General features: G+C 43.9%; 19 protein-coding genes and 1 pseudogene across 19 annotated transcripts; 1 reads left to right on the top strand and 19 right to left on the bottom strand.

The window, feature by feature from the left end:
- Nucleotides 1-1,304: 1,304 nt before the first annotated feature.
- LOC136648405 (protocadherin gamma-A6-like) lies at nt 1,305-3,740 on the bottom strand. Its single transcript, XM_066624513.1, has one exon. The coding sequence runs from the start codon at nt 3,738-3,740 to the stop codon at nt 1,305-1,307; it is 2,436 nt and encodes an 811-aa protein (XP_066480610.1).
- A 5,665-nt stretch (nt 3,741-9,405) lies between these two features.
- Nucleotides 9,406-19,949, bottom strand: LOC136648404 (uncharacterized). The gene is made up of 3 exons (XM_066624511.1): nt 17,526-19,949; nt 9,710-12,136; nt 9,406-9,444 (listed from the first exon to the last, which is right to left on the bottom strand). The coding sequence occupies exons 1-3, from the start codon at nt 19,947-19,949 to the stop codon at nt 9,406-9,408; spliced, it is 4,890 nt and encodes a 1,629-aa protein (XP_066480608.1).
- Nucleotides 19,950-24,207: 4,258 nt separating this feature from the next.
- LOC136648403 (protocadherin gamma-A6-like) lies at nt 24,208-26,670 on the bottom strand. Its single transcript, XM_066624510.1, has one exon. The coding sequence runs from the start codon at nt 26,668-26,670 to the stop codon at nt 24,208-24,210; it is 2,463 nt and encodes an 820-aa protein (XP_066480607.1).
- A 5,437-nt stretch (nt 26,671-32,107) lies between these two features.
- Nucleotides 32,108-35,667, bottom strand: LOC136648402 (protocadherin gamma-A7-like). The gene is made up of 2 exons (XM_066624509.1): nt 33,301-35,667; nt 32,108-32,323 (listed from the first exon to the last, which is right to left on the bottom strand). Exons 1-2 carry the CDS (start codon nt 35,665-35,667, stop codon nt 32,108-32,110), a joined length of 2,583 nt encoding a protein of 860 aa, XP_066480606.1.
- Nucleotides 35,668-35,833: 166 nt separating this feature from the next.
- LOC136648401 (uncharacterized) lies at nt 35,834-50,651 on the bottom strand. Its single transcript, XM_066624508.1, has 5 exons — nt 49,160-50,651; nt 48,147-49,078; nt 47,681-47,700; nt 42,227-44,612; nt 35,834-35,947 (listed from the first exon to the last, which is right to left on the bottom strand). The coding sequence occupies exons 1-5, from the start codon at nt 50,649-50,651 to the stop codon at nt 35,834-35,836; spliced, it is 4,944 nt and encodes a 1,647-aa protein (XP_066480605.1).
- Nucleotides 50,652-50,999: 348 nt separating this feature from the next.
- On the top strand, nt 51,000-51,118 carry LOC136649820 (5S ribosomal RNA; annotated as a pseudogene).
- A 13,878-nt stretch (nt 51,119-64,996) lies between these two features.
- LOC136647444 (protocadherin beta-16-like) lies at nt 64,997-111,967 on the bottom strand. Its single transcript, XM_066622976.1, has 2 exons — nt 109,421-111,967; nt 64,997-66,515 (listed from the first exon to the last, which is right to left on the bottom strand). The coding sequence occupies exons 1-2, from the start codon at nt 111,848-111,850 to the stop codon at nt 66,396-66,398; spliced, it is 2,550 nt and encodes an 849-aa protein (XP_066479073.1). The 5' UTR covers nt 111,851-111,967; the 3' UTR covers nt 64,997-66,395.
- On the bottom strand, nt 70,950-73,079 carry LOC136647445 (protocadherin beta-1-like). The gene has a single exon (XM_066622977.1). The coding sequence runs from the start codon at nt 72,936-72,938 to the stop codon at nt 70,950-70,952; it is 1,989 nt and encodes a 662-aa protein (XP_066479074.1). The 5' UTR covers nt 72,939-73,079.
- On the bottom strand, nt 74,190-77,796 carry LOC136647403 (protocadherin beta-16-like). Its single transcript, XM_066622921.1, has 2 exons — nt 75,367-77,796; nt 74,190-74,270 (listed from the first exon to the last, which is right to left on the bottom strand). Exons 1-2 carry the CDS (start codon nt 77,794-77,796, stop codon nt 74,190-74,192), a joined length of 2,511 nt encoding a protein of 836 aa, XP_066479018.1.
- On the bottom strand, nt 80,363-82,810 carry LOC136647401 (protocadherin beta-16-like). Its single transcript, XM_066622918.1, has one exon. It carries the CDS (start codon nt 82,808-82,810, stop codon nt 80,363-80,365), a length of 2,448 nt encoding a protein of 815 aa, XP_066479015.1.
- LOC136647400 (protocadherin beta-16-like) lies at nt 85,771-91,225 on the bottom strand. Its single transcript, XM_066622917.1, has 3 exons — nt 91,163-91,225; nt 87,184-89,511; nt 85,771-85,923 (listed from the first exon to the last, which is right to left on the bottom strand). The coding sequence occupies exons 1-3, from the start codon at nt 91,223-91,225 to the stop codon at nt 85,771-85,773; spliced, it is 2,544 nt and encodes an 847-aa protein (XP_066479014.1).
- LOC136647399 (uncharacterized) lies at nt 91,249-101,292 on the bottom strand. The gene is made up of 6 exons (XM_066622915.1): nt 99,029-101,292; nt 98,639-98,764; nt 94,973-97,412; nt 94,631-94,777; nt 92,009-92,246; nt 91,249-91,271 (listed from the first exon to the last, which is right to left on the bottom strand). The coding sequence occupies exons 1-6, from the start codon at nt 101,290-101,292 to the stop codon at nt 91,249-91,251; spliced, it is 5,238 nt and encodes a 1,745-aa protein (XP_066479012.1).
- A 1,988-nt stretch (nt 111,968-113,955) lies between the features above and the next one.
- Nucleotides 113,956-116,343, bottom strand: LOC136648400 (protocadherin beta-16-like). Its single transcript, XM_066624507.1, has one exon. The coding sequence runs from the start codon at nt 116,341-116,343 to the stop codon at nt 113,956-113,958; it is 2,388 nt and encodes a 795-aa protein (XP_066480604.1).
- A 988-nt stretch (nt 116,344-117,331) lies between these two features.
- Nucleotides 117,332-127,983, bottom strand: LOC136648399 (uncharacterized). The gene is made up of 4 exons (XM_066624506.1): nt 125,554-127,983; nt 123,352-123,391; nt 120,445-122,850; nt 117,332-117,459 (listed from the first exon to the last, which is right to left on the bottom strand). Exons 1-4 carry the CDS (start codon nt 127,981-127,983, stop codon nt 117,332-117,334), a joined length of 5,004 nt encoding a protein of 1,667 aa, XP_066480603.1.
- A 21,233-nt stretch (nt 127,984-149,216) lies between these two features.
- LOC136648398 (protocadherin beta-16-like) lies at nt 149,217-151,652 on the bottom strand. Its single transcript, XM_066624505.1, has one exon. It carries the CDS (start codon nt 151,650-151,652, stop codon nt 149,217-149,219), a length of 2,436 nt encoding a protein of 811 aa, XP_066480602.1.
- A 2,585-nt stretch (nt 151,653-154,237) lies between these two features.
- On the bottom strand, nt 154,238-168,682 carry LOC136648396 (uncharacterized). Its single transcript, XM_066624503.1, has 6 exons — nt 168,322-168,682; nt 164,893-166,961; nt 164,466-164,547; nt 161,393-163,842; nt 157,609-157,892; nt 154,238-154,712 (listed from the first exon to the last, which is right to left on the bottom strand). Exons 1-6 carry the CDS (start codon nt 168,680-168,682, stop codon nt 154,238-154,240), a joined length of 5,721 nt encoding a protein of 1,906 aa, XP_066480600.1.
- A 3,236-nt stretch (nt 168,683-171,918) lies between these two features.
- LOC136648394 (protocadherin beta-16-like) lies at nt 171,919-175,737 on the bottom strand. The gene is made up of 2 exons (XM_066624501.1): nt 175,593-175,737; nt 171,919-174,320 (listed from the first exon to the last, which is right to left on the bottom strand). The coding sequence occupies exons 1-2, from the start codon at nt 175,735-175,737 to the stop codon at nt 171,919-171,921; spliced, it is 2,547 nt and encodes an 848-aa protein (XP_066480598.1).
- Nucleotides 175,738-175,892: 155 nt separating this feature from the next.
- Nucleotides 175,893-179,449, bottom strand: LOC136648392 (protocadherin beta-16-like). The gene is made up of 2 exons (XM_066624500.1): nt 177,074-179,449; nt 175,893-175,964 (listed from the first exon to the last, which is right to left on the bottom strand). The coding sequence occupies exons 1-2, from the start codon at nt 179,447-179,449 to the stop codon at nt 175,893-175,895; spliced, it is 2,448 nt and encodes an 815-aa protein (XP_066480597.1).
- Nucleotides 179,450-182,236: 2,787 nt separating this feature from the next.
- On the bottom strand, nt 182,237-184,933 carry LOC136648391 (protocadherin beta-16-like). The gene is made up of 2 exons (XM_066624499.1): nt 182,504-184,933; nt 182,237-182,278 (listed from the first exon to the last, which is right to left on the bottom strand). The coding sequence occupies exons 1-2, from the start codon at nt 184,931-184,933 to the stop codon at nt 182,237-182,239; spliced, it is 2,472 nt and encodes an 823-aa protein (XP_066480596.1).
- A 2,913-nt stretch (nt 184,934-187,846) lies between these two features.
- LOC136648390 (protocadherin beta-16-like) lies at nt 187,847-190,324 on the bottom strand. The gene has a single exon (XM_066624498.1). It carries the CDS (start codon nt 190,322-190,324, stop codon nt 187,847-187,849), a length of 2,478 nt encoding a protein of 825 aa, XP_066480595.1.
- Nucleotides 190,325-216,366: the final 26,042 nt, after the last annotated feature.

Raw genomic sequence — 216,366 nt, 5'->3', positions numbered from 1 at the left:
AGGAGATGAGGGCTTGTATTATTAATTACAAACATTTTGCTAATATGAAGGGTACAATTTATGGAAATGAGCTGCCAAGGGATATGCAAGTGAAAAAGGTTGGGAACCACTGCAGGAGAACCAGGAATCAAATCCACCTTTAAGGTGTCTGGTGTGTTAAGCCAGAAGCTCTACATATAACATACAACCCATAACACATAACTGGGAGTGCACAATTCAATTCACAGCAGAGAGATGCAGCTGCATATATTTGCAACCCTTTTACTCAGAAGTAGACCCACTGGTTTCCATGGGTGTTATTCTTAAGTAATGGTGCATTGAATTGTAGCCTGGGACTTTGCTTCAAATGGAAAGGGGATCCCATCGTGGTGTTGAAAAAAAAAGACCTTTGCCAAATGCAAAGCTGCTGCCATTTGCAGCAGCAAAAGGGAACAGAGGAGAATAAAAGGTTAACTTTGGCTTGAATTTCCCAGGAAAGTTACTATAGCAAGTAACGAGGTGGCTGCCTGAGCTTAGATGGAGAATGAAACTGTTCAGAGTGGAAAGGCTCTGTCCTCTGATTCACCCAGAGATAAGGCAAAGTGATAATTGGAGCTTGATTACTTGGCAAAAATTTTACATACTTCCTGATTTCTATTTTACTCTTAGGCCTTCTCAATATACACATTTATCACTTACTAACTGTAGCATCAATATAACTTTTATATGAGAACTTTTTATATGAGAACATCAAACACTATAAAATCAAGACAAATACATACTGTCCAACGCAGGCAGACCCGACATGTTACCTCAACAAAAATGGTGTGCTTTTCAAGAGGCTCATTCCACAAATTCAGGTATGATTCAACCACTGTTGCCATGTGCAGCACATATGAGTAAACCGGTCCATAGGCTTTTGAACATTTGAAACTGCCCTAATACTGAGCTAGGCAATTGGTCTATCTTGCCCAGTGCTATCCTACTCTGATTGGGAGCTGTTCTCTAGGTACTAACGCAGAGAGGAATCTTCATCAGCCCTTCTAGGAGATCCTGAAGACCAAATGTAGAACTGCATAAAAATGTTATGCTCTACAACTAAGCAATGACCTCTTCCCTCATAGGTTAGTAGCAAAAGATCAGGTAACACTTGAAGATCACAGCTGAACTGACAGTTCAACCAACAGATGGGAAAACTGGAACACTGAAATTCACAACCCTGAGTCAAATAATTGTCATTAAAGTGAGTGTGGTGCAATGTCACTATATCACAACCTGGGATGAGGAACTTGATTAGCTTTAAAATAAAGCAGAAATATTGAAATTTACAAGCTTACCTGATCAGTCACAGTGTCCTCCTTATTAGTGTTTGACTCTCCTAAGATTAACAAGGGATTTGGGTTATTGGGAGCCGGCTGTGGTGTCAGGGTATTTGTACAGCTTCCCACTGGAAAAAGTATCTGGCTTTTCCGAGAGCCTGAAGTCAATGAAACCTCCTGGCAATAAGACCGGAGAAATGCCCGGACTCCATCGATGCCCACAAACTGTGAAGCTGGAACTCCATGGAAATTCACACTACCAGAGTCACACAGCTGTGAATTTCTCCACTTGCGAAGTCTCAGTGCCAATAACACAAGGAGGAATGCAAAGAAAAGGCAAGACACAAAGGCCACTGCAATCACCAGATAGAACGTGAGGTCTGACTGGGGGTCTACAGAAACTGCAATGCTGCTTAGATCGGTCAGTATGTCAGGGATGCTGTCAGCCAGCACCACTGTGACTGTGACTGAGACTGAGAGAGGTGGCTGCCCATTGTCCTTCACTAAAATCACCAGGCTTTGCTTGAGGACATCCTTCTCCAGAAAGAACCGGGTTGTCCTGATCTCACCAGTGTGGAGTCCTACAGTGAAGAGTCCTGGTTCAGTGGCCTTGATCAGCTGGTAGGATAGCCAGCCATTCTGGCCAGAATCTGCATCCACTGCCACAACCTTAGTGACCAGGTAGCCTGGATCAGAGGAATGAGGGGCCAGCTCTACTCCAGTGGAGCCATCACTGGGAGGAGAAGGGTACAAGATTACTGGAGCATTGTCATTCTGATCCAGGATGAAGAGAGTCACAGAGACATTGGAGCTGAGTGGTGGGGAGCCTCTATCCTGGGCCTTGACCTGGAATCGAATCTCCTGAAACTCTTCATAATCAAAGGGGCTCAAGGCATAGACAACCCCTGTCTCTGAATTAATGGAGACATAGGAAGAGAGAAGAGAGTTTCTCACTTGGCCTTCAATGATGGAATAACTTAATCTGGAGTTCTCTGCCCAGTCTGGATCCTTGGCTTCAAGAGAAAAAATTGAGGCTCCTCTTGGATTATTCTCTGGGATATAAAAACTGTACACTGATTCTGCAAAGACAGGAGGGTTGTCATTTGTGTCTAGAATGTGGAGTGATAGAAGGGTAGATGCAGAGAGTGGTGGAGTCCCATGATCAGTAGCTGTAATAGTAATATTGTAGGCTGCCACCTGCTCCCTGTCAAGGTCATTGTGAGTAACTAAACTGTAAAAGTTATCAGTAGATTTCTTGAGCTGGAAAGGAAGCTTGTTTGGAATTGAGCAAGTGAGTTCACCATTGATTCGTGAGTCTTTATCTTGTGCATTCAGAAGAGCAATAACTGTTCCTGTTGGTGAGTTCTCATGGATGGTATTGATGAAAAAGCTTATTGCTAATTCAGGTGCATTGTCATTCAGATCAATAATACTAACAATAACTTTTGTCAAATCATTCAATCCTCCTCCATCCTCAGCTTTGACCTCAAATTCATATACAGATGATTCCTCATAATCAAGGTTCCCGATCAAAGTTATTGTTCCAGTTGTTGAATTTAAAATAAATAGTTTGGAGTTTTTCTCTGTGATTTTTTCAAATGAGTATTTTATTTCTCCATTTAATCCTTCATCCAGATCAGTGGCTTCCACAGTGATCACGGTGGATCCTTTAGGTACATTCTCCTTGACACTCACTTTATAGACTGGTTGGGTGAAAACTGGTGCGTTGTCATTGGCATCTAAAACAATGACTTGGATTTCAGCAGTGCCTGATCTGACTGGATCGCCCCCATCAGTAGCTGTGAGGATCAAGTCATAAACTGATTGCTCTTCCCTGTCCAGAGATTTTTCCAGTACCAGCTCGGCATGCCTTGCACCATTTTCTCCTGTCTGAACGTCCAGAGAAAAATGGTTACTCCCTCTGAGTTGGTAGCTCTGTATAGAATTCATGCCCAGATCTGGATCTTGAGCTTTAGGAAGAGAGAACCGGGATCCTGGTGCAGAAGACTCACTGATTTTCAGTTTCTTTTTCCCCAATGAGAACTTGGGGGTGTTATCATTGATGTCAGTAATTTCTACTTCTACCCTATAGATCTCCAGTTTGCTCTCAATAATAACTTGGAAACTTATAATGCACCTTTCTGCCCTTTCACAGATTTCCTCTCTATCTATTCTCTCAGTTGTTTGCAAGTGTCCACTATTGAAGTTAAAAGCAAAATATTGAATCATACCTGTCCTGGGAACAAGCCGGAGTCCACGTTCTGAAACATGTTTTCCATCCACTCCTAGATCCTTTGCAATATTCCCCACAAAAGAGCCTTTTTGCATCTCTTCTGGAATAGAATAGTGGATCTGTCCAGAAACCACTTTCCAAACAACTACCAATATGAGGCATTGCAGAGTTCCCTCTTTACAGTTCCATAGTTTCTGGGTTTTTCCCATTTCCTTGTAACACAGCACAGCTGCCCCTATTTCTTCTGGCTCAAAATATTTTGTGTCTCCTATGGATTCTCTTTAAAATAAAGGTTGCCTACGTAATACTTCTTGCAATGCCGGTACATGTACAGCTCGTTGGTTTTTTGTTCTTATCTGTGAAAGGCTGGGTTATTTGAATCTCTGAATGCCAACTATTTGTGAACCTGGTGAACAGCGACACCCAGAGTCTCAACTGAAAATTGCAGATTTTTTTCCTTTCATGGCAGTCTGGTATTTGCATTATAAGAGTCTTTTTGCCTACAATATGGACAAAATATAAGTCTGAAGTTTCAACAATGACAAAGTTGGTAAAATATGCTCTGAAGCAACAGTATTTGTGCCTGAACACCAAGGAAAAATGGCTTCTCAGAAATTAGTGGCCTGCTCACTGATAATAAAAAAATCGTACAAGCAGAGTACTCTGCACATAAAAGACTGTGAACAATATATCTACATAGATGTTATTATGCTTCACTTTTTTTTTTAATAAAGTCAATCATTCAATTGAACCTGTTGGCTAATGTTTTAGTCTGATGCTCCATGCTAGAATTTGTTTGCATTGTTGCCCTCCAGTTAGATCTAAAACCTTCTAAAGCAGTGGTTCTCACACATTTAACACTGAGAATCTCTCAGGACCCACCAGAAGTGATGTCAAGACCGGAAGTGACATCATGAAGCAGGAACATTTTAACAATCCAAGCCTGCAATCCTACCCACACTTACCCAGGATTAAGTCCTATTGACTATCATTGTTAACAGAATATACGTAGTAGCTTGTTCAAAGTGCAGGTCTGTAACATTTCCCAAATGCAGTCACATCCCATGGTAGCATCAAGTCTAATATTTTAAAAATAAAATATTGAAATAAATGGGGACCCACCTGAAATTGGCTCGTGAGCCACCTAGTGGGTTCCGACCCACAGTTTGAGAAACACTGCTAAAGTAAATAGAACTTTTCTCATTGATCTAATGGTGTCACTTGCCCAGTCAAAGCTTAAACAAGTGGGTTTTTTAATACTGCTATTTTCCGTCAGCCATGGATCTTAGCTCTGCATGCAGATTCTTTCTATATATAGACATGTCAATGTGATATCCATGAGATAGGTATGACCAAGGTAAAATCTTCTGCTCAAAGTTACATAATTTTACACATTATTATTAGAGCAGCAGCCCAGTCCACCAAATCTCTCCAAGCAGCAATGCAATGGTGGTGCCAATATGGTGTTTTCATTTTATCTTGTGGGAGAGTTTTGGCATGTTGAGGCCTCTTTAGGGTAAGTGAACTTTTGGCACCTTGCCCTGGGGTAGGCCACAGTTGCTGCCATGGGTCAACTCAGACTGGCACAAGTGATATTAATCAGAGTTTCTGAGAGGCATTTTATCAGGGTATACAAAGTTTCTTTTGGGCCTCTTTGCAAAGGGGGAAATAGAGCAGGGGAGGGTGGTGACAGGTGAGCAGAATGGGGGCAGGGAGGGGCAAAACAGAGTGGGGTGAGGGTAGAGACACCTAGAAAAGTCTTTGGAGCCCAGGTCTACCCACCCATGTGGCATCCGCAGCTAGATACAGTAATACAGAAAACCAAACACACTCCTAAGTCTCTCTAAAATCTTTTAAATCTAGAAAATCATGCAGAAAATGAGCATCATCATATTTAGGCTCACACTAGAATGGAAAGTGTGTACCAAAACTTGTTTCTGCAGCAGCTGTAGTCTTGCAGCTGTGTCCCTGAGCTCCTATACATTCCTTCGTGGTAAGCAGATCCACAAACCAAAGAGCTACTATAGTAGGCCAGTTTCCTCCCAGATTTAACACTGTATTGAGGTGTGTCATGTATGCATTCCTCAGCCTGGTTTGCTAGTAGCTGCAGCCGCACGATTGTGGTAGTATCCCCAGCATCCTGTGCAGGCAACAAGTCTGAGTAGATAGGAAAATGTCAGACCCCAGGAAATTTCTGGGCCCCCTCCTTTGGCTCCTGGCCCCCCTTTTGACCCTGGGCCTGAGTACAAATTACCCCCTTTACCCCCCTCTCCGAGGCCCTGAGATTAGTGGTGAAAGTCTATGTTGATCCATGAAATTGGATCAGGACCAGGAAGGGGGTTAGGATTTGGTGGGCACCATTATTGCCAAACCTGCCTTTGTGAGGCCCAATCTGCCCCAGCTCCTCCCCATTCCAACCTCCCCCACCCTGTTCCACTACTTCCCCACCTGCTTCCTGATCCCTGTATGGACTTACCTGCACGGACGGGCTTCCTCAGTCTGTCTTTACATAGACCTGGCCGCTGGCCACTGGCCGACTACACCTTGCAGTGACAGCCAGGTCACACATTCCAGCAGTATCACCTTCCAATTTTATTTTGGTCCTTTTAGTATTGAACATTCTGCTGACTTTTTAAGGTTATGTTTTTCCGCTGCTCTGTATATTATCTGCTGCTCTTTCATTCTTTAACAACTGAGGATTGCTGCTGGTTGGGTTTTATATTATTTTTATACTTTTAAACTTTTTATATTGTGTATTTTACGTTTTATTTTATATACTATTTCTTATATTTTACAAGCCACTTTGAGTGCCAGTTCTGGAGAAAAGTCAGCTATAAACTGAATAAATGAATACTATCAGCACAAATCAGTGATAGTGTATGGGGAGAGATTTATAAAATAAATATTATAAAGGGGGAACTTGACCACATCATAATATATACTGTCATACAAACCCTTAAATCTCCTTATTCATAGTTGTTGATCAACATTAACTCTTTGTCAGTTTTTTTAAAGTACCATCTTAGATGTAATCTCTGTTTGTAGCTGAATTTGCCCAAGTAATTGCAATACCCAACCATGAAAGTATGAAAGAAAAAAGTTATTTTTTTCTTTGAAAACAAGAAAGAAAGGCAATGAAAGAAAAAAGGCAGATGTTATTAGGTCCTATCTTATATCAACTTGATCATAAGATTAATAGTCAAAAATAAGAAGAATCAAGATAACAACTATGTTTGGAATTTGAATTATTATATATTGTACTAATTTTTACATTTTGTACTAATTTTGTACATTTTATACTAATTTTGTACATTTTATACTAATTTTACCACCATTGATGTACCAGCTCACAAAGGAATTACATAGCATCCCCACACCAGAATGATGTTGTACCTTTCGCCCTCCATCACCATTCATGCCACTTAGTGTTCATCATTTTCTGCCTCTCCTTGCCTTCAAGCCCTCACTTAACTTGGTCCATGGGTTGTGACCTCTTTAATTAGAGAAAAGGCAAACCAATGAACTGAAGTCCATCGAAACCACCAGCTATCAGACACACTGACTTCCTTGAATTCTTACTCTGCACCCTTGGCAGCCAAATAATCTTCCTCAGTGAGATGTTGGTGCTTGAGCAAGTTGCTGCCTTGTCAAGAAGAGAATTTAGAGGAGATGGAGCTCCCTTCAGTCAACATAACCACACCACCTCTTTCCTGGCTGGGTTGCATGAGGCAATGTCTCACCTGGTATGCCCTGAAGCCTCTATCTCTCTGAGAGGCAGAGGCAAAATTTCCCCTTCTCCATACATGACATTTTGGGAACATCATCAAGTACAGTGGAAGTGTGATGGAAACAGTGCATATATTATCTGTCCTGAAAGCATATACTTGACAGTGGACAGGAGATGGGTGCAAAACTCAAAACCACTACCATTATGCTTGAAAAGGCATGCCTGTTTTCAACCAGAGCTGTTTATTTTCTCTCTTTCTTTAAGCTAATATCACACGTTGATGGGTGTCTGATTGTTTACATTGCTGGGCAGCAATAACATGTCACCAGAAAGCAATGATGAGATAGCGTTTTCATTCCACATTGTTTGCACTGGACACCGCTGGATAGATTGGACTCGTTAGCCTGGGAAGGCAGTTCATCTGAGAGAAGGAAAACTCTGATCCCAAACCTCCACTACCTTGTGGCTACATCCAGTTATGGAAGAGGCTTCAGGAGTCCACCTTGAGGCAAAATCCGGAGCCAGAGTCCCTGAGGCAGTTCATGGCTGAACACAGTGACGTTCTGGCAACTCCTGCGATGCTGCTGGAACCAACCGTATTGGCCTCTGCCTTTCCATTGGACCATTTCAGCGACGTGGAGAGGGGGGATTTGCTGCATGGGAAACAGTCTATCCTCCATATCGACTTTACCCAGGCTTCGCGCACTGGAGAGGACACACAGTTCCAGAACCACCATTAAGAGCGCGATACCATAGTCTTCCGAGACTGAAGGATGCCAACTAGCTAGCACTGGACAGCAAGTGTATAGTAATTTGACATGAATGCCAATGCATGGGATTGACTAACTTGGACAGAGAAGATAAGCAATGTAAGAATACAACATATGTGAACCCAAACCACAGTTGACTTGTGGCATCCACTTCTTCAGTGTGATCACTGAACGCCTTATGGTGGGCAGGAGATGTGCGCCCAACTCAAAACCACTACCATTATCCTTGAGAAGTCATGCTCATTTTCACCCTAAGCTTATTTTCTCTCGTCATTTAAGCTAATACCACAGGCTAATGGGTGTCTGATTGTATACATTACTGGTCAGCAAAAACATGTCACCAGAAAGAAAAAAATTTAGGTAGCATTTTCATGCCACATTATTTGTGCTGGAAAGCAAATGTTTAGTAATTTGGCTTGAATGCCAGCCAATGCCTGGCACTGACTAACATGGACAGATAAGCAATGTAAGTGTGGAACACATGTGAACCCAAATCACAGTTGACTTGTGGCATCCCACCTCTTCAGCATGATCATTCATCTTTCCATAAGTGGTCCATAATCACCAGAAATTTCACTGCAGAGCATCCGGATTTTCAGGCAAGGACATTAGTTGTGAACAGTACTGGTAGCAATCATGCAAAGTGCCATTTTCATGAGTATGTGTCAACAGGAATAAGACTGGCCTCCAGCATTGTAATTATATTGTGATGCATTCTGGAGCAAGACCGGGAGGAGTAATGAACTTCACTGTGATCTAGAAATGGGTTTTAAAGCCCAAAAATAGCTGTGGAGGCTTGGAAATGGAGCTGATTTGGTAAGAAATGTTAGGAGCCCTGGTATTGCAGCTTTTCTGTTTCAAAGGCACTTTAAAATGAATCCTGGTATTTGCCGGCATCCGCGTTAACACGCAGGTGATCTGCAGGTGCTGGACCCGTGGATACCATGGGACCACTGTAATCCAGAAAGTTCCATATTATATTGTATAACATAGGCAAGCCCATCACATCACCTCAATAAAAACTGGGTGCTTTTCTAGAGACTTTTCTAGAGACTTCCTATTCAAGTTTCCAGTGCCAGTACAGCTGCAATGACACCCCAAAGAAGTGGAACAAACATTCCCTTACCTGGAGCAGGTCTCTGTGATTGCCCCCCAACCACAGGATGCAGCACATGCCACATTGGCACACCTGCACCAGTGTTGGAAAGTTGGCTAGGATTTGGCCCTCATTCCACAAATTTTCAACCACTGTTTCCACTTGCAGCACACATGAGTCATCCTGTTCTTAAGTTTTTTAACTGCCCTAATACTGAGCTAGGCAACTGATCTATCTTGCCCACTGTTCTCTTACTCTGATTGCAGCAGTTCTCTAAGTAATCAGGCAGGGAGGATCTTCACCAGCCCTTCTAGGAGATCCTGAAGACAGAATGAGAAACTGCATGAACCTCTTTCCACATAGGTTGGTAGTAAAAGAGAGAAAGAGAGAAGGTTGGTAGTAAAACCCTTGTATAGTGGAACACATACGCAGTAGACTTGGAATAACATTAAAATTCATACCCCCTGAGTCAAATAAATGTCATTAAAGACAATGTGGTGCAATGTCACTATATTACAAACACAGATGAAGACCTAACTTGATTAGCTATAAATAAAACAGAAATATTGAAATTTACAAGCTTACCTGATTGGTCACAGCGTCCTCCTTATTAGTGTTTGACTCTCCTAAGATTAACAAGGGATTTGTGTTATCGGGAGCCTGCTGTGGTGTCAGGGTATTTGTACAGCTTCCCACTGGAAAAAATATCTGGCTTTTCCGAGAGCCTGAAGTCAATGAAACCTCCTGGCAATAAGACCGAAGAAATGCCCGGACTCCGTCGATGCCCACAAACTGTGAAGCTGGAACTCCATGGAAATTCACACTGCCAGAGTCACACAGCTGTGAATTTCTCCACTTGCGAAGTCTCAGCACCAATAACACAAGGAGGAATGCAAAGAAAAGGCAAGACACAAAGGCCACCGCAATCACCAGATAGAATGTGAGGTCCAACTGTGGGTCTACAGAAACTGCAGTGTTGCTTAGATCAGTCAGTATGTCAGGGATGCTGTCAGCCAGCACCACTGTGACTGTGACTGAAGCAGAGAGAGGTGGCTGCCCATTGTCCTTCACTAAAACCACCAGGCTTTGCTTGAGGGCATCCTTCTCCAGAAAGAACCGGGTTGTCCTGATCTCCCCAGTGTGGAGTCCTACAGTGAAGAGTCCTGGTTCAGTGGCCTTGATTAGTTGATAGGAAAGCCAGCCATTCTGGCCAGAATCTGCATCTACAGCCACCACCTTAGTGACCAGGTAGCCTGGCTCAGAGGAATGAGGGGCCAGCTCTACTCCCGTAGAGCCATCAGTGGGAGGCGAAGGGTACAAGATTTCAGGAGCATTGTCATTTCGATCCAGGATGAAGAGAGTCACTGAGACACTGGAGCTGAGTGGAGGGGATCCTCCATCCTGGGCCTTGACCTGGAATCGAATCTCCTGAAACTCTTCATAATCAAAGGGGCTCAAGGCATAGACAACCCCTGTCTCTGAATTAATGGAGACATAGGAAGAAAGAAGAGAGTTTCTCACTTGGCCTTCAATGATGGAATAACTTAATCTGGAGTTCTCTGCCCAGTCTGGATCCTTGGCTTCAAGGGAAAATATTGAGGCTCCTCTTGGATTATTCTCTGGGATATAAAAACTGTACACTGATTCTGCAAAGACAGGAGGGTTGTCATTTGTGTCTAGAATGTGGAGTGACAGAAGGGTAGATGCAGAGAGTGGTGGAGTCCCATGATCAGTAGCTGTAATAGTAATATTGTAGGCTGCCACATGCTCCCTGTCAAGGTCATTGTGAGTAACTAAACTGTAAAAATTATCAATGGATTTCTTGAACTGGAAAGGAAGCTTGTCAGGAATTGAGCATGTGACTTCACCATTGATTCCTGAGTCTTGATCATGTACATTCAAAAGGGCAATCACAGTTCCTGTTGGTGAGTTCTCATGGATAGTATTGATGAAAAAGCTTATTGTTATTTCAGGTGCATTGTCATTCAGATCAATAATACTAACAATAACTTTTGTCAAATCATTCAATCCTCCTCCATCCTCAGCTTTAACCTCAAATTCATATAAAGATGATTCCTCATAATCAAGTTTCCCGATCAAAGTTATTGTACCAGTTGTTGAATTTAAAAGAAATACCGTGGCGTCATTCTCTGTGGTTTTTTCAAATGAGTATTTTATATCTCCATTTAGTCCTTCATCTAGATCAGTGGCTTTCACAGTGGACACAGTGGATCCTTTAGGAATGTTCTCCTTGACACTCACTTTATAAACTGGTTGGGTAAAAACTGGTGCATTGTCATTGGCATCTAAAACAATGACTTGGATTTCCGTACTGCCAGATCTGACTGGATCTCCCCCATCAGTAGCTGTGAGGATCAAGTCATAAACTGATTGCTCTTCCCTGTCCAGTGATTTTTCCAGCACCAGCTCAGCATGCCTGGCACCATTTTCTCCTGTCTGAACAACCAGTGAAAAATGGCTACTCCCTCTAAGCTGGTAGCTTTGTATAGAATTCATTCCCAGATCTGGATCTTTAGCTTTAGGAAGAGAAAACTGGATCCCAGGTGTTGAAGCCTCACTGATTTTCAGTTTCATTTTCCCTGATGCGAACCTGGGGGCATTATCATTGATGTCAGTAATTTCTACTTCAACTCTATAGATCTCCAGTTTGCTCTCAACAATGACTTGGAAACTTATAATGCACCTTTCTGCCCTTGCACAGATTTCCTCTCTATCTATTCTCTCAGAAGTTTGCAAGTGACCACTGTCTAAGTTCAAAGCAAAATATTGAATCGTACCTGTCCTGGTTGTAAGCCGGAGTCCACGTTCTGAAACGTGTTTCTCATCCATTCTTAGATCCTTTGCAATGTTTCCCACAAAAGAGCCTTTTTGCATCTCTTCTGGAATAGAATAGTGGATCTGCCCAGAAACCACATTCCAAAGAAGGCCCAGTATGAGGCACTGCAGAATTCCATCTTTACAGCTCCACAGTTTCTGGGCTTTTTCCATTCCCTTGCAACAGCAGAGTTGCCACTAATTCTTGCTGCAATTGATAGTCTCTAAAATAAAGATTGCCTCTGTTATCCCCTTTGCAATGCCAGTACATGTACAGCCGGTCGGTTGTTTTGCTCTTATCTGTTACAGAATTGGAAGGCTGCATTGTTTGAATCTCTGAGTGCATCTCTTTGTGAACCTGGTCAACAGCGACACTCAGAGTCTCAACTGAAAACTGCAGAGGATTTTTCCCGATCCTGGTAGTTTCATATTTACATTATAAGAGTCTGTTGCCTTCAGTATGGACAAAATATAAACCTGAAGTTTCACCAGTGACTAAGGGCCGAATCCTATCCAATTTTCCAGTGCTGGTGCAACTGTGCCAATGGGGTGTGCATTGCATCCTGTGGTGGGAAGGCAGTCTTGGAGACCTCCTCAAGGTATGCGAACATTTGTCCCCTTACCTTACCTTACCTTACCCTTACCTCAGCCCCTTACCTCAGGGCTGCATTGATACTGCACTGGTGCTGGAAAGTTGGATAGGATTGGGCCCTAAATCAGTAACAACTGCTCTGAAGCAACAGTGTTTGTACCTCAACACCAAGCAATATGGCTTCCTAGATGTTACTGGTCTGGTCAGTGATAATAAAAAAACTTTAGATTGATAGTCTGTTCATGCAGAGGTCTCTGCATGTAAAAGACTGTGATAATATGCATGTTATTATGCTACACCTGTTTTAGTAAAGTGTGTCAGTAAATGCAGCTTGATGGCTCAGTCTGATGTGCCATGCTACCATTTGCTTGCATTGTGGTCCAGCAGATGGACATATAACCTGCTAAACAGCAATTTTCACATCAATCTGATATCACTTTCCCTATCAAAGCTTAAATACGTGGGCTTTAAAATCATATAGGACCACTGAGAATTTTTTCCATCAGGCATGGATCTTTCTCTGTAAGCAGATATGTTTAACCATCCTTAACTTTTTTCTATGTATAGATATATCTATGTAATATCCATGAGATAGGCATGTCCAAGGTAGAATTCTGTGTTCAAAGCTATGTAACTAGACATTATTATCAAATGGGCAGCCCTATGTACCTTAACTCCCCAGGAAACAATGCTGCTATGCCAACATGGTGTCCATTGTAACCCGTTGGGGTGTTTTGGCATGCTGAGGCCTCCTGGAATAAGGGAGCATTTGTTCCCTTGTCCAGGGGTGAGCTCCAGCTGCTGCCCTGGGACAACTTGGATATCATTAGCAAAAATATAAAAATAGTATAAAAATTATTTGGGTGTTGACTTGTGAAAGTGGCTAAAACCCTGCAAAGGGGTAAGGATTTGTTGGGCCCCGCTGACACCGAACCCACCTTTCCCAGGCCCAATCCACCCTCCACAGCACCACATGTCCTCCCTATTCCGCTCTCCCCCATGCTGTCTGACTCCTTCTCCACCCCCTTCCTGACTCTTGCACAGCCTTACCTGCACCTGCAGGCATCATGGGTCTCCACATGGATCCAGCTGCTTGCCCCTCATGGCAGCAGCCAGATCACACACTCCAGTGGTATCGCCATCTGATTTTATTTTTGTCCTTTTTTTGTATTGGACATACGGCTGGCTGTTGATGGACACGTTTTTCTGCTGTGTAATTCCTTGGTATGCCGGTACACTAATGCATCTTCACACCGGCACAATGTTGTGCCATTTGTCAACCGAGCACATATCACCTGCATTAAGAAACCCAAAATCTGAAAATTGGACCTGCCCCCAAAACCTCAAGCCAATCTGCCCATCCCTTCCACAAGCAAAGACCAAGGATATCTCCTGCAGATGTAACATAATGTGGAAAGATTTCAGCAAGCATGTTCCATGCCCATCAAGCCAATCAGCCTAGAGAGCCTGGTGGGGAGGGAGCCTTAGCTCAATAGTAAAGCACATGTTTTGCATGCAGAAGGTGGCAGGTTCAGTCCTTGGCATCTGCAGGCATACCTCCTCTGCCATAATTCTCATAACACCCCTCCTGGACCAGCCGGTATTAAACTGGTCTCTTCAGGACTTCCACTAGCTAAATAGCTGGTGGAGATCTAAGGAGCCCTATTGGGCTGGCTGGACCTTACTTTGTGGCAAGTGAAAAAATATCCCCTTACCCCAAGGAAAACTCCAGCTGCCTCCTAACCTGTACTGGATACAGTGCAGGTCATGTATCCTGGTTCCGCCAGTGCGTCTTAGGATTTGGCTTTCTCTCATGGAATAATACTTGCAAAAACCTCATTGAAAAATGGAGTTTATGTTCAGCCTGTCTACATAAACCACCTTGAGTCCATGAGAAGGGTGGTACATATATAATGTAATAAATAAATAAATAAATAAATAAATAAATAATAGCACAGGAGATGTGTGACAAATTTCCATTATACTTGAGCAGGCATGCTTGTTTTCACACTAAGCTGCTTATTTTCTGTCTTCATTTACCCTAATGACACATGCTAGTGGGTGTCTAATTGTATATATAGCTGGGCAGAAATTACATGTTACCAGAAAGCAAAGATGAGATAGCATTTTCGTGCCACATTGTTTGCACAGCACAAGTGCTTAGTAATTTGACATGAATGCCAACACACGATATTGGCATTCCAAACCACAGTTGACTTGTGGCATCCATCACTTCAATCATCTTTCCATAGGTGGCCCATAATCACTAGAGATTTTGTTGCAAAGCAGCAGAATTTCCATGCAAGGTTGTTCTTGAATCCTTTGAATGAGCAGAATTGGTAGCATCCATGCAAAGTGCCATTTTCAAGAGTGTCATCAGGAATATGATTGGCATTCACCATTGTAGTATATCCACCACTAATAACCTGAGTCACCGAATTGTTAAACAAATTCTGGAAAAGCCTCTTGGAACTTTTCAGATAAAATAAGTGTTAAGGTTATTTTCTGTATTTGTTTCCCAAACGCATAACTCAGTCCTTCTCCAAAGAATTGCCACACGTAGAATTTTTCCACTTTTTCCTCACAATAGCACTGTGAAGTAGAAGAGTCTCAGACGGTAACTGGTCCAAGGTAAACCAGTGAGTTTCAAGTCTGAGGAGGAATGATTCAAACGCAGCTTGCCCTCATGCAACTCCAACAAGCAAAACATGGTTTTTTGGGCGTTGTTACTTCAGGTTGTTGTTGCAAAGTGGCTAATGTCTGTTATACTTAACCAAAATGACTTTTTGGTCTTCTACAGCATCTTTTCTCAGAAAAGTCCCAAACTGTTCTGGTGTCCTTCATATGACTGAGTGGCAAAAAATCATGGCTTTGCAGCTTGGAGTGAAAGGCAGCCGGAAATCAGCCTACTTGCCAGAAACCCAGAGCCAAGTTTCAGCCCTTTCATTGAAGGCAATATGATGACTCTTCTTAGAGACAGAACTGTGGAATAGACGCCCCACTTCTTTCCACCAAAACTGGAGCCTTGGACTGGTTCAATCAACCAGTCACTAGGTGCTCTTAAGAGCTGACCACATGATCCATCTCTGCTAGCTCTTTTTGTGAATGCCCTGTGTCTTCCTGTCAGGATAACCATTTTTTCTTCTTCTGTCATTTGCAGCGAATGAGTTTCTAAGTGAGAAGAAAGTTCTTATTTCTGTTCATCACCTGCTTAATGATGTCACTCCCTGATTAATGACATCACTTCGTGCCCTCAGTTGGTGTCAGGTATGATAATCATCCTGTTGTATAAAACCTCTGTTATAGACTGTAATTATAAACATCAGAAAGGGCAGAAGTCACACAAGTATCAGGACCAAAATAAGAAAATGGCATTCTACTGAGACCACAAAGAACTGTGCTTATGGCCCAATCCTATCCTGGGCCAACCTGCAGGGTACAGGGCTGCTTACGTGGGGACCAGGCCAGCTGGGAGTAGTAAGTAAAGAAAAAATTTACTTATTGGTCTGGTTGCTCTGTGATCTCCTATAATATCTATGCCAGCGTTTTTACTTCCATAGGTCTTTTAGGTTAGTAATTTCCCATTTTTTTTGAATGGCAGCTCCCTTGACCTACTGGCCCATTGGGCGCAGCTCCTCATTAGGGGTACAATCCTATACATTTTATAGAGCAGCAAGTATTCATGAGGATTCCGCGGCTTTCCTGGCTGGTTTCTGCATCTCCCTGAGGAGCCACAGCTCACAGTTTGGGAAACATTGTGTTAAGCCCAGGATGGGGGAATAAGAATTGGTGGACACTACTGCCATCGAAATCCAGCCCATTCCACATCCAGTTCACCCCCATCCCAGCCTGATCCCCACCATGATTTACCAACATCACAATCATGCTGACTCCCTTTGCACCAGCAACAGCATTCTGCAGATCAACAGAGAGGGTGCCAAGATGGTAGACTGTGTGGTACACTGTGGGACATCACCAGACTGTTAGTAGCTTTCTTCCTTCAGTAGTAGTATGTTTTTTCTCTGCACTTGGTTAAATCACTTATCTTTTGCCACAGAAGACTCTTCTAGCACTAATTGAAGAATTCTGAAATGAAAAATGCTCCAGCACTTTGAAGTCACCTCTCTTTTTTCTTAGTTCTGTTCCCTTTTTACTCTCTTTGCTTCTTTTAGAGACTCATGCAATAACACAAGAGGCCTCTCAAAGAAGCCCATTCATGGATGGGATAGGTGCCTGGAAAGCCCTCTTAGCTGGAAACCTAAAAAGAAGATGTAATCCTCTTCAAATAATTCCTGATTTCTGTTTTACTCTTAGGTCTTCTCCATGCACAAATGTTCATCGCTTACGGACTGCAGCATCAATATAATTTTTATGAGAAAATTGTATATATCACAACATCAAACACTATATAATCCAGACAAATATATATTGTATCACACAGGCATACCCGTCACATTGCTTCAACAAAGAATGGGTACTTTTCAAGAGACTCATTCAACACATTCAGGGATGATTCAATCACTGTGCAGCACATATGAGTGAACCTATCCTTAGGCTTCTGAACATTTAAAACTGCCTAATACTGAGCAATCCAATTAGTCTATCTTCTCCAGTGCTGCCCTGCTGTGATTGGCAGCAGTTCTCCAGGTGGTCAGGCAGAGAGGGATCTTGACCAGCCATTCTAAGAGATCTTGAAGACCAAATGAGGAAATGCATGAAAACGTTATGATTTACTGAGCAACAAACTCCTCCCGTGTAGTAGTAAAAGAGAATAAAGATACACTTGGACGTCACAATTGAACCCACAGATAAATGCACAGATTACAAAACTGGAATAACACAAATTCTCACCCTGAGTCAAATCAATATCATTAATGGCAGTACGGTGGAATATCACTATATTACAAACAGGGATGAAGTACTAGTTCGATTAGCATTAAAATAAAGCAGAAATATTGAGATTTACAAGCTTACCTGATAGGTTTCAACCCCCTCCTTCATAGTGTTTGAATCTCCTAAGATTAACAAGGGATTTGGGTTATCAGGAGCCTGCTGTGGTGTCAGGGTATCTGTACAGCTTCCCACTGGAAAAAATATCTGGCTTTTCCGAGAGCCTGAAGTCAATGAAACCTCCTGGCAATAAGACCGAAGAAATGCCCGGACTCCGTCGATGCCCACAAACTGTGAAGCTGGAACTCCATGGAAATTCACACTGCCAGAGTCACACAGCTGTGAATTTCTCCACTTGCGAAGTCTCAGCACCAATAACACAAGGAGGAATGCAAAGAAAAGGCAAGACACAAAGGCCACTGCAATCACCAGATAGAATGTGAGGTCTGACTGGGAGTCTACAGAAACTGCAATGTTGCTTAGATCAGTCAGTATGTCAGGGATGCTGTCAGCCAGCACCACCGTGATGGTGACTGAAGCTGAGAGAGGTGGCTGCCCATTGTCCTTCACTAAAATCACCAGGCTTTGCTTGAGGGCGTCCTTCTCTAGAAAGAACCGGGTTGTCCTGATCTCCCCAGTGTGGAGTCCTACAGTGAAGAGTCCTGGCTCTGTGGCTTTCATCTGTTGATACGAGAGCCAGCCATTCTGGCCAGAATCTGCATCCACAGCCACCACCTTAGTGACCAGATAGCCTGGCTTAGAGGAGCGAGGGGCCAGCTCTACTCCGGTGGAGCCATCAGTGGGAGGGGAAGGGTACAAGACTACCGGAGCATTGTCATTCTGATCCAGGATGAAGAGTGTCACAGAGACGTTGGAGCTGAGTGGTGGGGATCCTCCATCCTGGGCCTTGACCTGGAATCGAATCTCCTGAAACTCTTCATAATCAAAGGGGCTCAAGGCATAGACAACCCCTGTCTCTGAATTAATGGAGACATAGGAAGAGAGAAGAGAGTTTCTCACTTGGCCTTCAATGATGGAATAACTTAATCTGCAGTTTTCTGCCCAGTCTGGATCCTTAGCTTCAAGGGAAAAAATTGAGGTTCCTCTTGGATTATTCTCTGGGACATGAAAAGTGTACACTGATTCTGCAAAGACAGGAGGGTTGTCATTTGTGTCTAGAATGTGGAGTGATAGAAGGGTAGATGCAGAGAGTGGTGGAGTCCCATGATCACTAGCTATAATAGTAATATTGTAGGTTGCCATCTGCTCCCTGTCAAGGTCACTGAGTGTCACTAAACTGTAAAAGTTATCAACGGATTTCTTGAGCTGGAAAGGGAGCTTGTTGGGAATTGAGCATGTGACTTCACCATTGATTCCTGTGTCTCGATCTTGTACATTCAGAAGAGCAATAACTGTTCCTGTTGGTGAGTTCTCGTGGATGGTATTGATGAAAAAGTTTGTTTTTAATTCAGGTGCATTGTCATTTAGATCAATAACAGTAACAATAACTTTTGTCAAATCATTCAACCCTCCTCCATCCTCAGCTTTAACCTCAAATTCATATGAAGATGATTCCTCATAATCAAGGTTCCCTATCAGAGTTATTGTTCCAGTTGTTGAATTTAAAAGAAATATTTTGGAGTCTTTCTCTTTGATTTTTTTAAATGAGTATTTTATTTCTCCATTTACTCCTTGATCCAGATCAGTGGCTTTCACAGTGATTACAGGGGATCCTTTAGGTATGTTCTCCTTGACACTCACTTTATACACTGGTTGGGTGAAAACTGGTGCATTGTCATTGGCATCTAAAACAATGACTTGAATTTCAGCAGTGCCAGATCTGACTGGATCTCCCCCATCAGTAGCTGTGAGGATCAAGTCATAAACAGATTGCTCCTCTCTGTCCAGAGATTTTTCCAACACCAGCTTGACATGACTGGCACCATTTTCTTCTATTTGAACATACAGGGAAAAATGGCTGCTCCCTCTGATTTGGTAGTTCTGTATAGAATTCATGCCTAGATCTGGATCTTGAGCTTCAGGAAGAGGAAACCAAGATCCAGGTGTTGAAGCCTCACTGATTTTCAGTTTCATTTTCCCTGATGCGAACCTGGGGGCGTTATCATTGACGTCAGTAATTTCTACTTCAACTCTGTAGATCTCTAGCTTGCTCTCAATAATAACTTGGAAACTGATAATGCACGTTTCTGCCTCTTCACAGATTACCTCTCTATCTATTCTCTCAGAAATCTGCAAGTGACCAGTGTTGAAGTTAAAAGCAAAATATTGAATCGTACCTGTTCTAGTAACAAGCTGCAGTCCACGTTCTGAAACATGTTTCTCATCCATTCCTAGATCCTTTGCGATGTTCCCCACAAAGGAGCCTTTTTGCATCTCTTCAGGAATGGAATAGTGGATCTGCCCAGAAACCACACTCCAAAGAACTCCCAGTATGAGGCATTGCAGAATTCCCTCTGTACAGCTCCACAGTTCCTGAGTTTTTCCCATTGCCTTGCTACAGCAGAGAATCCAGTAGTTCTTGCTGCAGTTATTATTCTCTAAAATAATGACTGCTTCTGTTACAGTCCTTGCATTGCCCGTACATGTACAGTGTATTCGGTTGTTTTGCTCTTATCTTCTAGCAGGGAATGGAAAGGCTGGGTTGTTTGAATCTCTGAGTGCATCTCTTTGTGAACCTGGTGAACAGCGACACCCAGAGTCTCAAATGAAAACTGCAGAGGATTTTTTACTACCAAGGTAGTCTCATATTTGCATTCTAAGAGTCTGTTTGCCTACATAATATCGACAAAATACAACTCTGAAATTTCACGAGTGACAAAGAGCCCAATCCAGTTGCAGTACAGCCCTGAAGTAAGGGAACAAACATTTCCTTACCTTTAGAAGACTTCTGTGACTTTCCCTGGCTATAGAATGCAGTGCCACCGCATTGGCACTGCTGCACCAGCACTGGAAAATTGGACAGGATTGGGTTATAAATCAGTTAAAACCGCTCTGAAGCAACGGTATTTGTGACTCAATCCCAAGCAATATGGCTTCCTAGAAGTTACCTGTCAGGTCAGGAATAATGAAAAACTTTAGACCAATAGTTTGTCCATGCAGGTATTTCTGCATGTAAGACTGAGAACAGTATATATATATGTTATTATGCTTCACCTATTTTAGTAAGTCTCACTAAATGCAGCTTGATGGCTCAGTCTGATGTGCCATGCTACATTTGCTTGCACTGTGGTCCAGCAGATGGATCTATAAACTGATAAATTAAAAAGAAATTTTTCACATTGATTGATATCACTATCCCTATCAAAGCTTAAATATGTAGGTTTTAAAATCATATAATACCACTGAGAATTTTCTCAATCAGCCAGAGAGCTGGGCTCTGTATGCAACGTGTTTAATTATGCTTAACTTTTTCTATGTATAGATATATCTATGTGACATCCCTGAGATAGGTGTGTCCAAGGTAGAATCCTGTGTTCAAAGCACATTATTATGTGTAAATGCACATTATTATGAGAGGGGCAGCCCAATCTACCTTAACTCCCCACGCAACAATGCAGCAATGCCTACATGGTGTCCACTGAAACCTGTTGAGATGTTTTTGCATGTTGAGGCTTCCTGGGGTAAAGGAACATTTGTTCCCTTGTCCAGGGGTAAGCCCCAGCTGCTGCCCTGGGACAACTTGGATATCATTAGCAAAAGCCCTTGTTGACCCATGAAAGTGGATAAGGCCCTGGAAGGGGGCTAGGATTTGTTGGGCACCGCTGCTGCCAAACTTGCATTTCCCAGGCCCAATCCACCCTCCGCCCACCACATCTCCCCGTTCTACCCTCCCCACCCTGTCCCTCTTCTTCACCAACCTCCTGACTCTTCCACAGCCTTACCTGCATCAGCAGGCAAACTGGGTCTGCGCATAGATCCAGCTGCTTGCCAATTGCAGCAGCAGCCAGATCGCACACTTCAACAGTGTCACCTTCTGATTTTATTTTCGTTCTTTTAGTATCGGACTAGTATTGGCTGGCTTTTTATGGAAAAGTTTTTCTGTTGCTCTGTATTTATCTGTTGTTCCATTTTTCTTTTATCACTGGGGTTTAATCGCTACTGGTTGCTTTTATACTTCTAAACTTAAAGTTGTGTATTCTATGTGTTTATTTTATGTTATATTTTATGTAATATACTGTTTTTATATTTTGTAAGCCACTTTGGGTGCCCATTCTGGAGAAAAGCAGGTTATAAAATGAATAAACTATTAGCATAATTCAGTGATAGTAAATGGAAAGTATAATGGGAGGGCTTTACCACAGCATAATAAATATTCTCACACAATAAATCTCCTAATCCAGAAAAAGATATTGATCAACAGCAACTCCTTGTCAGTTTTTTTTTGAAAGTACTGCCTTAGATCATGAGAAGCAGGAGGTCTGGTCTAGAGGGTAGAGCCTCCGTTAGCCCGAAGATAACATCAGTAGGTCGCCAGTTCGAGAACACCGGCAGCTCCCTGAATGGCTGAGAATGGCGAGACCTTGAAGCAGCTGACAAGCCCAGTTGAGTGATTCCACCTGCTCTTGGTGTGAGCAAGAAGTGTCTTGGCTGCCCTCCATGTGAGCGATGGAGCTGCTTGTCAGCCTGTGTGGGAGAACTGGAGGCCAAAGTGAGACCAAACCAGGAAGATCCATTCTGAAATGTTGTTGGTTCTTGAAAGAGAGAACCTCTATGATTGCAAAAATCCCCTTGAGGGATTTAGAAACGCCTGCCTATGTAAACCAGCTTGAATAAAGTCAGAGGAGTAATCCGATGACCAGAAAGGCAGTATATAAATACCTAGTTATTATTATTCTTATTCTTAGGTGCAGTCTCTATTTGTAGCTGACTTTGCCCAAATAATTTCAATGCCCAAGCATACATCTGCAAGTATGGAAAAGGCAGGTGTTGTTGTATCCTTTTTTATATCAACTTGATCATAAGATTAATAGTTAAAAGTAAGAAGAATAAAGACGACAAATATGTTTGGGATTAGAACATTGCATTAGGGAAGTGTTTTGTACTAATTTTATGAGCATTAGGAACCACACTAAGGAGCCACACAGCATCTTCACACCAGCACAATCTTGTGCCTTTTGTCAACTGAGCACATATCGCTTGCATTAAGAATCCCAAAATGTGAAAATTGGACCTGTCCCAAGAACCTCAAACCATTCTCCCCCCTCCTTTCCACAAGCAAAGACCAATGATATTCCCTGCAGATGTAACATAATGTAGTGGAAAAGATTTCAGCAGGCATGTTCCATGCCCCTCAAGTCACTCAGCCAAGAGTACCTGGTGGGGAGGGAGCCTTAGCTCAATAGTAAAGCACATGTTTTGCATGCAGAAGGTTCCAGGTTCAATCCTTGGCATCTGCAGGCATGCCTCCTCTACTTATCATATCCTCCCTCCTGTGCCAACCGGAATTGCACTGGCCTCCTCGGATTTCCACCAGCTAAATAGCTGGAATTTTACTCATGGCAAGGGGAAATATATCCCTGTACCCTGAGGAAACCTCAAGCTGAATACAGTGCAGGTCATGCGACTTGGCTGCACCAGTGCATTCCACCACCAATTCACTCCCACCCTGGCCAGATTCCCACCACGATCCACCACCATCACAACCATGATGACGCCCTTTCCACCAGCAACAGCACTTCATAGACCAACAGAGAGGATGCCATGATGGTATACTGTGTGGTACACTGGTGGACATCACCAGACTATTAGAAGGCTTCTGCCTTCAGCAGTAAACATATTTCTTCTCAGTTATTATCTTTTGCCACTGAAGAAGAACCTCCTAGCACTTATGAGGTAATAGTGGCATTCTATAATTAAAAATGCTCCAGCACATTGGCTTTGCCTCTCTTTTTTCATAGTATTGTAGAAGTTCTGGTTCCCTTTTCTCCTCTTTTTTTTTGGTTTTTTTGGGTTTTTTTGCTTATTTCAGATACTCCTGCAATAACACAAGAGACCTCTGAAAGAAGCCCATTCACGGATGGGAAAGGTGCCTGGAAAGCCCCCATAGCTGGAAACCTAATTAAAATATAGATATAAGAAGATGTAATTCTCTTCAAATAATTCCTGATTTTGGTTTTATTCTTAGGTTTTTTCCATACACAAATGTTCATCACTTACTGACTGCAACATCAATATAACTTTTATATGAGAACACCAAACACTATATAATCTAGACATATATTGTATAACTCAGACAGACTTGTCATCTCACCTCAACAAAAACTGTGCTTTTCAAGAGGTTCATTCCACAAATTCAGGTATGATTCCACCACTGTTGTCATGTATAGCACATATGAGTGAACCTGTCCTTACTCTTTTGAAAGTCTGAAACTGCCCTAATACTGAGCCAGGCAATTGGTCTATCTTGCCCAGTGCTGTCCTACTCTGATTGGCAGCAGTTCTCCAGGTGGTCAGGCAAGGAGAGTTCTTCACCAGCCTTTCTATGAGATCCAGAAGACCAAATGTGGAAATGCATGAAAATGTTATGATCTACCACTGAGTAATGACCTCTTCCCACTTAGCTTGGTCGTAAAAGAGAATAAAGACACACTTGAACTTCACAGTTGAATCCACAGTTCAACACACAGATTATAAAACTGGAATAACACTAAAATTCAAAAACTGTGAGTCAAATAAATGTCATTAAAGATCATATGGTGCAATGTCACTATATTACAAACACAGATGAAGACCTAACTTGATTAGTTTAAAAATAAAACAGAAATATTGAAATTTGCAAGCTTACCTGATTGGACACAGCATCCTCCTTATTAGTGTTTGACTCTCCTAAGATTAACAAGGGATTTGGGTTATCAGGAGCCTGCTGTGGTGTCAGGGTATTTGTACAGCTTCCCACTGGAAAAAATATCTGGCTTTTCCGAGAGCCTGAAGTCAATGAAACCTCCTGGCAATAAGACCGAAGAAATGCCCGGACTCCGTCAATGCCCACAAACTGTGAAGCTGGAACTCCATGGAAATTCACACTGCCAGAGTCACACAGCTGTGAATTTCTCCACTTGCGAAGTCTCAGCGCCAATAACACAAGGAGGAATGCAAAGAAAAGGCAAGACACAAAGGCCACCGCAATCACCAGATAGAATGTGAGGTCTGACTGGGGGTCTACAGAAACTGCAATGTTGCTTAGATCAGTCAGTATGTCAGGGATGCTGTCAGCCAGCACCACTGTAACTGTGACTGAGGCTGAGAGAGGTGTCTTTCCATTGTCCTTCACTAATATCACTAGGCTTTGCTTGAGGGCATCCTTCTCCAGAAAGAACCGGGTTGTCCTGATCTCACCAGTGTGGAGTCCTACAGTGAAGAGCCCTGGTTCAGTGGCCTTGATCAGCTGGTAGGATAGCCAGCCATTCTGGCCAGAATCTGCATCCACAGCCACCACTTTAGTGACCAGATAGCCTGGCTCAGAGGAGCGAGGGGCCAGCTCTACTCCCGTGGAGCCATCATTGGGAGGGGAAGGGTACAAGACTACTGGAGCATTGTCATTTTGATCCAGGATGAAGAGAGTCACAGAGACATTGGAGCTGAGTGGTGGGGAACCGCCATCCTGGGCCTTGACCTGGAATCGAATCTCCTGAAAGTCTTCATAATCAAAGGGGCTCAAGGCATAGACAACCCCTGTCTCTGAATTAATGGAGACATAGGAAGAGAGAAGAGAGTTTCTCACTTGGCCTTCAATGATGGAATAACTTAATCTGGAGTTCTCTGCCCAGTCTGGATCTGTGGCTTCAAGAGAAAAAATTGAGGTTCCTCTTGGATTATTCTCTGGAACATAAAAACTGTACACTGATTCTGCAAAGACAGGAGGGTTGTCATTTGTGTCTAGAATGTGGAGTGATAAAAGGGTAGATGCAGAGAGTGGTGGAGTCCCATGATCAGTAGCTGTAATAGTAATATTGTAGGCTGCCACCTGCTCCCTGTCAAGATCATTGAGCGTCACTAAACTGTAAAAGTTATCAGTGGATTTCTTGAGTTGGAAAGGGAGCTTGTCGGGAATTGAGCATGTGACTTCGCCATTGATTCCTGAGTCTTGATCAAGTACATTCAGAAGGGCAATCACTGTTCGTGTTGGTGAGTTTTCGAGGATGGTATTGATGAAAAGGGTTACGGTTAATTCAGGTGCATTGTCATTCAAATCAATAATACTAACAATAACTTTTGTCAAATCACTCAACCCTCCTCCATCCTCAGCTTTAACCTCAAATTCATATGAAGATGATTCCTCATAATCAAGTTTCCCCATCAGAGTTATTGTACCAGTTGTTGAATTTAAAAGAAATAGTTTGGTGTCTTTCTCTGTGATTTTTTCAAATGAGTATTTTATTTCTCCGTTGAGTCCTTCATCCAGATCAGTGGCTTTCACAGTGGTCACAGTGGACCCTTCAGGAGTGTCCTCCTTAACACTCACTTTATAGACTGGTTGGGTAAAAACTGGTGCATTGTCATTGGCATCTAAAACAACGACTTGGATTTCCGTAGTGCCAGATCTGACTGGATCACCCCCATCAGTAGCTGTGAGGATCAAGTCATAAACTGATTGTTCTTCCCTGTCCAGAGATTTTTCCAACACTAGCTCAGCATGCCTGGCACCATTTTCTCCTGTCTGAACATCCAGAGAAAAATGGTTACTCCCTCTGAGTTGGTAGCTCTGTATAGAATTCATGCCCAGATCTGGATCCTGAGCTTTAGGAAGAGGGAGTCGGGATCCAGGTGTTGATGCCTCACTGATTTTGAGTTTCTTTTTCCCTGATGTGAACCTGGGGGCATTATCATTGATGTCAGTAATTTCCACTTCAACTCTATACATCTCTAGCTTGCTCTCAATAATAACTTGGAGACTGATAATACACCTTTCTGCCCTTGCACAGATTTCCTCTCTATCTATTCTCTCAGAAGTCTGCAAGTGACCACTGTTGAAGTTAAAAGCAAAATACTGAATCGTACCTGCCCTGGTTGTAAGTCGGAGTCCATGTTCTGAAATATGTTTTCCATCCATTCCTAGATCCTTTGCGATGTTCCCCACAAAAGAGCCTTTTTGCATCTCTTCAGGAATGGAATAGTGGATCTGCCCAGAAACCACATTCCAAAGAACTCCCACTATGAGGCATTGTAGAATTCCCTCTCTACAGCTCCACAGTTTCTGAGCTTTTTCCATGCCTTTGGAACAGCAAAGTTGCCACAAATAAAAAAAGAAGAAGCCTCAAATGCTGTTGTGTTTGCAATTGATATTCTTTAAAATAAAGATTGTTTCCGTTACACTCCTTGCAATGCCAGTAACACACAGACCCTGTTGGTTGTGCTGCAGCTGTTGCAGAACTGAAAGCCTGGGTTTTGAATCTCTATTTGCAAACCTGGTGGACAGCGACACCCAGAGTCTCAACTGAAAACTGCAGAGGATTTTTTCCTATCTTGGTAGTCTCATATTTGCATTTTAAGTGTCTGTTGTCCTTCAATATGGACAAAATATAAATCTGAAGTTTCATCAGTTAAAAATTGTTCTGAAGCTACAGTAAAATTGTTCTGAAACAACACCAAGTGATATGGTTTCTGAGAAATTACTGACGGTCACTGATAATAAGAAAAATTTAGACTGATATTTTGTCCATGCAGAGACTTCTGCACATAAAGACTATGAATATATCTGTAGAATAGATATATAGAGATACATTATCTATATCATGTATATTATGTATATTATACTTCACCTATTTTAATAAAATTGTTCACACAATGGAGCTTGATGGCTAACTTCTCTTTCTGATGCCCTATTCTAGAATTCTAGAAGCCATGTATGACTATATGCCTCTGGGGCATAAGTCATGGGTGTGCCCTTGGTGCAAGGAGCTCCAGGGACTCAGGGAACACGTCCGCTCCCTTGAAGCCTTGGTGGCCAACCTGGAGAAGCAGAGGCAGGCAGAGAAGGTCCATGGGGAGACTTCCGGGGAGGATCAGGCTTTGCGCCAACCTCAGCCATGCAGCTCCTCAGCTGCCCAGGTGGGAAGTCTCAGGACTGGAGGATGTCATCCTAGAGAGGAGGGAAACTATCCCCTAGGGGGGACCCCTTCTCCAGGGGACGGGCCCATATCTGAACGCACTCAGGATACTCCTCGGTGGGAGGGGAGTCAGGGGCTTCTTGTAGTGGGGGATTCAATTATTAGAAACATAGAGAGGCGGGTTTGTAATGGATGTGAGGACCGCATGGCGACTTGCCTGCCTGGTGCGAAGGTTGCAGACATCACTTCTCATCTAGACAGGCTGGTAGTTAGTGCTGGGGAGGAGGTAGCTGTTGTGGTGCATATCAGCACCAACGACGTGGGCAAGTGTAGCCGGGAGGTCCTGGAGGCCTAATTTAGGCTATTAGGTAGGAAGCTGAAAGCCAGGACCTCAAAGGTAGCGTTCTCGGAAGTGCTACCTGTTCCACGCGCAGGGCCAGCTAGGCAGGCGGAGATCAGGGATCTCAATGCATGGATGAGACGGTGGTGTAGGGAGGAGGGGTTTAGATTCATTAGGCACTGGGGAACGTTTTGGGACAAGCGGGACCTGTACAAGAGGGACGGGCTTCACTTGAACCAGAATGGAACCAGACTGCTGCTGCATAAATTAAAAAGGTGGCAGAGCAGCTTTTAAACTGATCCCTGGGGGAAACTGACAGGAGCCGAGGGGCATCTGGTTCGGGACTCCTCATCCCTATGGGACGAGGATGGGGAGGTTAGAGAACAACAAGGTAAAGGCAGAGTAGGAGAAGAAATTGGGAATGGAAGCATGATGGGATGTGACAGACGGTTTGGCACAATGAGAGGATGCGGGGACAAAGGAGCTAATAAGCATTCCATGTACAAATGCTTTTATGCAAATGCCTGAAGTCTCTGAGCAAAGATGGGAGAACTGGAATGTCTGGTGACAAAGGAAAACATTGACATAGCGGGCATAACAGAAACCTGGTGGAATGCGGAAAATCAGTGAGATACGCCAATCCCGGGCTATAAACTCTACAGGAGGGACAGGGAGGGGCATTTTGGAGGTGGGGTGGCCATTTACATTAAAGAAGGGATAGAATCCAGCAAAGTAGAGATTGAAGGCAGGTCCGACTCCACCGTAGAATCTCTGTGGGTTAAATTACCAGGCCTGAGGAGCGGTATAATACTGGGGGCATACTATTGTCCTCCAGACCAGAAGGGGACCTTGAAATGAGGAAATAGATCAATGAGGTCTCAAGGAGGGACAGGGTTGTAATCATGGGGGACTTGATCTTCATATAGACCTGCTAATTGGGTAAGAGGCACTTTTTCAAGTGGGTGCTCCTTTTTTTAGCAGGGGGAGAGTAACCGGCCCACCTCACCCCAGCAGTGTCTGTTCTAGTGGCTGTCTGCTGGTATTCATTTGCATCTTTTTAGATTGTGAGCCCTTTTGGGACAGGGAGCCATTAGTTATTTGATTTTTCTCTGTAAACCGCTTTGTGAACTTTTAGGTGAAAAGCAGTATATAAATATTGTTAATAATAATAATAATAATAATAATAATAATAATAATAATAATAATAATAATAATAATAAGAAGAAGAAGAAGAAGAAGAAGAAGAAGAAGAAGAAGAAGACTGGGTCAATTTGTGTTCTGGTCACAAAAGAGAGACCGGGTTCCTTGACATGGTAAATGACTGTGCCTTAGAGCAGCTAGTCATGGAGCCCACCAGAGGACAGGCAACTCTGGATTTAAAATTGTGCGGTACTCAGGACCTGGTTAGAGATGTCAATGTTTCTGGATAAAAAATCCAATACGGGTTACAAGCCATGATGTGTATGTGCAACCTCCTGATTTTAGAAATGGGCTCTGTCAGAATGGCAGATGCAAGGCAGGGCACAAGGATGCAGGTCTCTTGTTATCAGGTTTGCTCCCTGGGGCATTTGGTGGGGCTGCTGTGAGATACAGGAAGCTGGACTAGATGGGCCTATGGCCTGATCCAGTGGGGCTGTTCTTATGTTCTTATGTAATTTTCTTGCATTGTTGCCCCGCAGAAGGCTCTAAACCTGCTAAATCAGTGTTTCTCAACGAGTGGTACAGGTTCCACCAGTGGTACTTGAGGTGGTGTCTGGTGGTACTCGGAGGACCCCTGGACCCCTGCCACCTGGCAGCAAGACCAGGAACATGATACAACAAACTGCTGTTGTAGGAGACTCAGCTCAGTGGGGCAGAGCTCCAAACCATGATTTTCCACACTCAGAAAAAGCTCTCCTGTTCACCCTGAGGCTCTTACTGGTGTTTTTCATGTTACTTCTGGCCTCCCAACCTAGAAGTAACTGGTGATTATGTTATCACCAGTCACATCCAGTGATACTTCAATTAGGTGGACAATGTGAAGTGGTACACTGTGCTAAATTAGACAGAACTGTTCTCATTTATCTAATTGTGTCACTTGCCCAGCACCAGCACTAAAGTATGTTAAGATTGGGCCCTAAGTCTCCTAATCCATACAAAGTTCTTGACCAACATCAACACTTCCTCATTTTTTTTAAAGATGATCTTAGATGTAGTCTCTGTTTATAGCTGAATTTGCCAAAGTAATTTCAATGCCCAACTACATATCTGCAAGTATGGAAAGGACACCTGTTTTTCTGTCCTATTTTATATTAAATTGATCATAAGATTAGAAGGATCAAGATGACAACTCTGTTTGGGATTAGAACAGTATATTAGGGAAGCATTTTGTACTTATTTTACTACTACTACTACTACTACTACTACTACTACTAATAATAATAATAATAATAATACAGGTATTTATATACCGCCTTTCTTGGTCGTCAGATTTCTCCTCAGACTTTAATTCTTTAGTTTACATAGGGATGTTCTAAATCCCCATAGGGATTTTTACAATTGAAGAAAGGTTCTATCTTTCAAGAACCACAACAGTTCAGATGGATCTTTTCTGATCTGGCATCACATTCTGGCCTCCAGTGTCCTCCCACGCAGGCTGACAAGCAGCTCCTTCATCTCTCACTTGAAGGGCGGCCAAGACGCTTCTTCGCTCACACCAAAGAACAGGTGGAATAACTTGACTTGTCAGCTGCTTCAAGGTCTCGCCATTCACGGTGCCGGTGGCCTCGAACTGGCAACCTTTGGATGTTATCTTCAGGCAAACGGAGGCTCTACCCTCTAGACCAGACCTCCTGCCCATTAATGCCCATTAACTACTACCATTAAAGTAACAGCACACCAAGGAACCATGCAGCATCTCCACACCAGCAGGATCACATTGCCTGCATTAAGCACCCCAAAATGTGAATACTAGAGCTGTCTCAGGAACCTCAAGCCAATGTTCCTCCCTCCTTTTCACAAGCAAATACAATAATGTCACATAATGTGGTGGAAAAGATTTCAGCAGGCATGTTCCATGTCCCTCAAGCCTGGTGGGGAGGGACACTTAGCTCAGTAGTACAGCACATGTTTTGCATACAGAAGATTCCAGGTTCAGTCCTTGGCATCTGCAGGTATGCTTCCTCTGCCTTATCCTAATCCCCATCCCAGGACAGTCAATGTTACACCGGCCTCCTTGAACTTCTGCCAGCTAAATAGCTAGTGGAGATCTGAGGAGTCCCATTGGACTGGCTTAGGCTTTACTTGGGGAAGGGGAAAAATATCCCCTTATCCAGAGGAGACCTCCAGCTGCCTCTCAACCTGTGCTGATTATCACACAGGCAATGTGGCCTTGCTGCACCAGCATAGGTTAGCTGTCTCTCATTGAATAATACTTGTAAAAACCTAATTGAAAAATGTGGTTTATGTACAGATTCAGTACTCTATAATTTGGTTTAATTGGCTAAGAACACTGCTATCTCAAAATATGTTGTGCCCCCTTGAGATTGCAAGGAATGGAAGAACCATTACTAAGAACAATAGGCTTGACACTCGAGCAGAGATTCAGACCCCTTAAGTGCCTGGCCTACCTAAGAACCTAAATCAGGCACAGAGACCTCTGGGCTGCTAATAGCTGGGATAGCAGGGCCAGGGGAGGCAAAACAAAATGAGGTCTGGGTGCCAGAAGTAAGGGCCCTATCCTTACTTTCTCACATCTTTGAATGAACAGAATTGGTAGCATTAATGCAAAGTGCCATGTTCAAGAGTGTAAACAGGAATACAATTGGGATTTAGCATTGTAATATATCCACTACTAATAAACTGAGTCACCGTTCAGTTCTGGAAAAGCCTCTTGGAACTTTTTAGATAAAACAAGTGTTAAGGTTATTTATGTTATTCACCGCAGACACCTGCCTATAAGTCGATCCCACAGATAAGTCGAGGGCAGGTTTTGAGCCAGCAATCATGGAATTTTCTACGACCCTCAGATAAGTCGGGGGCTAAACTTAGAGTGGTGTCTGACTATAGTTTTGTCTGATTTTACTTGAGACCAGATCCTGAAAAATAACCCACCACTAATTGTTGAAAAGCATCACTTGCCGGCTCATTTATTCAGAGTGTGACCAAGCCTCTGTACGTCTTTATAGTCAATAGGGCTTACTCCTAGGTAAGTGTGGATCAGATTGTGGCCCAGCGCCCTTCCTGCCAAAGCCTTGCCAAGGGAGGCAATGCAGGCAGGATCACTTTGGGGCATTGCTGGCAAGGAAAAGGGTCTCTCCAGGATCCTTTCCAGCCAGCTGCTTCTGGTTCCTACTTGCTTCCGCCTTCAGGTTCGCTCTCACTCCCTCCTCGCTCTCTCCACACGCCTGACACAAGCGGCTGCGCGAGAGCCGCAGCGGAGGCTTCTGCCTCCGTCCACGCACTGGTGCATCTGAATGCGCCAACGCAGCTCCTGCCTAAGGAGGTGCAAATGTGCTTTATGGCACATTTGCGACCCTCCAGGGCCACCTATACCGGCATAACTGCTGGTTAGGATTGCGCCCTCAGTTACTATGTCCATTTAATTCTACAAGCAGAAGCACAACCACCTTAAGCTCCTGATACCCCGCAATTGAAGTAATATTTCAAGTGGAACTCATGGATCTCACCACAGCTGCAGGTAACCTTTGCCACTATGGAAAACACCACAGATAAAGATGGTTGAGGCTCACTTCAAGGACACTTTTAGTCATGGGACATCTGGCTGGGATGTCCAGGAAAGTCCCATGCACTTGTGTATTAAAAAACTCACATAATTAAAGTAGTCTGCGAGACATGGTGCAGTATATACCAAGCTTCGAATGGGTCCTAGAGAATCCCTCTTAAACTGCAGTCCTATACACACTTTCCTGGGACTAAACCCCACTGAATACAATGGGACTTATTTTGGAGTAGGTGTGCATAGGATTTTACTATCAGTCACTCTCACCTCAACAAGATTGTTCAGTGGCAATCACTAGATCAAACACAACCAAGAAGGCAGCATGTACATGCATTTACCAGCAATGCCAATAGACATTATTAAACTACTACTGAACTATCTCAATCAATAAACAATCTATTTCGATTTTGTGATCTGATTCACATTACAAAAGTCAGGTCCAATTTCAGGACAATTGGTGGAGAAACAGATCAAATAAATTAAAGTAAAATTGACGGATTTTCTAAATCTTAGTTAGATTCATGTTTACCTTAGTTTAAATATCAAGGGTATGAGCTACAGAAAGACAAGATCAACCAAGTGTAAGTATATGTAAAATCATACTGATTTCAAGGGCATTTTGACTGTCCCTGAATTATATGCTTTTATCTATGTTTTCCAAGACAAATCAGGGGAAAACTACTCTTTAAAAAAGTGTTCCATTATGAAACTGAAAAAATGATTTTTACTTACTTGACCTAAATCTGGATCTTCACAACCAAGATTTAAATCAGTAGATCTTGGGATATGATCTTCTGCCTCAAACTGCTGTTTGCTAATCATGGCATTGGAACAATGTCCTTTCGGAAAGTTAATTTGGCTTTTTCCTGAGCCCATGGTCAAGGAAACATCTTGGCAGTAGGAATGAAGAAAAGCACGAACTCCATCAATCCCCATAAACTGTGATACTGGAACGCCATGTAAAGTGCCAAGGCCTGAGTCACACAGCTGTGAATTTTTCCACTTGTGCAACCTGATGGCCAGTAATACCAGAAGGAAGATGAAGAACAAGCAGGAAACAAAAGCCACAGCCACCACCAGGTAGAAAGTGAGATCAGACTGAGAATCTACAGGGGCTGAGATGCTGCTCAGGTCTGAGAGGCTTTCAGGGATGCTGTCAGCCAGCACCACAGTGACAGTGACTGAGGCAGAGAGAGGTGGTTGCCCATTGTCCTTCACTAAAACCACCAGGCTTTGCTTGAGGACATCCTTTTCAAGGAAGAACCGAGTTGTCCTGATCTCCCCAGTATGGAGTCCTACAGTGAAGAGCCCTGGTTCTGTGGCCTTGATCAACTGGTAGGACAGCCAGCCATTCTGGCCAGAATCTTCATCCACTGCCACCACCTTAGTGACCAGGTAGCCTGGCTCAGAGGAGCGAGGGGCCAGCTCTACCCCAGTGGATCCATCTGTGGGAGGGGAAGGGTACAAGATTTCTGGAGCATTGTCATTCTGATCCAGGATGAAGAGAGTCACAGAGACATTGGAACTGAGTGGTGGGGAGCCTCCATCCTGGGCCTTGATATGGAAATGAATCTCCTTAAACTTTTCATAGTCAAAGGCGCTCAAGGCGTAGACAACTCCAGTCTCTGAATTAATAGAAAGGTATGAAGAGAGTGGGGATTCATTCATTTGACTTTCAATGATGGAGTATGCTATTCTTTGGTTCTCCTCCCAGTCTGAATCATCTGCTTTGAGGGAAAATACAGGGGTTCCTTTCTGATTGTTCTCTTCAATGGAGAAAACATAGGTTGAGTGAGCAAAGATTGGAGGGTTGTCATTCTTATCTAAAATCTGAAGTAGGATAATTCTAGAAGAAGACAGAGGTGGAATGCCTTGATCTGTGGCTGTGACAGTGATGTTATAGGCCCCCACCTGTTCCCTGTCCAGTGCTCGAGCAGTGACCAACATGTAATAATTATCAAATGTTTTATTTAGTTGGAAAGGAAGATTAGAAGGAACAGAACACAGGACTTCCCCATTCTTTCCTGAGTCTTCGTCCTGCACATTTAACAAGGCAATGGGAGTTCCTATTTGAGAGTCTTCAGGAACAGAGTTGGTCATTGACCGGACAGTTATTTCAGGTATGTTATCATTAACATCACTTACTATAATTACAACTTTGGATACATCAACTAGTCCTCCCCCATCTGTGCCTTGAACTTCCATTTCATACCGTGCAGATTCTTCGTAATCCAGCTTCCCCACAAGAATTATTTCACCAGTCTCAGAGTTTATGTGAAAAGTCTGAGAAGCCTTGTCAGATATTTTTCTAAACGAGTATGTTATTTCTTGGTTAACTCCTTCATCCAGGTCTGTGGCTTTTACAGTGATTACCGTGTATCCTACAGGCACATTTTCTGCAGTGCTTACTGTGTAGACAGGTTGACTAAAAATGGGAGTATTGTCATTTGCATCAAGGACAATAACATGGATTTGGGTTGTGCCTGATTTGGCTGGACTTCCTCCATCAAAAGCAGTGAGGACAAGATCATGCACATTTTGCTCCTCTCGGTCCAAAGATGTCTCCAAAACAATTTCTGCATACTTCACAGCATCCAGTCCAGTTTGCACATCCAAAGAAAAATATCGACTTGCACTGAGTTTATAACTCTGGACAGAATTAATCCCAAAGTCTGGATCTTGGGCATCATGCAAAGGGAACCGGGTCCCAGCCTCTGTTGTTTCACTGATTTTTAACTGGAGTTTGGCTGATGTAAAGCTTGGAGCATTATCATTAATATCAGTGATTTCTATTTCAATTCTATAAATTTTCATTGAACCAGCTATAATAACTTCACAGCTGAAGAAACACTTTTCTATCTGGGGACAGATCTGTTCTCTGTCTAGTGTCTCCTTAATGTATAAATGTCCATTCTTATTATTTAAAGCAAAATATTCTCTCTTACCTCTGCAAACAAAGGTGACTCCATGATGCGAGAAATCTTTTATATCCAGGTCAAGATCCTTTGCAATATTCCCCACAAAGGAACCTTTTGGCATTTCTTCAGGAATTGAATAATGAATTTTCTCAGAAACAGCCTCCCAAGTATTGCAAAACATGATGATAAAAATTAAAACTGGAGTACTGTAGTCCCAGAGACTGAGGTACCTTCTTGTGAAAGCCATTCCTCTTTGTTTTAATGTTGTCTCCTTATCCTCAGTCCTAAATGGAGGTACCCTGAATTACCCTGTGCCAATATTTCCGGGGGGGGGGGGAATTCATCTGTTAATACAAAGGGTGGCTTCCTAGAGCTTCCTTTTGGTTCAGCTCAAATCGCTTCTTTCCCTTTTCTTTATTCTTCTCTAGATTGAGCAGCATTGCGGAATTGCAATTCTCCTCCTGGTTGGTGAACAGCGACACCCAGAGGCTTAATCAAAAACTGCACTCTAAACTGATGTCTGAATTTTTGCCCTGTTCATTCAGACGTGACTCGTTCCACTGTAAGCAAATCTCAGTAATCTCCAGAGGAGAAGGTGTGGTGTGAAATGCTTCTGAGAACATTGCTTTAGATTATAGTGAAGCAGAATTTGTGCATCCTGTTCCTGTTGCAATGCATTTGGAGGTTAATTTTATGTGTAAATACTCATCAGGGACATTGGTATCAGTTTTCTACAAAGGACTCTCACCTTTCACATTTTTTCTGAGGAAGGCAAAAGACTAGGGGGAGCCTGTTCCAGTTAAACTGAAGCACTTCTGTTAGATTAACTCAAAAGAATTATGGATCTGACTGCAATACATTGGAAAGTGTTTTAAGGGTCACTATGTTGTAGAGATGTTGCCTCGTTATTTCATATTTTGCAGATGATTCTCACATACACTTCCAATAATTGATGTATTAATAAATTCCCATTCATATGTGAACCTGATAACTAGGATATGGCTCCCCACCTTACCGTTTTTGAGGAGCACGATAGTTTAGATACATCCTATGTGTTCTATAAAATATTGAGTAGTAACATCTCTTTCAAGTACAGAGATGAGACATGGAAGGAAATAACAAGTTCAAGCATCATTCAGTACAGATAGTACACTGTGTTCCTAAGGGTCTTGTTTGTTTGTTTTTGCTGGTCAGTTGGTTGTAAAATGTGTGGGTTTGGAATTTGCAAGCTCTGAAGGCAAGTTTAGTTTAATTCTTTTTCTCCTAAATTTTAAGGTTTAATCTGAATATGCTCCCCCCCAATCTGAACAAAGGTTGCCTTTTAATCACTCCTTGGGTTTACAACAAAACCTTAGGAACAATGTGGCTGTCACAAGTCTGTTGATACCCTCTGAGTCAGAAGAAGGTCTTTCCACTTCATCCCATGGGGGTGCACTTCTACTTTTCCTCCACCTTCTTCATTTCTTCCCCCCATAAATGGAGAGCATGCTTCTCCTCTTTCCCCTGCTTCATTGGGGTGCAATTTGTGCAGGTAATGTAAAACAGTTGAAGTTGCAGAAACCTGGAGGAATTCAGAAAAGCAACTTGTTCCAATCAAGTCCCAGCTTTAGCTGAGCTCTAAAATGCTTCTCAGGTCCTACTCCAGTCTTGCAGAGTGAGGACTCCTACAGGCCTGGAGCCAAGCATGTCACTGCTTCTTAGACATGTTTTGCATAATCCATTAAACCCAGGGAAGTTTGTAATGGCTGAGCAGAATTAGCAAACCAAGGAAATAATACAAACCCTTAACGCAATCTTAACTAGACAGTCCCTAGTTTAAGTTAGCTCACGGAATCCCCAGTAATTTCACTCATGGCTGAGCAAGTGCTCCTCTCTGCACTGCTGATGAATGGGTCACTAAGGTAAGTGGAAGAGAACCACACCCACTTCCTTTAGGCCAGGAAATTTACAACTTTGCATTGGTGTTGTCATCAAGATCGCTGATAGGAGGAGTGGATCCACCTGGCAACTCCATCCCATCCACCCCTTTGACCTGGATGGACAGCTTTGGCTGCCCAGTTGCTAAGTGCATACCAATTCTAGAAGATGGGCTAGCCATCTCAGACAGGAAGAGAAGCCCTGAATGTTACTTTTCCAATGAAGGACAAAGGGTACCTGAAAGAGATGCATTGCCATTTTTAGGTGCTGAGCTTCACAGGAGCTTCTAGGAAGTTAAAAGTGTCCAAAACCACAGGGAAATAGACAGGAGGGCAGGGGATTCATCACAAGCAGTACATAAACATTCTTCATAATACTGTAATGATACTGAGGTTACATGGCAGGCACTTGGTGTAGTGAATTTATGCTGATAGGGAAGTCCCTGAGCAATTTGCAACTTGCCACTGGTTTCCCTTGGTCAGCTAGTACTGCCCATCATTATGACCTCTGTAACCTTTGAATTCACAAGAATTTACCCTTGACTTTGTTAGAACAGCAATCCAGGCAGAAAACACTGTCACACTGCTGTACCTGCCAACACTTATCCAGTGATAAAGTCTGTTCAGGGAGCTGAGCTGGAGCTTCCCACCACTGCAAGAGTCAATGGGAAAGGTAGGATTCTGATTCCCCCTGCACTCCATCAAAGAGAAGGGCTGGACAGAGATGTGTATGTTTTGTACCAGCACTTGCAGAATTACCTCTGCATTGCTGCCATACCTCTCTGGACCCTGGAGGTGAACAAAAGAACTGTAACTAAATACATATATCTAGCAAGGGCATCAGTAGGTATTATTATCATTATTATCATTATTATTCAATTTTTGCAGTCATGTTGTTTTTGACTGGATTTTGTATATATCCACCTATCAAGTCCTTCCCAAGGGTCTAGGATAGGCAGCTATTTTTTTTATAGTGTTACAAATTTCGCCATAGTATATGTGCTGTTCCTAGTAAGGCAGCCTTTTGTAATTGACTGGTGGTGCTTGTGCTCATCCCGATGGTGTCCAAGTGCTTTTCCAGGTGTTTTGGGATCGCACCCAAGGCCCCTATGACTATTGGGATTACTCTTACTTTCTTGGGCCACAGTTTTTCAATTGCTATTATTATCATCATCATTATTATGAGATTTTTGCACAGTCAGGTAGGTGTTTGTTTTATCCAGACATAAGTCCTTCCCAAGGACCTGGGATGCCTGATTTTTATCCTATTTTGCTGTTATAAATATCATCGCAAGATGTGAGGTGTTCCTAGTAAAGCTGCTTTTTGTGGTTGGTGGATTGCAATTTCTGTGGCCCCAATGCTGTTCAGGTGCTCTTCAAGGTGTTTTGGAATAGCACTGAGGGCGCCAATTACCACTGGGATCACTTTAGTCTTCTTTATGATGATGATGATGATGAATTTATTGCAAAAGGAACTTTCTTCATATATTTCAGAACTGAACAATATTTATGCTGGGAACCCACTTTTCAAAAGCAACAAATGCAAAAATGAAAGAAGACTCAAACTTTGAAGACTGCGTATTTTCTTTTTTAGTTCTTTGAGGAAACAACAGATAATTAGTGTGTGGATTGCTTCTGTTCACAGCATGAGGGTTTCCTGTCCTGTCTTGTTTTTTAAATAATCAATACGGAAGGCAGAATGAGTCTCATGGAATGTCCCGAGATAGGAGTGATACTCTAATTTCTGCTTTGGAGCTGGAGTACAAGACAGAGTAATGAGCAAGGCCTCTGAGAGGAATTTTATCAGGGGGTACAAAGTTTCTTTTGGGCCCCCTCCCAAAGAGGGAGGGGGTAAAACAGACTGGGGGTGGTGGCAATGGGGGTGGGCAGAATGGGGGCAAAACAGGCAGGGGGAAAGTGGCAACAGCCAGAACAGTCTTTGGAGCCCAGGTCTACCAGTCTTCCCCATGCAGAGTTCAGACCTACTTGCCTGCCTGGCATTGGCAGCTAGATACAGCATCCTGCAAGGATAGTGAGCTGGCTGAGCTTGGAAAATGGAAGATCCCAGAAAATTTCTGGGCCCCCTCCTTTCGCTCCTGGGCCCCTTTTCTGACCCTGGGCCTGGGTACAAATTACCCCCTTTACCCCCCCCTCCTAGGCCCTGGTAGTGAGTAATGAGGCAATAAGACCCAAATCCTAACCAACGTTTCAGCATAGCTGTTGCAGTGGGGTGTGTGCTGCATCCTGCAGGTGGGTGGCACTCACGGAGGCCTCCTCAAAGTAAGAGAATGTTTGTTCCTTTACCTTGGAGCTGCATAGTTCTTATTGTGCCCTAAGTAACATAAAGGATATCTGGAAACTTCATTTTAAGGCATATATCAAGGGTTATGAGGAAACTGGTGGTTAAAGGCATCAACCTAACAGGTACAACAATGTAAATCAATAACAGGAATCACTTTAAGAACAGCAGCATAAGCTCTTCAGTCCACATCCTTTTAACTCCATCCCAGACAGACAGATCAGCAGCAGTACAGTTCCAGCACTCAGATTGGGTGGGATCTTCTTGGCAAGCTGTCTAGGAGTTGGCAGCCCCAAGATGGGAGGAAGAGGCTGCTGATGGTGTTTGCTCTCTCTAATCAGTCTCTCCTCCACCCCAAATACCAAGTCCTTCCACAGCTGGTCTAAATTGTTTTCACAGCACTGCTGCTGCCTCAGTTGAGAGGGTAGAGTTTTCTGCCACATCAAGGAGGAGGTAAGGGGCCACTGTGATCCAGAGCTCCGTTCCTACCACACAGGTAGGGATTTGCTGTTAAGAATGATTGAAAACTCCTCCTCTGAAAGTTACACACAATATTTAAGTCATCGTAGCATTTTTCTTTTACAGTGTGGTGGTCCCAGCCACAACACAGGAAAGCTTGTGCCTACACTGGAATTGCCTTCCCAGATCCCACGCTGCCCTGCGACTATGACATGTAGCTTAAGATGGGCATTATACAGTCCTCATACAGAATGCTTTTCATTCTTGATAATTTCATTTGCCCTTCCCTGTACTTAGCTATGTATTTTCCTTTTTCCAGGTATGCTACACCCTTTGTAAGATGGAGGTGGCCCAAACTTCACAATGTTCTCAACATAATGGCCATGAAAAGATTTTCTGCATTACTGTGTTCCCATTCTCTTCTGATGGTTGCTGCCTGCCCTGAGAAGAGATGTTTCCATAATTTCCTGAAGAAATTCTGAAGTAATGACTCTATAATCTCTTTTTTTTAAAAAATTCCCAACAGGATACATTTTCTCAGTACCCCTATTGTTAAGAACTCCCTGCTTCCCCAAATTTTGAGAAGTTCCAGGCAGGGCTGGCCCAACCATGTGGCCAACTGAAGCAGTCACCTTAGGCAGCAGATTGGAGGGGGGCACCCATCTCTGTCCACCTACATGTCTCCAATGCCTCCTTCTCCTTTCCCCTCTCTGGATTCGAAAAGGAAGAAGGGGGCAGAGAGGAAGTGTGGAGGGGAGGAGAATGCTGAACTAAAAAATTAGAGAGGGGGAGGAACAGAGGCTGGCACATCATCAGGTAAGGGGAGCAGTGTTTAGCTTGTCACCTTGGTTGAGGTTGAGGACTTGGGTTGGCCCTGATTCCAGGGACAACTATATTCAGGCTTGGTTTCCTTTGGAGGAGAGAGAGCACTGGAGACTTAAGGTGTTTTTGAAATATTTGATTCATCTACAAAAATGGCAGTGGAAGTAAATAATACACCCTCTCCTACACCACTTCACATCAGATGCCCAGAGAAAAGCACCCTACACTCCAAGTTCTTTCATTAGTTCCTATCTCTCCCAAATGGAAAGCTGCTTTTCTTCACACTCCTACCTCCCACCAGCCTTTTCTTGTAGCCAGGGAAAAGTCATCTTCTCAAAAGCTCAGAAACCTCCCAATATAAGGGCCAATGAGCTACACCAGCCACACCTTCTGGACCATTAACAAGCAATCCGCTTAACAAAAGGAATAGAGAAGTATGCCTTAAGTGGACAGAACTGCTTGACTGTATGCTTGAACTGCTGTCAACAGGAGCAAGTCTGTTCCTGCATGCTATTTGTTGTGCTAATATAACTATATGCTAATGATATATAGGGCTTCTGTTGACCCAAACATTGATCAGATGCTATGTAGGTGATTTAGTTCTGTTCCTTTTTCTCCTACACAACTTCTCTCCATCCATATATGGTAAGTATATGCTGGAGTCTAACACTGTGGCAACCATCTCATGATGCCAAAGAGCATTGCAGCTCTCCTAAAACTTCTACCTTGTTAAAAAGACAATCTAACTTTTCCATTACTTATCCAAAGCATATCTGAAGGGGTTATCCCAGTATTTAATGCAAGTTATTTACAAATAGGATCTTTAGGCAGAAGATATAAGATGAGTTTCCAAACAATGAATTGGCTTTGTTACTTAGATCATAGCAGACCCCGCCACCACATGGGACAAATGCTAAAGAAGAAGATAGTTACTCTTACTCTCCAGGATATTAAAATTTTACCCTGATTGAATGTTTGAACTGAATAACTGAATGAATTGAATGACTAAATAATTAGAATCAATAAAGAAAAGGCTTTATCAGTTACAAGAAGGCAGTTAATTACTAAAAATATTTATCTCTGTACATCTTTATCACAAGAAGTATAAACAGGCTTTTTCTAAGCTTTCTTATTAAAGAATTTCATTTAATGAGGTTTCAGAAAACAAAGTCTCTTTCAAAAAGGGTCAAAGTTTTATTTTAAACTTTAAAGCAAAAAAGCAGTATTGAAAGTGACAAGCTTACCCGACCAGCTGCTTCCTCCTTGATGGTGTTGGAAGAATCATCTATGATTAACAAAGGATCTGGATGATCAGGTACCTGCTGTGGTGTCAGGGTATTTGTACAGCTTCCAATTGGAAAAAGAATTTGGCTCTTCCGAGAGCCTGAAGTCAATGAAACCTCCTGACAATAAGACTGAAGAAATGCCCGGACTCCGTCAATGCCCACAAACTGTGAAACTGGAACTCCATTGAAATGCACATTTCCAGAATCACATGTTTGAGAATTTCTCCACTTGTGCAACTTGATGGCCAGCAATACCAGAAGGAAGGTGAAGAACAAGCAGGATACAAAAGCCACAGCTACCACCAGGTAGAAAGTGAGATCAGATTGAGAATCTATAGGGGATGAGATGCTGCTCAAGTCTGAGAGGATTTCAGAGATGCTGTCAGCCAGCACCACAGTGACAGTGACTGAGGCAGAGAGAGATGGCTGCCCATTGTCCTTCACTAAAACCACCAGGCTTTGCTTGAGGACATCCTTCTCCAGAAAGAACCGGGTTGTCCTGATCTCTCCAGTGTGGAGTCCTACAGTAAAGAGCCCTGGCTCTGTGGCCTTGATCAGCTGGTAGGAGAGCCACCCATTCTGGCCAGAGTCCGTATCCACAGCCACCACCTTAGTGACCAGGTAGCCTGGCTCAGAGGAGTGAGGGGCTAGCTCTACTCCAGTGGAGCCATCAGTGGGAGAGGAAGGGTACAAGATTTCTGGAACATTGTCATTCTGATCCAGGATGAAGAGAGTCACAGAAACGTTTGAGCTGAGTGGTGGGGAGCCTCCATCTTGGGCCTTCACCTGGAAGTGAATCTCCCTGAACTCTTCGTAATCAAAGGAGCGCAGGGCATGGACAACCCCAGTCTCAGAGTTAATAGAAAGATAGGAAGAGAATTGAGGGTTGTTCAGCTCACTTTCAATGATGGAATAAGTAACTTTGCCATTCTCCTTTGAGTCTGGATCCTTTGCTTTCAAAGTGAAAATTGAAACTCCAGCTGGAGCATTTTCTGCAAGTGATGAAATGTAGGACTTCTCTTTAAAAGTGGGCGGGTTATCATTTTTGTCTAATATTTTTAATGGAATGATGGTTGTAGTGGAGAGTGGAGGGTTTCCCTTATCTGTTACTGCAATAGTCACATTGTAATCAGAGATCTTTTCTCGGTCCAGGGCTCTGTCAATTACTAAACTGTAATAATTATCAAAAGTTTTCTCTAGGTAAAATGGTAGGTTCCCAAGGATGGAGCATATGACAACTCCGTTGTCTCCTGAATCCCTGTCTATTACTTTTAACATTCCAATTACCGTCCCTTGTGGGGAATCTTCACTCACAGCATTAGTGATGGATGTTACTGTAATTTCTGGTGCATTATCATTTACATCAGTAACCATCAGCAAAATATTTGCTCGCCCTGAAAGACCCCTTCCATCACGGGCTTGAACCTCCATTTCATACAAATTACGCTCTTCAAAATCCAGGTTGTTCCTCACTCTCACTTCTCCAGTCTTGGAATCCAAATGGAAAACATTTGAAGTTTTTTCTGATATCTGCCTAAATGCATAGGTTATCTCTGAATTAATGCCTTCATCCACATCTGTAGCACTGACTTTTAACAGCAAGGAATGTACAGGAACATTCTCCATAGTGGTCACTTTATAAACAGACTGAGAAAAAACTGGAGCATTGTCATTCGCATCTTCAACAATCACTTTGATGTGCGCAGTTCCAGATTTCACAGGATCCCCTCCATCACTGGCTGTAAGGATTAACTCATGGACTGCCTCTTCTTCCCGATCCAAGGATTTTTCCAACACTAACTCAGCATATTTGGCTCCACCAGCTGCCATTTGTACATCAAGAAAAAAGTGTCTGTTAGAGCTGAGTTGGTAGCTCTGTAAAGAGTTCAGTCCTAAATCTGGGTCTTGTGCATCTGGAAGAAGAAAACGGGACCCTGTGGCTGTATGTTCTGGAACTTTTAACTGGAATGCATCCACCTGGAAGGTCGGTGCATTATCGTTAATATCTTCAATTTCAATTTCTACTGTATAAATCTTCAGCTGTTCCTGAGCAAGTATCTCTAACTTCAGTGTACAAGTTAATATTCCTCCACATATTTCTTCTCTATCCACTCTTTCATGAATGCTTAAATAACCATTCTGGACATTCAGAGCAAAATACTTTGTCCTACCTTCCGTAATAATCCGGACACCTCCACTCGAGAGCTGCTTCAGATCCAACCCGACGTCCTTTGTGATATTGCCCACGAAAGAGCCTTCTTGAAGTTCCTCAGGAATTGAATAATGAATCTGCCCAGAAACCACTTGCAAAACAGTTGCCAAAACAAGGTAGGATAACGCTCTCCTTTTATCCACAAATGTTTGTGCAGGAGCCATTTCAACTTAGGCAAAGCTTTTGATCCTCCTTTCAGTCCATAAATGCTAATATTTATCTTCAGATATGTCTGGTGTATCTTTTCATGAAAAAGAGTATTATTAAGCCTTTCCTTTTGTAGTCCTTCCAACAAGATCTGTTCCTTTCTCATTTAGTGTAGGAGACCAGAGTATAAGATCTTCCGTATTGCTGCAGAGCAATAGGATAACATAGAATTTTCTCTCCATGCTAGTCAACAGTGACACCCAATGTCTCAACCAGGAAGTACAGTATTTTAAAAGTTACAAAGTATTTTCAATATTCTTTTACAGAATAGTGTACATTTTTCCTTCAATTTTATAAGAAGTATGAAAATAAATCTCAATCTTTGCCAAAATTTGTCAGTCTCAAGGAAATCAATTTGCTATTTTTAAATGCATCAATTACAGTAAGGGTCCAATCCTACCCGTCCAGTGCGGATGCAGCCCTAAGGTAAGGGAACAAACATTCCTTTACATTGAGGAGGCCTCCATGACTGTTCCCCTCCCACCACAAGATGCAGAACACACCCCATTGGCACAGCTGCATCAGTACTGGAAAGTTGGATAGGATTGGGCCCGTAGACATTGTGAAATACTACTCCTCCTCACCTGTAGACTGAAATTCAAAATAATACAAAATTATCTATATTTGGAGTGTATCTTATAAAGTCAATAATACAAAGCCTGCAAAATGTGTGACAATAGTTTACTGAGTGCCCAATCCTATCCAATTTTCCAGGGCCAGTGGAGTGATGCTAATGGGGTGTCCTTTGGTGGAGAGGCAGTCACTGAGGCCTCCTCAAGGTATGGGAACATTTGGTCCCTTACCTTGGGGTTACATTCCAGCTGCACTGGTGCTGGAAATTTGGATAAGATTTGGCCCTGAGGCTGCTATCCTATCCACACTTTCCTGGGAGTAAGCACTATAGAACACAATGAGGCTTACTTCTGAGTAGACATATATAGGTTTGTGCCCTCAGTCAGCCCTTTTCATTGGGGCCGATTACTCGGATTCAAGATATAATTTCTATTTTCATCTAATTTAAACTGAATACAAAATTCTAAAATGCTAGCATTTCCACATTGTCTGATCTCATATTATTGTGTAAATAAATTGCATTGTTATAATCATGTCTATTTAGTAAAGGTGCATTCATGAATTTGGGCATACAATGTATCTCCAACAAAGAATAAAGAAAAAAAGATAGGAACTGAATTATGGCCAGAACTTTAATATTAAACCAGCATGACCTTCAGCAAGTTAACTGTACTCCAATCATCAGGATATACCAACATGAAAAAACAGTGCAATTCTATGCACATGTGTTTGAGATAAGATGTCACAGGTGCCAGTGAAATGTACCAAATAAATGTATTTAGGATCAGTGTGTATTTTTATGCAACACTTCTCTTGAAATTACAGTCATTGGCACAAATGACAATTTGTATTGTAAACTGTGGCTTCACCCAGATGTAACTTCTTTCTTTTTCCTCTCCTCTTTTCCAAGTTCAAATGTAGCCTTTTCCTCTCTCTCTGTCATTAAAATCATCACATGCTAATTTATTTCGTTATCTGGGTGGCAGTGTGCATAACAAAGACAGGGGTTTGTTTCAATCTTTGTATAATATAATCTTTGTATAATCTTTGTATAATAAAAGTAAGAACACTGATAAACATCCAATAGATCTCCCAGAAGACTATGCTAAGTACATAAAAATTGCTGGAATTAAGGGGGGGGGGGAAAGTCTAGAATGGCTGGTGGGAACTAATGTACATATCTTAAGTATGTATGTGTTTAATTGTAAGAAGCACAAATAGGAGTGTATAATGTAAATTAATGTGAGATTTTTAGATACCTGTCCCACCCTGAAAAAAATATGGCTAGCTCTTGTTATTTGGTGTGCTCCCTGAGGCATTTGGTGGGCCACTGTGAGATACAGGAAGCTGGACTAGATGGGCCTAGGGCCTGATCCAGTGGGGCTGTTCTTATGTTCTTAAAACCCTGAGGATAGATGCACAAGGGGTGGTTGGTGAGATAATGCTGCTGGTGCTGTGTTCCACCAGTGCCTGTTCAGTGAGTGTTGAGTCAAGAGCTGAAACCAGCAGGATGCAGTTCTGCCGCAAGAGAAACTAGAAACCTGTCCTAGTGTTTCTGTAGAAAGCTGGAGCCTACTGTTTTACTTGCTGGGAGAAGAGACTGCCGATTCACTTGCTTGAGGAACACAGGTTGTGGCCCTGAAAAAGAGTCAGCTCACTTTGTTGACCAAAACAATCCAACCTCAAGGAGCAGGAATCCAGAGGTTGGTGACTTCTGGAGTCAAGACTGAGAAAAAATAGCTGGACAACCTCTTGTTGTCCTGCAGCTGAAGAGATCTAGCCTGGTCCTCTAAAGCTAACAACCTAACTCTGCAAGATCATTCTAACAACAGCGGAACTCTGCCAAGACTATACAAACAGTTAAAAAAGAATGCATTCCTGATCCAGAGATGTGCTGAGCCTGTGGATATAGGTAGGCACTTTTAAAAAAGTGGACATTGTAAAGTACAGTGATTAAGGGTGTTTCTTGGACAGTTCTAATCTCTCCGGTGTGGAGTCAAACAGTGAAGAGTCCTGGCTCGGTGGCTTTGATCAGCTGATAGACACGTCAGACATTTTGGTCAGAATCTGCATCCACAGCCACCACGTTACTCGCAGAAGCTGGCTCACAGAAGATAGGGGCCAGCTCTACTCCAATGGAACCGTCATTGGGAGGGGAAGGGTGAAGGGGAAAGGGAGGGGAAGGTGATACATTTTTGTTTTTTTTTTTAAGTGTCAAAGGCAGCACCTAAGGATCCCACTGATGATATTGCCACACCTGCTGGAAGAGGTATCCTGGAGTTCCACTCCCCCTTCTTCCCCTCAACCACACTCCTGCCCCCAAAACCTACCACTGAGATTGGTTCTGTATAATATATAGTGTATATAATATACATATAATAATATAATAAACAATGAATATGGTTGAAACAGTAACTCACCAAGAGCAGTGCACATCTTGCTAGGGAGACAGGTAATTAAATTCAGCAAGCAACAAATCCAAGTATCACCTACTCTAGAAATATTGGAACAGAACATTTAAATATCAAATTTCCTTTATATTAAATGTTTCCATTACTTCCCAGCAATGCCTTGCAGGCACAGTCCTTCCATTGCAGAACAGATGAGTACAAACAAGGTGCTAAGAACGACAACGTAAAGAAGCTCCTCACTTTCTCACTTTAGGAAATATAACCTAACTACAAGTTGCAGGTGATATATACTTAAGCTACGTTAAATGAACTTAAAAATTTACCTTGCACACCCATAATTCAAAACCACATCTAAGCACCTCACAGCTCAGTGCCTGAGGACAGATTTATTCTAAGTCTCTTAAGAAATTCAACATGGTTGTGTTCTGGACATGGTAAACTTTCTTCAAGCTTTATAACAGAAAACAAAACTCACCTGCTCAGTGTTCTGTCTTTCTTTATCAATGCTTGAATCTTCCAGAGTTACTAAAGGACCTAATTTAACAGGTGCCTGCTGAGGTGTCAAAGTATCTGCACAACTTCCAATGGGAAAAATAATTTGACTCTTTTGGGAGCAGGTGGTAAGTGAACCCTCAGGACAATAAGAGTGAAGAAATGCGCGGACTCCATCAATGCCCACAAACTGGGAGACTGGAACACCAGTGAAATTCACGTTTCCTGAGTCAAACAGCTGCTGTGAATTTCTCCACTGTTGCAACCTGATGGCCAGCAATACCAGGAGGAAGGTGAAGAACAAGCAAGAGACAAAAGCCACAGCCACCACCAGGTAGAAGGTGAGGTCCGACTGAGGTTCTGCAGGAGCCGAGGCGCTGCTCAGGTCTGAAAGGATTTCAGGGATGCTATCAGCCAGCACTACGGTGACAGTGACGGAGGCAGAGAGAGAGGGCTGTCCATTGTCCTTCACTAAAACCACCAGGCTTTGCTTGAGGACATCCTTTTCAAGGAAGAACCGAGTTGTCCTGATCTCTCCAGTGTGGAGTCCTACAGTAAAGAGCCCTGGCTCGGTGGCCTTGATCAGCTGATAGGAAAGCCACCCATTTTGACCAGAGTCTGCATCCACAGCCACCACCTTAGTGACCAGATAGCCTGGCTCAGAGGAACGAGGGGCCAGTTCTACCCCTGTAGAGCCATCAGTGGGAGGGGAAGGGTACAAAATTTCTGGAGCATTGTCATTCTGATCCAGGATGAAGAGAGTCACTGAGACATTGGAGCTGAGTGGTGGGGAGCCTCCATCCTGGGCCTTGACCTGGAACTGGATCTTCTGAATCTCTTCATAATCAAAGGAACATAGAGTATAGACTGCTCCAGTCTCAGAGTTAATAGAGAGACAGGAAGAAAGAAAGGAGTCTCCAGCTAAAATCTTATGCACACTTACCTGGGTATAAGTCCCATTGAATTCAGTGCGGCTTGAGTACACAGGCATAGGGCTGAGATGCGAGTTATTTCTTTCAAAGATGGAATACATTATTCTGCCATTCTCTCCACAATCAGGGTCGTGTGCCTTCAAAACCATAATCACATCACTCCTTTGGTTATTCTCCTCAATATAAAAAGTGAAGGCTGCAGTTTTAAATGTGGGTGGGTTGTCATTTTCATCCAATATTTCCAATGGGAAATACGCAGTTGCTGAGAGTGAGGGGCTCCCTTGGTCGCTTGCTGTGATTGTTATGTTATATTCTGAGACCGTCTCCCTGTCCAGGACACCATCAATCTCCACACTGTAGTAACTGTCCAATGATTTCTTCAATAGAAACGGAAGGTTTGCTGGTATGGAGCAAGTGACCTCTCCGTTTATGCCATCATCTCTGTCATTTATATTGATAAGGGCCAGTACGCTTCCCAGAGGAGAACCTTCTGCAACCTTGCTGACAAGCGGCGTAATTGTGATCTCTGGGGCATTGTCATTTGTATCTATGATTCTTATTACTACTCTGGCACGGGTAGACAATCCAGGTTCATCTTGGGCTTGCACTTCAATTTCATGTAGTTTCACATCTTCAAAGTCAACATTTCCAATGGTCGAGATTTGCCCAATAGTAGAATCCAAGTGGAATATTTTGGAAGCTTTCTCTGAAATTTTTCTAAATGAATATGTTACCTTCGCATTTATTCCCTCGTCAGGGTCAGTTGCATTCAGTATTAGTACCGGGGACCCTTTTGGGATGTTTTCCATAATATTCAGCTCATACACAGCCTTGCTAAAATGAGGAGCATTGTCATTTGTGTCTACAACAGCAACACAAATTCTGACAGTACCAGACCTGACTGGTTCTCCATTGTCAGCAGCAGTGAGAATCAACCGGTGCATTTTCTCTGCTTCTCGATCTAATAACCTTTCAAGGACAAGTTCTGCATATTTTACTCCATCAACTCCAGTTTGTACATCTAGAGAAAAGTGTTTGTTACTGCTGAGATAGTAGTCCTGGAGAGAATTGATCCCCAGATCTGGATCCTGAGCCTCTGGTAAAAGAAATCGTGCTCCAGGACTTGTGTTTTCTGCAATTTTGAACTCTAACTCTTCCACAGGGAAACTAGGAGAGTTATCATTGACATCTGTTACTTCAACTTTAATGGTAAAAAACTTCATCTTATCCTTGACAAACATTTCAAAATGTAACACACATTTCTCCAGCTGGTGGCAAACCTGCTCCCTGTCAATTACTTCACTGACAAACAAATAACCATTTCTCAAATCAAGGGCAAAATACTGCTTCTGACCTCTGGAAATGATTTGGATGTCACCACTTGACAACCCCTTTCTAGGCAGATCAAGATCCTTTGCAATATCTCCAACAAAAGAGCCTTTCTCCAGTTCCTCAGGGATTAAATAATGGATTTGCCCAGAAGCTGCTTCCCAAGCATTGAGCAGCACAAAGCAAAGTAGAATTCTCCCTCGGTGGCATAGTCTCCTTTCAGCCATTTCAAGAGAGACACTGACAAGGTTGCAGTAGTGCTGTACTTACAGAATAGTTGGAGAGGGCTGCTGCAAAACCTCCAAAGATTGCATAAATTCTTCCCACTGCATATCCAGACACAAAGACTGTGAGTCTGAGCTTTGTGTGTTCTCAGCTGAATGAGAAGAGAGCTGGGCTGGTCCGAACTACAAGTCTTGCATCTTATGAGCAAACAGCGACACTCAGAGGTTCAACCAATAAATGCACTTCTGCTAACCCTTTCCCCTCAGTCCTTTCCAAGAAAAGAAAAGAAAAACATCCAATACTTCAAGTAGCAACAGATATAAATTTATAAACTGCCTATTATATCTAAAAGCTTCCTCACTGTTACCCTGCACATGCCCGATCTCATCTGATCTCAGAAGCTAAGCAGGGTCAGGCCTGGTTAGTACTTGGATGGGAGACCGCCTGGGAATACCGGGTGCTGTAGGCTTATACCATAGTCTTTCGAGACTGAAGGTTGCCAACCATATCTAAAAATTCCTAACATTTTCTTGTCACATGTTCTAATTTGCTTTCATAATTTTAAGGAGAATTCAGGAGAATTCAAACTAAATTTGTGCAAACATGTTTGTGATTTTAAATGTTGACTACAGGATTGGCACCAGCTTGGGGGGGGGGAGGTGCAAATCTTGTTGACTCCTCATCGCGTGTGTGCATGCCAGCTACCTCCATCTGCTCAGAAATGAGCAGGAGAGGGAGAAGAATCCTCCTTCACATCACTGCTTCAGTGGGCAGCATTAAGGATAACTCCATCTACTGTAGCTGCTGCTCCCCCATCACCCAGTGTTCACTGACTTACTGGGTGATGGGGGGATGAGCAGATGCAGTGGTTCATCCATCTTCTACCTGGGCAACATTTTAACATTTTAAGCTACCCCAGCTCCTGACACTGGCATGAACTTGGGCATCCAGGAATTTTTTAATGGCACCTGGGAAGGAGGAAAATGGACTGCTGGTGCTCCATTACCCAATGGGGAATGAGTAAGCAATGAGAATGTTAACCAAGTAATAAAGGGGTGGGCAAGAGCAGTGCCAATAGACCTATTGCTGGAGACAGGTGAGATGTAGCCCTGTTCACAGCTGTGTAAGCCCTCAGGACAGGCATGGCCAGCCCCAACCTATGATGCCACCAACCTCAGTGGACGAAAATATTTAAGTATTGTGTTGTATTTCCGTCAGCTGGTGTCATGTGCGAGTAGCCTTTAGGCCTTTGTGCTGGTGGCCACGGCCTGTAAAAGGTGGTGTGGTTGCCACACCAGCAGCCAGGACTTATGGTGGTGGATCATTAGATTTGCCACCCTAAGGCCTGGACAAGATTGGGCTATAACAGTGCAATCCTATGTATTTCTACTCAGAAAAGTCTCATTCTCTTAAGGGGAAAAAGGGAAGTCAATAGAGGAAGGCATCGCTGCATACTTTGCAAGTCTTGACTATTATCACTCACAAAGCCTCAGTGAGTTCGTACATATATACCATACCAGTGAGTTGGTACGTACTTGAGTTGACCTTTTCAGGCCAACCAGGTGGGTGCTTGTGCATACTTTGTCTCCTGGGAATTTTCCTGCTAATAAAGTTGATGATCCTGTCAGCAACCTGGTGGAGCTCTGTATTGTGGGGATGACTTAGACCAGTGGTTCTCAGGCTCTCTGGGAGAGTTTGAGAGCCACTAAGTTCTTGCGTGGGTGGGAGGGGGGAGGCAGCCGGGGCAGGGGAAGGCAGCGGCGCAATCCCCAGGATCGTGTTGCTCGGGGGGGGCTGCAGGGGTTGGGTACACGTACCCAAACCCCTGCAGCCTCCCAGGGGTGTGGGGAGTCCGGTGTGACCTGCATCATGGCTCCCCGCAGCAGTGAAAGTAGATGCGGAGCGATCGCACCATGCCTCTGCTAAAGCGGAAGTGGAGCGCGATCGCTCCGCATCTACTTTCACTGCTGCGGGGAGCCCTGCTTCAGGTCGCGCTGGGCTCCCCGCACCCCCGGGAGGCTACAGGGGCTTGGGTACATGTACCCAAGCCCCTGCAGCCCCCCTGAGCGGTATGATCCTGGGGATTGCACAACTGCCTCCTCACTGTCTCCAGGCTGCCCCCGCCCCTTAAGGGTGTTAACTATTTTCACAATCTCAGTTAAGGCACCCTCTCCTGAACCATTGAGCCATACCAGTTACCTGGTTACCTGAGAAGTTGTGGGCAATGAAAACAGGCAGGAGTTAGAGTGCAAATGGCAGAAAATGGGCCAAGTCCAATCAAACATGGGTAAACATAGTATCCTTCTTTACCACTGTTGTGCCCACTCAGTGATCTCCAATGAGTGTTTTTCAAGTGGTGAGAATCCTTTTGCAGACATAACCACAGAATGATGTAGAACCCTCAGAGCACTTTTCCATTTTCGGGGTCTGTTTCAGATAAAATTGGTCACACCCACTCCAACTTGGAGCCTATGGTTCTTTAAGACCAGTTCTGATGGTCACTATGGCACCATCTTTGGCTAGTTTTCAGTTTGCACACCTAAAGATGTGGATAATGTTCTTGGAGAGGTAAGACACACATGCAGTCTTGATCTTTGCCCACCCTGGGCTAGAGGATTACCAAAGCAAGAGATTCCTCAATGGGGGAAGGTGAGATTCTAGCTGTACTTAGGGACGCTAATAATGGAACCTTTCTGAAGAATGGCGTCATGTATCCCAGCTGATGTTAACTATCACTCTATTTCAGATCTATCTTATACAGACAAGATGTGGGAGAATACAGTGATGAGCCAGGCCTAGGCCTTTTTTATAATAATAAAGCTGATTTATTTAGATCCTTTACAGTCACATTTTAGACCCAGTTTTGGAACTGCCATGGTTGCCCTTGTATATAACCTAAGCTAGGATGAGGAGTATGATTCTCCTGTACCTCTCAGCAGCTTTCAAGATCAGTAGCCAAGGGGGTTCTGAGCTGTTGGACACTTGTCCCCTTACCATTGCAGGACCTCATGACTGGAGATGAAGAAGCAGATCATGACTCCTGGTGCAGTGTACTGTAGTGTGATGAACCCCCTGGGCCTCCTCCCATTCAGAGTTCAGTCTTGAGGAGACTAATGGGGGGGGGGAGGGAGGTTGTTAAAGGAAGTTTCTCTGCTAACCCTCATCAATGCAGATAAATTCTGAAACGTCCTGGCCTTTATTGAGCAGTATCTGTGATGGAGTAGGTTCAAAGTAGATAGGGTGGCCAACCTTCTTATAGCAGGGATTATGTGATTTTGAAAGCTGCATGACAGAAATAATAATAATAATAATAATAATAATAATAATAATAATAATAATGATGATGATGATGATGATGATGATGATGATGATGATGATGAAGAAGAAGAAGAAGAAGAAGAAGAAGAAGAAGAAGAAGAAGAAGAAGTGGTAATAGTAGTTAATGATGATGATAATAATAGTTAATGGGTTGGAAAGCATGGAAAATATTTGCAGCTGTCATACTTTGAAGCATGGATTCCATCTTCTTTGCTTATTTCAGTAGGGTGCCTTTTCCTTTTCCACTCCTCAGCAAGGAGTGGAATTAATGTTCCTGTGGAGAGTCTGTGTCTGTAATCATGAAGTACCTGTAAGAGTTCTGAGAAGACAAGCATTAGCAAATATACATATCGTTATTGCTTCCTTGGCTGAGTATGCCCAATAGTCCCTTTTTGTGCCAAGCAGTTACCATAATTAAAGTTCCCCATGTTGTGCATCAAGTTATTGAGACAAGAGATCAGAGTGCTATACCTGCTGCCACACACAATTTTACAATAACCCTGTGACATAGGTTAGACTAAGAGCTAGTGACTGGGCCCAGTGAATTTCATGGTCTAATTGGCTCTAGTCCAACACTCTAACCAGTTCGCCACACTGGTTTACATCACTTGAGATATGACATTCCTGTCTGCATTTAGGTACTTGTCTTTGTATGCCATGTGTTAGGTCAGTCTATGCTCAGCCATGCCATGCAGAGCAGGACAAAATGGAGGTGGTGATTTTTGGCTCTCTTTTGAGTTAATGGGGAATATTTTAATTGATACAACTTCTTTACCATTACAATATTATTCCATGGCTGAAGTGGTAACACAGTCTGAGGGAAAAACTGAGTAGTGTATTCCTAATAAATTCTCCCTCCCCACCCTCACCCATTTATGGCCCTTACGCAACTTGCATAGGAGATTAGGGGATTGTATCCAGCTAGCATAAGTGGTTTTGTGCCTTTAGTAACCACTTTAGCATAAGTGGTTAGTACCAAACTGTGTTTGGTACTAACAAGAAGGAATAGTTGCTGCTAGGAACTAGGAAGGCTAGGAAGCCCAGACCGAAGGTGGTCATTTTGGGAAAGGCTCCCTCCCAGGTGAATAGAGAACCCCAAAATCTAAAGAATTTCCTTCAAACCAGCCAGTAGCGCAACTCATACAATCTAGTAGGCAGGGCATCCCAAGTGAACTGAAACAAGGTAGGCAACACAACTGTGAAAGTGAAAGAAGTGTATTACGAGGCTGAAGAACCAAATCAGTGGATGGAAAAATGCACAGGATCAAACCAAGGCACAGATCAAGTAGCAAATGGAGAAAAAAAAAACATGGCAAAAGTTGACAAGGATGTTAAACTGCAGTTGGCAAGTAAAACAAAAGCTCTGACAACCCAAATACTTTCTCCTGCTATATTCACATTGTTCCTGGGTTCTGGTAACTACATTCACCTGTGCAACATGGTGAGTGTGTGAGCCTTTCATGAAGTAGCACCTGCTTCCGTGGATGACCTGGTCAACATGCAAAAGGGTTCTGAGTGCGCCCCTCTTTATATAGCCAGCGGGCATTAACCAGGCTTTATTGGAGGAACTGATAATTTAGGAGTCCCCCTGAGTTTCTGAATCTCCCAGTCTTGGACATCACACTGCAAGGTGCTGACTCACATCAGGATGACTGAGCAGCCTACATTGGGATGACTTTGGAGGAGAAAGGCGATTTACATCCTAATCCTAAATCCTTAAGCTACCCACTCTGCAATGGGTCTCCTCTTTAGCTGGCATAACTCCAAGGGGACAAAGGAGGTGGGAAGACAGCCCATGGACAAGATAGGATCTGGTGCGTGCAACCACTGCCAAATCCACCCCTTCCCACCCCATTCTGCCCTCCCACATCCTCCGCTGGCTTACCTGCAACAATGAATATTTGATGCATTTCCCCTAGTAGAGTCTCTGTCAACTAGCATTGATTTTCCTATGATGTTATTAACACATTGGGCTCGTCTCTCACATATGTGGTATAAGATATTTTGAACTGTCATTATTGCCTGATAGTTTCATAGTGATTATTTCGTCAGTAGAAGGATTTAGTGATCCACGGTCTCTAGTGAGGGAAGTGATGTCATTTCTCTCAGTCAGTGCCTTCTTTATGACTAAGAGGTAAAAAATGGTTCAAAACATGGTTCACAAGCAAAAAGGATAGCATTCTTCAGGCTGCCACATAAGGAGGGCAGTTTTGCCTCCCTCCTTTAGAGCATTGGTTCTCACTTATTCAAGAGTTTGAGCCTGAAGGTAAGTTTTTAAAGAGTCAGGGAGAATGTATTGGCAACCTTCAGTCTCGAAAGACTATGGTATCGCGCTCTGAAAGGTGGTTCTGGCACAGCGTCTAGTGTGGCTGAAAAGGCCAATCCGGGAGTGACAGTCCCTTCCACACCGGGAGCAAGTGCAGTCTGTCCCTGGTCTGTCTCCCTGGCTATGGGCCTTCCTTCTTTGCCTCTTAGCCTCAGACTGTTGGCAAAGTGTCTCTTCAAACTGGGAAAGGCCATGCTGCACAGCCTGCCTCCAAGCGGGCCGCTCAGAGGCCAGGGTTTCCCACTTGTTGAGGTCCATCCCTAAGGCCTTCAGATCCCTCTTGCAGATGTCCTTGTATCGCAAAGTCCAGCTGAAATGTCTGCGTGACTTCCTCTTTGCCGACGATGCAGCTGTCACTACCCACTCTGCCAAAGATCTCCAGCAGCTCATGGATCGTTTTAGCAAGGCCTGCCAAGATTTTGGACTGACAATCAGCCTGAAGAAAACACAGGTCATGGTTCAGGATGTGGACTCACCTCCCTGCATTACAATCTCTGAGCATGAACTGGAGGTTGTCCATGACTTTGTGTACCTTGGCTCAACGATCTCCGACACACATTCTCTCGATACCGAGCTAAACAAGCGCATCGGTAAAGCAGCTACCACGTTTTCCAGACTCACAAAGAGAGTCTGGTCCAACAAGAAGCTGACGGAACATACCAAGATCCAGGTCTACAGAGCTTGCGTCCTGAGTACACTTCTGTACTGCAGCGAGTCATGGACTCTTCGCTCACAACAGGAGAGGAAACTGAACGCTTTCCACAAGCGCTGCAGGGAGAATGACAGCAACGCAATCCTCAGGATCGCACCGCTGCAGGGGAAGAGTGGGCCTTTTTTTAAGCATGCCTTACCTGCTGTTGGGGTGGGGGGGGGAGCCTCACAGAGCCCTCTGCAGGGCTCCCTGTGGCTTTTAGAAAATAAAAACAGCTATCACAACCCACTTCTGGTTTCGCAATCACAACCGAACCCCAGCAGCAGGTTAAAAAAGCCCCCTCTTCCCCCGCAATGGCTGGATCGCATCGCTGCCTTCCCCCTGCCCACATCCCTTCGAACAAAAGGGACAGTGGTTCTCGCACTGCTTTAGAGGATAGAAGCATAGGAGCAGCACTGCCTCAAGCGGTATAACCAAATGGGGGCAGGAGTGGCTTGCTCAATTTTAGCACTTCCCTCAGATCAGTGTTCTACAATCACAGTGATTTCACCCAACAGTATGGAAACGTTCATCGACAGCTGTGCCATAATGATGGGTGCTGTTGTTAGCTAAATTCTGGACACTTTCCAACAAAAACCTGCTGCAGGGTGTAGTTCTTTCCACCCTACAACCAATTCATGATTCAAGAATGCAGGGTGGTGGTGATTACTTCTATCAAGAAATCTTCCTTCAGTTTGATTGGAAGCAGCTTTTCCAACAGGTTCTCCAAGGCAGGAGGCTGTTTGATCCCATAGCATGGACTGTCTGCTGTTGTGTGCAAAAACAAAACTCCATTCATGAGTTGAGCTGCAAACACTGCATTCTGCTTTCTGAAACAGGATGGGCTTTCCAAGTGGAGACATGACATAGGTGTAGATGAGTGCTGAAATTAAATAATTTCACACTTTGGGCACCTGTGTATAGCGGCAGGGAGGGAGTTTCTAATTCAGTGGGGAGGGATGAACAAAAGTATGGTGTAGGGACATTATTTTCCCCAAAGTTTTGCTCATTTTTCCTTATTCGGAGGCACTTCTCCTTAGAAGCCCCTGTGCAAGTTTAACAGTCTAAAACTTGTTGAGACATCCTCTTGCAGCATCCTCTTGACATCCTCAACAAAGACATCCTCTTGTCTTTGTTGAGACACCATTCCTTACAGCTAGATGCTGATGTGGATTCCTGTCTGGAGTAGCCAAGCCTCAAGGTGAGATTAGCATCCACCTACGGATTGGGCAGACAAATCCGCCTATCTAGGTAAAGAGGCAGGATGAAGAGGCCAGGTGGGCTCCACTCCAATCAGGTAACTATGACATCATCAAACTTAAGTTACTTAAGTGCAAGCACAGGATACTTGTGTATTTCAGCCAGGTCTGCCATGAAATGTAGTGTTGGTTTATGGAAAGCACTCCCTTTGTGAAAGGCACACTTACTCTCCAGTAAGTGCAGGGACCAGATTCCTGAGGCAATGTAAGTAACTAACAACATGGAGTGTATTCTAGCTAGGTGCATTTAGAGAATTAGTTTTGCCTTTGCCATGCCTGCAAACGTCACCAGCTTCGCTAAGTGTTGGGGGCTTGTGTGCTTTGCTGGGAAATTGCATTCATTTGGTGAAGTTCCCCCCCCCCAGATGGCCGCCTTTGTCTGGGCTCTGAAACCTGGGACAGTGGGTAGAGCTACTAGTTCCCCTCCATTAAGCTACTGACCCAGTAAAAAGGAAAGTGGAGAGCTCATTAGTGCTAACCAGTATACACTACTCCCCTCAGCCAGCTTGCCTTTTCCCCAGATAATGCTCCAGATGTTCAGAATTCAGAATAAAGTTCAGAATTCCTGTTTGATTCACATTTTATTTGTACTTTGAAGGTTAAGGCTGCCATCCTAATCAATTTTCCAGCACTGACATAAGGGCAATGCAACTCCAAGGTAAGGGAACAAACATTCCCTTACTTTGAGCAGGCCTCCATGACTTCCCCCCAAATGCAGGATGCAGCACATGCCCCACTGGCACAACCATGCCAGTGCTGGAAAGTTGGTTAGGATTGCGCCCTTAATCTGGTACAAGAAGATGCTATAAGGGAATTCTGAGGATGCAATCTCACAACCTCTGGCAGGTTGCTTATGCAGAGCATACTCATAACCAAAGTGTTCTAACCTAGTCAAAGCTATTAATGTGTCTCGCCACCTCCACAGGTAGAGAATGTTTTCAGATCAGCAAAAGTATATAGTGAATCCAGTACAGTTGTGTATGTTCAAGTCAGGGTGATCTCAGTAACTGAGTAGACTCCCATCAGTCCAAGTCAGGACATGGAACTTCCTGAGTGCGGGGAAGGGGTTGCTGTAGGCTTTGACCACAGTGACTCCATGCTTAGAGAAAAGAGTAAGACTAAAATACTTAATAATCTTTTGCTTAGTAAGTAGTGAGATGGCTTCATCTAGGCTTTTAGTCCTAGTTCCTCAGTGCCTTGAAGACCAGACAGGGCCAGTCTGTGTAAATACCTTGTTATCTTGCAAAAGCAGCAAAATGTGTCCAGAGGAAGGACATCACTACCAAAAGGAGGGTAGAGGGGAACTTGGGTGAGGCAGGGGTGGAAATTTACTGTGCTTTTGCCTGTTGAACCACATTGCTTAGTATAAAAGGCTGACTGCATACAGCTGAAATTTGTACATGATCAGAGAACATTCTCCTTGTGCCTTGCTTGGTTAACCTGAAATAAATAACAGTTTCTGCACCTTCCACTTGGTGTGTTAATGGATCATGGTACAGTGGGCATGACCCCAACATGTCCTGAGGTTTTGGGGGAGATAATAGTTTGGCATCCCTGGGTGGGTGAAAGACTGCACCTAAAGTTTAGCCTTGCCCAGAGCCCTGCAGATGGCATAGGAACTGGATGGATGATGGTTTCCAGCTGGCACCGATGATTTCATTGGGGAGACTCACCTCCTGATGAGACAACTGGCTGCTGCCTATCAGATATAATGGTGCAATATGATCCCTTGAAAGGAAGCAGACTAGTCAGGCAGGTGGAGAGGTGAAAGTGGGCCAGCTCTACTTCCCCTGAGTAAAGCGAGTAGCTCCCACAATGGGGCTACTCAATTCTATGACTACCCAAGGGTTAGCATAGAATTTAGAACCTCTGTGCCAGGCGGATGGCCTGACATGGAGGCTCAGGATCCGGTGGAGTGAAGCTACACCAGTCCCGCCTCCCTCCCACCCTGCTCCCTCCCCCTGCTATGCCCATCTGTGCTGATGCAAGGCTCTAGGGTGGGTGGGGAGGAGGCAAGAGGGAGGAGTTTCTGGGTGGGGGGAGGGCAGGCGTAGGGTGTCCCTGGGGGTGGGCAGGCAGGAAGCGGGAGGTGGAGCTGGCATCCAGCAGTTATGCCGGTTCCCAACCCCCATTCCCCGTGAGTTTGGCGCGGCTGAAAGCCACTCCACTCTCCTCGGACTTATGCCACCTCAGGAGGTGGTGCAAGTCCGAGGAGACCCATTGGGGCCAGGGCGCCTTACTCAGGGTTAAGGGGAAGAGTTTCCCCTTGCCTCTGACTGAGCCAATTCTGGCCCCTATCCTGTTCTGGAGACAGCGCAAGCCTCTTGGCTTGCCTGTTCCAGCACAGGATAGGATTGTGCCCATGGACAGTTCTAGCCCATTAAGAATTGATTCAAAAGTTTTTGTGTCCCAAGAAGCAAGTGTCCACCAAAGCAGAAAGGGGGAATGAAGAACCATAGAGAACTAAACTGTAAGTTTTTTTTGTCACTGTAAGTACTCAGCTTGACTACATGTAAGTACATTCTGCTTCAGTAACTGTAACTAAAGAAGGTGACTTGTGTGTATCCAATATTATAAAAGAAAAAAAAATAATGTTAGAAGTGAAACATCTGTCCCTATATACTTTGTATATAAGGAATAAATGTTTCAAAGGAGGGAACTGATGCTGTAGGCTCCCCTGTCAGTCCAGGTCAAGACATGGAATGTCCTGAATGTGGGGGGGAGGGAGCTGTATGCTTTGCCAACAGTGACTCCAAGCTTAGAAAACAAGTGTAAGACTGAAGGCACAATCCTAGAATGGACTGGGGCTGAAGCAAGTCCCTTGTGCTGGCCTGGGAGTGTTGCAAAAGTGCCGTAAAGCACTTATTGAGGAGATAGGCCAGCATACAGACATGTGCTGGTCTCTCCACACCGCCATGGGCCCCAAATACAAAGTGAGTTGCATTGACCAAGCTCAGCCAATGCAAGGGTCTGAAGGGGGCGGGGAGGAGGCAGGAGGGAGACATTTCAAGGCAAGGAAGGGCGAGTGGGACCACGGATAGGCAGGTCGGTGGCGTGCAGGAGGCGGGGCCAGGACCCAGAAGTTATGCCAGATTCTGACCCTGTTCCCAGATGGCCCAGGGCAGTCCTGGGCTACTCGGATTTTGTCTTGCAATCCTTCCGACTACGCCAATTTGTCTTGCCCAAATTCTCCCTTCTAATGCCAACTTTTTGGCTAATTAACTCTCTCCTTTTCCAAGAACAACAGCTGTGGTGTGCAAAGAAATGAACAGAACTCCTTATCAGTTGAGCAATTAACAAGAATTTATTGCTACAAACACATTCCCTGCAATTCCTCTTGTCCAGAGGCTTTCCCTCCCCAAAACTCCACTTAGTGGGTAAAGGTTCAAAGCCTCCAGTTCAAGTCCAATCCAGGTCTCCAAAGCACAGTCCAGTCTTCCTAATCCAGTCTTCTGCAGCAGAGTCCCTCCTCTGTGTCCTCTCCAGCAGAGTGTCTCCTCCAGCAAGGTCCTGGCAGTTCTCTCTTCTGTGTCTGCCAGCATAGTCCTGGCAGTCCCCTTCTCCCGTAGGTCTGGGTCAGGGTAGCTCTTGGTCAGGAAGCCTCTAGGTCAGGGTACCGTCTCCCTCTGGGTCAGGGTAGCTCTTGGTCAGGTTCCCTCTGGGTCCTTAGCTGCAACCCCTTGCTAAGTCCAAATGCAGCTCAGCTGTGAGCTACCTCGTTAGCTCATTCAAAGTCCCATCAAAGTCAAATGAAGCTCAGGTGTCCATCAGAGTCTCCATTGGCCTTGATTGATTACAGCTGTGGAGCCAGCCCTGCCCTTCCCAGAGCTATCAAACAGCTGTCAAAACATGGAATCGCTGTCAACACCCTATCATCCACCTGAGGATCTTCTGATCATCCATTACAGATTTGCGCCACCTTGCCAGGTGGCCCAGATCTGAGTAAACCCAGTGGGGCTACTGCAGTGTGAGACAGGGTAAGGGGAAATGTTTCCCCTTGCCCCAGGCTGGCCTGCAGTCAGCCCCAAACTTGCGCTGAAAACTTTCACACACTGGCCTGCCTGTTTCCAGAGCAAGTTAGGATTGCGCTCTAAGATGCTTACAAAGCCTTTGCTTACTAAGTAATGAAATGGCTTCATGTCCTCATCCAGTGCTTTTAGTTCCAGTTCCCCAGGGCCTTGGTCCTTGAAGACCAGACAGAGCCGGTCTGCAATAAACACCCTGTTATCTTGCAAGAGCAGCAAAATGTGTCCAGAGAAAGGACACCACTGCCAAAAGGAGGGTAGAGGGGAGCTTGGGTGAGGCAGGGGTGGAAATTTACTGCGCTTTTGCCTATTTTGGCCACACTGCTTAAACTGAGTATAAAAGACTGGCTGCGCCCAGTACTCCTAGTCAATCAGTATTCCAGTCGGTTCTCCCAGACAGTTACAGGCTCAAAGGCAAGTACAGAGGCGAGAAAACCCATTGGTGTCACAGCGACATTACCTGGGGTAAGGGAGTATTACTCCCTTATCCCGAGGAGACCCCGGCGATAGCCTCGGTGCCCACAGGATGCAGTGGTTGCCATTGTGGTGCCACTGCTCCTCTGGGCACCACTAAGTTCAGGATTGGGCTTTTAGAAAACCTGGTGCAAAAGGACTAAGCAGTGCTAAAACTCTGAAGACAATTCCCAGTGGGTTGGATCCTAAGCCCTTTGAAGAACCAATGTCATCAAGAACTTCCCAGAACCTGCATCTCATCATAGGCAATGTGGTAGGAGAAACGCAAAGTGCAAAATTCCTGCCTAGGAGGCTGTCCCTTTGAATCTCTCTGCTTTCCAGGCACACAGAAAGCAGTGAGACCTCCTGGCTTCCCCAGCCCTTTTCATGCCTTGGATTCTCTGTGTCCTCTCCAGCAGAGTATCTCCTCCAGCAAGGTCCTGGCAGTTCTCTCTTCTGTGTCCGCCAGCAGAGTCCTGGCAGTCCCCTTCTCCCATAGGTCTGGGTCAGGGTAGCTCTTGGTCAGGAAGCCTCTGGGTCAGGGTAGCATCTCCCTCTGGGTCAGGGTAGCTCTTGGTCAGGTTCCCTCTGGGTCAGGTAGCCTTGCTCCTTCTGAAGCTGCAAGATCCCTGCAATACCAATGCAGTTTGGAGGACAGAGTTGGAGATTGTAGTTCAAGGCATGTATGACGCTCTTTGCACAGAGGGCTCAAAAATAATTTTCGGTATATACTAGATGCAAATGTTTGCTTTTCAGCAGTATTGTCCTTCAATTAACTTTTGCCAGGGAAGGAGCTATATGAATATCTGCATGTTCACACAGAAAAACAAGCATCTATGCAACGTTTTATCTGAAACATATGTCAGGTTCACGATGATGATGCTCTTATTATTCTGCAAATAAAAGAATAAGTGTGCATTGCTTAATGACCTTCCATACAATGAACAACCACATATACGACAGTGGTCATTCCTCTGTAACCCTTGCAGATTCGTCTTGCGCTTCCCTGGAGCATCTTGCAGGCCTCTTTGCTTGCAAATCCTTTCAGCGTCACTGAAGTAGAACAACTGAACTTACACTGTACTCTTGCCTGCTGAGTGTTCTGCTGAGTACGATTCTTTGATCTCCAGAACGGAGGCAAGTGGTCACACACAGTAGCAGATACCTCACTTCTGCTGATCTCGGGGAACAAAGAATCACGCTCAGCAGGCAAGCAGCTGGTTCGACATGATGCTTTAGCTGTTCTGCTTCAGCAACATGGAATGGATTTGCAAGCAAAAACAAAGTATCTTGGCTGATACTCCCCTGCACAGGTTTCCATGGTTCTGTGCTTTGTAAGCAAAGAAACCCACAGGACGCTCCAGCTGCTCTGCTCCCCACTTCTCCCAGCCTGGTGGTAACAAGCACCACTTGTTGTTTTGGATTGTGCAGGGGACTGCTCACTTAGTGATGAATTCACTTAGCAACGGGGATATGCGAATGCATCCCTGTCACTAAGTGACACACACCTGTAAAATTTTTTTTTTTGCTACAGAATCATATTGTTTGTTATTTTGCTTAACATACTGAATTTGTGAAATTAATTGTATGAACATGTGTGTACTTGAAAGTTGGAATAGAAGAGGCAAAAGATTAAGTCAACCCTGGGTATAAAATGTATGGTTACAACCCTAAAATTCTTCTTTATAAATAATCATTTCCACCCACCAATTTTAGGAAGTGGTTTTATTATTTAATGAACATCCTAACATGATACTAAAATCTAGCAAACAATATGTAAAAGTACATAGCATTTCTTTTACTTTCCCATAACAAAAAGACAACAACTTAAAAAGAATTTTCCGGCTTTTAAGACAGTACAGATTTATGTTATTTGACTGTGGTGCATTCCACATAATCTAAAATTTTCCAGTTTGTCAGTTGTACTTTTTAATACCTAACCTTTAAACCAACATCTGACTATAGTACTGGTTGCTGTTTTCTTGTATCCATGAAGCTTGACATCTTCACCATTGTGAATTTTCATCATTACACAGGCCAACACACATTTTGCTTCCTTTAACGTTACACCAATTCCTGGGTATATTTGGGGTGCTGATTCCAAAAATGGCATCCGTTTTGCCCTATCATGTCTAGTTTTGTAGATATAGTATAGCCTCTTTAGTGAATGGTTCAAGCAGCTTCCTCATGAGGAAGCCTACACCATTGCTTCCGCATTAGGAAGTTGATTGAACCATTCACTAATGAGGCTATACTATATCTCCAAAACTAGACGTGATGGGGCAAAACGGATGCCATTTTTGGAATCGGTACCCCAAATTCATATCAAACCACTATAAAGTTTGGGAAAAACTTTTCTGACCCTCAATTTTGTAGGCCTGTGTTATCTGAATTTAAAGAGTACAATCCTAAAACACAGTTTTACAAACAACTCTGTTTCAAATCTCACAACCACTAACTATAGCTGCGAACACACATTGTCATAATATAATTCATATTTTTTTTATTTTTGGAGTTTACAGTAGCACTTTCCAATAGGTTTGCAGTTGGGCTGACAACTGAACTGCACTTTTTGCTGAAAGAGATCAACATGGGTTTGGACTTCAACCCAATTTGGAATAGTTCCAAGCACCATCGGTGTATCAGCATTAAAAGGCAGCTTAAAAAAATTATTCTCTTGGACACAAACAGTTGGGCAACATGTCCTTTTCAAATGCAGTGTGCTTCATTCTTTAAGGAGCATTGATGAGTTTGGGACATTTTCTCAGCAGTTGCACACCAGATATAAGTCATAGCAAAAGAGAAATAGTTGAACTATTTACAGTTAAATTTCAGTGAAAGTGTGTGCATGTGCGAACACTATAAAAGAGAAGTTGCTAGCACTAAGATGGCTACAGCCAAGGATAGAATCAAGTATTTGGAAAAATAGGTGCACACACAAACACTAGGTACAACAAGGTGATTACATGTATAATCCACTGTGAAAGTCTTTTGCGCAAGCCCCATTTGAATGAATTGGAAGAACTGTTCTGCTGCATAGTTCCCAGTTCTTTCAATGGGGCTTGTGCAAGGAAACTTCCCAATACGTAGAGCTCATGCTCTTTTTTCTTACTGCCCATATTCATTCATTTGGCTTGTTAGGACTTTCAAGGAAGATACAGGATACTAGCGACTGTTGCATGCATCGCTATCTTGCACAATAAAGGTCAGCAAATGGGATTTCTGAGAGATTGTTAAAACAATCAGAAATATTTTAAGGAAAGCAGCAAAATTCTCACAATAGAAGACTGAGGATGGGGAAGAATCACAAACAAGTGTGCAGTAGGTTCTCCAGCACTTCCTTAGCGGATAGATAAAAAAAGCAGCAGTCTATTTTAAAACCCTATAAAGCAAAAATAACTAAGCAGTGGTATAGCAGGTATCTGTATGGGCACCAACCATCTGTGAGTTCTACTACAACACGAATCCTATCCAAATGAATGAAAGGTGTGCAAGAACATATGAATCTCAGCTTGGCCTGCACAAGAGAACTTTCAAAGTCTGATGTCTTTCTTTTAGGCAGAAGGACCCATCCTTCAGGTCCTTACAGGGTCGGGAGTCAGGATCTTGTGTGACGGTTTCTCAGTTGTTTGCCCTTGAGAGTTAGAACGATGGCTGGAATTGGTTCTCCTCCTCTACTGATATGAAAGCCAGTCATTTTGACCAGAGTTCACAACTGCACCTGTTGCCTGGTTAATAATGCAACCTGGGCCTCCGGGTCTGGGAGCTGCATCTTCAGAAAGAGGAGTTCTTCCCTGCAAAGAATGTAAAAGGTTGTGCTGTCATTCTCAAATGCTGACGGTAGTTTTCATTAGATAAATATTGCTAGGGCATGAAGTTGCAGTGGAAAGTGTTCTACCTGAACTGGGTTATGATAAGATGACTCTAATAACCACAAATACAGGAAAAGAAAAAGTTAATGCTTATGACATGTACATGCTTTGTTGCATCCCTGAGAGTTTATCAATTACTGACAAAAAAAACCCCAAAGTTACTGAAATGGTAGTTCCATGAGTTAAACTCATTCTTTTATCACCCAAAAGAACTTCATGCTTGGTCATGCCAGCAAAAGCTATGGCTTTAGGACTCATCTGGATTAAGCCTGAAGAGGGATAAGTAAGGTTGAGGCAGAAGCAGTGGAGAACTTCTTGGTTATGATGATGCAACCAGACTGTGCACTATGGACTAGTGGGGGATAGGACTGGGGACCCAAAGCAGGTCTTGGCCCTCACCTATCAACAATCAGACTGCATGTAGTATCCTGAGAAGCCCTCTGGCCACTTGAAGTGTTGGCTACATGCTGGAAGGCAGGAGGTAACTGACCTGATTGGGCTTCCCCAAGGACAGCATTTTGCAGTTGGGGTCCAATGACTGAAAATGTTCTCTTTTGTACCATACCCCTGCAAGACCTCAGATGGCAGAGGGATGTGGAACAGGGCATCTAATGTGGATCAATATGTGTGAGCGGAGGAGACAGTCATTAAGGTATGCTGGTCCCAGTGGCCATTTAGGATTTGCAAGGTAAGAACTGGCACTCTGCATTGGAAACCAACTGGCAATCAATGCTCATGCTACAGTATTGGAGTGATAGGCTTCCTCAGACTGGCTCCAGTCAAAATTCTGGCAGCTGCATCTTGAACAAGCTGATTTTAAAAAATGAAAGAAAATGTTATATCAGTTTACGTTCATTCATTCATTCATTCATTCATTCATTCATTTTCAGTTTTTTTATACCACCCTTCCTCCAAGGAGCTCAGGTTGCATACACAGTTGCTCTACCAATACAGCGTTATGATAATACAGAAGGAAAAGAAGGAAAGATAAAAAAGGAGAAGAGAGCAAAGAACAGGGGAGGTTAAAACAAGATCTATAAGAGGTTCAAACATAATATATTTCATCTTCAGTTTGTTACATAATCCATTTCCATTAATCAACTCAAATTTATACAGCCTTGTTCTCTTCTGTATCTCACTCCAAGAGAAATGGATTTTCTATAAAAACGTTTTGCATATAATTCCAGGACACTCTAAAATCTTGCGATTCCTCACTGTATCCTACGTAGTCTGGACTAGTGAAGCCTCGAATATTGCCATATGCCTAGGGATTGGGCAGCCAGACCTGTCTGTCTAGACAAAGAGAATGGCCAGGTGGGTTCCAATCTTCCAAACAGGTAACCCAATTAAATAATCACCTCTAGGTTTCTTAAGTTCAAGCAAAGGAATGCTATGTGTTTTGCTGCCTCTGCTGTGAAACTTAGTGCTGGTTTTTGCAAATTACATCCATTTTCTCCAATAGCTACAGGAACCAGGTTTCCTGGGGCAATGCAACTGCCCAACAATTGAAGCTGTATTTCTACTACAGGTAAACTGTACTTGCAGATGACAAACTTTACTGGTTTAGTGATGTGTTGGTGTTTTGTGTGCTTTGCCCTTGAGTAGAATCCCAGCTCCCTCTTCTGGGTATTATTAGTTATTGCATTCAATTTTGTGAAGTTATTTTTTGTGTGTGTTCATCCAGCTGAGTTCAGGCATTTTCCATCCGCCTGCTTGTTGTACTGTTCTCTGTCATGTTTTCCCCATTTGATATAATTCTTTTTGGATTTTCAATAAACTTTTTGACTTCTTGCCTGCCTAGTCCTTGGTCAAGGTAATTCAGTGGATTGTCACATCTGATTGCTCATGGATACTACTTCAATCTGAATTTAAATAAGAACCCCTGGTGCTCTTCTGGGAAGGTTTATTTTTTAAGATGTCCCTCCACTACCTAGTCATCATCCCAGGCTATGATGGCAGTGGAAAGATCTACCAGTTCCTCCCCCACTCAGCTGCTGACCCAGTGAAAAAGGAAATTGGAGAGCAGGAAGGGTTGAGTGCACACTAACCAGTAGGTGCTTCTCCCCTAGTGCAGCACTCTAGCAGTTTCTTCCCTGATATGAGAAATATGCCACAGTTCAAGGGCTTCACTGAATTCCTGCTTAGTGCTCAGGCACAACAAATGGGAAGAAAACCTAGCAATTCCTACCTCTTTCCTCATTTTGTGTGTCTGCAAAAAGTCCCTTCCTAATGCACCTATCACTCAGCCCCACCCTCTGAAGTAGTGAGGGTTTGCTGCTGTCACTGCTCCTCACAACTGCTTGGTAAGCCAAGGCCCATGGAGATCCTGAGTGAGATACTGCGGGAGAGCCAGGGCAGCAGTGGACCATCTTCTTCAAAAAGCAGAGCTGAGGAAATCAATCGTCCCACTCACGGCAGACCCTGAATGCAAGAGCAGACTACCAGAACATTAGACTGTGACTTTTTAGTGAAGAAACATCCAGCAATATTACATCTTGAGACTAGAGCAAACACCCAGTTGGCACAGATGCATCAGCGCTGGAATGCTGGATAGGATTGGGTCCAAAGTTGCTTAGCTTAGATCAGAAAAATCACTTAGCAATGTTCCAACTAATGACTGTTCACATATACAATTGTCCCCTGAGATAAGAACACAAGATTCTTATGTGCTAGTCAGTTACATTCAGTTACATGCTATAGACACCATTGACACTATACCACATTCAATCACTAGATGATATTGGATGTTCACATAATAATGGGTTCACATTACAACGGGGATTTAAGAATGTATCCCCGTTGTTAAGCATTGTAAATATTCAACAAGCTATCCTCTCCCTGACCTCCTAGCCTTTTCATACCCAACACAGATACACTCCTAACATGCGTAAATTTACATCATCATGGACGCCACCTGCCTAGCTGCAACTGACTGAATAATTTCTTTGCCCAGGGAGCCCTATATGGATTATAACAGAAGATTCCTATTTCCAGCAAGGGCTAAGGGCTGATGAAGGCATGACAAAGAAATTTAGCTGGGGAAAGAGCTTCCCTCTTGCACAAAGCTATGACCTATCAGGATTTCTTTCTCCTCCATATCCTTCCCTAAAGCCACAACTTGGCACACCACAATCCAAATAGCATCACTACTCTGCCATAACCACTGTTAACTAAATCCTATTTCCTCAAAGGTATAAAAGACACTTTCTACCATCTCCTCTTCCCATTTCTTCCAAATACAATTTCTAGCCACAAAGTCCTCTTCTCCATCCCTAACATCTCCAATCCCCTCACTATCCAACTGTCCAACAATGGAAGGTTTTTCCTCACTACGAATAATTGCGGGGGGGGGGGGGGAGATCAGGATTAAAACTATGATGAGGACAAACAAGTAAATCCCCATTACTCAACCACTGCAATTTTGCCCTGTGTTGAACTCCCACACATACTATTTTACAAGATCCAAAAAAAAAAACCCAAAAACACTAGGTCAAGTTACCCATTCATTGTAACATATAATTTGAAACAAAGTGGTAAAGAAAATGCATGTGACAAACACCCAGGAACATATATTGCTATATGCTCACATATGATGAGTACATCTGCTTCCGTCTACACAACTATGTATGGAATGAAAGCCCACTTTGGTTTAGTGTCAAATAGACTGGTTCATTGCTCAACCTTCATCAAATCCTTTTCTCTAAGCTTTAGATCCCTATGAAGGGCTTAACAGGAAGTCATAGACTGACTACATTAAGGATTATCAGTCAGAGACTTACAATCCCACCACAGGAAATTAATTTCTTCTGTAAAAGTGCACTGGATGTAAGGAAGAGGTGGGCGGATCTGCAAAAAAAGCACGGGATTTAGGTTGGAACTGGAAAGGAGTACAATCAAACCCAGAAGCAGGACGTATCAATTAACATATTAAGAAATGCCAATCATATACTCACCTGGTTGGTCAGTAGGCTTTCCTCAACTACGCGATTGGGGACTTCTTGGGAAGAACCAGTGTCATTCCTAAGATTTACCTGTATGTTGGAAGGCTCCATTGAAAACACAGGAATCAGAGGCCTGAGAAACCTGAACTCACTGTTCAGAGACCCACCAGTTAGGCACACCTCATAGTTGTAAGCCTGGGAAGATGGGCCACTGCCAGAATCCACATGGTTCTCCTGGTTATTCAGCACACCAGGAAAAATAGGTGCAGAGTTATAGTTCCCTATGAACTGCCTCTCCTTCTGAATCTTCATGGCAATAAACACCACAACAGACATCAGAAAAATAAAAGAGATGACAGCCAAGCATATGATCAGATACATGGTCAGGTTGCGATTTTCCTCCTCCTCTATGGCCTCAGCCATCTACCAGAAGAATCGCTAAGGTTGCAGAGGTTGAGTGTGAAGGATGCCCGTTGTCTTTCACTCCCACAATCAGCTTCTGTTTGATGGCATCTCGTTTATTCACAGGCCTCATAGTTTTCACTTCTCCATTCTGGGCCCCCACCATGAAGAGTCCTGGCTCTGTGGCCTTCAGCAGTTCATAGGAAAGCCAAGAGTTCTGACCAGAATCTCGGTCCACTGCCACCACCTTGGTCACCAAGTAGCCTGTTTCTGCCTCCCTAGGTACCAAATCATTTGATGGGGAAGTGCCGTTCTGGAGAGGATAGAGGACGAAGGGGGCATTGTCATTTTCATCCACAATTAGAACTTGGACTATCACCTCCGAGCTTAGTGGAGGAGAACCGCTGTCTGACGCTCTCACAGTTGCTTGAAACTCTTTTATTTCCTCATAATCTAGAGACTGAAGGACATATAGGTTCCCAGTTTCAGAGTTGATTGAGACATAAGCGGATATAGAAACATCAGCAACCTTTCCAGGCAAAATCGAGTAAGTCACTTTTGCATTCCTTTCCATGTCCAAGTCAACAGCATGAACCGAACCCATCAACAGACCTGGAATATTGTTTTCTTGCAACCATATCACATAGGATGCAATTTGAAAAACTGGTGGGTTGTCATTGACATCTGAAATTTGAACATGAATTATTGTCATGGAGGTGAGCCTGGGTGAGCCTTTGTCAGTGGCCATGATTGTGACATTATACCCTGAGACTTGTTCTCGGTCCAGTGGTTGCTGAGTCAGTACTTGGTAATAATTATTCTCAGAGGCCTTTAATATAAAGGGAAGGTTTGTGTTAATGGTGCAGGCAGTTCTTCCATTGTCACCAGAGTCGTGATCTGTGACACTGAAAAGAGCCACCACGGTTTCTGTGGGTGAATCTTCCGGTAAAGGACTGGTAATAGACATGATGGTCATCTCTGGGGCATTGTCATTCTCATCTTCCACTTCCACAACTACCTTGCAGTAAGCAGAGAGGCCTCCACCATCCGTGGCTCTGATGTTCATCTCATAATAGTTATTCTCCTCATAATCTATTGTCCCTGCAACAGTGAGTTCCCCAGTATGTTTGTTCAATTTGAATGATCTGATCACATTTTCTTGCACCTGGCTAAAAGCATAAGTGATGTCAGCATAGGAGCCAATATCCCTGTCACTGGCTTCAACTTTAGTGACCAGGGTATTCAAAGGGCTGTTTTCTTTAATTTTTATTTTATATAGCAACTGTCCAAACTGAGGCAGATTATCATTGTTGTCTAAAACATCTATGACTATTTTTGCTGTGCCAGTTCTCTCTGGGTCTCCTCCATCAACAGCTGAGTATATTAGGATAAGTTGTGGATCCACCTCACGGTCTAATGGTTTCTCCAGTACTAGTTCTGCATATTTACTACCATCACTGTGACTTTGCACATCAAGAGAAAAATGTTCATTAGGACTAAGTGTGTAGTTCTGAATAGTGTTTTTGCCTTTGTCTGAATCGTCAGCTCTGTCCATAGGAAATCGGGTATTTATGGGAGTCTGCTCAGGAATTTCAAAAAAGAATTGATTTTTGGAGAACTTGGGAGGATTGTCGTTCACATCCTCTATTTCAACTTCAATTCTGTGCAGCTGCAATGGGTTTTCCAGAACAATTTCAAAGCGTAACATGCAAGGGTCATTCCGACCACATAGAGCCTCCCTATCTATCCTATCTTTTAATATCACATCCCCAGAATGAGGATCCAGCTGGAAATATTGCTTAGAGCTCTTTGAAACCAACCGGGCTCCCCGAGCCGATAGCTCTTTTACACCTACTTTCAAATCCTTTAGCACATTTGCCACCAGAGACCCACTTTTCTTTTCCTCAGGCACTGAATAGAAGATGGACTTGCATAGTGCCCCACACATGCAGAGAAACAGGAAAAACAAACACACTTGCCTGTTTCTGTGATGTTTTTCCATTGCTCCAGATTCTGTCAAGGTTGATCCAACACACAGGCTGCTGTATGTTAGAAGGCAAAAGTGTAAAGAAGCTTCTTCAATTGTTTCTAATATACTTGAAATGCAATCCCTCCTTTTGCTATATTTATTTTCAGAAATGCCTTTTCTTTCTGAAGATTTTCTTGCAATGAAGAGCTGTTGTCTTTTTCCTTTGGTTTTTTCTTTATGACATCAGCTTTCCAATTGCAGTTACTTTGAAAGCATCTACATTGTGCAATGGCACCACCTTGTGTCTGAAATATATATAACTCCTATAAAACTTACCAGTTTACCTGGGAATAAGTTCCATTGAACTCAGTGGGTATTACTTCTGAGTAGACACAAATAGGCCTGCACTGTTACTATTACTGGGCATAAAATTACTGGGCATAAAATTACTATTACTGGGCAAATTACTGGGCACTGTTACTATTAATGGGCATAAAATCTGACTGGTGACTGTCCATAACTAGTGGCCTTAGGCATGACACTTTCTCTTGGTCTCCGCCTCCCAGATGTGATATGGAGAGAATAGTTGATACATGTGAACACCTTTAAACACTTAGAAAGCACAATATAAATCCTATGTATTGTTATTGGTGTATATTAATTAGAAGGCAAGAATGTGTAAATTGATCATGGGAAATATTGCACATTGCTCAAGTGATATGTTTGATAGGTACTAGGGTATTTGCAACCTGGACGATTACGTCCTGGTCAAAAATATCCCAGTCATTGGCATCCCAAGACATTTGTGTCAGGTTTTTGTTTTTTTTTTTTGGGGGGGGGGGCATCCTTTTTATTTGCATCCCACTATAACTGGGCAACAAAGTATAACTGGGCAACAACCCCCAAGTCATACATCCTAAGCCTCTTATCCCTAACCCTAACCCTATCTTTGCATTTTGAAAATAAAAAAGTTCATCTGATATAAGTATACTTATATCTGGGATGCAAAAAGAAGGGATGCAAATATCCAATACCGAGATGGATTTGTCCAGGACCCAGTTGTTCAGGTCGCAATGGTCTTGTCAATGTTTGATAACCTACTGATATCAAGATTGTTTGAACTGATTTTCATCATTTCTTACATACTGTAAGCATAACCTTTGTTTACATTTTGTACATTGGTCATGTAGCATGCACAGCCCCTGAGCAAGGCCAAACCAATGCATACGTTGTCAAGTCAGTGTGCATGTTACCAAACTGCCATTGTTCTCCTATACACATTCATTAAGTGGCTATACTTGTTGACTGGGCAATATTCTTTTTCAGCTTTTTCAGCGTATCCATCTGTGGATGTTTTATGCCTCCCTACAAATGTGCACAAATACCAGTGTTTATTCAAGTTCTACATTCTACTTGCATGAACCACAGTGCATACAACAACATGCTAAAAACTGGATGTCTCCTGCCATAATCCGATCAATAGATATACGTACAATTCTTTATTCTAAAATATTAGCAAAGTACCGTATTATTCTTTTTTTTTTATTTGCCGGTTTTATTTTCAAAATAGCAGTACACACTCCCCAGTCCCCACACTCGGTACGGGTGCCATCAAGCCCCTACAAGCCTCAGGCAGTGAGACCGCAGGGCCACAATGCAACACAGCCAAGCTGCCACACAGGTTCATCAGACAGGCTGGGCTGGGGGCACTTGCGAACGAGGCCTGCCACAGCAGCACATTTGCAAGGTCAATGACAACACCAGTTTTGGTGAAACTGCTGATTCTGGCCCTGCCTTGGAGGGACAAGAGCATGCTGTCCTCTCTCTGAGGGAAACAGGGAGACTGGCATTTTAAGGAGTGGGGGGAGTCAACTACAGTGGTGGAAGAGGCATGAGAAGGGGCAGGGCCTCGGCAGGATGAGGGAGCTTCAAAACGGCTACCTGAGGCCAATGAAGAGACGGTTAAGGTTAGAGGCTGAGAGAGGAAGGCAGGAGAAATGCCAACCCCCCAAAAGAAGCAGTAATCCCCCTGGAGGCTCAGAGGAGGAGATAGGGTGCAGGAACCCCCTCTATTCCCCAAACTCTGAGGCCAGATGAGCCTTGAGGTTTGATGACCATTCAGATATTCCCAGGCTGCCAGCAAACCTCCAAGGAGCGCTTCTGGAGTTTGTGCTGACCTCTTGTTTTCATGCAGATGCACTGATCAACCATGTGAGAGGAGCACATATATTTACTAGTTATTCTTTCTTGATGTGGAGAAGAAACAAGAACAGTATGAATAAGATTCTACACCATTATTCAAAATGATTCCAACTCAGATAAATCTAACAAAAATGAAATTAATTACCAGTATTGTTCTAGTAAAAAAATAAACTTCTGTATATACTTGTTAATTTTTATTTCTTAGCCATTGAAACGTTAGAAATTTGACATGAAATTATACAAAGTAACTTATTCTCACCTGGTTTGTTTGTTGATTTTCCTGTGCATGACTGGGAACTTCTTGGGAAGAGCCAGTTGAATTCCTGGGGTTTACCTGAGTGTTGAGAGGATCCACAGAAAACACAGGAAACAGAGGCCTGAGAAACCTGAACTCGCTGTTCAGAGATCCACCAGCTAGGCACACCTCATAGCTGTAAGCCTGGGAAGATGGGCCACTGCCAGAATCCACATGGTTCTCCTGGATATTAGGTCCACCAGGAAAAATAGGCGCAGAATTATAGTTCTCTGTGAACTGCCTCTGCTTCTGAATCTTCATGGCAATGAACACCACTACAGACACCAAAAAAATAAAAGAGATGGCAGCCAAGCATATGATCAGATACACAGTCAGGTTACGGTCTTCTTCCTCCTCCACAACTTCACCCTTTGGGGTATCCAGCATTTTTATGTAAGGGTCAGAAAAGCCATCCACCAGAAGAATGCTCAATGTTGCAGAGGTCAATTGGGGAGGATGCCCATTGTCTCTCACTCCCACAATTAGCTTCTGCTTGAAAGCATCTCGTTTATTAATAGGCCTCATGGTTTTCACTTCTCCATTCTGGGCCCCCACCGTGAAGAGTCCTGGCTCTGTAGCCTTCAGCAGTTCATAGGAAAGCCAAGAGTTCTGACCAGAATCTCTGTCCACTGCCACCACCTTGGTGACCAGGTAGCCTGTTTCTGCCTCTCTGGGGACCAAATCATTTGATGGGGAAGTGCCGTTCTGAAGAGGATAGAGGACAAAGGGGGCATTGTCATTTTCATCCACAATCAGAACTCGGACTATCACTTCTGAGCTGAGTGGAGGGGAGCCACCATCTGATGCCCTCACAGTTGCTTGAAACTCTTTTATTTCCTCATAATCCAGAGATCGGAGGACATACAAGTTACCAGTTTCTGAGTTGATGGAGAGGTAGGCAGCTACAGAACTATCACCAACCTTCCCAGGCAAGAGTGAATACATCACTTTTGCATTCTGTTCTGTGTCCTGGTCAACAGCATGGACAGAACCCATCAACAGCCCTGGAATATTGTTTTCCCGTAATTGCATTTCATAGAGCAATGTCTGGAACACCGGTGGGTTATCATTGACATCTGAGATTTGAACATGAATTATTCTTGTGGAGGTGAGCCAGGGCGAACCTCGGTCAGTGGCCATGATGGTGACATTATACTCTGAGATTTGTTCTCTATCCAGTAGTTGCTGAGTTAGCAATTGGTAATAATTATTCTCAGTTGCTTTTAACACAAAGGGTAGGTTTGTGCTGATGGTGCAGGCAGTTTTTCCATTGTCTCCAGAGTCTTGATCTGTGACACTGAAAAGAGCCACCACTGTATCTATGGGACAGTCTTCTGGTAAGGGACTGGTGATGGATGTAATGGTCACCTCTGGGGCATTGTCATTTCTGTCCTCTACATTCACAACCACCTTGCAGAATGCAGAGAGGCCTCCTCCATCAGTGGCTGCAATTTTCATGACATAACTTCTGTTCTCCTCATAATCTATTGTCCCTGCAACAGTGAGTTCCCCAGTATGTTTGTTCAATTTGAATGATCTGATCACATTTTCTTGCACCTGGCTAAAAGAGTAAGTGATGTCAGCATTGGAACCAATATCCCTGTCACTGGCTTCTACTTTAGTGACCAGTGTACCCAAAGGGCTGTTTTCTGGTAATGCCATTTTATACACAGATTGATCAAAATGAGGCACATTATCATTGTTGTCAAGAACATCAATTATAATTTGTGTTGTGCCAGTTCTCTTGGGGATTCCTCCATCAACAGCTGACAGAATAAGAATAATCTGTGGATCCACCTCACGGTCTAATGGTTTCTCCAATACTAGCTCTGCATATTTGCTACCATCACTGTGATTCTGCACATCAAGAGAAAAATGTTCATTAGGACTAAGTGTGTAGTTCTGAATTGCATTTTTGCCATTGTCTGCATCTTCAGCCCCCTCCAAAGGGAATGGGGTACTTGAGGGAGTCTGCTCAGGAATTTTAAAAAAGAATTGATTTTTGGAGAACTTGGGAGGATTGTCGTTCACATCCTCTATTTCCACTTCCATTCTGTGTAGCTGCAACGGATTTTCCAGAACAATTTCAGAGAGTAGCATGCAAGGGTCATTCTGACCACACAGAGCCTCTCTGTCTATTCTGTCCTTTAATATCACATCCCCAGAATGAAGATTCAGCTGGAAATATTGCTTGGAGCTCTTTGAAATCAACCGGGCTCCCCGAGCCGATAGCTCTTTTACACCTGCTTTCAAATCCTTTAGCACATTTGCCACCAGAGACCCACTTTTCTTTTCCTCAGGCACTGAATAGAAGATGGACTTGCATAGTGCCCCACACATGCAGAGAAACAGGAAAAACAAACACACTTGCCTGTTTCTGTGATGTTTTTCCATTGCTCCAGATTCTGTCAAGGTTGATCCAACACACAGGCTGCTGTATGTTACAAGGCAAAAGTGTAAAGAAGCTTCTTCAATTGTTTCCAATATACTTGAAAGGCAAATTTTTCCTTTTGCTTTATTTATTCTGGAAAATGCCTTTTCCTTCTGATTATTTCTGTGCAAAGATTGACAATCCACAGTGTTCTTCTTCTTCTTATGTTATTGCAGTGAAGAGCTGTTGCCTTTTTCCTTAGGTTTTTAGCTTTCCATCCGCACAGTTACTTTCAAAGTGTCTACTACATTGTGCAATGGCACCACCTGGTGTTTAAAGTACATATAACTCCTATACATTTTGCCAGTTACAGTACTTGTTACTTATATACATAGAAAACTCCTTCTATATAGATAAATTAGAGCTAATATGAACTGAATACTGTCTATTTAAACACTAATTCATCCTAGGTGAGAGGCATGGAGAATGTGCACAAACTGAGCATGTCAGCAAGAGTTTGTATTTTGTAGTAGCTGTTACATTGGTAGCCAGCCTTTCTTCTATCGTGAAACTTAAGGTAGGATTTGTGGAGTTTTCCACCTTGCACATACACAGGTGGCCACCCATTCAGTCCCTGACCAGATGAAGGCCATCTCTGTTTCAGCCGGGGCCACGTCCGATGCCCTCAAAAGAGGTCTTGGGACCACTGCTCAAGCCATACTCATGCAAAGTCAATGTGAAATGACGGCAGCCATTTTGTAAGTTCTCCACACATAACATGTGATTAAATTTTGTAACCTGGACAATCCCCGAACAGGGAATAAAAACATTGCCAGGCCAATATATCCGTTACTTCATTGTCACTGTCTAGCAGCACACATTCAGCCGCAAACTTTATTTTTTGACTGATCTGGTATTCACGGTATCCAACTGTGGCTATATTTGTCGCCCATTCAACATGCATACGCATCAACATTTCTACATTCGGAAGGGGGATGGGTGGGGAGAACGGAGCGGTGATGAGGGTGAGGAGGAGGACCGTACAGGCCTGAGAGGGAGTGGGTGCAGCGGCAGCAGTGTACGCCAAATTCTACCCATCCTGGGCCTGATCTGCCTTCACAAATCAACTCAGACTTGTGCCAGTGATGGAACTGGCACAGGTCTGAGCTGACTCATAGTGGCTGCTGGGGCTCACTCTGGACCCTCAGCAGACAAAACTACCCCATGGGATAAATCAAAGGTTGCACATTGCTGCTGCATTGCCTCATGGGGAGTTAGTTAGGATTGGGCTGTTAGTTTTCTGGCTTAGAATACTACTACTATTATCTAGTGTGCAATTTCTGTGGGAAAGTAGTTTAGCAACCTAATCCTATCAGGCCCATCACAATGTCATCATGTTAGCTACAGCATTGCAAAGGACTTACACTGTTGCACAGAGTGGGCCACCCACAGCCATTTTGGATCTGCCATCAGAAACTTGAGCAGTTGCAGTTGCCAGCAGGGTGGTAAGAAGTGTGTGCCCTTGCATGTACAACCTGAGCCAAGAGGCTATCCTTTTCCTCGTCTCCCAACACAACCCCTTTCTCTCCTCAGATTTGCATCAGCTTAAGAGCTGGTGCAGATCAGATGAGATCCATTAGCGATCAGAAGGCTTATGGGGTGGTGGCGGCATGGGAAAACACCTCTCTCAAGCCCCCCAATTCCTTCCCCCCATCACAGAACTTAAATGCTTCTTAAATATCACAAAGTATTCATATCCCTCCTTACTTTCAGAGCGGAACATAATGCAGTACATGCGGTGTTCCAAGTGGTCTCCCGTTTACACATTGAACAAGTTCAGACCTACCATTACAAAGGGATTTCGATAATTTCCTGTTTTCAATGTTTCTAATTTTTTTATAACCAACCACAGGCAAGTATTGAGAACTTTCCAATACAGATATCCACGTTCATGGCAGTTAGTTCCATAAGGCCCCTCCCCTCCATGTATGGACATGTGGTTATAAGCGGCTTTAGTAAGAGGAGGACCTGTCAATACACAGCCATGCTTATGAAGCTTACAGCAACATTAATGCAAGGCACTGTAGTACGGGGCTGCTTTTGACGTCAGTTCAGACACTTCGGCTGATGCAAAATTTCACTGAAGGAGATAGAGAAGCAGAAACTCCAAATCAGATATAGAATCATAGAATTGGAGGGTACCTAAAAGGTCATCTAATCCAGACCCCTGCCTGTGGCAGCCTCATTGAGCATGTCCAGCAGGTGCTTGTCGAACCTCTGCTTGAAGATCCCCAGTGAGGAAGAATAATATCACTTTGAATACTATAGCACAACCACATCACCTACCTATTAGCTACCAGAATTTATTCAAAGCGCTTGTTATTATTATCATCATTAAAGTCCAGTTATTTTGGATGCTAACTCAGTCACAACAGAAAAGACTCCACTCCACTTACCATATTGTTAACCCTACATGGAGAGGGTACACAGAACCTCAAATCATGCCCCATCCTGAAAGTAGGCAGAGATTTCTATAGCAGTTGCACATTCCTAAGATATAAAGATTACTGCTTAACCATCATATGCCAACTAAGAAGGATGAAGTAATTGTTCTCTCACCTGTTCCTGGGTTGTTTCTTTATCCTCAACCTGGTCAGGAATCTCTTGGGAAGCAGCAGAAATCCTGTGACTCACAGGCATGTTTGGGTCCCCCACAGAAAAAATGGGAATGAGAGGCCGGAGGAATCTGAACTCGCTGCACAAAGATCCGCCCGTTAAGCAAACGTCATAGTGGTAAGTCCTGGAAAGTGACCCACTCTCAGAATCCACCCCGTTCTCTGGGATATCCGGTCTGGCGGGTGGGAAGTGAGGAGGAACAGCGATCAGGCTTCCACCACAGCCTTTCTTGTACATTTTGATAATGACAAATACAACAATGCACACGAGGAAGACAAAGGAGACTGCAGCCAAACAGATCACCAAATACATGGTCAAAGGACCTTCTTCTTCCCTTTCTTCAATGCCCACTTCTATGTTCTTCCTGTATGGATCCGAAAGGCTGTCCACTAGAAGCACATTTAATGCCGCAGTGCTGGTCTGAGGTGGGTTCCCATTATCTCTGACCAGGATGACCAGTCTCTGTTTGTTGGGGTCTCGCTCATTCAGGGGTCTCCTGGTTTTCACTTCTCCATTCTGTGGTCCTATGCTGAACAGGGTGGGGTCTGTGGCCTTCAGCAACTGGTAGGAAAGCCAAGAGTTCTGGCCAGAGTCTTCGTCCACAGACACCACCTTGGTGACCAGATATCCGGCCTCTGCTGGTCTGGGAACCAGCTCATTGCAGAGCGATGTACTGTTCTGAAGGGGATACAGGATGAAGGGAGCATTGTCATTTTCGTCTATGACCACAACATGGACAGTAGCATCTGATGTCAATGGAGGAGAACCACCATCAGAAGCCCTGATGGTAACTTGAAAATGGTGTATCTCTTCATAATCAAGAGACCTGAGGATATATACATTCCCACTTTCAGAGTTGATAGAGAGATAAGAAGCCACAGAGAAGTCTCCAATCTTTCCAGGCAAAAACGAATATGTCACTTTGGCATTCTGCTCTGTGTCCAGGTCAACAGCATGGACTGAGCCAATGAGCAATCCTGGGATATTATTTTCCTGTAATGCCATTTGATAGGTGGATTCTTCAAACACTGGGGAGTTGTCATTGATGTCCAAGATTCGAATGTGAATCATTCTTGTTGAACTGAGCCTGGGTAATCCCCGGTCAAGAGCTGTGATGGTCACATTATACTCAGGCACTTTCTCTCTGTCCAGTGGGCTTTGGATCACCAGTTGGTAGTAGTTATTCATAGTGGTTTTTAACAGAAAGGGCAAAGATACATCTGCAGAACAGGAGGCCTGGCCATTGTCTCCAGAGTCTCGGTCTGTGATGCTAAAGAGAGCAACGAGAGTGTCTAGGGGAGAATCCTCTGGCAAAGGGCTGGTGAGGGATATGATAGACAATTCAGGGGCATTGTCATTCTCATCCTCAATCTCCACCAGAACCTTGCAGTTTCCTAGAAGCCCCCCTCCATCTGTTGCTTTGATGTTCATCTCATAGCTGATTTCTTTTTCGTAATCAATTTCTCCCCAAACAGTGATCTCCCCAGTAATTTCATTTAAATTAAACAAATGAAGTATATTTTCATGCACCCGATGAAATGAATAGGTAATCTGTGCATATGAACCGAAATCTGAATCCCTGGCCTCCACTTTGGTGACAAGGGTACCTTGAGGGCTGTTTTCTCTTAAACTGACATTATATTCAGACTGAGTAAATTGAGGGAAATTATCGTTACTGTCCAAAATATTGACCTTTATGTGAACCGTACCTGTTCTCTGTGGCACTCCTCCATCAACAGCTGTGAGAATTAACTCAAAAACTGCCTCCTTCTCTCTGTCCAGTTGTTTCACCACAACAAGATCCAAATAATTTTTGCCCTTTTGCACATCCACTTGGAAATGGTCATTGCGACTTAGTGTGTAATTCTGCACAGTATTTTTTCCCAAGTCTGGATCTTCAGCAGAATCCAAAGGATAGTGAGTATTGACTGGGACATTCTCAGGAATTTCTAGCTCAAATTCCTTTTTAGAGAATTTGGGATTGTTGTCATTCACATCCTCTATCAGGATTTCAATGCTGTATATCTTTAAAGGGTTCTGCAGTACTATTTCAGACAGTAGCAAGCAAGGATCCATCTTGCCACACAAAGCTTCTCTGTCTATTTTATCATGAATCAACAGATTTCCAGATTGAGTATCCAAGTGAAAGTATTGCTTACTGTTCTTGGAAACTAGCTGAGCCCTCCGAGCAGAGAGATCCCCCATCACCAGCTTTAATTCCTTCAGCACATTAGCAACCACAGACCCAATCTTCTTTTCTTCAGGCACAGAATACTGAATTGAAGAGACACAGAGAGCTCTCGTAAGACAGAAAAAAAGCAAAAGATACAGACCTTGTCTTTTCCTCCAGCTGTGTTCCATGGTGCCAATCACTCCCAGGTAAGAAATTCAGCAAAAGGCAAAACTTCTGACCATCTATGATGTTTATGATATAATTTTTCTTCTCCAATGTTTATTTTCCCCTTTAGTATTAGGTTTCAAATCCATGACACATATGTGGCTTCCTGGTTGCTATAAGGTTTTGTTCTGCCTGGTCAGAGCATTTTGTCTGTTGGCTCAATACAAGATTGTGAATCAAAAGGAATATGTTTGCCAATACTGCCACCCTGTGGTTCTATCATAAAAATATGGAGAATGTATATTTTCCATTCAATGGCAACTCAATGAAGATCATGCTTAGATGTACATCAGCTTAGATACTTAGATGATCACATCATTTATTTTTGTAGCATTAATCCAGAGGACTTGAAATCATCATTTTCTTCTTTATGGGAAAGAAGAAAAAACAAGAATGGATTGATAATGGGGAAAAGGTATTTGATGCCCTTGTTCACAATGGCTGCAATCCTGGTCATTCTCACCTAAATCAGTTAATTTATTGGTAACATGCTTGTAACAATGAACATTAATTGCATTGTTGATAGTATCTTTAGCAATTCAGATATTTTCTGCTTGGGAAATGAAATTATATCAAGAGACTTGTGTCCCAATCCTATCCCCCACCAATTTACATTATGCAGCCAGGCTGCTGGAGCAGTGAGTGGGGCAGGTGAGCAGAGTCCAGGAGGGCAAACTAAAAATATTTTTTACTGATATCTCCTTAGGCTTCCAGGCTTTCAATGGGTGTCCTCGAACCTACACCAGCATTTTACTGGAAAGTCTGGGGAGAGTTGGGGGAGGTCCAAGCCAGGGGGATCTTTGCATATGCTGTCGCCACCAAGATCCTTTCCCTCCCATCCACTCTTTTGTCCTGTGCCAATCCTTATCCCTACTCTGATCCTAACCTGACCCTCCCCTTTGCCTGATCCTTACCAGCACCAAATATGCTCCATTGGGTATTAGAGACCTGCTGGGTGGCACATGGAGCTTCTAGCCATTTGCACCAGCAAATGTGTGCACGACATCCAGAGTGCGTGAAATCAGTGCATCTTTCACACCACTCTAACAGTACTTACAGCAGCAGATTGTGAGATCTGCTGCAATAGGTCCTGTACTGGACTGGGCTGTCATTCTCACCTGGCTCATTCATATAGCTTTTCTCAGATTCTTTTCTCTCCGCTTTAATTTGTATGAAGGATTTAATAGTAAGTCATGGATTGACTGTGTTTTTCAGTCACAGACTTACTATACCACCACTGGGAAGTCACTTTTCTTCATTCTGTAAAAGTGCACGGGATGCAAGGAAGAGACTTTGTGGGAGGAAAAGAATATGAAACCAAAGCATGGGATTTAGGATGTGGGAAGGAAGTTTGATCAAACCCAGTAGCAAGGGCAGAAATAACCATATTAAGAAGTACCAATATATTCTTACCTGGTTGGTCAGTGGACCTTTCTCCACATGCCTGGGGCCTTCTTGGGAAGAGGCAGTTGAATGGCTAGAATTTATCTGTGTGTTGGGAGGATCCACAGATAACATGGGAAACAGAGGCCTTAGAAACATAAATTCACTGTTCAGAGATCCATCCTGCTAGGCACAACTCGTAAGCCTGGGAACATGGGTGACTGTCAAAATCCACACAGCTCTCCTGGATATTAGGGTTCACCAGGAAAAACAGGTGCAGTGTTAGCGTTCCCTTTATTTCTGAATCTTGATGCAATAAACACAACTATGGAAAGCAGGAAAGCAAAAGAGGTAGCAGCCAAGTGTATGCTCATATGATAATATCCTAAATGATTATGCCTTGGAGCAACTAGTCTGGAACTCACCAGAGGATGGCTGACTCTGGATTTAATTAGGGGTAATACTCAGGACCTGGTTAGACATGAAAGGGTACAATCCTGAGGTGCCCTTGGGATGGCGCAAGTTGCTTGCGCTGGCCCAGGAGAGTCGCAAACGTGCTGTAAGGCACGTTTGTGCCTCTTCGTGAGACGGCCGATACAAGACTCTGGGATGGACAGGGAGGAGGTGGGGAGGGAGGCGTTACAGGGCAGGGAGAGGTTGGTGGCGGGCGGCCCTAGGGGCGGGCAGGTGGGGAGCGGGAGGTGGGGCTGGAACCTGGCAGTTATGCTGGATCCCAACCCCATTTCCAGAGCAACATGGAGCGGCTTCAAGCCGCTCTGCTCTCCTCTGACTTGTGTCACCTCAGGAGGTGGCGCAAGTCTGAGGAGACCCATAGGGGCTGCAGTGGTTTACCCAGAGGTAAGGGGAAGATTTTCTCTTTACCTTCAGCTGAGCCACTTTGCAGCCCTATCTTGCACTGGATACAGCACAAGCCTCCTGGCTTGCCTGTTCCAGCACAAGGTAGGCTTGCGCTGTACATATTACTGAATATTAGGGAGCAGTGACCATGCTGCAATGTGTTTCACCATGCATGTTGGGGAAAGAGTGCCAATCAAATCTGAAACAAAAACCCTTAACTCCCAAAGGGTGGACCTTCCTCAGATGAGGAGGCTAGTTAGAAATAAGTTGAAAAGGAAGGTAAAAAGAGTCCTGTCTCTCAGAGTGCATGGTGGTTGCATTATTTCATTTTATTTATTTATTTATTTATTTATTTATTTATTTATTTATTTATTTTCACATTTTTATACCGCTCTTCCTCCAAAGAGCTTAGGGCAGTCTGCACAGCTGCTCCCCTCCTTTTGTCCTCACAACAACCCTGTGAATTAGGTAAGGCTGAGAGAAAGTGACTGGCCCAAGGTCACCCAGGAAACTCACACCCCTCTCCCCAGAGGATGCTGTGCATGCTTCAGCATTGCACCTGCGTCAGCAGGGCAAAGAATAGGATTGGGTTCCTAGTGCTGCAAAGGTGGATGGGGAAGGATGCACATTATCACTGAATCCCACAATCAGCTTCTGTTTGAAGATGTCTCAATTAACTGGCCTAATAACTGGTTTTCACTTCTCCATTCTGGGTCTCCATAGACAACAGTCCTGGCTCTGTGCCCTTCAGCAGTTCATAGGAATGCTCAGAGTTCTGACCAGAATCTCTGTCAGTGGTCATCACCTTGGTGACCAGGTGGGATTCCTCTTTCTGCTGGGAACCAAGCCATTCAGTGGAAAAGTGGTGTTCTACAGAGGATAGAGGATGAAGGGGCATTGTTATTTTCATCCACAAGAAGAACTCAGACAATCTTGTTAACATGAGGGTTAACTTATCTTCTCTTGTTTGAGAAAAATAACTGAAATTGAAGCCAAGAGAACCCTTTTCATAAAGTCTGTGACTGTTTGGCATTATGTCAGTGAAAAGAATCTAAAGGCTTTTTACAGCTGTAATAAGCTGTACAGCTGTAATACAGCTGAAAAGGGTTTAGAGGCTTTTATTACAGCTGTTTAGTAAGTTATACAAGCTAATTGATTCAGTTTGGATACAAATGTTCACCCCTCGCTTCCCATCTCGTCTCTCAAAGAACCACACCCAGAAAATCACATTAAATAACATGAGATAAACAAGTTATCCATGTGACACTGTATGTCATTTCCACCTCCTTATTGGGCATATTATGACAGGTTTGGTGCATGGTTCCAGCTCTAATTAGGAGGTCATTCTGCCCTGCATCTTAAAATGTTCTTGGCCCACAACTTTGGTTACACAAGATCCTGGAATTCTACATGTTCTGCCAATCATGATCTCTTTAGGTCACTTTGACATAATGACCCATCCTGTTTTTAAGGGGAACAACAGTCATTCTCTTGGCTCCAATTTCTGTTATTTTTCTCAAACAAGAGAAGATAAGTTAACCCTCTAAAATCTCTATCAATCACTTATCAGCTCAGTGGACGGGAAATGGCTATCTGATAGTTATATGAAACTCATTTATTTCCTTATAATCCAGAGATTGGAAGACATAATGGTTCCCAATTGTTGCCTCACAGTTTTTTCAGATGCAAACTTACGCACAGTTTCTGTTTCTGATGTCCATCAGTTAACAGGGGCAGGTCAGAGGGACATATCACTTTGAATATTCTTACACAACCACATCACCTACCTATTAGCTTCCACATTTTATTCAAAAAAACTTGCTATTAATTATAATATTAAAACCCAGTCATATTGTTATACTTTTCAGTGTTTGGGTCAAATCACTTAAGATGCTACCTAATGCACAACAGAAAAAATTCCACTAAATTCACTATATTGTTAACAATACACGTCGGGGGTACATAATCCCTGACCACATGCCCCATTTGAAAAGCATGCAGAGATTTATTTAGCAGTTGCACATTCCAAAGATATAATTATTAAGTAGTAATCAGTGTACGGCACCTATGAGTGAAGAAGTAATTATTCTCTCACCTGTTCCCCTGGTTCTTTGCCCTCAACCTGGTCAGGAATCTCTTGGGAAGCAGCAGAAATCCTGTGACTCACAGGCATGTTTGGTTCCCCCACAGAAAAAACGGGAATGAGAGGCCGGAGGAATCTGAACTCGCTGCACAAGGACCCGCCCGTTAAGCAGACGTCATAGTGGTAAGTCCTGGAAAGTGACCCACTCTCAGAATCCACCCCGTTTTCTGGGATATCCGGTCTGGCGGGTGGGAAGTGAGGAGGAACAGCGATCAGGCTTCCACCACAGCCTTTCTTGTACATTTTGATAATGACAAACACAACGATGCACACGAGGAAGACAAAGGAGACTGCAGCCAAACAGATCACCAAATGCATGGTCAAAGGACCTTCTTCCTCTTGTTCTTCTGTACCAACTTCTATGTTCTTCCTGTACGGATCCGAAAGGCTGTCCACTAGAAGCACATTTAATGCTGCAGTGCTGGTCTGAGGTGGGTTCCCATTGTCTCTGACCAGGATGACCAGTCTCTGTTTGTTGGGGTCTCGCTCATTCAGGGGTCTCCTGGTTTTCACTTCTCCGTTCTGTGGTCCGATGCTGAACAGGGTGGGGTCTGTGGCCTTCAGCAACTGGTAGGAAAGCCAAGAGTTCTGGCCAGAGTCGTCATCCACAGCCACCACTTTGGTGACCAGGTAATCGACCTCTGCTGACCTAGGAACCAGCTCATTGCAGGGTGATGTACTGTTCTGAAGGGGGTACAGGATGAAGGGAGTGTTGTCATTTTCGTCTATGACCACAATGTGGACTGTAACATCTGAGGTCAGTGGAAGAGATCCACCATCGGAAGCCCTGATGGTAACTTGAAAATGGTTTATTTCTTCATAATCAAGTGATCTGAGGATATACACATTCCCACTTTCAGAGTTGATAGAGATATAAGAAGCCACAGAGACATCTCCTATCTTTCCAGGCAAAAATGAGTATGTCACTTTGGCATTCTGCTCTGTGTCCAGGTCAACAGCATGGACTGAGCCAATGAGCAATCCTGGGATATTATTTTCCTGTAATGCCATTTGATAGGTTGACTTTTCGAATACTGGGGAGTTGTCATTGATGTCAAGGATTTGAATGTGAATCATTCTTGTCGAACTGAGTCTGGGTACTCCCTGGTCAATAGCTGTGATGGTCACATTATACTCAGGCACTTTCTCTCTATCCAGTGGGCTTTGGATAACCAGTTGGTAGTAGTTATTCACAGTGGTTTTTAAAAGAAATGGCAAAGAAACATCTGCAGAACAGGAGGCCTGGCCATTGTCTCCAGAGTCTCGGTCTGTGACGCTAAAGAGGGCGACAAGAGTATCTAGGGGAGAATCCTCTGCTAAAGTGTTGGTGAGGGATATGATGGACAATTCAGGGGCATTGTCATTCTCATCCTCAATCTCCACCAGAACCTTGCAGTATCCAGAAAGTCCTCCTCTATCTGTTGCTTTGATGCTCATCTCATAGCTATTTTCTTTTTCATAGTCACTATCTCCGCAAACAGTAATCTCACCTGTAATTTCATTTAGATGAATGAAGTGAAGTATATTTTCATGCACCCGATGAAATGAATAGGTAATCTGTGCATTTGAACCAAAATCCAAATCTGTAGCTTCCACTTTGGTGACAAGAGTGCCTTGAGGGCTGTTTTCCTTTAACCTTACTTTATATTCAGACTGTATAAACTGAGGAAAGTTATCGTTACTGTCCAAAATATGGATGTTTATGTGAACTGTACCTGTTCTCTGTGGAACTCCTCCATCAACAGCTGTGAGGATCAGCTCTAAAACTGCCTCCTTCTCTCTGTCTAATTGTTTCACCAAAATAAGATCTATGTACTTTTTGCCCTTTTGCACATCAAGTCGAAAATGCTCATTGGGACTGAGTGTGTAATTCTGCACCGTATTTTCTCCCAAGTCTAGATCTTCAGCAGAATCCATGGGGAAACGAGTATTGATTGGGACAGTCTCAGGAATTTCTAGCTCAAATTCATTTTTAGAGAATTTGGGATTGTTGTCATTTACGTCCTCTATCAGAGTTTCAATACTGTATATCCTTAGGGGATTTTGCAGTACTATTTCAGACAATAGTAAGCAAGGATCCATCATTCCACACAAAGCTTCTCTGTCTATTTTATCCTGGATCAACAGATTTCCAGATTGGGTATCCAGGTGAAAATATGGCTTAGTGCTTTTAGAAACTAGCTGAGCCCTCCGAGCAGAGAGTTCCCCCATCACCAGCTTTAATTCCTTCAGCACATTAGCAACCACAGACCCAATCTTCTTTTCTTCAGGTACAGAATACTGAATTGAAGAGACACAGAGAGCTCTCGTAAGACAGAAAAAAAGCAAAAGATACAGACCTTGTCTGTTCCTCCAGCTGTCTTCCATGGTTCCAGATGAGACCTTCAGCCACTGGCCAAACTGAAAATCTTCTGACTATCTATGATGTTCAGGATATTAATTTTCTTCTGAAAAGGTTATTTTCCTCTTTAGTGTTACGCTTCAAATTCATGACACACATCCAGTTTCCCAGTTGCTATAAGATTCTGTCCTGGCTGGTCACAGCTTTTTCTGAGTTAGCTCAATAGTGCACAAAATTTGAATCAAAAGGAATACATTTGCCAATACTGCCACCCTGTGGTTCTACCAGAAAAAATAGTGAGAATGTATATTTTCTATTCAATGGCAACTCAGTGATGTTCATGCTGAGAATTATGCTGATACATCAGTTACTTTTGCAGCATTATTCCTGATAACAGGAAATCATCATATTGTTCTTTGTGTGATTGAAGAAAAGGAAGAATGGAGTGACAATGGGGAAAGATATTTGTCTCCTTTGTTGACAGTGGCTGCAATACTGAGCATTCTTGCATAAATCAGTAAATATACTGGTATAGAACCTGTAACAATCTAATTGCATTGTTTCTAGTCTATTTAGCAATTCAAGTGTATTGAACCTTGACAATGAAACTATATCAACAGACTTGTGGTCCAATCCTATCGTACACCAGTTTCACTATTCAGCAAAGCTTCAGGAGAACATGCTACTTGCAATCGTGAGCAGGAGGGCAGGTGACCAGGCAGCCCAGGAGGAGTAAAAAAAAAAATTTTTTGCTTATCTCTCCATAGGCTGCTTTGCTGTCAATAGGTGTCCTCGAACCTATGCCAGAATTTTGCTACATATGTCTGAATAGATTTAGGGGCGGTCTGGGCCAGGAGACGGATCCACGGCATATGTTGCTGCTGCTGATATCCTCCCCCTCCCATTCACTCCTGCCCCTTGCCTGGCCCAGTCCCTGCCCTGATCTTCCCATGACCTGTCCCCTGCATGCCTCACCATAGCTGCTCCAGTGGGCATCTGAGAACTGCTGGCTGGCACATGGAGTCTCTGGCCATTTGCACCAGCAGCTCCAGGGTGAATGACATCAGTGTATCTTTCATACCACTCTAACAGCACTTACAGCAGCAGATTGTGAGATATGCTGCCACAGATCCTGTACTGCATTGGGCTGTTATTTTCATCTGGCTCATTTGTGTATCCTTTCTCAAATCCTGATTTAAATTAGTATGAAGGATTTAACAGTAAGTCATGGACTGACTGTGTTTTTCAGTCATACTTACTATCCCACCACAGGAAAGTCACTTTCCTTCATTCTGCAAAGGTGTAACGAATGCACAAAAGAGAATTTGTGAGAGGGCAAGAATATGAAACAAAGGCATGGGGCTTAGGTTGTGGGAAAAGAGTTTGATCAAACCCAATGGCACGAGGCAGGAATAACCATATTTAGAAGTACCAATCATATTTTCACCTAGTTGGTCAGTTTACTTTCCTCTACATGCCTGAGGCCTTCTTAGGAACAGACTGTTGAATTGCTAAGATTTATCTGTGTATTGGGGGGATGCACAGACAACAAAGGAAACAGATGCCTGAGTTCCACCCTGCTAGGCACACCTCATAGTTGTAAGCCTGGGAAGACAGGCCACTGCCAAAATCAACACAGTTCTCCTGGTCCATCTTGAAAATTAGATGCCCTAAGACTATGAAGCCTTTGCTTCTGAATCTAGATGGCAAGAAACACAGCTATGGAAACCGGAAAGTAAAAGAGATGGCAGCCAAGCATGAGATCAAATACATAGTCAGGTTACAGTCCCCTCTTCCTCCACATCATCACACATAGCAGTATCCAGAATTCTCATATAAGGGTCAGAAAAGCCATCCACCAGAAGAATACTTACAGCCCAATCCTAAAGCACCCCTATGCTGCAGGAACTAGTGATCCAGAATATAAGGTGCTTTATGGTGGTTGGAAATGCAACCCACCACTGGCAGCCCACCAGCAGATACTCTACAGCACCAGGCACTGGTAAGTTGGGGCAGGGGCTGGGAGGGAAGGGGAGAGAAGAGGAGGTGGAATGGGGAGGGAGAGGAAGGGTGAGGAGATGGGGCAGAACAAGGGTGGAGGGAGGGTAGAAAGGGGGCAATATTGGTTGCAGAGGCACCACCAATATTTGATCCCCCTTCCTGGCCTCAATATGGCTTCCCAGGTCAACATGAACAGGAGCCAGCTAAATTGCTGACTCAGGTCTGAGTAGACCCATTCTAGTGCTGGAGGTTTATCCCTGGGTTAGGGAACAAATATTTCCTAACCCAGAGAAGTCCTCCAGAAAACTCCCTCCCCATCCTGCAACTACCCATGCAGGATGCAGCGTGGCCTCCCAGAGATGCAGCTCAGTGCAGGGGGGGGGGGTGGAGGATAAGATTGTGCTGCAGAGCTGGATTGGGAAGGATGCCCATTACCTCTGATTCCCACAATCAGCTTCTGTTTGAAGGTGTCTTGTTTATTAATGGGCCTCATGGTTTTCACTTCTCCATTCTGGGCCCCCACCATGAACAGTCCTGGCTCTGTGACCTTCAGCAGTTCATAGGAAAACCAAGAGTTTTGGCCAGAGTCTCTGTTCACTGTCACCACCTTGGCGACCAGGTAGGCTTCCTCTGCCCCTCTGGGTACCAGGTCATTCAGCGGAAAAGTGCTGTTCTGAATAGGATGAAGTGGGTATTGTTATTTTCATCCACAATGAAAACTCAATCACTTCTGAGCTCAGTGGAGCAGAAACTATTATCTGATACCCTCACAGTTGTATGCAACTCTTTTCTTTCCTTATAAACCAGAGACTGGAGGACATATTGGTTCACAATTGTTGCCTCACAGTTGTTTCTGATGCAAAACCTCACTGCCTGTCGGTTAACAGGGGCTAGTCAGAAGGAGATAAGATATCACTTTGAATACTATAACGCAACCACATCACTGGGGTAAAATCACTTAGAACCCAAACTTGAGCTCTGCGTGCTGGCTTACCACTGGCACACACTGTTGCAAACGAGCCATAAGGCACATCTGAAGGGTGTAGCACCTGCCCAGCATCATAACTAGCCCAGCGTGAGCCCGAACTAGGCCAGTACTGGCAGGAGGCCAGCAGTCTGCAGCTCAGCGGTCACCCGGACTGCCAGGTCCCAAAGAGATAAGAAAAGAACAGCCCCACTGGATCAGGCCATAGGCCCATCTAGTCCAGCTTCCTGTATCTCACAGCGGCCCACCAAATGCCCCAGGGAGCACACCAGATAACAAGAGACCTCATCCTGGTGCCCTCCCTTGCATCTGGCATTCTGACATAACCCATTTCTAAAATCAGGAGGTTGCGCATACACATCATGGCTTGTACCCCATAATGGATTTTTCCTCCAGAAACTTGTCCAATCCCCTTTTAAAGGTGTCTAGGCCAGATGCCATCACCACATCCTGTGGCAATGAGTTCCACAGACCAACCACATGCTGAGTAAAGAAATATTTTCTTTTGTCTGTCCTAACTCTCCCAACACTCAATTTTAGTGGATGTCCCCTGGTACTGGTGTTATGTGAGAGTGTAAAGAGCATCTCTCTATCCACTCTGTCCATCCCCTGCATAATTTTGTATGTCTCAATCATGTCCCACCTCAGGCGCCTTTTTCCTAGGCTGAAGAGGCCCAAATGCCATAGCCTTTCCTCATAAGGAAGGTGCCCCAGCCCAGCAATCATCTTAGTTGCCTTCTTTTGCACCTTTTCCATTTCCACTACGTCGTTTTTGAGATGTGGCGACCAGAACTGGACACAATACTCCAGGTGTGGCCTTACCATCGATTTGTACAATTGCATTATAATATCAGCCGTTCTCAATACCTTTTCTAATGATCCCAAAGATGGCATTAGCCTTCTTCACTGCCGCCGCACATTGGGTCGACACTTTCATCGACCTGTCCACCACCACCCCAAGATCTCTCTCCTGATCTGTCACAGACAGCTCAGAGCCTATATGTAAAGTTTTGATTTTTTGCCCCAATGTGCATGATCTTACACTTTACTTACATTGAAACGCATCTGCCATTTTGCTGCCCATTCTGCCAGTTTGGAGAGATCCTTCTGGAGCTCCTTACAATCACTTCTGGTCTTCACCACTTGGAAAAGTTTGGTGTTGTCTGCAAACTTAGCCACCTCACTGCTCAACCCTGTCTCCAGGTTATTTATGAAGAGGTTGAAGAGCAGATCCTGGGGGAAAACAGTTTTTCACCTCTCTCCATTGTGAAAATTGCCCATTACTCTCTGTTTCCTGGTCTTCAACCAGTTCCCAATCCATGAGAGGACCTGCCCTCTAATTCCTTGACTGTGGAGTTTTTTCAGTAGCCTTTGGTGTGGGACCATGTCAAATCCCTTCTGAAAGTCCAGATATATAATGTCCACGGGTTCTCCCGCATTCACATGCCTGTTGCCCTTTTCAAAGAATTCTAAAAGGTTCGTGAGGCAAGATTTACCCTTACAGAAGCCATGCTGATTCTCCCTCAGCAAGGCCTGTTCGTCTATGTGTTTTGAGATTCTATCTTTGATGAGGCATTCCACCATCTTACCCGGTGTTAGGCTGACCGGCCTATATTTTCCCGGGTCCCCCCTCTTTCCTTTTTTAAAGATTGGTGTGACATATGCTATCCTCCAATCCTCTGGCACTGTAGCCGTTTTGAGGGACAAGTTGCATATTTTAGTCAAGAGATCAGCAACTTCATTCTTCAATTCCTTAATAACTCTTGGGTGAGTGCCATTAGGGCCTGGTGACTTATTGATATTTAGTTAATCAATTAGGTCTGAAACATCTTCTCTTTTAACTTCTATTTGAGATTTCGACTAACCTCTATTCGATGGGGCATGGGGAGAGGCAGGGATTAGGTGTTCCAGAGTGGAGGGAGGGGGCGGTGGGGTGGAAGACAGAGAGAAGGCATGGTGTGGGGAGCGAACCGGGAGGGAGGGGGTTGGGATTGGTTCAACACGGAACTCTGTCACTCTGTGCCCGCTTAATAGCGGGTGCAGAATTGTAGCCCCATTGTGGGGCTACTTACCGTACACGGGTGAATGGGACAAAAGCCCCCTTCTCCTGAGGAGGTCGTGGCAGCTGCCCAGGGCACATTGGATGCCGTGGCTGCCATTTTCGCACTGCGGCAGCCCCGCATTCTGGGCAGCTCAGGATTGGACTGCCCATATGCTACCTAAGTCACAACAGAAAAAGTTCCACTCTACTCACTATATTGTTAATTCTACCCTTAGAGAGTGCATAGACACTAATCTTATGCTGTACTCTGAAAGTATGCAGTGATTTATATAGAGATAGCATATTCCAAAGATACACAGTTTACAGTTTAATCATTATATGACACCTATGAGTAAAGTAATTATTCTCTCACCTGTTCCCCAGTTTCTTTGCCCTCAACCGGGTCAGGAATCTCTTGGGAAGCAGCAGAAATCCTGTGACTCACAGGCATGTTTGGGTCCCCCACAGAAAAAACGGGAATGAGAGGCCGGAGAAATCTGAACTCGCTGCACAAGGATCCGCCCGTTAAGCAGACGTCATAGTGGTAAGTCCTGGAAAGTGACCCACTCTCAGAATCCACCCCGTTTTCTGGGATATCCGGTCTGGTGGGTGGGAAGTGAGGAGGAACGGTGATCAGGCTTCCACCACAGCCTTTCTTGTACATTTTGATAATGACAAATACAACAATACAGACGAGGAAGACAAAGGAGACGGCAGCCAAACAGATCACCAAGTACATGGTCAATGGACCATCTTCTTCCCTTTCTTCAATGCCAACTTCTATGTTCTTCCTGTATGGATCCGAAAGGCTGTCCACTAGAAGCACATTGAGTGCAGTGGTGCTGGTCTGAGGTGGGTTCCCATTGTCTCTGACCAGGATGACCAGTCTCTGTTTGTTGGGGTCTCGCTCATTCAGGGGTCTCCTGGTTTTCACTTCTCCATTCTGTGGTCCGATGCTGAACAGGGTGGGGTCTGTGGCCTTTAACAACTGGTAGGAAAGCCAAGAGTTCTGACCAGAGTCTTCGTCCACAGCCACCACCTTGGTGACCAGATAACCGGCCTCTGCTGGTCTGGGAACCAGCTCATTGCAGGGTGATGTACTGTTCTGAAGGGGGTACAGGAGGAAGGGAGCATTGTCATTTTCGTCTATGACCACAACATGGACAGTAGCATCTGAAGTCAATGGAGGAGAACCACCATCAGAAGCCCTGATGGTAACTTGAAAATGGTTTATCTCTTCATAATCAAGAGATCTGAGGATATACACATTTCCACTTTCAGAGTTGATAGAGAGATAAGAAGCCACAGAGACGTCTCCTACCTTTCCAGGCAAAAATGAGTAGGTCACTTTGGCATTCTGCTCTGTGTCCAGGTCAACAGCATGGACGGTGCCAATGAGCAATCCTGGGATATTATTTTCCTGTAATGCCATTTGATAGGCAGATTCTTCAAACACTGGGGAGTTGTCATTGATGTCCAGGATGTGAATGCGAATCATTCTTGTTGAACTGAGTCTGGGTATTCCCTGGTCAACAGCTGTGATGGTCACATTATACTCAGGCACTTTCTCTCTATCCAGTGGGCTTTGGATCACCAGTTGGTAGTAGTTATTCACAGTGATTTTTAACAGAAAGGGCAAAGATACGTCTGCGGAACAGGACGTCTGGCCGTTGTCTCCGGAGTCTCGGTCTGTGATGCTAAAGAGGGCGACAAGAGTGTCTAGGGGAGAATCCTCTGCTAAAGGGCTGGTGAGTGATATAATGGACAATTCAGGGGCATTGTCATTCTCATCCTCAATCTCCACCAGAACTTTGCTGTATCCTAAAAGCCCCCCTCCATCTGTTGCTTTGATGTTCATCTCATAGCTGATTTCTTTTTCATAGTCAATTTCTCCCCAAACAGTTATTTCTCCAGTAATTTCATTTAATTGGAACTGTTGGAGCACATTTACATGCACCCGATTAAATGAATAGGTAATCTGTGCATTTGAACCAAAATCTGAATCTCTGGCTTCCACTTTGGTGACAAGGGTACCTTGAGGACTGTTTTCTCTTAAGCTGACTTTATATTCAGACTGAGTAAACTGAGGAAAGTTATCGTTACTGTCCAAAATATTGACCTTTATGTGAACCGTACCTGTTCTCTGCGGTACTCCTCCATCAACAGCTGTGAGGATCAGCTCCAAAACTGCCTCCTTCTCTCTGTCCAGTTGTTTCACCAAAACAAGATCCAAATAATTTTTGCCCTTTTGTACGTCCAGTTGAAAATGTTCATTGGGAGTGAGTGTGTAATTCTGCACACTATTTTCTCCCAAGTCTGGATCTTCAGCAGAATCCAAAAGGAAACGAGTGTTGGCTGGAACAGTCTCAGGAATTTCTAGATCAATTTCAGTTTTAGAGAATGTGGGATTGTTGTCATTCACATCCTCTACCAGTGTTTCAATGCTGTATATTTTTAAGGGGTTTTGCAGTACTATTTCAGACAATAGTAAGCAAGGATCTATCTTGCCACACAAAGCTTCTCTGTCTATTTTATCCTGGATTACCAGATTACCAGATTGGGTATCCAGGTGAAAATATTGTTTACTGTTCTTGGAAACTAGCTGAGCTCTCCGAGAAGAGAGATCTCCCATCACCAGCTTTAAATCCTTCAGCACATTAGCAACCACAGACCCAATCTTCTTTTCTTCAGGCACAGAATACCAAACTGAATACACACACAGTGCTCTGGAAAGACAGAAAAAAAGCAAAAGATACAGACCTTGTCTGTTCCTCCAGCTGTCTTCCATGGTGCCAGCCATTCCCAGGTAAGATCTTCAGCCACTGACCAAAATGCAAATCTTCTGACTATCTATGATGTTCAGGATGTTAATTTTCTTCTCCAAAGCTTATTTTTCTCTTTCATATCCATGACACGTATGGAGCTGCCCGGTTCCTACAAGATTCTGTCTTGCCTAGTCATAACATTCCCTGAGTTAGCTTAATACAAGATTGCAAATCAAAAGGAATATGTTTGCCAACACTGCCACCTTGTGGTTCTAGCAGAAAAAATGTTGAGATTGTATATTTTCCATTCAATGGCAACTTAATGAAGATCATGCTGCGATGTATGCTTATGCATTTATTTTTATAGTTTAATCCCACATGGCATAAAACTATATATTTATTCTGTATATGATTGAAGAGAAATAAAGGCACACAATATGAAAATATATTTCACAATGTATTTATATGTTTGAAAGTAGGTACAACGCCGCCTGTAGAAATCTATGGGGTAGTCCTTCCTTCCTTCCTCCCCACTCTCTTTCCTCCAGATCCCCTAAGAATCAAGGGCTCTTTCCATAAGTTCTGACAAGCCACATAGAAGCAAGTGGAGTTCACTATGCCATGAAGTCTTACACAAACATGCAAGGATTTCCTGTTCAATGTCTAGGATCTGTTCGGCTAACAGAAATGTACATGCTTGTGAATTACAAGTAAAGTGTTGTGTCTTTCTTTAAAACCTATTACTGCCTCTCTTCCTGTTTTTACTGTTAAGAGCAACTGGTAGAAAGTTGGTGGAGAGCAACTGGAAAAGGGGCCTCCCACTACAGGACGAACCTCGGTATCCATGGAGATTCCATTCTGGAACTCCCACAGATACGGAAATCAGTGGATACCCAGGACCCAGCTTAGATGTCTTCAAATGGAAAAAAAAGTGCACAAAAATCAGGTTTCCTACTTTCACGCGGCAAAACTGTGCAGTTTCCAAGACTTTCAGGGCTAAAAATAGCTCTATGTATGCCGGGTCTCCCAGCATTGGTTTGCAGCGCATTCAGCCACTAGAGGAGCTGAATGTAATGGAATAATTTCATTACACTGCATTACACTCAGCACCTCTAGTGGCTGAACGCGGTATAAACAGATCTTGGCAAACCCAGAAATGCACTTAGAGCTATTTTTAGCCCTGAGAGGCTTGAAACAGTGCGGTTTTGCTGTGCGAAGGTAGGAAATCAGATTGTTGCACACTTTGCTTCTATTTAAAACATTAAAAATGGGACCCAGGCATCAACAGAGAATCAAATCCGTGGATGCTGGATCCAAAGATGCTGGGGCGGAACTGTATATGGTCTGCTTGATTTAGAATCATTTTTCCAACAACACCCTTATTCCTAATGGATACAATCCTGCACATTCTACCACAAATTAAATTAATGCACATGTGTACTATTTACATTTTTATTAACTATTCACATTTATACTATTGTTCACATTTATACCTTAGCTACGAAAATATTAGGAATTGAGCATGAAACTATATTAAGTAACTTCTTCTTACCTGGTTCATTTGTTGACATTCTTCTGCAAGACTGGGGACTTCTTGGGAAGAACCAGTTGAATTCCTCAGATTTACCTGTATATTGGAAGGCTCCACAGAGAACACAGGAAACAGAGGCCGGAGAAACCGGAATTCACTGTTCAGAGATCCACCAGCTAAACACACTTCATAGTTGTAAGCCTGGGAAGTTGGTCCATTGCCAGAATCCACATGGTTTTCCTGGTTATTCGGCCCACCAGGAAAAGTAGATGCAGAGTTATAGTTCTCTATGAACTGCCTCTGCTTCTGAATCTTCATGGCAATGAACACCACTACAGACACCAGAAAAATAAATGAGATGGCAGCCAAGCATATGATCAAATACACAGTCAGGTTATGGTCTTCCACCTCCTCTACAACTTCACCCGTAGGGTTATCCAACATTTTCATATAAGGATCAGAAAAGCCATCCACCAGAAGAATACTCAATGTTGCAGAAGTGGACAGGGGAGGATGCCCATTGTCTCTCACTCCCACAATCAGTTTCTGTTTGAAAGCATCTCGTTTAGTAACAGGCCTCATGGTTTTCACTTCTCCATTCTGGGCCCCCACCGTGAAGAGTCCTGGCTCTGTGGCCTTCAGCAGTTCATAGGAAAGCCAAGAGTTCTGACCAGAATCTCTGTCCACTGCCACCACCTTGGTCACCAGGTAACCTGTTTCTGCCTCTCTGGGTACAAAATCATTTGATGGGGAAGTGCCATTCTGGAGAGGATAGAGGACGAAGGGGGCATTGTCATTTTCATCCACAATCAGAACTCGGACTATCACTTCTGAGCTGAGTGGAGGGGAGCCACCATCTGATGCCCTCACAGTTGCTTGAAATTCTTTTATTTCTTCATAATCCAGAGATCGGAGGATATACAGGTTTCCAGTTTCCGAGTTGATGGAGAGGTAGGTGGCCACAGAGCCATCACTAACCTTTCCAGGCAAGAGCATGTATGTCACTTTTGCATTCTGTTCTGTGTCCAGATCAACAGCATGGACCGAACCTATCAGCAGACCTGGAATATTGTTTTCCCGTAAGTGCATTTCATAGAACACTGTTTGAAAAGCTGGTGAGTTATCATTGACATCTGAGACTTGAACATGAATTATTCTTGTAGAAGTGAGCCTGGGTGAGCCTCGGTCAGTGGCCATGATGGTAACATTATACCCTGAGACTTGCTCTCGGTCTAGCATCCTTTGGGTCACTAACTGGTAATAGGTATTCTCTGTGGCCTTCAGCATAAATGGCAGATTTGTGTCGATAGTGCATGCAGTTCTTCCATTGTCTCCAGAATCCTGATCTGTGATACTGAAAAGAGCCACCACGGTGTCTGTGGGACAGTCTTCTGGCAAGGGACTGGTGATGGATGTGATGGTCACTTCTGGGACGTTGTCATTCTCATCTTCAACCTCCACAACTACCTTGCAGTAAGCGGAGAGGCCTCCTCCATCGGTGGCTCTGATGTTCATCTCATAATATTTATTCTCTTCATAATCTATGATTCCTGCAATAGTGAGTTCCCCTGTATATTTATTTAATTCAAATGATCTGAGCACTTTTTTTGGAACTTGGTTGAAAGAATAAGTGATGTCAGCATTGGAGCCAATGTCCCTGTCACTGGCTTCAACTTTAGTGACCAGCGTGTTCAAAGGGCTGTTTTCTCTCTGTTTTATTTTATAGAAGGATTGACCAAAGTGAGGCAGATTATCATTGGTGTCCAGAACATCAACAATAATTTGTGCTGTACCAGTTCTCTTTGGGATGCCTCCATCAATGGCCGAGAAGAGTAGAATAAGCTGTGGATCCACCTCACGATCTAATGGTTTCTCCAGTACTAGTTCTGCATATTTGCTACCATCACCCTGAGATTTTACATCCAGCCTAAAATGTTCATTACTGTTCAGTGTGTAGTTCTGAACAGTATTTTCTCCTTTATCTGCATCTTCTGCTCTTTCCAAAGGGAATCGGGTATTTACAGGTACTTGTTCTGGTATTTCAAAGAGGAATTGATTTTTGGAGAATTTGGGGGGATTGTCATTCACATCCTCTATTTCCACTTCGATTCTGTGCAGCTGCAATGGGTTTTCCAGCACAACTTCAAAGCGTAACATGCAAGGGTCATCCTGATCACAAAGAGCCTCCCTGTCTATTCTATCCTTTAATATCACATCCCCAGAATGAGGGTCCAGCTGGAAATATTGCTTAGAGCTCTTCGAAACCAACCGGGCTCCCCGAGCTGACAGCTCCTTGACATCCACTTTCAAATCCTTTAGCAGGTTTGCCACCAGAGACCCACTTTTCTTTTCCTCTGGCACTGAATAGAAGATGGACTTGCATAGTGCCCCACACATGCAGAGAGACAGGAAAAACAAACAAACCTGCCAGCCATGGTGGTGAATTTCCATTTTCTCAGTCTCTGTAGCAGTTCCGAAACACAGCTGTTTGCAAGGCAGCAACTGGAGATTCTCTTTCACTTTGTATAAGTTTCTGATTGAAATCTGTGGTGTTCTTACATTTGGATCATGAATCTAGAATTCTTCTCCCCTTGCAATTTTTGAAGAGTTTCCATTAATGAAGCACTGCTGCTTGTTTTCAGATTCATTTGCCTCACGGATATCCTTCCCCCACAGAGCATTTACTCTGTGATCTCTCATGTTTTGTGCAATGGCACCATCTTGTGGTATTCTGACATACTGAAGTGCATAGAACATTTCTCAGGAATAAGAACTTGCTACGTTTATTGTGCATAACTATTAGTCCATGTCTTAAGCATAGAAATACAAATGGACATCGTCTGCCATCATTAATCAATCCTTCATGTTAGAAATTCATTATCACATGAATCCGTTTCACACAGGGAACAGAAATGGATATGGTTACCTATTGTTGACAAGAAGGGGGCATAAAGTTAGGAATGCTGGGTGCACAGGAAGGCTGAGATGTGGAATGTGACACCTGCAGAGTCCTTTCCATATGTTTCCTTTCCCTCTTTCAACCTATTAATTACCTACACACTTGTCTCAATCAGCAGTGATTGATTCAGCACCCATTCAGAGTGATCATTCAACTGTCTCTCCCTCCCTCTGTAATGTACCACAGGTATCTGAGGCGCTTACAAAGCCCAGGCAGAAAGTTGTCCTCAGATGAAAGGAAATGATTTGGGTGTCTACTCTTTTGCTACTGCACTAGAGGGGCCTTGGCAGCTGCCAGCCTCTGATGCTTCCCTGCAGGAATTGAAGACTGCAGTCTGATAAGAAGTTTATTCACAGGACCTGGCTCCTTAGACAGCTAGCCACTGAGAAATGGCAATTCACTGTTCTGCGGCAGACCTTGGCCAAGGCCAGAGACAACTGTAATTGATCATTAAAGCATGTCGCACTCTCCCTTCATAGTGCAACAATACTATTCTTCATATATCAAGATGTTTGATGTGAATCATTTGATCAGAAAAGATTTTGCCTCAAATTGAAGGACAAGAAATGGACTTCCCTAGCCAAGGCTTTCAGGGCTACTTGGCTAAGGGAACAAGGCACCAGAACCCTCTTGGGATCAGCCCTTATCACTAGCTAATTAAGTGCTGCCTTGGCCAGGCTTCTCTCCCCACATCTTTGGATGTGTGAACTTCAAGGAACCAGGAGTAGTTCTTCCAGGCGTGCGCCACTCGGGCCAGGGAGTGAAGCACATGGGGGCAAATCCTCCCCTGTTTCAGCCCAACAAGTGGTTAGTTACTACTCTGAGGATGGATTAGATCAGCGATTTTCAACCACACATTGGTGTGCTCTGAATGGTCTGCAAGTGTGCTACAGGATATTAGTAGGGCCACAGGGGGATGTGAGCCTTTGTTGGGCACTGTGGTGTGCGTTGTCAATTTTCAAAAAACTGATGGTGTGCCTTGACATTTTGACACTTTCTCAGTGAGCCATGACATGAAAAAGGTTCAAAATTGCTGGGTTAGACATTTAATTATAAGAACAGAGATTATTGCAGATACTTTAAAATAATAACATTATGACCTTCATTAACCCACTAAATGTTGTGTCTTGTCTCCCTTCTGAGTATTTGTGCAAACACTCTTGCCACACTTCAGGACCTACACAAACAGTATTCCCCCTCAGCTGTCTTACAAACTTCGCAGTTGAATATACATCACACATCTCTCAACTTTATTCCCCAACACACACCCCACAGCAGTTAGGTTCTCATCACCAAAACATAAACCTTCTCCCATGCCCTGCCTGCCCTCACAGTTATGACCTCACAGTTATGACCTCACAGGTCGTTCTGGTAAGCTCCCAGCTGCTGCTTTTTAAAGGGGGGTGACTCGAGTCACCCTTTAGTGACTCTAATGGACTCAAGTTGCCCCCCCTTTAAAAAGCCAGCTGCGGAAAAAATGGGGCTGCTGCTGGGGAGTGCATGTGTCAGAGTTCTCTTTGAACACCCCCTTAACGTCCCTGCCGATCTGTAGAGGGCAGGAGGCATAGGAGGGACCGTGAGAGAGCCAGGACAGAAGCAGCAAGAGGGAAGAGGAGGGTCATGAGCAGCAGCTGGGAGCTTACCAAGATGACCCAATCCTTGGCAGCCCTACTCAGAAGTAGTCCCACTTCAGCTGGTCATTCAATGAGGCTCCCTCCCCCAAGTAGCAATGGAGTCAAGAAGCCACCACAAGGTTGGAAAGCAGAATTGGGCAAAAGAGTTTTCTCCCACCTACCCAGGCTTCTGGCAAGAAACCGCTTAGGCTCCTCCTCTTGCTCTCCCTCAGCCAATAAAAATATCCAAATTCTCATCCTTTCTCCAAAGATCATCTGTTCCTTCCTATCAGAAATGAGGGAAAAGAGCTCACTCCCGCTTCTCCCCTCCCATCCAATTCATTAACCCTTTCCTGCCTCCTGGTTGGCATTCCCTGCTGTTCACAGAATGCTTGCCCCACAAGGTTTTCCATGCCGCAGAAACAGTAAGCAGGTACCCCCAGATACAGGCAGACTCGAGTTGGCACACGTGGGGACAGGTGCCGATTCAGGGGGGCCCTGACTCTTTTTCAGAATCTTCCATGCGTGTGACTCATGAGTCACCGCAAAACATGCATTTTCACAACTCAAGTCCAAGTCACCTGACTCGAGTTCTCAACACTGCTACAGACTAAGCATGGTCCTAGGAAATTTAGAAATGGGAGGGTGGCATCACCTCTGCTGGCAACTGCAGACATGCTGGCATTTTTCTAAGCAACTGATTTGTATTTTGGAATTTCTAGTTTGTAATCTCTCAGTGTGCTTACAAAGACCTCAAAATTCCCAAGCAGCGGCTCTGAGTTGAAGCGCACTCATGAGATTCCACAACGCCTCAGCACCATCTTCTGGTGGCCAGTATAATTGCATCTCTTTGGGTTTTTAATGAATCCCTTGCCTGCCAAGTTTATTTCTCCTTACTCTCTTTTCTTGTTCATTTGGTTTTGTTATTCCCCTTTTCTTTTATCAGATTTTTAAATAAATGTTTTACATTTTAACCTTGAGTCTGCCTGGTTCCTGGTACTGGAAGTACAGTGGATTGTCATATCACCTTGCTCGGTAAGCGCTATAGTGAGAGTTATTTTAATAAGAATTCCTGTGGTTCAGTATTTCTCTAAGGAGGGTTGTTTGCTCTGGAGGCCCTTTCCGGCTAGCCTGATCTCCTGGGCTGATGGCAGTGGATATAGACTACCAAGGCTTTCCCCATTCAACTGTGTCCAAACAGAGGAGACAGGGGAGCAAGACGGGAGTGAGCATGCCAACCACTAGGCACTACTGTCCTGGATCAGCATGTAGTCACTGAAAGACCCTCCCTCTACCCTAACAACATATTAGCATAATATGAAAAGCCTGGCTGAATAAAAATGGTTTTGACTAGCATTAGAAGAAAATGAGCATAGACCTAGCAGGGTGTATAGGGCATTCCACACCTGAGATGTCGTTACAGAACAGTCCCCACACTCAGGGCACTATGAAGCCATACCAGGGCCCAAGTTATATCAAACCTAGGAGGACCCATCCCATAACATTCCCCCCCCCAAAGAGAAATATTTAGACAGGAAATGTAATGAAAATAGAAATTATTAAAGCTTTACATTTGTATATACTCACAAGTGAAGGCGCAATAAAAGGCTAATTAAATATACATGTACTAAGCCTATAGTACTAAGCCTGTAGCACCATTTTTTTACTGTAGCACCATTTTTCATGTAAGAGAAGGGGAACAACTGCGGCGAGTAGATCCCAGGGTGGGCCCAGAAGGGGGCAAGATCAGCGGCACCAGTGCACACTATATCCTATTCCCTGTTCTGGGCCTGATATGCTGACATGGATCGACATGAACTTCCACCAGTGATACTTGAGTTGACCCACTGCGGCTGCTAGGGCTTAACCAGGGGCAAGGGGTCCCCTTACCCCGAGGAGACCTCCAGCAGCTGAAATTCCTCCACGGGATGTAGTGGAAGCTGCTCTGGTACTGCTGAATCATGCATGAGAATTTAGTTAAGTTTGGGCTGTAAAAGAGCCTGTTTGCCAAAACAATCCAGTTGACTGTCAGGAATGCCAAATGATGAGTTCATACTGTTCTACATTCAAACCATGGATGCATCCTTGGGAAGGATTGAGAGTATGATGTGATGGGTTTCACAGATCATCTAGTAAGTTCATGACTGGAGGGGAATTTGAACTGAGATTTTATTTTGTTCAATGGTTGTCCAATTGTAGGGCAAACACCCACATGGAGCTGTAGGCCATCTACACTTTCATGAAGCTCTAGAATGGATCAAAGTCCTGAACCAGGTAGAACTTTCTTGCTATATTCCAAGTGGGTTGAACAACCCTTGGCAGAGAATTCTCAGTGATCCATACTGAATGTTGAGGTTGATTGCATCCTAGTTCCCCCATCACCCCACTATCATTTCAGAAGTAGAAGCCTTCTAGTGAAAATGTTTTTCAGCTAGTTTTGAGAGAGAGTCAAATATTTCTGAGACCCTCATCCAACATCATATTTAACTGTATTTACTTGCTTTTGTACTGTGGCAAGGGAATTCTGCTGAAGAGAGATACTAGCATTTATCCTAGTCTCAGGATAAAGCAAGGGAAAATCCCAACCTTGCTCATTAGGAAGCATCTCCTTCCCTAGTAACACTAGCTGTGTGTCACTTAATGACAGACTGCTTAACGATGAACCGCGTAAATGGTGGTAGTCAAAGCACAACAAAGAGGCTCTTAATGAGGCAATCAGTCTCCAATAGCCTATGCATCAGAGTGTCTGGCGGGGAGTGTCTCTTTATACAACAAAGGCACTAGATTGCACTGACAGTTCACTTCATGACCTAATCGCATAACGGGGATCTGAGAATGTATCCCATCATTAAGTGACACACATCTGTAATCTGAATGGCTCTCTCCTTGCTGGGGTCACCAGGCAGGAGAGAGAGAAAGCAGCTGTGGGTGCCTATACAGCGGTGTTTGATAGGTTTTAGTTACTACAGGTGCAAAGAATGTATAAACAAGTCATGTATGAACTAGGAACTCAGTTACTATTTTGATTTGCAGTTACTCTGTATTTCCCTGTTTCTCATCGAAATGCTATTTCCTTTTTTTAATAAACTTTTTTATTTACTAAAACTGGATATTAAGTAGGCTTGTCAACTTTGGAAAAACCGAACATCTGGAAGTAACATAAGCTGGACCTAACTTACATATAAGATGCAGAGCAGGAAGCAAGTACCAGCCAAAACCAACTTTTCATAATAGACCCATTGCCAACAGCTTATCCCATCTCCTGCAGGGCAGATGCTTAACCTTAAATTATCAGACAGATAGGCATTGTTGTAGTTCCAGAAAAAGAGAGGCATTACTAGAAAACATTGACGAGTTTATCTGGCACTCAGAGCTGGTTGGGAAAATGGTTGGGCACTGGGGTACAAAACCTAACAAACCTAAGGGAGGAGAAGGTCTGGCAAACAGGATAACTAAGGTAGGGAATCAGTAAACACAGGGTTAGAAACAGCAGTGGACTTGGAAGCAGAGACTGGCTAAATAGAATAAGAAAATCTTAGGGTTGGAAGGATGCTTTGAGGACATCTAGTCCAACCCCCTGCTTGAAGAAGTTTTCTTGAGAGCATCTCCAAAAGTGATTGCCAAGCCTTTGCTTGAAGACCTCCAATGAAGAACCCACCACTACCCTCAATAATAATTCAATTGCTGAACTGCTCTTATTGTTAAGCAACATCTCCTGATATTCAACCAAAATCATCCCTTCTGCAGTTTAAGCTTGTAGCATTTAACAGCAGAGAATAAATCTTTGCCCTCTTCAGTGTGACAGCCCTTCAAGACTTGTTTACCAGGTCCCTGACCATCTTTTGCTCCAGTTTGGCTCTGTCCTTAAAGTGTGGCACCAAGAACAGAAGTTCTTAATAGCAGGAAGAAGCAAAGGGCTACAAAATAAGAGAAGGAGGAGGAGAGGCCAGCTATAAAGAGATATATGAGCTAAAGATAAAACTCACTTGGGGCTTTGAAGTCAGAAGATTTATGTGCTGTTAGTGAAGGCAGCTGAACAGGAAGTGAAGCTGCAAAGATAGAGGGACAGTATTGGCAACCTTCAGTCTCGAAAGACTATGGTATCGCGCTCTGAAAGGTGGTTCTGGCACAGCGTCTAGTGTGGCTGAAAAGGCCATAGCAAAGGAGATATATGGTTCTGAATTTCAAATACTGATTTGAAATCAGAAAGAAAATAAGCGAAGGCATGTAAGTATGAATTAAAGATATCAAATGTGACTGATTACTCAACAAAAACCATTACCTCTGTGTGACTAATTTCCCCTTTCTCCTATTTTTTTTTCTAATTTTTCCTTATATTTGGACATTTCTAGCCCTCCAGAGCTCTTAGAGATGCTGCAGGATCCCAAAGAGACTGCCTAGAATTTTAGATGCAGGAAGGGGTACCCTAAGCATTAACCGCATGGCTCAACTTTCCACAGTCAGACACGGATTTCCTTAACAATGTCGTATGCTGATTTATTTGACAGGAGTTAAAAGAATAAAAACGGAATTGCACTAAATGTTGACCTATTACATTTTATAGATCAACAGGGGGTTCTTTCATTTAATTGTGAAACAATTCGCCTTTTTGGAATCCTAAGAACATAAGAAGAGCCCCACTGGATCTGGCCATAGGCCCATCTAGTCCAGCTTCCCGTATCTCACAGCGGCCCACCAAATGCCCCAGGGAGCACACCAGATAATCCCGTCCACTGACATCACAGTATTTCCTGTGTAGTTCCTGTCTTCTGGAACTTCGGAATGATTTTCTCCCCCTTCTAATTACTACTGTTGCTGCCTTCAAGAACAGTACCATGCATGATATACCCAAATATGGATGTGACTCAGAGGTGTTGCAATAACAATATAGACCTATATTTGGTTGTTTCCTAATGGCATGAAGCAAACATGCAGTCAAATCAGAGTAAATACAACACAACTGGAATAACAAAAAACAAATGCAAAACAATCCCATAAAAATTAATACAGGTGGGGCTTCTGTATTCAATGATTAGATCTCTGTGGATCTGGCTCAGATTAGGCCCAACCTGAAGCCTCTGAAGGTGAGTGAAGTTTCACCAGCGCTTCAAAGACCTTACAATGCCTTAAAATGTCACTTCTGGTTTTCACGCAAAACCGGAAGTGACCTTTTAAGGCATTCCAGAGGAATTAGAAGGAGTTCTGAGACCCACAAAGGTCATGTGCAGCCTCCACAGCCCCAGAAGAAACTCCAGAGCCTACAGGAGCACAGCTCCAATCACCTTCAGAACCCTTAGAGGATGCCAAACTGCACATTTTTATCAGCGGTTTTTTGGGTATCCAAACACAGGTTGCACTGCATCTAACACAGGTTTGTTGGCTGCAATGGCTCAGCCATGGGCAAGAGGAAGTTCTTCCCCTTACCCGTGTGTAAGGGCTGCGTGCCCCAATGGGTCTCCTCAGACCTGCACCACCTCTACAGGTAGGGCATGTCTGAGGGGAAGGGAGCGTTTAGAAGCCGCTCTGTTCACCCCGGAGACAGGGGTTGGGTACTGGCATAACTGCCATAACTGCCGGGTCCCAGCCCCGCCCCCAGCTCCTGGTGCGCCTGCCTACAGGCCCGCCCTTTCCCCGCCCTCCCCTGCCCCCTCCCCACCCTCCCCACGCCCTCCCCAGAAATGCCCCCTCCCGCCCCCTCCCCACGCCCCCCCACACCTACCTTTACTGCTTGTGTCGGGGCACTCACACTGATACAAGCAGCAGCATGGGAGCCGCGGCGGAGGCTTCTGCCTCCATCCGCACGTCAGCACATCTGAATGCGCCGATGAGGCTCCCGCCTACGGAGGCGCAAACGTGCTTTACGGCACATTTGTGACTCCTTCAGGGCACCCATACCAGCATAACTGCCCGTTAGGATTGTACCCTAAGTTTCAATTGTATGCTATTCCCTCACCTGCTCTTCGGTTGATTCTTTACCCTCAACCTGGTCAGGAATCTCTTGGGAAGCAGCAGAAATCCTGTGACTCACAGGCATGTTTGGGTCCCCCACAGAAAAAACAGGAATAAAAGGTCGGAGAAATCTGAACTCGCTGCACAAGGAGCCGCCCGTTAAGCAGACGTCATAGTGGTAAGTCCTGGAAAGTGACCCATTCTCAGAGTCCACACCATTCTCTGGGATATCCGGTCTGGCGGGTGGGAAGTGAGGAGGAACAGCGATCAGGCTTCCACCACAGCCTTTCTTGTACATTTTGATAATGACAAACACAACAATGCACACGAGGAAGACAAAGGAGACTGCAGCCAAACAGATCACCAAATACATGGTCAAAGGACCTTCTTCTTCTCTTTCTTCAATGCCAACTTCTACGTTCTTCCTGTACGGATCCGAAAGGCTGTCCACTAAAAGCACATTTAGTGCCGTGGTGCTGGTCTGAGGTGGGTTCCCATTATCTCTGACCAGGATGACCAGTCTCTGTTTGTTGGGATCTCGCTCATTCAGGGGTCTCCTGGTTTTCACTTCTCCATTCTGTGGTCCGATGCTGAACAGGGTGGGGTCTGTGGCCTTCAGCAACTGGTAGGAAAGCCAAGAGTTCTGACCAGAGTCTTCGTCCACAGCCACCACCTTGGTGACCAGATAACCGGCCTCCGCTGGTCTGGGAACCAGCTCATTGCTGAGTGATGTACTGTTCTGAAGGGGATACAGGATGAAGGGAGCATTGTCATTTTCGTCTATGACCACAACATGGACAGTAGCATCTGAAGTCAATGGAGGAGAACCACCATCAGAAGCCCTGATGGTAACTTGAAAATGGTTTATCTCTTCATAATCAAGAGATCTGAGGATATACACATTCCCACTTTCAGAGTTGATAGAGAGATAAGAAGCCACAGAGATGTCTCCTACCTTTCCAGGCAAAAATGAGTATGTCACTTTGGCATTCTGCTCTGTGTCCAGGTCAACAGCATGGACGGAGCCAATGAGCAATCCTGGGATATTATTTTCCTGCAATGCCATTTGATAGGCAGATTCTTCAAATACTGGAGAGTTGTCATTGATGTCCAAGATTTGAATGTGAATCATTCTTGTTGAACTGAGTCTGGGTACTCCCCGGTCAATAGCTGTGATGGTCACATTATACTCAGCCACTTTCTCTCTATCCAGTGGGCTTTGGATCACCAGTTGGTAGTAGTTATTCACAGTGGTTTTTAACAGAAAAGGCAAAGATATGTCTGCAGAACAGGATGTCTGGCCGTTGTCTCCGGAGTCTATGTCTGTGATGCTAAGGAGGGCAACAAGTGTGTCTAGGGGTGAATCCTCTGGCAAAGGGCTGGTGAGGGATATGATGGACAATTCTGGGGCATTGTCATTCTCATCCTCAATCTCCACCAGAACCTTGCAGTAGCCTGAAAGTCCTCCTCCATCTGTTGCTTTGATATTCATTTCATAGTTACTTTCTTTTTCATAGTCAATTTCTCCCCAGACTGTGATCTCTCCAGTAATTTCATTTAGCTGAAACAAAATGTTTATGCTTTCAGGAACTTGGTGGAATGAATAGGTAATCTGTGCATTTGATCCAGCATCTGAATCTCTGGCTTCCACTTTTGAGACAAGACTACCTTGAGGGCTGTTTTCTTTTATTTTCATTTTATATTCATTCTGAGCAAACTGAGGGAAATTATCGTTAATGTCCAGTATGCTGACCTTTATCCCAACACTGCCTGTTCTTGGTGGCACTCCTCCATCAATAGCCTTAAGAGTCAGCCCAAAGTGTTCTTCCTTCTCCCTGTCAAGGGGTTTCACTAAAACAAGATCTAAATATTTTTTGCCCTTCTGCACATCCAGTCGGAAATGTTCATTGGGACTGAGTGTGTAATTCTGGATACTGTTTTCCCCCAAGTCTGGATCTTGGGCAGGATCCAAAGGAAAACGAGTATTGACTGGGACATTCTCAGGAATTTCTAGCTCAAATTCATTTTTAGAGAATGTGGGATTGTTGTCATTCACATCCTCTATCAGTGTTTCAATGCTGTATATCTTTAAAGGGTTCTGCAGTACTATCTCAGACAGTAGCAAGCAAGGATCCATCTTGCCACACAAAGCTTCTCTGTCTATTTTATGCTGGATCAACAGATTTCCAGATTGGGTATCCAGGTGAAAGTATTGCTTACTGTTTTTGGAAACTAGCTGAGCCCTCCGAGCAGAGAGATCCCCCATCAGCAGTTTTAAATCCTTCAGCACATTAGTAACCACAGACCCAATCTTCTTTTCCTCAGATACAGAATACTGAATTGAAGACACATACAGTATTCTGGAAAGACAGAGAAAAAGCAAAAGATACAGACCTTGCCTGTTCCTCCAGCTGTCTTCCATGGTGCCAGTCATTCCCAGGTAAAATCTTCAGCCACTGGCTAAAATGCCAGTCTTTTTACAATCTATGATGTTCAGGGTATTAATTTGCCTCTGCAAAGGTTATTTTCCTCCTTAGTGACAAGTCTGAAATCCATGACATTTATCCAGCTTCCCGGTTGCTATAAGATTCTGTCTTGCCTGGTCATTGGTTTCACTGAGTTGGCTCAATACAAAATTGTGAATCAAAATGAATAAGTTTGCCAATACTGCCACCTTGTGGTCCTAACAGGAAAAAGGGTTGGGATTGTATATTTCCCATTCAATGGGAATTCAAGGAAGGTCATACTGAGATTTATGCTCATGCATTTGTTATTTTTGTTGCTTTATCCCAAAATGACATGTGACCTTATATTTACACCTCATGTGAATGAAGAGAAACAGTGTGAAAATATATTTCACACCTGTTCCAAAGTTAGGTACAATGCAGAACTGCAGAAAACTAGGGCAGCGTTGACAATGCAGATTAGGCTATGTGCAGTGGTTCCCAAACATTTTAGCGTCAGGGCCCATCTAAAAAAAATGTACTAGCTAGTTTACTAGCTGCTCAAGTCTCTGTGGCTGTAATGGTGATTGGGCAGTAGTGCTTCCCCCAAGTACCAAATTGTTTAACCTTTGATGCACATTGCCTAATCTGCCATGTCAGTTTTGCAAACTACCAAAACTGGCTCGCAACTCACTGGTGGGTCCCAGACCCAGAGTTTGGGAACCACTGCACTGAGGGGCAGTGACAGACCTCCCCAGCCCTATGGCCTGGGACAAATGGCACCCCCGCTGGCTGTTGCTGCCCCCCATGTGGAAATCCGCCCCCTCACTCACCTGAGGCTCACTGAGCCTTGTGCAACCCGAGCCTGCATTGGGGAAGCCTCCTGAAGGTTCCCTGATGCTATAAACTGTGCTTCCAGGAAACCAGAAGCACAGTTTCCAACCCCATTGGGAGCCTCAGAGAGGCTTCCGCGGGGTCCTAGAGGCTCACGCCCAGGGCACTTGCCCCATCAGACTTAATGGCAGGTCCACAACTGTTAGAGGGTAGTGTATTGTCCAGGAGGCAGAAGACACAGAGGTTACCTTTATCAGGTATGTACTTTGTCCTGTGGAAGTGTTACCTTACCTCACTTCCTTCTTTTATTCTCCCCTCCTGTTCAGTCAAGATGCAAAGCCTCTTTCCATAAGATCTGACCTACTGCATGGAGTTCACTGTTGCATGAGGTCTTGTACAAACATGCAAAGAGAATAGGCATAGGACTGTTCAGCTACCAGCATTGTAAATGCTTGTGAATTGCAGTACCTTTCTTTGAAATCTTTTTATTGCCTCTGCTAATGTTTTAGTTATTAGCAGCAACTAGTAGATGTTTGGTGGGAAATGACTGGGAAAAGGATCTTCTCATATATGACTCTGCTGATTTAGACCTGTTTTTCCAACCACCCTTATTCAGAATGGCTACAATCCTGCACATTATACCATAAATGTAGCAGTGCAATGCTACTTGGGAAGCACGCAGGGCTTAGAACCTTGGTGCCTGAGGGAGAGTGCTAAAAGCAGAAGCACTCTGAGGGTTTGAAAGTTAGAACTCGAACAGCAAGGAGTCAGAGCAATGAGAGACATTCATTCAGAGGGTTGATGCAGGGAGAGCTGAGCCGAAAGTAGGACGGTATGAGATTGAGAGAGAAGTCCGTCCTCCCGGCTAGCTTCCTCAGACTTTTATTCATTCTCAAAACACATGATGCAAAGCTATGCAATAGGGGAAATTACTGAAAGTTGCTGAAATCTGCACTGCTAAGCAACCTGCTGGCTCTGGCTTGACCGCAATACATTTCTAGATAAGTGCTTCTTCATAACATCCTCTGTTTACCAGCTACTGGGCTTCAGCCTTCGCAACTGGCCCACTCTGGTGTGCCTGAGTGGGGGGGCAGTAGGTTTGCCTGCCTGCCGGTTGCCATGTTACCAAGGCTAAGCTCAGCGCCTGTGTATAAACACTACAATAAATCAAATTCAATCCCAAGTACCGTTTAAATAAAAGTCAAGTTTTTAATATTCAATACTGTTATTCAGTTTTATATATGATGAATTAAACATGAAATTATATTAAGTGGCTTATTCTCACCTGATTCATTTGTTGACATTCCTCTGCAAGACTGGGGACTTCTTCAGAAGAGCCAGTTGAATTCCTGGGATTTACCTGTATGTTGGGAGGCTCCATTGAAAACACAGGAAACAGAGGCCTCAGAAACCGGAACTCACTGTTCAGAGACCCACCAGTTAGGCACACTTCATAATTGTAACCCTGGGCAGATGGGCCGCTACATGAATCCACATGGTTCTCCTGGATATTAAGACCACCAGGAAAAATAGGAGCAGAGTTACAGTTCCCTATGAACTGCCTCTGCTTCTGAATCTTCATGGCAATGAACACCACTACAGACACCAAAAAAATAAATGAGATGGCAGCCAAGCATATGATCAAATACACAGTCAGGTTACGGTCTTCTTCCTCCTCCACAACCTCACCCTTAGGGATATCCAGCATTTTCATATAAGGGTCAGAGAAGCCATCCACCAGAAGAATGCTCAATGTTGCAGAGGTCGACTGGGAAGGATGTCCATTGTCTCTCACTCCCACTATCAGCTTCTGTTTGAAGGCATCTCGTTTATTGACAGGCCTCATGATTTTCACTTCTCCATTCTGGGCCCCCACCGTGAAGAGTCCTGGCTCTGTAGCCTTCAGCAGTTCATAGGAAAGCCAAGAGTTCTGACCAGAATCTCTGTCCACTGCCACCACCTTGGTCACTAGGTAGCCTGTTTCTGCCTCTCTGGGGACCAAATCATTTGATGGGGAAGTGCCGTTCTGTAGAGGATAGAGGATGAAGGGGGCATTGTCATTCTCATCCACAATCAGAACTCGGACTATCACTTCTGAGCTGAGTGGAGGGGAACCACCATCTGACGCCTTCACAGTTGCTTGAAACTCTTTTATTTCCTCATAATCCAAAGATCGGAGAACATATAGGTTCCCACTTTCTGAGTTGATGGAGAGGTAGGCAGCCACAGAGCCATCACTGACCTTCCCAGGCAAGAGCGAGTATGTTACTTTTGCATTCTGTTCCATATCCAGGTCAACAGCATGGACAGAACCAATCAAAAGACCTGGAATATTGTTTTCCCACAAGTGCATTTCATAGAGTGATGTGTGGAACACTGGTGGGTTGTCATTGACATCTGAGATTTGAACATGGATTATTCTTGTTGAAGTGAGCCTGGGTGAGCCTCGGTCAGTAGCACTGATGGTGATGTTATACCCAGAGACATTTTCTCTGTCCAGCATTTGTTGAGTCAGTAATTGGTAATAATTATTCTCAGAAGCCTTTAATACAAAGGGCAGGTTTGTACTGGTGGTACAGACAATTCTTCCATTTTCTCCAGAGTCTTGATCTGCGACACTGAAAAGAGCCACCATGGTGTCTGTGGGAGAGTCTTCTGGTAAGGGACTGGTGATGGACACAATGGTAACTTCTGGGGCATTGTCATTCTCATCCTCAACTTCCACTACTACCTTGCAGTAAGCAGAGAGGCCTCCTCCATCAGTGGCTCTGATGTTCATCTCATAATTTTTATTCTCTTCATAATCAATGATCCCTGCAATAGTAAGTTCTCCAGTATATTTGTTCAACTTGAAGAATCTGAGCACATTTTTAGGGACTCGGCTGAAAGAATAAGTGATGTGTGCATTAGAGCCAAAATCACTGTCGCTGGCTTCAACTTTAGTGACTAATTTCTCTAATGGGCTATTTTCTTTTATTTTTATTTCATAGAGTGATTGTTTGAACTGAGGGAAATTATCATTGATATCCAGAACATCAATAATAAGTTGTGTTGTGCCAGTTCTCTTGGGGTCTCCTCCATCTACAGCTGACAGAATCAGAATAATCTGTGGATCCACTTCACGGTCTAATGGTTTCTCCAATACCAGTTCTGCATATTTGCTCCCATCGCTGTGACTTTGCACATCAAGAGAAAAATGCTCATTAGGACTGAGTGTGTAGTTCTGAATTGTGTTTTTGCCTTTGTCCAAATCTTCAGCTGTTTCCAAAGGGAATCGGGTATTTATGGGAGTCAGCTCAGGAATTTCAAAAAGGAACTGACTCTGAGAGAATTTGGGAGGACTGTCATTCACATCCTCTATTTGAACCTCAATTCTGTGTAGCTGGAATGGGTTTTCCAGCATGATTTCAGAGAGTAACATGCAAGGTTCACTCTGACCACAAAGAGCCTCCCTGTCTATTCTGTCCTTTAATATTACATCCCCAGAATAAAGATCCAACAGGAAATATTGCTTGGAGCTCTTAGAAACCAACCGGGCTCCCCGAGCTGACAGCTCTTCTACGTCCATTTTCAAATCCTTTAGCACATTTGCCACCAGAGACCCACTTTTCTTTTCTTCAGGCACCAAATAGTGGATGGACTTGCACATTGCCCCACATATACAGAGACAGAGAAAAAGCAAACAAACCTGCCTGTTTTTGTGGTGTATTTCCATATCTCAGGTCTCTCAGAGTAGATCTGCAACACAATGCAGCTCCTTGTAATGCAGCTCCTGGAGTTCGTCTTTCACCCTATAGGTTCTTGATTGCAATCTTTGATCTTCCTAAAACTGCAGAATTAATCACTTTAGATTACTGAAGATTTTCCTGCAGTGAAGCACTGCTGCCTTTTCATTTCAGATCCTTTGTCTAGCGTCTTCCGTTTTCAGGCAGAGCATTTAATCTGTTCTCTAATGTTTTGTGCAATGGCACCATCTTGTGTTTGAAGTAAGGTACAGGAGTTGTAAATTTTCCCAAGCACTCTGGTGTACATACATCATTTGTCTGGAGGAACTTTCAATGTTTCGATTTTAAAATTCTAGAGAAAGAAAAGCCAGCAAACCACTATTGCCACCTTCACTTGTTGTCTCTACATTTGTATGTCCTTAAACTACAAATCTTATACTCCTGGGCTAGCTGGAGGTCTCATGGAGAAAAGGCCAAAGGGGGGGGGGGATAAGGTGTCAGCCATATCAGGCAATGGCTGAGAGCCTTCACCCATCAGAGGGCTTACCTGGTTGGGTGCACCCCTGAACCTTCCATCCAAGTAGTGGCGGTTGCACCCAACACAATGCCTGAGAGTGGGCAGAAGTCCCATGAGAGATCCAGTGCAGTGTTGTGACTCAGCAACATGATGCCAACACTGGGTCAAAGGATGGACCAGGGGTCAGGTTCCAGCACAGAAAAATAAATATTCAACTGGCCAGACTGATGATCTGGTTCAAGACAGGGTGACGATAAGGCCTCAGAGAAGGCAGACAAAGAGAAGGACAAGGCAACACAAGGCAGGGAAGATGAAAGGGGTATGCCCACTTAAAGTTGCTCAGTTGAGAAGCAAGCACTTTACAGAAGCTGGTGGGTCCAGACTAGCCCATGCAGCTAGCTGACAGTATCAATGGTGATCCTGCAGTCTAGAGAGCTCCTTTGGCCCACAGAGCTCAGTCTGCCAGGTTTGTCATGGAACCAGAGCACCGACTTCTTATCTAGGTTCAACACCACAACCACAGCTTAACAACAAAAGTGTAACAACAAAAGAGGACTATCTGTAACTCTGATCTGCAGGACTATCAAGAGACATTAGTCTCCTTTTAAACATTAGTCTCTTTTTAAACCTAAATTTAGAAGATTTTCCTTGAGGCTGAGGCCACCATCTCTGTCTGGATAACTCAGCAAGCCATGGTTTGAAAGACAATGTGGGACTCTCATTTTGTCCCTCTTCTAGATTTTTTGACCTCCCTCCTGCAGATAACAAGGGAACCAGCTCTATAGTTAAGGAATGCCAGATTCTCCCTTCAAAACAATAAAAAAATCTATTATAGAATTAGTCATGTTTTGTCCTGTCATCATGACATTTGACACAGAAGATCTTGCCCTCAGTTGGAGTACAAAACGGGATTCCCTAGACCAGCCTTGCTGGGTCCTTTGGGAAGGGGGAAAGGTACCAGAATCCCATGGAGGCCGTCCTGCCTCACCTAACCAAATTCAGCCAGGCTTCTTTCAACACATTTGTGTGGGCTTGGAGGAGCTGGGTATTTTACAACTGTTCGTGGGCTCAGAGCCTGGTGGAGCTCATTCAGACCAAGGAATGAAGCAAATGGATACTGGGTGTCCGTTATCTTAATCCAAGTAATGTTACTACTCATACACATGGACAATTAATTAGAATAAGTGACTGCCTTGCTCACTGCAGATACTTCAATATAATTGATAAAGCTGTGGTCCTCCTAAACCCCGCAAATCTCATGTCTTCTCTCCTTCTTTTCATGGCCTTACGCAAACACAGTTTTAGAACCTCAGCGCCCACTTTCCCACACAAACAGAACTCCCCATTTGTCACTAGCAGACTGTGTTGCTGAATATGCAGCATGTGTCTTTTAATCTTGCTCTCCAATAAGCACACCTCTCAACAGCTGCATTCTCATGGTCAATATATACACCTTCTCCCATCTCCACTTGTTCCGACACCTGCCTTTCTCACAGAATCGTGCATAGACCTCATCCATTTTCCAGAACTTAACTGTAGAGAGGAATACCCACATTCTCATCCTGATCGTCTGATTGGGTAGTACTGCTTGGACGTGCACTGCCCAGGCAATGGCCATTCCAAATGTGCCATAAGGCATGTTACGGAAGATGGGGAGAGGCACCGGTGGGAAGGCCAGCACCAGGCAGTGCTGGGCCTCCAAGCCAGTGAGACAATGCCAGTCACCCATGAGCAGTAAGTAGTCCCCACGACTGAAAACTCAACACGGGCTCAAATCTGCACCAACAATTTCACTGGTGCAGATCTGAGTAGACCTATAGGGGTTGTGGAAGATCTATAGGGGTTGTGGAAGTGCTACATGGAGTAAGGGAACAGATGTTCCATCCTATATATATATAGGATCCTGAGCCAAGAGCAGTTTTGAAATAAACAACCAACTCTGTGTAGTCAGGCACTCAGGGCTGCAGTGGCACCAAAATGACTATCACTGCATCTCAAGGGGCTGGGAAACACCACCAAGGCTACTTGGAATAAGGGAGCTCATGGTGCCTTACCCCATGTAAACCCCAGGTGGCCCCAATGGGTTTCCTCAGAGCTACATCCACTATTGAGTGGGTGCAGATTGGAGAAGACCTGTGTTGGGTCTCCTGGGCCTGGATGGGGGTTTGGATATGGTGGCAGGGCCTGCTACCATCTCTGCCCCCTCCCATTCTGCTCCGTCCCCTGCCATGCCTTCCCACTGCCCTCCCCCTGCTCTGGAATGTCTCCTCCCATGCCCCCATTCACAGCATTCACCACTCGGAACTTCCAAGCGTTGTCCTTCCAACTCCAAAGTTGTCCTTCCCCTGGCGCTGGCTCTGTGTGGGCTTGCACTGAACCTGCTCCAGTGCCTTACATTTGCAATAGTGTGCACCAGAGCTGGATGGGCACACATTGCTGTGGGTTGGGGCCTAAGGCTGCCAACCTAAGCTCAGTTATTAGGACACATGCCCCGTTGACCTCAGTGGGTAAATTTGTTTACAATTGCACTGTAAGAGAATCTACTTTTAGAACTGCACTGAAGAGCCACCTATTTTGACTTATGGTTCAAAAGCGGTACTTTCAGAGCCAGATTCTTTCATCCAAAACTCTTAAATAGAATTCGGTTTTTTAAAAAAAATCTTTATCACTGACATTATTTCCCTTCTGCTTCAGCACCAATTTCTTTGCTTCTTATTACTAACACTGCTACTTACTGGATCATTAACATGTGCGTGCCATCCAAAGAGGGATCACAGAGTGAAGGGGATGTCACAATGATGTCACAGATGTCACAACACTGAAGCCAATCATATTTGCCGAGATCTTAATTCACCAAAGCAAACTAACAGAACAATCCTAACAAAGTCACCCATTAATGAAGGTGTGCTACCTGACCATGGACTGCATCAGGCAGGTGGTGGGGGAAGCCCCAAAGGTCTCCTCCAGGTAAGGGAACATTTGTTCCCTTGCCCAGGGTAAGCTTTTGTTGTCCAAATGGGTCTATTCAGACCTGCGCTTGTGATTTTGTTGGCACAATTCTGAGTGGACCTGGGACAGTGGATCAAACCCAGGAAGGGGATAGGAAATTGTCAGAATGGTTGCCACCAATGCCACCCCCTTCCCAGCTTCAAAAAGCCCACTCCCAGCCCTGAGCTCTGCCCCATTCTTACCAGCACCAGAGTTTCTAGAGAAGGCAATGATTCAGGGCTGTGGCCACTCACCACCTGTGGTGGTAGTCAGACCAAACTCTATGGTGTGCTGCCTTCTGCAACAACCCAAAAATATGCTGGACCACAAGAAGATGAGTTCTGGCAGTGCAGTGCCAAATAGAATTGAGCCTTAAGTCCACTGAAAGTAAGATAATGCGTCCTAAATTTAAAATAAAAATAAACCCAATAAAGGGAAAAAATATTCCTCAAAAAAACCACAAGTAATTCCACTCAAAATATTTACTATTCCCTCACCTCTTCCCTAGTTGTTTCTTTACCTTCAACCTGGTCAGGAATCTCCTGGGAAGCAGCAGAAATCCTGTGACACACAGGCATGTTTGGGTCCCCCACAGAAAAAACGGGAATGAGAGGCCGGAGAAATCTGAACTCGCTGCACAAGGAGCCGCCCGTTAAGCAGACGTCATAGTGGTAAGTCCTGGAAAGTGACCCGCTCTCAGAATCCACCCCGTTTTCTGGGATGTCCGGTATGGCGGGTGGGAAGTGAGGAGGAACAGCGATCAGGCTTCCACTACAGCCTTTCTTGTACATTTTGATAATGACAAACACAACAATGCACACGAGGAAGACAAAGGAGACTGCAGCCAAACAGATCACCAAATACATGGTCAAAGGACCTTCTTCCTCCCTTTCTTCAATGCCCACTTCTATGTTCTTCCTGTATGGATCCGAAAGGCTGTCCACTAGCAGCACGTTCAGTGCCGTGGTGCTGGACTGGGGTGGGTTCCCATTGTCTCTGACCAGGACGACAAGTCTCTGTTTGTTGGGGTCTCGCTCATTCAGGGGTCTCCTGGTTTTCACTTCTCCATTCTGTGTTTCGATGCTGAAAAGGGTGGGGTCTGTGGCCTTTAACAACTGGTAGGAAAGCCAAGAGTTCTGACCAGAGTCTTCGTCCACAGCCACCACTTTGGTGACCAGATAACCGGCCTCTGCTGATCTGGGAACCAGCTCATTGCAGGGTGATGTACTGTTCTGAAGGGGGTACAGGATGAAGGGAGTGTTGTCATTTTCGTCTACAACCACAACATGAAGAGCAACATCTGAGGTCAGTGGGGGAGAACCACCATCGGATGCCCTGATGGTAGCTTGGAAAAGTTTTATCTCTTCATAATCAAGAGATCTGAGGATATACACATTCCCACTTTCAGAGCTGATAGAGAGATAAGAAGCCACAGAGACGTCTCCTACCTTTCCAGGCAAAAATGAATAGGTGACTTTGGCATTCTGCTCTGTGTCCAGGTCAACAGCATGGACGGAGCCAATGAGCAATCCTGGGATATTATTTTCCTGTAATGCCATTTGATAGGCAGATTCTTCAAACACTGGGGAGTTGTCATTGATGTCCAGGATGTGAATGTGAATCATTCTTGTTGAACTGAGCCTGGGTAATCCCTTGTCAATAGCTGTGATGGTCACATTATACTCAGGCACTTTCTCTCTATCCAGTGGGCTTTGGATCACCAGTTGGTAGTAATTCTTCACAGTGGTTTTTAACAGAAAAGGCAAAGATACATCTGCAGAACAGGAGGTTTGGCTGTTGTCTCCGGAGTCTCGGTCTGAGACGCTAAAGAGGGCAACAAGACTGTCTAGGGGAGAATCCTCTGGCAAAGGGCTGGTAAATGATATAATGGACAATTCAGGGGCATTGTCATTCTCATCCTCAATCTCCACCAGAACCTTGCAGTAGCCTGAAAGTCCTCCTCCATCTATTGCTTTGATATTCATCTCATAGCTACTTTCTTTTTCATAGTCAATTTCTCCCCAGACTGTGATCTCTCCAGTAATTTCATTTAGCTGAAACAAAATGTTTATGTTTTCAGGAACTTGGTGGAATGAATAGGTAATCTGTGCATTTGATCCAGAATCTGAATCTGTGGCTTCCACTTTGGTGACAAGACTACCTTGAGGGCTGTTTTCCTTTAGTTTTACTTTATATTCATTCTGAGCAAACTGAGGGAAATTATCGTTGCTGTCCAGAACGCTGACCTTTATCCCAACACTGCCTGTTCTTGATGGTTCTCCTCCATCAATAGCCTTAAGAGTCAGCCCAAAGTGTTCTTCCTTCTCCCTGTCAAGGGGTTTCACCAAAACAAGATCTAAATATTTTTTGCCCTTTCTCACATCCAGCTGGAAATGTTCATTGGGACTGAGTGTGTAATTCTGGATACTGTTTTCCCCCAAGTCTGGATCTTGGGCAGGATCCATGGGGAAATGAGTATTTGCTGGAACAGTCTCAGGAATTTCTAGCTCAAATTCATTTTTAGAGAATGTGGGATTGTTGTCATTCACATCCTCTATCAGTGTTTCAATGCTGTATATCTTTAAAGGGTTCTGCAGTACTATTTCAGACAGCAGCAAGCAAGGATCCACCTTGCCACACAAAGCTTCTCTGTCTATTTTATCATGAATCAACAGATTTCCAGACTGGGTATCCAGGTGAAAGTATTGCTTACTGTTCTTGGAAACTAGCTGAGCCCTCCGAGCAGAGAGATCCCCCATCAGCAGCTTTAAATCCTTCAGTACATTAGCAACCACAGACCCAATCTTCTTTTCCTCAGGTACAGAATACTGAATTGAAGACCCATACAGTGTTCTGGAAAGACAGAGAAAAAGCAAAAGATACAGACCTTGCCTGTTCTTCCAGCAGTCTCCCATGGTGCCAGTCACTCCCAAGTAAGATCTTCAGCCACTGGGAAAATTGCAAATCTTCTGACCATCTATGTTGGCTAGGATATTAATTTTCTTCTGCAAAGCTTTTCCTCTTTAGTGTTGGATTTCAAACTCATGAAACACATCCAGATTCCCGGTTGTGATAAGATTCTGTTCTACCTGGTCATTGCTTTCTCTTGAGTTAGCTCAATAGTGTACAAGATTGTGAATCAAAAAGAATTTGTTTGCCAATACTGCCACCTTGTGGTTCTATCAGAAAACACACATTGCAATGGTATTTTTTTCCATTTAATGGCATCTCAGTGGTGATCATGCTGAGATTCATGCTTACGCATTTTTTTTTACTTTATCCCATATGACAAAGGCAAGCGATATGAAAATGTATTTCACACAATGTATTATTTGAACTGTATTTCATACTGTTCGTCTTTCCATTTTTCCCTAAGTTCTTTCCATAGGTTCTGACCAGTCACATCGAGCCATATGGGGCTCTATACCATGGGGTCTTGCATAAACATGAAGCATGAAAGGAAACAGCTGTAGGGAAACAAGTATAGAATCTGCTCAACTAATAGATTCATGCTTTGAATTGTAAGTTTAAGTAAGCATGCATTTTACACCTCTTTGAAAGTAGGTTCAATGCTGCCTGCAGAAGACACATATATTTACTCCTTGTGAATGAAGAGAAACAAGACAAACAATATTAAAATATATTTCACACTGTTTTATGTATTATTTTATTTATATTTCACACTGTCCTGCAGCACAGAACTGCAGAACATTGGGGTAGGGTATTGTCCAGGAGGCAAAATATTCAGAGGTGACCTGACATTTACAGGTTGTGCCTCATTATCCACTGGAGTTCCATTCTGGATTCCCCAGTGGATAAAAAAATCAGTGGATACCAAATTAGTGGAAAAATAGCTTTTAAGACCCACTTCCAGGTTTCTTACTCCTTCACTGTCACTCCAGAATGGATTGGTATAGATGTTATCCCTGGGGGCTGGGGATAAGAATAGGCCCTCGGTTTGGTTGTACTTGTCATAAGAGGCGACTAAACAGCCACCAGGTAGATGGGACTCGTCAGCCTGGGAAGGCAGCTCATCTGAAAGAAGGAAAACTCTCCACTGCCTTGTGGCTACATCCAGTGATGGAAAAGGCTTCAGGAGTCAACCTCGAGGCAAAATCCGGAGCCAGAGTCCCTGAGGCAGTTCATGGCTGAACACAGTCATGTTCTGGCAACTCCTGAGACGCTGCTGGAACCAACCGTATTGGCTTCTGCCTTTCCATTGGACCATTTCAGCAACGTGGAGAGGGGGGATTTGCTGCATGGGAAACAGTCTATCCTCCATATCTACTTTACCCAGGGTTCGCGCTCTGGAGAGGACACTCTGTTCCAGAACCACTATTCAGAGCGCGACACCATAGTCTTCCGAGACTGAAGGATGCCAACAACAGATGTTATACTGCATTCAGTCACTAGATGGGGTGAATAATGAAATCTAGTGGAATGAAATTATAATTATTTAACAGCGCAAAGGTATGAAATTGGATTTTGGTGCTTTTTCCTGTGTTCCAAGGCATTTAAAGGTGGTATCAATGTTGAGTCTAATCAGTGGATATCAAATCAATGGATACTGAGATCCCACCTGTACTTTGTCCTGTGGAAAGTGTCCCTATCTTGCTTCCTACCTCCTTTGTCTCTTTCCTCCTAATTTTCAAGATTCAAGGCCTCATTCCATGGACCAACTGCACAGAGTTCATTATGCCATGAAGTGTTGCACAAATATGGAAAGGGAAGAGTTCTAGGAGTCGCTGGTCGAAGTCTAGGATCTGTTCAGTTGACAGCAATGTACATGCTTGTGAATAGTTAAGTATCTTTTTAAAAAAAACACACAAACCTTTTTACTGCCTCTGCTCCTGTTTTCATTGTTATCAGAAAATTGTAGAAAGTTTTGTGGTGAGCAAATGGTAGAAAGGTCTTCCACTATATGACTCTAATTAAATTAGATCAATTTTTCCAAAAATACCCTTATTCACAGTCTACAATCCTATGCATTCTACTATAAATCAAATTCATTCACAGGTACAGTATGTAAATAAAAATAAACTTCATTGGACTGTTGTTTATATATTAGCTACTAAAATATTAGGGATAGATTGTGAAATTATATTAAGTGATATGCGGGCCTGCACTGTATCCATCGCAAGTTTCCGGCACTTAGTGGCTCAGCCTGGGGCAAGAGGAATTGTTTCCTCTTACCCTAGCGCTGAGCCACTGCAGCCCCAATGGGGCTACTCGGATCTATGCCACCAAAATTGCTGGCACAAATCTGAGAAGCTCGGGGCTGACCAAGGCTGCCAGAGAATGGGGTTAGGATCCAGCATAACTGCTGGATCCTGGCCTAGCTTTCCACTCCCTGCCCGCTCAAGAAACGCCCGCCGCCCGCCCACTCCGAAGCACCTCCATCCCACCTCCTCTCTGCCTAGACCCCTGCGTCGGCCAAGCTCGGCAGATGCAAATTCACCTTCCCTGGGGCCCACAATGGCACAAGAAGGCCAGCACAAGTCCCTTACACTGACCTAACTGCCCCCAGAGTTGTGTGAAAATGCTTTACGGCACCTTGGTGACAATCCTGGGTCAACACAGGGACCTGCACCTGCCTAACTTCAGATTAGGAAAGCACCCTTATTCTCACCTGGTTTGTTTGTTCACATTCTTCTGCACGACTGGGGAGTTCTTGGGAAGAACCAGTTGAATTCCTAGGATTTATCTGTATGTTGGGAGGCTCCATTGAAAACACAGGAAACAGAGGCCTGAGAAACCTGAATTCACTATTCAGAGACCCACCAGTTAGGCAAACCTCATAATTGTAAGCCTGGGAAGATGGGCCACTGCCAGAATCCACATGGTTCTCCTGGATATTAGGTCCACCAGGAAAAATGGGTGCAGAGTTATAGTTCCCTATGAACTGCCTCTGCTTCTGAATCTTCATGGCAATGAACACCACTACAGACACCAGAAAAATAAATGAGATGGCAGCCAAGCATATGATCAGATACACAGTCAGGTTACGGTCTTCTTCCTCCTCCACAACTTCACCCTTTGGGGTATCCAGCATGTTCATGTAAGGGTCAGAAAAGCCATCCACCAGAAGAATACTCAGTGTTGCAGAGGTGGACTGGGGAGGGTGCCCGTTGTCTCTCACTCCCACAATCAGCTTCTGTTTGAAGGCATCTCGTTTGTTAACTGGCCTCATGGTTTTCACTTCTCCATTCTGGGCCCCCACCTTGAAGAGTCCTGGCTCTGTGGCCTTCAGCAGTTCATAGGAAAGCCAAGAGTTCTGACCAGAATCTCTGTCCACTGCCACCACCTTGGTCACCAGGTAGCCTGTTTCTGCCTCTCTGGGGACCAAATCATTTGATGGGGAAGTGCCATTCTGGAGAGGATAAAGGACGAAGGGGACATTGTCATTTTCATCCACAATAAGAACTCGGACTATCACTTCTGAGCTGAGTGGAGGAGAGCCACCATCTGATGCCTTCACAGTTGCCTGAAACTCTTTTCTTTCCTCATAATCCAAAGATCGGAGGACATACAAGTTCCCATTTTCTGAGTTGATGGAGAGGTAGGCAGCCACAGAGCCATCACCAACCTTCCCAGGCAAGAGAGAGTATGTCACTTTTGCATTCTGTTCTGTGTCCAGGTCAACAGCATGGACCGAACCCATCAACAGCCCTGGAATATTGTTTTCTTGTAAGCGCATTTCATAAAGCGATGCCTGGAACACAGGTGGGTTGTCATTGACATCTGAGATTTTAACATGAATTATTCTTGTGGAGGTGAGCCTGGGAGAACCTCGGTCAGTGGCCATGATGGTGATGTTATACCCCAAGACTAGTTCTCTGTCCAATTTTTGTTGAGTCAGTAATTGGTAATAATTATTCTCAAAAGCCTTTAATACAAAGGGCAGGTTTGTACTGGTGGTACAGACAATTCTTCCATTGTCTCCAGAGTCTTGATCTGCGACACTGAAAAGAGCCACCATGGTGTCTGTGGGAGAGTCTTCTGGTAAGGGACTGGTGATGGACACAATGGTAACTTCTGGGGCATTGTCATTCTCATCCTCAACTTCCACAACTACCTTGCAGTAAGCAGAGAGGCCTCCTCCATCAGTGGCTCTGATGTTCATCTCATAATTTTTATTCTCTTCATAATCAATGATCCCTGCAATAGTAAGCTCTCCAGTATATTTGTTCAATTTGAAGTATCTGAGCACATTTTTGGGGACTCGGCTGAAAGAATAAGCGATGTCTCCATTGGTACCTATGTCACTGTCCTTGGCTTCAACTTTAGTAACTAGTTTCTCTAATGGACTGTTTTCTGTCAATTTTATTTTATAGAGAGATTGATAAAAATGAGGCACATTATCATTGTTGTCGAGAACATCAATTACAATTTGTGTTGTGCCAGTTCTCTTGGGGATTCCTCCATCAACAGCTGAGAATATTAGAATAATCTGTGGATCCACTTCACGGTCTAACGGTTTCTCCAATACTAGCTCTGCATATTTGCTACCATCACTGTGATTCTGCACATCAAGAGAAAAATGTTCATTAGGACTGAGTGTGTAGTTCTGAATTGCGTTTTTACCTTTGTCTGCATCTTCAGCTGTTTCCAGTGGGAATAGGGTATTTATGGGCGTCTGCTCAGGAATTTCAAAAAGGAATTGATCTTGAGAGAATTTGGGGGTATTATCATTCACATCCTCTATTTCAGCTTCAATTCTGTGTAGCTGGAAAGGGTTTGCCAGCATGATTTCAAAGAGTAACATGCAAGGTTCACTCTGATCACACAGAGCCTCTCTGTCTATTCTGTCCTTTAATATCACATCCCCAGAATGAAGATCCAGCTGGAAATATTGCTTGGAGCTCTTAGAAACCAACTGGGCTCCCCGAGCTGACAGCTCCCCGACTTCCACTTTCAAATCCTTTAGCACATTTGCTACCAGAGACCCACTTTCCTTTTCCTCAGGCACTGAATAGTGAATGGACTTGCATAATGCCCCACACATGCAGAGAGACAGAAAAAGCAAACAAACCTGCCTGTTTCTGTGGTGTATTTTCATTTCTCTAGCTTCTTAGGGTAGATCCAAAACACAAAGTAGTTCCTTATAAAGCAAATCCTGGAGTTCTTCTTTGACCTTGTAGGTTTTTGATTGCAGTCTTTGATCTTCCTATAGTTGAAGATTTCACCTGAGATTTCTGAAAATTGTCCTGCAATGAACCACTGCTGCCTTTCATTTCAGATCCTTTGTCTAGCGGCTTCCGATTCAGTATTTAGTCTGCTCTCTAAAGTTTTGTCCAATGGCACCATCTTGTGTTTGAAGTAAGATACAGGCATTGTACATTTTCCTGAGTACTCTGGTGTACTGATATACATACATACTGGAAGAACTTGCAAAGTTTAGATTTCATAATTCTAAAGGACAAAGGCCAGCAAGGTGAAAAACCACCATTCATCTGTTGGTGCCTCTTTAAACTTGTATCTGTCCCTCCATAGATGTCATAGAAACACCAGCTGCCCCAGGAGGAGGAGGAGAAAAAGCAAGGACACAAGACACCACCCAACTCCAACCTTTTCCTGTTGTAACGATTTCCCATATTTGACTTTATATAAGCTACTCTGGTAGTCTTTTCGGCTGAAGAGCAGGATAGAAATGCTTTAAATAAATAGACCATATCTTATGCATACAAAAATTAAAACTGGATGTCACCCTTCATAATCCGATCAAGCCTTCATTTTACAGATTCAGCATACAGTAATATGAATAAGCTTCACACAGGGAATAGAAACTAATATACTACGGACTGTGGGTGTGGATGTGAGGAGTTCTTAGTGTGCAGGAAGGTTGAGGAATTTGAAGTGTGACAGTATGACAACTCTACTGAGTTCTCATCGCCTTTCCTAAGTCTCCATAGTTCTTCCTGCCCTCGCAACCTATTAAATCGCACATACATGTCTCTCATTCACCGGTTACCGAACAATTCACCCCATACTACCCCCATCTCTGCTTATCTGATGAGCTTACAGTGCCCAGGTAGAATGTAGTCACCACAATAATATAATCGTATAATAATATAATAACAGGTATTTATATACCGCCTTTCTTGGTCTTTATTCAAGACTTTATTCAAGGCGGTTTACATAGGCAGGCTTTATTTAAATCCCTTATTAAATAGGGATTTTTACAATTGAAAGAAGGTTCTTTCTTTCAAGAACCACTAAATTTCATTCCGATCTGGCTTCACATTCTGGCCTCCATCCTCCCACGCTCAGAGCAGATAGAATAGCTCGGCTTCAGCTTGTCAGCTGTTTCAAGGTCACACGAAGGTGGCCTCGAACTGGCGACCTTGTGGATGTTATCTTCAGGCAGACGGAGGCTCTACCCTCTAGACCAGACCTCCTGCCCAATGAGAGCAAATGATTTAGGCAACTACTCTATTGCTGTTGGGCTCAACAGCCATCAGCCTCTAATTCAGTCCCTGCAGGAAATGAAGACAGTCTGGTATAAAATCAGCTGCGTAATTCACAGAGGCCAGAGGGACCTGGCTCTATAGTCAGTCAGTAGCTGAGAGATGACAACTCGTCTGTCGAAAGACTTGGCCACGTTCAGAGATAAAACTTGGACTCCTGGACTGGCTGGAGGTTTGATTCTGGTCTAAAGGCCAAAGGAGGGGTGGTCAGGCTGGGCAAAGAGACTTCATCCATCAGAGGGCCCAGCTGGTTGGGTTGACTCTTCAACCCTCCATAACGTAGTGATGGTAGCACCCAATGCACCATCTCAAAGAGGACAGAAGTGCCATGAGGGACCCAGTGCAACATTTTGACCCAGGGCCACCACCAACGTGATATCAAAACTGGTCCAAAAGATGAACTCAGATTCCAGAGCAGGGAGAGGAAGATTCAAATGACCAAAGAGTGATGACCTGGTTCAAGACAGGTTAATGATCAGGCTTCAGAGAAGGTAGACAAGACTTAAAGCAAAGCATCACAAGGCAGGGGAGACAAAAGGAGCCTGCCCACTACTTCTCTCAATAACAAGTTGCTCTGACTGGGGAGTCAGCTGGAAGACCAGGGCTTTACAGGGCCTGCTGGGTCCAGAATAGTGTGCAGCTAGGTGACAGAATCCTTGGTGGCCCTAGAGAGCTCGTTTGGCTCACAGAGCTCAGTCTGGCTAGGTTGTCATGGAACCAGAGTACTGATGGCACAGGACTGACTTCTTATCCTGGTTCAAGAGCACAACCACAGCATTGCAACAAAAGTGTGAGAAGAGCACTGAAAGGACTGTCTGTAATTTTTGATCTACTGGACAATCAGGAAATATTATTCTCTTTTTATACGGACATTTAGGAGATTTTCCTTGAGTTTGAGGTCATCATCTCCCTCTGCCTGGACAACTCAGCAAGCCATGCGTTGAAAGACTGTGTGGGACCCTTGTTTTATTCCTCTCCCAGATCATTTGTTGAACTCTCTCCTGCATATAACAAGGGGAGCCGCACCATAGTTAAGGAATGTCAGAGTCTCCCTTTAAAATGATAAAAAATCTATTCCTCATCAAATCAATGGCGTTTGTCCTGTCAACACGATATTTGACACAGAAAATCTTGCTCTAAGTTGGAGTACAAAAGGGGGACTCCCTAGTCCAGCCTTGCAGAGCCCTTTGGGAAGGGAGAAAGTCACCAGAACCCCTTGGAAGACTGCCTGCCCCACCTATCCGAATTCAGCTAGGCCTCTTTCAGTACATCTGTGGGGACTCTGAGGAGCATTCTTGCAATTGTTTGTGGGCTTAGAGCCTGGTGGAGCTCATTCAGACCAAGGAATGAAGCAAATGGATACCGGCTGTCCGCTGTCTTAACCAAAGTGCTGTTAATACTCATGCACATGGGAATTAGACAGTTAAATAGCACAAGGGATGTCTTTGTTCATTGTGGATACTTAAAAATAATTAATAAAGCAGTGGCCCTCATAAGCCCCACAAATCTTGTCTCGTTCTTTCTGAGGCCTTTCACAAACACTGTTACTCAGTGCCCACTTCCCCTCACAAACCAAACTCCCCATCCACTACTGCCTTGAATACTTTGTAGTTGAATATATACCATGCGTCTTTTAACCTTGATCCCTAATGCACACACTTCTCAACAGCTACATTTTCATGGCCAATGGCTGCCTTGGGTGCTCTTGAAAGGCGGAATACAAATCCAATAAATAAATAAATAAATAAATAAATAAATAAATAAATAATACACTTTCTCCCATCTCTACCTGCCCACACTCCTGCCTTTCCCATAGTGTCATCCTCACACAGACCTCATTCACTCCAAGAACTCAACTCTGAAGAGGAATAGATGCAATCAAACTGGGGTGGAATCCAAACAGAAAAAGAAGTAGGCTCTGCAAACCATTTGGGGTTGGGGATGTAAACTGTGACCCAGAATCTACGGATGAAAATCTTCACACAACATTGCACAATGGCTATACACTATCTCCTGGATCAACATCAATATGCCTCTGAAAAGCAGCTGCAGGGGAGCAACTGCGGTAGAGAAGCATGCCTTTCTCCTCTGCTTCTGGGTTTCTCAGAGGCAGCCACTATGGGAGATACTGATGCAGTAGGGCTTTTCTTATGTTCTTATGCTATTAAACTAGGGCCACAATTCTAACCATGAGTTAGGCTAAGGGTCGCAAATGTGCCATAAAGCATGTTTGCGCCTCCTCAGGAGCAAGCCACACCAGTGCAAAGAGGTGCAATGGCCCACGGAGGCTACCTTCAGCCTCCATGGCAGCTTGCAGAGGGAGCCTTGTGTCGGCCAAGCTTGGCTGACGCAAGGCTCTGGGGTGGGCGGAAGGAGGTGGGGAGGAGGCAGGTGTTCCAGGGCAGGGGAAGGGTGGGTAGAGGGCTGCCCTGGGAGAAGGCAGGCAGGGAGCGGGAGGTGGGGCTGGGATTTGGCTGTTACACTGGATCCCAACCCCCATTCCCAAGCAGCGTGGAGCGACTTCAAGCTGATCCGCTCTCCTCGGACTTGCGCCACCTCAGGAGGTGGCACAAGTTTGAGGAGACCCATAGGGGCTGCAGTGGCTTACCTGGGTGTAAGAGTTTCCTGTATCCTGCCCTATCTCGAGCTGGATACAGCGCAAGCCCCTGGCTTGCCTGTTCCAGCAAAATATAGGATTGTGTGTAATAATATTAATTACACACTAAATATAATACACATATTATAAAAAATATCAATTGATATTAATATCAATTATTGCCTGTGGGCCATCAATCACCAACCCAGGTGACAAGGCAAACCATCATTGAACCAAAAACCTGAAACATTCTGCAGCCTGCTACACCTATATAATGGTATGTGTGTAAATATATTTCTATATCAAGATATGTTGGTACATAAAGTAGACCCCCTCATCAGCAGGTCCAGTTTCTGCTGTTTCATTTATCCATGGATCAAAAATATTAGAAAAAAGTTTGTTTTTCCTCTCCATTTTACCAGCACTCTCCAGTCTCTCTCTGGAGTCTCTCTGTAGCACTCATTCGAGTTCATTCCTGCTTTCTCCATACTGGATGGAGGCAGCACTGCGCTTGACTCAGCCCTGCAGTCTGGACTGGGTGAAGTGGCCAACAGGAGGCGGGGAAGCAGAAGTGGTGGCAAGAAAAGTAGGGAAACCTAATTTGCTTTCACAAGTTTCACAACCTAACTTGCGCAGGAACAAGTTACCAAAGATAGGCTGTGCAGGCAAAACGCAACACCAAAAATTAACTTCTATATACAGGTGAGCATTGCTTATTGACGTTCTGAACAATGATTGACTGCATATACAGCAGCAGTCTGTCGGTCCTCCAAATCTTCCTGGAGGATCTCTGAATCTTTGCCTGGAGCAGAACAGCCGCTTTCCTGAGCCTTTGATCTTTGCTCTCTTCAAAGGTGAAGCAGAATCACTGAACCAGTCTTGACCCAGCCGCTTGCCTGCTGAGTGTTCTTCTCTTTTGACTTCTTGCTGAACAGCAAAAATATGGAAAACGAGGAGATCACACTAAGCAGTTAAGCAGCTGAGTCACATTGAGTTCAGCAGTTCCACTTCAGCAACAATCCGACAATCACCTGGTCCACTTCAGAAGGAGATAAAAGATTAAAGGCTCAGGATTACAGCAGGAAGCAATTGACAGGATGCCCCAGGAAAGCTCCAGAAAAGCTGCTGCTCTCTTCTTCACTTCCCTCAGGTAGTAACATGTTCACTTAACAATGGGTTCACTTAACAACATGGATCAGAGAACGTTGCCCCGTTGTTAAGCAATGCACACCTATACAGGGTTCACTACTATCCATGGTTTTGGGTATTCACGGTCCTGTAACCATATCTTCCACAGATATAGGGGGCTACTGCGCATACGTATTTTGATTAAAATAAAATTAAAAGTCCATCTTTCAAAATATTCCTGTTGTTTTCTGTTAGCCTAATGTCAGTAAAAGGTTACATACTGAGAGCCCAAGATAATAAGAACTAAGTAAGCCAGGTTACCAGCGTCAACCCTGAATTCCACCCCTGCTTTGAACTCAACCCAGAGAGGCTCCTTCCAGTCCAGTTCAGCTGTTCTATACATATTACACCAGTCTTCTTACTGAGAGAAATAAAGATTGAAAACTGGAGTAATTCTACAATCTGCTTGTAAAAAATGCACATGTACAGATGTACTGATAATTACTATTTTCAAAGAAGTGTTACCTACATCTACCTAAAAAGCAGTGTTAGGTACTAGTTAACTTGTACTTTTTACTGGAAGGAACTAGAAATACTTTTGAAACAGCTTTGAAATAGTTAGGTAACTGCAACATTTCTTATAACTACTTCTCCCCCCAACCATTTGAAAAACAAAACATTAAAGGCCCAGTGCTGCTGACGCAATCTCCTTCGCATACCATGGGCCAGTTGGGAACCAGGCAAACAGGAAGAGCTAAGTAATAAAAAAATTTTTTACTTACCTCCTCTGCTGCTCCTCGGTCCCCAATAAGTCTACTCAGAACTATGCCAACTATTTTGCTGGTATAAATCGGTAAGATCCAAGGAAGTGTGTCAGACCTGGGACAAGGACTGCTGCCAAGCTCTTCCCCAAAATGCCCTCCTGTCCCAGCATGATCCTTCCTTTATCCATTCACAATCTGCCCGTATTGCCACCTTACTTGCTCTGCTGGTCTGCTGCCTACCACTACCAGTTTCTCGGCAATCAACAGTGAACTATTGGAGTAGCTCATGTGACAGTAGATAATGACAACATGTGATTATCACTGATTTGTTAAGCATCACCTTTACCTCCTTCTCAACTAACCCATTCCCACAGCTCCCCCACATAATGGCTGGCAAGAGTGTGTGTGTGCGTGTGTGTTGCTTTGGCAAAATGCTGTTTTTCATGTTTGATCATTGTTTGACATTGTTTGACATTTTCAACATTATATGGATTTGCCCTTTTTGGTTATCTGTACTTTGAAATTGAGTATAACTGCAGAAGCCAACATCCATGGTGGATGCTTGGGGGTGCAAGACATATGACGGGTGGATAAGAAGTTCCGGAGGAATACAGGATCCTGAGACAGGAAGAGTTTTGAAATAAATAACTGATGCGTCTAAGAAAGTTGGGAATGAGCAAATGTGATGGATTACTCAAGAAAGAACAGGAGTTAATTAAGGCTACCAAACTAAACAAAATTATTAGGACACAAGCCCTGTTTACCTCACTAGGTAAATCTGTTTACAGTTGCACTGTAAGAGGATCTACTTTTAGAGCCGAACTGAAGAGTCATCTATTTTAATTTATGGTTCAAAAGCGGTACTTTCAGAGCCAAATTCTTCCATCCAAAACTCTTAAATAGGAGAGTATTCATCTTTTAAAAAATCTTTATCACTGACATTACTTCTCCTACTGCTTCAGCACCAATTTCTTTGCTTCTTATCACTAAAGTTGTTGCTTCCAGGATCAGTAGCATGGGTGAGTCGTCCAAAAAGGAATTGCAGAGCAAAGGGGAGGATATCACAGAACTGAAGCCAATCATATTTGCTGACACTCTAATTTAAGCAAATGCACATTAACAGCCCAATCCTAACAAAATCCCCCTTGCCAATGCAGCTGCGCCACCAGAGCAGTGGTTCTCGAACTTTGAGGGAGTTCTACTCTCTCAGTAAGTTCTTGCGGGGGAGGGGCTAGGGCAGCGACATGTCCCCAGGATTGTGTCGCTAAGGGGGGCGACAGGGGTGCTTGTGACTTACGATATGAAGTCAGGGCTGCAGGAGGTGCGGGGAGCCCTGCGCATTCCTCCACAGCGCTCCCCGAAGTTTGGAACTTTCACTGAAAGAGGGCGCAAAGCACCTCCTACAAAATGGAAGTGCTTTGCGCCTGCTTTCAGTGAAAGTTCCAAGCCTCGGGGAGCACTGGGGAGGGCTGCGCAGGGCTTCCCACACCTCCTGCAGCCTGCTCCAGCCCTGCATTGTAAAAAGTAAGTGGGAAGCACCCCCCCTCGCACCCCCATAGGACGTGATCCTGGGGATCGCTTCCCTGCCTCTCCCCTTCCCCTTCCCCTTAAAGGGATGGGGGAACCTTTACACGAACTGGTGGGTTACAACCCACCAGTTTGAGAACCACTGCACCAGAGTATACGGAGCATCCTGAAGGGGGTAGCTCCAGAGGTCTCCTCCAGGTTTCTTCCCTTTCCAAGGGTAAGCCTTAGCTGCCTGAATCTAGTTAGCTGCACTAGCAATTTTGTTGTCACAATTCTGAGTGGACCCAGGAAGTTGCATCAAAGCCAGGAAGAGGAAGAGGAACTTGGTAGAACCACTGCTGCCAATACAACCCCCGTCTTGGCTTCAACCTGCCTCATCCCTGCCCTGCTCTCAGTCTTGTTCCACCACCTGCCCTGCCTCCCACACACTCCCCATGCATCTTGGAGAGCCAGTGTCAAAGAGCAGTGGCCACTCGGGGTGAAAGCTGGACCATACGCTATGGTACATTGCCGTGGGTAACAGACACAAAATAAATGCTAAACTGCAAGAACATTCTGACAGTGCAGTGGAGCAGTAGCATTAGGACCTAATTAAAGTCAAAGTAAAATAATACATCCTGCATTTAAAAATAAAAACCTAATCAAAGAAAAAGCACGAAGTGGTACAGTTTATGTGAAACGTTTTTTAGCTGTTTGATTGAAAAATTTTTACAAGAAACCACAGCTACTTACACTCAAAATTATTTACTATTCCCTCACCTGTTCCCCGGATGATTCTTTACCCTCAACCTGGTCAGGAATCTCTTGGGAAGCAGCAGAAATCCTGTGACTCACAGGCATGTTTGGGTCCCCCACAGAAAAAACAGGAATGAGAGGCCGGAGAAATCTGAACTCGCTGCACAAGGACCCGCCCGTTAAGCAGACATCATAGTGGTAAGTCCTGGAAAGTGACCCGCTCTCAGAATCCACCCCGTTTTCGGGGATATCCGGTCTGGTGGGTGGGAAGTGAGGAGGAACAGCGATCAGGCTTCCACTACAGCCTTTCTTGTACATTTTGATAATGACAAACACAACAATGCACACAAGGAAGACAAAGGAGACTGCAGCCAAACAGATCACCAAATACATGGTCAAAGGACCTTCTTCCTCCCTTTCTTCAATGCCCACTTCTATGTTCTTCCTGTATGGATCCGAAAGGCTGTCCACTAGAAGCACATTTAGTGCAGTGGTGCTGGTCTGAGGTGGGTTCCCATTATCTCTGACCAGGATGACCAGTCTCTGTTTGTTGGGGTCTCGCTCATTCAGGGGTCTTCTGGTTTTCACTTCTCCGTTCTGTGGTCCGATGCTGAACAGGGTGGGGTCTGTGGCCTTTAACAACTGGTAGGAAAGCCAAGAGTTCTGACCAGAGTCTTCATCCACAGTCACCACTTTGGTGACCAGATAACCGGCCTCTGCTGATCTGGGAACCAGCTCATTGCAGGGTGATGTACTGTTTTGAAGGGGGTACAGGAGGAAGGGAGCATTGTCATTTTCGTCTATAACCACAACGTGGACAGTACAATCTGAAGTCAATGGAGGAGAACCACCATCAGAAGCCCTGATGGTAACTTGGAAATGTTTTATCTCTTCATAATCAAGAGACCTGAGGATATACACATTCCCACTTTCAGAGTTGATAGAGAGATAAGAAGCCACAGAGACGTCTCCTATCTTTCCAGGCAAAAATGAGTAGGTGACTTTGGCATTCTGCTCTGTGTCCAGGTCAACAGCATGGATGGAGCCAATGAGCAATCCTGGGATATTATTTTCCTGTAATGCCATTTGATAGGTTGACTTTTCAAATACTGGGGAGTTGTCATTGATGTCCAGGATGTGAATGTGAATCATTCTTGTCGAACTGAGCCTGGGTACTCCCTGGTCAACTACTGTAATGGTCACATTATACTCAGGCACTTTCTCTCTATCCAATGGGCTTTGGATCACTAGTTGGTAGTAATTCTTCACAGTGGTTTTTAACAGAAAGGGCAAAGATACGTCTGCAAAACAGGAAGCCTGGCCATTGTCTCCAGAGTCTCGGTCTGTGATGCTAAGGAGGGCAACGAGAGTGTCTAGAGGAGAATCCTCTGGCAAAGGGCTGGTGAGTGATACAATGGACAATTCAGGGGCATTGTCATTCTCATCTTCAATCTCCACCAGAACCTTGCAGTAGCCTGATAGTCCCCCTCCATCTGTTGCTTTGATGTTCATCTGGTAGCTAATTTCTTTTTCATAGTCAATTTCTCCCCAAACAGTTATTTCTCCAGTAATTTCATTTAAATGAAACAATGGGAGTACAATTTCATGCACACGATTAAAGGAATAGGTAATCTGTGCATTTGAACCAAAATCCGAATCACTGGCTTCCACTTTGGAGACAAGGGTACCTTGAGGGCTGTTTTCTCTTAACCTGACTTTATATTCATTCTGAGCAAATTGAGGGAAGTTATCGTTGATGTCCAGAACATTAATATTTATGTGAATGGTACCTGTTCTCTGTGGTACTCCTCCATCAAGAGCTGTGAGGATCAGCCTAAAAACTTCCTCCTTCTCTCTGTCCAGTTGTTTCACCAAAACAAGATCCAAATAATTTTTGCCCTTTTGTACATCCAGTTGGAAATGTTCATTGGAAGTAAGTGTGTAATTCTGCACACTATTTTTCCCCAAGTCTGCATCTTGGGCAGGATCCAATGGAAAGCGAGTATTTGCTGGGACATTCTCAGGAATTTCTAGCTCAAATTCATTTTTAGAGAATTTGGGATTGTTGTCATTCACATCCTCTATCAGGATTTCAATGCTGTATATCTGTAAGGGGTTTTGCAATATTATTTCAGACAGTAGTAAGCAAGGATCCACCTTGCCACACAAATCTTCTCTGTCTATTTTATCCTGGATCAACAAATTTCCAGATTGGGTATCCAAGTGAAAATATTGCTTACTGTTCTTGGAAACTAGCTGAGCCCTCCGAGCAGAGAGATCCCCTGTCACCAGCTTTAAATCCTTTAGCATATTAGCAACCACATATCCAATCTTCCTTTCTTCAGGTACAGAATACTGAATTGAAGAGACACACAGTGCTCTGGAAAGGTAGAGAAAAAGCAAAAGATACAGACCTTGTCTGCTCCTGCAGCTATCTTTCATGGTGCCAGGTAAGATCCTCAGCCACTGGCCAAACTGCAAACCTTCTACTTTTCATTCAGTGACCATCTATGCTGTTCAAGATATCAATTTTGTTCAGCAGATTTTATTATTTTTCTTTAAAGTACGAGGTTTCAAATCCAGCATCCCGTGTCTGCAAGCTTCTGTCTTCCAATTCATAGCTTTACATCAGATAGCAAACAAGATGTGGAATTGAAATGAATATGTTTGACAATTCTGCCACCTTGTGGTTCTATTGGAAAGACTGTCAAGATTGCATGTTTTCCATTGAAGGACAACCCCACTGCAAATAATGTTTAGATCTATGCTTACGCATCTCTTTTTCATAGCCTTATAACAGATGACATGAAATTATTATTTTCATCCTTATGTGAATGAAGATAAACAAGAGTAAATAAGACAATGTAAAAATATATTTCATCCCTATAAGTTTCACAATGGTGGCAATACTGAGCATTCTTACATAATTCAAGTCATTTTAGTGGAACAGTTCTACTAAGAAAAAATTAACTGCGCTGTTGTATTCTTTTGGGCAACTCAACTACAGTATTAGGGATTTCAGACATGACATTATACTAAGTGATTTATGCTCACCTGGTTCATTTCTTGAAATTCCTCTGTATGACTGGAGACTTCTGGAGAACAACCAGTAGTATTCCTGGGATTTACCTGCCTGTTGGAAGGCTCCATTGAAAACACAGGAAACAGAGGCCTGAGAAACCGGAACTCGCTGTTCAGAGATCCACCAGCTAAGCACACTTCATAGTTGTAAGCCTGGGAAGATGGGCCACTGCCAGAATCCACATGATTCTCCTGGATATTAGGTCCACCAGGAAAAATAGGTGCAGAGTTATAGTTCCCTATGAACTGTCTCTGCTTCTGAATCTTCATGGCAATGAACACCACTACAGACACCAGAAAAATAAATGAGATGGCAGCCAAGCATATGATCAGATACACAGTCAGGTTACGGTCTTCATCCTCCTCCACAACTTCACCCTTTGGGGTATCCAGCATTTTCATGTAAGGGTCAGAAAAGCCATCCACCAGAAGAATGCTCAGTGTTGCAGTGGTGGACAGGGGAGGGTGCCCATTGTCTCTCACTCCCACTATCAGTTTCTGCTTGAAGGCATCTCGTTTATTAACTGGCCTCATGATTTTCACTTCTCCATTCTGGGCCCCCACCGTGAAGAGTCCTGGCTCTGTGGCCTTCAGCAGTTCATAGGAAAGCCAAGAGTTCTGACCAGAATCTCTGTCCACTGCCACCACCTTGGTGACCAGGTAGCCTGTTTCTGCCTCTCTGGGGACCAAATCATTTGATGGGGAAGTGCCGTTCTGGAGAGGATAGAGGACAAAGGGTGCATTGTCATTTTCATCCATAATAAGAACTCGGACTATCACTTCTGAGCTGAGTGGAGGGGAACCACCATCTGATGCCTTCACAGTTGCTTGAAACTCTTTCCTTTCCTCATAATCCAAAGACCGGAGGACATACAAGTTCCCATTTTCTGAGTTGATGGAGAGGTAGGCAGACACAGAGCCATCACTGACCTTCCCAGGCAAGAGCGAGTATGTCACTTTTGCATTCTGTTCCATATCCAGGTCAACAGCATGGACAGAACCAATCAAAAGACCTGGAATATTGTTTTCCTGTAAGTGCATTTCATAGAGTGATGTCTGGAACACTGGTGGGTTGTCATTGACATCTGAGATTTGAACATGGATTATTCTTGTTGAAATGAGCCTGGGTGAACCTTGATCAGTTGCCATGATGGTGACATTATACCCTGATACTAGTTCTCTGTCCAGTACCTGTTGAGTCAATATATGGTAATAATTATTCTCAGTGGCTTTTAATACAAAGGGCAGGTTTGTACTGGTGGTACAGACAATTCTACCATTGTCTCCAGAGTCTTGATCTGTGACACTGAAAAGAGCCACCATAGTGTCTGTGGGAGAGTCTTCTGGTAAGGGACTGGTGATGGACATGATGGTCACCTCTGGGGCATTGTCATTCTCATCCTCAACTTCCACAACTACCTTGCAGTAAGCAGAGAGGCCTCCTCCATCAGTGGCTCTGATATTCATCTCATAATTTTTATTCTCTTCATAATCTATTGTCCCTGCAATAGTAAGTTCTCCAGTATATTCGTTCAACTTGAAGTATCTGAGCACATTTTTGGGAACTCGGCTGAAAGAATAAGTGACATCTCCAAAGGAACCAATGTCTTTGTCACTGGCTTTAACTTTAGAGACCAGTGTATCCAATGGGCTGTTTTCTGATAATTTCACTTCATACACGGATTGATCAAAATGAGGTGCATTATCATTGGTGTCTAGAACATCAATAATAAGTTGTGCTGTTCCAGTTCTCTTTGGGTTTCCACCATCAATAGCTGAGAACGTTAACAAAAGCTGTGACTCCATCTCCCGGTCTAATGGTTTCTCCAATACCAGTTCTGCATATTTCCTCCCATCGCTGTGACTTTGCACATCAAGATAAAAATGCTCATTAGGACTGAGTGTGTAGTTCTGAATTGTGTTTTTGCCTTTGTCCAAATCTTCAGCTGTTTCCAAGGGGAATCGGGTATTTACAGGAGTCTGCTCAGGAATTTCAAAAAGGAATTGATTCTGGGAAAATTTGGGAGGATTGTCATTCACATCCTCTATTTGAACCTCAATTCTGTGTAGCTGGAATGGGTTTTCCAGCACAATTTCAGAGAGTAACATGCAAGGTTCACTCTGTTCACACAGAGCCTCTCTGTCTATTCTATCCTTTAATATCACATCCCCAGAATGAGGGTCCAGCTGGAAATATTGCTCGGAGTTCTTAGAAACTAATCTGGCTCCCCGAGCTGACAGCTCTTCTACATCCATTTTCAAATCCTTTAGCACATTTGCCACCAAAGACCCACTTTTCTTTTCTTCAGGCACCAAATAGCGGATGGACTTGCACATTGCCCCACATATACAGAGACAGAGAAAAAACAAACAAACCTGCCTGTTTCTGTGGTGTATTTCCATTTCCCCAGCTTCTTGGAGTAGATCTGAAACACAACGCAGCTCCTTGTAAAGCAGTTCCTGAAGTTTGCCTATAAGTTGTTTTTTTTTTAATGCCGTGTTTGATCTTCTTAAACTTGCAGAATTGATCAGTTTAGATTTCTGAAGATTTTCCTGCAATGAAGGTCTGCCCCCTTTCCATTTCAGTTTCTTTGTCTAGCGGCTTCAGATAGAGAATTTAGTGTGATCTCTAATGTTTTGTGCAATGGTGCCATCTTGTGTTTGAAGTAAGATATAGGCATTGCACATTTTCCCATGTATTATGGTGTACTGGAATACATACACATTTGTCTGAAAGGACTTGCAGCGTATTGGTTGATCCCAGTGGCACCTACAGTAGCGCATTGGTTGAAAGGACATCCTCCTCCCAAGTGCCAGCTAAGACTTAAAGAAGAAGATTTGTTGGTGACTCTTTAAGCTTACATGTGCCCCCTGTAGTGATCACAGAAACAACGGCCTCATAAGGAGGAGGAGGAGGAAAAGAAAGGCTAGTAAACAAGGCATATCTCCACCATCCACCCCCCCCCCCCAATATTCCCTGTTGCAATGACTTCCCATATTTTATTTTATGTAAGCTGATCTGGTCATCTTTTTGGTTGAAGGGAAGGACGTAAATGTTTTAAATCAGGGGTAGGCAAACCCTAACCTGCGGCCAACCTGCTGCCTCAGGTCCCCAGTATCTGGGCCTGGGGGTGCCCAAAGAGCACTCAGCACACTGGAGAGTCGCCTGTGCCCAGGCTGGCCCAATGCACCAGCTCTGGGTAGGGTCCTTTGCCTGCTGCCTTTGTGTCTGCAAAGCTCCACAGGCAGCAGACAAATAATCAGCCTTGCCTTTGCACAAAGCCTTTCATAGGGTTCAGATAACGTTGCAGGTCCCACGTTAGTTCAAGCCTTGAACTCACACGAGACCAGCCTTATAACCTTATAAAAGACCAGCCCCACCCTTATAAAAGGCCTCGTGCTCACGCGCGAGACCTGTCCTTCCACACTGCTTGCACGTGCAAGCATGCACCACAGGGAAGGAATTGGAACTGCCCATCACTGCCGCGTCCCGTATATTGGGGTAAGTGGGAGCAGCCCAGGCAAGCTCCCCAGTGTGGTTGCTGCCACCACCACCACTGCCACCTCTGCAGCCTGGGCAAGCTCTGTTTCAAGGCTGCCACGCCGCCACATCTGCAGTCTGGGCGAGCTCTGCCACAAGGCACTGCCTCACGACCTCTCTGCATCATCAGTGAATTTCTTCCTCTCCCCTCACCCCCAAAACGTTATTATCCAAGTGGTTCTGGTTGGTTTTGCAAGAGATCTTTCCTCTCCCTCATCTCTGGTGAAATCAAATTCCTAAGCATTCCATGTTTTTCCTTGCCTCTGATAGTAATTCTCAATCTGTGCTTTATGTTGGAGGTGTGTGCTCATGGTGGTTGGCAACCTTCAGTCTGGAAAGACTATGGTATAAGCCTACAGTACCCGGTATTCCCAGGCGGTCTCCCATCCAAGTACTAACCAGGCCTGACCCTGCTTGGAATTATTTATACCCCCCCCCCTTTCACTTTTCTGACTTGGTCTGCATTTCTGGTGAAAGCACATCCATGATTGTCTCAAGTGCATTAGTTCATGTCTCCATGTGTTTTCTGCTTTTCCCTGGGTGTAATCTTAACAACTTCCCTCCCCCCCCCTCCCATTGCTTCTGAACAACTTACATCTCCATATGTTTCTGGCTTCGTGCAAAAGGTATGTGGCAAACAGTTCACAGAACCACATGAGAACTATCTACATGCCTGTATTATAAAGAAGCTCAGTAAAATTAACTTATTCCACCATCACCACCTCTGCTTATCTGATCAGCTTACAGTGCCCAGGTAGAAAGTAGTCCTCATACTGAAAGCAAATTATTTAAGTGCCTACCCTTTTGCTGCTGGGCCTCAGTAGCCACCAGCCTCTAACACAGTCTCTGCAAGTTCAGAGACAAACCTTGTATTCCTGAGCAGGCTGGAGGTGTGATTCTGACCTAGGCAAACAAAAGGCGAAAGGAGGTGTGGCCTCAGGCCAGAAAAGTCAGGCGGTGAAATTTTGCCCATTAGAAGGCCCACCTAGCTGGGATGATCCCTTAACCCTCCAAGCAAGTAGTGGTGGTAGCACCCAACGCACTGCCTGAGAGTGGGCAGAAGTGCCATGAGGGACCCAGTGCAGCATTCTGACCCAGTGCACCCAGCAACATGATGCCACCGTTGGGCAAAAAAAAATTGTTTGGGAGTCAGATTCCAGAGCAGACAGAGAAAGATTCAAATGGCTAGAGACTGATGATCTTGTTCAAGATAGGTTAATGATCAGGCTTCAGAGAAGATAGACAAGGAGGAGTGCGAAGCAACAAAAGGCATAGGAGACAAAAGGAGTCTGCCCATCACTTTTCTCAATAGCAAGTTACTCAGACTGGGGAGCCAGCTAGAAGACCAGAACTTTATAGGACCTGGTGGGTTCAGAATAGCCTATGAACCGAGCTAATAGTAGTCATGGGAGTCCTGCAGGCTAGAGAGCTTCTATGGCTCACAAAGCTCATAGTACCGATGGCAGAGGAGGTAAGGCTCCAAAGACTAACTTCTTATCCAGGTTCAAGACCACAACCACAGCTTAGTGTGATTAGAGTACTGAGAGGACTGTGTGTAACTTTTGATCAGCAGGACTATCAGGATACATTACTCTCTTTTTAAACCTACATTTTATACCTAAATTTAGGAGATTTTCCTTGAGGCTACCATCTCTGCCCCTGCCTGGACAACTCAGCAAGCAATGGGTTGAAAGACTATGTGGAACTTTCATTTTGTTCTAGAAGATTTGTTGACCTCCCTCCTGCAGATACAAAGGGAGCAGCTCTATAGTAAAGGAATGTCAGTTTCTCCCTTTAAAATTAATGGGGTTTTGGTCTATAATCTTGACATTTGACACGCTTGCCCTCAGTTGGACTACAAAAGGGGATTCCCTAGACCAGCCTTGTGGGTCCTTTGAAAAGGGAGAAAGGCACCTGAACCCCCTGGAGGCCTGCCTGACCTACCCAGATTCAGGTAGGCCTCTTTCAGCACATCTTTGTGGGCTTGGAGGAGCATTCTTGCAACAGTTTGTGAGCTCAGAGCCTGGTGAAGCTCATTCAGACCAAGGAATGAAGCAAATGGAATAGTAGATATCCACTATCTTAACCCAAGTGGTGTTAGTACCCATACACGTGGAAATCTGACAATTAAATAGAACAAGGAATTGCTTTGATCGTTGTAGATACTTTAATATAATTGATAAAACCGTGATCCTCCTAACCCCCACATACCTCATGTCTTGTCTTGTTCTTTCTACGGCCTTATACAAATGCAGTTACAGAATCTCAGTGCCCAATTTCCCACACAAACAGAACTCCCCATCCATCGCTTTCTTGAAGACTTTGTTGCTGAATATACACCATGTGTCTTTCAACATTGCTCTCCAATATGTATGCCTCTCAACAGCTACATTCTCATGGCCAATACATGCACTTTCTCTCATCAACACCTGCCCACACTCTTGTCTTTCCCATAGCATCATGAACAAACAAACCTCACTCACTTTCCAGAACTCTGGAGAGAAATAGACACATTCTCAGCCTGATTCACTGCACAGGCCACGCCACTTGCATTGCGCTGCCTAGGCAATGGTCATTAGAAATGTGCCATGGGGCACATTGCAACAGTCAGGGAGAGACACTGGTGGGGACGCCTAGGTGCTGGGCCTCAATGGCAGGCACCCGCAAGCAGAGAGTCTGTGCCTAAAAGCCCAACATGGGCTACTCAGATCTGCACCAGGTGCAGATATGAGTAGACCCGTAAGGGCTGCGGAGATGCTACACAGGGTAAGGGAACTGAAGTTCCATTACCCCAAGGAGACCATTTTGGCACTGCTGAACCATGGGGCAGGGAAGCAGCATAGAACTGGGCCATCAAACTGGGGTGGAATTCAAACACAAAAATTCCCACAAACCATCTGGGGTTGGAGATGTGCCCCAAAATATATGTATGAGAATCCTTATGCAAAACTGCACTATACGCTATCTTCTGGTTCAACAGCAGTATGACTCTGAAAAGCAGTTGCAGAAGAGCAATGGAGGGACAGAAGTATGCCTTTCTGGGCTTCAGCCACTGTGGGAAACACTGCTGAACTAGGTGGGCCTTTGGCTTGACCTAGCAGGGCTTTTCTTCTGATCTTATGCTGTTAAACTAATAATATCAATATTAATTATTGCCTGTGGGCCATCATTCACCAACCCAGGTTACGAGGCAAAACAACATTCAACAAAAACCTGGAGCCTGCTGTACCTATATAATGGGGTATGTGTGTGTGTGTGTGTGTGTGAATATATGTCTATATCGATAGGTAGGTATATACATACAATAGCTTTCCCCCCCATACCCCCAGGTCCTATTTCTGCATGGTCAGTTATCCATATATCAAAAATATTAGAAAAAAGTCCCTCCTCCCATTTTACTGGCACTCTCCAGTCTCTTTCTGGAATCTGTCTCCAGCACTCATTCGGGTACCTGTTTTCTCCATTTTGGCTGGAGGCAGCTCTGTGTTCAGCTCAGCTCTGCGGCCTGGGCTGGGTGAAGCAGCCAATGGGAGGGAAGAGGTCTTACTTACCTCTGAATCTTGTTGGAAGATTCTCTCCAGGATCTTTGCCTGGAGCAGTGCAGTCACTTTCCTGAGCTATCTCCCCAAAGGTGAAGCAAAACAGCTGATCTTCAGATTGTCGCTGAAGAGGAACCGCTGAACTCATTGTGACCCAGCCACCTGCCTGCTGAGTGACCTTCTTGCTGTATGGCAGCAATAGGTAAAACAAGAAGATCAAAGGAGGATGCTCGGCAGGCAAGTAGCTGGGCCACAATGAGTTCAGTGGTTCCACTTCAGCAACAATCCAACGATCAACAACTCCTCTTCAGCAGATTATTTATTTATTTATTTGCTGCCTTTCTCTGTTGTTCAGACAGTATTCAAGATGGTTTACATGGCAGGCTTGCCTAAACCACCATTTTTCAATAGAGTCTTTACAAATATATTCTGTAAATCACAGAATCCTCAGTCACCAGGTGTTGCCTTCATAGTGTGGTTATCTCTTCTGCCTGCATGTCATCAAGTTTCAGCAGGCAATCATAAATCAAGTCTGAATCAAGGTACTCAAGGTCATTCTCCATTCTTTGCCAGCTGGCTTCTCTCACTATGTGGCTGATCAGCTCAACAGTAACTCCATCCTGCCACAACAGGCACTGCAGCTTGTCACAGCCTGGCATTCTATCTCCCATCCATAAACACAGTCATAGATTCTCCTGGTTAGCTCATCAGGCAGTACCAGCAGCTCAACCATCAGTCCACACTTCCTGCTGATCAAAGGTTAAAGGCTCGGGATGATAGCAGGAAGCTAAGAGATTTGTAGGCAATCTACAGGACGCTCCAGGAAAGCCCCAGAAAAGCAGCTGCTCTGCTCCTCGCTTCCAGCCCCCCTCAGATGGTAACATGCTCACTTAACAATAGGTTCACTTAACAACAGGGATCACATATCCCCATCGTTAAGCAACACACACCTCTAGGGGGTCTGCTACTATCTACAGTTCTGAGAATCCAAGGTAGGTCTTGTATCATCTCCGCCACGGATATAGGGAGCTACCACACAAACATATTTGGAATAAAATAAAATTAGAAGTTCATTTTTCAAGATATTCCTGCTGTTTTCTGTGAGCCTGAAGTCAGTAAAATATTGAGACACCAAGATGTTAAGGACTAGGAAAGCCAGGCTGCCAGTGTCCACCCTGAACTCCACCCCTGATTTGAATTCAACCCAGAGAGGCTCCTTCAGATTCAGCTCAGCTGCTTGGTACATATTACATTGGTCTTCTTAATGAGCAAAATAAAGATTGAAAACTGGAACAATTCTACAAATCCATTACGTCGAAGGAAGTATGTTGGGCTGGGATGAGGGCTGCTGCCAAGGCCTGCTTGCTGCCCACCACTGCCAGCAGAGGCTTATCGGTTTCCATACCATTGACAACAAGTTGCCACTGTCACAGTAGCTTATGTGATGCCAGAACACAAGAGCATGTGATTAGCACTGATTATGCATCACTTTTACAACCTCCACTACAAACCAATTCCCACAGTTCCCCACATTAGGGCTGGCAAGGGTAATGGGTGTGTGTGTGTGGCTTTAGCAAAATGTTGTTTTTCATATTGGATCAATGCTGCATTGTTTGACATTTTAAACATTATGTGGATTTGCCCTTTTTGGTAACTCTGCTTTGAAAATGGAGTATAACTGCAGAAAATCAACATCTGTCGTGGACCAAACAACATACTATCTGCTTGGGGGTGCAAGACATCTGATGGGTGGATAAGAATTACAGGGGAATATATATAGGATCCTGAGCCAGAAGGAGTTTTGAAATAAACAGTGATTCTGTGTAGGCACCAGACAAGAGAATGAACAAAGGAAGAAAGTTGTGAATGAAGAGATAACAAATGTGACTGATTACTCAGGAAAGAACAGGGGTTAATGAAGGTTCCCATTCTCGACAAAATAGACACAAGCCCCATTGACCTCAGGACCTACTTTTAGAGTTGCACTAAAGAGTCATCTACTTTGATTTATGGTTCAAAAGCAGTACAATCAGAGCCAGATTCTTTTGTCCAAAACTCTTAAATAGGAGCGTATTCACCTTTAAAAAAAAAAAAAAAATCTTTAACACTGACATTATTTCCCCTCCTGCTGCTTCAGTGCCAATTTCTTTGCTTCATATTACAAACGCTTCTGCTTCCAGTAACATGGGTGCGCCACAAAAAGGGATCTCGGAGTGAGGGGGAGGATGTCACAACACTGAAGCCAATCATATTTGCTGACATTCTAATTTAAGCAAATGCAAACTAACAGCCCAGTCCTAACAAAATCCCCCTTGCCAATACAGCTTTGCCACCAGAGAATGCAGTGCATCCCACAGGTTTCTTCCCCTGCTGAGAGTAAGCCTTTGCCACCCGAATCTCAGACCTGTGCTACTGATTTTGTTGGCATATTTCTAAGTGAACCTGGGAAGGTGGATCAAAGTCAGGAAGGGGAATAGAAACTTGGTGTAGCAGCTGCTGCTGATACTGCCCTCTTTCCAGCTTCAATAAACCTCCTCCCTGCCACTTTCAACCCGCCCACCCTGCATACCACACACTCCCTGTGGTCCTTGGGCAGCCAGTGGAAGAGGACCACAGCCACTCACCACTTATCACCACAGTGATAGCCAAGCAGCACTCTAAGGTGTAGTGCCTTCTGCAGCAGACACAAAAAATGCACTGCACCTCCAGAACCTTCCAGCGGTGCAGTGGCCCAATATGGATTCGGTCCTAAGTCAAGCCAAAGTAAGATAATGCATGATAAATTTAAAAATAAAGATGAAAAACCCAATGAAAGAAAATGCACAAAAATGGTACAGTTTAAGGTGAAACATTTTTAGCTTTTTGATTGGAAAAATTTACAAAAAACCACAAGTACTTACACACAGAGTATTTACTATTCCCTCACCTCTTCCCTGGTTGATTCTTTACCCTCAGTCTGGTCAGGAATCTCTTGGGAAGCAGCAGAAATCCTGTGACTCACAGGCATGTTTGGGTCCCCAACAGAAAAAACGGGAATGAGAGGCCGGAGGAATCTGAACTCGCTGCACAAGGACCCGCCCGTTAAGCAGACATCATAGTGGTAAGTCCTGGAAAGTGACCCGCTCTCAGAATCCACCCCATTTTCTGGGATATCTGGTCTGGCGGGTGGAAAGTGAGGAGGAACAGCGATCAGGCTTCCACCACAGCCTTTCTTGTACATTTTGATAATGACAAACACAACAATGCACACAAGGAAGACAAAGGAGACTGCAGCCAAACAGATCACCAAATACATGGTCAAAGGACCTTCTTCCTCCCTTTCTTCAATGCCCACTTCTATGTTCTTCCTGTATGGATCCGAAAGGCTGTCCACTAGAAGCACGTTCAGTGCCGTGGTGCTGGTCTGAGGTGGGTTCCCATTGTCTCTGACCAGGATGACCAGTCTCTGTTTGTTGGGGTCTCGCTCATTCAGGGGTCTCCTGGTTTTCACTTCTCCGTTCTGTGGTCCGATGCTGAACAGGGTGGGGTCTGTGGCTTTCAGCAACTGGTAAGAAAGCCAAGAGTTCTGGCCAGAGTCTTCGTCCACAGCCACCACCTTGGTGACCAGATAACTGGCCTCTGCTGATCTGGGAACCAGCTCATTGCAGGGTGATGTACTGTTCTGAAGGGGGTACAGGATGAAGGGAGCATTGTCATTTTCGTCTATGACCACAACATGAAGAGCAACATCTGAGGTCAGTGGGTGAGAGCCACCATCGGATGCCCTGATGGTAGCTTGGAAATGTTTTATCTCTTCATAATCAAGAGATCTGAGGATATACACATTCCCACTTTCAGAGTTGATAGAGAGATAAGAAGCCACAGAGACGTCTCCTATCTTTCCAGGCAAAAATGAGTAGGTGACTTTCGCATTCTGCTCTGTGTCCAGGTCAACAGCATGGACGGAGCCAATGAGCAATCCTGGGATATTATTTTCCTGTAATACCATTTGATAGGCAGATTCTTCAAACACTGGGGAGTTGTCATTGATGTCCAAGATCTGAATGTGAATCATTCTTGTTGAACTGAGCCTCGGTACTCCCCGGTCAATAGCTGTGACGGTCACATTATACTCAGCCACTTTCTCTCTATCCAGTGGGCTTTGGATCACCAGTTGGTAGTAGTTATTCATACTGGTTTTTAACAGAAAGGGCAAAGATATGTCTGCATAACAGGAAGCCTGGCCATTGTCTCCAGAGTCTCGGTCTGTGATGCTAAAGAGGGCAACAAGAGTGTCTAGGGGAGAATCCTCTGGCAAAGGGCTGGTGAGGGATATGATGGACAATTCGGGGACATTGTCATTCTCATCCTCAATTTCTACCAGAATTTTGCAGAGTTCTGAAAGCCCCCCTCCATCTGTTGCTTTGATGTTCATGTCATAGTGAGTTTTTTCTTCATAATCAATTGCTCCCCAAACAGTTATTTCTCCAGTAATTTCATTTAAACGAAACAAATTGAGTATATTTTCTTGTACCCGATGAAATGAATAGGTAATAAGTGCATTGGAACCAAAATCTGAATCTCTGGCTTCCACTTTGGAGACAAGGGTACCTCGAGGACTGTTTTCTCTTAACCTGACTTTATATTCAGACTGAATAAACTGAGGGAAGTTATCATTGATGTCCAGAATATTAACATTTATTTGAACTGTTCCCGTTTTCTGTGGCACTCCTCCATCAATAGCCATGAGAGTCAGCCCAAAATGTGACTTTTTCTCCCTGTCTAATGACTTCTCCAAAATCAGGTCCACATACTTTGTTCCATCCTCATCACTTTGCACATTTAATTGAAAATGCTCATTGAGGCTGAGCGTGTAGTTCTGAATACTATTTTTGCCCTGATCCTCATCTTGGGCCGATTCTAAGGCAAAACGTGTATTTGTGGGAACATTTTCAGGAATTTCAAGTTCAAATTCATTTTTAGAGAATCTGGGAGCATTGTCATTCACATCTTCTATCTGTATTTTGAGATTGTAGATTTGTAATGGGTTTTGCAGCACAATCTCAGACAGTAGTAAGCAAGGGTCAATCTTGCCACACAAAGCTTCCCGATCTATTTTATAATCTATCAAGATATTCCCAGATTGGCTATCAAGGTGAAAATATTGCTTAATGCTTTTGGAAATTAGCTGGGCTCTTCGAGCTGAGAGCTCCCTTATTTCCATTTTCAAATCCTTCAGTACATTAGCAACTACAAATCCAGTTTTCTTTTCTTCAGGCACAGAATATCGAATTGAGGCACACAATGCTCTGGAAAGACAGAGAAGAAGGAAAAGATACAGACCTTGCCTGTTCCTGAAACAGTCTTCCATAGTTCCAATAATCTTCCAATCAGATCTGTCAGCTCTGGCCAAATTACAAAGATACTGACTTTCATCCAGTGGATATTTATGGTGCAGGAAAAATAATCCTTTCTCTTAATGTTGCTTTCTTATCCTATTGGATACTATATCTTCCTCAGAATGAAACATCGTCCTTCGGCTTTTTCATTCTAATTGGGGCTTCTAGTAGAGTGCAGCTACAAAATAAGATTCTGAATTTCTACAGAAATGTTTGCCAATTCTGCCACCTTGTGGTTATGTCAGAAAATAGCAATTTAAAATCTACATTTTCTAATAAGATAGAAGCTCATGATCATAGGCACAATATATTTCATTTAATCATTTTATCATTCTGGGAGGTTTCACAAGTAGTTAGCTTCTAACCAAGAGTATTATTCCCCCTCTACATACAGATCAAGACAATCACAGATTGCATGATGTGATTGCATCAGATGCAAGGGAGGGCACCAGGATGAGGTCTCTTGTCACCCCAGCAGTGTCTTTTCTAGTGGCTGTCTCTTGGTATTCTTTTCCATCTTTTTAGATTGTGAGCCCTTTTGGGACAGGGAGCCATTAGATATTTGATTTTCTTTGTAAACCGCTTTGTGAACTTTTTGTTGAAAAGCGGTATATAAATAGTGTTGTTCTTGTTGTTGTTATCTGGTGTGCTCCCTGGGGCATTTGGTGGGCCGCTGTGAGATACAGGAAGCTGGACTAGATGGGCCTATGGCCTGATCCAGTGGGGCTGTTCTTATGCTCTTACCACAAATGTCTTAACACTGACTGAAATTCAGATCTTTTGTTCTTAAATTCCATTAAATACATTACACTAGCTGAGCAGCCACCAAACCCCAATCCGCGGACCAGATCTGGTGTCGAAAGATTACTGATTGGGTGTGGCATGGTGGTGGTGGAGGGTTTTCTTTCCACACTGAAGCCTTCCCTTTTTGCTGCCAGTCTTTTCAGAAACTCATGCCAGGCAGCTGCTTCTGGCCAGAAATCGGGGTGCAGAGGCTGCTGCAGAGATGGGCAGTGGAAGCAACTGTGAAGACTGGTAATCTTGATATGAAGTGGTCCAAAGTGTGAAAACCGCAGTATGGTAAACAGATTTTTTATTCAACGTTCACCATTGAAGTGTATGCAAGAATATTTAATTGTAGGAAAGGCATGGTAATTAAATTTTCATCTGGCTAGTAAGGTGATTCTCTTCCACATGCTAGGTGACATCTTGGGAACAGCCAGCTGAATTCTTGGGATTTACCTGTATGTTTGAAGGCTCCACTGAAAACACAGGAAACAGAGGCCTGAGAAGCCTGAGCTCACTGTTAGAGACCCACCAAATAAGCATAGTTGTACCCCTGCCAACTGGGTAAGAGGCACTTTTTCAAGTGGGTGCTCCTTTCATTTAGAAGGGGGAGAGTAACTGGCCTGCCTAACCCCACCAGTGTTTTTTCTAGTGACTGTCTGTTGGTGTTCTTCTGCATCTTTTTAGATGTGAACCCCCTTTCGGGACAGGGAGCCATGAGTCGTTTGTTTGATCTTCTCTGTAAACTGCTTTGTGAACTTTCCATTGAAAAATGGTATAATAATAATAATAATAATAATAATAATAATAATAGTAGTAGTAGTAGTAGTAGTAGTAGTAGTAGTAGTAGTAGTAGTAAATCTGGGAAGACAAACCACTGCCAGAATCCTGGCATATCCACTGCCTGGATAGTAGGGCCACCAGGAAAATTAGAAGCAGAGCTAAAGCTCCCCATGAACTGTCTCTGCTTCTAAATCTCGATGGCAATAAACACCACTACAGAAACCAGAAAAATAGAGATAGCAGCCAGGCATTTGATCAGATCCACAGTCAGTTTACGGTCTTCCTCCTCCTCCACAACTTCCCCTTTACGTGTATTTAGCATTTTCATATAATAGTCAGAAAAACCATCTACCAGAAGAATATTTAATGTTGCAGAGATGGACTGAGGAGGAAGTCCGCTGTCTCTCACTTCCACAATTAGCTTTTGTTTGAAGGCATCTTGTTTATTAACTGGCCTCATAGTTTTCACTTTTCCATTTTGGGCTCCCACCATGAAGAGTCCTGGCTCCACGGCCTTCACAGGAAAGCCAAGAGTTCTGACTCCCTGGCAACTAGGTCATTTGATGGGGAAGTGCATTCTGAAGAGGACAGAAGATGAAGAGGGCATTGTCATTTTCATTCACAGTCAGAACTCGTACTATCAGTTCTGAACTCAGTGGAGGGGAGCCACCATCTGAAACTCTCACAGTTGCTTGAAATTCTATTATTTTCTCATAATCCAGAGTTTGAAGGATACACTAGTTCCCAGTTTCTGAGCTGATGGAGAGGTATGCGGCCTGAGCCATCTCTAACCTTACCAGGCAAGAGTGAGTAGGTCACTTTTATTCTGTTCCGTGTTCAGGTCAAGAGCATGGACTAAGCCCATCAATAGCCCTGGAATATTGTTTTCCCCTAACTGCATTTGACAGAGCGATGTCTGGAATACTGGTGGATTGTCACTGACATCTGAGATTTCAATATGAATTATTCTTTTTGAAGTGAGCTTCAGTTAGCATTGATCAATAGCACTGATGGTGACACTATATCCAGAGACTTTTCCTCTGTCCTGTGTCTGCTGGGAGACTAGCTGGTAATAATTATTCACAGTGGATTTCAACATAAATGGCAGATTTATCTCAGTAGAGCACACTGTCTTGCCATTATCACCAGAGTCTTGATCTGCGATCCTGAAGACCACCACCACTGTGTTTAAGGGAGAGTCTTCTGGTAAGGGGCTGGTGATGGATGTGATGATCAATTCTGGTTCACTGTCATTCTTCTTCTCAACATCCACAGTACACAGTGGGCAAACAAGCTGAAATTGAATCCTGATACGACAGAGGTTCTCCTGCTCCAGAAGTCGAAGGTTCAAGTATTGGACTACTGTACTGCTCTGAATTGGACTGCACTCCCTCTGAAGGAGCAGGTCCGCAGGTTGGGGGTGCTCCTGAATCCGCAGCTGCTCCAGGATTCCCAGGTAGCGACTATAGCCAGGGGAGCCTTTACTCAGTTTTGGCTGATTTGCCAGCTGCGACCATACCTGGGTCGCTCAGATCTGGCCACAGTGACTCATGCCCTAGTGACATCCAGATTAGATTACTGCAACATGCTCTACGTGGGGCTGCCTCTGAAGACAGTCCGGAAACCACAATTAGTGCAGAAAGCGGCTGCCCGTGTGGTTGCTGGGACTCGTCAGTTTGAGTCAGTCGGGCCACTGCTTCAGTGGCTACACTGGCTGCCAGTTTGTTTCCAGGCTGAATTTGAAGTGCTAGTTTTGACTTTTAAAGCTCTATACAGCTTGGGTTCAGGGTATTTGGGCAGGAGGTCTAGAGGGTAGAGCCTCCGTTTGCCTGAAGATAACATCCGCAGGTCGCCAGTTCGAGGCCACCGGCACCGTGCAACCTTGAAGCAGCTGACAAGCTGAGCCGAGTTATTCCATCTGCTCTGAGCATGGGAGGATGGAGGCCAGAATGTGCGACCAGATCCGAAAGAAACATCTGAATTCTTGTGGTTATATAAATTATATTGTGGTTATATAAATATGTTGTGGTTATATAAATTATATAAATACCTGTATTATTATTATTATTATTATTATTATTATTATTATTATTATTATTATTATTTGAGGGACCACCTCCTTCCATGCAATCCAACCCATCCTCAGGTCATTAAAGGGGTCCTTCTAACTGTGCTGCCACCAGCGGAAGTGAGGAGGATAGCGGCAAGAAAGAGGGCTTTCTATCTGTGGTGACTCCCCATCTGTGGAATTCTCTCCCCCTTTAATTGAGAACAGCTCCCTCTTTAGAGTCCTTTTGGCAGGGTCTTAAGACCTGTTTATTCAGAGAAGGCTTTTTATACTGACACCGGAGGGGGGGGCATGGCGCTTTTTTATGAACATATTTTAATCGGGATCCAAGTTTTATTGTGTTTTATTGCTTTTAAATGTCTTATTAGATAGATAGATAGATAGATAGATAGATAGATAGATAGATAGATAGATAGATAGATAGATGTAACAACATTTTTTGTTTTGTTTTATTTGTAAGCCACCTTGAGTGCCCTTTGTGGGATAGAATGGGGGGATATAAATGAATGAATGAATGAATGAATGAATGAATGAATGAATGTGGTTTGCATCTGCAGTGGGTGGCAGCAGCAGAGTTGGACAACCACTGACTATAAAGACGATACACCAAGCATTGGCAGAAGCCTGGCTAGAGATACAGAGTGTTCATTCACTACAAAACAGTGTCTTTGTATTATTAATTGTAAGATATTTTGCATCTATGTAAGAAAAAACAGAGCACAAATGTTGTAAATAAAGAAATAATAATACACTCTAGGTACAGATAATGAGGAAGACTGTCACAGAACTATGGAATAATAACTAGATATAACTGCCTGGGGAGGAGATTCAATAACATTTTTTCTGAAAGACTTACGCTCTTCACCAATTTGTTTTCAGGCTCAGTTCAATAGGGTGGTATTAACTGTTACAGCCTAAATATTTTCATCAGATAGAATCTTCCTCTCCACCCCAGGCCTTATCAGAGGAGGTGCCTCTGCTTACTGCTCTCCCCCATCAGGAGGCAAAGCTACAACTGACATGATCTCAGACCTCTTCTGCGGTGTTTGCCTGGATTGATCTTAGGTGTTTGCCTTTGATTGTATCATAGCCCAATTCGATGATCATGCTGCACTGCTGGAACCAGCATTCCTGCAGCATGGCAAAATGGCATGCAGCTGAACCACTGCAGAAAATGGCACATGGCAACAGCCTTCCTGGGGCCCGTGGCTCTGGTAAGTCTGCATTGGGGACAGGCTGTGGGTGGGGAGAGGAAGGACTGGGGCATAATTGGGTGGGGAGGAGGAACCAGGAGTGGAGAGGAGGCAAGAGGGAGTGGATCTGGTGAGAATGGTGCACACCAGATCTTATCTCCTCCATTTTAAACTTCCCCACCTCTTCTCAGACATAAGACAATATAAGAGGTAATAAGATCCATAGGTGGTCCCGGGACTCACATGGAGGTAAGTAGAAATAATTTTTCCTTACTTCCTGTATGCCCTTAAGTCTCCCTGTTTCTTTGAAATCATTAATCCTTAATTTAATTTCTCTTACGGACCCCAAAAGGCTCTGGCTTCAGTGTAGACCCTGTTGTGATTCCTCAGGGAAAAAGGGGGCAGGCTGGCAGAACCTGAGAAGAGCTCCTTTGCAACTCACCGTAGCTGGAGACAGAGTTCTGTTGCCTAAATGGGACCCAATGGGAGTGCACACATTTATTTTATTTATTAGATTTGTATTCCGCCTTTCTCCCCTAAGTGCACCCAAGGCAGCTAACAATCAAGTTAAACTACAAGGAAACAAATAAACATTAAAAATACAAAACACTTAAAAACAAGATAAAATACACAGCAGCAGATTAAAAGCACGCAGTAAACGACATAATTTATAAATTTATAAAAACAGCCCTTATAGAGGGCTTAGAGAGGGCTAACCCAAAGCCAGGCCTGAAGCCAGATTGAAAGGGATCCAGATAATCTGCTTAATCCAGGATCCTCTGAAGCTGAGATGCCACCACCCGCTCGATCACTTTGCCCAGAAATGGGAGGTTCGAGACTGGCCGATAATTATCTAACATAGAGGGGTCCAGAGAGGGCTTTTTCAGGAGGGGGCAAACCACAGCTTGCTTTAATGCCAGAGGCATCACTCCCTCCCTCAAAGATGAATTTACTACCCTCTCTGTCCACTCGGCCAGTCCCTCCTTGGCAGATCTAACCAGCCATGCTGGGCATGGATCCAGCAGGCAGGCAGATGGTCTCACACTCCAAAGGATCCTGTCCACATCCTCCGGTTCTACAAGCTGAAAAGAATCCCACAAAACAGGATTGACAGGTGCCACAGGGACATCACTAGACATTGTCAACATGGAGTCCAATTCGTGGCGAATCCAAGCGATTTTATCCGCAAAGTGCCTGGCAAAGGTGTTACAGCGGACCTCCATGTGGTCCTCCTGATCCACTGATGGGGTCTGATGGAGGAGATCCCGCACCACATGGAACAGTTCCACTGGCCGGCTATGTGCGGACACGATAGTTGCAGAGAAGAAGGAGCGCTTCGCTGCCACTATCGCCACAGAGTAGGCCCTGTAGTGGGCCCTAGCCTGTGTCCGGTCGGATCTGTCATGTTGGTAAACTAAGGAGCCTCTTTGACTCTGCTGGCTGGGAGGCACCGCTCAGGAGCAATCTCATCCACAGCCCTGGCCATCTCTGTGTTCCAGAGATCAACTAGAGCCTCAGATGAGTCACTGGCCTTAGCAGCAGGAAAATCCCTCAGAGCCCTCAGGAAACCATTTGGATCCATCAGTCTACGGGGGCGAACCAAACAATAAGGTCCTCCACCTCTGTGGAGACAGGAGGCCTCAAAAGTCTAAACCTTACCAGGAAGTGATCTGTCCATGACAACGGAGTGATGTTGATCTCCTCCACATCCAGATCACCATCCCTTTGCCCAGACAAAAACACCAGGTCTAGCATGTGTCCAGCCTCATGGGTGGAGTAGAGATCCTTTGTGACAGGCCCATGGTTGCCATGGCGGCCATGAACTCCTGAGCTGCGCCTACCTCTGGGGCCTCGGCATGCACATTGAAGTCCCCCAACACCAATAGGCAGGGGGCCTCCAATGCAATGTCCGAGATCAACCCAGTCAGCTCAGGCAGGGAGACTGTTGGGCAGCAAGGCGGACAGTACACCAAGAGAATCCCAATCCTGTCCCGCCCTTCCAATGAGACATATAGGCACTCAAACCCAGTGAATTGCTGGACAGGGCTCCTGGCAAGGGAGACAGAATCCCAATAGACTATCGCAACCCCCCTCCCCGTCCCTGCAGTCGTGGCTGCTGCACCACCCGGAAACCTGGAGGACAGAGCTGGGAAAGATTGACTCCTCCTGCTTCATCCAACCAGTTCTCCATAATACAAGCCAGATCAGCACCCTCACCCAGGATTAAATCCTGGATGAGACAGGTTTTATTGTTGACTGATCTGGCATTTAAGAGGAGCGGTTTCAGACCCAGGGCACTACTGCCAAGGCCCCCAGTCATCAGAGAGCTGGAAGTAAGGCTGGAAAGAGGGATGATCTGTCTATGATGGACCCTCCTTACCCTGGAATGGCCAGCCCTCACCCCACCACCATATCTTCCATGGCCCGTCACTCTGTTGATGGTGGCACTATTCCCCTCCCCATAGCTACCCTCCCCAAACATGCTAGTTTGGGGGTGTAGTTGGGCTGCCAGGGCTGAGACATATGAAGCATATGAATCTAAGGGCGCAATCCTAACCAACTTTCTAGCACCAACATAAGGGTAATGCAGCTCTGAGGTAAGGGAACAAACATTCCCTTACCTGGAGGAGGCCTCCGTGAGTGACACCCAACTGCAGGATGCAGCACATGTCCCATTGGCACCGCTATGCCAGTGCTGGAAAGTTGGTTAGGATTTGGACCTCCGTGTGGCAGCACCACATGCAGCCAACATGACTGCTGCAGGAAAAGTGTGGATGACATCTGCATTTTCATAAATCTATGAAAATGCTTCTGGGAATTCTGGTCCATTCAAGGTTCCCAATGTGAGTACTGGAGCAGACATACCATCTACACTTTATGGATTTATTGCAATGGAACAAGCAATGGGATATGCAGAAAATCGCAAGTTCAATGCCCAACATCTCTGTTGTAAAAAGTACCCTAAGACACCAGGGTGGGAAAGGCCCCTGTGATCATTACCTAGATGGACCAAGGGTGTGATTCAGTATAAGGCAGTTTCGCATGCAGGATGCAATGGCACACATGCAACAGTGCCAATAACACAGGCCAACACACATTTTGCTTCCTTAAATGTTACACCAATTTATATTTGGGGTGCCAATTCCAAAAAAGGCATCTGTTTTGCCCTATCACTTCTAGTTTTGGAGACACAGCATAGCCTCTTTAGTGAATGGTTCAAGCAGCTTCCTCATGAGGAAGCCTACACCATGGCTTCCTCATGAGGAAGCTGCTTGAACCATTCACTAATGAGGCTATGCCGTGTCTTCACAACTAAACGTGATAGGGCATAACAGATGCCATTTTTGGAATCAGCACCCCAAATTCATATCAAACCACCATAAAGTTTGGGAAAAACTTTTCTGACCCTCAATTTTGTAGGCCTGTGTAATCACACAAAGTCTAGAGCCATTTCAGAAAGAAGAAGGTACAGGGAGTCGGAGTGCTTTGAAACGGAACCTACAGACTCCTCAGAGGCCTTAGAAAAAGGAGCCAGAATAAATAGTGAACGGAGAAGATGAGGTCTGAGGGAAAGAATAGAATGAAGGGATGGCTATGAAGGACATGAAACCTCATGTGAGATTGAACCAAGAGGATCTACACCTTTTTGGTGAAAAAAAGACACCCAAATGGAAAAAGAAGCAGAGGCGATAAAGAAGGTTGGCACTAACATTTTTAAAAGAAAAACCATATTTGACGGGTGCTCCTAAGGATAAAAAACTGATAATTTTTAAAGGACACTGTGACGTCCATGGCTGGCGGAGACCCCGCCCCTTTGGGTGTGCCCAAGCACGGGGGGCTTACCCAGACGATGCGTGTCGGTCGTCGGCGAAAAGAAGACCGTGAGGCAGATATAGTGGATTTATACAGCCGGTTTACTCGTGTTAAGTTCTTCACACTCATGGGGCCTGTTACGTCACAGGCCCCTTTGTTTTACATAGACTGGTGGCGTCGGCGCATACCCGGCCCGTTCCCCACGACGGCCTGACCCCTTGAGGCTTCAGGCCTGGCTCTCCCGCTGTTGTCTGTCGGCCAGGAGTAGGGGTTCCCGAGAACTGCAGTACCTTGGCTGGGGGTCTGCTCAGCTGTCCTCAGGAGGGCCCCTTGTATCTCCGGTCTTGCCCCTCGAATCCCTGGCCTCCAATGGGGTTTGTTGAGAGGGGGTCCTGGCTGTTGTAGACTCGCCTCTCTGATTTCTACCCCAGGACCCCAGGCATGACTAGGGTCTGGAGGCTCCCAGCCCCTGGCCCTTCTCTCCAGCGCTGAGGTCTGCCAACTTCCCTGAGGAGCCTCAGTTGTCTGGATGAGGCCGGGGTGGCTACCCCCTTTCGCCTCCTCTGGGATCCCTCTCCCGACTGGAGAGGAGCGACCTCTCCCTTCGCCTCCCGGCCTCCTTATGAGGCTCCTCTTGTTCTGCCCCGCCCTTTCCACCCACGTGCCTGCTGACTGCTCCCAGGAGGCACCAGGGCCTGCTCCCTGGGAAGGGACTTGGCTGGGGTCCCAGTCCTGATAGTAGTCCTGTTTTACTCCGGAGGAGGCCCTTACCCCTGAGGAGGACCCTGCTCCAGGTTGATCCCAAGCCACCTGGGCTGGGCCTAGGTGACAGACACCCAATGAGCTTCTCTAAGACCAGTGAAATTTCTCAAGAGATTTCTGTACCTCCCTCTGGCATACAGACAAAGGGACACAGAAGGAGAGCAAGGAGATGGGGGTGTGAGGCTGAATTTCAGACCAAAAAAGATATGAACACGGAGGAAAAAAATATGGGACCAATTACCAAGTCATGCTGATCTGCTTTCATTTCCTTGGTATGTGACTTAATTAAGAAATATTATTCCCTCACCTGTTCCCCGGTTGATTCTTTACCCTCCACCTGGTCAGGAATCTCCTGGGAAGCAGCAGAAATCCTGTGACTCACAGGCATGTTTGGGTCCCCCACAGAAAAAACGGGAATGAGAGGCCGGAGGAATCTGAACTCGCTGCACAAGGATCCGCCCGTTAAGCAGACGTCATAGTGGTAAGTCCTGGAAAGTGACCCGCTCTCAGAATCCACCCCGTTTTCTGGGATATCCGGTCTGGCGGGTGGGAAGTGAGGAGGAACAGCGATCAGGCTTCCACCACAGCCTTTCTTGTACATTTTGATAATGACAAACACAACGATGCACACGAGGAAGACAAAGGAGACTGCAGCCAAACAGATCACCAAATACATGGTCAAAGGACCTTCTTCTTCCCTTTCTTCAATGCCAACTTCTATGTTCTTGCTGTACGGATCCGAAAGGCTGTCCACTAGAAGCACATTTAGTGCAGTGGTACTGGTCTGAGGTGGGTTCCCATTATCTCTGACCAGGATGACCAGTCTCTGTTTGTTGGGGTCTCGCTCATTCAGGGGTCTCCTGGTTTTTACTTCTCCATTCTGTGCTCCAATGCTGAACAGGGTGGGGTCTGTGGCCTTCAGCAACTGGTAGGAAAGCCAAGAGTTCTGGCCAGAGTCTTCATCCACAGCCACCACCTTGGTGACCAGATAACCGGCCTCTGCTGATCTGGGAACCAGCTCATTGCAGGGTGATGTACTGTTCTGAAGGGGGTACAGGAGGAAGGGAGCATTGTCATTTTCGTCTATGACCACAATGTGGACAGTAACGTCTGAGGTCAGTGGGGGAGAACTGCCATCAGAAGCCCTGATGGTAACTTGGAAATGTTTTATCTCCTCATAATTGAGAGATCTGAGGATATACAAATTCCCACTTTCAGAGTTGATAGAGAGATAAGAACTCACAGAGACGTCTCCTACCTTTCCAGGCAAAACTGAATAGGTTACTCTGGCATTTTCCTCTGTGTCCAGGTCGACCGCATGGACTGAATCGATCAGCAATCCAGGAATATTATTTTCTTGCATTTGCATTTCATATAATAACTTTTCAAACACTGGGGGGTTGTCATTGACGTCTGAAATTTGAATGTGAATCATACTTGTTGAAGTCAGTCTGGGAGAGCCCTGGTCAACGGCTGTGATTGTGATATTATATTCTGGTTGTTTTTCCCTGTCAAGAGAACTTTGGATCACAAGTTGGTAATAGTTATTCAAAGTAGCTTGTAGCAGAAAGGGGAGGTTTATCTCCACAGAGCAGACAGTTTTGCCATTGTCTCCTGAATCTTGATCACTGACAGTGAAAAGGGCCACCACTGTATCCTTGGGAGAATCCTCTCGTATGACGCTGGTGAGGGATATAACTGACAAATCTGGGGCATTATCATTCAAGTCCTCAACCTCCACCAAGACCTTACAGTGCCCCAAAAGGCCTCCTCCATCTGTGGCTTTGATGTTCATGTCATAGCTAGTTTGTGTTTCATAATCAATTTGTCCCAAAACAGTTATTTCCCCAGTCAGTTCATTTAAATGAAACAAGTTACGTATGTTTTCAGGCACCCGATGAAATGAGTAGGTGACCTGTGCATTAGAACCAAAATCCAGATCTCTGGCTTCCACCTTGTAGACCAGAGTGTCCCTTGGGCTGTTTTCCTTTAAAACTACTTTATATTCTGACTGTGTAAACTGAGGGAAGTTATCGTTGATATCCAGGACACTGACGTTTATTTGAACTGTGCCTGTTCTCTGTGGTACTCCTCCATCAACTGCTGTAAGAGTCAGGCCAAAGTGTGCCTCCTTTTCCCTGTCCAGAGGCTTCACTAGAACAAGGTCTAAATATTTTTTGCCACTTTGCACATCCAGCCTGAAATGTTCATTGGGACTGAGCGTGTAGTTCTGGATACTGTTATCACCAAGATCCGCATCCTGGGCAGATTCCAAGGGAAACTGTGTATTTATAGGAACATTCTCAGGCATTTCTACATAGAATTCATTTTCAGAGAATAGTGGGGCATTGTCATTTATGTCTTCAACCTTCATTTCAATACTGTAGAGCTCTAAGGGCTTTTCCAGCACAATCTGAGCAAGAAGTAAACAAGGATCTGTCTGCCCACACAAAGCCTCCCTGTCTATTTTATCAGTGACCAAGACATTTCCAGAGTGGCTATCAAGGTGGAAATATTGCTTGCTGCTTTTGGAAATAAGCTGTGCTCTTCGAGATGAGAGTTCCCCTATTCCCATGTTTAAATCCTTCAGGACACTAGCAACCACAAAACCACTTTTCTTTTCTTCAGGCACAGAATACCGAATTGAGGCACACAATGCTCTGGAAAGACAGAGAAAAAGCAGAAGATACAGACCTTGTCTGTTCCTGAACCAGTCTTCCATGGCACAAGGATCTCCTTCTCTGGGCTCCAGCCAACCTGAAAAGCTTTTGAGGTTTATCCAGTGATCATCTGTGCTGACATGGAAATAAATTTTTGCTCTGCAATGCGGATTGCTTTGCTTTGCTCCACTGAAATTTATATCTTCATCCCCCCAAAAATAGCTGCTTTCTTCTTTCAGACATGCAGGCATTCACAGGCTCCCAGTGAAGCACTGGACTTCACAAACAAAAATGCTGAATTCAAATTCATCTATTTGCCAATACTGCCACCATGTGGCTGTAAAGGAAATAACCACTATGTTTCTCAATGAAAGCAATGCAAAATGCATTTATCAGGCTTAGAAGAAGTGATCAACTATTCAGAGTCAGACCATGTTATAAGAAAAATTTCCACCAAACCATGGGAGTATTTCTGCAAAAATTATCATAAAGATGGTCTGTAACTGAGAAAGCAGTTGAATGCTTGTTATCACTCACCTCCCTAAACCCCCATTGCTTCTTGATCAGATTTGATCAGCATGAATGTCTTTGTATTTTGGTTGCTAGATATGCAAATAGGTGTGATAAGGGTGAGGACAGGTAGAACAATGATTGATAAGGGATGCAAATGATTCCTTGGGGAAAATGAATTCCCCTGTGCACTTACTCAGCAGACCTTACATTTGAAGATGTTCTCTAAGATGAAAATGTTGCAAAATTTCAAAACACAGGCCTCCCCCACCTCACACATCACCGTTTCACACTGACAAAATTGTTAAGGAAAAGGAGCACAAACGTTCATAGATATGCCTGAAGTTATTTCATAATAATCACTCATATGAGTAATGGTTATGTTTCGTTGTATCTCATGTGAGAGATTATAATTATCGTCTCTTCATGGACAGACGTTAAGATATAAAATCTAAAGAAATATAAAAAAAGAACAAGGACAATTTCAAGCACCCATTTAGAATTCCTGCCATTAAAGAGCATTAAATCTCAATATCAGATAAACTCCACAGCATAGTGGCCAGAGTGTTGTAAGATGTTCAAAAATTAAGAAAAATAATTGTTAACTATACAAAAAGTTTTCAACTAAGACTCTCACCTGGCTTGTTATTTGGTGTTCCTCTGCACTACTTAGGACTTCCTGGGCACAGCTGGCAGAATTCCTGGGATTTACCTGAACGTTGGGAGGATCCATTGAAAACACAGGAATGAGAGGCCTGAGAAAGCGGAATTCGCTGTTCAGAGATCCACCAGCTAAGCACACTTCATAGTTGTAAGCCTGGGAAGATGGGCCACTGCCAGAATCCACATGGTTCTCCTGGTTATTTGGTCCACCAGGAAAAATAGGAGCAGAGTTATAGTTCCCTATGAACTGCCTCTGCTTCTGAACCTTCATGGCAATAAACACCACTATAGACACCAGAAAAATAAATGAGATGGCAGCCAAACATATGATCAGATACACAGTCAGGTTACGGTCTTCTTCCTCCTCCACAACTTCACCCTTTGGGGTATCCAGCATTTTCATATAAGGGTCAGAAAAGCCATCCACCAGAAGAATACTCAGTGTTGCAGAGGTGGACTGTGAGGGATGTCCGTTGTCTCTCACTCCCACTATCAGCTTCTGTTTGAAGGCATCTCGTTTATTAACTGGCCTCATGGTCTTCACTTCTCCATTCTGGGCCCCCACCATGAAGAGTCCTGGCTCTGTGGCCTTCAGCAGTTCATAGGAAAGCCAAGAGTTCTGACCAGAATCTCTGTCCACTGCCACCACCTTGGTCACCAGGTAGCCTGTTTCTGCCTCTCTGGGGACCAAATCATTTGATGGGGAAGTGCCATTCTGGAGAGGATAAAGGACGAAGGGGGCATTGTCATTTTCATCCACAATCAGAACTCGGACTATCACTTCTGAGCTGAGTGGAGGGGAGCCACCATCTGATGCCCTCACAGTTGCTTGAAATTCTTTTATCTCCTCATAATCCAGAGACCGGAGGACATATAGATTCCCAGTTTCCGAGTTGATGGAGAGGTATGAGGATATAAAGACATGACCACTCTTCCCAGGCAAAAGTGAGTATGTTACTTTTGCATTCTGTTCTGTGTCCTGGTCAACAGCTTGGACTGACCCAATCAAAAGACCTGGAATATTATTTTCCCGTAAGCGCATTTCATAATGTGATTTCTGGAACACAGGTGGATTGTCATTGACATCTGAGATTTGAACATGAATTATTCTTGCTGAAGAGAGCCTATGTGAGCCTCGGTCAGTGGCCGTGATCGTGATGTTATATCCTGATAACCTTTCTCTGTCCAGCACCCATTGAGTCAGTAATTGGTAATAATTATTCTCACTTGGTTTTAACACAAAGGGTAGATTTGTGTTGATGGTGCAGCCAGTTCTTCCATTGTCTCCAGAATCCTGATCTGTAACACTGAAAAGAGCCACCACTGTGTTTGGGGGAGAGTCTTCTGATAAGGGACTAGTGATGGACATGATGGTCATTTCTGGGGCATTGTCATTCTCATCCTCAATCTCCACAATGACTTTGGAGTAATCAGAGAGGCCTCCCCCATCGGTGGCTCTGATGTTTATTTCATATTTTCTATTCTCTTCATAATCTATAAGCCCTGCAACAGTAAGTTCCCCAGTATATTTGTCCAGCTTGAATGATCTCAGCACATTCTCTGTCACTTGGCTGAAGGAATAGGTGACATTTCCGAAGGAACCAATATCCTTGTCACTGGCTTTAACTTTTGTGACCAATGTATCCAGTGGGCTGTTTTCTGGTAGTTTCAGTTTATAGAGAGATTGTTCAAATTGAGGCAGATTATCATTGGTGTCCAGAACATCAACAATAATCTGTGCTGTGCCAGTTCTTTTGGGGATCCCTCCATCAACAGCTGAAAAAATTAGAATAATATGCGGCTCCACCTCACGGTCTAATGGTTTCACTAATAGTAGTCTGGCGTATTTGCTACCATCACTGTGACTTTGCACATCCAGCCTAAAATGTTCATTGTGACTAAGTGTATAATTCTGAACAGCATTTTCACCTTTGTCTGGATCTTGTGCACTTTCCAAAGGGAATCGGGTATTTACAGGTACTTGTTCTGGAATTTCAAAGAGGAATTGATTTTTGGAGAATTGGGGGGGATTATCATTCACATTCAAACCTTATAGAATTCTTTGAAAAGGTCAACAGGCATGTGGATGCGGGAGAACCCGTGGACATTATATATCTGGACTTTCAGAAGGCATTTGACACGGTCCCTCACCAAAGGCTACTGAAAAAACTCCACAGTCAGGGAATTAGAGGACAGGTCCTCTCGTGGATTGAGAACTGGTTGGAGGCCAGGAAGCAGAGAGTGGGTGTCAATGGGCAATTTTCACAATGGAGAGAGGTGAAAAGCGGTGTGCCCCAAGGATCTGTCCTGGGACCGGTGCTTTTCAACCTCTTCATAAATGACCTGGAGACAGGGTTGAGCAGTGAAGTGGCTAAGTTTGCAGACGACACCAAACTTTTCCGAGTGGTAAAGACCAGAAGTGATTGTGAGGAGCTCCAGAAGGATCTCTCCAGACTGGCAGAATGGGCAGCAAAATGGCAGATGCGCTTCAATGTCAGTAAGTGTAAAGTCATGCACATTGGGGCAAAAAATCAAAACTTTAGATATAGGCTGATGGGTTCTGAGCTGTCTGTGACAGATCAGGAGAGAGATCTTGGGGTGGTGGTGGACAGGTCGATGAAAGTGTCGACCCAATGTGCGGCGGCAGTGAAGAAGGCCAATTCTATGCTTGGGATCATTAGGAAGGGTATTGAGAACAAAACGGCTAATATTATAATGCCGTTGTACAAATCGATGGTAAGGCCACACCTGGAGTATTGTGTCCAGTTCTGGTCGCCGCATCTCAAAAGAGACATAGTGGAAATGGAGAAGGTGCAAAAGAGAGCGACTAAGCTGATTACGGGGCTGGGGCACCTTCCTTATGAGGAAAGGCTACGGCGTTTGGGCCTCTTCAGCCTAGAAAAGAGACGCTTGAGGGGGGACATGATTGAGACATACAAAATTATGCAGGGGATGGACAGAGTGGATAGGGAGATGCTCTTTACACTCTCACATAATACCAGAACCAGGGGACATCCACTAAAATTGAGTGTTGGGCGGGTTAGGACAGACAAAAGAAAATATTTCTTTACTCAGCGCGTGGTCAGTCTGTGGAACTCCTTGCCACAGGATGTGGTGCTGGCGTCTAGCCTAGACGCCTTTAAAAGGGGATTGGACGAGTTTCTGGAGGAAAAATCCATTATGGGGTACAAGCCATGATGTGTATGCGCAACCTCCTGATTTTAGGAATGGGTTAAGTCAGAATGCCAGATGTAGGGGAGAGCACCAGGACGAGGTCTCTTGTTATCTGGTGTGCTCCCTGGGGCATTTGGTGGGCCGCTGTGAGATACAGGAAGCTGGACTAGATGGGCCTATGGCCTGATCCAGTGGGGCTGTTCTTATGTTCTTATGTTCTTATGTACATCCTCTATTTCCACTTCAATTCTGTGTAGCTGCAATGGATTGTTTAGCATGATTTCTGAGAGTAACATGCAAGGATCATCCTGACCACACAGAGATTCTCGGTCTATTCTCTCTTTTAATATCACATCCCCAGAACTACGATCTAGCTGAAAATATTGCTTGGAACTCTTCAAAACCAACCGGGCTTCCCGAGCTGCCAGCTCCTTTACATCCATTTTTAGATCTTTTAGCACATTAGCCACCAGAGACCCACTTTTGTTTTCCTCAGGCACCCGATAGCGGATGGACCCACACACAGCTACACACATGCAGAGAAACAGAGAGAAAGACAAAGCTTGCCTGCTCCAATGATGCATTCCCATTGTCCCAGCCTCTCCTCCAGTCACCAGGCAATCTTGATGAAGCTCTCTTTTTGTCTTCTATGTATGTTTTGAAGGCAAAAGTCTCTCCTGGATGTCTCGTTTGTAGATTTATTTCTGGAAATGGATCCAGTAGTCTATTCCTTCAAAAATCCCTGGAGATTCGCTTGTACATATATATAAGTGGACTTTCTCTTTGGAATTCCCTTGTTCAATGGCTACCGTTCTCTGGGAAAGCAGTTTTTTACATACAAACTGCTCTGTGTTGTGCAATAGCACCACCTTGTGTTTGAGCAATGTCATGACTCCTTTCAAACGTTTCCACGTATCAATTTTAGAAGATCATCAATATGAAGAGTTTGTGTTGTTTACAGCATTTTCAAATGTAACTCCTGCTAACTGGACCAAATCAGCTTCTAAAAATGCAAAAGTCCCTACTTATCCTGGCTCATTTGCTTTCCAGATGCTTTTGCTGGTATCTTCCTTGTTTATGTTTGCTTACACTGTAAGCTTCTTTTGGGGCAAGGAACTATCTTCTCATTCCATTCCTACGTGAAACTATTTTCTCTTTCCTTTTTTTTGTGAAATGTTTTCTCGACCATCAGTTAATAAATATTCTAAATCATAAATTAGAAGACAACAACTTAAATTCTCATCTCTCATATTTATCAGATGGAGATCAGTGGTCAGTCTTCACCCAGCATGGCATCTTTTCCAGTGGATGTTGCCGGAATCTCTTCTGTATTTTTTGTTTAGAGTGCAAGCCCTTTGGGATCTGGGAACCATATATTGATTTATTTCTACCTAAACCTCTATGTGACTACTCCACTGTAAAGCAGTATATCAATATTTTTAATATAATAATAAATCTCTTGGGGCACAATCCTATGCATGTCTACTCAAAAGCAAGTCCCATTATAGTCAATGGGGCATACTCCCAGGTAAGTGTGGATAGGATTGCAGCTTTCCCATAGACTGAAAACCCAATATGAGGTAGATGTATAGTTAAAGGCATCCTGGAACTCTTCAGAAGTCTTCAGGTGCACCTTCCTGTACAGGTTAGGGCACTTGCCAAATCCGACAACCAATACATTCTTGCAACCCTGCGTCCACCGTCCCCAGAATCAGCATAAGTCCCTGTTACGTAGCAACAAGTGTTGAACATTGGGGATAGATACCTCCCAGTGATTGCTTCCTTGGAATGTTCCAGAGTGACAATCACAGGAAGAATCTTTTCCCATAATCATAGTTTGTCACTGCAGGCTTATCTCCACTAAGGCACTGTTGCCAGCACAGCAGAACACACAAGTGAAACCACTCAGACCTAAAAAGGCTTGGTCTGCCCTGCAAACTCTTAGTCAAGCCCATCAACCACAGCTTTTGCTTTGCCAACCATCTCAATGGATGGTGGGGAAAATATAGGAGTGATAACTGAAAGAGCTGCTCCACCTCTGGGATGATCTAACGTTTCCTTGTTTAGTGATACTACTTTTATGTTCAGTCAAGAGGGCAGCACTGCCTTAGTTAAAACTACACTGGTATATCGGGACATTCACTACAGCATGCAACTGTATGCTTCATTGAACCTTCATTGCTTGAATTTCTGCTGAGATATATTCCTCCCAAAGCCCAAAGTCAAACTGAAAGATGTATAGGTGCCTAGATGTAGAGCAGTGGTTCTCAAACTGGTGGTTCATGACCCACCAGTTCATGTAACTCTTCCCCCATCCCTTTAGGGGGCGGGGAAAGAGGAGAGACAGGGAAGCGATCCCTAGGATCGCAACCCTAAGGGAGATGAAGGGAGGGGTGCTTTCACTTACATGTAGTCAGGAAGGGTCCTGGAGGCTGCAGGAGGTGCAGGGAGCCCTCCACAGAGCTCGCAGAGGCCTGGAATCTTGAAATGGAGCAACTGCAAAGCACTTCCTGTTTGCCGGAGGTGCACTGCAATGGCTCCATTTCAAGCTTCCAAACCTCAGGGAGCCCTGTGGAAGGCTGCGCTGGGCTCCCTGCACCTCCTGCAGCCTCCAGCAGCCCTCACTGACTACAAGTAAATAAATGCACCCCCTCTTTGCCCCCTTAGGGACACGATCATGGGGATTGCTTCCCTGCCCTTGCCCCTCCCCTGCAAAGACTTACCAAGGAAGTAAAGCTCCCTCAAAGTTTGAGAACCACTGACCTAGAGAATAATTTGTGAAGCCAGCCTCACAAACAAGACAGCAGAAAAGTCTTTATTGCTTACATCAGTTGTTCCCAGACTGTGGGTCAGAACCCACCAGGGGGTCATGACTCGATTTTGGGTGTGTTGCAAAACTGACAAGCTGACAGCTGACAAAGAAAATGTACTGAGCCTTTTAGAAAGTAAAACTGAGTCACACATTTGTGTTTAGTCATGAGTAGGCAACCATGCTTTGGATTTTATTGGAGGCCAGGTGAAGGGGAATGCAAGGTCACCAGGATGGTCCTGCTCTGATGAACATGGAGCTCAACCAACATTACAGAAGGCACCCCCCATAGTAAGACAGATAAAAACAGAGGCTTGAATGGTTAGTAAAGTGATACTATTTTTTAAAGTCTTGTAAAGCTAGCTGGGTTCCAATAGAGTGACATTTTGAAAAGTCATTTCCGGAGCTAAGAAGTTTGAGAATCACATTGTATGGAATCATTGACATCATCTGAACTACCAAAATAACACATTGAAAATAAGTAGTTGGGCAGAAGAAGGATACAAGCAGTGTGAAGGTATCTATATCAGAGCAACATCTTAAAGTTCCTGCCATTCAGTCCTTTCATCACTATATTATGATACATGATTAAATTTTTCCTGCAAATAATGCAGGTTTTCTTTTTAACCTCACCTTTAATATACACCCTTCCTGTATCATTCTATTACTCTCAGCTTTGGGATGGTCCTTTTCTCAACTAACCACATTAGAAAATAGGGTCAGAAAAAGGAGGACACTCAGAGAGGCAGAACAATATGACATAATAGAACATAACATGACTATCATCTTCTCTTCTGTGACAGAATAAATGTATTGAAATGCAGACTTACAAAGAACCAGGAAGGTAGAAAAGAGAAGAAAAAGAGAACTTCATTTCAAGATCTGCAATCCAGAAACATTCCGGTCTCATCAATTAAAGTAGTTTGTACCAGAGGAAAAAGTTCAAGGCACTAAGATTTGTTATATGTTCAAATATATTTGTTATAAATATATATGTTATATTAGGAAACAAAAACATTAATTATATGAAAAGTATTCAGTGAATACTCTCACCTGGCTTGTTACATGGCTTTCCTCTGCACTAGGTGGGGCTTCTGGGGAACAGCCGTCTGAATTCCTAGAATTTACCTGAGTGTTGGGAGGCTCCATTGAAAACACAGGAATGAGAGGCCTGAGAAACCGGAATTCGCTGTTCAGAGATCCACCAGCTAAACACACTTCATAGTTGTAAGCCTGGGAAGTTGGTCCATTGCCAGAATCCACATGGTTCTCCTGGATATTAGGTCCACCGGGAAAAATAGGTGCAGAGTTATAGTTCCCTATGAACTGCCTCTGCTTCTGAATCTTCATGGCAATGAAAACCACTACAGACACCAGAAAAATAAATGAGATGGCAGCCAAGCATATGATCAGATACACAGTCAGGTTACGGTCTTCTTTGTCCTCCACAACCTCACCCTTAGGGATATCCAGCATTTTCATGTAAGGATCAGAGAAGCCATCCACCAGAAGAATGCTCAGTGTTGCAGAGGTGGACTGTGGGGGATGTCCGTTGTCTCTCACTCCCACTATCAGCTTCTGTTTGAAGGCATCTCGTTTATTAACTGGCCTCATGGTTTTCACTTCTCCATTCTGGGCCCCCACCGTGAAGAGTCCTGGCTCTGTGGCCTTCAGCAGTTCATAGGAAAGCCAAGAGTTCTGACCAGAATCTCTGTCCACTGCCACTACCTTAGTCACCAGGTAGCCTGTTTCTGCCTCTCTGGGGACCAAATCATTTGATGGGGAAGTGCCATTCTGAAGAGGATAGAGGACGAAGGGAGCATTGTCATTTTCATCCACAATCAGAATGCGAATTATCACTTCTGAGGTCAATGGAGGGGAGCCACCATCTGACGCCCTCGCAGCTGCCTGAAATTCTTTTATTTCCTCATAATCTAGAGACTGGAGGACATAAAGGTTCCCAGTTTCCAAGTTGATGGAGAGGTAGGCAGCCACAGAGCCATCACCAACTTTCCCAGGCAAGAGTGAGTATGTCACTTTTGCATTGTGTTCCATGTCCAGGTCAACAGCATGAACCGAACCTATCAAAAGACCTGGAATATTGTTTTCCCGTAAATGCATTTCATAAAGTGATGCCTGGAACACTGGTGGGTTGTCATTGACATCTGACATTTGAACATGAATTATTCTTGTTGAAGTGAGCCTGGGTGAGCCTTGGTCAGTAGCACTGATACTGATATTGTACCCAGAGACCCTTTCTCTGTCCAATGGCTGTTGAGTGATCAGTTGGTAATAATTATTCACAATGGATTTCAATACAAATGGAAGATTTATATCAATGGAGCATGTTGTCCTGCCATTATCACCAGAGTCTTGATCTGTGACCCTGAAGACCGCCACCACTGTGTTTAGGGCAGAGTCTTCTGGCAAGGGACTGGTAATGGATGTGATGGTCAACTCTGGGGCATTATCATTCTCATCCTCAACATCCACAATCACTTTGCAGTAAGCAGAGAGGCCTCCTCCATCAGTGGCTCTGATATTCATCTCATAATTTTTATTCTCTTCATAATCTATGATCCCTGCGATCATGAGTTCCCCTGTATATTTGTTCAGCTTGAATGATCTTAGTACATTCTCTCTCACTTGGCTGAAAGAATAAGTGACATCTCCATAGGAGCCTGTATCCTTGTCACTGGCTTTAACTTTAGTGACCAATGTATCCAGTGGGCTGTTTTCTGGTAGTTTCCGTTTATAGAGAGATTGTTCAAACTGAGGGAAATTATCATTGGCATCCAGAACATCAACAATAATTTGTGCTGTGCCAGTTTTGGGTGGGATTCCTTCATCAATAGCTGAAAAAATTAGAATGATCTGAGAATCTACTTCACGGTCTAATGATTTCTCTAACACTAGTCTGGCATATTTGCTACCATCACTGTGACTTTGGACATCCAGCCTAAAATATTCATTGTGACTAAGCGTGTAATTTTGAACAGAATTTTCACCTTTGTCTGGATCTTGTGCTGTGTCCAAAGGGAACTGTGTATTTATGGGTACCTGTTCTGGTATTTCAAAGTGGAATTGATTTTTGGAGAATTGGGGGGGATTGTCATTCACATCCTCTATTTCCACTTCAATTCTGTGTAGCTGCAATGGGTTGTCCAGCATGATTTCTGAGAGTAACATGCAAGGATCAGCCTGACCACACAGAGATTCTCGGTCTATTCTCTCTTTTAATATCATATCCCCAGAATTAAGATCTAGCTGGAAATATTGTTTGCTATTTTCAGAGATCAAATGAGCTCTGCGAGCTGCCAGTTCCTTGACATTCATTTTTAGGTCTTTTAGCACATTAGCCACCAGAGACCCACTTTTCTTTTCCTCAGGCACATGATAGCGGATGGACCCACACACAGCTACACACATGCAGAGAAACAGAGAGAAAGACAAAGCTTGCCTGCTCCAATGTTGCATTCCCATTGTCCCCTCCTCCAGTCACCAGGCAATCTTGATAGAGCTCTCCTTTTGTCTTCTATGTATGGATTGAAGGCAAATGTCTCCTGGATGTCTCTTGTTCATAGATTTATTTCTTGAAATGAATCCAATACCTATTTCCTTCCAAAATTTCTAAAGATTCGCTTGTATATATATGCCTGTGGCTTTCTCTTTGGAATTCCCTTGTTTAATGGCTACCGTTCTCTGAGAGAGCAGTTTATTCATAATATTCTGTGTTGTGCAATAGCACCACCTTGTGTTTGAGCTGTGTCATGACTCCCCTCAAACTTTCACAAGTCCTCCTCTGTTTTAAAACATATTTACTCATAAGAGCTTGTGTCGCTTATAATAACATTTTCAAATGGAACCCCGCTAGCTGGGGAAAAAAAATCCGCTTTTTACAATTCTGGCTCTCTTATATTTAGCTAGGCGGCAGCAAAGTTCTGCATGCTTTCCAACATGTGTCTTTCCCAGAGACTTTTGCGGGTATCCTCCATGTACATGTTTGTTTACGTTGTAAGTCCCTTGGGGCTCGGAGCTATCTTCTCATTCCTTGGCTACAATAACTGCCTTTTGAAACTTAAACATAGGTTAATAAGCAACTGTTACCCTGCACATGCCCGATCTTGTCTGATCTCAGAAGCTAAGCAGGGTCAGGCCTGGTTAGTACTTGGATGGGAGACCGCCTGGGAATACTGCGTGCTGTAGGCTTATACCAGTCTTTCGAGACTGAAGGTTGCCAACCATTATAATAAATTAGAAGATAAATTGAAATAGCTTAGGGTGCTTTACTAGAGCTTTTCCAGAGGCTGGAAACCCAAAATGAGGTAAGTGTATAGTTAAAATCACCCAAGCCCTCTTTAGATGTTTTATGGTGCACATTCCTAAACAGGTGAGAGTACTTACCAAAGCCTACAACCGATGCACTCTTGCAACCTCACTCCCACCATCCCCATAATCAGCATCAGCCCCTGTTATGCCACAACATTGAAGCAAGATGGATATCTCCCAGTGAATCTCTTCCTTGGAAAGTTCCAGTGATACACTCACAGGACGGATCTTTTTCCGTGTTGTCACTGAGGACTTATCTCAATAAAGGCACTGTTGCCAGCACAGCAGAACACACATGTGAAACCACTCAAATTTGAATGGCATGGCCTGTCCTGCAAATTCATAGTGGAGAGTCCACTAACCATCAGCCAAAGACTTTGCTCTGCCATCCTTCTCAATGGATGGTGGGGAAAGGACTGCTGTAGAAGTGATAAGTGAAACTGCCGCTCCTGTTGAATTTCTGTCTGTGTTACACTCCATCTCTGGGGATACGGTGATCAAAAACATTTTTACCTAACAGTTTTCCTTTTATGCTCAGCAAAGAGGTATCACTGCCGTGGTTGAAACTATTGCAATATATCTGGTTATTAACTATAGTACAGTACATGGCATCATGAGGAATTACACAGCTCACATTTTATACACTTTCATCATTTCCATCTCTAGCAAGTCTCTGGGGAATCTTCACCATTTGAATTCTGCCTAGATATATTCCAACCCAGTCCAAAGTCAAGCTGAGATAAAGGCAAAGTGTTGTGCATAGAGAACACTTTGTCAAGACAGCATCACAAATGGATTTCAGCACAAATGGAGGATTGATCCCAGTGGAGCATGTTGTCCTGCCATTATCACCAGAGTCTTGGGGCGCAATCCTAACCTCTTATGTAAGTGTTTTCCAACACTGACATGAGGGCAATGCAGCTCTGAGGAAAGGGAATAAACATTCCTTTACTTTGAAGAGGTCTCCGTGAGTGACTGGAGGATGCAGCACGTGTTCCATTGGCTGGAAAGCACTGACATAAGGGGTAGGGGTTAGGAACCTTGGTCTGTGACTCTGAAGACCACCACCACTATTTTCAGAGGAGAGTCTTCTGGTAAGAGACTGATGATGGATGCGATGGTCAACTCTGATCTCACAATTAAGACTGCAGAAGTCTTTATTGGTAATATTGTATGGGACATGATCTAAACTGATTTTCTCAATCATCATTTGCTCTGTAAACTGCTTTGTGAACTTTTCATTGAAAAGCAGTACATAAATACTGTTGATAATAAATTGCCAAAAAAAAAATAGAAATGGAAAATATGTTGTGGTGGCAGAAGAAGGACGCACACAGTATGAAGGCATCTATACCAGACGAATATTTTAAAACGCCTAGCACTCAGTCCTCTTACATCACTACGTTCTAACATGAGGTGAGATTTTTTTCCCATCGCAATGCCATTTTTTTACTTCACTTTAATATAAACCCTTTCTGAATCTTCCTATTGGTCTCGCCTTTTGGATGATCACTTTCCTAACTAATCACTGTGGAAAATTGAGTCAGGAAAAGAAGGAAACAGACAGAAATATATGATATTATAGTACATGCATCTGACAGATTATCAGTATCTTCTCTTCCTGAAAAAGGAACAAATGTACTGAAGTAGAGACAGAAATATACAATGGAGAAGAAAATAAGAATTTCATTTCAGAATCTGCAATCCAAGTACATTCAAGTCTCATCTATTCAATCAGATCAAATCACAGATACAGTCCATGGCCTAAAGATTAGTTACATGTTTACATATTAAGAAACATAACTGTTAATTATAAAAAAAATGTTTCAACTAATACTCTCACCTGGCTTGTTACTTGGTGCACCTCTGTACTATTCGGTACTTCTTGGGAACAGTTGGCAGAATTCCTGGGATTTACCTGAATGTTGGAAGGATCCATTGAAAACACAGGAATGAGAGGCCTGAGAAACCGGAATTCACTGTTCAGAGATCCACCAGCTAAACACACTTCATAGTTGTAAGCCTGGGAAGATGGGCCACTGCCAGAATCCACATGGTTCTCCTGGATATTAGGTCCACCAGGAAAAATAGGTGCAGAGTTACAGTTCTCTATGAACTGCCTCTGCTTCTGAATCTTCATGGCAATGAACACCACTATAGACACCAGAAAAATAAATGAGATGGCAGCCAAACATATGATCAGATACACAGTCAGGTTACGGTCTTCTTCCTCCTCCACAACTTCACCCTTTGGGGTATCCAGCATTTTCATATAAGGGTCAGAAAAGCCATCCACCAGAAGAATACTCAGTGTTGCAGAGGTGGACTGTGAGGGATGTCCGTTGTCTCTCACTCCCACTATCAGCTTCTGTTTGAAGGCATCTCGTTTGTTAACTGGCCTCATGGTTTTCACTTCTCCATTCTGGGCCCCCACCGTGAAGAGTCCTGGCTCTGTGGCCTTCAGCAGTTCATAGGAAAGCCAAGAGTTCTGACCAGAATCTCTGTCCACTGCCACCACCTTGGTGACCAGGTAGCCTGTTTCTGCTTCTCTGGGGACCAAATCATTTGATGGGGAAGTGCCATTCTGGAGAGGATAGAGGACGAAGGGGGCATTGTCATTTTCATCCACAATCAAAACACATACTGTCACTTCTGAGCTGAGTGGAGGGGAACCATTATCTGATGCCCTCACAGTTGCTTGAAATTGCTTTATCGCCTCATAATCTAGAGATTGGAGGACATAAAGGTTCCCAGTTTCCGAGTTGATGGAGAGGTAGGCAGCCACAGAGTCATCACCAACCTTCCCATGCAAGAGTGAGTAAGTCACTTTAGCATTCTGTTCTGTGTCCTGGTCAACCGCATGAATTGAACCCATCAACAGCCCAGGAATATTGTTTTCTCGTAAGTGCATTTCATAGTGTGCTGTCTGGTACACTGGGGGGTTGTCATTGACATCAGAGATTTCAACATGAATAATTCTTTTTATAGTGAGCCTGGGTGAGCCGCGGTCAGCAGTCATGATAGTGATGTTATATGCAGAGACTTTTTCTCTGTCCAGTGCCCACTGCGTCAGTAATTGGTAGTAATTATTCTCAGTGGGCTTTAATACAAAGGGCAGGTTTGTGTTGATGGTGCAGACAGTTCTTCCATTGTCTCCAGAATCTTGGTCTGTGACACTGAAAAGGGCCACCATTGTGTCTATGGGTGAATCTTCTGGCAAAGAACTGGTGATGGACATGATGGTCACCTCTGGGGCATTGTCATTCTCATCCTCAACTTCCACAACTACCTTGCAGTAAGCAGAGAGGCCTCCTCCATCAGTGGCTCTGATGTTCATCTCATAATTTTTATTCTCTTCATAGTCTATGAGCCCTGCAACAGTAAGTTCCCCAGTATTTTTGTTCAACTTGAATGATTTCAGCACATTCTCTGGCACTTCGTTAAAGGAATAAGTGACATCTCCATAGGAGCCTGTATCCTTGTCACTGGCTTTAACTTTAGTGACCAATGTATCCAGTGGGCTGTTTTCTGGTAGTTTCAGTTTATAAAGAGATTGTTCAAACTGGGGGAAATTGTCATTGGCATCCAGAACATCAACAACAATTTGTGTTGTGCTGGTTTTCTTGGGGATCCCTCCATCAATGGCTGATAAAATCAGAATAAAATGTGGATCTGCCTCACGGTCTAATGGATTATCCAGTATTAGTTCAGCATATTTGCTACCATCACTGTGACTTTGGACATCCAGCCTAAAATGTTCATTGTGACTAAGCGTGTAATTCTGAACAGCATTTTTGCCTTTGTCTGGATCTTGTGCTTTTTCCAAAGGGAATCGGGTGTTTATGGGTACCTGTTCCGGTATTTCAAAGAGGAATTGATTTTTGGAGAATTTGGGGGGATTGTCATTCACATCCTCTATTTCCACTTCAATTCTGTATAGCTGCCATGGATTGTCCAGCATGATTTCTGAGAGTAACATGCAAGGATCATTCTGACCACACAGAGATTCTCGGTCTATTCTCTCTTTTAATATTACATCCCCAGAATTAAGATCTAGCTGGAAATACTGCTTTGAGCTCTTAGAAAGCAGCCGGGCTCCCCGGGCTCCCAGCTCCTTGACATCCATTTTTAGGTCTTTTAGCACATTAGCCACCAGAGACCCACTTTTCTTTTCCTCAGGCACATGATAGCGGATGGACCCACAAAAAGCTACACACATGCAGAGAAACAGAGAGAAAGACAAAGCTTGCCTGCTCCAATGGTGCATTCCCATTGTCCCAGCCTCTCCACCAGTCACCAGGCAATCTTGATGGATCTCTCCTTTTGTCTGTGATGTACTGAAGGCAAATTTCTTCTGAATGTCTCTTGTTTGTAGATTTATTTCTGGAAATGAATCCAGTAGGTTTTTCCTTCCAAAATTCCTAAAGATTTGCTTCTATTCCTCTTCTACATCACATTCTCTTTGGAATTCCCTTGTTTAATGGCTACCGGTTCTCTCTGAGAACAGTTTGTTCAAGATAATCTGTCCTGTCTTGTGCAATAGCACCATCTTGTGTTTGAGTTTTTTCATGACCCCATTCAAACTTTCACAAGTGCCAATCAGTTATAACAGATCATCAATCATAAGAGCTTGTGTTGCCTATAAAGTCATTTTCAGATGTAAACACTGCTAGTCGGAAAAGTGACACCTTTTTAAAATGCTGGATCTCTCATATGTAGCGGGACGACAACAAAGTTCCCTAGTTCTTCCAGTTTTTATTTTTCCCCAAAGGTTTTTGTAGCTACCTAGCCTGTATGTGTTTGTTTACATTGTAAGCTTCCTTGGGGCTGGGAACTATCTCCTCATTCCTATGCTATGATAACAGCCTTTTGAAACCCTTTCTTGAACATCAGTCAGTAAATATTCTAAATCATGGGTGGCCAACCAGTGGCACGTGTGCCACTAGTGGTACGTGGACTCAAAGTGGTACACACAAAATCACCTTTTTTTTGGTATAACATTTAAATAACAACAAGGAAAGCACCACAGGAGTTTACTATTTGCTTGATGTCTTTGCTACTCTTTACACAACACACCCCCAAGTTTCTAATGCTGCATTGGGTGCACTCCATGCAACCATGCCTACTCTGCTTGATTTGCTCTGGTTGGAAAGGCAAGAAAAAAATGACAGACAGGAGAGAAACAAGAGGGCAGATGTTCATGTGCAGCATTCCACTAACTAGCAGGTCACTTGTTTAACCTAAGAAGTCTGGTATTGGTGGAGTGCTCAAGAAGCTATGGGCAGGCTGTAGAAGGCGATGGGTGCTGAGTGGGACAAAACAGATTTACCAAGGAGATAAGCAAAGCACAGGTGGTTAAGCCGGGTGGAGACACCATCTTCAACCACAAAGAGATCCTGGCTAAGATCATCTTTGAGAACAAAAAGGTTAGCAGGCAAAGGGCTGTCCTTGAACTTGGAGGCTCTAGTGAGCTACTGCGGTAATCAACAAAAGCGACATAAAGTTGGAGTGGCACATTCAATATTCTCTACTTAAAGAGTGGCACATGGTGTGTTGTGGGTTGGCCACCCCTGTTCTAAATCATAAATTAGAAGACACCCCCATCAACATCAGTCCCTGTTATGACACAAGTGCTGAACATTGGGGGTGATGGACATCTCCTAGTGGCTCTCTTCCTTGGAATGTTCCAGTGATACAATCACAGGAAAGATCTTTTCCCATGTTGTCACTGAGGGCTTATCTCATCAAAGTCACTGTTGCCAGCACAGCAGAACACACAAATGAAACCACTCAGAACTAGAATGGCACGGCCTGCCCTGCAAATTCATAGCAGATTGTCCACCAACCATCAACCAAAGCCTTTGCTCTGCTATCCTTCACAATGGATGGTGGGGAAAGGACTGCTGTAGGAGTGATAGGTGAAACCGCTGCTCTTGCTGAATTTCTGTCTGTTACACTCCATCTCTGGGGATATGGTGATCAAAAGTTTTTTTACCTAACAGTTTTCCTTTTATGCTCAGTATAGAGGTATCACTGCCATGGTGGAAACTACTGGAATATATCTGGTTATTTACTAGAGTACACTACATCACATCATGAGAAAGTACACAGCTCACATTGTATACACTTTCATCATGTACATCTCTCGCAAGTCTCTTGGGAGTCTTCACCATTTGAATTTCTGGGGATATGGTGATTGACTAGTGGTTTTACGTACTATCATGTTCAGCCAAGGGGTATCACTGCCATGGTTGAAATTATAGGGATATACCTGAATATTGACTATAGTACACTACACGGCATCATAAGAACATAAGAAGAGCCCTGCTGGATCAGGCCGAAGGCCCATCTAGTTCAGCTTCCAGTTCAGCTTCCTGTATCTCACAGTGGCCCACCAAATGCCTCAGGGAGCACACAAGACAAGAGACCTGCATCTAGGTGCCCCCCTCCCCCGCATCTGGCATTTTGATGCAATGAGGAAGTGCACAGCTCACACTGTATACACTTTCATCATGTACACCTCTAGCAAGTCTCTGGGGAAATGTCACCACTTAAATTTCTGCCTAGATATAATCCAACAAAGCCCACAATCAAGCTGAAAGATCAAGGCAAAGTGTTGCTGCCTAGAGAATAATTTGTGAAGGAAGTATCACAAATGAGACTGCAGAAAAGTCTTAATTGCTGACATAGTATGAAATTATTGGCATCATATAAACTGCCAAAAGAAGACATTGAAAATATGTTGTGGTGTCAGAAGAAGGACGCAAAGAGTGTGAAGGCATCTATATCAGAGCACCACCTAGCACTCAGTCAACTTTCATCACTATATTCTAACATGAGGTTAGATTTTTCCCAACACAATGCCATTTTTTGACCTCACCTTAAATATAAACCCTTCATGTATCTTCCTATTGGTCTCAACTTTTGGCTGATCCCTTTCCTCACAAATCACTGTGGAAAATTGAGTCAGGAAAAGAAGGAAACAGGCAGGCAGAAATATATGACATTATAGTACATACATCTGACAGATTATCATTATCTTCTCTTCCTGAAAAAGAAAAAATATACTGAAGTCGAGAGTTAAACAGAAAGATAAAGACATAAAAGAAAAAAATGAGAAATTCATTTCAGAATCTGATATCCAAGCATATTCATCTATTCAATCAGATCAAATCAGATAAATTCCATGGCCTAGAGATTAGTTACATGTTTCAATATTAACTTGAGAAACATAACTGTTATTATATAAAAGGTTTTCAACTAATACTCTCACCTGGCTTGTTACTTGGTGTTCCTCTGCACTACTTAGGACTTCCTGGGCACAGCCAGCTGAATTCCTGGGATTTACCTGAACATTGGAAGGATCCATTGAAAACACAGGAATGAGAGGCCTGAGAAACCGGAATTCACTGTTCAAAGATCCACCAGCTAAGCACACTTCATAGTTGTAAGCCTGGGAAGATGGGCCACTGCTAGAATCCACATGGTTCTCCTGGATATTAGGTCCACCAGGAAAAATAGGTGCAGAGTTACAGTTCTCTATGAACTGCCTCTGCTTCTGAATCTTCATGGCAATGAACACCACTACAGACACCAGAAAAATAAAAGAGATGGCAGTCAAGCATATGATCAGATACACAGTCAGGTTACGGTCTTCTTCCTCCCCCACAACTTCACCCTTTGGGGTATTCAGCATTTTCATGTAAGGGTCAGAAAAGCCATCCACCAGAAGAATACTCAGTGTTGCAGAGGTGGACTGGGGAGGGTGCCCGTTGTCTCTCACTCCCACAATCAGCTTCTGTTTGAAGGCATCTCGTTTCGTAACAGGCCTCATGGTTTTCACTTCTCCATTCTGGGCCCCCACCATGAAGAGTCCTGGCTCTGTGTCCTTCAGCAGTTCATAGGAGAGCCAAGAGTTCTGACCAGAATCTCTGTCCACTGCCACCACCTTGGTGACCAGGTAGCCTGTTTCTGCTTCTCTGGGGACCAAATCATTTGAAGAGGAAGTGCTGTTCTGGAGAGGATAGAGGACGAAGGGGGCATTGTCATTCTCATCCACAATCAGAACTCGGACTATCACTTCTGAGCTGAGTGGAGGGGAGCCACCATCTGATGCCCTCACAGTTGCTTGAACTTCTTTTATCTCCTCATAATCCAGAGACCGGAGAACATACAGGTTCCCAGTGTCAGAGTTGATGGAGAGGTAGGTAGTCACAGAGCCATCACCGACCTTCCCAGGCAAGAGAGAGTAAGTTACTTTTGCATTCTGTTCTGTATCCAGATCTACAGCATGGACTGAACCCACCAACAGACCTGGAATATTATTTTCCCGCAACTGCATTTCATAGAATGCTCTTTGAAAATCGGGGGAGTTATCATTGATATCTGAGATTTGAACATGAATTATTCTTGATGAAGTGCGCCTGGGTGATCCTCGGTCAGCAGCCATGATAGTGACGTTATATGCAGAGACTTTTTCTCTGTCCAGTGCCCTTTGCGTCAGTAATTGGTAATAATTATTCTCAGAGGTCTTTAATACAAAGGGCAAGTTTGTGTTGATGGTGCAGGCAGTTCTTCCATTGTCTCCAAAGTCTTGATCTGTGACACTTAGAAGAGCTACCACTGTGTCTGGGGGAGAATCTTCTGGCAAGGAACTGGTGATGGACATGATGGTCACCTCTGGGGCATTGTCATTCTCATCCTCAACCTCCACAATGACTTTGCAGTAAGCAGAGAGGCCTCCTCCATCAGTGGCTCTGATGTTCATCTCATAATTTTTATTCTCTTCATAGTCTATGAGCCCTGCAACCATAAGTTCCCCAGTATTTTTGTTCAACTTGAATGATTTCAGCACATTCTCTGGTGCTTCATTAAAAGAATAAGTGACATCTCCATAGGAGCCTGTATCCTTGTCACTGGCTTTAACTTTAGTGACCAATGTATTCAGTGGGATGTTTTCTTGCAGTTTCAGTTTATAGAGAGATTGTTCAAACTGAGGGAAATTATCATTGGCATCCAGAACATCAACAATAATTTGTGTTGTGCCGGTTTTCTTGGGGATTCCTCCATCAACAGCTGAGAATGTTAGAATAAGCTGCGGATCTACTTCACGGTCTAATGGTTTCTCCAATACTAGTTCGGCATATTTGCTGCCATCTCTGTGTCTTTGCACATCCAACCTAAAATGTTCATTGTGACTAAGTGTATAATTCTGAACAGCATTTTCACCTTTGTCTGGATCTTTTGCTGTTTCCAAAGGGAATCGTGTATTTATGGGTACCTGTTCTGGTATTTCAAAGTGGAATTGATTTTTGGAGAATTTGGGGGGATTGTCATTCACATCCTCTATTTCTACTTCGATTCTGAATAGCTGCAAAGGATTATCTAGCATGATTTCTGAGAGCAACATGCAAGGATCAGCCTGACCACACAGAGATTCTCGGTCTATTCTCTCTTTTAATATCACATCTCCAGAATTAAGATCTAGCTGAAAATACTGCTTTGAGCTCTTAAAAGCCAATCCGGCTCTTCGTGCTGCCAGCTCCTTGACATCCATGTTTAGGTCTTTTAGCACATTAGCCACCAGAGACCCACTTTTCTTTTCCTCAGGCACCCGATAGCGGATGGACCCACACACAGCTACACACATGCAGAGAAACAGAGAAAAAGACAAAGCTTGCCTGCTCCAATGATGCATTCCCATTGTCCCAGCCTCACTCAAGTCACCAGGTAATTTTGATGGATCTCTCCTTTAGTCTGCGATGTATACCGAAGGCAAAAGTCCCCTGGATGTCTCTTGTTTGTAGATGTATTTTTGGAAAAGGTTTCAATAGCTTTTTCCTTGTAAGATTTCCTGAAGATTCGCTTGTATAAATATCTGTGGCCTTAGGAATTCCCTTGCTTAATGGCTACTGTGCTCTGGGAGAGCAGTTTTTCCATGGTAGTCTGTTCTGTGTTGTGCAATAGCACCACCTTGTGTTTGAGTTATGTCATGACTCCCTTCAAACTATTCCACAAACCAATTTAAAAGGAGCATCAAAAATTAGAGCTTGTGTTTCTTATAACATTTTCACAATTCCCATTAAGTAATAAGGCACCTTCAAATAGTTCTGGCTCTCTTAGATTTAGCAGGGAGATAACAAAGATCCCTATTAATCCCAGCTTGTGAGTTTTCAAGAGGCTTCTGCTGGTATCTTCATTGTATGTCGGTGTTTGTTTACACTGTAAGCCTCTTTGGGCAGGGAAACATCTTCTCAATCCTTTGCTACATGAAATTATCATCTTGTATTTTTGTTGCGTGAAGCTTTTTCTTGAACATCAGTAAATAAATATTCTAAATCCTAAATTAGAAGACAATGAATAACCAGAAGTTTCCCCTCTTTTATTGAGCAGGGGAAGGGCAACTCTCCCTCTTCATCCCAGCATGGCATATTTTCCAGTGGCTCTTGCTCACGGCTCTTCTGCATTTTTTTTAAGCGTGAAAGTCCTTTGGGGACAGGGACATTTATTGATTTATTTCTATGCAAATTGCCTTGTCAATTACTATGCTCAAAATAGATATATTAATATTATTAATATTATACTATACAAGGGTGATTTTCAATAAGCTGGAAACCCAAAGCGAAGTGCATATATGGTTAAAGGCCTCCAGCCCTCTTCAGATGTTTTTTGGTGCACATTCCTCTACTGGTTTGACTGCACGGCAAATTCTACAACCCCTTGCATTCTTACAGCCCTGTCTCTACCCTCCCATGATCAGTTCAGTCCCTGTTATGCAGCAACAAAGTGCTGAACCTGGGAAGAGATGGATATCTTCCAGTGGTTCTCTTCATTGGAATATTCCAGAGTGACAATCACAGGAAGGATTTTTTCCCTATTGTTAGTGATTGCAGGATTATCTCAATTTACAGCCAATCTTGTGCTGTTCAGCGCCAGCACTCCAGCCCCACCACCAGTACCTAGCATTGTAAAAGTTCTGTAAGGCGCTCCAGTGCCTATGGTGAACCTACTGCACTGGAAAAGAGGTCAGCGCCAGTTGGTGCTGGGCGTCTGCACGAGGACACATTGCTGGAGCACTGGGAGGTACGTTTCCCTGCTGGGTGGCACAGAAGCCTTCAGGGGCAGTGGGAGGGTGGGGGAAGAAGGAGAAGGTGTGGTAAGACAGGCCAGAGAGTGGATCTGTCCCAGGAAGGGAACAGAGATGGGTGCTTTTCCAAATCCTATGTCACCTCCCGAGCCATGTCACCCAGGTTTCCTTGGTTCTGCGCCAGCTCAGGAGCTGATTTGCTTGAGGTTCCTTTACCCTGAGGAGACCTTTGGCACACTCCCTGTCCCCGTAGGATACAATGACAGCCATTTTGGCATTGCTGTACCTTGCGGCAGCACTGAACCATAGGTTTGGGCTGTAAGGGACTGTTGCCAGCACAGCAGAACCCTCAAGTGAAACCACTGAGACCCAAAAAGGAATAGCCTTCCCTGCAAACTCATGGTTGAGACCATCAACCACAGCCTTTGCTTTGCCATCCATCTCAATGGTGTTAGGGAGAGGACTTCTTTTGGAGTGATAGGTAAACCCCTAGGTAAAACTGCTGTTCCTACTGAATTTCTGTTTCTGTTAGACTTCATCTCTGCAGGCATGGTGATCTAACACTTCCTTGATTAGTTTAACCAAGACAGTAGCACTTCTTTAGTTGAAACTACAGGGATGTATCTGGATATTTACTAAGGTACATAGCATTGTGAGGAAGCCCTGGCATGGTACGTGCATTTATCATATGCATCTATAGCCTGGGGAAACATCATCACTTAAATTTCTGCCTTGATATATTACTTCCCAGCCCCAAGTCAAAATGAAAGATCAAGGCAAAGATGGCTAGAGAATCACTTGTGAATCCAGTACCACAAACGAAACTGCAGAAAAGTCTTTACTGCTAACATTGTATGGAATTATTGACATCATGTGAACTGTCCAAAGAAGACATTGAAAATATGTTGTGAGGAACAGAACAAGGATGCAAACAGTGAGAAGGCATCTATACCAGAGCAGCATTTTGCAGCTTCTACCACTCAGTCCTCTTTCGCCACTACATTTTGACCCATGATTTGATTCCCCCCACATAATCATAGAATCATAGAGTTGGAAGGGGCCTTATAGGTCATCTAGTCCAACCCCCTGCCTTAGGCAGGAAATCCTCTGAGAGCACCTCCAACAGGTGCTTGTCGAGCTTCTGCTTGAATATCTCTAGTGAAGGAGATAGTGATAATGTGGATCTCCTTTTATATACACCCTTCCTGTAACATCCTTCTGTTCTCAGCTTTTGGATGGTCCCTTTCCTAATTACCACATTGGAAAATAGTCAGGAAAAGAAGAAAGACACACTGACAGGCAGAACCATATGACATCATAGTGCACACAACTGATTCATTATCATAATCTTCTCCTCCTGTAAAGGAACTAATGAACTCCAGTATAGAGTTACACCGAAACAGGGAGGCAGGAAAGAGAAGAAAAAGATAATTTCATTTCAAAACCTACAATCCAAGTACATTCAAGTCTCATCTATTCAATCAGATCAAATCACAGATACATTCCATGGCATAGAGATTAGTTACAGGTTCAAATATTAGGAAGCATAAATAGAAAGGACTGAACAAATACTCTCACCTGGTTTGCTACGTCATTTTCTTCTGCCCCACTTGGGGCTTCTTGGGAACAGCCGTCTGAATTCCTGGGATTTACCTGACTGTTAGGAGGCTCCATTGAAAACACAGGAATGAGAGGCCTGAGAAACCGGAATTCACTGTTCAGAGACCCACCAGCTAAGCACACTTCATAGTTGTAAGCCTGGGAAGATGGGCCACTGCCAGAATCCACATGGTTCTCCGGGATATTAGGTCCACAAGGAAAAATAGGTGCAGAGTTATAGTTCCCTATGAACTGCCTCTGCTTCTGAATCTTCATGGCAATGAACACCACTACAGACACCAGAAAAATAAATGAGATGGCAGCCAAGCATATGATCAGATACACAGTCAGGTTACGGTCTTCTTCCTCCTCCACAGCTTCACTCTTAGGCATATCCAGCATTTTCATATAAGGGTCAGAAAAGCCATCCACCAAAAGAATGCTCAGTGTTGCAGAGGTGGACTGGGGAGGGTGCCCATTGTCTCTCACTCCCACTATCAGCTTCTGTTTGAAGGCATCTCGTTTGTTAACTGGCCTCATGGTTTTCACTTCTCCATTCTGGGCCCCCACTGTGAAGAGTCCTGGCTCTGTGGCCTTCAGCAGTTCATAGGAAAGCCAAGAGTTCTGACCAGAATCTCTGTCCACTGCCACCACCTTGGTGACCAGGTAGCCTGTTTCTGCCTCTCTGGGGACCAAATCATTTGATGGGGAAGTGCCATTCTGAAGAGGATAGAGGATGAAGGGGGCATTGTCATTTTCATCCACAATCTGAACTCGAACTATCACTTCTGAGCTAAGTGGTGGGGAACCACCATCTGATGCCTTCACAGTTGCTTGAAACTCTTTTATCTCCTCATAATCCAGAGCCTGGAGGATGTACAAGTTCCCAGTTTCCGAGTTGATGGAGAGGTAGGCAGTCACAGAGCCATCACCAACTTTCCCAGGCAAGAGTGAGTATGTCACTTTTGCATTCTTCTCCATGTCCAGGTCAACAGCATGGACTGAACCCATCAGCAGCCCTGGAATATTGTTTTCTTGTAAGTACATTTCATAAAGTGATACCTGGAACACAGGTGGGTTGTCATTGACATCTGAGATTTGAACATGAATTATTCTTGTGGAGGTGAGCCTGGGAGAACCTCGGTCAGTGGCCAAGATGGTAACATTATACCCTGAGACTAGTTCTCTGTCCAGTGGCTGTTGGGTGACCAGTTGATAATATTTATTCACAATGGATTTCAACACAAATGGAAGATTTATCTCAGTGGAGCACATTGTCCTGCCATTATCACCAGAGTCTTGATCTGTGACCCTGAAGACCGCCACCACTGTGTTTAGGGCAGAGTCTTCTGGCAAGGGACTGGTGATGGATGTGATGGTCAACTCTGGGGCATTATCATTCTCATCCTCAACATCCACAATGACTTTGCAGTAAGCAGAGAGGCCTCCTCCATCAGTGGCTCTGACGTTCATCTCATAATTTTTATTCTCTTCATAGTCTATGAGCCCTGCAATTGTAAGTTCACCAGTATTTTTATTCAACTTGAATGATCTCAGCACATTCTCTGGCGCTTCACTAAAAGAATAAGTGACATCTCCATAGGAACCAGTATCCTTGTCACTGGCTTTAACCTTAGTGACCAGTGTGTCCAGTGGGCTGTTTTCTGGTAGTTTCAATTTATAGAGAGAATCTTCAAACTGGGGGAAATTATCATTGGTGTCCAGAACATCAACAACAATCTGTGCGGTACCTGTTCTCTTGGGGATTCCTTCATCAACAGCTGAGAATGTTAAAATGATCTGTGGATCTACTTCACGGTCTAATGGTTTCTCCAATACTAGTTCCGCATATTTGCTACCATCACTTTGACTTTGCACATCCAGCCTAAAATGTTCATTGTGACTAAGTGTATAATTCTGAACAGCATTTTCACCTTTGTCTGGATCTTGTGCTTTTTCCAAAGGGAATCGGGTGTTTATGGGTACCTGTTCCGGTATTTCAAAGAGGAATTGATTTTTGGAGAATTTGGGGGGATTGTCATTCACATCCTCTATTTCCACTTCAATTCTGTGTAGCTGCCATGGATTGTCTAGCATGATTTCTGAGAGTAACATGCAAGGGTCACTCTGACCACACAGAGATTCCCTGTCTATTCTCTCTTTTAGTATCACATCCCCAGAACTACGATCTAGCTGGAAATATTGTTTGGTATTTTCTGAAATCAAATGAGCTCTACGAGCTGCCAGCTCCTTGACATCCATGTTTAGGTCTTTCAGCACATTAGCCACCAGAGACCCGCTTTTCTTTTCCTCAGGCACCCGATAGTGAATGGACCCACACACAGCTACACACATGCAGAGAAACAGAGAGAAAGAAAAAGCTTGCCTGCTCCAATGGTGCATTCCCATTGTCCCAGCCTCTCCTCATGTATATATAGAAGGCAAAAGTCTTCTGGATGTCTCTTGTTTGTAGATTTATTTATGGAAATGGATCAAATCTCTTGTTCCTTCCACTGATTCTGAAGATTCCTCTGTATATATATTGGTGGCCTTTCTCTTTGGAATTGTCTTGTCTAATGGCTGCTGCTCTTCGGGAAAGCAGTTTGTGCATGACAAGATGCTCTGTGTTGTGCAATAGCACCACCTTGTGTTTGAACTATAGTATGGCCACCAGAAACTTTTCCACATGTCTATATACTGCACTTAGAAAGATCATAATTAGAGATTGCATTATTTGTAATATTTCCTAGTTTTTCTACTCTTAACCCCATTTGATATATAAAAGAGACTAATCTGACTGTTTCATGGAGACTCCAATACACTCAAGAATTGGCTGAACAGTTCTTATGCATATAGAGAACATATAGACAGGTGTGCTAGTCAGCCAGTGAAACAGTAAACTGAGCATGGCACCTTCTAGTACACTTCAGGGTCCCATATGGAGGAGAGGACAAACTTAACTGGTACAATGTAAGAACAAATTGATGGTGTTGGCCATGCACCTAGGACTGGAGATGATTGAAGTAGACCCTCCTGTGTTGACAACATCTATACTAATGCTTGTGGGGTCTAGCAACCACAGTGGCAGGTGGCTAACTACAGATGATTTAGTAGGGTAGATTAAGAGAGAGGTTTGCAGCCACGTTGACATGTGAGAACATAATTGAACATGAAAGTCAAGTGTTCAACCAGGCTTCTGTGGTTACCAGTTCAATAGCAGGCTTCTCAAGTTCAGCAGTATGTTAGGTCTTTCTTTTCAGGAGTCTTCAAGCTCCGTTTGTGCCACACCAGTCCCAGATCTGCCTGTGTTTCTTGTCAGCCACTATGGATCTACCACTCCAATCTTTCACTGGGCCTTCATCCCTTTCATTAGGCCTCAGTCCCCCTGCCACTTTGCAGCATGTAGCCATGCTTATAGAGGCTGCACTGTGTGCCATGGTGTGGGCAAAATCAAACTGCTGGCAGGAGGTGGGGGGCTAGACATGCTATAGTGTTATGGAGTGGGGGGGCACAAACCATTTTGCTGACATATATCTGAAGACAGAAAAGGGGTTTGGAGGTTTTAAAATGAGAGGATATGATCCTACATGTGCGACTACAGTCAGAACCACCTCCACTCTCCCTCAACACATTCCCCAGTTCCTCCCCCAAAATGCCTTATTACTCCCACTCCCCAACCACAGCCCAGCCCCCACACCAGCTTACCTACTCTGATGGAAGCTGCTGGCTGCATGCGCAAGCCTCTGGTGCTACTGTTGCTGCTCTGCTCAGAAATAGCTGCCGTTATCGCACTCCATGCATTGTCGGCAGCCAATTTATGACAGTGGAACAGTGTCCTGCTGTGGTAAACGATAGGATTGGGCAGTAGGTTCCCTGCATATGTATTGGTTTGGATCCATAGGTCTGTACGGAAGGTGAAATGGACGTTGCTCAAAAACATTCAGCTCTTGCCGGCTGAGCACTACTGCACCTGCTGGAATGCACTACTAAAGAGGTGTTGTGTCTGCGCAAAAATACTGATACCGCCATCTATAACTTGGGCATCCCTAACTTGGATGTCTGTAACTCAGGGAGTTAGCATACATTGTTTTAGCAACAAAATCTTCCAGGAGAGGACAAGACAATATTTAATAGCACACAAGAAAAGAGTCATGAATTTTAGGGATAAAAATGCAAATTTTGGGAAGCAGACATTTTGAGCAAGCACTTTATTATGAAAAGAAAGAAGCCCCTCCCATCCAAACACCCATGATTGGCATCCAGAGGGGACCGTTCCATGCTTGTGACCTATTTGCCCAAACAATGAGATGCTCCAGGTGCTGCAGCACAACCCAGGCTTGGACTCCTGTTGGAAGAGAGATCACTGAAGGCTTACAGTTTCTTTGCAATATTTGCTTTACTGACAAACATACAGGTTTGAGCCTTGGATGGAGTTTGGCAGCATGCTCCTGCAAGCTACCTGTCTCTTCCAAACACTTTCATAATCCAGAAGTTGGAGGGCATGCAGATTTCCACTTTCAGAATCTATTGAGATATAGGGTGACACAGATCCATCTTTGATTTTCCCAGGCCAAAAATGAATAGATCACTGTGGCATTCTGCTCAACGTCGAAATCAACAGCATGGACTAAGCCAATCAACAGACTCTGAATATTATTTTCCCTTAACTGCATTTCATACAGTGACTCGTCAAACACTGGGGAGTTGTCACTGACATCCAAGATCTGAACATTAATGATTCTCACTGAAGTGAGCATGGGAGAGCTCTCCACAGTGGCTGTGATTATGATGTTATACTCTGAGATCTTCTCTCTGCCAGTGGCCTTTGTGTCACTAACAGGTAATCATTTCCAAGAGAGGGTTTTTAAGAAAAAGTCAGGTTTGTCTCAATGATGCAGGTGACTTGGCCACTAACCCCAGAGTCCCAGTCTGTGTCTCTGAAAAAGGCCACCACCGTCTCTGGTGGAGAATCCTTAGCTAATGGGTTAGTAATGGAAGTTACAATCACTTCTGGTGCATTGTTATTCTGGTCTGTGACTTCTACAAGAAGTTTGCAGTGTCCTGAGAGAAACCTCTTCAATCAGAAGCTTGTATGTCCATTTCATACGATGTGCGTCATCAACAAGTCCGGAAAGCCGACCTCTCCTATACTTGAATCTAACTGAAACATTCTGAGCAACTTTGAAGCTATTTAAATGAAAGAATAGAGCTTTGGAACCTTGATCCAATTTGCTAGCTTCAGCCTTGGCTACAAGAGTTCTCCAACTATTTTCCATTATTCACTTTATACATAAACTTACTAAACTTTGAAAAATTGTCATTGTTGTCTAGAATAATGGCACATACTTGAGCAGTCCCTGTTCTCTGTGGTATCTCCCCATCATTAAAGTCAGCATGACCTCCGCCTCCTGTTCTTGGTCTAAAGATTTCTCTCACACTAACTCTGCACATTTGCCGTCATCCCCACGAGTCTGAACGTTCAACCAAAATACATATTGCTGCTGAGTTTGTATGACTGAATGCCATTTGTCTGTGAATCCGGATCTTGGGCTCTTTCCAGAAGGAAGCAAGTGTTTGTGGAAATCTGTTCAGGCATTTCTGAAATCATCACATTTTTAAAAACATTGTCCTTCATATCCTGTATTCATATTTCAATTCTGTGTAACTCACCTAGAGGGTTTTCCAGTACACTTGCTGACTGTAACACATGTGGGTCATTGTTTCACAGAGAAGCTCTCTGTCTATTCTCTCCTTTATAACCGCATTCCCAGAGTGAGGGTCCATCTGGAAATACTGTTGGAAGTTTTTAGAAAACCAGATTATCCCTACCAGCAGACAGTTCCTTTACATCCACTTTTTCTTTCCTCAGGCAGGCAATGTAGTAGATGGTCTCACATGTCCCGCCCCCCCAACATGGATACAGAACAAAAACTGTACCTGGCCTTTCCCATGGTCTTTCTTTCTTTCACTGTTGTGGCTGCTTCCATTTTCTTTGCAAAGATAATGCTGCCAGGAAAATTCTTTTCTCTTGTAAAGAAGATGTAAGCTAAAGAAACTATCACCTTTCTTTCTCTCCCATCAGTTGTAGATAACTTCCTCCCCTCACTTCCTTTTTTCGGTGTTTCAGTGACTGAGTTCAAGAAATAGTGCTATTAAATTAGACTCTTCAAGCCATTCCTTTTGGGGGCAATTCTGCCATCTTGTGGCCTTCATGGAATATAATTTCCCAAATATTTCAAACTTGTATCAGCTTAAAAGCATTGATGGTCATCGCCTGTACAGTACAATGATATATATATCCTCCCAGACAATTTTCACTTCTGTTGAGTCTAGAAATTCCAGTCCCTCCGGAGGCAGTTCGCACACGTTACCACTTGACCTACCCATAGTAGGAATTTACTTCTTATTTTTCAAGAAAATCAGTACATTATTGACATTGCTGTTATTTTCTGCTTATCTTTCCACTTTTCATTTGGAAAAATGTCTTCTGGAATTCTTTATCCCCAGCCACAGCACTGCTAATCTTCTTCACCAATATATTCATATTTTATTAATATGATTTGGTTTGACTTTTTCTTTGGGGAGGAGTTGAGTAGGGTGATTGTCTCTGATAGTTCATTCTTACTTTCATGAATGTGCTCCCTTTGAAAATTATGTCATCTAGTACATTCTTTTTAATGGAACAATCATAAATGTTGGATAGCTGGGTGGAGAGAGAGAGAGAGAGAGAGAGAGAGAGAGAGAGAGAAGTTGTACTTTATCCACCTAAAAGAAACGAGAGTGCTGGTCGTGAAGGGGGGAATGAAACCCCAATATACTGCATACATAGAAAAGATTTCATTTTTAAAACTATTAAATAAGGAGCATAACAAAGCAGAATTGGCTCAACTGTCCAACATATCCTTTATTTCTCTACAGAATTTCAGATACCTTGAGGACACAATAAAGTTCTAGTTCTTTCCTCAGAACTAGAGTGTTCCACAGAAAGAATAGGAAACAGAGCCCTGAGAAATTCTCTGTTCAGAGATTCACCAGTTAAGCAAATACCAGAGTGGAAAAATGAACCAGTGCCAGAATCCACACCATTATCACATCCACTAAGTCCAAGAAAGAAATCAGTTGGTGCAGAAACAATGGTTTCTTCATTTTGATGAAACTAACAGCAGCACAGAATCCCCCCAGAATAAAAGAGATGGCAGTCTAATAAATCAAAACATGCACAGTCCAGGTATCCTGTAACTTCTTCTCAGTGAACTGCATTTAAGGATCAGCAAACTCATTCACCAGAAGTATATGTCATGTCATAGAACTGGGCGTCTGTTATCTCTGATTAGGACAACTATTGCACTGCATCTTATTCATTAATTGGACTTGTGATTTTCCTCTCTTTTATACTGCTATGATGAATAGATCTGGGTCTGTTGCCTTCAGCAGCTGGTAAGAAAGTCAACAATGCTGACCAGAAACTCCATCCATTGCCAGGTAGCAGTGAACAGATAGCTTTTTTTTTTGCTTCCTTGGAAGCCATGTCTTTGTATGCAGAGAAACAATTTTGCAGTGGGAAAAGGGGGAAAAAAGAGCATTGTCATTTCAATGCATGGCAATTGTTTGAACAATGACTTCTGAGCTCAGGGAAGGGGAATCACAAGAAGCTCTCACTGTATCCTGGAAATCTTTATTCATAATCCATAGATTGCAGAGCTTAAATGTTGCTACTCCCTGAATTTACTGTAATAAAAGGCACTCCAAGAACTGGGTTCAAAATAACTGCATAGTATATGAAATCTGGACATCTTGTTCTAGGTCTAAATCAAAACCTTCATCATACCAATAATTGAAGATGGTTTGTTGCTTTCTTTTATGTACATTGTGTAAGACATAAGGTAAAGAACCGAGAGTTGCTGTTACAGTCAAAGCTCTCCAAGTTTATATGTTCCTGAGAGATTAGGCTAGGAGAGCCAAAACATACCTACAGTGATTGTTTTGTTGTAGTGGAAGACACTCTCTCGGTCTGGTGCATTTTCACTATGCAGCTCATAATAGTTCTGGGGAAACAAACCCGTTTCAAAGAAAAAAAGGAGATTTTCATTTGATTGAACAGGTTGGTTTTCCATTGCCCTCAGCGTCTTTGACCCAGAACAGGGTTGCCACCATCTCAGAGCTGGAATATTCTGTACTAGAACCAGTAAGAGATGTGAATGTTATCCCAGGAGCATTGTCAATAACTTCCACAATGACTTTTCTATGAGCAGAGAGATCACCACCACCATCTGTAACTCGGATTCTGTTGCATAATATTTAATATCTTGATAAACTACCTTCCCACTGGTTTGGATTCCTCAACTGCTTGGGTTCAGTTTGACTACTTTGCGATCTCTTTCCTATTTCTGTGCCTAATGCACTTTACCATTTGATCTGGTACCAAACCAGAGTATGGTCTTCAAGAGCAGTGTCTTTAGAAGCCTCATCTGTGAAGACAGGGGCAATGTAATTGCCATTCAGAAATATCACACCAAGCTGAACTGTGCCAGACTGGCTGAGGAACCACCATCAGTTGCTGTAGAAAAAAGATGGCTTCCTTCTTGATCCGATGGTTTCTGTAGTACTAGTTCAGGTTCTTATCACCATTCCTATTTACCAGAGTAGTAAAGAGAAGAGTGGAAATGGGTGTGTAGTTGTGGAAATGTGTTGATTCTGACATCTGCATCTTAAACCGCTTCTAGAGTAAATCTGGAGCCAGTTGCGGTGGGCTCCTGTGTTTCAACCACTTTCTCATTCTCATAAAAAAAAAAAATAGGGGAATGACCATTTATATCAAAAGCATTCACCTTCTCCTGGATCAATTGGAATGGGTTCTCAATGAATTTTTAAAGAATACCTAATAGCTCTCACTCTGCAGGCAGAGCTCCTCTCAGTCTAGCCTTTATCATCAGATTACTAGTGTGTAAATTGACCTGGGAGTCTGGCTCATTGGAAAAAAAGGTGAGTTGACCACTGACTCAGTGTTAGTCCCAAATCTCTAGCAACCTTAGTCACAAAAGAATCCTTTTCCTGCTTTCAGTTAGAGAATACTAGGTGGACTCTGACCCTGTGCAACATATGTGGAGAAAGACAATAGTGAAAGACATCACGTGCCTTTGAATAGACACCCGTGATAGCACAACCCCCATTTTAACATTGGAAAATGGAGCTTCAAAATTCAATGAGTCTAATGCATTCCAATAGTTGCACCATGAAACCATTTAAGACTCTTCTCTAATATATCCTGACCTTTCTGTAATCACCTAATACAGTTTCTGGCCTCATCTTGTGTGACAATGAGATTGAAGAATTGACTGGGATCAACCTGATGAATCCCCAGTTAACAATGCCACCCTGTGTCTGACCTAAAAAATTCAGGAGAGTTTATGTGAATAAGGTTGCAATCCTATCCACACTTTTCTGGGAGTAAGTTCCATTGACTATAATGGAACTTACTTCTGAGTAGACAGGGATAGGATTGGGCTCTAAGTTGTTTAGAATCAATTTAGAATAAATTGCATCAACTGAATCTTGCTCTCAACTCAAGCCAAGCAATATTTGTTTGTGGGTCCTGAAGTAAACTGAAATCCACAGACCGAAGAACCAGCAGGGATGTATCCTCATTTCTTAGCTCCCCTCCTTCAAAACATTATTCTTTTTCTATTACGGTTATTCTCTAGTCAAGAGTGCTTCTTCACCTAAATTTGTCAGCAACTATAATGAAGATGTGAAACTCTTCTTTATGATACAGGAATTACAACAAGCAACGTTCTTCATGTTTTTCTTCCCAGTTTTTGGGAAGAAACTTTTGGAAAGAAAGATTTTGGAACAAAATCTGCATGGCATTCAAAATCACAGCCCTGAACAAGAGTAGTGCACATTCTTGCCTTCCCCCCCCCACACCATTGCAACAGCCATTTCCTAAAGTACAGCAGACAAAAGGGAAGTCCAAATCAACAGTGTTCCTGGCTGATCAAGAACAGATCAGGAGGGTCAGTTAGAATTTCAAATGGATAGTTCTCCCTCTCTGATGGATTATTATCTCCAGAAAACGTTCTGCACTGCGGCTTTGCAAAACTTTGGCCATGCACCCAACAAACCACTAGAAATAGTAAAATTTGTTGAGAGGCACCAAAGTAGAAATAATGATTAATGATTAATTAAATAATAATTTTAGTCACACACAGCAACATAAGTTGGTCCATTCTTCTTAAACATTGAGTGCCCACAAGGTCATATATTCCAACCCCCTGCCTGTAGCAAGAAATCCTCTTAGAGCATCTCCAGCAGGTACCTGTCGAACCTCTGGTTGAAGATCTCTAGTGTGAGAGAATCCTTCACCATCCTTGGTAAATAGTTCCACTACTGAACCAGCCTTACCGTTAAGAACTTTTTCCTGATATCCAACCGGAATCTCCCCTCTTGAAATTTGAATTTGTGCTCTCGTTTGAGAATAAATTTGTTCCTTCTCTCATTTGACAGCTCTACAGGTATTTGAAAATTGCTTTCAAATACCATCTTAGCCTTCTCTTCTCCATGCTAAACATATCTGATTCCCCCAATCTTTCCTCATAGGGCTTGTTCTCCAAACTTCTGATCATCTTCTTCACTCTTCTCTGAATCCTCTACAGTTTGCCTACATCTTTCCTAAAATGAGGTGCCCAGAATTGTACACAGTACTTCAGGTGTGGTCTGACCAATGCAGAGGAAAGCAGAGCCATTACTTCCTATGAAATGCAAGCTATGGTTCACCTAATGCAGGCAAAAATTGTGTTAGCCTTTTTTGCACCTGCATCATACTACTGACTCATGTTCATCTTGTGATCCATTGCAACTCTAAGATCTCACTCACTTGCTGTGCTGCCAAGTCAGGTATCTCCCATTCTGTGTGTCTTTGGTTATTTTAGTTTAAGTGCAGAACCTTGAATTTGTCCCTGTTGAACTTCATCCTGTTCATTTCAGCCCAGTATTCCATTCTGTCAGGGTCTTCCTGAATGCTTCTACTGTTGCGGATGCTACTTCTCCTAGCTTGTGTCATCTGTAAATTTGATGAGTCCTCCTTGTATGCTTTGATTCAAGTCATTGATGAATGAAGATCTTAAAGAAAACTGGTCCCAAGACAGAGCTCTGAGGCACTCCGCTTGATACTGTCCTCCACTGATCAGCGATACTACTGATGAGCATCCTTTACTGGACACTGTATATAATTTACACTCATGTGTTTAGATAGTGATAAAAATGAATTAAGTAGGAAGGAATTTTGAATTTGAATTATTCTCTATCCTAAAGTGATTTTTAGTAACAACCTCAGAGGGAAGGGGTTGTTTGCTGTTCTATAGCCAAAGATTGGAAAAAGGGAAAATGTTGATGGTGCCATGTCTACAAGAATATACTGTACAAGAGTTCCAATTTCACAGTTCTCTTTACTGGACATCTGCTTGATGAAGAATTATTTGCAACTGGAAAATTCCTACATCAACCAAAAGCAAATTACTTTCATGCACCTAGAGAAAAATGTCTAATCTTGTCTAAATGGCTGCACATTATCATTCTTACTGCATTCTAACTGAAGGATGGGATATGAAATAACTTATTAAAATTATTATTTATGTCTGCCTAACTTTGAAGAAAAATAGAGTCCTGTGGAACCTGAAAGTCAAACCCCATGTTATGCTGCAAGCTTTTATGTCCCCTGAACCATCTTCATCAGATATGTGAAAAGTTGGTTTCATAATATCACGAAAAGTTGTCCGTTTCCTGACATGATGTTTAGAAAGAAACTTCAGTTTCTAGCCCCGTTCAGCTGCATCACTAGGAGTTCAGTTCCATTTTGTTGAATAAAAGGTAGGTACTGTTCTTAGATGTAACTAGGATGTAATTTGCAATGTTTGGAATGCACACAATTGAAAAAGAAGCTCTCAGTGTTTAGTCATGTATTCACAATAAGAGTGTCACTTGATTCCTGAATTTTCAGAGTTTTTTTTTTTTTTAACATCTATCAAATTCCTAAAGCTGCTGGCACATGACATGCCACTGCTTCCCATGATCTTCTCCCTAGATCTTTTCCTTACGTTGTGTCATTTGCATGCATCTTCCATCCTGCTGTTTTGGCTTCATCCCCCTGGATATGCTGTCTTGTATATTAAGAACAAAAACAAAACAACCACGATGTCATCTGTAGTTTTCAGTCATCAGTGTGCTTGTTTCTCCCTCTCATTCACAGGCTAGGACCGTTCTTCCATCTCATTATCATGGTCCAAACTACAGCTTCTTGCTGAAGACTTTACTGTGTGCACTTTCGTGCAAAAAGAGTTTTTCCACATGAAGACCCAAACACTGAAGAGGCAATACAAACATCTTGTCCAGCTGTGTCTGTAATCAGCAGTTTCATTACAGATAAGCCAAGAAGATTTTTCTTATAGCTTGAGTATTTTTATTCCTAATCCATTGAATACTTGCTTCCACATTGATCATATTGATCTTATTGAAATAAAATTGTATTTTAACACCCAAGTTTTTATGTATGTTTCATTGTGAAGAATACAGAACTCCAGGCAGCTTTCCTCCCAGATTCTTCAAGATCTAAAAAAGGGATCAGAGAGAAAGTGAAACAACAGAGGAAGGAAAAGAAAACCCTTACCTTTTCTGCTAGGAGATGGCTCCTTCAAACTGAGAAGAGGGCTGTCCTCTTATCTTGAAGGAAACTTAGGTTCCTTTCATGACATGCCACAGATTTAAGATTCTTTTGAAATGGCTTGGAATCTATTTGAACAGCAAGCTGCATTCCAGCCGCCATTTCCCAACCCTCTGATCACTCTTCCTGCAGACGCTGAGCTCATCCACCAGCACAGTGCTGAGCGACACTGACGCAGAATGGTCAAAACCAGAACTGCAACTATGTCATGCAAAAAAAAAAAACTTGTGTGTTATCAATGCAGGGAGATAGCAGAGGATTGCAACACTCTTCCTGTCAAAATCTGAATTCTGAATTCTTTAGTGGCAAAAAGTCAATAAATCTGCAAAAATCATAAGTAGCCACGTTGGACCATTAGGAAAAAATCCAAAAGCAACTGGAAGATGATACTTTTGTTAGAGCAAACTGTTGAAAAGTAGTGAGCAAGCATTTGCGTTCCCAAGAATTCTTCTCCAGCTAGATTTTAAGCAAAAAATGTGAAAAGCGGTAAGGAGGAGAAGTTGGGCATTGTGGACAAAAGCCCATAGTCTGAGATTTGGGATAGTCTACAATACAGAAGTCTCCTGGGGACGTTCCCTGTCCCCAGGGAACAGGTCCACACCATAAGGGATGTGGTAGGACAATTTATGTTTACCTGGAAGGGAGCAATCAGCATTCGGAGACCAAAGAATTGCTTATAAGGGGTTTATTGTCTCTTGTAGGAAGCAGAGAACAATAGAGTCTTCCACCCCACCCCACCCCAATTTCTTTCTATATCTGCTAGTTCTCATGGTTACACCACTCAGGGCTGTGGTCAATCAGATGGATCTTTTTTGAGAGCCAGGAGAGGGTGGAGTATGAGGGTGAGTCTTACCAGAAGGTTCCTCTAGCCTGGTTTCCCTGCTTGCTGTCAGAAATCCCCCCCCCATCAGTTCTCAGAGAGTAGGATAGCTCCTGATCTCTATGGGCTGACTGGGGGCAACCATTCCTCTTCCTAAGAAAAGGCTTTCAGTTCTGGAAAAAAAGGAATTTGCATTTTCTTTCTCCTCCTTTCCCCTTGGTCTCCCTTGTCTTGGTCTTCTGTCCCCTCTCTCAGACCTCCTCCAATCTACCCTTGCTCTTTGCCTTCTTCCCCTTTAGAGTTCTCACTTCTTCCCTTCTGACCACTTCTGTCAGGCTTCTTCCTCTCTCAGGCCGCATTTGTTTTTCAGCTTCTAGCACAGGGGTGTCAAACATAAGGCCCGCAGGCCGAATGCAGCCCCCACAAGCAATTTATTCGGCTTCTGTTATAATTGGGCCAGCTTTATAATCAGGCTGTCTCATATCTTCAAAATATGAACAAGATTTGCACACTTTCTCCTCTGTCATTTGCAGCTAGTGAATTTCTATGTGAGAACAAAGTGCTTGTTCTGGCCATCATCTGCTTAATGATGTCACTTTCAGCCCTAAGCAGGCAAGCATGAATGCTAGCTTCAGCCCTCTGTATGAAACAAGTTTGGCATCCCTGTTTGAGCATGCTCGCCACGCTAGCAATCTTTCCGTCGCGCTCAAAGCTATAAAAACGACACCCACCATGCATAAGATGATCATTTGCTCTGTTCCAAGGAAACAACTAGGCGCAGCATTTTGGACAGCAGTTAGGGAAGGCAATGGAGGAAGGGTTTTTGAACTTGGAACCACCTACTCTCAAGATTTTAAAAGCATTATACCGAAATTAATAACTTTAAGGCAGTGGTTCCCAAAGTCTGAGCCGTGGCTCCTCAGGGAGCCGTGGAAACCAGCCACGGAATTCTCGCAAAAAACCAGCTGCCCTATACAAGGTCTAGGATTGTGGCCCCAATGAGGAACCACAGCTAATGGCCCAGTAGGTCAAGGGAGCCGCCAGTCGAAAATATCTGGGAACCACTGCTTTAAGGTAACTTTAATAACTATAAGGCAATGATTAAACATCATGAAAATGCTCTGAAGTACGTCTGACACCATTTTCATTGCCGTTTGATTTTTTAATCAAGCTAGAAGCATGCTAGAGATGTCACATCCTGTTAGTTTCTAGTTGAGAAGCAAACACAGCCTGAGACTCTTTATCCGCCTCTGTTGACTCCTCTTTCTTTATCCTCTCTTGCTCCTCCCTTCCTGTATTCTCTCTTGTCCTCTTGAAGGGCTTCCACACTTGGTTTAGCCTTGCCCAATGGAGATAATTTTCAGTGGCAGTACTAACCTCTAAGATTCTGAAGGTAATGAGGAGGGCGACCTGAGGCAGGAGTGGAGCGCAAAGACTGACACGACCCGTTGCCTATTGCAAAGGAACCTGCCAACTAGCACAGAAATGCAAACTGTGGAGGAAGAAGAGGGTGTAACTCAATGGTATTCCCAGATAGGGGGCACAGAAGTAAGTTTTGCAGGGCACCTCACCACACTGTGCAAGCTGTTTCTTTCCCTTGCTGTCGGAGCCATTCCAGCCATTCTAGGAGACACCTCCACCTTGCTCTTGTCACCCAGAATGGATCCAAAGGCAAGGGGAAAGGACAGTTACAAGTTGGTGAGGCACCTTGCAGAACTTAGCACTTCTCCCTCCTCCCAGAACTGGTGTAACTTCACACCACTGATGTAACTTCCGCCCCCTTACCACAGCTGCTCTGAAGCACATGGGGGGGGGGGAAAGGAGTCCTGGGAGAGCCCCACTTTCAAGAGGCCCCAGAGTGTTCTGGGATCCCCACAACAACCTCACCACCCATTGGGCTCCTCCCACACTTCTAAATACATGTGCTGAAACCATCAGCAAGATTACTGTTGTGACCAGTGGAAAGGGGCGACACTAAAGAGGGGATCTCTTAATTATAAGGACTCTAGATCAGTAACGCATATTGGGACATTCTGTCTGTCTTACAACCAGATGTTAGGGACAAAATATTGTCCTTAGAGCTGTCTTACCCCTATTTTTTAAATGTTTTTTTTTTATTCCTTACTTTTCTATTTTGGTCTGAGGCAGCAAGAGAGTTCTTTTGTTCTTATTAACTGATTTCAGTAGCCTGGATAGGCCAAGCAATGGGTTATTAGCCATAACTAAATGGAACTTTCCAGGGGTACCAGAGTGCCAGATTATCAGGGGACAAACAACAGTAGAAGATTGTTGCTTTCAATACCCCCCCCCCAAAGCATCTGGTTGGCTATTGCTAGGATAAGAATACTGGACCTGTCAGCAGATCCAGCAAGACATTTTTGATGTTCTTCTCATGGTCTTTTTTCTAAGATGTACCCTACTATATAATTCCATCCTGTGAGGGAGTGAATACCTAGCCAGACTTTTAAAATGAAACAAAGAGCATTGCAGCATTCCTTAGGCAGTAAAACTGCCTGCTCCCTTCATCTACTCCAGACTGTAGTGTTGCCACACAGTTCTCTTTTTTTGGGAGTATCCCAAGATGGCTCATACCCATAATGCCAATAGGGACTTTTCAGTTTCCCAGGTACAGGAAGGGTCTCAGCAGGGCTGGCTTTAAACCAATTGGACCAACTGTCTTCATTTGGGCCCTGCACCTAAGGGACTACATGCTAGGGGAGTCTACTCTAGCCTTGTATGCAACTTTATATTAAAACGTGCTTAGATCCATTTGGTCCGTGTATTTTAAAGTTCACATTTTGATTACTTTCCATTCTACCATAGAGATATAAAATCTATGATAAGAGGTCTGGTCTAGAGGGTAGAGCCTCCGTTAGCCCGAAGATAACATCAGAAGGTCGCCAGTTCAAGGACACCGGCAGCTCCCTGAACAGCTGAGAATGGTGAGACCTTGAAGCAGCTGACAAAGCCCAGCTGAGTGATTCCACCTGCTCTTGGTGTGAGCAAGAAGCATCTTGGCTGCCCTCCATGTGAGAGATGGAGCTGCTTGTCAGCCTGTGTGGGAGAACTGGAGGCCAGAAGTGAGGCCAAACCAGGAAGATCCCGTCTGAAATGTTGTTGGTTCTTGAAAGAGAGAACCTCTATGATTGTAAAAATCCCCTTGAGGGATTTAGAAATGCCTGCCTATGGAAACCGCCTTGAATAAAGTCAGAGGAGTAATCCAATGACCAGAAAGGCGGTGTGACAAAAAAGGGAAATCAAGGACCAGGTAATATCTCAATAAGGAAAGATCTGCTTGTAGCCATGTTGGTAGGCCCCAGTGTCAGACCCCAGCTGTATTCAACATTAATTAGTGCATACCAAACCTGGGAGAACTGTGGAGGAGGTTGCTTCACAGGGCCTCTGATATCGTACCAAGCTACCAAGTGGGCTCCAAGGCCAGCTTGATTACAACAGGGTTCAGCTGTGAGTGTCTCGGAATGGGAGGGGGGATTCCACCATGAGTAAGGAGGCTGGTGGCACGTTCACCCCTAGAATGTTCGGCTGGCACCGAGTCTTGATTGGTGGATGGGTCAGGAGACCTATAAAGGTGAGGGAGGGACGCTTATGCTGGGCTGACTTTGTCTCTGGCTGAGGGGGCCTGAGATCCAGGACCGCTCTGGCAGGAGTGAACCCAACTTGACTGCAGCAAGATGGGCTAGATCAGATTTTTGGAATGCTAAGACTTTGGTGAGTGATAGTTAGAGTTAGGAGGTAGTTGTTATTGTTTTATTAGACTGAGTGTTGTGTTGTAATGCTATACTTTTTGCCTAAATTCCAAAATTTTAGACTATGTAGTGCTGTCTGTATAACCCTGCTTTAAGCCTTTATGCAATAAATCCTACTTATTACAACTGACTGGATTATTGGGATTGGAAGGGAGTACAGGGACTGGTTGTGGGAGGCAATCCAGTGTGGCCGGGGTGGACCCTGGAGACCCTGTATGGGAGTCTACTCCTTTTTATTAAGCTGAGTCCAAGAGGGTGTCAGCTGGAGTACGACTCAAGGGGAGGGTTCCCCAAATTTATCCTGGCTATCAGGAGTGGAAGCTCTGTGGTTTAGGAGCTATTTGGCAATCGGTCTTGGAGAGATCTGCGGGTGCTCAGTGACCATAAGGGTTTATGGCCACTTGCTCACCCTGAGGGTAATAAAAAGATTACCCGGCCATAAAGGGGTGGGATCGGATTTCCTTCACAGGCGGTATATAAATACCTAGTTATTATTATTATAATTATTATAAATTTTATTTATATCTCTAAGATTCTGCAGACCATGGCTGTGACCTTTCTGCAAAAAAATGTTTCAAATTGGGCCCCATGGCTCCTAAGGCCGACCTGGACCTCAGGCCCTGAAATTGTTCTTGCTCTGATCGCAAGGGGCCTGGCTGTGTCTGCATTACAACTAGGATGTGCGTATTTGTGTGTACCTGCACAGTCCATGCCAGGATGTGTGTGTGTCACATCTCTTATTTGGGGTTGCCAATTCATTCCCAGGGGCTGAGAGAAAGCCAAAACGGAGTGGGCAGATTGGACTGCTCACGCCTGCTGCACCTGGTTGGCTGTGACAGCCATAGGTCTGGGTGCAACTGTCACCTAGGCTTCCTGGTCAGTGTGCAATGGCTAGATTGTGTCCACTTGCCCTTTACATTTGTGCACTTGATATTGCTACTATATGTTTTACTTTTTTATTCTCCTTTCTTAAAGTTTTCATCACTTTTCTATATTTTTAGATGTCATTATCTCTGACATGGTGGTTAAAATACATTAACATTTAAGCCTATTGAGGCAAAATTTAACAAATGACTGAGACTATTTAAACCACCTGAGGCCAGGGCAGCCAGTCACAATGGAGGACAGAGTGCCTCTACCTTTAACCAATGTACAGAGGAGGGAATTTTGGCAGGTGAACCCTTCCATGTTGAGCTGTACCTGCCCAAATTCCCTCTTCTATACAATGGTTAAAGGTAGAGGACTCTGCCCTCCACTCTTCCTCCATCTGGTCACCCTGTCTAAGGCAAAATGAAAAAAGTAATTCTCTTGCAGTATAGCTAATGCTTGTGAGCATTGTCATTTAAATACCTTCCCCCCCCCACTTCATTAATGGATTTGAAACATAAAGATACTTTTCAGGAGAAAAGCAGGATAAGAATCAAATTAAATAAACAAATAAATGTTCACCTGGACAGAAAAGTTCTTTGTTTCTAGTTATTGAGAACAGATCTGTTGGGGGAAAGGGTTCGGCATATGCTTACCTGTAGTGTAGGAAACACAGAACTAAAAGTCCAAAATTGCTTTTATTGGATTATATCTCTGCATTGCATATTCATTCAAATATTTTAAATCCTTACTGAAACTGTTTGGCTATGTCTTGTTTCGGCCACCAGAGGGCACGCTTCCCACGCTTTGCAGCCTGCCTGCCATATTCAGGAGAGCTCTGTCTATGGCTGCATGAGCAAGGCTGCAATCCTAGCCACACTTACCTGGGAGTAAGCCCCATTGACTATAATGGGACTTACTTCTGAGTAGACATGCTGAGGGTTGGGCTCCAAGTGATATAAAAAGAATGTTCAGAACTGGCAGTAGAGGGAGGTGAATGTGAGCAAAGGGAGGAGCAGGTCTGTGCTTGCATGCATCAGCTCTCTCCACCATCAGCCTGCTGTTCATTTGACATGACTCCGGAAGTGCCTGCCTGCTTGCAGGCAGTACATGTGTTGGCTCTGTCTTTCCAGTAGCTTTTGTGGCAGCAAAGTGCTGCCAGCATCCTGACCGCCTAGCAGATACCCAGCACACACTGAACTCTCTGAAGCTAGAAACAACCAACCCAGACACCAGGGGGGAAAGCAAAGCAAGATGTTATGAGAGAATTGTGTGGATCCCCAACCATTAATACTAGGGAGGTGCAGGCACCCTCAAGGGAGAATTGGCAGGCAAAAAGAAGGGCTTAACTCATCAGTTGTCCCTTGCAAATGTCCTTCCTGTCCCTTTGAATTTTTTTTCCCCCAGCTGGGCTTTTCCCCCAGCTTGTGGATGCCTTGAGGGACCTGGTTGATTCTAATCTGGACCACTTCATAATAACGTTCACTAAATATTAATCAGAAATAGCACTTTTTACCTCTGACGTTTTGCTTCATGCAGTTTTCTAAGATTTGAGATAGAGTGCTGTGCAATGCTTTTAATTATGTGCAAATCCCTGGTTGGCAAAATTCTGGCTGGGTCATATTTTGACCATTTCTAAGCTGTGAATTTCAGGAGCATTGTCCCAGAGCTGCCCGGAATAATCCCAATGCAACATACCAATGTCCTCGAGTCAATAAAGAGCACCAGGGAAATTAAATAGGAGGAAAGAGAATTAAATCACTAAAGTATAGTCAGAGGGGAGAGAGAGTCTAGGACAGGGTGCACAGAACTTGTCAGTAACAAAGAGAAGGACAGAAGTACAAAAATCGCAGGAAAATGGAACTAGAAGCATTGCTGCAAAATGGCAAAACATAGACAGTACATACTGGAGAGAAGAAAGTGAACTTACATTTAGATCTTGGCAAGCCCCATTCAAGGAAATAACCATCGCCCAGAGGACTAACTCTGGAGGCGTAACTTGTGCTTGAACCCCAATACTGATCCTCTTCACTTTCCAAACAAAGAAATAACCCAACTCCATATATTACTAATTGACACAGGCTTCACAAGTGTGCCTCTCTCTTTTTAAGACAGTCCCCCTCCTATTCAGATATTCCCTTTTCCTTCTCTCACATCTGCCAGTTCCTAACAGCTCACTGGCAAGTCATGGGAGAGTGCTATGTAAGAAGCCACTCCTTTGTAGGAGGTGCTCAAAGTATTGTTTGATCCCTCTGGGTAAGGCATGAACAGAAGTGTGTTAGGCTATACTAGTTTATCGTGAATTAACGGTCAGTGCCATTGCAGCAATTACTGTTGTGAATATAATTGTACTTAATAAAATTGTGGCCTCTGACAGCCAATCCTATCCAAGACCTGCACTGGTGGAATGCATGTTCCACCGGCACAGGTTGCTGCAAAAGCACCGTAAAGTACTTTGTGGCAGTTTGGAGAGCTGGCATGCTGGCAGGGCAGCTCGAGCCTTCCCACACGCATTGGCAGAGCACAGGAGCAGATCTGGTTGGGGGATGGCACAGAGGGGCTTGAACAGAGGGATGCAGGAATGCGAAGGGGATAGGACAGGGGTGAGCAGATGGGGCCCAGGAGGGGGGTGGCATTGGTGGCAGCACATGCCAAATTCCAAGCCCCTTCCCGGGCCTGATCCACCTGCATGGACCAATGCAGACTTGCTTCAGCAATATCACTGGTGCAGGTTTGAGTTGAACATTGTGGCTGTTGGGGCTTACCCCAGGGCAAGGGGACAAATGTTCCTTTACCCCTGAGGAGACTTCCAGAGCCAAAAATCCCCTGAGGGATGCAGCACAACCCCCCTCCACACATGGATTTAATTAAGTTCGGTTTATTTCTTTACCTCTTCCATTCTATAGACTTCTGATCTCTCCTTTCATAACTTTTGTTCCATCTCTTCATCTCTCTCTGAGTGTACATACCTTCCCACTGAAGTTTTTACTGCAAGGTGCTTAAAGTATCATTTATGGTACCCATACTTTCAAATACGTTCTGTCTTGTCAATCATCATATCTGCAGTAAATGATCTCAGGTAGGTGATAGGTCAGGCAGGCACTCCTTGAGAATGTACAGAAGCTCAAGGAAAAGGTCGTTAGGAACGGTTACGCCCAGGCCACAGCTGTATGTGGCCCTAAGATACCTTTGAAGCTGTGTAATAAGGCCATGACAGGATACAAATAGCTTCAGCCATTTTTCAAGAACCACCCTTCATTCTACATCAGGCTGAAATATTGACAAAGCATCTTCAAATTGCCATTTTACTAAAGAGCATCTTCACAACCATTCAATCAGCTAAAGAGTTGGTTTTAAGAATAAGATACAAAATAGGCATTGGTGATTATATCCTGGCACCAGGCCCAGCCCAACCTTATCCTGCATCTGAGGCAGTGCCAAATTCGGCTACCCACTGCCAGTCCAGTGCATATGTATTCCCCATCCTATCTGTACCGGGGACTCTGCCACCACCATGACTTCAAATCACCTTCGCTGCTGCTGCATCCTTTAAACTGGGCAGGGAGGAACCTGGGAGCAGAAGGTTATCTCCAGTTAATTCAAAGGTCCTTATTGTTTAATGGGTCAAAAATCCAGATTCTGTAGCATAAGAACATGTGAAGATGTTTAACATCAAGGTGGTAGACAGAAGGGATCAAATATAGTCAGAGCCTCATCAGACTTAATCACACAACCAAACCAGATTGGTAGCGGTTGTTTTAGGGATCAATAGCAAGCAGAGGTCACAAAATGGTGAAAAAAATGCAGTAGTGGCAGGAAGCCTTTTATAGTTTTCCCACACCATGATTTTGAGCCCAGTTGCACCCTGCCTATGCACTATTTTTAAATGACAAGAAAACAAATTCAAGCTGAAGAATTTCTACAGAATTTAGGGGTAGTCAAAGAGATGGCTGAAACAAGGCAAAAATCAGAATTGTTGCAGTAAAAATTATAGTAATTTTTCAAGTGTCATATGTGTACATGGATTGTTTTCTTCTTGTTGTAAGGCAGGATCATCTCCACCTTCCCAGTGTGTTTATGGGCTTGCAGAAGGTGGATTGGCATTCATTGTTAAAGTACTGCAGAACCCCAGTGAAGGAAGAAGGAAGAGTAATAGTACATAGGCAGAAATCCATGCAGCTATACATGTGGGACAGGATCCCCATTAGAACTCTGGAGTGATTTCCCCATTTACCTTTTCTTACTGTTGTCAATTCATGACAATACTCACAGATGTGTGTCAACCATATGTAAATCCAGCTCACCCACTTTTTCCCCAGGTTATGCACCCAGGCTGCTCTTGCTCATGTGGTGGGTAAACAAAAGTCCACTAAATATGTTTGTTTCTCTGACTGTGGAAAACAGTCAAAGGCAGCAAAAAGGGTAAGATATTTGTGCCCCTTTATCCCACACACTGACAATAAAGAGCAGCTGAATCCCAAAAAGGACCAGCTGCTTAAAATTCATTACAGTTACATATATAAGTTTCCCTTTCAACAAAGATGATTCACCAAAGTGTCTACAATTGTCTTACTCACAAAAGAAGGTAAAGATTTGAAACTGGTCCAACACCTTGATTCTGATTGCTTGTGGGATCAAGGTTTTAAAATTATGATGCCAATTATTACAAATAAATAAGCACATTTATAGGCAAATATATAGACCGCGATCAAACTAATGTAATAAAGAGAAGCCTTTTGTTTGCATTTTGAAAGCCGTAAACACTGTTAGATCAATCTGGGCACCCACAGGAACAGGGAAGCTGCTTTCCAAATTATTTCAGTTGTAAAACTGATTGCTGCTTTTGATAAGATCTTCCATTGAACCACCAGATGGTGTTCTTCCCACTCTTTCCTGCTTCCCTGATTTTGTCAGAAGCAAAGAATCTTCCCTCCATGGGTTCACAAACCCATTTCAGAATGGGAAGAGGAAACAGAATTAACAAAGAAGAAATGTCTTCTGGTGGTTGGGGCTTTGCAACAGACCTATGGCTGCAATCTTCAATAAATCCCATTAAATGGGGCGATGGTTTGTGAGTAATCACACACAGAATCAGGCCATTTGAGTCTGTGTTTTTTTGTGATCATTCAATCACAGATTGGCAGGTGGGTTGTATCTGATTTCTCTCTCTGCCTTTTTTCGAAGATGGCATATGTATTTTGCTGTGCAAAAAGATGGTGGAACATTGATACTTGCAGGGAAAATGTCTTTATTTAAAAGATGTATACACTGTCTTTCCTATGCACAAGTGTGAAAGCAGTGCAAAGAGGACATCAGTGTAACACTTGCGGTCTCTATAGGCACACGGAAATCAGTTTACAAAAAGAGTGTGACCGCAACAAACTGAGCTGGATTTAGGAGGAAAGTGGGCCAAGTGGAGAGCAATATTAATCATTTCATCGCTCAGCGACCAAAGGGAAAGCAGTGGAAATGTAGTGGATTTAGCACCAGCCTTCAGTTTCTCACTTAACTGGCACCTGAATTGTAAAGCAAACAGATAACCTGCTTTGCAGATTTTTAGTTTGAGCTTTTAAACTACTGTATGAAGTAACAATATTTCATTACAGGTGAGAAGCTGATATCGCTGACTTCCAATTACCGTTATTTAGAATGAGAGAATTTTCTGACAATGAAGGAGATAAAGAGAGCATAACCTCCTTCTTTACAATGTTTGTTATCCTGGAACTGCTAATTTTATCAGCTAATATCAGTTTGTTCCCCAATCCTACCCTCTCCAAGTGGTTGTTCCATCCACCCATCTATCCATTACACTGGCCTGTGAAATCGAGGGTCAGAAAATCTTTTTTTTTTTTTCAAAATTTATGGTGGTTTTATAAGAATTTAGGGTGCTGATTCCAAAAATGGCATCCCATATGCCCTATTACATCTAGTTTTGGAGTTAATGAGGCATAGCCTCGTTAGTGAATGGTTCAAGCAGCTTCCTCTTGAGGAAGCCATGGTGTAGGCTTCCTCATGAGGAAATGACTATGCCATATCTCTGAAACTAGATGTGATAGGGTGTAACTGATGCCATTTTTTAAATCGGCACTCCAAATATACTCAGGAATAGGTCTAGCTTTTAACACAGCAAAATGTGTGTTGCCTTGTGTTATTTTAAGAATATATTGTACATTCAAATTACATTTTCAGAAGAGGAGACTAACTACACAAAACTTTTCTACATAGGTTTATTGCCTGCTCCAAATCTTCTGCTGTTCCATGGGGAAAATACATCTGTGAGTCACACCCATGGGTTTCAGCTCACATGGGATTTGCAACCATAGATTCCCTGCCATCCAAAAACTACTGCAGTTCATTACAAAAGCCCCTCCTCCTGTGCTGCCAATCATCCTTCAATAGTCTTCTTGGATCTACATGAATCCCAGGAGCATTTGCCACCAAAAGAGGTGGGAGTTTCCCCTGAAGCTTGTCCCTTCTCAAGGCAGGGCACTTACTGGTGCATGAGATACCCTGTCACTTTTCACATGGGAGTTTTGTTTCCCACATTCTACAATGCTGTTCTTAACCAAAGAAGCAAAGTTCTCCCCCCCCCCCACAAGAGAAAACCTATGGGTACAATCCTAACCCACTTTCCAGCACCGACATTAGGGCAACTCAGCTCAGTTGCTCATTAGGGCAACTCAGGGCAACAAATATTCCCTTCCTTTGAGGAGGCCTCTGTAAGTGCCACCCAACTGTAGGATGCAGCACATGCCCAACTGGCACCGCTATGACAGTGCCCAAATCCCAACCACCTTTCCAACACTGTCATAGCGGTGCCAGTTGGGCATGTGCTTTGGTTGAAGAAATGGGTTCCCCTCCCTGGTTCCAAGCAGGAAGGTTGCTCCAGAATTAATCAAAGTTAATTTTTCATGACTGATTGGGTGGTTTCCAAGGGCAGTATTCCCAATCAGAGCCACAAGAAGGGAGCTTTTGGGTATCTATGGGCTCAATCCTAACCCCTTATGTCAGTGCCTTCCAGTACTGACATAAGGGCAATGCAGCTCTGAGGTCAGGGAACAAACATTCCCTTACTTTGAGGAGGCTTCCGTAAGTGACACCCAACTGCAGGATGCAGCACACGTCCCATTGGCACCACTATGCCAGTGCTGGAAAGCACTGACATAAGGGGTTAGGATTGCACCCTTAGCCAATTAAATCAACACCGGAAACAGCTACTTATGCCAGTTTCTCAGGGGCCACATCCTCTCCACTGTGGTCATCTGAGTTCTCTGTTGCTTGACTTCTGCAAAAGAGAATACAGTTTTGATCCTTGCAGCCATGGGCAGGAAAGCCTCCCCCCCCACCCACACACACACACAGGTTTACCACCTGAGTGACTAAACTGGAGTCTTCATCTCATGGTAGATCTCATCTCATGGTTGTCTTGGTAATTCACTCTAGATCAGCAAAGTTCTAACATACAAATATCCACTTACTTGATCACAACTGGCAGGTGCAAGTCTGAAACTGCAGAGGCAACGGAGACAGCAATCAAATTAAAGTGGAGGAAGGGTAAAGCAAGAATTAACACTCAAGGGAATAATCAATTTTCTCAATGCATAAGAAAAACACAGAGAGAACCAGGAGCGTCCTGCTAGAAGTCTGAAAGAAAAAGGTTTTCAGTCTTCACAAATAGCTACTGGTGATGGGGAGACTGCTAGCCTCACATCACACAACTATCTTCTACTCTCCACTGTTTCTGCTAACTTTAATAAATATCTATTTTTTAATTGCAATCAGTCACAGCTGTGGCACTTAGGTGACCAGACCACATTTGGGGAATTTTCATTCATTTTCTGAATGCTTAGCAAAGGCACTAACCAACACTGCATGTTGACAGTCAAAATACGATCAAATGTCAAATAATGAAATCAGATATCAGAGCCAAAATCAGATGTGGAACATTAAATACATGGGAAGAATTCACTTAGGGTGGTGCAGAGATTCATGCTTTCCAGAGCATGAACCAGTAAATTAGTAAACCAAATAACACTCTGCAAAGACATGTAGAAAGTCATTCTCAGTGTTTTTTTTAATTCCCTTTCTTTGGAGGTCTGCCAAAAACCAAGCCTCCGCAATCTCCAGATGTGACAACTGTATTCAAGCATGCTGTAGTCCCTGGTATAGAGACATTTTAGTCTTTTTTTAGTCTTCAGTTTCATAGTCCTGAATATTAAAATCAACACTGTACAGAAAGTCGTATAATGCCATGTGGCATTATGTGATGGAGTGTCACATCCTATGGGAAGAATTCTTTGTGAGTCTCAGATAGCGACATAAATTTGCAGTCTGATCTGTTAACAGTGAGTCTGGATGGTACGATCTTATTCAGTACAACTTGAAATGGTTTGGGGAACATAGACTATCATGATATTGCCCCAAACTCCAGCATGGGGTGGCAAAGGAAGTCCAGTGGACCTACCTTATCCACGGGTCTGCCATCACCACAATCACAGATGCAGCCGATGTGGAGGTTTCCTTTTAAAAATGTTTTAAAAGTATCAGTAAGAAAATATTCTTCCCTGCCTTCACACCTCAAAATTCTGCTTAAAATTTTCACAGCTGCAGGGCAGTCTTCTGCACTTCTGAAAACCAGTTCTGGGTCACGCGATACATTCTGTGTGGAGCCAGAGCCAAGGGAGGGGATCGTATGACCTGGAAGTGGCTTATAGGAGAACAGAAGACTGCCCTGTAGCCCTGCAATTTTACAGCATGAAGGTAGGGAAGACTATTTTCTTACTGATCTTTACTTTTTAAAAACATTTTTAAAAGGGACTCCAGCATCTCGGAAGCTAAGCAGGGTCAGGCCTGGTTAGTACTTGGATGGGAGACCGCTTGGGAATACCAGGTGCTGTAGGCTTATACCATAGTCTTTCGAGACTGAAGGTTGCCAACCACCAGCATCAGTGGGTATTGGTATGCGCAAGGGGAGGGCCAGAACAGAACCTCCACCGAGACCAAGGAACTACTGTTTCGACCATGAGATTCTCAATTGCAAATCCCTGTTCAGTCATGAGGTTAATTCAATTGGTATCCTCAAGCAAGAAATTATCTCTCATTGTATGGAATAAATCAAATAGCAGCTGGGAAGGGTGGGACCAGAACCCTGCATCAGGCCTTTGGGCCCAACATGGGCCCGCCCAACTCTGCACTGGCAAAAATAGCCAGTGTAGACTTGAGAAGCCCCATTGTAGGGCTTGGGACTCTCTCCGGGGGAAGGGGATGAAAGCAGGCGCCAGGAAGCTTAGGATTGGGCTCTCGTTCATTTACAAGGCAACAACATAAGAACATAAGAACAGCCCCACTGGATCAGGCCATAGGCCCATCTAGTCCAGCTTCCCGTATCTCACAGCAGCCCACCAAATAACAGGGAGCACAACAGATCACAAGAGACCTGCATCCTGGTGTCCTCCCTTGTGAACGACCTGCTCTCAGTTGTTTTAAAGGGCAACACAACAGTGTTCCTTGTTGTAACATACTAGAAAAATAAACAATTGTCCAAACTGCATGTTAACAATTATATTATTAATATATACTGCAACAACCTGTGTATGAAATGGAAGGCTGTACATTGCATTTGCCCTTAGTGTTCATGAACACAGATCCACACATCCATTTTCCACTCAGAAATACAACATTTAGAGATCATAAGGAGGGCTTACCATTGTCTTTGCTGAGAACGTTGCATGGAGCATCAACCTGCTGTTGAGGAATTCTGGAACTTCTTGACCCCATCCAGACCTTGGTGGGAGAAAGATGCTGCACTGGGGCATGAAATGCTTCTGCCTTCTCTTTGGCACAAAATAACTTTCTGTGGACCTTGGGGCATGGAAAGGGGTGGTGTTGGATGCAGGTCTCAGAAGCAGGCCAAAGCAAATCGTGAGCAGGTAAGCAGGGTTGTGTTTGCCCCAATCCTGTTTGCAAGTATTTGAGCAAGGGCATTTGCTTTTTCATGTACCCACACTCAAATGCTCACAACTTCCCTATATACTCAGATCTGTCACAGGGCAATCAAAGCTGGGTTCGGGAGATTAAAGTTAATGGTAGTCCTCACCTGTAGTTGCTCTCAACAAGCTCTCCAAATTGGGCAATTCATGAAGGGTGCCTACCACCATCCCAGACAATCTGATTATGGTTTGGATCACGTCTTCATAATATTTCGCACCAAATGTTGATCTCCCCCCAAACACATTTAACTTTTGGTGGTGTTTCAAAATATGCTTTCGATAGCATTGTCTAC

This window comes from Tiliqua scincoides, chromosome 4, assembly GCF_035046505.1.
Source record: "Tiliqua scincoides isolate rTilSci1 chromosome 4, rTilSci1.hap2, whole genome shotgun sequence".
Classification (NCBI taxonomy): domain Eukaryota; kingdom Metazoa; phylum Chordata; class Lepidosauria; order Squamata; family Scincidae; genus Tiliqua; species Tiliqua scincoides.
The sequence above is the reverse complement of the archived record's forward strand: the minus strand, read 5'-3'. Positions and strand labels throughout refer to the sequence as shown.

What these genes read in the sequence shown, in the direction of transcription:
- LOC136648400 (XM_066624507.1), bottom strand. Translation starts at nt 116,343, where the DNA reads ATGTGCAAGTCCATCCACTATTTGGTGCCTGAAGAAAAGAAAAGTGGG.
- LOC136648401 (XM_066624508.1), bottom strand. Translation starts at nt 50,651, where the DNA reads ATGGCTGAAAGGAGACTATGCCACCGAGGGAGAATTCTACTTTGCTTT. An exon ending in AAAGACAGAACACTGAGCAG is followed by an intron (nt 47,701 to 48,146) that starts GTGAGTTTTGTT and finishes CTGTCTCCCTAG; the next exon opens with CAAGATGTGCACTGCTCTTG. An exon ending in AGGAGGAAGCAGCTGGTCGG is followed by an intron (nt 35,948 to 42,226) that starts GTAAGCTTGTCA and finishes TTCACCAACCAG; the next exon opens with GAGGAGAATTGCAATTCCGC.
- LOC136648399 (XM_066624506.1), bottom strand. Translation starts at nt 127,983, where the DNA reads ATGAAAATACACCACAGAAACAGGCAGGTTTGTTTGCTTTTTCTGTCT. An exon ending in AATGTGAACAAACAAACCAG is followed by an intron (nt 123,392 to 125,553) that starts GTGAGAATAAGG and finishes GTTTCCCTACAG; the next exon opens with CTGTTTCCTTTCATGCTTCA. An exon ending in GATTCCTGACCAGGTTGAAG is followed by an intron (nt 117,460 to 120,444) that starts GTAAAGAAACAA and finishes TTTGTTGTTAAG; the next exon opens with CTGTGGTTGTGGTGTTGAAC.
- LOC136647444 (XM_066622976.1), bottom strand. Translation starts at nt 111,850, where the DNA reads ATGACTGGCACCATGGAAGACAGCTGGAGGAACAGGCAAGGTCTGTAT. An exon ending in AAGAATCAACCGAAGAGCAG is followed by an intron (nt 66,516 to 109,420) that starts GTGAGGGAATAG and finishes CATTCTTTGCAG; the next exon opens with GGAAGAACTCCTCTTTCTGA.
- LOC136648390 (XM_066624498.1), bottom strand. Translation starts at nt 190,324, where the DNA reads ATGGGAATGCACCATTGGAGCAGGCAAGCTTTTTCTTTCTCTCTGTTT.
- LOC136648392 (XM_066624500.1), bottom strand. Translation starts at nt 179,449, where the DNA reads ATGTGTGTAGCTTTTTGTGGGTCCATCCGCTATCATGTGCCTGAGGAA. An exon ending in TGCACCAAGTAACAAGCCAG is followed by an intron (nt 175,965 to 177,073) that starts GTGAGAGTATTA and finishes CCTTTATCTCAG; the next exon opens with CTTGACTTTGGACTGGGTTG.
- LOC136648402 (XM_066624509.1), bottom strand. Translation starts at nt 35,667, where the DNA reads ATGTTTTGCAATACTTGGGAGGCTGTTTCTGAGAAAATTCATTATTCA. An exon ending in AAGATCCAGATTTAGGTCAA is followed by an intron (nt 32,324 to 33,300) that starts GTAAGTAAAAAT and finishes GCACCTCCTTAG; the next exon opens with GCAGGAGCTGCGTTGGCGCA.
- LOC136648398 (XM_066624505.1), bottom strand. Translation starts at nt 151,652, where the DNA reads ATGGAAGACTGTTTCAGGAACAGGCAAGGTCTGTATCTTTTCCTTCTT.
- LOC136648405 (XM_066624513.1), bottom strand. Translation starts at nt 3,740, where the DNA reads ATGGGAAAAACCCAGAAACTATGGAACTGTAAAGAGGGAACTCTGCAA.
- LOC136647445 (XM_066622977.1), bottom strand. Translation starts at nt 72,938, where the DNA reads ATGGAAAAACATCACAGAAACAGGCAAGTGTGTTTGTTTTTCCTGTTT.
- LOC136647401 (XM_066622918.1), bottom strand. Translation starts at nt 82,810, where the DNA reads ATGGAACACAGCTGGAGGAAAAGACAAGGTCTGTATCTTTTGCTTTTT.
- LOC136648404 (XM_066624511.1), bottom strand. Translation starts at nt 19,949, where the DNA reads ATGGGAAAAACTCAGGAACTGTGGAGCTGTACAGAGGGAATTCTGCAA. An exon ending in AGGGGGTTGAAACCTATCAG is followed by an intron (nt 12,137 to 17,525) that starts GTAAGCTTGTAA and finishes TGCTGTTGCAAG; the next exon opens with GGAATGGAAAAAGCCCAGAA. An exon ending in AGGACGCTGTGACCAATCAG is followed by an intron (nt 9,445 to 9,709) that starts GTAAGCTTGTAA and finishes TTCTGTCTTCAG; the next exon opens with GATCTCCTAGAAGGGCTGGT.
- LOC136647400 (XM_066622917.1), bottom strand. Translation starts at nt 91,225, where the DNA reads ATGGACCAGGAGAACTGTGTTGATTTTGGCAGTGGCCTGTCTTCCCAG. An exon ending in CCCAGGCTTACAACTATGAG is followed by an intron (nt 89,512 to 91,162) that starts GTGTGCCTAGCA and finishes TCTTCAATTCAG; the next exon opens with TATTCTGTACCTGAAGAAAA. An exon ending in GCAAAGAACCAGGGGAACAG is followed by an intron (nt 85,924 to 87,183) that starts GTGAGAGAATAA and finishes CTTGGTTCCCAG; the next exon opens with CAGAAAGAGGAATCCCACCT.
- LOC136648403 (XM_066624510.1), bottom strand. Translation starts at nt 26,670, where the DNA reads ATGGAAAAAGCTCAGAAACTGTGGAGCTGTAGAGAGGGAATTCTACAA.
- LOC136648396 (XM_066624503.1), bottom strand. Translation starts at nt 168,682, where the DNA reads ATGGGAATGCATCATTGGAGCAGGCAAGCTTTGTCTTTCTCTCTGTTT. An exon ending in AACACCAAATAACAAGCCAG is followed by an intron (nt 164,548 to 164,892) that starts GTGAGAGTCTTA and finishes CAATTTTGTCAG; the next exon opens with TGTGAAACGGTGATGTGTGA. An exon ending in AAGAATCAACCGGGGAACAG is followed by an intron (nt 157,893 to 161,392) that starts GTGAGGGAATAA and finishes GACCGGACACAG; the next exon opens with GCTAGGGCCCACTACAGGGC.
- LOC136648391 (XM_066624499.1), bottom strand. Translation starts at nt 184,933, where the DNA reads ATGGGAATGCATCATTGGAGCAGGCAAGCTTTGTCTTTTTCTCTGTTT. An exon ending in AACACCAAGTAACAAGCCAG is followed by an intron (nt 182,279 to 182,503) that starts GTGAGAGTATTA and finishes TTTCTTTTTCAG; the next exon opens with GAAGAGAAGATAATGATAAT.
- LOC136647403 (XM_066622921.1), bottom strand. Translation starts at nt 77,796, where the DNA reads ATGGAAAAACATCACAGAAACAGGCAAGTGTGTTTGTTTTTCCTGTTT. An exon ending in AAAATCAACAAACAAACCAG is followed by an intron (nt 74,271 to 75,366) that starts GTGAGAATAAGT and finishes GCACATTTGTAG; the next exon opens with GGAGGCATAAAACATCCACA.
- LOC136648394 (XM_066624501.1), bottom strand. Translation starts at nt 175,737, where the DNA reads ATGTTTTTGATCACCGTATCCCCAGAGATGGAGTGTAACACAGACAGA. An exon ending in AGCAAAGTCTTTGGCTGATG is followed by an intron (nt 174,321 to 175,592) that starts GTTAGTGGACTC and finishes GCATGTGTGTAG; the next exon opens with CTGTGTGTGGGTCCATCCGC.
- LOC136647399 (XM_066622915.1), bottom strand. Translation starts at nt 101,292, where the DNA reads ATGTGTGGGGCACTATGCAAGTCCATCTTCTATTCAGTGCCAGAGGAA. An exon ending in TTCCGGTTTCTCCGGCCTCT is followed by an intron (nt 98,765 to 99,028) that starts GTTTCCTGTGTT and finishes TAGAATGTGCAG; the next exon opens with GATTGTATCCATTAGGAATA. An exon ending in GTCCCATTCACCCGTGTACG is followed by an intron (nt 92,247 to 94,630) that starts GTAAGTAGCCCC and finishes CATCCTATTCAG; the next exon opens with AACAGCACTTTTCCGCTGAA.